The sequence below is a fragment of the Sinohyriopsis cumingii genome, chromosome 10 (genome assembly GCF_028554795.1).
Source record: "Sinohyriopsis cumingii isolate HCF-2022 chromosome 10, ASM2855479v2, whole genome shotgun sequence".
Taxonomy (NCBI): Eukaryota; Metazoa; Mollusca; class Bivalvia; order Unionida; family Unionidae; genus Sinohyriopsis; species Sinohyriopsis cumingii.
The window spans coordinates 72,382,767-72,639,245 of record NC_142970.1 but is presented as its reverse complement, the minus strand read 5'-3'; the positions used below and the strand labels follow the sequence as shown (position 1 = coordinate 72,639,245).

Sequence of the window (256,479 nt, the reverse complement as noted above, 5' to 3'; positions counted from 1 at the left end):
AGTTAGGGCAGCAATTGTCTATTGCAAAATAAAGAAAATAGATATAAATAGTTCTTAAAAAATATCACTTTACTCGTCTTTACTCGACCAGAGCTATGAGCAAAGATGTTAGACAAACTTTAACTGGCACAGAAATCAGAGCTTTTAGCGAACGGTGCATTACAAAGGACTCCGCTTTCCAACATTTGTTTTGGATGGCCTTGCAGAGATGAACTTTATTCATACAGAAGGTGAGAATCCAACAATATTGGGTCGAAACTCTAAAAAAAATAAATAATCATATAGTTAAAAAAGAAACGGGAAATGTAAAATGCTGGCAAATTCATGCAACAATCCTGGAAAATATATCTGCACAATACATTTGCTTTAAATCAATTAAATAATGATGTTTAATCAATCAAAATTTAGGAGAAGAAAGGATTACTACTCCACCAATTAATGATATTATATCCTTGCATGTATTATTTTGGAAGAGGTAGACGACAGAAAAAGGCAAAAACAAACTCATCGAGGATCTCATCATATATAATTATGTCCAACAGTCATAGTTCAAAGTTATGAGGGTGGTGAGAAATCAGGAACCATAATTTCTTATAATGAGGACTTGGAATGCGGGATATAAACTCTTCTCAAGTATTACTAAGCCTTCACTCAGGAGTTTCTTTTTTGCATACAGGGTCAAAGATGTTTGGTGAAGGTATTGAACGGATTTCCGGCTGGTAATTTCGGTTTTAAAAGGGGACTGTGTGTACATCTTAGAGAATTACAGAACCTACATTTTTCTTCATTTTAATATCCGAATGATAGGGGTTTATCAGTGTTTGAGAGAACAATGCAGAACTTTACTTCGGATGAGCACTTCTCAAAAGATTGCAAATTCCGCACGGCAATTTTCACTTTCTGATCTTTAGAGGTAAGTTATTAGAAATAACGAAGAAAAGGAGTCAGTACTTTCTTTTTCCCCTCATATTTCAAATTTCAAAAGTGGTCTTTCAAAAAATAGTAAGTTCGAGTTTTAAGGCAAACAGCTTTGTCTGCTACGGCGCCTCACAAGAGACCAGAAACACGACATTATAACTTATCAGTGCTACCACCCCAGGCAGTTTTCAAAGAGACCACCGGTATCCAATGTGAGCTAAGTCAAATTTTCGGGCGGTTTTTTACGCAGCTAGACATTATTCTGTTACAGTCATTGTGAAAGAATCAGTACACATTTGGACGTAGAAAAAGTCGGTCACAGAGAACTAGACTGCACTCCGAGAGCAAATTTTGCACTCGTAAAAGAGCGGGAAAGGAGTTCTAGGAACTTCTAACGAGATTTGAAACAAAAGCCTCTGAGGTCAAATATCTTCGCCCAAATCTATCTCACTTTCCTAACTATGTGTCGTAAGATTTATACGTTATTATGTGAATTTAATTTAGTACACATTCAGTCTTTATGTACAACTGATTTATCTACATGTCGTAGTGTAGCGTATATCAAATTAGTAATATTCAGGATTAATGTATGTAGTTGTTAGGATAAAATCAAAGTGGATGGTTTAATCTGCTACGATCTAGTATCGTGGTTCATAACTTAATTTAATAGTGAGTAGTGCTGAACCTTGTGTTTGAATATAAATAGTTGTGGATTCTGCAGTTTTAGGCATTGTTGGCCTTGTGCTCGTATAAATAGGCATTTTTATATTTGTATGCGTCTTTTATAATTTGTAAGGTAGGAAATGCATAGGAATATTGGTGATGTTAGTTTACTATATAGAGAATTACGAATATGCGTGTATGTATCAGAAGTCGTACTATTATTGTTGTTGTTGTAGCCTTTATTAGAACAAGCGTGATGGAATATTTAGATTTGAGTGGATGACTTGACCTAATGATTTAATTGCCATTATGCTGATGAAGATCTGTGAGAGTATTAATTCTCCTGTGAGGAGGCAAAATTGTACGTCCCTGCTAATCCACAGGAAGCTTTCCCGGTGGGACAGGACGCCACCCGAAGATTAGAGAGGAGAAGACGTGGAGGACGGGAGAATAGGCATTAGTGCGAAGGAGCAGGGCGAGAGAACTGAAACAATGGTACCGGAAGTACCGACAAGGAGGGCCAGGGTAACGGAAATAAGGGTACCGGAAGTACCGAAAATGGAATACAATGTGTAAGTTACAAATGAATAACATACAAAGGACGCGGGAAGGCAACACTTTCACCTTTAATTTAGCGTGATGAAATAACTGGCGATTTGAGTAGGTCTTGTATGGATTGGAAGCAATTGCACTAAAAAAGTGTCCTGTAATTGTTGAGTACCGTGATATTAAATTGTTATACATTTCACCTTATTATTGTCATATTTATACACCTAAAATGTTGGCCTTGCTGACTGGGGGCTAGGGGCTATTTGACCTTTCAATTGCCCGTCCTTCTCAGGGGTTAGTAATCATTCCGTGAGGGGGGGGCACGTGACACGGTCCCCTCTTTGAGCGGTTCCCCCAGAACCTCTCTCTTCTTTGCAATGACCATAAACGTTCCCCTCTTTCTGAGGTGCCCCCAACCCCGGAGCTGAAGCTGATGTAAATTGCATATCAAATAAAGTTGAAACTAAACAATCCTTGATAAAGTTATGCTATAGAAACCATTGATTACGAAGTTGATCAATCAGGAAAGTATAAACTTTAAATAATGCAGTTGAACACTGGAAATCAAAGTAATCCAAGGTCACCTCAATATAAAATTGTGCTGTAGAAAGCAACATTAGAGCATGTAGTCAGGAGCCATAGCTACTCTGAATGTTTATGTATGTGAACTGTTTGAAATCAAATTCTTTCAGAGTTTCGCAAATATCAATCTGCATGTCAAATTTAGTTAAAATCCATCTACTGCTGTTCTTATCACTTGACTGTCCGGAATCGGGCTTATAACTTGTCTTTCCAGTATCGGTTACTTTCAATTGACCAATTAAAAAATTACAATATGTGTGATACAGTAATGTGAAATTCGGTTCTGCGCTATTTGAACCATGTCAATTTTGAAACTGTTTGAAAAATAACCCATATATTTGCGATACATCATGTGAACAAATTAATAAATTATAAATAGAGCATCAAACCGCTAGAAGAAATTTACGATCGCAGTATTGTAACAGGATTTGACCCGAAAGAATGCTTGGATTAAAAGACAACACAACACAATGTGATGAAAGATTGAAGCTTGTGAAATGAATTAATAAAAACCTTTTTATACTCTACAAATACATCGATTTCTTTCACGCTCTAAACATAGATTCATTCAGTTTCTTTAAACAAACACTCACAAAGGGGGAAAACAAAAATGTGATTCATATATTCAAAAATGAAGGTAAGATTCATGCTATCTCATGTAATGAAAGTAAGATTCAAAAAATCTCATGTAATGAAAGTAAGATTTAAATAATATCATGTAATGAAATTAACTGAATTTTACTCAATTGAGACAACATCATTAATTGAAACAAATCTGTTCAATTGTAATCAACATAATAATAGTACCAAACATATGACTCCTGACTCGGTCATTTGTACAGCCCGTATGATTCACAGCCACGTATGGCTCATAAATAATTTTCAAAACCTGCATACGAAACATTTTGCCCTGGTTTTCGTGGCCATTGTCAAATCACACAGTTCTCCTGAATTATTGGGTTGGCCCACACTTGTATTGGCTACACACCGTTCATGAATCCACCATGCGCAAAAGCTTACAAATCAGCAGTTACCTTCTTGTATGGCCTTGATGGTCACACCTGCTTCCATCCCCATACAGACAAAAAGACGGCGAGACCGACAATCTGATACAACCGGAGACACACAGACAATAAAACCACACTGGTCATAATAACAGGTGCGGATTTAAAATCTATGGATACATGCTGCTAAATTAAACTCTTAATAGCAACTTGTAACAGTTCAAAAGTTCACGACGTTTCATATCCGCGTAGTAGTAAAGGCAACATTTCACGATACGACATTAAAAACTGAATATGCTTCACATTCAGCTCAGTTCGCAAATATCTTTCAGTTGATGCCACTAAAACACGTGTATGTTCATTAGTACTTTCAAGACTGGACTATTGTAACTCAATTCTGTCTCGTTCATCTCAATATCTACTCCAGAAACTTCAAAAAGTTCAAAACACAGCTGCTCGGATCATACTTAGAGTACCACGATCAGAGCACACCTCTTCGCTGCTCTGCACCCTACACAGGCTATCCATTCGATCCAGAATCAAACACAAAATTTGTTCTCTGTGCTACATTTCACTGTCAGACTCTAGTCCAACATACCTATCCGACCTCACCCATGTGTACACACCAGCAAGATACTTACGCTCCTCTTCTGACAATCGTATACTCATTATTCCCACTATGAAAACAAAGTCATATGGAAAGCGTTCTTTTGCATACCAAGGCCCAGCAACGTGAAATGAATTGCCCACTGAACTTAGACACAAAGACACAGTGATCACATTCAAAAGGGCTCTCAAAACGCACTTATTTCGACTGCAAGAACAAACTTAAAGACCTAATAATGTTTCCTACCTGAAATATTCTCGGCATGTTTTTTATTTTTTAACGTTTTTCTAATTTCATGATGTTTGTTTTTGTAATAATATTATTATATGTTTTTTATCTTATAGGTGTTGTCTAATGTTGTAAAGCGCTTAGAGCTTCTAAAGATTAGGCGCTATACAAAATCCTCATTAATATTATTATTATTATTATTATTATTATTATTATTATTATTATAGCAACTAAAATAAAGATGCAACACTTACCCCTATGACTGTAGAACAAAACTGGAGAACGTACACTCCTTGACGAGATCCAAAAGACCAATGCGTCAATTAGAAGAGAAACTTGCCTTAAATCTACAGGAGAATGAGTATTAGTAAGGGTAAAATACCCGTGCATACCGTGCTTTTTGTGTCTCTATCCGCAAGCAATCTACGATGAGATACACGCTAGTTCAGTCACTTAACAAGAAAAACAATTATCCAATTATCTACCCTAAGTAACGTTTTGCGCATGTACGACGAAAATGATCAAATCGTTCTCAGGCAAAACCAAGATTTTTTGGGCTTATTCTGTGATATATACATTTTTACAGCAGTAAATCCAATAAATCTATCGATGACTTAAATATCCGTTAAGTTGGCCCATGAGTTTCATGGAGTCATCTTGAGTTATTTTATTCCACCTATTACTGAATCTTCTAGCGGTAGACCTTATCCAACACTTTTGTGGTTGTTTCCTGGCGACACAGATGTGGTGGAGGAATATTGATGAGTACTGGCAGCCATGGTAAAAGAGTAGGACGTAGTGTTTCAGAGAGTATGCGCATTGTTGTGTTGAGCTGGACATCAATTAACTTAAGGAGGGATGATCAAGACCAGACAGGAGCGCAATAACCGGCTGTGGAATACTAGAGGACCCGTGCTGATGTCTTGAGTGTTAAGCACTAGTGTCCCAGGATGAGCCAGCCAGTTTGAGGAGCAAGTTGTTTCGAGTGCTAAGTTTTGATGCAGTTTTCTTCAGGTGGTTGTATAATGTCAGTGATCTGTCCAGAGTCACACAAGGTATGTTGTTGTAGGGTCGTGTTTCATTTGCTGCCCATTAAGGAAGATGCAAAACTCACGGATCACATTTGCATTGATAAGGTGGAAGACGCTGGAGACTGTTCTTGTTGAGCTTGGTTGTAGACGCCATTTCTTGAAAAAGTCCCTCATATCCTCCAGGGCCTTGTTCAGTACCTCCTCAAGCTCAGCAAAAGACTTTGGGTCCCGAGAGCAATGTCATCTGCATACATAAACTTACGCGACTCTGTTACAGGTAAGTCATTGATATAGACATTGAATAAACTTGGCTTAAGAATAGACCGTTGTGGGAGTCCATTAGCCTGACACCTCCACAAGCTGAAATTCTCTCTGATGTGCACTCTGAAGCGCCTGTTGCGGAGGAACAGATCAATAGTACCAACTATCCAGCCCGGAAATACACTGGAGATATTCAGCAATAGCCCTGCATGCCACGCCGCTGTTAGATCCAGAAAAACAACTCCAGTTTTAGGGTTCTTCTGAAACCCGTTTTTTACAAATCTATTCACGGCAAAGACTTGATCGCAAGTGCTACGGCCATGCCTGAAACCTGCCTACTCAACGGTTATGATATTCTCCAAGTCAAGAACAATTTTTGGGATAAACAGTGCTCCACTAACTTAAAACAGACTGAAAAAAATGAGATGGGCCTATAACTCTCTGCATTGTTGGGATCTTTGCCAGGCTTTGGTATCGCAATAATCTTTTCCTGGTGCCACAAAGTCGGCATGCACTTTTTCCTAACAATACTGGTGTATAAAGCAGCAAGCCATTCATTTTGCTTTCGTGCCAAGTTGCTTCAGGAACTCAGGCAGAATGTTGCCATAACCTGCTGATTTGCCTGATTGGATGCTGCATAGCACCGTTTCAAGTTCTGTTGTTGTAAATGCTTCTGGAGTATTTTGATCTAGTTCATCGGACTTCCGACGACATTATTGTTGCCACTCATCTCGTACTTGACGTCGGTGCTGTTTCTCCAGGGGAGCTTTGCCAGTTGTAATAAGAGGCTAGCTACAGCATTTGGCTTGACAACAGGGTGAGCTTGAACTGTTGGCTGCTGAGCGGTGCCAAGTCTTTGAATCATACTCCAGCATTTCCGGCTGGCGCGCGCTAAGTTGAGCGATCCCTTAGTTTTCTCTCAGCGAGTGCACCTGGCAGTGTCCAGGGAATCGATCAGGTGATCTGCTATGTCTGGGTATCCAGATGTTTCATATTCCTTGAGAAGAGCCTGACATTCTTCATCCAAACAGTGCGTATAGACTGGATGACGACTACGAACGACAGACTGAGTGGCTGCCTTGAATATGGCTCTTTGGAAGCGGAGGTAGGATTCTTTGATTGGGATACAGCGAGATGATATGGTGACTACCCTAGGCTCCAGTATGTCAGCGTAAAGGTCAAAAGTATGCATCACACCTCAACAGATGCCGATAGGTATCATTCCAAAGTGTTCTAATTAACCATCAAATTATTTTTTGCATTCCGACGACTATGACGTGAAATTGGCAGAAAATGCGAATTATTTTTTTTTATTACGGACACCAGGTGGTCCTATTAGATTGCAGTTTGTACGATTTATGTGCAAACCAGGACGCTGACAAACAGCATAGACATCGTGTTTACAGTTTCAAATATTTAGCCGAGGTGTCTACTACCTCGACTATATCTGCCTGAATAAGAATGTCTTTGATGGATGCTGCCGCAGTTTTTGCACAAAAGTCATTCAATTTTTGGCCGGAAATTTCTCCGCCAAAAAATAAATCCTATCTATTCGGACTATTTTTTATTAGACATACTGATTAATTGATAGAAAGGTTACAAATGATAACTAAGACGATTCGTAACTTTGTCAATCGTTCTTTCATAACTAACCGAAGTGATCACAGTAGCAGCAATTGTCAAACACTCGATGTATTATCCATATGATTGACCTCGAATCTGCTAATGATTATTATATATATACATATATATATATATATATATATATATATATATATATATATATATATATATATATATATATATATATATATATATATATATATATATATATATATATATATATATATATATATATATATATTATCATTCGGAGCACCCTTAGTTATTTCTGCGAGTCAAAGATTTGCCTCTAGTATATATCGGAGCAATAATTTTACATCAAGTTCATGCGTTTTTGTTTGCGAGAAATTTCTCCGCACAAAGAGAAACCGAAACATATTCGGATCACATTAGCTATTTCTACGATTGCATCGACTGTAGGATTAACCGAGAGGTTACAAAGTGGAGAAAAAATAGTTCGATCATTCGTAGCTTCTCAGTCAATCGATGTTTCGTAAATAGCCGAGGCGATCCAAATGGAAGCTATCGAAGAAACATTCAAGGTATGGCCCGTAGCACTGACCTCGATGTTGCGAATGCATATCATCGGTACTACTTCCAAATATCGATACGCAAAGACGTTAAAGTTAACATGACTTTTAGTAAGCCCCATAGGCAAACATACTTAAGCTTCGAATGGCATTAACTTTTGCCATTGTGGTCAATTTCGATGAAAACTGCTAGCCAAGAGCCAATTCACTTTTTCTACTCACCTTTGCAGAATTTGGATTAGCTACAAGAGTTGAAGAATTTTACGCCTGGGGTTCAATTCTAAGGTCTGGAGTAACACTATCATAATGCAGTCTTCACTGATGGATACAAAACCAACGTGTACCATTTTTTGCCCCGACTTTGTAAAAAGTGTTCCTGGGAACATCCATCGCTCATCATGGTGCGTCGTTGCTACAAGGCAGCACGTTTTTAACAAAAGAAAAAAGAGCTTTAAAAATCTCCAATCAAAAATGCCTTTAGGGTAGGGATGGTAAAAGAAAACGATGCAGGTCTAAATCGCAATCGTTTTGAAGTTCATTTGGGTCGCCCCTTTTTTTGTTCTTGTGACATATGGCTAAGTTCCGAAAACAATATATGAATATTCATAAGATATTTGTGTCTGTGTCTATGTTTCTTAAATGAACCTGACGCTCAAATAAAGGTAAAATTAACTGAAATAATTTTTGAAAATATCAATTTATAATCGATATTTTAACATATACCACCAATTCACAAATTAATATATTTTCGAAATCTCTCTTAATTCTTACAACATTATTCATTTTAAAAAAATGAATTTTTTAAAGAAGAATGGAACATTTAAAACCCAGTATATACAATTTAAAGTGAAATTTCTTCTTTATAATAACTCTTCAATGTAATCACAGAAATAGCAGCGCCAGGCCAAATTGATTTCATCAACTGATCAATCCAGGTGTTTAAATATCACCTAATTATTATCTTGTGACAGATGGTACTATAGAATTTTACAAGCGTTAATACTACCTAAAATTCTTATCATTAAACAGTTTAAATCTTTAATCACGTGACACAACAAAATCACCCTAAAACTGGTGGGAAACAAAAATCGATAGCATTTTTTTTTTAAAGACTGTCATGGATATCTGTATTTTGTGTGTTAATTTTAACGATTATGCACTGAAAGGATATCTTGTTAAATAACGTATTAAATAAATAAATCTGTATTGTTTGCATTTTTACTCTAGGATGATGTCATTTCGTTAGAGTAAACACATTATAGTTTCTGGATAGGATTAAACAGGTTTCTGTGTCTTTTTTACCTTGAAGGCTTTAGAAGAAATCAAACTAATTTGATGGGATTCCCAATTCGCCCAATAAAATCATGGAACCTGTGGGTGGGGTGGGGGTGGGAGGGGTCTTGCCGCTATGCGCGGATGCCCTTGAACAAACAACTTTTTTGTGTGAAGGGAACGCCCAAATTAAGTTTTGCTGGTGGATGGCGACAGAACTTCTAGCTACGCTACGCCACTGTCGTAAGGACAACATAACTGCATGATATTGAAGTGCAGCCCATTTAACCTTGTAATGTTTGTTGTCTATTTTTACAAGATATTTCTATCTGTAAAATGGAGCAAAACAATATTGAAAACAAAAATCATACACGTTAGTCTATATTGATTTTTGCACTTTATGCTCCGAAGTTGAATGACTAATCAGCGAAATAGAAACCAATTAAACATGTTTCAATGAAGTCATTTAATTATCAAAATCAAAAATTATTCAAGAGCGCTGTCAATACTGTTCAATAATAGAAAGATGTACGCATATATAAAGCGGAGAGATATGCACATATGTACATATATTTGAGTAAAATGGGCTCTCTAACTCTTTCATGTTGAAATCAAAGAAAATAAACAATAATTGGTAACATAAAAAAAACAAAAATGTTCACGGAAAAAGCTACAGGTGTTAAACTTGAACTATTCTGTATATACGCGTGAAAGAAATCATACCCAATATTTATTCCATAACAGGGTCATGTTTGAAGACAAAACCGCAGTAATTTTTATAAACTTTAAACCAGTTTTCACTAACTCTAACCCTTTATCTGGAAATGAAAACCAACCCCAACTTTCTGCCTAATTTATTATCCTTGCCTCTTTGTCTTATCACGTGAGAAATACTAAAACCTATGATGCAAACTTCTCGTCTGCCATCAGGTAATTATGACCTTTTTTAAAAAAAAAAATCTAGTCAACGCATAATATTTACCCTCATTTGTCATTCTCGGAGACTATAACTTTATATATATCAGGACTTATCGTATCCATCTACCAGTTAAATTTCCTTGCAATCTTAACTCCATATCACCGATTATACGAGAGTGATCATAATTGATATGTTTCACAAAGCCATGTAGATGAACTTGTACTCTGAACTCCATCTATACCTGTTGCGGGGTGTGTGAAATTATTTGGCATCCTTCACACGGACACGTTTATGAACTTTGAGCCTGAAATCCGTCTAGAAATATTGCGCGAATGATATATTTGGTATGTTTCCGACGTACACAGATTAGCTTGAACCGGAACTCCGTCTGCATCGATTGCGCGAGCGATCTTACTTGGTACCTTTCACAAGGATACGTACGATGGATCATTTTGGTATCTTTCACACTGACACATATGAACATTAACTGAATTCCATCTAAAATGCCCTAGAGAGGGGGCTCATACTTAGTATTGTGTTTCATGGGGATAAGTAGGCGTCAACAAACGTTCTGAACCAGGAAACAATCGCTGTGGAGGATAAAAACCAAGTATATTATGGGATGAATGTGTGTAAACTGTTATGCCAATCTATCAAGTAGTGAAGGAGGAGCCGCGATAATAATCTTGTTCTAACGGAAGGACGAACGAGAGACGACAGACCTAAGACCATCCCAAAAGCTCTTATGGTCCATAACCAGTAGAGCCAAACATTAAACTTCCCCGGGCAGCGGGAAGTGTGAAAGCTCTGGTGTAAAAAACACTACTGCTTGCACTTATTGAATTAACTGGTAGTCATTACTTCCTTTCTTTGCCTGAAAGCCAGGAAAATCCGTAGGTCGATTGTCCGACTCGTAATACAATAATAGCTTGTTCTATGCGCGCCCAGGCTATCCCAGTTCGGCTGCCTCAACGTAATCTTATAAAAGCTTATTTTCTCCCATTTCTCGGCATGACATACCCAGAAATGTGTTTAAAATGCTGTTAAAATACATTATAAAAATCGTTCCTGTTTTCTCGTTTTCATTAAATGTTTAAGTCTTCATTACTGGGGCTCCGAGTGATCTAAAGCGCTCGCCTTTACCGATCATTGTCATTTCATCTCTGTCCGCGTGGGTTCAAGTGTCAAGCTCGACCAATGTGCAGGGCTGGCGACAAAAAATAAATTAAAAAAATCAAAAAAAATCACACACACATTCACACAAGCACAGTCACTTGAAATTTGACCATCGTTTTATTCTTGCACACGAGTATTGTGTACATGCACACTGAGAACAAGTATAGACACAGACTTTTGCTTTGGTGCTATTACGGGGACAGCCCGGACTCTTTTGAAATTTTGGAAATCCCACCCCACCCCCCACACATGACTTTATCAGGATTGGATGTGTGTATGAAAAAGCCTGCCAGTAGCTTTCCGTGAATCGTTAGTTCTTGTCAGGGTCTTCCTCCACCAGTTATACATTTCTTGTGTCTGAAAAATGGCGTCAAACCCGAAAACCACAACAATCTTCTTTACGAGTTTTGGGAAATCGGGATTTCTTTTCGTATTATAGCAATGTATATCGGTGATCATGATCAAATATCACGTTAAATCGTAGTCCTTTCCTTGCCTGCAACATAAGTAGCTTCCCACCCACGTTATCATCTGATGGTTTTGCATCAAAATTTCATTACATGCAGTATCAGAAGAAACTTCGCTGTATTAAATAAAAGATTATAACTGACGAATGGGAAGAAATTAAAATTTCGCTTAATGAAATGCTACATGTAGTTCAAACTTTCATCTGCTTTGGGATATACTTTCGTGACAATTTCATTGTATATTGGTATAATGCATTTTAATATGAAAAGACGAGATCACGCCTAGTTAAACAAGATTCCATCGAAGGGACTGGCGATTTGCTGGACGAAAACATTTTCCAAGTATCCACAGGATGTATGTTTCTTCAGTCCTTTTATTCTAGCGAAAACGCAATGTGGACATGACGATCCACTCAGAACAAGCAGCAACAAGATTTTCAAGATGGTTGCCCTGGCGGTCATATCTGATGTCCGAGGGGAACCATTTTTCTTTAGGATAAACTTGACCTTGGAATGAATGTGCGTGTAAGGTTTCAGAGCAATCCTCACAATACTTTAAAAGAAGTTGCGATAGCACACTTCGGCTACCAGATGGACGCCGGGCAGATGATCAGCAGGTCAGTGTTGCCAATAAATGACATTAAATGAAATTTATGATGCCAGCACGAAATATAAATATGCACGATTCGAATTGCATTGCTTCATTCGTGGTTGAATTCCGCCCCAAAATGTTTCTGCACATTTTTATTTTATCATTAACTTTTTGTTTGTGATTTGATATAAACATGCCAACGGCAAACATTTTTCAGATCTTAAATACACTGTAAATGTATGTATATAATCTGAGAACAAATTCGCACATTTTTACGTATTCGAAGAAATAATAATAAGGCTTGTCATCAAACCACGCCCGGCATGTACATTAATATAAATTTTCCTTTTTATTGACAGACACACAGACACAGTCTCATAAGCCATCCAAGCAAAGTCATGTTGAGGATACTGCTGAACAGACTAAAGACACAGGCTGAAAAGATCGTTTGCCGACGAGCAGGCAGGTTTCATAGCAGGGTGCAGAACAACAGAGCAGATCTTTAACCTCATGATATTGTGTGAGAACTACCTCCAACACGAGCAATATCTGTACTACGTTTTCGTGGATTTCAAGAAGGCATTTGACAGGGTATGGCATGCAGACTTGTGGGCGACCATGAGAGCACCTCTCTAACAAGACCACCAGTGCAGTATACTTCAACGGCAGCATAGGGGACTGGTTCAGAACGACAGTCGGAGTCAGACTCATTCCCCCACTGTTTACGATCTTTCTGGAGAGAATCATAGCTGACGCGCTTGAAAAGCATGAAGGGACAGTCAGCATCGGAGGCAGAACATTCACCAACTTACGTTTTGCCGACGACATTGATGAACTAACAGAAAATGAGTAAGAGTTGGCTAGCTTAGCACAGAGCCTCGACAAAACCTCTGCAGAGAAGACCAAAATGATGACCAAAAACACCAAGGGCATCAGCACTGACATCTGGGTCCAAGGTACGAAGCTAGAAAGAGTCCACAGCTTCAAGCATTTGGGAGCAACTGTAACAGATGAAGGATCGAAGCCTGAAGTACATTCCAGGATTGCACATACAACAGCAGCGCTGACAAAACTGAAGCCCATTTAGAGCGACAAGAACATCTTTCTCAGTTCAAAGGTCCGACTGATTCACTCACTGGTGATCTCCATATTTCTCTACGCCTGCGAAACATGGACCATAACAGCTGACTTAGAGAAAATGATACAGGCCACAGATGAGAGGTTTCCGAAAGATCCTCGGCATCACATACAAAGATCGTGTCACCAATGAGGAAATACGGCAAAGAATCAGACAAGCCATTGGCTCTCACGAAGACCTCCTGATCATAGTGAAAAAAACGTAAACTGCAGTGGTATGTGTAGCTGGTTGTTCGGTCTTGTGCGGTGCCCCGATGGACTACCAGACTACGGGACATGATGATGATGATGATGATGATGATGAGGGTCAAAGAGATAATAAAACATAAAAAAGTGTCTGAAGGCCAAGATGAGCTTATTATTATTTTAATATTACAAAATATAACCCACATTATAAACAAGCATGGAACTCAACATGTACATGTATCACAGATATTTATTTTTTTTGTGAACAAAGAAACATGCTGACAATAGCAACCCATGATTCATTAATTTACTTACTTATAAGTTGAGTTCGATTCCAAAGAACACAAACCCGGAGATGTTGTATATAATGCAGAGGCAGATCCGAGTCTGTGCAATTTGCAGTTGTACTCTACTTATAAGCTAGTATATATGACTGGTTTAGAACACATAGCCCTATATATGCCTTTGAAACTGGAATCCAGGAACCCCAGTCCTCAAGAAGTCTTCAAGAGTACTGAGAAGAAAATTGCCGTTCCAAGTGATAAAAGGCATAAAATAAAAACATTCAAGGCAAATTGGTAGAAGTGTGCTACATTACATTTACTAACCCTAACCATAATTATTTGCAACTTCCGTTTCATTCAAATGTTTATCTTCACTTTTTTTATTAAAATTCTTTAAAAAAATATCTGACCAATGCTATTATACCCTGAGTGCTATGGTATCATGAGTCTTAAATTTGCGATTAGCAAATTAGTAAATAAAAACACTGCCCATCAAGATATTATATATGTCTTTTCTTCTTTGCTCTGTATTAAAGTGCATTTAATTTCCATTTTAAATCAGATAACTGCAGAAAAAGATCGATAAAAAGATGCCATATAGATTGCAGGTTATGTAAGAGGAGTTACTCTGATGTCGTGGTAATAGCGAAAAAATATTTTTACGATGGCATATACTTGTCCTAATGTTGGGAACTTGATGTACATGTTGCACAAAGTGTAAATCAACCTAACAATAGATGCTACCTCCATGGCACTCATTCTGCCAACTGTGCCGTCCATTGCACTCATTCTGCCACCCGTGACGTCGATGGCACCCATTCTATCACCTGTGACATCCATGGCACTCATTCTGCCAACTGTGCCGTCCAAAGCAAACTTATCAGAGAGAATTAAGGAAATGCATCAGTAACCACCTGTGACGAGGGAGTAGCGCCGGCATTGTCGCTGAGAATGGACCAACAATATGAGCATGAAAGTACGCGTTGACCTCAGACTGCTTAAACAACTCCCAGTGTTCCAATGAAAGGCAATAAATAGTGTACAACAATTTATAGTCAACACCTGTCAAATGCGAAAACCACTAGAAAACAACAGTCCATATTTCACATTTTTTTACTCTTATTTGCTTCCACAGATTCGATCTCTTGGCTCTTGACGAATACAATAATCATGTAATCCAACTCTTGCATAACACCAATGAACATTATCTGACAACAAACTCTGATTTGTTACAGTGATAAGCAACTTGAAGAAGATATAGACTATTTGAGAACATGGGGTATGGCCATTATCTGGAAGCATTGATATTCATGGGTGTATTTTTAAAATAAGTGTACTCGTCAGCAATCCTGGCATTTTCCTGAAATCAAGTAGTGATGAAGCTCTAGTAAGTTACGGTCAAGTAGTGTATATAAGATAAGTAATGTCAAGTTCTCCACATCACCAACCGGTACCTCAGAATCAACATCCATAAAACCCAAAGCTGAAATACTCATATCAATAGTGATGTCAAGTAGGACAGTTCCACCCTAGCATTCATAAAGAGAAACATTTACCAATGTCCAGCTAAGACTAAAGAGGAGGACCTAGCCGGGTCATGCAAGCCAGGAAATACATCAACAAACTGGAGATGGTCCAGCACAGAGTGGTGCAGTTTATCAGTGGACAAGCACAAGCAAGAGTTGTAAAGATGTTCTGGATAGTCCACGGACTTGTTGATGTCCCACTGGGATTCCTGATAGTCCACAGACTTGTTTATGTCCATTGGGATACCTGGTAGTCCATGGACTTGTTGATGTCCCACTGGGATCCCAAAGTCCATGGACTTGTTGATGTCCCATTGGGATTTCCAATACTCCATAGACTAGCTGATGTCCCACTGTGATTGCTAATAGTCCACAGACTTCTTGATGTCCTACTGGGATATCTGAAAAGTCCACGGAATTGTTGATGTCACATTGGGATACCCAATAGAACAAGGACTTCTGACTAGGATACCTAATACCAACACAATCAACGTGAGACCACAGCCAGAAATACTTGTTCCCATTTGTGAGGACGAAAATAAACAAGCATTCCTTATTCCCAGATGGTATTCGACTCTGGAACACTCTGCCACAGACAGCAATTAATTGCACCTCCTTCAATATCTTCAAATTGCAGGTGCAGGCCATCCAATTATGTTAAGCATTCAAGTACTGTTTTCAACTGCAATGTAGATTGATTCTTTTTAATAGGTACATCATGTTTTGTTCTGCTCAGGCAATTTTACACACAGAAATACACAAGAGCATGGTATTGAACCATACAGGAGGAAGAAGAGGTCCATGATGGACGGCACTATGCAGAAAAATACCAATAGCTTCCAATACCATGATAACATAGAACATACAATAGTGTAGGAAGCTATACCATACATGTAATTTCCTTGCCCAGTAGGACATTTGCTATTATGTTAGTTATTTGGGAAGGGCGAGGGGGTGGCTGCTTGGATGCACATCATCTGGATTCAGATTTTCAGAAAAACAGGTTCATGGGGCAATTAGTGATGAGTGACAATGGGTCCAAAGTCTTAGAATATACAGTTCTGGGGTTCAAGACTAGCATTTTAAGATAGTGCTCAAGAAACACTATTCCAAGAATCTCACATACAGCTTCAAAGCCATCAGTGCTAGAATTTGTATTGCCAATCTGCCATCTATATACTAGATATTTAATGGTTTTTTTTTAAAGTCCTATTTTCCCTCACCATTCAGACCAAACTATCTGGTAATGATCCCTACTGTCTACCATACAAGCCCATAAACTTGGGGGTCCAAACAAAATTTTGTGTACCCTTATAGAAATTTTTTTCTTCAACTTTTTGCTTTGGGAGTAACTTTTTTCTGTTGTACTTTTTTCTTCTTTCAAGTCTCCCTAAACTTTGACAATGATGGTCCCAAAAGATGCAAATAATTGTGGAAAGGCCAAGTTTTTGAATAGTGACCCTTAAGACATTACTGATATTAAACTCTAGTTTTAAAAATATGAGATTTTGTAATCGGTAAATTAAAATATGGAAATACATGTACATGGTGGCATTGAAAGTTTTCAGCAGTTAGAACATTTTTTAAAAGAATGGCTAAATCTGAGAACTTCTGAAACAAACGCATGTTTCTGCATGCTTGTTTTCCTTCTCATGAACTTTTTAAAGAAAAAAATGAACATTTGAAAGAAAAATCAGACAGAATATGATAATTAACAGGTTAAACATATGGAATAACGTACACTGACCAGCTAGAGTTATTTCCCTTGTTTGGTTACTACTACTACTACTACTACTATATGATGAGTACAATCGGCATTGAAAGACCAGTTTTGGGAGACCACTTGTCATTTACAGCAAAGTTCTTAAATATTAGCAATACATAAATTTCTTATGCACATAGTGTGATGAGACCAACTGAAAGAACATGTAAGGCTATTTTTTTGTTCATACAAGAGCTGGACCATCAAAAACAATTTTAAGCATGAATTAATTGACATACATTTTTGAATCCTATTAATATGGACTATCAAATGAATCCATCCATTGAGTTTCAAATATACAAAAAACAAATTATTGAACATTACACCTAAGTTGAAATGGCAACAACAAACAGCCAAGTCAAAATACCAATTACTATACATTCATTATGTATTTGTACAGTGCTAGGCTAATATGTTATCAAAACAATGGCATGCAATTGTCATCCATTCGCCATGTGTTTGTATGGTGTTAGGCTAATATATTATCAAAAGGATGGCATGCAACTGCCATCAATTTGCCAAGTGTTGTACAGTGTTATGCCAATATATCAAAAGGATGTCATGCAATTGCCATCCATTTGCCAAGTTTTTGTGCAATGTTTGGCTAGTATGTTACCAAAAGGAAGGCATGCAATTGCCATCCATTTGCCAAGTGTTTGTACAGTGTTAGGCTAATATGTTATCAAAAGGATGGCATGCAATTGCCATCCATTTGCCAAGTGTTTGTACAGTGTTAGGCTAATATGTTATCAAGAGGATGGCATGCAATTACCATCCATTTGCCAAGTGTGTGTACAGTGTTATGCTAATATGTTATCAAAAGGATGGCATACTCCATATCACAGTTGCAAATTAAGGAAAAGAAAGCAATAACCATGATATTGTAGCAGTACAATTAACAAGAATACAAGAATAAAAGCAATAAAATTCCATATCTCAGTCGCATCAATGAGGAGAAGAAAGCAATAAAATTCCATATCTCAGTCACATCACTGAGGAGAAGAAGGCAATAAAATTCCATATCTCAGTTGCATCACTGAGGAGATGAAAGCAATAACATTCCATACCTCAGTAGCAGGGATATGAAGAATAAATCCTCACCAGGTAAAATGAAGTTCGTCTATAAAGTATACGAAAGGTTCCACAAAAACTTTTTGGGTAAATACATGTAATATCCCATTGAAATTGACACAAGAAAACAGATAAATTTCACCACTATTATTTCAATGAACTCGCATATTGGAAAATTCGAGAGGCCAGACAAAAGGATACACTTCATTTTTCCTTTGTTTCCATGCACAATTTACTGTTGGAGAACAGGTAAAAACAAAAAAAGAGAAATATCCTTCTAATTAGAGAAATTAGGTTTTAACGCACTAACAACTAGACCTGAGAGAGTACTTTAAGTACTCAGTTATGAGTGATGAGTGTGTATAGTTTTAAGTCACAAGTACTTATGAGTCTCCTAGTTAGAAGTACTTTTCAATTTTGACAGTACTCATAAGTACATTGACAGTACTCATGAGTACAAAATGGAAAACTGAAATTGCAAGGAATTTTGAAACTTAGCAATGTACCAGTGGGGAGCTCTATGCAGCCAAAATCCCTGCTTCCGAGATTATGTTCTGGTCTTGGGACTCTAATTTTCCAAAATCTGGACTTCATTTTACCATATAGAGGACCCTCAGTTTTGGAGTAACTGTGGCCCTGGACATTAGTTTCTAAAATCTTACAAAGAACTAGACATTTGGAATAAATTATAAAAACATTACATCATGGTTCAATGCACACAAGATATCGTAATTTTAGGCCGAAGTTATTTTTTAAAGACATATTACTTATTTAAAACAAATTGTTGTTGTTGTTGTAGGGTTTAATGCCATTTTTCAGCACACGATAGGCTATACATGGCGGTCAGTATTAATGGTGGAGGAAGAACCCGGGAAAACCTCGGAAAGAACCACCGACCCACGAGAAGCTACTGGCAAGCTTTCTCACATAACCACATTAGCCGAATCCGAGACTCGAATCCACGCAGACAGAGGTGAGATGGCAGTGATCTGTAACGGAGAGCGCTTTAGACCACTCGGCCACTCGGGGCCCCTTTAAAACAAATAATTACAGAAAAAAAAAACAAAGTATTCAGCCAATCATTATAATATGGTTCATATAATAAGTCCAAAGTTCAAGATCATTTGGTTAAAAATGACCAAAGATAGTACTGAGTAACTCCCAAGTATCATTTTCACTCAAGACTGATGTTAAAATTTTATATCTTTCTTAAAGGAAAGACTGAAAATTTGAAGCACTGAATGAGTGCCTTTGCAGGTCAACAGCAACTATATGACTAAGGATGTGTTCACTGTTGATCTATATAAACATGCTGATATATAACAGAAGATATATTTTTAATTTAATGATGAACCTATTCCATGTGTGCTTAAAAAACCAACTGTTCCTAACAAACTGCACAGACCAGATCTACCACGCATTATGTGATGAAAGAGCTTTGTCTGTGTAGTTTGCAGTTGGACTCGACTTATAAGCAAATATATATGGTAAGTGATGTGTGTGTTTTATTATCATTTTTAAGAGGCAAGGTGATATACTGGACCCACACCGTATTTACCAGACCAGTTACTATATGGATCCATACCACTTTTATCAGAAAAGTTGATATATTCGATCCCCACCATTTTTACCAGGCAAGATAATATACTGGATCCACACCATTTTTACCAGCCAAGTTAATATACTGGACCCACATCGTATTTACCAGACAATATATGAATTCACACCATTTTTACCTGGCAAGTCGATATACTTGATCGATACCTTTTTTACCATGCCAGTCAATATATTATATCCACATCATTTATACCAGGCAAGTTAATATACTGGATTCACACCATTATTACCAGGCAAGTTAATATACTGGATTCACACCATTTTTACCAGGCAAGTTAATATACTGGATTCACACCATTTTTACCAGGCAAGTTAATATGCTGGATTTACACCATTTTTACCAGGCAAGTTAATATATTGGATTCACACCATTTTTACCAGACAAGTTAATATACTGGATTCACACCATTTTTACCAGACAAGTTAATATACTGGATTCACACCATTTTTACCATGCATGTTAACATACTGGATTCACACCATATGTATACATGTTTGCTTGTGAAAAGATTGATAGGGCATTCAAAATTCTGGTCTTTCCTGTAGATCCCGTGTACATACTTTCTTCTACCTTCACAAATAAAGAGTACTCAAGAATAGATAATCATTATAGAGTTTGATAATTAAGTCATTTCTTGCAAAGATTCATGAGTTCATTTATCAGCTTTAATTTTTAATCTAAAATGTTTTGGAGGAAAGGTTTGCATGTAGAACTGTCCAAATTTCTGATCTATGCCAAAATGGTCTCTTTGAGTCGAGGCAACGATTTCATGCCACAAGTACACATACCTAAGCTCCACAAGATCAGAGTACAAGTTCTCAGATTTTCAGGACTTGAGAGAACAAAGTAATTGAGTACTTATGCTCTGCCCCATATCCGTTAACTACAACCAACATAAAAACTGATGAGACCTACAGTATGCATCTAAGTATGTACAACAGCACAATAATGACTATAATGCAAGGTAAGGTTCGGTCTCCCCATAAAGGGAAACAAAACAAAAGCAAAAAAGAGTGAAGTCCTTCAAATCCAAAGTTAAATTTGTTATATAAACTGCATTCAAAAGGTACACGACTTTCTTGCTATAAAGATCATCATTGGATGTATACCAGGACAAAAGCATTGCCTCAAATATTCACCTCTTATGATATTGAGGTTGGTGGATAAAACTCATTCAGCTTCCCCAGGCCCATGGGTGGGTATAATGATACAAAATCTGCTGTAATTGACTGCTGATGAGATTACAAATCACACAGTTAATTCAGAAAATATTGTGAATATGTTCACTTTCCATCAAAGGAACCTCTTGTTTAAGATTCTCATCCTGCTTAGACAGTTTTACAATTCTGGCCCCACACAAACTTGCAAGCAGTAATAATCCAACGCACACCACAAAAATCATCCTATTTCCATGCTGAAACACGTCCTCATGGAGCAACATAAGAACTACACACGATATTAGGTTGATTGGAACTCGGAACCAGTTCATGATGCTCCATCGATGGTTTTCTGGAATTTTACGACTACGAAGGAATCCCATTGCTGGAAAATACACTCCAACACTAATTTCAAATATTAGGAATGAAATGAAAGATAAGTTTGCACTCCGTTTTTCAGGATGAGTGGAAAAGACACAAAACACATTTGCTACTAGGGCCACTATCATTGCAGCCAGTAATAAGCTTGGCACAGGTACGTGTTTTGATGACAAAATTTGAAAAATTCCTTGTCCAATTAGAATGGAAACCATAAAGCATGAAAACACAATTCCTAATGGAGGTTTATCAGGCTCAAGAACTGGTGTCCAAAGAAAGATTATAATGTAAATAACGCTTTCAAATAATGCTTCTGTGACACCAATCATAAAGGTCAGTTCCTCCGACAAAATATGTTTCATTCCCTCTGAACATGCATTTTGAAATTTGATTTTTTGCCCACTATAGTTTTCTGACCAGTGTGTTGAAACAAGAATGCCAGCAAATATAAGAAAGGGAATTGCTAGCATGTATGGAGCAATTGGTCCCAGACCAAACCATTCTGATATAAGATTGGTGGTTAAGCCAGCTGTCACTGCCAAAACTCCATTCCATGTTGAGGCTTTCATAAATGTCACTGATATCCATTCTTTTGGATAATCATAGGTCTCAATATGTTCATGTACATACCAGGCCTCGAAAGCTGAGAAAAGTACTGAAGTAGCTATGCCTCCCATGATTCGTCCAATTATTAAAATTCCATAACTACGTGAAAGTTTTAATAAACATGACAGAGAGTATAACACAGTGAACAGAACACACAATTTCTTCCGCCCAAACCTGTCAGCTGCTAATGGTGTCCATGTTCCAATGAGAACAGTGGAGGCAAATCCAAAGACGTACAAGACTGCAATTTGCTCTTCCTGGAAGCCGTAATAACTGTAAAGTTTATAAAGATATGGTCCCTGCAACCAATCTGCAAACATTGCAAGCAGGTAAACTGCAAAGTATCCTCGCTGAAACTTAAGAAACTGTGGATTGTTCCCTGTAGCTTCTTCTCTGCGTAATTTGTGAGCTATGAACTGCACCAAAATACAAAGTCCCCCAAGGGCAAACAACGACATATATGCTGCTTGTAGCATTGTGCAAACTGTAGGGGTAACGTACTTCAGTGGAAAGTCCTTATACTCAAGGTGTTTATAATCTCTGATAATCCAGAACTAGGTCGATTTTTCCTTCCTTTAAGAGCTGACCCTTCTGAAGTGGAATCTTCTCATCTGATGAACTGAGCCCATCAAATATTGAAGAAACAAACACCATTTACTGTAAACAAAAAGGATCTTGATAAAAGATACAAAAATAAAAAAACAGGTCACAGAATAAATTGTCTATGCAAGGTTTTGTTAAGAAAAAGTTGAAGTTTACAGGTCAATTTTTTTGACATACTGGTAATACTCAGTAATACTCTAACATTTTCTGTAACATACCAGTAATACACTAACATCTTTAACTTCACAAAAGACCATTGGTTTAAATGGAGTGACAAACTTGGTCTTAATTTGACATTCTGTTAAAAATTATACTATGCTGTTAAACATGCATTGTGAAAAATTTGAAATACTGCAGAAATATTTAAGATTAAGAATCTGTGAAAATAAGTAGTTTTGTGTGTGTCTTTTTGTCTTTGTTCTTTTATAAAATTAAAAAGTGTTGTTCTGCCCAGGCCCCCTTACAGGCCCAGGCTCTGGGGATATATCCCCAGTTGGTCCCCCGCCTTGTCGTCCCTGCCTACAAGTCATGTTCTACGTAGCCAGTATCATTGCATACGATTATATTAAAAAAATACACAGGAAGCATAATTTTACATCTGAATGCATACATACAGATGTATTAGTCAGAGATCAGATTCCACCTTTAACTGAGATAATGATCTTAAAGAGAAGGTTCCTATCATTAGATATTATACAATATAAGCAATATGTCTTTTAAGTTGAGAAATATGTAATTTATTTTGCAATGAAGTTTAGAAGTTTATTATTACTGTTGCTCTCTTTGTTCAGCATGTTTATATAATAAAGTTAGAAATGCCTGGACTCCCATTTAAAATGAGATGTTGATCCCTTAAGACTGTCAAGTATTAAGTGGGAGTCTCCCATAAAGTTCTCTATCTTTCTGATTAATGTTGCTACTAGAGAGCTCTCGATCAGACTGGATGATTTCTATTATCTGATACTGAACACAATTTATGTTGTGGTCAGATTGGTGTAAAAGTCAGGCTTACAAGTTTCTTCAAAGTCTCCTAGAGGATAGTGTTCCACAAGGTTTTTTATTAAGCATAATGTATCGACTTTTTAATCACACTTACTTACGCTGCTCACTGCATTGCTGTAATCACACTTACTAACACTGCTCACTGCATTGCTGTAATGTCACTTACTTACACTGCTCACTGCATTGCTGTAATCACACTAACTTGCAGTGCTCACTGCATTGCTATAATCACACTTCCTAACACTGCTCACTGCATTGCTGTAATCACACTAACTTATGTTGCTCACTGCATTGCTGTAATCACACTTACTAACACTGCTCACTGCATTGCTGTAATCACACTTACTTACACTGCTCACTGCATTGCTGTAATCACACTCACTAACACTGCTCACTGCATTGCTGTAATCACACTTACTAACACTGCTCAATGCATTGCTGTAATCACACTTACTTACACTGCTCACTGCATTGCTGTAATCACACTTACTTACACTGCTCAATGCATTGCTGTAATCACACTTACTAACACTGCTCAATGCATTGCTGTAATCACACTTACTTACACTGCTCACTGCATTGCTGTAATCACACTTACTTACACTGCTCACTGCATTGCTGTAATCACACTTACTTACACTGCTCAATGCATTGCTGTAATCACACTTACTTACACTGCTCACTGCATTGTTGTAATCACACTTACTTACACTGCTCAATGCATTGCTGTAATCACACTTACTTACACTGCTCACTGCATTGCTGTAAACAGTTTATGCATTCCAAGCTCAAACAATTATGATGTATTCCATTTTTGTGTCAAAATGCAAACTGCTTCTTTTAAATGTCTAGACTTCATAAGTAAATTCATGCCACTCTGCATCTGACTTCAACTGATTTAAGTAACAAGTTCATTATGCATGCAGTCCTAACACGTTCCTTTCATGCCGTTTCATTATCACTCACCATACTTTTCCTATACAGCACATTTTACAAGGCGGGAAAATATAATGCAAATTAAAAATGTCTGACATGTTTTTAAACTTACAATATTTTCTTCATTCTGAATGCTTATTATATACATCTATAGAGTTCTAAATCAAGAAATACATAAGCTTACACCTCTTCTTTCGAGATTAATTGTCCAATAATGTCACAATAAATCATAATGATATTGGATGTGCAGCATACATTATCCATTAGTTGGCTGCTTGTTGTCCTGTATCAGCTGCATTGTCAAAAGTCTAGTAAATTAGTGATAGCTTTTCTAAAACAGTTAATATTGATGCTCTCAAATCTTAAAAATCTGTGATCATGATAAATTTTATTTAAAAAAGTCGGCTAGTATCTATGTATTGACAGATATCTCGCTTTAAACTTGCACACAATACAAATTGGACAATCAATCCATGCTTTTCAAAATAAGCTTTTAAAAAATGAAGGGCTTATGGAAATGCAAATAAGCTTTATAAGGTAAGTGGATATGGTACAGTAAAACCTATCTTGAAAGACCAATGCTATGAACAACCACCTGTCTTAAGAGACAGAGGTCCTCAAGGCACAGACTGGTTGATTTTAGAGTATTATGACATGAAATGAGACCACCTGTCTTGAGAGACCATAAAGGGGAAGCCTTTCAAGACAGAATCTTCTTTACTGCCAAATATCATGTGCACAACACAGGTTCTAATATATTGCCAAATATCATGTACACAACACAGGTTTTAATGTATTGCCAAATATCATGTGCACTACACAGGTTCTAATGTATTGCCAGATATCATGTACACAACACAGGTCCAGTTATAGACATGGTGAAGCCCTAAACTGGAGGAAGCTGTAGAGGCACTATTTGGTAAGTGTAAACAAAGAACAAGGCCGTAAAAAAAATCTGAAATTTTGAGAGGACCCTTCTGATTGTGAGGCCCTAAGCTGTGGCTTCTTTAGCTTATGCCTAAATCTGGTCATTTTACATTATTCACTTAAAAACTATCAATAAACTGCGTATGTTTTGTGGAAAAAGGTATTTATTACACACATTAAAAATAGGTAATTAGATAATGCATTTTATGTGCAGCAGAGCAAGCAATGAGACTGAGTTGAGCTATTACACTATTATTATCATGTTGCATAAAGGATAAACAAGATACAACAAGCATGATATTTTGAATGGGGCTTTATGTACATAGCATGTAGCAAACATCATGATGTCATGTAATCAATACTGCCACATTGTTCTTCTTCCAGTCAACCCAGTCCCATGACAGTGTCATATTATATACGCATTTCTATAACCTGATGGCTATCTAACCTTCAACACTGAGTACAGTTGTGGCCAGTACTATTAGCAAATTCTTAAATATTCATGAAATACATAATATGAATGACTTATTTCTTGTTTACATTTCACCTTCTCTCCTCTCCTTTCACTGCATTTAGCTAAGTAAATATTAATCCACCAATTTTTTTACTATTTTTTACTATCTTCTGGTATTATCAGTTTCTCATTTTTGATAACCATCTAAAGATAATGAAAAGTTTGTGATGTTAGCTAATATTCAAAATATACTTTATATTCAGTATCGCACACAGTATTCCAAGGTCAGGGGCAATGTGTCCCCCTCCCTCCAAACCTGGAGGAAACATCCCATTTTAGAGTGAAAACTCAAAACAGTAAATGATGCAACAACATACTTCAAAAGAGCAATAATTTTGTCTGCTACAAGTTCTTCCACCATTACACTGCTGTCTGCACTATGTTATCACTCTATAGTCTTGAAATAAGTAGCAGAAAAAGGAAAAACCAGCAAGTTTAGTAAAATTAAGAATATATGGTATTTCCTTAGATGACAAAGTGAAATTTAAAAGGAACTTAAAGAATTGTGAATTAAATCCCAAATAATCCTAAAAGTTTTCTATCACAAGTCCCAAAGTATAAAGTGTTCCAAATGAATTCCAGTATTGAATGTGATGTGCTAGTAGCCTTGAACAAGCTAATGTGCTAACAGTCTTGATGAATCACATTGATATAATCTAGAATATCTTTGCATGAATTCACAATAATTCCACAATAATGATTTATTTATATACTGTGGCATAATATGCAAGTCCCCAAATGGTAGGATTAAAGACAGTGCAAAATGTTTGCTGCACATTGTAATGTGTGTATTCTTGGTAACTGTTGGCACACTATCAACAATCCTGAACCTTCCTGCTTCTTATATGCTGTGTCATGTATTTCTTTTCACAATAGTAAACATGTTCCCAGTGATCCCCCATAATTCTTGGATAGCATCAGCATAAGCTCACATTAGCATCATATCAGTGAACAAATTAATATCAATTAATAAGAGGTGCATAATGTTATTTATATTTAATATGTATTATTTGTTGGTTTTTCTTAATGATTATATGTAATATACATTTATATTTTGTACCTGGCCTTGTTCAAAAACATGTTCACTGTGTACCTGACTAGGAATATTGATTTGGAAACAAGATAATACACAGCTAATATTTCTTAGTGAGTACAGATTAAATAAAATTAGGATTAATTATCAATGTAGGTAAACATGTTTATCTTAATCTGAGTCTAGGACAACCGTATTCCCCAATGGAAAACCTGCTGTACTGGATGTCTGCCATTTTTTGTATTATTATTTTAGTCATATACCTTATCTTGTCGGCAACTTTGAATGTTCTAAAAATGAACTTTTGACCCTCATCATTGACTTAGTTTTTTATATAGTTTACTAGAGAAATTACTCATTCTTGCCTTAACATCTTGACGCATAATCAGTCTTACTGCAGTGTATTGATTTCCATTTGGATGGAATTATTTATTTTAAATTATTCTTCACTGGAAATAAAAAGTGCTTATCAATAATATTCTTGGACTGTAACATTAAGTTGCAGTTATAGTGAACTCAGACATGAACAATTTTGGATTATATTATTGTAATAGATCAAAAGACTGTTAGCACATATTCACACTTCAGGCCATTTGCACATTACCACATTCAAAACTACAGGCACATCAACACATTCACTATTGGAACTTTTTTGTAATACCACTGGAATTCATTCTGAACTTTATACATTTGGATTTGCAATTAATTTTTAGTACTATTGGGATTTAATTCATAATACTATAAGTTCTTCTAAATTTTCAATCAGCATTCAAGGAAAATAAATTATATTGTTGAATCTTACAAAAAATGTTGATTTTTGCTCTTTTTTGTTACTTAGTTTAGGACCAGAGAGTCGCAACAATATATTTATGTAGCATTCTTTATTTCACCTAATTTATAACATGATTTAATATCAAACTCATTGTCCTTTAATTTAAATAAATTTTATCATTCATCATTTTTCAAACTATGCACTCACCATATAGCAGTTAGTCATGATCTAAAACCTGCTAAAAAAAAGTATCACCACTTAATTTAACATGTAATGTAATCCAATTATAAATGAGTTGCTTATTGTTCGTGGTTTATTATAATATATAAAATAGACATGATAGCCAGATCCCATTTTATAATATATAAAATAGACATGACAGCCTGATCCCATTTTATAATATATAAAATAGACATGATAGACAGATCCCTTTTTATAATATATAAAATAGACATGACAGCCAGATCCCATTTTATAATATATAAAATAGACATGATAGCCTGATCCCATTTTATAATATATAAAATAGACATGACAGCCAGATCCCATTTTATAATATATAAAATAGACATGATAGCCAGATCTATTTTTATAATATATAAAATAGACATGATAGCCAGATCCCTTTTTATAATATATAAAATAGACATGACAGCCTGATTCCTTTTTATAATATATAAAATAGACATGACAGCCTGATTCCATTTTATAATAAATTAAATAGACATGACAGCCAGATCCCTTTTTATAATATATAAAATAGACATGACAGCCAGATCCCATTTTATAATATATAAAATAGACATGACAGCCTGATCCCATTTTATAATATATAAAATAGACATGACAGCCAGATCCCATTTTATAATATATAAAATAGACATGATAGCCAGATCCCATTTTATAATATATAAAATAGACATGACAGCCAGATCCCTTTTTATAATATATAAAATAGACATGATAGCCAGATCCCTTTTTATAATATATAAAATAGACACGACAGCCTGATTCCTTTTTATAATATATAAAATAGACATGACAGCCTGATTTCTTTTATAATAAATAAAATAGACATGATAGCCAGATCCCTTTTTATAATATATAAAATAGACATGACAGCCAGATCCTTTTTTATAATATATAAAATAGACATGATAGCCAGATTCCTTTTTATAATATATAAAAAAAAGACATGACAGGCAGATCCCTGTTTATGCTGTTCATTATACTATCTAAACATCCACATAAAAAGCTCTAAATAGAATGTAGGTACCTGTCTCCACAAAATATACCGCTCTGGTGGCTTTGTGGTTAGAGCGTCTGCCTCAGATGCGGGTTTGAACCCCAGCCGAGTCATACCAAAGTCTTACAAAAATGATACTAACAGCTGCCTCACTTGGCACTCAGCATTAAGAGGTTAATGTTAGGACTAGTCGGCCTGGTGTCAGGATAATGTGACTGGGTGGGACATCATGCTACATGTCTGCAGCATGATGTCCCAGTACTAGACATCACTATAAACTGTCACACTGCAGACACGGTAGCAATATGACTGAAATTTTTTTAAAGTTACATTAAAAATCTAAATCACACACACACACACACACTTTTAAAAAAATTGTCAATATATACAGTACTTTTCTCCACAAAAGATGATATGTCAAATTTAAATGATGGAATAATCCAATACTTTTTGTTCACATGTTTTCAAAACAGGTAAACTGAAAGTTAAAAATTGCTCCTTTTCTTACATAAATAGAAATAACTAAGAAATTAATACAGCAGCACCCACTTAAGGGTTACAAATCCAATAAGAAATGATTAGGGCTGCACCCTCTTAAGGGTTACGAATCAAATAGGAAATGAATAGAGCAGCACCCTCTTAAGGGTTACAAATCAAATAAATTTTGACATTGTATCAAAGTCTGTGGACAAATAGGTATGTAATTCTTTCAGTCTCACTCCTAAGTGTAATGCAACATCCCAATTACTATAACTGTTAACCCTTTCTACATAATCTGAGCATCATACCAAACCACATATACTGAAATGTTCCAGTAGCCCTTAAAAACAAAAACAGAAAAGTAAAATACTTATTATTAAAACTGCTGAAATGTAGTTTTCAATACAACGGTGTTAAATAACTTGTACACAAGAACCACAGTCACCTGCACATACGACTTTGATGCCGAGTTTAGTGTCAGATATTTAATGAGAATAAACAAACAAACACACACACAAGAACCCAAGCAATTTACGAAAATAATGAGTAAATTTACTAGGATGCTTAGGTAATCCTATTTGCAGTACGTTTGCTATGAATTTTGTTTTGGCATCGATATTAGGTAACACAAAAATTGTACTCAACCGAAGTGATTACTGTATTAATAAGAGCAATAGCAGCACTAGATATTTACAAAAATGAATCCACAAATTTGGAAAAGCGTATAATATTACATTTACCAAGGTCTAGATCGATGCCATTTGTTATGAAAACTCCTCCCTCTAATTCACGGTAAGTCAGTTACAACAAACGGAAATGCTATGTTGGCAGGTGAAATTTTAATAAGAGTACTTGTACACAAAAACAAACGAAACGAAATAAAGATATTATTCTCACAACTTAGAGTATAGGCACAAAGGAATACAACAGCACAAACGAATACAACAGCACAAACGAATACAACAGCAAATGAACTCAGCGAAATATAACTGTAATATTAAGAGAAAAAATTTGCTTTAACTTTTTGAAAATTTTTTATAAATCAATATTTTATGAAAGAAAAATATATAGAGATCATGCAATTTGTAGAGTTACTTCCCTTGCAAAGTATGTTAACTTTCTCTCTGATTAAAAAATATAGTCTTTATTTCACTAGATTTTCATCCTCAAAGAAGAACGCTAGTTGTCATTTACTCTGCCACAAACAACAAAGTTCATACTTCTCTCATCGGTACTCAAAACAGCTTGTTGGATCTGAGGCTCAAGCTAGCTACGATGTCGTAGCCTCAACATGATTTGAGTAGGAGTAAGGATACTAATATTAGTACTAAGGCTCAAGCGTGTAACTCACCAGCTATGATCAAGTGCTCTACCGACTGAACTATTATCATTCATAATCTTTTTCATTTTATAAAAGTTCGTTTAACCAAAAGTTAAAAATTTTGGTTATTACAAAATTATATTGTATTAACTATCATCATTTTCTACAAAGTTGTTAGGAAATTCTCTGACGAAAATAATCTTTTTGTTTTTAAATTCAAAGCATTCTAGAATTTCACCATTTTTGTATTACCGTCTGGTTACATGGATCTTCCAATTCTATGTGTAAAACAAAACGTCATTGACAAAATTATTCCTAAAGTTAACTGCAAAAACAATTCAACAAGTATATTTAACATTTCTTTAGACTTGCTATAAATAATATTTTGATACGTGTCAATTTATCAGACGCTACCACTAATCTAAGTTAAGTTTAAATTTACTCAGTGAATACTCAGATCAACTCTTGGAATCCTTTTTCGGAGCCTGTAACTTCAGTTTCATGCATTATTGTCCTAGATTCGTAATAAAAAAATTGGAGACTTGTTCGGGATCTGAATTTCTTTAACATTTCAGAGATATTTTTTTAAAAAAATGCCTTTAAAATTTAAATTGACTTTGTTTCAGAATTTTCATTGTCCTTGGTACAGATTTGTATTGACACATTTGAGAATTTTTTTACTGAAACCAGTAAGCATTCTCAATGTCATCTAATGCTGGGAACTTTCTTTCCAATCCTATCAAAAATGGGTACGATAGAGGATGAGTTGCTTGAGCTTGTCCGACATTATAATCTTTCCAAAACGAAATCATCTTTAACAAAGCAAGAAATCAAATATAATTTGATTCATTACTTGGAGGGAAAGATAATTTGGACATTAATACCTTTGGTTTGATTGGTATTTCTGTATCCGGATGTTAGTGTCACATTCAAATATCAGACGAAACTTATTGATATTTCACATGGTCCGAATCAGCCAAAAATCTGGTCCGAATCATCCCGTAATTTGGACCGAATAAGCCTGTGCCAAAATCAGCCATGGTCCGAATGAGCTTGTTTCGAGTGTAAACCAACATGTTTAGTCAAATTCAACAAATAGTTTATTTTACCAGAATACAACGTAATTTTTTTTTTTTACAGTATTATGAATCAAATCACAAATAGTCGTAAAAGTTTCTGAAAGAAGCACCGACCAACGGGACGTTTCTGGCAACTTTCTCACAGGTAACTGGTCATTCCGTAACCCAAGTCGTTTCGTACCCAAATGAGTCGTTCGTACCCAAAGCAATGGTCGTTTCGTACCCAAGGTGCTGGTAGTTTCGTACCAAATGCTATAGTTTTCATTTCATCAGAATAAACTATTTTTATGTTGCTTTTTTCTCCATGAGAGAGAGAGAGAGAGATACAAAATTACAAAGGTAATTAAACGAACGATCAATGCTAAAATGAATCTACATGTTAGTGAAGCAACGGCTATATATAAATGAATAATAATAATAATAATAATAATAGGAACATAATTAAGGGATAATATTATATGTATACTACATGGCCTTGTATACTTTAAAGGGAAGCATAATTGAAATGTTAAGTTATCAAATGTTAAAATCCACGGACATCTAGTAAGTTGAATCTTTCGAGCTTAATTCAATTTCACACGTTGCTTTCATTATGTGTCTCTTTTTCAGGTGATGGCACTACCAGTTTTGCCTGCAGAACATATAGCCCCTGCCTTTGTCAGTCTTAAGGAACAGTCCACGAAGATTTCCCTGTTATACAGTTGGGTTGACTATGTGGTATGAGAAGAAAAAAAAAAAACTGAGAAGATACCAGAGAAAAGCATTAAAAAAATGCAGGCGAGAATATTCTCGGTGTGGGAAGAGTACCAGAACGGCGTTATCGCCTCAAAATTACTGAAACGTTGCAGCAGCATATACGGCCTGACAACTGACTGACAAGGCAAACGAATTGCACTGCATTGTTATACAGTGGTTTTTAAATCTGAAAACATAAATGCTTTTAGTAATTATGTTTTCTTTATGTATGCAATAAATCTCTGGAATGTACAATTCGGAATAATGTTGTTAGTCTTTTGTTCTTTAAGAAACCACCTATTTGAGCTAATCTATCGTCTTACTGGGACGTCTCAGTCAATCATCGATTAGATTGTAATTTTTGCTGTTCTTTTCTGGAAAAAACATATGCCGTATTAACTGGGGTGCTGTATTACAAATGTTTCAATACTGGCAGAATCAAAGCATGCATGCATGCATATATTCGATTATTTAAAAAATTTAATCAGTTTTAAAACAGAAGTAAATATTTGTGAAATGCAGTGCCAAGTTAAATTATCCCCCCCCCCCCCCGGCCTCTCTCTCTCTCTTTCTCTGCGCGAGTATTTATGTGCATTATATTTAGGAGGATAACAAACTAAAACAGATTATGCCAAACAAAGAAAGCAAAATTTAAATTGCCATGAAAAAATATTAATATTTATACTTAGTTGAAAACAGACAATTTCAATTATGCCACTAACTTATACCACGTTCAGCACCTTTAAACTCACGCGATAAAAATTGAAATTAGCACCAATATTGGTCCTTGGAGAAGAGAAACTTGATCAAGCACTACTGTTTTATATGCATTCAGCCCCGTTTAAAAAAATTGCAAATTTTCTAACTGCTTTGATTGGATAAACGTTTGCATCGATGTGTGCAGCCAAACCTTTCTGCAGATTTTTGCATGCTTTACGAAAAAAGAATGGATTTAATACGTTAATTAAACCTGGCCAACGTTTTATTTTTCTTTTTAATGGCAATGTGAAGGTTTGTTAAGTCTTTATAGCACATGGATGCTATTATACAGTGAAAACAATATAATTACTGTAATTATTTGCGTTTGGTTAATTTTTTGGCCCTGATATGTTTTGCTCATGTTATTTTTAAGGTTGGAAAAAGATTAGGCCTTGAGTTTAGAGAGGGAGCGGTAAATATGACAATACTGTATATTTGACCTTGTAAATTAATGGGTACGAAACGACCAGCACCTTGGGTACGAAACGACCAGCACCTCGGGTACGAAACGACTAGCACCTCGGGTACGAAGCGACTAGCATCGTGGGTACGAAACGACCAGCACCTTATGTACGAAACGACCAATTTCCACTGGGTACGAAACGACTTGGGTTCGGAATGACCATACCCATGTTGGCCGAGCTCGAGATTCAGACCAACGCGAGAGCTATAGACCACTCGGCCACCCGGGGCCTACAAATGCCGAAATTCCTACATATGACATCCATGAGTCAGGTAGCAATTCACAATGGTACATAACTGTGAAATTTGGTTCCACGTGTCAATAATAACAGTCCCTATACGCTTTTCCTACATTCGTAATATCATTTTTAGGCTCAAATGATCAAAAGTAACCAATCCAGATTTAGAATAGAAAAAGAAGCAAAGAAAATACACTATTTCTTGAAAATATTCTTTTGAAGACCTTTATTGCCAAAGCTATCATGGAGTAGTCATGCAACAATTTAAATCACGCTGATGATGATGATGTTATGTAAGACGTCTGATCGTGTCTTCAGACAGGACAAGCAATCGTCTTTTATTCGCCTCCAAAAAGAAGAAGAAAAAAATATATATTTTCATGCTTCCAATGCGATAAATATATTATGAGAGGCATACATTATTCATGTACATAGATGAAAGTGTATAAATTTGTTTTCTGATCAAGTTTGAATTAATTTTTTTTTAAAAAAAAACAAAACATGCACACGCAAAAGAAAAATCATCAAAAAACCTCACCATGCAATTTCTCGAGAAAGACCGCAATACAAACTTCAAAATAGCTCAGATGGGAGGGAAACTTTACTTTACAGTCAACTAAATTACATTATTTTAATTATTTACAAAATGTGTACATTTTCCAATATCTTATTTTTATTTACAAAAGCACAGTCGTTGATATAAAAGGAAATATTTAGACCAAAGGGTTGGTGTATGGCTTATACCATTGGGGCCATCTGAAAATCAAAGGGAGCCCCGTTCCCATGTTAAAGTAACACATACAAAAATTTACATTAGCTGCGTGGCCGCTTTCCCTGTTCTAATGCATGACGCAAAATGCCATGTGTATCACTCACCTTACACCTTTTCACCCTGACACATATTCATTTCATCTCTCGTACTTGGATAAACTGTAATGCACAAATCTTCGAAATATTAGGTACCTACAAGTTCCTACCTTGGGGTTTTCATCTCAGAGGATCTCCAGTAGGCATGTATATCAACACCATCAACATTTGGACTCTTAAAACGGAATTTAAAGAACTGCCCTCACGAGAATAGGAAGACTGCATAATTACGTATATCTGATCAACACTCGATTATGGCTCATCTATATAAAGCCCCTACCTCTCTAAATATTACCAATCTATCGAAAGGATTCAGTGCCAAGCTGCACGATTTATTCAAAAGGACTATAGATCTTGTGATGAAGGTTGCGTGTCCAAGATGCTACAAGTTCTGGAACTGCCTAGCCTTCAACAATGAAGTGATTTCAGTAGGCTCACTTACATATTCAAAATAGTGATGGGTATGGTACCGGCAATAGACACATTGATTACTTAGTCAGACTTGAACCAAAAAGACGCATCAAATCTAAATCCCACACAGTTGTTGTTGTTGTTGTTGGGTTTAACGCCATTTTTCAGCACACAATAGGCTATACATGGCGGCCAGTATTAATAGTGAAGGAAGAACCCGGGAAAACCCTGGAAAGAACCACCGACCCACGAGAAGCCACCGGCAAGCTTTCTCACATACCCACATTGGCTGAATCCGAGACTCGAACCAGCGCAGACAGAAGTGAGATGGCAGTGATCCGTAACGGAGAGTGCTTTAGACCACTCGGCCACTCGGGGCCCCAAATCCCACACAGACTTTGAAACTAAAAACTTTGCATTCAATCAGGTTATTAACAATTGCACATGGTTTGTTGTTGAAAGTTCGAGTACGAAACAATTTAGAAACTTTTTCTTTATAAAAACTGTTGTGCACTGGAACCGCCTGGACGAGAGTGTTGTGAGCGCCAAGTCATTGGACGCTTTCAAGTCAGCATTCCTCAAGGGCTACAAGGATGCAAACTACCAATGTAGTTAAATACCAGTATTTTTTTCTGCTATGTGCACATAATGACAGAGATACAGAAACGAGTTTCTGAACCTTATACAATTTCACACCAATATTTTGCAATCGCTGCATCATGAATAATCACACTAATTAGCGGGATAGACCCAATTAGATATACACCCTGCTGCCGAGTCCATGGTAATGCAGAGTGGGAAGCCCTTTCAATCCAACTGTAAACAGAGTTGAATCGGTACCTGACAGCAGTGAGCAATAATGTCTGATAAGAAACATTGCATCTTTGTTTGCCATTGGAGACACCATCCCGTGTTGCAATATACTCCATGTGTCAGTGGACGAGTATTGGAATTCTGAGCCACTCTGATCATTTTCTGTAATGTTAGAATCAGCGCTATACTAGTCAAAATCAAAACTATTGGGAGCAACCACATATAGACAAGGATAATGAATCACTAGTGCCGCCTGCCTATTCTGCGATCAATGAGAAAAAGTATTGGAGCAGCTTGCTCAACACTTACATGTCATCGACGAGGAATACAAACCAATGTTAGGACAGTATCTGCACCTTCTTGGAGTTGACACTCTCCAGTCAAGATTGGGGTGGAGTGAAGAGGCAAAGCAAATAGACGTGGGGCAATGGGACTTCCTAGAGACCTTAAATGAAACCCTCTAGCAGAAAGGGTTAAGTGTGCTTTCTTTGTTGGAAGAACAGCTGAAAGAACTGGTTTTGGAGCGTCTCGGGGATGATTGCTACTGCAATGGCAAGCGTGTTATTTGGAGAAATGTTTAGGTGATAAGCCCTACAAAATAAACTGATATTATTTCAGGAGAGTGAAATCCATTAAGGTGTCATTCATGATCAGTGCTTCGGAATTTTCCTTTCTACCAAAGATTAGGTTACAGATGCATTGTTCCCTTCTCTATATTTATTACGGTCCCCTATTGGCACAAGCTCTTCTAAGCATCTTTTTTATTTCCTACAATTTAACGCCAAATTTAAAACATAATATAATTCATAAAATAAGCTGTTTTAGAGTCATGTTTATTTTTATTTCTTTTCAAAGATGTTGTTGTTGTTGTTGTAGGGCTTAACGCCATTTTTCAGCACAAGATAGGCTATACATGGCGGCCAGTATTAATGGTGGAGGAAGAACCCGGAAAACCCCCGGAAAGAACCACCGACCCACGAGAAGCTACTGGCAAGCTTTCTCACATAACCACATTAGCCGAATACGAGACTCGAACCTACGCAGACAGAGGTGAGATGGCAGTGATCCGTAACGGTGAGCGCTTTAGACCACTCGGCCACTCGGGGCCCCCCTTTTCAAAGATAAAATGTATGATGCTAAAGGACTCCTTCCATAATGTAGCGGAACTGTTTTTAAAACTGCCTATGGATATACTGTAAAACTCTCTCTTGGAGAAATCATTTTGATACACCATAACATAAGGTTGACCAATAACTATAATAGGTCACCTTGACTTAAGTGCTTAGCTCTCATAATGCTACTTTGATTTACTTCTAATATAAATATTATTTCCAATCCACTCCCGGCGGTAGCCTATAAGGCCTGCCACTAACCCATAATTGGCAGGATAACGAGTTTTTGGTGAAGTTCACAATGCCTTGAGATATGGAAGAACTTAAAACCCGATGAAAGTCAACACCGCTTGAGGAAAAGGATTGCTAGATGATGATGTACGTCGATATGGCAAGAGGTGATATTTTCAAGAAACTGACCATCTTCCTACCTTATACCTGCCTAACGATCTTCTTGGGGGAACATGTACGCCAAATAAATAGATATGAGTTTCTCCAAAGATACAATTGTGCAACCAAAAATGAGCGCACCATTCAGTTCATCACTGGCAGGTGGCGATAAGTGGGTTACAATGAAAATGGTGATAACTGTCCAAGCAAATATCTACCTTAGGGAAATGTTTGAACACTGTTAGAATGTGGCGCTGAGAGTGGAAATCAAATGCAGAAACATTAAAATATTGGGCATGCAGTGGGTGAGATGGCCGAATTTGGACAAGATGCCAGCATATTGTACAAGTTTATGTCGCCAGGAAACATGACGGAGTTGCCACAGCCCTCTACCGCTGTGGAGCTAAGGCTCTGTAAGTGAAGCCGCCAGTCAACTACCACATTATGTGAGCGACTTTTAAGCACGGATATTGCAGAACGAATGCGGCCATGGTGTACACTCCAATTAACGAAGTCCTAGATGTGGAGAAAAATTGTTTCTTTCACACATATTAGTTCACGATGCATATCGTGAAATGAAACGACTTTGTCATATTCTTCTGGGACTTTAATGCAGTTTACGGTACAACGCAAACACCATTGCCACATAATACTTGAATTCTCTGTGGGGTGGGGAACAGCTGGAGATAGTTTTGCTCTTGCTGCAAGAAACCAGACGTCCATTGTAATTCGTGGATCTCAAATGACAGTCAGACACACAAGGAAATAGATCACATCCATGTAAACGGCATGTGGAATACAGTCTCAAACTGGTGGATGTTCCACTCGCTTGAATCCGACTCTGACCATCGACCAGTCATTGCTGCCATATTGACCAAACTGAAGTGCTGCCAAAGAAAATCCGTAAAATCCATGACATATACACTTACTGAAAGACCCGTTATATGGCATATGACTACCCAATCGAAACTCAGACCCACTTTGCAGCACTTTCCTATGATGAGTGACAATCCTTGGAGTTTTTTAGCAATGCAATGAATGACGCTGCCAACCTAGATCTGGGTTAAGCAAAGTGTGGCAAAAAGCTGGATTTCATACAAAGCAATGGAAGTCATATAGTCCCAAATAGTTGCCTGACTCTGAGGCAGCTTCACCGCATATCGCAATCTCAGGAACAACCAGAGGGATCAATTAGTAAAAGCTACAGATTCTGAGGCAGGTTATGTAACATGGACACATTTACTAATTTCCGGAACTTATGTGGGCTGTTTTCTGGATCATGATCGAATCCTTATGAAGATTTAGTAAGATTTTGTGTGATAGCCCGACGTGCTATGTGCTAAACATGCCTTCCACCATCCCATCCCAGGAACCTGAATTCACCAATGATCTAGCCAAACCAGCCCAGGGCATAAATGTGGATCCACCAAACAATGGCAAGACAGCTGCAGCAAGCAAGAAATAAAACAAAAATGGGAAAGTAGTCAGGACACGTGTCTTCACAAGAATTGCCGAATATCGGAGGTGAGGGCTGCGAGAGTTAACCAAGGTTTTTCATTTTGTGAGGGAGATGAGAGACAACATTGATGATTGGGAAAATATGATATTATTTTGCACTTCTAGAAAGGCCAAGACAATAAGTTGGACTGCACTAATTATTGTTTTTATTATTGTGCTATCTGTGCCAGGAAACACATTTGCCTCTATCTTTCCAACTAGTGTTACTATACTATGGTCATAAACTGAATAATAGAAAGAAGCAAAACCAACAAGGTTTGTAAGACTTAACAAATAATTTAATTATCAATGTTATAAAATGAAATTGAAAGAGGAACTTAACGTATTACGAATTGAATCCAAAATGATCCTAAAAAGGCCTATGGAAGTCCAAAAGGATCAAATGCTCGGAATGAGTTTCAGATCTTGAATGTACATATCACAATGACATTGTCCAAAACTCCCTTAAATAATTCACAATAGTCCCTGAAAAATATTTTAGTCCAATGAGCACTTTGTAATTCCAATGACTGAATCCTGACAAATGTCTACTCTCAAATTATCTAAATACAACATTAAACACATCTGTTATGGAATGAGTTTAACAGATGAAAAAAGAATCTGAAATTGGAATGAATTCAAAATAAGAATGAATTTAATTTCTCAGTTCTCTCCTTATATGCACCTTCAAGAGTCAATTGTGACTATAAGTTGCAAAATACTTGATGTGACAAATCTTAATACTCAATCTAATATTTCACAATACTTATTCATGTGACCTAACCCATCCAATAGAAAATAACTTAATTCTTCTAAGAACCCACCAACCAATGAGAAATTGATTCAAACTTGTCAACAGGTTCAATATATAGGCTGAATTGACCTTGTCAACATACCTATAACCAGGGCCAGATTTAGGCATAAGCTAGACAAGCTACTGCTTAAGGCCTCACAGTCTGAAGGGGCCTCTCAAAAGTTATGAAATTTTAAAAATTTGTTACAGTTTTATTATAATTTATATTTAAGTGATAACTTAAGCCATGACTTTTGCATAATATGTTCACTATTATTATCTATGCAATATATTTTATATAAGTTACATAATTTACTTTGTAATAATTAGCAAAAAATTGCCAAGTTCAGTTGTTACACAGCCATATTCTCTGTTAACACTTAAAAAATAGGGCCTCTACAGCTTCCCATTGCTTAGGGCCTCGCCATGTCTAAATCTAGCCCAGTTATACCTATATGAAATTTCTTTCTTTATAAAATTGATTAACGAGATAGTTGTGTGGCCCTTTAAACATAGGCTAAATAAGTCAATCATAAAGTTAAACATCCACGTGGTGGTATAAGCTTTCTCGATGTCAAAAAGGACTGTACAGCTAATTCACATGTATTTGCAAAGTTAGCACCTCTCTAGTGTAAAAGTTTTAAGGAAGCCATTGCAAACTATTACTAGGACCTAAGAAAAACATTGAGACTCATTGAGGATGGTAGTACAACAGGGCTCCTCTTCCATACAGAGCTGATGTAAAAAGTACATTTTCACAAATAATCAGTTGTGCTTAAAATAAATAAATCTGGTCTGAAATGAATCGTGAAGTGATTTTTTCACCTACTTTCTTTTATTAAAACAATATCAGGTGCCAGCCTATGAATAATATGTAGTTGCAATATCAGAATAACTCTAATAATAATTATGATTTTTGTTAAAAGTAATAACATGTTTATTCTAATTTAGAAATCCCGTATCTGGGAATGTATGGCAGGTACTTGTATTCATACATTAACTTAACATATTCACACTCCTAATTAGTAAAACCAAAAATACTTGTATTCATGCTCTAACTTAACATACTCACACTCCTAATTAGTAGAGCCAGAACGACTTGTATTCAACCTCTAAATTAACATACTAATACTCCTAATTAGTAGAGACAGAACTACTTGTATTCATTCCCTAACTTAACATACTGATAATCATAATTAGTAAAAGCAGAACTACATGTATTCATGCTCTAACTTAACATATTCACACTGCTAATTAGTTGAGCCAGAACTACTTGTATTCATTCTCTAACTTAACATACTCACACTCCTAATTAGTAAAGCCAGAACTACTTTCATTCACTCCCTAACTTAACATACTCACACTCCTAACTAGTAAAACCAGACCTACTTGTATTCATGCTCTAACTTAACATACTCACACTCCTAATTAGTAGAGCCAGAACAACTTGTATTCGTGCTCTGACTTAACATACTCACATTCCTGATTATTAAAGTCAGAACTACTTTTATTCATTAACAAACTTGACATACTCACTCTCCTAATTAGTAAAGCCAGAACTACTTGCATTCATTCCCTACCATAACTTACCCACACTCCTAATTAGTAGAGCTAGAACTACTTGTATTCATTCCCTAACTTAACATACTCACACTCCTAATTAGTAAAACCAGAACTACTTGTATTCATGCTCTAACTTGACACTTTCACACTCCTAATTAGTAGAGAGAGAACTACTTGTATTCATGCCCTGACTTAACATACTCACACCCCTAATTAGTACAGCCAGAACTACTTGTATTCATTCCCTAACATAGCATACTCACACTCCTAATTAGTAGAGCCAGAACCACTTGAATTCATTCTCTAACTTAACATACTCACACACCTAATCAGTAAAGCCAGAACTACTTGTATTCATGCCCTAACTTAACATACTCACATACCTAATTAGTAGAGCCAGAACTACTTGTATTCATTCCCTAACATAGTATACTCACACTCCTAATTAGTAAAGCCAGAACTACATGAATTCATGGTCTAACTTAACATACTCACACTCCTAATTAGTAAAGCAAGAACTACTTATATTCATGCTCTAACATACTCATACTCCTAATTACTAAAACTAGAACTACTTGTATTCATGCTCTAATTTAACATATTCACACTCCTAATTAGTAGAGCCAGAACTACTTGTATTCATGCTCTAACTTAATATACTCACACTCCTAATTAGTAAAACCAAAACTACTTGTATTCATGCTCTAACATACTCACACTCCTAATTAGTACAGCCAGAACTACTTGTATTCATTCCCTAACTTAACATGCTGATACTCATAATTAGTAAAACCAGAACTACTTGTATTCATGCTCTAACTTAACATATTCACACTCCTAATTAGTACAGCCAGAACTACTTTTATTCTTTCTCTAACTTAACATACTCACACTCCTAATTAGGAAAGCCAGAACTACTTGTATTCATTCCCTAACTTAACATACACTCCTGATTAGTAAAACCAGAACTACTTGTATTCATGCTCTAACTTAACAAACTCACACTCCTAATTAGAAGAGCCAGAACTACTTGTATTCATTCCCTAACTTAACATACTCACACTCCTAATTAGTCAAGCCAGAACTACTTGTATTCATGCTCTAACTTAACATACTCACTCTCCTAATTAGTAGAGTCAGAACTGTTTGTATTCATGCCATAACTTAATATATTCACACTCCTAATTAGTACAGCCAGAACTACTTGCATTCATCCTATAACTTAACATATTCACACTCCTAATTAGTAAAGCCAGAAGTACATGTATTCATTCCCTAACTTATCATACTCACACACCTAATTAGTAGAGTCAGAACTACTTTTAGTCATTCCCTAACATATCATACTCACACTCCTAATTAGTAGAGCCAGAACTACTTTTAGTCATTCCCTAACATATCATACTCACACTCCTAATTAGTAGAGCCAGAACTACTTTTAGTCATTCCCTAACATATCATACTCACACTCCTAATTAGTAGAGCCTGAACTACTTATATTCATTTCCTAACTTAACATACTCACACTCCTAATTAGTAGAGCCAGAACTACTCGTATTCATTCCCTAACTTAACATACTCACACACCGAATTAGTAGAGCCAGAACTACTTGTATTTGTTCCCTAACTTAACATACTCACACACCTGATTAGTAAAACCAGAACTACATGTATTCATGCTCTAACTTAACATACTCTCACTCCTAATTAGTAGAGCCAGAACTACTTGTATTCATGCTCTAACTGAACATACTCACACTCCTAATTAGTAAAGCCGGAACTACTTGTATTAATTCCCTAACTTAACATACTCACGCTCCTAATTAGTAGAGCCAGAACTACTCATATTCATTCCCTAACTTAACTTACTCAGACTCATAATTAGTAAAACCAGAACTAATTGCATTTATGCTCTAACTTAAAATACTCACACTCCTAATTAGTAGAGCCAGAACTACTTGTATTCATTCCCTAACTTAACATACTCACACTGCTAAATAGTAAAACCAGAACTATTTGTATTCATGCTCTAACTTAACATATTCAGACTCCTAATTAGTAAAGCCAGAACTACTTGTATCCATGCTTTAACTGAACATACTCACACTCCTAATTAGTAGAGCGAGAACTGCTTGTATTCATTCCCTAACTTAACATACTCACACTCCTAATTGGTAGAGACAGAACTACTTGTATTCACTCCCTAGCATAGCATACTCACACTCCTAATTAGTAAAGCCAGAACTACTTGTATTCATGCTCTAATTTCACATACTCACACTCCTAATTAGTAGAGCCAGAACTACTTGTATTTATTCCCTAACTTAACATACTCACACTCCTCATTAGTAGAGCCTGAACTACTCATATTCATTCCCTAACTTAACATACTCACACTCCTAATTAGTAAAAACAGAACTACTTGTATTCATGCTCTAACTTCACATATTCACACTCCTAATTAGTAGAGCCAGAACTACTTGTATTCATGCATTAACTTAACATACTCACACACCTAATTATTTGAGGCAGACCTACTTGTATTCATTCCCTAAGTTAACATACTCACATTCATAATTAGTAAAACCAGAACTACTTGTTTTCATTCCCTAACATAGCATACTCACACTCCTAATTAGTAAAGCCAGAACTACTTGTATTCATGCCCTGACTTAACATACTCACACACCTAATTAGTAGAGCCAGAACTACTCGTATTCATTCTCTAACTTAACATACTCACACACCTAATTAGTAAAGCCAGAACTACTTGTTTTCATGCCTTAACTTAACATACTCACACACCTAATTAGTAGAGCCAGAACTACTTGTATTCATTCCCTAACATAGCATACTCACACTCCTAATTAGTAAAACCAGAACTACTTGTATTAATTCCCTAACATAACATACTCACACTCGTAATTAGTAGAGCCAGAACTACTTGTATTCATTCCCTAACTTAACATACTCACACTCCTAATTAGTAAAGCCAGAACTACTTGTATTCATTCCCTAACATAACATACTCACACTCCTAATTGGTAGAGACAGAACTACTTGTATTCACTCCCTAGCATAGCATACTCACACTCCTAATTAGTAAAGCCAGAACTACTTGTATTCATGCTCTAACTTAACATATTCAGACTCCTAATTAGTAAAGCCAGAACTACTTGTATCCATGCTTTAACTGAACATACTCACACTCCTAATTAGTAGAGCGAGAACTGCTTGTATTCATTCCCTAACTTAACATACTCACACTCCTAATTGGTAGAGACAGAACTACTTGTATTCACTCCCTAGCATAGCATACTCACACTCCTAATTAGTAAAGCCAGAACTACTTGTATTCATGCTCTAATTTCACATACTCACACTCCTAATTAGTAGAGCCAGAACTACTTGTATTTATTCCCTAACTTAACATACTCACACTCCTCATTAGTAGAGCCTGAACTACTCATATTCATTCCCTAACTTAACATACTCACACTCCTAATTAGTAAAAACAGAACTACTTGTATTAATTCCCTAACATAACATACTCACACTCCTAATTAGTAGAGCCAGAACTACTTGTATTCATTCCCTAACTTAACATACTCACACTCCTAATTAGTAAAGCCAGAACTACTTGTATTCATTCCCTAACATAACATACTCACACTCCTAATTAGTAAAACCAGAACTACTTGTATTCATGCTCTAACTTGACATATTCACACTCCTAATTAGTAAAGCCAGAACTACTTGTATTCATTCTCTAACATACTCACACTCCTAATTAGTACAGCCAGAACTACTTGTATTCATTCCCTAACTTAACATACTCACACTCCTAATTAGTAAAACCAGAACTACTTGTATTCATGCTCTAACTTGACATATTCACACTCCTAATTAGTAAAGCCTGAACTACTTGTATTCATTCTCTAACATAACATACTCACAGTCCTAATTAGTAGAGCCAGAACTACTTGTATTCATTCCCTAACTTAACATACTCACACTCCTAATTAGTAAAACCAGAACTACTTGTATTCATGCTCTAACTTAACATATTCACACTCCTAATTAGTAGAGCCAGAACTACTTGAATTTATGCTCTAACATAGTCACAGTCCTAATTAGTAGAGCCAGAACTACTTGTATTCATTCCCTAACTTAACATACTCACACACATAATTAGTAGAGCCAGAACTACTCGTATTCATTCCCTACCTTAACATACTCACACACCTAATTAGTAAAGCCAGAACTACTTTTATTCATTCCCTAACATAGCATACTCACACTCCTAGTTAGTAAAGCCAGATCTTCATGTATTCATGCTCTAACTTAACATATTAAAAGAATAAAATAAACTAGAGACAAACATTCATACATATAATTATATTGTTATAAAGGATATACAATATATCAATGTAAATTATACAATTTTATATAGTGCATTAGCATTAAGTCCATTAAGATACAGAGTATCTAACTTATGAATCCAATAAGTTTCTTTTATGAGTCTATTCATGTCACCATGCACAATATCTATTGGCATGAAAGAAAAATCAAGTAGAGAGTGATTATTGGTGTTAAAGTGTGTTGAAACATTAGAGGAAAACTGAGGATCTCTATAATTTTTTATATGAAAGTGATGATTATTCATTCTCTTAGAAACTTGTTGTAGTGTTTGTCCAACATATTGCATGCTACATTTTTTTTACAGGTTATTAAATAAATCACATCAGTTGACATGCAGTTAGTGTTATCGCATAGAGAAAATACCTCTTTTGTATTAGCACTACTGAAAGAAGTACTCTCTCTTATGTTTGCACATTGAGAACACCAGTGTCTGTTACATTTAGATGATGAAAAGTGTATTTTTTTATTTTCTGTCTGTTTAGTTCTGATTAAAAAATCTTGCAAATTCTTGGGTCTTCTATAAGCGAGAACTGGTTTAATTTTGAAAAGTGATTCGACGCTAGTTTTATTGGATAAATTTAGGAGACTATAATATTTATTAATTATACGACCTATATTAGGTAATGAAGGATTATATTGTATTGTGAAAGGAATTACATCTCTGTTTTACATTCTGCTGTGTTTAAAGCCTCATGTTGAGTAAGATTAAGGGCTTTGTTCAGTGCAGAATCAATTATGTATGTAGGATAATTTCTATTTTGGAAATAAGTTCATAATTTATTCAAAGAATTTTGTAATTGACAATCATCTGAAATAATGCGTCGGTATCTTTTGGCCTAGCTATATGGTATGCCGTTTTTACACGACATGGGATGATATGAAGAATATTCTACATATTGGTGGATATTAGTTTCTTTGATATGAATATTTGTAGAGATAGTGTTATCAATATTTTTTATTACATTTACATCTAAAAATGAAACTTGTGTACTTGATGCAGTATAAGTAAATTTAATTGTCGGATGAAAATGATTCAGGCGATCAATAAATATTTTTAGTTCTTCAGTTGAATGGTTCCAGATCATAAATATGTCATCTAATAATCTAAACCAAACAGATGGATTAAACTTTTCGTTTTGACAAAAATCTTTTTCTAATTTACCCATGAAAAGGGAAGCGTATGAAGGAGCCATGGGACTACCCATTGCTGTACCCATTATTTGTATGTAATTCATATTATTGAATTGAAAATAATTGTTTTCCAAGACAAGTTTTATTATTTTACATATATCGTCACTAGATAGTGTGTTATTATTAAGATTGTTATCAATAAAATATTTACATGCTTCAATAGAAAACATTTCGTGCCTGAAGAAGCATACATTAAATGCGAAACTAGCTGCACAGAATTTTCGGCGTTTGTGTTGTTTTTTTATCACAATTCTAACTTAACATACTCACACTCCTAATTAGTAAAGCCAGAACTAATTGTATTCATTCCCTAACTTAACATACTCACACTCATAATTAGTAAAGCCAGAACTAATTGTATTCATTCCCTAACTTAACATACTCACACTCATAATTAGTAAAGCCAGAACTAATTGTATTCATTCCCTAACTTAACATACTCACACTCCTAATTAGTAAAACCAGAACTACTTGTATTCATGCTCTAACTTAACATATCCACACTCCTAATTAGTAGAGCCAGAACTATTTGTATTCATTTTCTAACTTAACATACTCACACTCCTAATTAGTAAAACCAGAACTGCTTGTATTCATGCTCTAATTCAACATACTCACACTCCTAATTAGTAGAGCCAGAACAACTTTTTTCATTCCCTAACATAGCATACTCACACTCCTAATTAGTGATGCCAGAACTACTTCTATTCATTCCCTAACTTAACATACTCACACTCCTAATTAGTACAACCAGAACTACTTGTATTCATGCTCGAACATGTCATATTCACACTCCTAATTAGTAGAGAGAGAACTACTTGTATTCATGCCCTGACTTAACATACTCACACCCCTAATTAGTAGAGCCAGAACTACTTGTATTCATTCCCTAACATAGCATACTCTCACTCCTAATTAGTAGAGCCAGAACTACTTGTATTCATTCCTTAACTTAACATACTCACACTCCTAATTAGTACAGCCAGAACTACTCATATTCATTCCCTAACTTAACATACTCACACACCTAATTAGTAAAGCCAGAACTACTTGTATTCATGCTCTAACTTAACATACTCACACTTCTAATTAGTAGAGCCAGAACTACTTGTATTCATTCCCTAACATAGTATAAACACACTCCTAATTAAAGCCAGAACTACATGAATTCATGCTCTAACTTAACATACTCACACTCCTAATTAGTAAAGCAAGAACTACTTGTACTCATGCTCTAACTTAACATACTCATACTCCTAATTACTAAAACCAGAACTACTTGTATTCATGCTCTAACTTAACATATTCACACTCCCAATTAGTAAAACCAAAACTACTTGTATTCATGCTCTAAGTTAACATACTCACACTCCTAATTAGTACAGCCAGAACTACTTGTATTCATTCCGTAACTTAACATAGTGATACTCATAATTAGTAAAAGCAGAACTACATGTATTCATGCTCTAACTTAACATATTCACACTGCTAGTTAGTACAGCCAGAACTACTTGTACTCACACTCCTAATTAGTAAAACCAGAACTACCTTTATTCATGCTCCAACTTAACATACTCACACTCCTAATTAGTAAAACCAGAATTACTTGTATTCATGCTCTAACTTAACATACTCACACTCCTAATTAGTAGAGTCAGAACTACTTGTATTCATTCCCTAACTTAACATACTCACTCCTAATTAGTGAAACCAGAACTATTTGTATTCATGCTCTAACTTAACATATTCACACTCCTAATTAGTAAAGCCAGAACTACTTGTATTCATGCCCTAACTTAACATACTCACACACCTAATTAGAGCCAGAACTACTTATAGTCATTCCCTAACATAGCATACTCATATTCCTAATTAGTAGAGCCAGAACTACTTGGATTCATTCCCTAACTTAACATACTCACACTCCTGATTAGTAAAACCAGTACTTGTATTCATGCTACTTGTATTCATGCTATAACTTAACAGATTCACACTCCTAATTAGCAGAGACATAACTACTTATATTCATGCTACAACTTAACATACTCACACTCCTAATTCGTAGAGGCAGAACTACCCGTATTGATTCCCTAACTTAACATAATCACACACCTAATTAGTAAAGCCAGAACTACTTGTATTCATGCCCTAACTTAACATACTCACACACCCAATTAGTAAAGCCAGAACTACTTGTATTCATGCTCTAACATACTCACACTCCTAATTAGTAAAGGCAAAACTACTTGTATTCATGCCCTAACTTAACATACTCACACTTCTAATTAGTAAAACCAGAACTACTTGTGTTCATTCCCTAACATACTCATACTCCTAATTAGTAAAACAAGAACTACTTGTATTCATGCTCTAACTTCACATATTCACACTCCTAATTAGTAGAGCCAGAACTACTTGTATTTATTCCCTAACTTAACATACTCATACTCCTAATTAGTAGAGCCAGAACTACTTGTATTCATTCCCTAACTTAATATACTTATACTCCTAATTCGTAAAACAAGTACTTGTATTCATGCCCTAACTTCACATATTCACACTCCTAATTAGTAGAGCCAGAACTACTTGTATTCATTCCCTAACTTAACATACTTATACTCCTAATTAGTAAAACCAAAACTACTTGTATTCATTCCCTAACTTAACATACTGACACACCTAATTAGTAGAGCCAGAACTACTTTTATTCATTCCCGAACATAGCATACTCACACTCCTAATTAGTAAAGCCAGAACTACTTGTATTCATGCTCTAACTTCACATACTCACACTGCTAATTAGTAGAGCCAGAACTACTTGTATTCCTTCCCTATCTTAACATACTCACACTCCTAATTAGTAAAGCCAGAACTACTTGTATTCATGCTCTAACTTAACAGACCCACACTCCTAATTAGTAAAGACAGAACTACTTATATTGATACCCTATGTTTTACATCAAGCAGCTTTCTTGCAATGTCAAGGTTTGCTTTATAACAATTCAAGTGGATTTAAAGTTCATTTTTGTAACAATGGAAATAAGTAACAATATCCAGATGCTCTTCAAGCATTAAAATGATAGCAAGTAATATGCCTCCCCCACCTGGCACAAAAGGCACCTCTCAAAGGCCACCTTAACTGAAAGAAAAATAGTGTATGTTTTAAACAGCCACCTTTTCGCTGCAGAAGGGGTGATCCCATGAGGAATGGGGCCACTATATTAGCATGTTTTTGTGACAGGACAATTTTACTGAAAACATAAGATTTAATTCTGCAAGAAAGTTTATTGTAAATCCAGAAAAAGTGCAAGAATTCAAAGAATTGACAACAGATCATTATCAAAATGAATAAAAAATAAAATTTTCTAAACTAGCTTTTACAAACAGTGTACAATATTGTATTACATAAGAGTCAATATAAAAAGTGCAAAATAACAAAACAAAGATAATGAAAACAGTGAAAGATAATACTAAATTCCAAATATCACAATTTTTAAAAGATGTTTTTTAATAAGTAATGGACAATTATAGAATATAGTAAAAACAGACTGTAATCATTTACCTAGTCATCACAGAATTGATAGATATATAGTTTACTCTGTACATGCATTAAGGACGGACAATAAAATAACCTAGTATTTAACAATTTCCTACTACATGTATAAATACCTTTAATAATAGCTAAATAACCATATCAACAGAAATGCTTAAAATGTGAAAACTTTATGTAAATCTGTATGTGGGAATTCTTTGGATCTGGAGTCTCTTCTAATCAAATGAGATACATATCTCCATAACTGCTTTAATGTAAACTTGTACACATGTAGTCTGACAACATCTTGTGAGTAAATTTACTTTCTGAAATGCATTGAGACTACAATAAATAAGTACAATGTAGCATAAATAGTTCCTCAGCTAGGTTTGGAAATAAATGAATCCCCCAAATATAGTTAGACAGTTTTCAAAAAGACAATGGAAAGTTTTCCATCCCCGCGACTTGAGTGGTCCTTTTCAAAAGTTGTTACATACATTACGCGTAGCACATCTAGAAGTACTATTTCATCTGGCAAAGTGATATGCTGCTGATGTCTGCATTATAAGAAACTGAAATGGGCTGTGCAAGATTTTAGGCATACTGGTAATTATACCATGACTTCAAAATGAATAAGATACAATATGGATATATGTGTATATTGGAGTTACTTTCTGAGATAAGAGGTAATGGGTGGGTGGCATATGGAATTGCTTACAACTCTTCCATCAGAATGAATGACTGACAACAGTCCACAAATTCTCCAATGCTTTGGTTATATCCAAATAAGGACTTAAAGTAGATCACTCAGTGCAATATACTGTTTCTTAGTTGTATTATGGTATACCGGTAAGTACAGTTTACTTATTTATCTAACATGGACATAACTCATACTTTCATGGGATCTGACCATTATCAAGCCTTATAAACCATCCATATGAATTTACTTCCTGGTCTTTAATCATTTACCGAAGAACTATGCACCTTATTGTACACTAAAGAGTCAGACCTCTGTACACTAAATAGTCAGACCTCTCTGTACACTAAATAGTGAGATTGCACTGTACATTAAATAGTTGGACCTCACTGCACACTAAATAGTCAGACCTCTCTGTACACTAGTCAGACCTCATTGTACACTAAATATAATTAACTGTACATTAAATAGTTGGACCTCACTGTACACTAAATAATCAGACCTAACTGTACATTAAATAGTTGGACCTCACTGTACACTGAATAGTCAGACCTAACTGTACATTAAATAGTTGGACCTCACCTCACTGTGCACTAAATAGTCAGACCTAACTGTACATTAAATAGATGGACTGCACATCATAGCAATGATTGACCCAAACTCAAGAACTTAAATTCTTTCTAACATGTTTGAGATAACTTTTTGTACAACAGTACATATTGATGACAGCTGTAATAATCCCACTCATTTAAATGAAATCAATAAATTTAATCTATGTCACTACCACACGAACTAAATCTAGTAGAGGCTTTAAAATAAGGGCTGGTGACTGTGTTATACTGGGCTGGAGTGAAAAAGAATTATGTGACTACATGTATTCCAAAAATGCATATCGGGTGCACTGATCAGTGCAGTAGGAGGAAGTTTTATATAGGTAATTGTACTTGACCAAATATGTTTTTTGTTGTTCCTTGTAATATGTACATAGATAATTTAAACCATTATTTTAAATCATCGTCAAGTCAGATCATTATCTCTACAACAATCAATTACCCTGCCATGAAATTAGTAAATTGGTTGTAATTTTTGCATTCATTACATCTGAAAATAAATGAGTTAAAGTCCGTTTACAAAAGAGTGGCATTCAATCTTTGTTATCTTGGACTTACCCCAATTTTATGTAGAGCATAAACCAACATCTATTGCCTTCTATAAAGAATTTGCTGACAAAATATCAAAAAATTGGTTATAAAAAAAAACAAGATCACACAAACCCTATCTAATGTAAATAAATTGTAATCACATACTCCTTTTAAACACTGACATATTCTGATGCTGTGGAATACAGGCCAGCACTGTCCACTGCACGGACAATTCCATATATAAGAGTGGCTGTGATTTCATTATCAGCATAGGTGAAGGTGTACTGTGTCATGGTTGTGGTGACCCACTGTCCTATTTTTGCGCTGTTGAAACCAGCTGAGACCTCATAGTAGAGTGGAACACTGGAGACGAAAAGGCCATTCCAAGACAACATAATGGTTCTGGCAGTTTTGTCCCACTTTATGTTGAGTTCAACACCTACAACTGAAATTAGATACAAAATTAGGTCAATACTTTAAGCAAAGTTCTAGATTACTGTCTGGTCTGCAAATAGCAAAATACTGTGTTGAATGATTGAATACATTGACATTAAATCTTAACAGCTGAAATGAGATAAAAAATTAGGTGAATAATTTAAGCAAAGCTCTGGATTACTGTCTGGTCTGCAAATAGCAAAATACTGTGTTGAATGCTGTTTAAATACACTGACATTAAATCTTAACAGCTGAAACAACAAAGGGTAATAATATTTTTCTTGCTATTTACTAACAGAGATAAGCTCAAACAATGAGAAGCAACTTTCAGATGATGTCTATGACTTTAAGATGATGATCTTGACACTTCAGATGATGACCATGACATTTCATATGATGACCATGACATTTGAGATGATGACCATGACATTTCAGATGATCATGACATTTGAGATGATGACCATGACATTTCAGATGGTTATCTTGACACTTCAGATGATGACCATGACATTTCATATGATGACCATGACATTTCAGATGATGACCATGACATTTGAGATGATGACCATGACATTTGAGATGATGACCATGACATTTCAGATGGTTATCTTGGCACTTCAGATGATGACCATGACATTTCATATGATGTCCTTGGCATTTCAGATGATGACCATAGCATTTCAAATGATGAGCATGGCATTTTTTACTAAAATTCAAGGTGATCAATTGAAACTTGAGACTAGTTGTGTTCATATGACTTTTGTCAGACCCTAGATTCTGCTGCAGGTCAAAAGAGCCAAAACTCTAATAAAACTGATCTAGTCTTTTGTCACCATCCATATTTGCAGGCAATAATGATGATGATGATATTTTCAAAGTTTCATTGCAATCCATAATGAACAACATGACTGTTGTGTGATGGATGGATGCATTGTGCTATAATGCAGCCTCACATTATTTGATTTGCGAAAACATGAACACAAAAATCTGAATGATAATGTAGACATTATGCAGAGGTCACTAACACTGCTGCAAACCAATGTACCATTGTCTTGTAATTATATAAATTTTTTTTTTAAAATTCAGTTTTGCACATGTATCTAGGACATCAATGGCTGGGGACACAGTTGTCCCCCAAATCTTGGGGACACAAAATTTAAAAGGAACAAAGAATGTACACAGTGCTTAATTCACTAGTAGTGGTTAAAAATGAGACAATCTTTTAGCTTTTGGTAGTGTTTGCATCTTAACTTCTGTTGTCTGTACTGCAATATCATCAGATGCTTGGACACTTATTGCTATAAATATCTGAACTGCATTACAGCTTGCTAGAAATACATTCCACTAGTGGCCATAAGTGACTTTGCATTACAGCTTGCTAGAAATACATTCCACTAGTGGCCATAAGTGACTTTGCATTACAGCTTGCTAGAAATACATTCCACTAGTGGCCATAAGTGACTTTGCATTACAGCTTGCTAGAAATACATTCCACTAGTGGCCATAAGTGACTTTGCATTACAGCTTGCTAGAAATACATTCCACTAGTGGCCGTGAGTGACTTAACATTACAGCTTGCTAGAAATACATTCCACTAGTGGCCATCAGTGACTTTGCATTACAGCTTGCTAGAAATACATTCCACTAGTGGCCATCAGTGATTTTTGCATTGCAGCTTGCTAGAAATACATTCCACTAGTGGCCATCGGTGACTTTGCATTACAGCTTGCTAGAAATACATTCCACTAGTGGCCATCAGTGACTTTGCATTACAGCTTACTAGAAATGCATTCCACTAGTGGCCATCAGTGACTTTGCATTACAGCTTGCTAGAAATACATTCCACTAATGGTCATCAGTGACTTTGCATTACAGCTTGCTAGAAATACATTCCACTAGTGGCCATCAGTGACTTTGCATTACAGCTTGCTAGAAATACATTCCACTAGTGGTCATCAGTGACTTTGCATTAGAGCTTGCTAGAAATACATTCCACTAGTGGCCATCAGTGACTCTGCATTACAGCCTGCTAAAAATACATTCCACAAGTGGACATCAATGACTTTGCTCGGTAGACTACAACAAAATTTGAATGTTTTCATAGCCAAAAACACGTTTTGAAATGGAAATAACCTGACATTATAAAGTTCTTATTGCCTGAAGCAAATTGTTAAATCTGACACAGACATAGGTGTGCACTAAAGAAATATAATATGCATAATGTTCATTTTTTTACTGATTAAACAGCTTGCCCAGGGGACATACGTGTCAAGATTGGGAGACAGGACAAACAGGTAAACTTGCCTTGTAAGCTGGATGGGGGAAGACTAAACAGAGGATCTCAAATGGGTAATGATTTTTAATACTGAATTTATGAAACATGTTGAATAATGGCTAGCAAAAGATGGACATAGTTCAAAGAGGTTCATAAATTTGAAATTAAATCATTACAAATTTGACATTCTATTTATCACACATTCTTTATATTAATGGAAATAGGAATGAAAGAAGAACAAATAATTTCATTCATTCTGATTCCAACATTGCACCTTTCATTTGTTACACATAGAGTAGTCCCAGAGTTGGTTGCACTGTTTTTTAACTAGTAAAATGTATTTGTTTTATTTACCGATTATAATTCAACGAGTAGCTGTCCTTCTCAGTAAACATAATTTTTTATTCAAACAATATAATTTATCAACAAGGAATGTATATGCAAGTTCAGTATGATGTCACATGGTTTTAGTTCCAGTTAGAGAACTGTTTAACAGCAAAAGTGTGTCACTGTAAGTTTCACTTCTGTAGTGTAAGCCTTAATCTAATTAGCTTTGAAACATCACTTGACAGTAAAAGTAATCAGACATTCCACACTGCACTAGAACTGATACACACCAACAGCTGGTTTATGTTATACATTCACTAGGGTTTAAGTTCCATGGGAAATAGACACTCAGGGCAGACTTTACTCCCCTTCCAAGCTGTATTGATGTCTTGTATATAATAAATACTATAGAACGCCTTCTGCAGTTATTCTTCAATAACAAATAACATTACATGGTGGCAGCGGTAAAAACACAGGATCGAAATTATCAGAGTTGAAAATGGCTTCATTTCAATTTACAAATCTGGACAAATTTGACTTTTCGAGACCTCAAACTTGGGAAAAGTGGTTTCAGCGCTTTGAACGCTTTCGGCAAGCGTCTGGACTTAGTGAAAAAGAGGAAGAATTTCAAGTGAATACCTTGATTTATTCCATGGGAAGTGAGGCTGATGACATTTTGTCTTCGTTCAACCTGACAGAGGAAAATCAAAAGAAGTGGAAGCCCGTGACAGATAGATTCATGCTATATTTCATTCCAAAGAGGAATGTAATTTTTGAAAGGGCAAAATTTAATCAAAGAAAACAGGAAGAGGGAGAAACAGTGGACAGTTTTGTTACAGCTATCTATGTGTTAGCAGATAATTGTAATTTCGGGCCACTACATGATGAAATGATCAGAGATCGACTTGTAGTTGGACTGCGAGATTCAAAGCTGTCAGAAAAATTGCAGTTAGATGCAAATCTAACTCTAGAGTCAGCCGTTAGTCAAGCTCGACAAAATGAAGCTGTGAAAAAGCAACAAACAACGATACGAGCAAGTGGAGAACGAATGTCTGAAATGGATGCAGTAAAATCGTCTTCACTGAAATATGGGAAACAGAAACATAAAATCCCAAATGTTCAGCAAAATAATGTCAGCAGAAAAGGATGCATGAGATGTGGAAAGAAAATTAATCATTCTCGAGATCAATGTCCAGCAAAAGAAGCAGAATGCTACAAATGTAAGAAAAGAGGACACTATGCAAAATGCTGTTTGTCAAAGTCAACAGTTCGCACAATAGAATCAAGAGAGGAATCTGGATTTCTAGGGACTGTTAGCACGAAGAAGGGTCAGCCGTGGATAACGCGTGTGAGATTAAACAACACTTCACTTGTATTCAAGATTGATACTGGAGCTGATGTGACTGTAATTCCTGAGAGAGATTTAAGAAAAATTGGAGACCAAAAACTATCAAAGTCTGATCGAAAACTGTATGGACCTGGAAACTTTGAACTTAAAGTGCTTGGAAAATTCACATGTGGACTTGAATCAAACGATGCATTCAGTGTACAAGACATATTTGTTGTAAAGGGACTGAATCAGGCACTCTTGGGCAGGCCCGCGATTCAGGCTCTCAAGATAATTGAACAGGTAAATATATCCTCAGTAAATGCCTCAGATAAAAACTCACAAAATGCAAGCAAAATTCACGATAAATCCATACATTTAGATAGGGATTATCGCGAGAAATTTCCAAATTTGTTTAAAGGTCTAGGGAAAACAAAATGGTTCTATAACATAACTCTGGACAAAAATGCCAAACCTTATGCCTTATCTACCCCAAGAAAGGTTCCTATCCCTTTATTGAATAAAGTTCAAGAGGAGTTGGATAGAATGGAAAAAATAGGTGTTATTTCAAAAGTAGATGAGCCCACTGAGTGGTGCGCGGCAATGGTTGTTGTTCCGAAACCAAACGGTACGGTACGAATTTGCGTGGATCTAACAAAATTGAATGAATCGGTTAAAAGAGAAAACCACCCACTACCATCAGTTGAAGAATCCCTTGCAAAACTAGCAGGTGCAAAGTTTTTCACCAAACTTGATGCAAACTCAGGCTTTTGGCAAATAAACCTGTCAGAAGATTCACGCCGCCTTACAACTTTCATTACTCCTTTTGGAAGGTTTTATTTTAATCGCCTTCCATTCGGAATCAGTTCTGCGCCTGAATTTTTTCAGAAAAGGATGTCAGAAACGCTGGAGCGACTTGAAGGAACACTCTGTCACATGGACGATGTTCTTGTCTTTGGGGAAACGCAGAAACAGCATGACAAAAGACTAGAAATGGTAATGAAATCAATTCAAAAGGCCGGCGTCACTTTGAACGCTGAAAAGTGTGAATTTTCGAGACCATCAATAAAGTTTCTTGGGCATGTTGTTGACGAAAATGGTTGCCGACCTGATCCAGAAAAAGCCAAAGCTATAACGGAAATGGAAACACCGAAATGCGTAACAGATATACGACGATTTCTCGGTATGGCAAATCAGCTTGGCAAATTTAGTCCAAATTTGGCAGAAAAATCAAAACCATTACGTGAGCTTTTGAAAGGTAAAAACTCGTGGACTTGGGGTCCAGATCAAGAACAAGCTTTTAGAGATATCAAGCAAGAAATGATATCTTCACCAACTTTAGCACACTATAATCCAAATAGAGAAATAGTTGTATCTGCAGATGCATCTTCATTTGGACTAGGTGCTGTGCTACGGGAGAAGCACGGAAGCACTCTGAGACCGGTGGCGTTCGCATCACGAGGTATGTCAGAAACTGAGCAACGTTATGCTCAAATAGAAAAAGAGGCCCTTGCAATCACTTGGGCTTGTGAACGCTTCAGTAGCTATTTAATTGGGTCACAATTCAAACTTGAAACTGACCATAAGCCATTAGTACCACTAATGAGCACAAAAATCTTGGGAGATTTACCCCCTAGAATTCAACGCTTTAGAATGCGTTTGATGAGATTCAACTTTTGTATAGTTCATGTTGCTGGCAAAAATCTATTAACTGCTGATGCTCTATCCAGAGCACCTTTAAGTTATCACTCTGAGAGTGACAGAGAATTTCAGGCTGAAACTAACGCCTATGTTGATTTCGTAGTTAGCAATTTGCCTGCATCAAATACCCGACTTGAACAAATAAAGTCTGAATATCGAAATGATTCGATTTGCAAACAACTTGTACAATTCTGTGAAACGGGGTGGCCAGAGAAATCCGCTATTGACGGAAAACTTCAATCGTACTGGGCAGATAGAGGTGAATTTACAGTTCAAAATGGTCTTTTAATGAAAGGTACACGCCTTGTCGTACCAGAATCACTTCAAAGAGAAATCCTAGAGAGAATTCACGATGGTCACCAAGGCATAGTTAAATGCCAAGAACGCGCCAAAACGTCAGTTTGGTGGAAAGGACTAAGTACTCAGCTAGAGCACTTGGTAAAGTCTTGCCAAAATTGCATCGAAAACTCACGAGATCAAGCTGAACCAATGATACCAAATGAATTTCCAAGTCGACCTTGGCAAAGAGTCGCTTCAGACTTGTTTGAACTGAATGGTCAAACATATCTCTTGGTGATTGATTATTTCTCACGATACATCAAAATAGCAAAATTGCAAGGCACAGGTTTGAAAGCAATTGTCAATCATCTCAAATCAATCTTTGCGCGACACGGTATACCAGAAGTTTTAGTTTCAGATAATGGTCCGCAATACACATCCGCTATACTCAAAGATTTTGCAAAAAGTTATGGATTCAGGCATATTACAAGCAGTCCAAAATATCCACAGAGCAATGGTCTCGCCAAAAGGGCTGTTGAGACAATTAAAAGAATGCTTAAAAAAGCAAACGATCCTTACATAGCTCTTTTGACATATCGCGCAACACCATTACCAAATGGATACAGCCCTGCTGAATTACTGATGGGAAGAAAATTACAAACTACTTTGCCAATGGCACCAAACAACTTAGAGCCGAAATGGCCAGATTTAATGAAACTGAAGAAATCGGAAAACTATCAAAAGCAAACTCAAAAGAGAAATTATGATCGTCGACATCGCGTCCGAAATATGAAAAAACTTCAGGTAGGGAATAAAGTATGGATTAAAGATCATTTTTCTTCAGGGATAATTAAATCTGAGGCATATACACCTCGTTCATACATGGTAGTAACTGACAAGGGAGAGATACGGCGTAATAGGAGAAATTTAGTTCCCATGCCTATCACATTATCGGAGCCTCTAAAAGTGACTGCTTCAGACCCTGATACTTTGACTGACTCAGATGAAAGCAAAGCAGTGCCAACCAGTCAAAACGGATATTTCACACGTTCGGGAAGATTGTCGAAACCACCTGAGAGACTGAACTTGTAAAATAAATTAAGCTGATGTAGCTTGTTTAGAAATGCGGTCATCAGATCACGTTTCGTTTTAATGTAAACTTCTCAGGAAGGGAGATGTAGTGTAAGCCTTAATCTAATTAGCTTTGAAACATCACTTGACAGTAAAAGTAATCAGACATTCCACACTGCACTAGAACTGATACACACCAACAGCTGGTTTATGTTATACATTCACTAGGGTTTAAGTTCCATGGGAAATAGACACTCAGGGCAGACTTTACTCCCCTTCCAAGCTGTATTGATGTTTTGTATATAATAAATACTATAGAACGCCTTCTGCAGTTATTCTTCAATAACAAATAACATTACAACTTCTATGCATTCAAATTATTGATTTGTATTGCTGATGGCCTGTAAGAAATGATCAGTATTGGTGCTGTCCGGTTCTAATATTGTACAGTATTAATAACAGTAAGATTCTACACATGAAGCACAAACTCGTACATTATACCATTACACCATTTGTAATGCAAAGCCTAATTTGCAGAGACCGCTCCAGTGGTCTAGTGGTTAGAAAGTCTGCCTTGGATTGTGGCAGGTCATGGGTTCGATCCCTGGTCGAGTCATACCAAAGACTTACAAAATGGTATTAACAGCTACTTGGCGCTCAGTATTAAGAGGTTAGTGTTAGGACTGGTTGGTCTGGTGTCAGGATAATGTGACTGGGTGGGACATCATGCAACATGTCTGCGGCATGATGCCCCAGTGCTAGACATCACTATAAACTGTCACACTGCAAACATCGTAGCAATATGACTTATCGTTACTGTTTTCATTATGTCACATCATGTGCAGCAAGCCTTAAGCAATTTCAGAATAACAGAAAAAAAGTAACAAACTTACAGACATGTATGTAATCCATTTAAAATCCATTGATATCCTAAACAAACATATTTATTCCCAAAAAAAAAAGAAACAAATCCAGATAGAATAAACACTATTCACTTAAATGGTGTTCATTTCCAACTTGAAGTATTTCATGATTAATGTTGTCTGAGACTGAATATTAGGTTATTTTTGTTTCTTATCAAAGTATATGACATTTCACAGCAGGACAATTATCAAGGGTCGAAAGTTCTGAACTCACTTTTAAATGTGATTGCACTGCTAAGTGAAACTTTTTGTTTGAATGGAATTTATTTGTACCTACATTATGCAAATGAGCATCTATCTCTTCTGGGCTGCACTGCAAAAGATTACAGAAAGTAGCAGCAATTTAAAAAGACATGCCACATTTAAAACCTTCTGTGATTTGTTGCTGTCCAGGAGTCAATAAACATGATGATCAACAATAAGGTGTGTTACATAAAGTCACCAATTTGCTGGGCTGGAAAATTCAAGAGTCATGTGTATTTTTAGCCAAATACAATAGTTGATATAGAATAATTACAATTATGGCTTATTAAAGAAGTGTAACTTCAGGTGTGCCAGAGCCTGTCAGGAATTCAACACCTTACTGTGCCTAAATACAGTAGTGGCTAATTAGAGTTATGTTGTTGTTGTAATGTTTAATGCCATTTTTCAGCATACAATAGGCAAGAGAAGGTGGCCAGTATTAATGGTGGAGGAAGAACCTGGGAAATCCCCGGAAAGAACCACCGACTCTTGAGAAGCTACTGGCAAGCTTTCTCACATACCCACATTGGCCCAATCCGCGACTTGAACCTATGCAGACTGAGGTAAGATGGCAGTGATCCATAACAGAGAGTGCTTTAGACCACTTGGCCACTTGGAACCCCACTAACTAGAGTTAAACGGTGACTGTAAAAACATATTCTGGTAATGTTCAAATCAAATACTGTAGTTTTGATGTATGGGTTCTGCTGATAGATGTTAACAACTAGTTTTAATTTTTTTAAAAATTATAATATTTTAAATATTGATTTTGAGGTCCATAGCATTACTGCATTTTATCAGGAATCATATTATAGCAAAGCGCGTTGTAATGGGGGAGGTAGGTCAAGAAGATCGCTGAACCATGATCTCTGCGTTGGGAAGGTAGGGATCACTTTTCTCATGCTGCAAGTGCCATGGAACCCTTTCAAATGGGATTGATATCCCCTGCTGCAATTGGGATTTCATGTCGCAGACACAGTGCTGCAATATCGCTGCAATGCAGCTCTCATCTACCTTAAGGAACGGCAAGATCTGACAGGATGACCTGTGTGGTCATTGCCCGTTGGACACTTCCCTCAAGGCAAAGCAGAAGTTGAAAGATCATTTTCATTCCACAGAATCATTCAACAAGACCTTTCTTGGGAAGTGTAAGCAGCACTATTCTACCAGGTGCAAACTAATAAAACTCGTATTACCTTTAAACACTTGAATAAATTATTGAGAACAGCAAATATTTCATCTGTAAGTTAACATACACATAGTTCTCCACAGTCCAACAAATGCTGACATGAGTAATTCATACCTAAACCATAAATGATGAAAGGTGGATGCTAAATGAATTAAGATTATGTTTCACGATGAATATTAAAGACATAAACTTGGTGCATTTTTATATCCTACCAGGATTGTTGTATGAGCCTACATTGTTACCCATGACCCCTGAAGGGACCAAAAAACCCTCATTTTGAGTGTTATAAACCCTCACCAATATCTGTAAGGTAGGCAAGGTGTGATAGTTCATAATTTATTTTGAAATCTGTGCTATTTCTGATGCATGTATTCTTGTGTTCAACTGTCAAGAGTTGTCTTCTCTTGCCATCCCCATATCTCTACAGAGTGAGAGAGAACAACATTTAATTTTAAATACTTAGAATTTGAAATTGGAAAACAGCAAGAAAATAAGAATGTGAAGGTTACTTTCATTTTATATTCTTCATGTGTCATTGCAACTGTCCTTGACCTGGTAATAATTATTATATATGACTGCATTAGCATCACTTACCAGATCTACTGAACATTACTTTAAGGAAAAATGGCAAAAATTGATTAACATGCTCTTTTAATTCTTTGGTTAATGTCATTCATTCCTGACATGCATCAATACATAATGTAACTTTGGTTCATGCCATTCATTCATTGCATCAATACATAATGCAACTTTGGTTAATGTCATTCATTCCTGACATGCATCAATACATAATGTAACTTTGGTTCATGCCATTCATTCATTGCATCAATACATAATGCAACTTTGGTTAATGTCATTCATTCATGACATGCATCAATACATAATGCAACTTTGGTTAATGTCATTCATTCATGACATGCATCAATACATAATGCAACTTTGGTTAATGTCATTCATTCATGACATGCATCAATACATAATGTAACTTTGGTTCATGCCATTCATTCACTGCATCAATACATAATGCAACTTTGGTTAATGTCATTCATTCCTGACATGCATCAATACATAATGTAACTTTGGTTCATGCCATTCATTCACTGCATCAATACATAATGCAACTTTGGTTAATGTCATTCATTCCTGACATGCATCAATACATAATGTAACTTTGGTTCATGCCATTCATTCATCGCATCAATACATAATGCAACTTTGGTTAATGTCATTCATTCATGACATGCATCAATACATAATGCAACTTTGGTTAATGTCATTCATTCCTGACATGCATCAATACATAATGCAACTTTGGTTAATGTCATTCATTCCTGACATGCATCAATACATAATGCAACTTTGGTTCATGCCATTCATTCATTGCATCAATACATAATGTAACTTTGGTTAATGTCATTCATTCATGACATGCATCAATACATAATGCAACTTTGGTTAATGTCATTCATTCATGACATGCATCAATACATAATGTAACTTTGGTTAATGTCATTCATTCCTGACATGCATCAATACATAATGCAACTTTGGTTCATGCCATTCATTCATTGCATCAATACATAACGCAACTTTGGTTAATGTCATTCATTCCTGACATGCATCAATACATAATGTAACTTTGGTTAATGTCATTCATTCCTGACATGCATCAATACATAATGCAACTTTGGTTCATGCCATTCATTCATTGCATCAATACATAATGTAACTTTGGTTAATGTCATTCATTCATGACATACATCAATACATAATGTAACTTTGGTTAATGTCATTCATTCCTGACATGCATCAATACATAATGCAACTTTGGTTCATGCCATTCATTCATTGCATCAATACATAATGCAACTTTGGTTAATGTCATTCATTTATGACATACATCAATACATAATGTAACTTTGGTTAATGTCATTCATTCCTGACATGCATCAATACATAATGCAACTTTGGTTCATGCCATTCATTCATTGCATCAATACATAATGTAACTTTGGTTAATGTCATTCATTCCTGACATGCATCAATACATAATGCAACTTTGGTTCATGCCATTCATTCATTGCATCAATACATAATGTAACTTTGGTTAATGTCATTCATTCCTGACATGCATCAATACATAATGCAACTTTGGTTCATGCCATTCATTCATTGCATCAATACATAATGTAACTTTGGTTAATGTCATTCATTCCTGACATGCATCAATACATAATGCAACTTTGGTTCATGCCATTCATTCATTGCATCAATACATAATGTAACTTTGGTTAATGTCATTCATTCCTGACATGCATCAATACATAATGCAACTTTGGTTCATGCCATTCATTCATTGCATCAATACATAATGTAACTTTGGTTAATGTCATTCATTCATGACATGCATCAATACATAATGTAACTTTGGTTCATGCCATTCATTCATTGCATCAATACATAATGCAACTTTGGTTAATGTCATTCATTCATGACATGCATCAATACATAATGCAACTTTGGTTAATGTCATTCATTCCTGACATGCATCAATACATAATGCAACTTTGGTTAATGTCATTCATTCCTGACATGCATCAATACATTATGTAACTTTGGTTCATGCCATTCATTCACTGCATCAATACATAATGTAACTTTGGTTAATGTCATTCATTCATGACATGCATCAATACATTATGTAACTTTGGTTCATGCCATTCATTCACTGCATCAATACATAATGTAACTTTGGTTAATGTCATTCATTCATGACATGCATCAATACATAATGTAACTTTCGTTAATGTCATTCATTCATAACATGCATCAACACATAATGTAAGTCAGACAACATCAAAAAGTTAGACCACTGTGCAACAGTGCACTAACAATGTCAAAATAGTGGTCAGTACTTAATTTCTCTAAGTCATAGGACAATTAATCAATTAAAATCAAACAATGAAAATTAATAAATTAAAATCAATTAACGAAAATGCTTATTTAGACAACATTTCTATCTGAATAATAAAATGGAAAGTTATACAACAATAAACAAGAAAGTGGTTCCTATCATTATATACTCAAATGTTCAGCTAAAATGGCATCACTGGAAGATGATTTGTTTCATTTTTTAAAATGGTTTTATGAATGGTAACTTTTATTTACAATTAAAACAAGCTTCAGTGTAATAAAATGGCCTTTTAGGTAGCTGTGTTCATGACTGTTCATCATCATGGCTTATCATTTTCAGTCTACGATTTAGTGTTTTTATTTTTAGTTTAGCACGTAGAATTTACATTTCTTCAGTATTTAATCTATGTGCTCTAAAACATTTTAAACAAAGAAAAATTTAAAGATTGTCCACATTTATTCACCATTTATTTAGCATTTGTTTGCCACATGTTTCTCTTCAATTTCCATTTGTTCTTCGTGTCCATATGCAATTCAAAGGGTTGTTGTTGTTGTTGTGGGGTTTAATGCCATTTTTCAGCATAAGATTGGCTATACATGGTGGTCAGTATTAATGATGGAGGAAGAACCTGGGAAAACCCAGGAAAGAACCACTGACCCATGAGATGCTACCAGCAAGCTTTCTCACATACCCACATAGGCCAAACACGAGACTTGAACCCATGCAGACAGAGTTGAGATGGCAGTAATCCGTAACAGTGAGCACTTTAGACCACTCGGGCACTCGGGGCCCCCATTCAAAAGGGTACAAAAATGTTTCAGGGCCTATATATTATACAAGCGTGATGACCTTTTGAAAGATCATGTTTTTAAAGAACATTATTTTGGTGAGATTAATTGGTCTTTCAAAGCAGGATTCACTGTATAGTCAGAAACTCAGAATAGTGAATCCTGATTTAATGATCCCAAGTTACCACTACAAAAACCCAGAATAATGAATCCTGATTTAATGATTCCAAGTTACCACATCAAAAACCCAGAATACTGAATCCTGATTTTATGATTCCAAGTTACCACATCAAAAACCCAGAATACTGAATCCTGATTTAATGATTCCATGTTACCACACCAGAAACCCAGAATAATGAATCCTGATTTAATGATTCCAAGTTACCACACCAGAAACCCAGAATACTGAATCCTGATTTAATGATTCCAAGTTACCACATCAAAAACCCAGAATAATGAATCCTGATTTAATGATTCCAAGTTACCACACCAGAAACCCAGAATAGTGAATCTTGATTTGATGACTCCAAGTTACCACACCAGAAACCCAGAATATTGAATCTTGATTTAATGATTCCAAGTTACCATACCAGAAACCCAGAATACTGAATTCTGATTTAATGATTCCAAGTTACCACACCAGAAACCCAGAATAGTGGATCCTGATTTAATGATTCCAAGTTACCACACCAGAAACCCAGAATACTGAATTCTGATTTAATGATTCCAAGTTACCACACCAGAAACCCAGAATAGTGAATCCTGATTTAATGATTCCAAGTTACCACACCAGAAACCCAGAATAGTGAATCCTGATTTAATGATCCCAAGTTACCACACTGTTCTCTTATTACCTTTTCTTGGAGGATTTGTTGCCACTGTAAATGTGGTGTTCACTCCACTGCTTTGACTATCAACAAGATTGATCCCAGTCACGATGGCCGTGTATTTTCCTTCAGGAAGGTTTAGCTTTTGCATTTCCATGTATGTGTAGGACCCTTGGGGCCGACCAATGATAACGGTGGAAAGGTCCATGCCCTCTCCTTTCAATTTCACCTACAAATTAAAATCAGTTAGCATTAGAAATCAATAGCATGATTTATTCATGAAGAAATGTAGACTAAACCATGAATATATTTTTCTTTTCATATTTTATTAATGGCTAATAAATGTAAATTCATCATAAGGTCTAGAGAGTGCAAAAGTAAAGTCTACAGTAACAGTGGAAATCTTAATGTGTATTTATATGTCAAGGGCAACTTAAAGTTGATATACCCAGTGGCGTCACGAGGGCTGGTTTCACCCAGTGTAGTAACTCATGTTGTCACCCCCATGGACCTTCCTGCACAAAAATTCAAACATTGTAAAGACAGTCGTGTGCAGTAGCCTGTGGTGTCACCCCCATGGACCTCCTTCCTGCACAAAAATTCAAATTGTTTAGACAGTCATGTGTGGTAACTCATGGTGTCACCCCCATAGACATCTGTACTGCACAAAAATTCAAAAAATTTATAGACAGTCATTTAGGTGTCAACCTCTCTGATGGTGTCTCCTGATGCAGTCCACATCCCCACCCCTCAGTGATGCAACTGGATATACCTACAATACTGTAGTGGTAAACCAAACTGATTTTTATACTAATACATTCAAAGCCAATGTGCCCTACTACATGCCCTGAAAGGTGTCTAATGGATGCCAGGGCCATGGTGGCTAATTAGTTGACATGCAGGACTTATGACCCAAGTACAAGTCTGAATCCAACCATCAGACCAGCTCGTGTCGGCTACAATATTGTCTTTGGACGTAGAAATTTACTCTGTTTGTCTCTGCACTAAATGGCCCACATGTGTTTCTGTGCTGTATAACATCAAACAAAACAAAAGATGCTTCCTCTTTCTCGATAACTCGTGTACAACAGAGACGAAAAACATAGCAACATAAACAACGGCAGGAGTTACTAAGGGACCTATACAAAATTAAGAAAGTGATGGAGTGGCAATTGGTTGAATACTTGCTTCATAACTATGTTTTAATAAATTGTCAATAAATAGCTTTTCTAGTGAAGTTGTTTGCTTTTCTGCATAAATTAGCTTTATTTTCAAAGAAAATCAATCTATGAAAGTTCATTAAAAACACGACTCCAGAATGTTTCAACACACATTAGATGGTTACCTGCATAAACATGGTATTCATATGACAATATTTAATACTCAGTGTTCACTGCTCAACTGAAATGAGAGACTCGACACTCCACTAGCTCTTATGTAGGTAGGATTTGTCTGCTGTTTACTGTTTATATTCTACTTCCTTGAATTGTTTTGATACCAAAAACATTATTAATGGGACAGAACATGTACAAGCCAGTCTACCTTTAACTGATTTTAATAATGCAACAAAACCTTCAACAATTGGAGATAGAACACAGCTGTCACTTAATTAGGTTCTCAGAAGTAAACACTCATGGACATCACTCACTGTGACAATCACTTGACACCTCTCACATTTGAATACAAGATGGTATTTTGCATTTTTGATGATTATGCAGACACTGAATTAAAATATAAAAGTGAAAGATGAATTTCAGTTGATAGGACTTATTGAATCTGTAATTTTGTCTTACATTATTGCCATCTGCAGATGTTACTAACATTTTAACTGATCAATATTTTGTGATATACCATTATTTACAGTGTGCTGAAAAAAAATTTAGAAGGCAAATTTAACAAAAATATATGCTATCGGTAGCTGTTTTATTAAAAGATCAGAATTTCACGAGACTGATTCAAGTTTCTGGGTACTAACAGCTGTTTTTGATGATAACATGAGCAATATATCAATGTTCAATTACCAATATTGATCTCAGTTCTATTTATGTTTGGCAAATAGGTGTCTAATTTAGGTGTTGTTTACAAGAAAACCATTGGATTCACATTATGTTATAATCAGGTTTGCATTTAACTCTGTGCTAACTTAATTTTCCTTGTTAGCAAGTTGGGTACACTTTGAGCCCCTTCTTCTGACCTTGCCAGCAAGTTAGGTACTCTTTGAGACCCTTCTTTTGACCTTGCTCTATCCTTTTGTTTGAGGTAAGTGTGTGACTGAGTGTCCTGGAACATGTGTACGTGAAAGCTACAATATGGGTGGCATGAATGAATTATGACACCTTTATATTTTTGTCATTATATATATATATATATATATATATATATATATATATATATATATATATATATGTATATCATTCCAAATGATATTTGAAGATGTTTGATACCTCATATCTGTTAATGGGAATGATATCCTCAAACCCAGTCCACTTCAACCTGATATTTGTGTTGTTACTCTGATAGTGGTCCATTGCTGTGTACTCTGTGATGGATTGTGGAACCAAAGCCAGGATCACAGATTCTGTATTTGGTGGTGTTGTGATAATCAGCAACCCATTTGAGGACTTGATGGAATGGAGTCCGGCATGATTATAGCAACGAATGGTTGAGTAAAGAGTTTTTCGATTTATAAGAGCATATGGTAACTGCACTTTTCCAGATGTTTTATCTTCAGGTGTAATGTAAACCTGGATGTCTATGCCACCTGGACTGGTTCCTGAAATTAATCAGAAACAAAACCTGAGCTGAATAATAAAGTCTGGAAGAGGGAACTAGCAGTATTTCAAGTCACATGCAACACTACTGTTATTAGCAGGCAGTACCTACTTTTTAGCATTAAAAAAATAATTATTAAAAAGTGTCCCATAGAAATATTAAATTTGAAAGGGGTGTTTCATTTACACATACATTGCACCCAGAGAGTAATACCTGCAAAGGTTCTCTGTTTACTATGGAGCTCTAACAAAAATGATACAAATTCCTTAAATGCATCAATTGGGGATTCCACAAATTTGAAAGTGCCTTCTCTTGGTCTGAAGTATGTTCTTTTGAAACTGCTCAGAAATACAAGATGATATTAATTTATCATACATGATATTATCTTGCCATATCACAAAAAATATTAAAGATTTGTCAACACCCTGAAAGAACTGGCTCCAAAGATGACTGTGCAATCTGAAAAATGGCATATATGTTTCATTAGTTAGAAGTCAATAACTGCATTTTAAAAATAGTCAATCAAAATAAAACAACACTTATTCAGTGTATTTTCTGATTTTACTTTTTATGTGACACAATGAAGTTCTTCCTCAGTAAAACTTGTGTCCTCTGCTTCTGCCTCATCCAGTATGACAAGGGCATACTGGTAGTTTATGCCTGTCAATGTTACCACCCAGTATGACAAAGGCATAGTGGTAGCTTTGTCTGTCAATGTTACAATCCATTATGACAAGGACATAGTGGTAGTTTATGCCTGTCAATGTTAAAATCCATTATGACAAGGGCATAGTGGTAGCTTTGTCTGTCAATGTTACAACCCAGTATGACATGGGCATAGTGGCAGCTTTGTCTGTCAATGTTACAACCCAGTATGACAAGGGCATAGTGGCAGTTTATGTCTGTCAATGTTACAACCCAGTATGACAAGGGAATACTGATAGTTTATGCCTGTCAATGTTACCACCCAGTGTGAAAAGGGCATAGTGGTAGCTTTGTCTGTCATTGTTACAACCCAGTATGACAAAAGCATAGTGGTAGTTTATGCCTGTCAATGTTACCACCCAGTATGACAAGGGCATAGTGGTAGCTTTGTCTGTCAATGCTACAACCCAGTATGACAAGGGCATAGTGGTTGTTTATGTCTGTCAATGTTACCACCCAGTATGACCAGGAATACTGGTAGTCTATGCCTGTCAATGTTAACACCCAGTATGACAAGGGCATAGTGGTAGCTTTGTCTGTCAATGTTACAACCCAGTATGACCAGGGAATACTGGTAGTCTATGCCTGTCAATGTTAACACCCAGTATGACAAGGGTATAGTGGTAGCTTTGTCTGTCATTGTTACAACCCAGTATGACAAGGGCATACTGGTTGTGTAAAACTAAGGATATATTGTGTGGGAATGAAAATTAGTGTTGTAAGTTGTCTAAAAGCAAAAGTAGGTGGGTTTCAACAATCAGGCACAAATATGATGACGCAGAAAGCTGACAATCAAATTCATTTATGGTTTTAGGAAAATTACATTGTGTACTAAATTTGGCTGATATACAGAAATAAGGAAGTTATTCTGTGAAAATGAAAGGGGGAGGGTCTGACAATCAGGGACTTTAATGATGTTATGTGAGGTAGAGTGCTAGCAAGTCAACTTGGGCAGGTTCTTGTCAATACAAAGCAACAATTTGGTTGAAACTGAAATCTAATCACAAGTGGGGGTGGGTGGGTTGACTGTGTGGAATTGAAAGTAGGCATTAAAATCGGGAGCCATAACTCTTCTAAATGACACTGAACACTGACAATTGAGATCAGTCAAGGTCCCATCATTGTCATGCTGCTTACCAAAATTTAAGTAAAATCCAATAATAATTGAGTCCAGATAAATTCAGCAACTGAGAAGAAATTTTTAATAAGACATATATAATTTTGAGATTTCAATATGAAATTGGAAGTTTTGAGACTTTAATCTGAAACTGAAAGATTTGACATTTTAATATGAAACTGTAAACTTTGAGATGTTCCTTTTTCCTCCATTAGCAAAAATCATAAATATATTATTCTCCATTCAGGAATTTTAGAAAAAGATTGCAGAACAAAATATAAATAAATACCAACATGTCTCCCTGAATTCAACACAAGGTAGCCCTGGGCTCTTTGAATTCAACATATGGTAGCTCTGGGCTCCTTGAATTCAACATATGGTAGCCCAGATCACCCTGAATTCAATGATAGCCCTGACCTAACATTCTGGTAGCCCCTGGATTTTGGGCCCATGCAATATATGTCAAACCCTGACTTACCTATGGCCCATTCACAAAAATCTAGTCCTGACTCTTTATCATCCACATTCCAAACAACACGAATGACATTCTCTGACTGCACATCCTTGTCCTCATCTGAAAAACAGACAGAGAAGAGTTTGTTTCAAAGTCTCTAAGTATTGATATCTTTCTATAATTCTGAGCCTGCAGCTGTAAAAAAATTACAATTCATACTGTATATACTTGTGTATAAGCCCATTCACACAAAAGTCTAACGCCAAAGTGAATAGGTAAAAACATTAAAAGCGCATGACCCAAATGTCTGAGAAGACAGCACAAGATGCATACAGTAAGTTCTTGATAAAACATGCTTTCATGAGAATTTAAATATTTTTGACAACAGTTTCACTTGTCCAAAGAATCAATTTGAAAATAAGGAATAAATCCACATTTTCATTTATAGAATTATTTCCTATTCTTTCTTTCATTTTCAGTTACAACAGTATTTAAATACCTTATGCTTTTTCTTGTTCTCCCTTTCCTTATCTCACAACATATCAATCTAAAGCAATGGGTGAAAATTCTGGCTACTGTATTGAGACATCAGCATCGAAGCAATATAAAATTCTTTCCTTAAAAATGTAATTATCTTTGACTTCCAAAAACATGCAGAAAATAAGATATCTTTCAATTTATCTAAATGCCCATAACTTAATGCATACAAGTGACTACAAATATCTTGTACAGGAAATTATGTTTTGGGATATAACATTTTCTCTCAGAACATTTTAATCAAATTTCATGCCAAATTTCTCATTTTTAGTATTCCAAAGGTTTTTCTGTAATGTTTCTTTTATGATGTTTATTTGGTTCTGGTCCACCTGTCAGAGAATTAGCTCAATTATAATTTTTTATCTCCTACTCACCAAAGCCAATGGGAATCTTTTAAATAACAATCCAAAGGTGTAACGAAAGAGGCACATGGTAACAAAAACATGATAATAGCATATCATTTATAACTGGTAAAAAGCAAACACCTTACAAAGGTGTCAGATAACAAAGGCATGCTGATCGCACTTTATTTATAATCAGTACTTTAGAATGTTGGACTGCAGGTTGAATACAATTAAAGCATGAGAAGAAATGTTTTTGTTTTTGTACTTTTAACCAAATAATTTAGAAATTTCCTTTAGCTATCATTCTATGCCTATTATGTCAAATAAATGAGTAGAGCTTGAAGTGACTCTCTTGTGTTCATGTTAAATTCTGTGTGTGTGGTGAAAATGGCTGACAATTCACCAGTCAGCAAAAAGAACAAATGTCTCTTTTGACATCGAGCTACAAATCATATGAGGAATAGAAGAAAGGCATAAAGGATAGGTCTGATTTCTCTGAATTTTAACTTTCAATAGGACTGCTCCAATGGCCTAGTGGTTAGAGAGTCTGCCTCGTATGCGGGAGGTCACGGGTTTGAACCCCAGTCGAGTCATACCAAAGACTTATAAAATGGTACTAACAGCTACCTCACGAGGCTCTCAGCAATAAGAGGTTAGTGATAGGACTGGTTGGTCTGGTGTTAGGATAATGTAACTGGTTGGGACATGAAGATATATGCCTGTGGCATGATTGCCCAAGTGCCAGGCATCACTTTAAACTGCCACACTGCAGACATCATAGCAATTTGACTGAATTTTTTTTAAAGTTAAGTGAAAAATCCAAATCACACACACACACACACACACTTTCAATGATTGGAAATATTCGGTGTAATCATGAAAACATCGTGAATGTAACTGTTTGAGTCTGGTAATAAGGATGTTGATTTCTTGCATTATGTTAATTCTGATAGCGACACTGTGACGTCTTTGATACCAAAATTTGAGGATGTTGTTTGCGAAATTAGTGATTGCCAGGAAGCAACCAATGTTTGTGCTATTAGAAGTGATGAGAAGGATGACGATTCAGTACCATCTGTTGTACTCGGAGGCAGCAAATTCTAGTTGGCATACAAACATTAAACTGTATCAACAAGCTCATTGTTACACAGGATATTCTTTACAAGCATGTATTAAATGAAAAATGTATCAATAAAATTCTCAGATTTAAAAAAAAAAAGATGACTATTGACAATTTTTTCCAGATAAATAAGGGACTAATTTACCAGTTGTTCAGTTATTGAACATTATTGATTTTACACAAAATTTTATAATTCACTGGCTGGTACATGTACATGTGCATTAATGCTTTCCTGGAATGTTAAAACTTGTTATTTTTTCTTCATGATAACATGTATTTATAAAAACATAAATTGTTTGAAACTTTTGTCTCTATTTCATATGAATTCTGACAGTAATCATGCCCATCTAAAGTGTTTACTACATGTGTGTCCATCAACACTGACATGCACATAACAATGATTGATGAATTTGGATATATTTCTTGGTTATAACATTATCAAAGACCCAGTCCAGAGTGAAACATTATAAAAGTCCCAGTCCTGAGTGAAACATAAAAGTCCCAGTCCGGAGTGAAACATAAAAGTCCCAGTCTGGAGTGAAACATTATGAAAGTCCCAGTCCAGAGTGAAACATTATAAAAGTCCCAGTCTCAAGTGAAACATTATTTATAAATGTCCCAGTCTGGAGTGAAACATTATAAAAGTCCCAGTCTGGAGTGAAACATTATAAAAGTTCCAGTCCAGAGTAAAACATTATAAAAATATCTACATGACTTAATACCTTCTGCATACCAGCTAAGAATGAATGTCCATTTTTTATTTTCAATAAACAAATTAAAATAAATGCACTTTTTGCCAAAATTCACCTGATTCTCCTTCTCGCGCCATTTCAGATGTTCGAGAATAGAAACTTTTTTGGTAGGCTTAAAAAACATTGATATACAGTAAATACAATCAACAGCATGTGGTCTTACAGGGTTAAATTAGACTGACATTATAACTGATACCAAACAAGCAACTGTCACAGCCAGTAATATAGGCAGTTTGGCAAAATGATGAGATACTTTTGGAATAATTTTTAAATGTTTGAAATTTCATTATGAAATTCGACATTTCTTCAAGTGTTTCAGAATTATGAAAATTGACTTGAGATATTTAATTTCTGTATATTCAACACATATGACACTCAACCTATATATAGATGGATGTTTAAGTTCTCTATTTACATTCATATTGTCGGTTTTTCCCTTTCTGAGAGTAAAAGTAAACTAATTTGTTTACAGTCATAAAATATTGCAGAAATGAAAATTTAATTAGGTTTATGAGAAAGTATATATATATATATATATATATATATAAAGTTTTGGCTAGGTCAGATGTCATAACACTTCCTATCAAGTCTGGTATATACAGAAGATCAAGAATTCATTGGGAACGTTAATATCATAACAAATAAAAAAGTTGCTCTCTTGAGCAAAAAGTAAAACCAAGAAACCCATTTATTTAGTATAAAATTATCCTGAGATTTAACTTAAAAAAACGAAATAACATTCTGTGGTGGAGGAATCAAGAACAGGTTTTCTTTTATCTGGTATGTGTTGCCAGGAAAGCCATTCCAGACATAATTTCAAAACGGATGCCCTTTAATATGCTTCTGTCAAGCCTAACTGAAACTGGTTCAAACAGCTCTGGAGAAGAATTTAAGTTAAAGTAGGTTTTCCACATGAAAGCCACACCACTGCTAAAGACATCACCCTTAAGAGAACTGTGATAGAGACTGTCCAAAAACAACGTTTCTGACAAGTTGGATCCAAAATTAGATTATACATTCTGGTTACCCATCTGCTTGCTATGGAAGCCACAATGTTGTCAGTGATATCTTCTAATCATCTCAGACACACAGTGGTGTAACACCTGGGAGAAGGAAGGCACAGTGTGGCCCCAAATTCCCATGCAACGTAAATTTTTGTAATGGAATTGTTCCCAGAATTAATTTTTGTGTGGAAGCCCAGAATTCCTTTCAATGCTACTGCATATACAATTTCAATAGAGGATATCATCAGGAATATTTCCATTGAGATTTTATCCAAAGTGGTCCTGCTTTTCTGAGGAAGCTGATAATAGATTTGCTAGAGAAAGAAACTTTGACACAATTTTGATAACTGTTTGAAGGAACATTTTAGCCAAGTCCAGATCCAAACTGGTTCAGCCACTGTGGAGAAAACGTCAAAAAGAGCAAATGTTGATGGACAGTTGACAGACATAAAATGGATGATGGGCCATCAGGGCCATAATATAAAGATTCAAGTAACCAATTGAGGCAATTCATACATTATACAAACTAGTTTAATTCTAGTAAACCTTACAACTATACCATGTACTCACATACACTTGAACCATCATGCACAAAGCTGAAAACTGGTGGTGTAAGGTCAATCAAGAATGGGTCAGAGGTCGCTTTGGAGGTTAATCCCACAGCATTGGTTCCAAGGATGCTGACATAAATATAGGTGCTGTGTACCAGATGAAGCTCCTTACTGCTGCTGTGTGTTTCTATGCCAACTGACCTGTAATCCTGGAGGTGGGTGCCATAGGGGGAATAACCTGAAAGGTATAGAACATGTCAAAATGCAGAAACAAACTACATATAGTTGTACATATTTGCTAATACTTCAAATACAGCCCAGAAATTTTTGATTTTAATACCAATTCCTGGAATGGTAATTGCCATGCAAATGTCTTTATTGACATTTACACTTAAAAGTAATTATTCTGCTCCAAGGTTGTTCCATGTGCTCAAACTTCATCAACTTAAAGTTGTTGTAGGGTTTAACACCATTTTTCAGCACAGGATAGGCTATACATGGCAGCCAGTATAATTAGTGGAGGAAGAACCCTGGAAAAGCCCGGGAAGAACCATCGACCCATAAGAAGCTACCGGCAGGTTTTCTCACGTACCAATGTTAGCCGAGCCTAAGACTCGAACTCATGCAGACAGAGGTAAGATGGCAGTGATCCGTAATGGTGATCACTTTAGACCACTCGGCCACTCGAGGCCCCACAACATCAACTCTACAAGTGACTAGAACTATGTCCATACAATACTTAACCCAATAGTATGGTGCTATTGAAAAAAACTCAGTTCAACATATCAAGGCAAAAGTTTAAATAACAAGACTCCCATGAATGGACTGACACTCTACTGACTGAAAAGAATTCCCAGGAGTCCTAAATAAGATTGTTCTTTCTTTCAGCTGTTGAGCAATGAAACCATCCGTTATATTTGTGAGCTATAAGAAGATTTTATAGATGGCCTGCATGATGACCATACTGGATGTAAGATTGCCATCATTTCATACAGGACTAACTAGACACCACAACAAGTCATTTGGTGGAAATCAAATGTCAATATGACCATCCATTCAGGAGGATAAATTGATTTTCAAGATGGCCATAAAAGCAGCCATAATAGATACTGATGCAGAATTAATACTTTTTTCATTCAGATCAATCAAGTCTTATAAAAATCATTAATGAAAACCATTTGATTTTCAAGATGGCCATAAAAGCAGCCATAATAGATACTGATGCAGAATTAATACTTTTTTCATTCAGATCAATCAAGTCTTATAAAAATCATTAATGAAAACCATTTGTTGAAATGACCAGGATGAATATATAGCGATAATAAGATTTTAAAGATGGTCTTTAATAATGACCATATTGGGAAGTCAGACTTTTAGGACCAACTCAGCATCCTAAGAAGTCTTTTGGACATGCCTTATGCTCATAACTTTTCATTTAGGATGAGTTGCCATAATGATTGTAATGAATGTCATATCAGTCGAATTCTCATTTAGGACCAACTAAACTGGATATGAAGTTCAATGAAAATCTCATTTTGATATGACCATCTGTTTTAAAGAATAGCTATAAGAAGATTTTTGTATTTAATGTCTGAGCAGCACCATGTAAGACCAACTAGATATTGCAATGAAAGTTTGGAAAGTTAAACAGTTGTTGTTGTTGTGGGGTTTAACGCCATTTTTCAGCACATGATAGACTATACATGGTAGCCAGTATTAATGGTGGAGGAAGAACCCAGGTGAACCCAAGAAAGAACCACCGACCCATAAGAAGCTACCAGCAAGCTTTCTCACATACCCACACTGGCTGAATCCTTAACAGAGAGTGCTTTAGATCACTCAGCCTCTCAGGCCCCCAAAAGTTAAACAGTACTATTCCAAGTAATTTAGGAGGAGACATTACCCAAGGCAACAACAATAAATTGTTCAATGGGCATTTCTGATACAGTATATATATATAATAAGTGAAATTTTGTGTAGCTAATCACAAAGATCAATGAAGAATTCTACAAAGCAAGTAATACAGTAGCTTTTCCATTAGTTTGTACCTGGCTTGAGCTGTCATGGGTACGCTTTGTGCACCTCTGTCCCACTAAAATAATTAAATTATGTAAAATGTTAAGGAACATGAAGTTTGGGGTAGGCAAAGATTTGTTTTAATATTCAGTGGTAAAATACTTATGTTTTTCCAGAGAAAGGTGTGTTTAATATCTGATTCAATCCCATGTCAATAACAATGTCATAATATATCCAACTCTTTAGTAAATAATGAATTTAATTTACTAATCATCAGTAAGTAATTACATTCATGATGTAACAATGAAAACAAACATTACCCTATCTACAGTCCAAGAATAATCCACATTTACCTACATATAGCCCAATAAAAATCCAGATTTACCTACCTACAGCCCAATAATAATCCACATTTACCTACCTGTGGCCCAAGAATAATCCACATTTACCTACCTAGAGCCCAATAATAATCCACATTTACCTACCTACAGCCCAATAATAATCCAATTTACCTACCTAAAGCCCAAGAATAATCCACATTTACCTACCTAGTCCAATAATAATCCACATTTACCTACCTACAGCTCAAGAATAATCCACATTTACCTACCTACAGCCCAAGAATAATCCACAATTGGACTCTCAAGATCCACAAAACTCCAATAGGCATGAACTGAAGCCCAGTCATGAATAAACACAGTCTGCACTTTTACCGCATTTACTGTTGAGCTCGTATCAAGTTCGGACAAATAGTTCTGTTGGACTTGAACTTGGTCCAAGGCAAATCCTGTCATATCATCATAGCTGCCAAACTGAAGCATGACTGTATTTGATTTGGCCATAAAATAATACACATAGTACTGCCAATCAGAGTTGTCAGAGCTTGATGACTTTACATCTTTTCTACTTGGCTTTGTGTACAACAGAAAAACATAAGCAACATCACCAAATTTTACAAACCCTTCCCTGTTGGAAACATAAATGGTGTCTGAAGGTAAATGACTGGCATAGAATGACACTCTATATTTTTCTCCAACATGTAACCCAGTCAAATTCTGGATAATTCCACTTCCACGGATTTGTACAAAAGAGTGTCCTTGCTGTGCCATGCTGTTGTTGGAGGCATAAACAATTCCACAACTTGACTTTATGTTTGGATCAGCAATATTCCAGTCCTGTAGTACTTGTCTTCCACACTGTCTCTGTAAAGAGCTATTGTAACTGACTTTATCTGCATCACTACCCAATTCAAAAGATGGATTTCTGACAAGATTATCTCCAAAACTGTGTTTATTTTCAGGATACGGAGGTGTTGTGTCAACAAGAAAACCATCAGACTGGACTATGGAAGAAGAATATCCACTGAAATCCATAGCATACACAAGGAACTTCACTTTTGCATCTGAAATAATATAAAACCAGAAATGTGTTCATAGAATATGGATGCCCCACCACATTACCTGAAAAGTGATGTAAATGTAAAATTTAACAAAGATGATATGGATGTGTATGCAGACTTAGTTCGGCAGACAGACAGATGGAAGGAAATAGTGACATCATATATCCCTGAAGTGAAACCATAATATTTGCCGGAAATCTAGCCCAGTATATCTTGCACCAAAAATACACTTTATACAAGATGTAGAGGTCCTGAACAACTAGGCCTGTCATTCAGTGACCTTGTACACCTTGACTACTAAAGTCCCCATGGACCTAGTGATAACTAGGTCTGTCATTCTGTGACCTTGTACACCTTGACTACTAAAGTCCCCATGGACCTAGTGACAACTAGGTCTGTCATTCTGTGACCTTGTACACCTTGACTACTAAAGTCCCCATGGACCTTGTGACAACTAGGCCTGTCATTCTGTGACCTTGTACACCTTGACTACTAAAGTCCCCATGGACCTAGTGACAACTAGGCTTGTCATTCTGTGACCTTGTACACCTTGACTACTAAAGTCCCCATGGACCTAGTGACAACTAGGTCTGTCATTCTGTGACCTTGTACACCTTGACTACTAAAGTCCCCATGGACCTTAGGTGATAACTAGGTCTGTCATTCTGTGACCTTGCACACCTTGACTACTAAAGTCCCCATGGACCTAGTGACAACTAGGTCTGTCATTCTGTGACCTTGTACACCTTGACTACTAAAGTCCCCATGGACCTAGTGACAACTAGGCCTCTGATTCTGTAACCTTGCACACCTTGACTACTAAAATTCCCATGGAGGTAGTGACAACTAGGCCTGTCATCCTGTGACCCTGTACACCTTGACTACTAAAATCCACATGGGCATAGAGACAACTAGGCCTGTCATCCTGTGATGTTGTACATCTTTAATACTCTAATTTCCCCATGGGCATAGAGACAACTGTGTCACTATGTGACCTTGTATGCCTTGACTACTGCATTAATGGAACCATGCACCAAGAGATTCATCCCAAATCTCACAAAATATAGATAACCCACTCAAAGTTCTAAATACTCTCCACATAATTACACAACACTAGCACTACCACTGCTTAAAGTGCAAAATTTCAAATATGGCTGTTGTTGAGGATCAAACCCAGTACCGCTTATGCACAAATGATGAACAAAAGTACTTTTAAGAAGGTATGAATGACTGTTAAGTGAATGACCTAGTTTCATACTTCAATTGCTCCAATAGTTTCAATGTCTGTAATCTTAAATCTATAACACAATCCAGTTCTTTTCATCCACTCCAATGCTTTCAGCATCTTTAATCTTAAATCTATAACATAACTGAGTTCTTTTTATCTGTTCCAATACTTTCAATGTCTGTAATCTTAGATCTATAACACATTCCAGTTCTTTCTATGCACTGCAAACCATTACTTGAATTTTGGTTTGTAGATATGTCCCAATAGAAAAGTTTTAAAAAAGAGAATCATGAACTATTATATGCCTACTCTATGCTTCATTTGAAGGAAATAATTAAGCATCGAGATTACTGGCCAATGGGTATCAATGACCTTGAGCAAAGGTCCATGAATGCAGTCTCAAACTAAACCTGCCATGCAGAATGCGTTCTTTTCTTATTGGACTTACCATATTGACACTGACTCTGACTTTTAGCGCATATAAATATATGTGTAAGCCATTCAAGAAGATATTAATCACATCATTTAGCTAACTAGTAAAAGAACCAGAAAGTCATCTAAGTTGCAAATCAAACAAGAGAGGGATTGGTGTTAACTTTCATCAATCATCAGTAATTACTGAAGAGGAAGTACACCATCCAGGCTTGAAAACTGTTAACTTTCATCAATCATCAGTAATTACTGAAGAGGAAGTACACCATCCAGGCTTGAAAACTGTTGGGGCCATATCATCATCCTGTAAGTAGTATCCAAGAAATATATTTTACTCTGAAAATTGGCTTTTTCTGCAAACTTATTACTTGATTATAATCCATTAGAATAGGTAAGAAGTGGATAGAGTTACAAATTCCTTTGCTAAAGAGTTGCCAGAGACTATAAATTAACAACATATGCAAAGTAACATTTCAAGTCTCATCTCAGATATGGGCCAGAGTTAGCACAGGTCATTGAAATGACACGGTCTTAAACTTAACAAAATCCCAATGGATCCAAGACAAAAGAACCCTAGTGTAAATATTGTCCATCCCTAATCTGAGTGGTAAGAATAAGCAGCATCTCTTTTGATTGGCTATACAAGCTACATCTCATTTGATTGGCTATCCAAGTTTCATCCTTTTGATTGGCTATACAAGCCACATATTGTTTGATTGGCCATACAAGCTACATCTCTTTTGATTGGCTATACAAACCACATCTCTTCTGATTGGCTATATAAGCTACATCTCATCTGATTGGCTAGAGAAGCCACATCTCTTTTGATTGGCTATGTAAGCTACATCTCATTTGATTGACTATACAAGCCACATCTCTTTTGATTAATGGCTCAATACACATCAGGTACCACTTCAATGCCCTAAGAGAGTCATGAAGACATCTTGGGAAGATGGGTCCATATTAGACAGTCATTTCAAGACAAAAGACTGATTTCCAAATAAGTGGGAGCCTGTAAAGAGTAATAAAGAATTGCAAATAGTTCAGGTTGATCAGTAAAACATAAAATTCACTTGATTCTACCTTTGAAGCTAGATGTTATACTTAAGGTGAACCAGTAAGGCTGTATTTTCATTTATTCAGATATTCAGAACCAATGCATGGAAGGTTCTATTTTGAACAAAGGGCCAAGGCTGTCAGTAAAAAAGTCAAGACAAGTCGAAAATGGCTATAATTCCTCTAGCCTGGAATGCTGTGGACATGAATGTTGATTTGTTAACAATGACATCAGCTGAGAAGATCCCAAATGAAAAGGGAAAGATCTGGGGATCTGTCTCCTCTTTTGCCTCTTTTGACATAACTGATGACAGCAAAGCAGAGTTATTGTAAAGCAATAGGAGGCCCTTTCCAGATAACGTATCCTGCCAAGATCACAAGAATTTGCTATGGCATGTTGTCTCGAGATTGATATACATGCAGTTCCCCTGAAGGGACCCAACTCTTCATGCTTCTTTAAATAAGGGTAGGAAATGGATACCCCAGCCAGTCATGTTGGCATTTGTGGAGACTGAGACTGTGATTTCTGTCAGAATGATAATGCACCAGGATGCAACCTCCTTTAATTTGACGAGATGGGACCTTGTTTAGCTTCAAACTTGTATCATCTGGTCTAAATGGCATATTTTCTGCTGCCCTGGAACAGAAGAATTTCCTGCAGTGGTCTCATGAACACATGGCCCAGAATGAGTAGACCCATACCTGGCTGCTTTGATGAAACCCCCAAAAAGATAGTTTTGCAGGCTGAAAAATTGGACTCACTATATTAATGAAAAACAGTCAAGATGATCTTCAAGGCACATTCTTGAGGGAGACAAACTTTATTTTAAGAGGTTTTACATTTCATGCCTAAGTGAAAACTAGGTCGGTTTGTCTCCATTGATGAGGGATCTGAGATAAAGCAATAGTAAAACAGGTTTCATGTCCTGATACAAAATTTTGGTCTGCTGACCTCGTGTATTTGAATGGTGTCCCTAAAATGAACCTTGGGAATTCCTAGGATACAAGTAAGTACAATGTTAAGCATATTTGACATGATTCATACAACCCTATAGATTTTGTTTAAGGATTTCCAAATTTTTCATTAGTATTTTTTCTTTTTGAAATTGGTGCAGATGTTGCCTGTGAGGGTTGCAATCAGGGTACTGTGCATGTTGATGAAATAGCAATGATCCAAAAATTAAAAGTGCAAAATGATAGCCGATGAGTTTAGAGATGTGATTTGGATTTTTAATGTAGCTTTAATAATTTTTCAGTCATATTGCTATGATGTCCACAATGTGGCAGTTTATAGTGATGTCTAGACCAGAGGCATCATGTTGCAGACAAGTAGCATGATGTCCCAGCCAGTCACTTTATCCTGACACCAGGCTGACCAGTCCTAACACTAACCTCTTAATGCTGAATGCCAAGCAAGGCAGCTGTTAGTACCATCTTTTATAAGCCTTTGGTATGACTCAGCCAGGGATCAAACCCATGACCTCCCATATCCGAGGCAGATGCTCTAACCACTAGGCCACTAGAGCAGTAATTTAGAGATGTGATTCTCTTGAGCTTTTTACATTCAGGTGCAACTTTCTCCACACAAAAAATATAAATAACTTCGTCACATGTCTTGCATATTACTTTATCCCACATAAATGCTTTCACCTAATTGTAAAGCCTCACCCAACTTGAGAGTGGGTCATGTTCCCATTTGTGTAAACACAGCACATTCGTGATTGAATCAGTCATCCATCTGCATTCTCCTCCATCTGATGACAATTTATCTTCCAAAAATTGTGTATATGTACCATTTTAATTATTTATTATTTTTGGAAAATATGCAAATGAATAAAATCCAGAATTTAAAAAGTGATTTATTTTATTCAGTTTTATTACCTTTTACTCCATCTGACAAATTCAATGAGTGTAGCAATTACTCACAAACCTTTTGATATATAAGATCTACTGTGTTCAAAATCAACAAAATTTCAAAGCAACCCCATCAAATTTGAAGATTTATCAAAGCAAGTTAATCAATTTCAAGAACTTTTCAAGGTTGTTCAAAAGAAAAATAGGCTGGAGGTCAACGCTGACTGCTAAATCTCCCTCCTGAATCTAACTGAAGACCAGTCATATGGTCTCCATTCTGAACTTGTTGCCTGAATATATTTGGTTGAGGGAGTATAGATCTATAACTGACCAGAGTTAACCATCAGCCATATAACCAGGAAAACCCTTGAGTAAAAACATGGTGAGCTTGCACTGTGACTAATCAATACTGCCCTTTTTATTCATGTGACAATTATCTGTTGCAGCATGTTAGCTTTGCAGGGATCTCTGGTGACATCTGCAGCAAATGGAACCCTTGACAGCAAGGGATGGTTGAGGAATATAACATCTAAGGCCATCTGAGACAATTTGCACTTAGATTCAAGGGCTTGTCATTCCATAGTAAAGTAGCTATGTTGGTCTATAATGGTTTTCAGGAAAGGGCAGCAAAAGCATAGCATCATTTTTTGTATGAAAGATGATGCTGGGATCAAAACCAGTCCGAAACTAGACCTTTTGTCACCTTGTCATCACTTGCTCTAGGGAAATGAGTCCATCTTGAAAAGTAATTTTCCTTTGTTTTGTGTGCCTTTGATGGGTCTTTCTTACTCTTGTCACACTTGGGAAATGAAGGCTGGGCTCTTGGATGCTGGACCTGTGCTCAGTTTGCCTTTTCAGAGACCTGCTTCTGATCTTCCCTATGCAGCCATGGAATGGGAGCTTAGAACACAAAGGGTGAGATATGACCGTGAATTTATGGTGATCTTTTATGGCAGCATAGATGGAAATAGGAATGCATATCTCTCTGTGCACTGAAGGTTAACAGGAGCAGCTACAGAACTGGAGTGTGATAGGTTGCCCTGTTGAGGATACAAACCCTGCAAGAGACTGCCTCTCAGTAGGTGGGGTCTCAAGGAGGGATCTAGGGATGTCCAGTTTCCTTCAGTAATGACATAAAGACCAGGTTAAGTATGGAGCCAACAATGCAGGCAAGTTGCAGTGTACATGTTTAGAAAAGAGTAGCTTCTAAAAGTTCCAGGTCTTCAGATTATCTTGCACTGAATGAAACTTTGGTGCTGAAAACAGGCATGCATGTTTTGTAGAAAGCCAGACTGAAGACACATGACCAGTTGAAACTTGAGTTTTATGGTTACCTTTTGAAGCAATATAGAATATCAGCAACTCAACCTAACTGCATTAACTGTTTTGGAGGCTTGTCTTTCTTTGTTGAAAGGCTGCTGGATGCAGAAACTCTGTAAAAAGCCATAGATGGAGCATAAAGAAGCAGAAAGAACTCTGAAGCCAGAAGCCATCAGACTACTTCAATGGAGGAATACTTAGCTTTCCTAGACATGATCAGATTGAGTAGAGAAGTGTAGGGCTTGTGTCTGAGTGTGCATCTAAAACTAAAATTGTGGCTTAATGAATAAACCACCTGCAATGTGGTGACAACTGAGGTCATGAAGTACGTATTCATGGACAATGAATAAAGATGTGTCCATCTGTGATAGGAAACAGTGATCTCCAAGTATTTACTCTGAGAATTGTCCAAGAACAGGAAACTGGTACTGGGTTGCAATAGTCTCTTCTCAGCACCAAAGATTTGCCTCATATCAATCTGATTAGAATCAAATCTACACGGTCCTATATGAAGATCTCACAGTGACTACATAGGGGTCATGTTCTGGTGACCTTTGAATTGGCCAATGGAAATGAAACTTTTGAAAATTTGAAAGTTGAATCTGATCTTTCAGTTCACATCAATGCTCTTCAGTCATACTTTCCAATCTTCCAAATGTGAAGATATAAGACTTCATAGGGTTGGTTGCTAAAATTAGCAGTTATAGCAGCAACATGGGTCACCAGAACATGAATGTTAAGCAGTCACTGTCAGATCGTCACATCGGACAGCGGTAATCAGATTTTTATCAGACTGGCCTTTCATGTGACATGAGGGACAGAAGCTTACTGACTCGGAAGACAAACCTAATGTTTTTAGTTGTTGTTGTTGTAGTAGTAGTAGGGTTTAACGCCATTTTTCAGCACACGATAGGCCATACATGGCGGCCAGTATTAATAGTGGAGGAAGAACCCGGGAAAACTCCGGAAAGAACCACCGACCCACGAGAAGCTACTGGCAAGCTTTCTCACATACCCACATTAAACGTTTTTAGTAAATTATGCTTTAATGAGAATATCACCAGATCACAGTAATATCAGAGATATAAGCTTCACTACATCATGAATCCAGCAATTCCAGAAATAAGAAAATATCATTTTTCAGGTCTATATAGAGAAAGGGAAGAAACTCTTACTGTTTACATCCCCACTAGTTGGCTTTTGTTGTTGTTGTTGTAGTGTTTAATGCCATTTTTCAGCACAAGATAGGCTATACATGGTGGCCAGTGTAACTGGTGGAGGAAGAACCCTGGATTCTGTTGGTCATCTGGGCTTCAGTGACTGGACTTGCCAGATATAATTCGCAAATCTCTGTGATGCTATATCTCAGAGACAAAAACTTGAGATGACTGACTGTGCATGCCAGCCAATGGCTATTAGTATATCTCAAGCTGAAGCTTTGCAATCAAATGCGAGACATGAAGGGATTTTTTTAATCTCATGAGCAGAAATTTCCATCAAGCATGTCCGGTCCTAATTTGGATCATGCTGAACATATTATCCACTTCAGCCATGAGGCTGATATAAACTGGAGGTAGTTAATGTTCCCTGAAAGGGCAAGCAGTTAAGTTCTACATGATGAGGCAAACACAGTCAAAAAGCAAATTGTCTTGTAAGAGAGCAACTTCAAAGATGTTCCGACTACAAGTTCAATCTCACAACCCATGAGAGATTCTATTTCAGAAACAGGGCAAGTGATTTTAAAGCCTATTCAGGTCAAAGTTGTCCAACAAGTCTGTCAGATCATGGTTGTGACCTATATTTGCTCAACCATGATGCCTGAATGTATTCAAAATCATGGTGTGATATCCCCTGATAGTAACATGAGCTAACGTTTTCTCCTCAAAGAGCCACAGGAAAAGAGAGCCACCTGTCAAGTTAAGGCCTTCAAGTGGACAATATTGCATACCTGCCAACTCGCACACCAGGAGATAAAAACTCCTGATTTGTTGGGGGTCCTTCCATGCCTACCTCCCAATTTCATAATATCTCCCAATTTTTTGCAGAGAACCCCCAATTATGCCAGTTGATTTTTCATTTCTCCTAAAAGTAATTCTACATAAATAGATATATCATATGCAATCCACAGAAGCCAAGTTCTATTTTATTACTTCTGAATATCATTGTTTCAAAATAATTCTTCAGTAAATAGAATGTTAAGTTTAAACATTATTGATGTAATTTTTTTTATATTTTTTATCCCAACAACAATACTAAGATGAGAAAATAAACCAAATAAAAATAGACCACAGCAATAAAAACTGTATGCAATTCATTTCAATCACAAGAATCATCACTATAAATGCTGTAGCATCTCTATTCCTGCAAAAGAAGCTTGCACCAGTAAAAAAACCTGGCATTACTTACTACACCATATATACAAACATTAATTACCATAATACAATTAAAAGGAGGAATTTTAAAAAAAATTCCATGCAGAATATGTGCCCTCAAAAACTAATTCAGAATACCTGCAAATATGTTATTTAATGAACAATGTTAAATGCCTTATGAATTGACAATAAGGAAATAAGGCAAGATATAAAATATTGGAAAACATGCTTTAAAAAATGCCACAACTAACCTCCCAATTTTAGGTTCCAATCTGACCCTATTATTTTATTCAATCTCCCTACTTAGCTTTTGAAACGTTGACCGCTATGATATTGTCATCTTTGCACCAGTCATTTGTTGGATTTATAAGCAAGTATATATATTACTGACTGTAGTGGAATAAAAGACAGTGTTACAACTACTTCCCCTTGCCTATTTTGACATTTGCTTTTATTGTATATCAGCTGCATCCCTTTGAACAATATGATGTCACTGTAGAATTTTTAATCTAATTGGGTTTTGCATTACGAGTTCAAATACTGTATCTTTATAATCATACTAAGGGCATGCACTATAATGCATTAAAGATTGTTCTTTCCATGTACACTACATGTAAAATTGTCAATTTTATACTAAAAAGGGATGAATTCTTCTGTTGCACTATACAGTACCCCCTGATTTACATTTAAATTGTGTTCCTGAGAAACCTTGCTATATCAAATTTGCATGACTTGAACTATCAATGACAAGCCAATCTTCAGCCCATTCATTAACAATAAGAGAATGGCAGTTCTTGCTTGAGAACCCATGCTGTACATCCAAATATATTGTGAATGATGCGCATCTCTGGGTATATGTTTTTGCTCAGTATTTAAATTAACTTGCAAGAAGCGGGTAAGTAGAATAGATATAAATCAGGAGTTTATATGTAAATGTTATGAACTAACTATCTGACTGAATCAATGCATACTATTTTCCAATGCTTCCGTGTGTTTCACAAAACATGTATGTTATAAACTGACTATACGACTACAATTTTTCAATGCTTCCGTGTGTTTCACTATACATTGTATGTTATAAACTGAATATACGACTATAATACATACTATTTTCCAATGCTTCCGTGTGTTTCATTACACATTGTGTGTTATAAACTGACTATACGACTATAATACACACTATTTTCCAATGCTTCCGTGTGTTTCACTATACATGTATGATATAAACTGACTATGTGACTACAATACATACTATTTTCCAATGCTTCTGGCAAGTCAAATGTCACTTGAGTTTTGATTCCATTATTCCTCCAAGGTGTGAGGGTGCAATTTCCACCACTATCAGGGTTGGTATCAATGTCAGTGGCACACACGTAATAACGGGCAATACCAGATCCTTTGTCTGTAAAGCCGTGCCAAGTAGCTGATATAATCCGACTGTTATTTTGAAATTCTAGATCATGTAGACCTGGTAAAAACAAAAAAGTGTCACATTTATTTGTTCTGTAATTAAACTAGCACATTACACATAAATCATGGCATTTGAAATTAGGAATAAAACAAGGTACAAGCAATATACAAAAGAATAGACCTTCTTCGTCAAGTAAGCATTCTATTTATATAAAGGTATCGACCTTCTTCTTCAAGTAAGAATTCTATTTAAACAAAAGTATATTTGTAAAAATGGGGAAGAAACATATTCTAGCATGCTCTTTCATAATATTTGAGACTGGAAATGATACGGTTCTGTAGTTACAATCAAGTACACAGTAAATGCCCAGATGTTCTGTTGTGTGAAGTGAATTATCATATACAACAATGTAAGAATACAAACATGGGTAAAGGACAAAAAGAACGTATACAAACATGGGTAAAGGACAAAAAGAACGTAAGAGGAATTATTACATATTTAGCTCACAGCTTCATATTAAAATGCATGGTATGGAATGAATAACTCATTTTTTCACTTATGGGGCATAGTCAAAAACTTATTCGTTGCTTTGGCACCCATAGAACCAATGAGTTTGTTGTCAGGAAACACTGCATCACAGCAGGTTTATCATCACACAGTGATGCCTACAAACACATCAAATTATACTGTGTACTCATGTGAGATTCATTTATAAAATAATAAAATCAAGATTCACTATAAACATATTCATATTCACTTTAATTTTATTCAGATTCAAAATATTCATATATAACTGCCTAAAAATCTGGAATATTCCACATAAACTTCTTGGCAGTTGAGGACATTTTTTACTTGCTCAGCAGACTTTTCAACTCATCCTAGGCTGGTAAACAAAAATTTGTTCCACCAAACAAGTTATTTTTCAGCCACTGAATATTAACTCACCATTCCCATCATACACCACTCCTGGGTTGGGAGGCTCTGTATCCAGCTGAAATCCATCCGAGGATTCTGTCCTGTGCCGTCCAGCGTAGCTGTATGCAATGACGTTGGAATAATATTTTGTGTACGGCTTCCAATTCATGAAACTGATGAAGTAGGTGGTTGCAGAGGGAGGAAGATTTTCATCAACATAATGAATGTCATGCCCTAAATGGAAGACAAAAACAGTCACTTAGAAATTTTCATGCCTGCTTTTCAATCCATGTGTAATGTTAAAAAAACATTTCAGAAAAATAAAATTCAACAAAAAGTAATGCCAAGCAAATAATATTTATTTGGTAGGGAAAGCCTCATTTCGGTGTTACAAGAAAACTTGGTTCTCTACCAGACCCTTGTTAGGCAGCAACTTTGAGAATCCATGCAAGAGTACCAGACCCTTGTTAGGCAGCAACCTTGAGGATACATGCAAGAGTACCAGACCCTTGTTAGGCAGCAACCTTGAGGATACATGCAAGAGTACCAGGTCCTTGTTAGGCAGCAACCTTGAGGATCCATGCAAGAGTACCAGGTCCTTGTTAGGCAGCAACCTTGAGGATACATGCACAAGTACCACACCCTTATTAGGCTGCAACCTTGAGGATCCATGAAAGAGTATCAGACCCTTGTTAGGCAGCAACCTTGAGGATACATGCAAGAGTACCAGACCCGTTAGGCATCAACCTTGAGGATCCATACAAGAGTACCAGACCCTTGTTAGGCAGAAACCTTGAGGATACATGCAAGAGTACCAGACCCTTGTTAGGCAGCATCCTTGAGGATCCATGCAAGAGTACCAGACCCTTGTTAGGCTGCAACCTTGAGGATCCATGCAAGAGTACTAGACCCTTGTTAGGCAGCAACCTTGAGGATCCATGCAAGAGTACCAGGCCCTTGTTAGGCAGCAACTTTGAGGATACATGCAAGAGTACCACACCCTTGTTAGGCAGCAACCTTGAGGATCCATGCAAGAGTACCACACCCTTGTTAGGCAGCAACCTTGAGGATCCATGCAAGAGTACCACACCCTTGTTAGGCTGCAACCTTGAGGATACATGCAAGAGTACCACACCCTTGTTAGGCAGCAACCTTGAGGATACATGCAAGAGTACCACACCCTTGTTAGGCAGCAACCTTGAGGATCCATGCAAGAGTACCACACCCTTGTTAGGCTGCAACCTTGAGATACATGCAAGAGTCCCAGACCCTTGTTAGGCTGCAACCTTGAGGATACATGCAAGGGTACCAGACCCTTGTTAGGCCTCATCCTTGAGGATCCATGCAAGAGTACCAGACCCTTGTTAGGCAGCAACCTTGAGGATATATGCAAGAGTACCAGACCCTTGTTAGGCTGCAACCTTGAGGATCCATGCAAGAGTACCAGACCCTGGTTAGGCTGCAACCTTGAGGATCCCTGCAAGAGTACCAGACCCTTGTTAGGCTGCAACCTTGAGGATACATGCAAAAGTACCAGACCCTTGTTAGGCAGCAACCTTGAGGATACATGCAAGAGTCTGCCTAATACAATGTCAGGAAACTTTGAATAAACAAAATCAAAAGTAAATAGATAGTAATCTATATAGCAGGTAGATTAAATAGAGACTGTATGGGTATCCAAGTGGAAACACACTTGCTTGGCACTTCTACAAAGTTCAGTTCCTAGCTTTGGAATGACAAAATATAAATATTTACCAATTTACAGCTGGTGCTCCACCTTAAATGACTAGCTGAAGACAGCATCTGAGTTTGTTGAAACTATTGTGCTTCTAAATCTTGCTGCACAATCACGGTCAAACCGTATCTGCCATAACACAATGTGTTACATAAAATCAATTTTTTTACTCCCAAACTCCTTGATATGGTCATATTTCCAAACACACAATCTTCAGTAATCTTAAAAAAAAAAACGAAAGAATAAAAAAGCACCCATCCACCTCAGTACATGTCCATAACATGTAGCATGTGCAAACAATAAACAGTCCCACTTAGAGCTAATGTAAAACTATCCTTATGGCAGTTTATATAGCAAATTGACATAGATGCAATTATAAAACAAAGTTGTCAAGAATAAACAACTACCATTTCACATATTACTTAACTGGCTGACAAAATAGATAGAGTGATGTGACAATTCCTTTGAAAACTGTTGTGGGGGAGCCCATTATGTGAATTTGCATAGGTAATGTTCACAAAGTGGAACAATCCAATTCCTTTTAAGTGTCTGGTAAATCAAACAGATGCATGTTGAAGAAATAAAGTTAATATACATCACTGCATTGAATGCGAATGTTTAAGCCACTGGTATTAATTAAAGGTCATTGGCATGTTTGTAAAAAGTGGCACTGTTGCCACTGGTATTAAAAATCATTGGCATGTTTGTGAAGAGTGACACTGTTGCCATTGGTATTAAAGATCACTGGCATGTTTGTGAAGAGTGGTACTGTTGCCATTGGTATTAAAGATCATTGGCATGTTTGTAAAGAGTGGCACTGTTGCCATTGGTATTAAAGATCATTGGCATGTTTGTCAAGAGTGGCACTGTTGCCATTGGTATTAAAGATCATTGGCATGTTTGTGAAGAGTGGCACTTTTGCATTTTAATTCAGATTTAATTCCATGCATATACACAGAACATGATTATTGCAGCTGTCAGAATACGTACATTCAAGTGTATATAATCTATTAAGGCAAAATCTTAGAACATATTTTTTTTGATTCAGGAAACTATAAGCTATCAGCAAAAGGAAGCAATACCCAGCAAAAGGAAGCAATACCTAGCAAAATGAAGCAATGCTCAGCAAAAGGATGCAATGCCCAGTAAAAGGAAGCAACACCCAGCAAAAGGAAGCAATGCCCAGCAAAACAAATTGTATAAAGTCACGGTTGATGGAATTTTACTTCATGAAGCACAGTAGCAAGGGTAAAGCATTTAAAATTCTTTGTGACATAAGTCATTATGGAGTGTACCATGTCTGTTGAAATAACAACACCACCTGTATATAACATCAGGACAAACTTGTTATTTGTTATCTTAATCTTGTTAAAATAACAACTTTTAACTGAACAATGATGTCAGTCATTAAATAGATGCACTTATAGATAATAATAGGCACAAGCTCATGTTTACATGTTTGATTTGTGTTGAAAAAGTATTAACATAAATATTGGAAAGAGGTATTTATTACTGCTACATTACCTGCAAGGCCCCCTTTATAAGTCGAAAAAGTTATCCCCATCCCCTTCCCCCAATGAAATGGCCAATCCCAAACATAATGGCCATTTCTGTATCTATCATGACAAAAATATCTTGAGGAAAACTGTATCAGATACAGTCCAGACCAAAATTTACTCAAAGAATCCAGTGGAGGAACTTTGGACAAAAGTACCATCCAGTCTCTAGTGAGTGCTGAGACGAACACTACTGACACATGCATTTCCTTCAAACCCACAATTAAGCTATTTCTCACCTAGCTTGTATATGGATGGAAATAAATTAAGATGCCTGCATCTCCTTGTTTATAACATAGCGTTAATAGTGTTTGAGTTTAATGAGGCTTACCTCCAGGGGAGGTGCTGACGTAGATCTTGAAGTAGCTGACTTTATCTGTTGTATACAAAAACTTGTTCTCCCATTCTGCATACAGTGTCGTCTTCTTCTTGATGAAATCAATGTCCTTTGTCTGATTCAGTGTTAATTTGTCTCTCACCTGTAAATTTGTCAATCTTTATATATAAGATTTGTTTAACTAATAGGTATAGAATGATTCTGTGTTAATTGGCTCTCACCTGTAAAAGTGTCAATTTAGGATCAGGTCTTTGTAGAGGTATACAGTATGATTCTATGCTGATTTGTCTCTCATTTGTAAAAAGTGTAAATTCAGGATCAGGCACTTGTATAGGTTTTCAGTATGATTCTATTTTGATTTGTTTCTCACCTGTAAATGTGTCAGTGTATACATCAGGCCTAGTCTTTTTAACTCTATAATATGATTCAGTGATAATTTGATTCTCACCTGTAAATGGCAAGGTGAATGTTACTATCAGGCAAGTTACAATTACTTACTGCTGCCCCTTGTATTGATGTTGTTTTTGGTGGTGCTGTGTCAATGATTACTCCAGGACTTTTAAATATGGCATAGACCCCATCAGCATACCAGGCCCTCACAAACACTGAAAACTTCATCCCATATGAAAGTTTTTTACCTGCAATCAAATCAAAAATACAGATTAAAGTGAACTTGTTCATTATGTTTCAAACAGTTAAATGGTTTTAGAAGCATGGCACTGGTAAAGTAGTCTTACATTTCAAAACAAGTGACCCAAGTGGATCTGCTGTTGCTCACATGGCTTATGAAACTAAACAGCTGACCATTTCACTAAGTAGGCTTATGTGTTATTGTAAGAATACAGGCTATGTAAACTATCTCCAAAACTTGATATCATCTTGATTTTCCTATCTGAATAAATCCCAATAATGAACTTGTCCAAGATAACCTTGTTAACATGAGTGGAACTTACTTCTATATAATACATGACATATGCAGGGCAATACTAAATGATGCATGACAGAATCAGGGCAATTCTATATGATACATGACACATGCTGGGAAATACTAAATGATGCATGACAGAATCAGGGCAATACTATAACCTCACTTTGCCTTACCATTAAACAAGCCAAAATATTGTAGGCAAAGAAGAAACACATAAATAAATAACGAAAGACAAAAAATTTCAGGACTCCTTGTTTAAAATTCATTTCATTGTTAAAAATCTCAAAGAAAAAGAGGTTCTCTCTCATAAATCTGGCATTCTTTCTTTACCATCAAGTAAGTTTTCCTTTAGCTTGTGCTAAATTTAAGAATAAGCACTCAGATTAATATTATCCAGACTTTGTTTTAAATTTAAGTTGAAATTCAATTCTGAAAGAATATCAAGCATATAAATTAACAAATGTGTTGAATCAATACATATGACTTAGATGCCAAGCAATATAATGTAACTGAAGAGGAAAGTCCTAATAGAAATCCATGTGGGTCTGATACCACTCACTTGACCTAATCCAAGTGGGCCTAATACCACTCACTTGACCTAATCCAAGTGGGCCTAATACCACTCGCTTGACCTAATCCAAGTGGGCCTAATACCACTCACTTGACCTTATCCAAGTGGGCCTAATACCACTCACTTGACCTATGCAGCATAACTTAACAGTTGACCATTTCACTAAGCAGAATCATCCCTACATAACATCTTTTAAGCTGAATATTAAGCAGAATCATCCCTACATAACATCTTTTATGTTGAATGTTATATCAACCATTTTTACCAAAGTCAGAAAAAATTCTATCCACAGATGAAGGCTTGATTAAATTTTCTCCACTGATAAAGGCTTAATTAATATACATTCAATCCACTGATAAAGGCTTAATTAATATACATTCAATCCACTGATAAAGGCTTTATATATATATATATATATACACACACACACATATATATATAGTCTCTTGCTCATAATTAAGCTTGTCCAAGTTATACATGATTTAAACCAATTTACAAGCTTTAAACAAACTGGATAAGAAATAGTCTGTAGATCAAGACAGGTAACACATCTGACCAATAACTTAACCTAACAGCCTAATGAGCCAGACATTTTACGATGATGCATGGATTTTCTATTCAAAATATTGATACCTATGTTGCACATTTTGCTTGATTTGACAAAATCATATTGAGGAAAAAAATTAGCATACTCACCCCTGGTTATGGAAAACACCACACTTGTCCGTTGACCAACATCGTGCCAAACACGATCAGATAATACATTGAAGATACCCTGGGGGTCACTTGCATATTCATAGCCAACGCTCCACTCATACCTGATGATTTTCAAAACATAAATAAAATAAAATAAGTGGAAAAGTTTTCTACTGATAAATAACCAAATGACTGAACTACTAAAGACATAATTTTTAAAATGTGGATCAAAATGAGTTGTCCTTCCTGTAAAAAATATTTGATGAAACTTAACTATGGCCAAAAAAAGCTACCACCAAACTTTACAAGACTTTAAGATAACTAGAGAATGCTGTCCTATCTAACTGCATCAAGACTTATGTACCAATATATTGCATGATGCACCTGCAGATCTTATCCTGTTTATTCAGCTTGTGATTTTAATAAAAACACTATAGTCTCTCAAAATAACACTGCACAGGGTATAACAGTACAGTCTCTCAAAATAACACTGCCCCGGGTATAACAGTACAGTCTCTCAAAATAACACTGCCCAGGGTATAACAGTACAGTCTCTCAAAATAACACTGCCCAGGGTATAACAGTACAGTCTCTCAAGATAACACTGTCCAGGGTGTAACAGTACAGTCTCTCAAAATGACACTGCCCAGGGTATAACAGTACAGCCTCTCAAAATAACACTGCCCAGGGTATAACAGTACAGTCTCTCAAGATAACACTGCCCAGGGTATAACAGTATAGCCAGGTTGTAATGGAGCACTTGATAGTGAGGGAATACTGAATATAGACACAGGTTGTAACGAGGTGCTTGAGAGTGAGGGAATACTGAATATAGTGTTATAGTGTGTTGCTTGATGGTGAGGGAATGCGAAAGAAAGATACAGGTTGTGATGAGGTGTTTTATAGGGAGGGAATAATGCAGTGTTATAGTGAGGTGATTTATAGTGATGGAGTACTGTATGTTAATATGGGTTGAACACACTAGCAACTTTCAGTCGGCAGTGTTTGCTGCAGACCAGGGCATACATCATTTGTTCAACTTAATTTCAAACTTGTGATTTGATGCAAAAGCAAAGAATTTGTCAGTGCCAATTTATAGGTCAGTACAATACAGACATACATGGACTTACCAGAAGGCTTATCTACATTTGCTGTACACAGTTGTATAGACTATGCTATAGACTTAATGGAATTACTATTTTGTCTTACCTATGTTTGCTGTACACAGCTGTATAGACCACACTATAGACATATTGACTAACCAAATCAGCTGTATAGACTACACTATAGACATATATGGACTTACCAAATATGTTTGCTGTACACAGCTGTATAGACCACACTACAGACATATATAGACTAACCAAATCAGCTGTATAGACTACACTATAGGCATATATGGACTTACCAAATAGGCTTATCTACATTTGCTGTACACAGCTGTATAGACCACACTACAGACATAGATGCACTTACCAAATAGGCTGTATAGACTACACTATAGACACATATGGACTTACCAAATAGGCTGACTGTATAGACTACACTATAGACACATATGGACTTACCAAATAGGCTGTATAGACTACATTATAGACACATATGGACTTACCAAATAGGCTGTATAGACTACACTATAGACATATATGCACTCACCAAATAGGCTGTATAGACTACACTACAGACATATATGCACTTACCAAATAGGCTGTATAGACTACACTATAGACACATATGGACTTACCAAATAGGCTGTATAGACTACATTAGACATGTATGGACTTATCAAATAGGCTGTATAGACTACACTATAGACACATATGCACTTACCAAATAAGCTGTATAGACTACAATATAGACACATATGGACTTACCAAATAGGCTGTATAGACTACACTATAGACACATATGGACTTACCAAATAGGCTGTATAGACTACATTACAGACATGTATGGACTTATCAAATAGGCTGTATAGACTACACTATAGACACATATGCACTTACCAAATAGGCTGTATAGACTACACTATAGACACATATGCACTTACCAAATAGGCTGTGTGATGTGATGTGATTTTGATTTTTAACATAGCTTTAACAATTTTTCAGTCATATCGCTATGATATCTGCAATGTGGCAGTTTATAGTGATGTCTAGCACTGGGGCATCATGCCGCAGACATGTAGCATGATGTCCCACCCAGTCACATTATCCTGACACCGGGCCGACCAGTCCTAACACTAACCTCTTAATGCTGAGCGCCAAGCGAGGCAGCTGTTAGTACCATTTTTGTAAGTCTTTGGTATGACTCAGCTGGAGATCAAACCCACGACCTCCCGCATCTGAGGCAGATGCTCTAACCACTAGGCCACCGGAGCGGTCTTACCAAATAGACTGTATAGATTACACTATAGACACATATGCACTTACCAAATAGGCTGTAAAGATTACACTATAGACACATATGCACTTACCAAATAGGGTGTATAGACTACACTACAGACACATATGGACTTATCAAATAGGCTGTATATACTACACTATAGACACATATGGATTTACCAAATAGGCTGTATAAACTACACTACAGACACATATGCACTTACCAAATAGGCTGTATAGACTACACTATAGACACATATGCACTTACCAAATAGGCTGTATAGACTACACTACAGACACATATGGACTTACCAAATAGGCTGTATAGACTACGCTATCGACACGTGCACTTACCAAATAGGCTGTATAGACTACACTACAGACACATATGGACTTACCAAATAGGGTTATCTACATTTGCTCTATTCAGCCTCCATTTGGCTGCCAGGACAGTATCCGTAGCAACATAGGTCACATTCTCTTCATTATCTTCAAATCGAAGGTTTCTCACATCCATCACTTTAATTTCTGTCTTCTTCACTGATATGGAACAAATCATTACAGATTAAAATATGTATCATTATTTAAATTTATTTCTATACATGTGACAGAACTGAGAAGTAAACTATGACCAGAGACTGATAATAAACAAATCATTGCAGATTAAAGTATAACAACTAAGACTAACAGATACCATATGAAGAGTACTTTGAATGTCACATTACATGTCTGCCCCACGTTTAACTTTATGTAAATAACTTATATTTTTGCACAGAAACCATACCTCTTCTTTAAGTCAGGATGACCTTGACATTTTGACCCCAAATCAACAGGATTTTTTCTTACCCTATTTGCATGCAATTAAATCTACAAGGTCAGGTTTGTGATGTAAAAATTGATGTGCCTAGACCATTCCTTTTCTGTTAGTTAATATGACCTTTTAAACCCAAAATAAACAGTCTTTTTCCTTACCCCAAGTGAAAGTCATTTACAAAGTCTGGTTGAGATTATGTCATGTTGAACTAATGTTATAGTGCAGTTACTTTCAGAGTGACCTTGCCTTCAGGCCTTTTGACTCCAATGTGATTTGCTCTTAAACCAACTGCAAACCATCCACAAAGCTTAGTTGTTGTTGTTGTTGTTGTAGGGTTTAACGCCATTTTTCAGCACAAGATAGGCTATACATGGTGGCCAGTATTAATGGTGGAGGAAGAACCTGGAAAACCCCCGGAAAGAACCAGCGACCCACGAGAAGCTACTGGCAAGCTATCTCACATAACCACATTAGTCGAATCCAAGACTTGAACCGACACAGACAGAGGTGAGATGGCAGTGATCTGTAACGGTGAGCGCTTTAGGCCACTCGGGGCCCACAAAGCTTAGTAAAGGCAGATGATGGTTCACATCATGTACTGTATATATTGTAAATAACAGATAGAAGGCCTCCAAGTAGATTAGTTCTGTAATTAATTAAGTTACCTTCTCTAAATAAAGTCATTATTATTATTATTATTATTATTAGTAACTCCCATATCTCTTGCCTTGGATGTCATATAATTACAAAATATGTTAAAAAAAATCAAGCAAACTTAATATCACCTTGGTTAATAAAGTCCTGTTTAATTCATATTCATTATTAATCTGAAACCTTCTGAAATGTATGAAAAACTTCTGAAACTTCTGTAAAATACTATATTGATCAAATTTTAGTGAAATCTCACAAAAGGTTTAGTCAAATATTTGTGAAATCTCACCAGACTTTTCAGTGGAATGAAAAAGACTCAAGTGATGCCATCATGGATTAGGTTTTGTATGTGAGAAAGAAAATGAGGACAAAAAAAAATCCTAAATCTTATTTGATAATGTCTGTCAAAATAAAATTTATGATCCATTTTAAAAATTATCGTGAATATTTATCATTAATTCCCAATAATGTCTAAGAATCATTAGGCAGTTTAACTGAAATCTGAAGCAGATTTTTTTAATGGTTTAGACAGAAAGCACTTAAAAAAAAAAACTGTCTGAAATCCACCTTAAGTATGCCTGGAAAATTTCATATGGGATGAACTATTACCAAATTCGCCAATGTGGGTATGTGAGAAAGCTTGCCAGTAGCTTCTTGTGGGTCGGTGGTTCTTTCTGGAGTTTTCCCAGGTTCTTCCTCCACCATCAATACTGGCCGCCATGTGTAGTCTATCTTGTACTGAAAAATGGCATTAAACCATACAACAACAACAACAACAACAATTACCAAATTCCATATGAACTATTTACAAATTCTATATGGACCATTTACAAATTCCATATGGTATATTTGCCAATTCCATATGGAGTATTGCCAAATTCCATATGGATTATTCAAAAATTTCATATGGATTAATTGCCAAATTCCATATGGAATTTTAATTTTATTCCATAAGGACAACCTACAGATCTCATGGACAAATTAGCATATTCCATGAGATTTTCCATACAGAGTATGTACAGAATCCATAACATTTCCATATGGATACACTGAAATCCAGAAGAGTGCTTCAACAATAGAATAAAAATGACCATATGGATATTTCTGTAAAATTACGTATTGATTCCATATCCAATCCATGTGGAAAATTTTGTATGGGAACATTTATCACTGAAAAGTGTGAGACTAGTAGATTTCCATATATTCATTATTATACTTCATTCAGCTGCGAGTCAAAAAGGGCTATAACTCTCATATTATAATTTAATTGGTTAAATGTAGTTGAAGTAATACACAGTGCATCCTTCTCTGGCTCCTTGCTGGGCCCCTCTTTGTCTTCTATGGTTCTCTGTCCAGACATGATGTCATTGCAGCCAATATATGTTAATAAGCTAGTAACTAAATTTCAATACATTGTCATGTTGAACCAATCAGATGACTGAATTAAAGCATGTGACCAAACATTGTGTCAGGTAGGCATCATTCATATAACTGATACACCTGTAGAGATGCATCCCTTTCAGAACTGATGCTGCATTTAATTTTTAACATTATTTGCAGAAAGAACCACCCGCCTCCCCTCCTTCCACTTTGTTGTTTATTTGGGACATTTCTTGCATAACTTACCATTCCAGCTCTGTTCTAGGGACCCTTTGTCAAATAGGCCAATGTTATTTGCATGGCTGTCCTCAGGATCAGACTCATCAAGTTTTGGTTATTAGTGTCCCTATATACCTCGCATCAGCCCCTTGCGGCTCCACATGCAGGTGTCGGACATTCTTCACAACCCTACAAACTCCCCAAGTCTCCCTTCCTGAGGTACTGCCACTGCCAAGTTTCATGCATTTACAGCTTTGCTTCTGACCCTCTATTTGTGTCAGTACTTAAATGTACTCAACTATGGTGCCCATGTATACTTTATACCCGCTTCCTATGGTGTATGCATGGAGTAATCGGCTGATGTTTGTTATTATAGCAATCCTCAGGATCAGACTTATTGAGTTTCGGTTATCAGTGTCCCTTTATACCTTGGATCAGCCCTTTGCAGCTCCATATACAGGTGTTGGACACTCGTCACAACCCTACAAACTCCTCAGAGTCTCTCTTCCTGAGGTTTCCCACATAAATAATTCAGAGCTCAGCTGGTGCAGTGTGCTGTGACAGGATTGGCCCCCATTATGCCAAAGATTATTTATATTTACAATAAAGTTTATACTGTACCTATGCATTGTTGGTTATTTAAAATAACAATTATTGGAGCAAAAGTATTTCTTTGGCTGCTGATGTCCATAATGCTTACCAAATTGCAATCCATCAAAAACTGAGGAACTAGCTTTACTATATGACAATCCATCAAAAACTGAGGAACTAGCTTTACTATATGACAATCCATCAAAAACTGAGGAACTAGCTTTACTATATGACAATCCATCAAAAACTGAGGAACTTGATGTAATATATTGCAATCAATCAAAAACTGAGGAACTAGCTTTACTATATGACAATCAATCAAAAACTGAGGAACTAGCTTTACTATATGACAATCCATCAAAAACTGAGGAAATTGATGTAATATATTGCAATCAATCAAAAACTGATGAACTGGTCGTACTAATTGACAATCCATCGAAAACTGAGGAACTAGTACTACATGACAATCAATCAAATAGTGTGGGACTAGTTGTACTATATGGCAATCCATCAAAAACTGTGGGATTAGTTGTACTATATGGTAATCTATCAAAAATAGAGGGACTAGTACTAAATGGCAATCCATCAAAAACTGTGGGACTAGTTGTACTATATGGCAATCCATCAAAAACTGGAACTAGTTGTATTACATGACAATCCATCAAACACTGTGTGACTAGATGCATTACATTGTGATCCATTGAAAACAGAGGGACTAGTTATACTACATTGCAATCCATAAAAAAACTGTAATTAGTTGCAACTAGTTATACTACTTGGTAATCCATTAAAAAAGACTGGGACTAGTTATACTACATGGCAATCCATCAAAAAACTGGGACTAGTTATATAACATGGTAATCCATCAAAAGATGAGGAAGTAGTGTTTCTTGCTAATGAGTTACTTAGGATGGCAGAACAACAGACAGTAAAAAATCTAAGATGGCAAAAGGATGGACAGAGAGAAGAAATCTAGGATGGCAAAAGATGGACAGACAGAAGAAATCTAGGATGGCAAAAGAATGGACAGACAAAAGAAATCTAGGATGGCAAAAGAATGGACAGACAGAAGAAATCTAGGATGGCAAAAGGATGGACAGATCATAAGAAATCTAGGATGGCAAAAGAATGAACAGACAGAAGAAATCTAGGATGGCAAAAGAATGGACAGACAGAAGAAATCTAGGATGGCAAAAAGATGGACTGACAGTAAGAAATCTAGGATGGCAAAAGGATGGACAGACAAGAAATCTAGGATGGCAAAAGGATGGAGAGACAGAAGAAATCTAGGATGGCAAAAGGATGGACAGACAGAAGAAATCTAGGATGGCAAAAAGAATGGACAGATCATAATAAATCAAGGATGGCAAAAGGATGGACAGACAGTAAGAAATCTAGGATGGCACAAGGATGGACAGACAGTAAGAAATCTAGGATGGCAAAAAGATGGACAGACAGAAGAAATCTAGGACGGCAAAAAGATGGACTGACAGTAAGAAATCTAGGATGGCAAAAGGATGGACAGACAGTAAGAAATCTAGGATGGCAAAAGGATGGACAGACAGAAGAAATCTAGGATGGCAAAAGATGAACTGACAGTAAGAAATCTAGGATGGCAAAAGGATGGACAGACAGAAGAAATCTAGGATGGCAAAAGGATGGACAGACAGAAGAAATCTAGGATGGCAAAAGGATGGACAGACAGAAGAAATCTAGGATGGCAAAAGAATGGACAGATCATAATAAATCTAGGATGGCAAAAGGATGGACAGACAGTAAGAAATCTAGGATGGCAAAAAGATGGACAGACAGTAAGAAATCTAGGATGGCAAAAGGATCGACAGACAGAAGAAATCTTGGATGGCAAAAGGATGGACAGACAGAAGAAATCTAGGATGGCAAAAGGATGGACAGACAGAAGAAATCTAGGATGGCAAAAAGATGGACAGTAAGAAATCTAGGATGGCAAAAGGATGGACAGACAGTAAGAAATCTAAGATGGCAAAAGGATGGACAGACAGAAGAAATCTAGGATGGCAAACAGAAGAAATCTAGGACGGCAAAAGAATGGACAGACAGAAGAAATCTAGGATGGCAAAAGAATGGACAGATCATAATAACTCTAGGATGGCAAAAGTATGGACAGACAGTAAGAAATCTTGGATGGAAAAAAGATGGACAGACAGTAAGAAATCTAGGATGGCAAAAGGATGGAGAGAATTAAGAAATCTAGGATGACAAAAGAATGGTCAGACAGTAAGAATTGAAGATCTTGATTACATTGTACAAATACAAAAGTCCACTCTTGGTGACAGACAGTAAACTGTAACTCAAACCAAGAATTAGTAACAATGCTTTCAAAGAGAGATAACCTACATGCTGACTTATCAGTGCAGGGTCGAGGGTTACTACAAACTTCATCCTCCGGTGCACAAACACAATGGCCAACACAAGAGATAGATGAACATCTCCGTACAAGTTCCATAACCCCACCAAACACAAGGCGGAAGGCTTGATGAAGAACGGGGCTGGACATTCCCACCTATTGAAGAATAAAAATAAATAATATAAAGAAATCTGAGAAATAATAAAATGCATTCGATTAATTTTAATCAGTCACCAGTTCCATCTACTTCTGTTTGTCCAAGTACCAAACACTTCAGGTCCTGAATACTTTTCTTTTCAATAAATGATTTCAAATAAAACTAGTTTACTGCTTTTTGAAAAGCTTTAAATCATTTCAAAATATCTAGTTTTAATCCTATAATGTTATTTTGGTGATAGTCATATGTATAAACCAATGATATAATTTAACCAATGAAATGTATTCCTATAAACCGATCATATTATTTAACCAATGAAATGTATTCATATAAACCAATCATATTTGTGGGTTTGAGTCTCGGATTCAGCCAATGTAGATATTTGAGAAAGCATGCCAGTAGCTTCTCGTGGGTCGGTGGTTCTTTCCGGGGCTTTCCCGGGTTCTTCCTCCACCATTAATACTGGCCGCCATGTATAGCCCATCATGTGCTGAAAAATCGGTGTTAAACCCCACAACAACAACCAATCATATTTTTTAACCAATGAAATGTATTCATATAAACCAATCTGGGTTCAAATTACATCATAAAATTTACATTTTGACTAAAATTGGCACTTTACAATACACAAAAATTGAGCTAATTAAAAATTTGGTTTAGTATATACAGGCCTCAGTAGATGTAATAATATGATTTGAATGTTCTGATGCAACAAAAAAAGTCATAAAAATTATGAATGAACATAATGCTATATCAATTGACCAACCTTATTCACAGCCCAAACTGCTATGTAGATCAGTTCATGTGACACAACTGGTGTAATTTCAAAGGAAAATGTCTGGACAGCACCCTCGGACTTGACAATGGATGTACTGCTGACATGATACAGTGTGGTTGCTTCTCCTGGAACCTAGAAATTAACCCAGATTAAAATTTCAATTCTTTTCACAAAACTGTACCAAAAAGGTTTTTAGAACTCTTCTCAGTAAGTAATAACAAGTATCCTGTGCTACATGAAGCTGTCTTTCCTTTCGAACAGCAAGCACTGCAATCAACGCAATGCAGGCTCTAAAAATCATTCTCTAAGTTGGAAAGTCTGGGACTTCAGTCAGGAAATTAAAATAAAGCCTGTCTCAAATGTACATAATTACCAATAATAATAATAATAATATCAAAATACATAATACCTTCTACAAATCTGTTTCAGTTATACTATATATAATTGTTTCAAAGATCATTTAATGTAAAAAAGATGAAATCACATGTTTGGTTGTGACGTGTGTGTTAACTTAAAAATCATTTCAATAATTTTAAGAATGTTTGCACTGCCATAAATATTTGCATGTTAATTGTGTCAGAATATATTGGATTGATGAATCATATCTTAATTGTAAGTCAGGTCAGCAATGTGAAAAAAACAAAATGTCTCAGAGTTGTATAATTTTTACATTCGAAAATAGTGTTCAGCTGTTTCTGCTTGTCCACATGTGCAGCAAATATTGTTAGAAACATGATTTAGATATAAATCATTATTTAAGCTACTATATTTGGTTTTCAATTATGTATGCTGAACTTGATCCACCCAATCACCAACAAAATAATAGGTAGAATTTTACGTTTGTCCTTATTCAGGTAAATTTTAAAATTATGAATGGATGGATTACTTATTCATTTTAATTAACAAATTATGATGCACAGCTTGCCATGCAGCAGTACAGGACAATATAATGACTAAGTGCTTATGCTGGAATTCTTCTTAATTTTGTAACTCAGGATACTTGATTTTATCTATAATTTAGGTAATTTTCATTCATGATTGTACATTGCAGTGATTATCTATAGTTGGATTTGGTGTATGGCATAGAGTCTATTGTAAGATGTTAAGAATGTAAAATTAAGTAGGATCTATAAATAGATGTATACATATGTGTTCACAGTTACTAATAACAGAATTATCAGTAAATATGTTTATCAGTTTGGGGCTTTTTTCCCATTGGAAAGATTATTCAGATGGTAGCAGTAAACTACATTGAAAGAAAATCATCTTAAGTTTAATAAAAACCGTAATCTGGAAAGCTAAACATGAGTAAACACTTTACTTGTGTCAAAGACAACAGTGTTAACTTCCTTTCCTGGGTCTACAACCAAACAAATTGTATTATAAATATCTAATAATGTTTTGTTGTAGAGTCACCAATTGTAAAGCCTAATTGATTAGGTGAAATCAAATTATGTTGAACCATATAATTATGCCAATAATTTGTAGATACACTTTTCCAAATCATGGACAAAACATAAAGGAGTGATATTGAGCAATAGTTTGAAACGTTTTGTTGTACATACTTTTTAATATAATGGGACCACATCTGCTGTTTCCAAGAATCTGGAAATCTTGAGCTAGTAAGAGAAATGTTATAAATCTGACACAGTGGATACTTAATTAAATATGCAATTATTTTAAGTAACCTGGGATGCAGTAAGTCTGGACCATACAGTGACTTTGGATTGATTTAAACCCATAATAACGCTTTTACATTGTCTTTACTGATGTTGATACAAGAGATAGTGGGTTGCGGCAATTTATGTACATCTAGTTCAGCAAGTTGTCATTGTGTTATATTATCAATTTTTGTATTCTAGACTGTATGCAAAAGAAACAATTAAATATTTTAGCTTCCTGTCCATTATCTGTAAATTAGCCCCATTTATAATCAATGAATCAAAAAATTTCTTCTTGGAATTTCTCTGGATCTCTTTAACAAGTTTTTGCCACCCCTTAAACTTAACTTAACAATTTAATTTGTCAGCCAAGCACTCATTGGGGGAATATTTAGATTAATGTATTTAATTTATAAATTTTATTTCTTTTTTGATGATATAACAACAAGTGTGTTGTTCTGCATGTGTTTTGATCTATTGTAATGTTGCTTTTCTTGTCTAATGAGATTTTTAATTTCATTGTTTATCCAGGGTAGGTCACATGGTATGGTTTAGTTATTCTCCTTGACAGACATCATGATATGAATGTGTAAATGAGTGTGAATGAAAGTGTGCAATGTTTTGAAGATATTATGGATAAGTGTCTGAAAAATATAAAAGTCACTCAGGCATAAAACATCAGGTAAGAGTCATGTTTTTTTGGTATGGCTAAATAACTTTCCCAGTGATGTATGTATGCACATACCAATTTAATGTGTAAATGAAATAGGGCCCAATATATTGACAGTGTGACCAATGAATAGCTAAAAATATATTTCACTCTAATGTAAAAATAACTTTTGGTCTTGTTAAGCTACCATCAATGAAATGCAAGCACATACTAGTTTTCATGTCTGGATGCAGAAGGGTCTAACATACCGAATAAAAATGGCTGAAATGACAATGAGGTCACAGTAACCAAGTTTTTGAATGAGTGAGTTAATCTTCTTACAATGCATCAACAAACCAATGTTTATGTCTGTAGAAAAAATAAACACAAAAATTATGAACATGACAAATCAAAGGCTGAAAACAAAATTTTCTCGAATTGAAAATTAGGCAATAGTGGCCTACTTTGTTACTCTCACTGAGATGCATCAACATACCAATCTGGATGACATCAGGTGAAATAGGATTCAGTATACTATGGGTGCAGAAAAAAAGGTTGAAAAAAAGTCACTCAAGAGTTAAAATAAGGCTGCATAGACCAAGTTTTGGTACGGGCAATTTACTACAGACAAATACCAATTTTCATGAATGAAGGTGAACTGGAGTCCAGAGTATTGAGGGTGGGTCAAATAAATAGCTGAAAATATATTTCACAAAAATATAAAAGAAAGGTTACCCTGATGCCCTTTATCAGTGAATTTATTGCTAAACAATATACATGTATAATGAACTCATTCAGAAAACACACTGATTAGTAAATTTCAATAGCTGAAATGAGACTGAAGCAGATCATTAATTTTAGTTCACTTTTTTAATCTTCATCAAGTAGGTCACCCTATGGCTACTTAATTATTAAAGGAACTTTGTGTGCTGAAAGAGTCCTAATAAGTGTTGAAAGAGAGCAGTAAGTTTCATTTAAGTTTCACTTAAACCACTGAATGCTTGAGGTATCACTGTTACTGATGGGCACTTAAACAATGATTGATGTATCACTGTTACTGCTGGGCATATAAACCATTGAATGGTTGATGTATCACTGTTACTGTGGAGCACTTAAACCATTGAATGGTTGATGTATCACTGTTACTGTGGAGCACTTAAACCATTGAATGCTTGATGTATCACTGTTACTGCTAGGCACTTAAACCACTGAATACTTGATGTATAACTGTTACTGCTAGGCACTTAAATCACTGAATATTTGCTGTATCACTGTTACTGCTAGGCACTTAAATCACTGAATATTTGCTGTATCACTGTTACTGCTAGGCACTTAAACCACTTAATGGTTAATGTATCACTGTTACTGCTGGGCACTTAAACCACCTAATGATTGATGTATCACTGTTACTGCTGGGCACTTGAACAACTTAATGCTTGATGTATTAATGTTACTGCTGGGCACTTACGCCACTTAATGATTGACACTGTTGGGCACTTAAACCACTAAATGATTGATGTATCACTATTACTGCGGGGCACTTAAACAACTTAAAGATTGATGCATCACTTATACCGCTGGGTACATAAACCAACTAATGACTGATGTATCATTGTTACTGATGGACACATAAACCACTTAATGAATAATGTGTCACTGTTGCTGATGGGCATTTAGACAACTTAATGATTCATGTATCACTGTTACTGCTGGGCACATAAATCACTGAATGCTTGATGTATCACTGTTACTGCTGGGCACTGATTTTTATGAATACCTGATTTAAGTCTCGTCCCATGTATGTGCTTCCCACAGTGACATTGTAATAATCTATCCCTGAGTGAACATCAGCAAAGCCAAGCCATGCAAGGTTCAACGTAAATACCCCCCATGTCATCCAGCCAGGACTCTGTCTTCTTTGGTCAGCAGCATGGTCAGTCTTTATAGCAAACATTCCTAGAATGGAGAAAACATAACTTTTTATGATAAGTGTCATTACTCAAGAGAGTCATTATTTACATAAAATATATTCTAAACATTTATTTTGTCAAAGGGATTATCCTTTGAGATTAATAAAACTAAAACAAGCAAATACAATTGAAATTGTACTCTTTCATAGTTAGGTCACATAAGTTTACCATAATGAAATCTACAATCTCTTAAGACTCCTGTAAAGTTACTGGGCAAACATTTATATTATTGTATCAGCACCTTTATTTCATTTTTATATGTATGAAATTTTTCAAATACAAAACTTCCCACAGATGTTTTATGTATCAATTATTTATATTCACATAATATATTGACAGTCTCTTTGAGGTCAGTGTCAAGGTCAGTTGTGCATTTACTGAAACTGACATAATAATGTGAATGTACTATTTAAAGCAAACTTGAAAAGTTAATTAATGATCAATTATTTATACTTTTAGTTATCAGTCAAATTTTAATCTAAATATTTGTATATATACAGGATTTGCAAATTTTCAAGTCCTAACCTAACCTAAACACCAGCAGTTATTGAGCTCCAAATGTGTAAAGATTGCCAACTCTGGCGATTTAGTTTGTTAAATAAAAAATGTTTTTGATCCATGGCACTGATTTCAAATTGACTAGGTGATATTAGGATCTCTTTGACATATGTTTTTGGAAGTAAAAGACACTTTCTCTGAGGATTAGCCACTTGAAAATATACAAGCAAAGTTGTCTTTGATTGTTTACATAATTATTGCAGGAGAACAATACATACTGTTTGGAAAGTAATTAAATGTAGCAAAATAAGTGTTCTCAAATCATTCTTTTTAGTTGGCTTGTCAGAGATAGTTTAGATGCATGTTGCCAATTTCAAGGTGAATACTGAATAAAGTGAAAGTTAAAGCAGATATCTCGGTGGACACAACAACCCCCTCCCAGTAGAAAAGCAAAGAGCTAATTTATTGACGATGGAATATTACACTGAAAAACTCAGTTTTACCTTGTTTACTCAGTGGAATTGATAAAAATCTGCTTGATCAATTGATCTTTCAGTGAAAATGTAGATAAATAAAAATGTTATAATGTATTACAACCTGACTAAAATTAAGAAAATAAAGTTTTGTTCTTTCTTGATTTTTCAATTTTTTTTCCACCTAAACATCATCGTAACTTAAAATCTGGCCATTTACAAAACCATCAATTTTTATACATGTCTGTCTTTATTCGTCTAATAGAATTCCTTTTTTCTATGAAGACATCTATCTACCATTTACAAATATCTTGTTCATGATTTTAACTACAGGTATACTATTTTAAAAAAATGCAAACTATGGAAACAAGAAAATGAAAGTTCTGTATTTATTAAATAAGCACAATGTGAATGCCTTCAAACTACCAATCAATGTCTTTGTTCTATTTCAGTTGTAATATTCTATTGTCATATTGAGGGCAAGCTCAGATCACCACCCCACCCCACCCCAAATGGCAAGTTCAATTTTCCAGTCAGTTTGCCTTAAACAAGCCAACATAAAATTTGTGTACAAAGCTCTGTGTGTGTGTGTGTATGTATGTATGTGTCTGTGTGTGTGTATGTATGTGTGTGTGTGTTGTTCATCCTTCAAGTTTAAACATGACCATGCTGTCACTAACTGGTTTGGATTTTATGAGTACATTCGTGCTCTGAACTATCTGTGGAACACTTGACAAAAAATGCTGTTACATTGATCAATAAAAGATGTGCTGTAGTTCTGAGAATTATGGTCTCTGCAGTTGTGAGATTTACACTGCCTGCATTTCTGTGCTGCCTCTTTAGTTCTCAGATGTATGCTACTTGTATTGCTGCACTGCCTCTGCAGTTGTGAGATTTCTGCTGCTTGTGTTACTGCACTGCCTCTGCAGTTGTGAGATTTCTGCTGCTTGTATTACTGCACTGCTTTTGCAGTTGTGAGACTTATGCTGCTTGTATTAATGTACTGTCTCTGCAGTTGTGAGATTTACACTGCCTGCATTTCTGTGCTGCCTCTTTAGTTCTCAGATGTATGCTGCTTGTATTGCTGCACTGCCTCTGCAGTTGTGAGATTTCTGCTGCTTGTATTACTGCACTGCCTCTGAAGTTGTGAGATTTCTGCTGCTTGTATTACTGCACTGCCTCTGAAGTTGAGAGATTTCTGCTGCTTGTATTACTGCACTGCCTCTTAAGTTGAGATTTATGCTGCTTGTATTACTCCATTGTCTCTGTAGTTTTGAGATTTATGCTGCTTGTATTAAGGCACTGCCTCTGCAGTTGAGATTTATGCTGATTGCATTACTGCACTGCTTCTGCAGTGGTGAGATTTATGCTGCTTGTATTACTGCACTGCTTCTGCAGTTGTGAGATTTATGCTGCTTGTATTACTGCACTGCCTCTGCAGGTGCGAGATTTATGCTGCTTGTATTAAGGCACTGCCTCTGCAGTTGAGATTTATGCTGATTGCATTACTGCACTGCTTCTGCAGTGGTGAGATTTATGCTGCTTGTATTACTGCACTGCTTCTGCAGTTGTGAGATTTATGCTGCTTGTATTACTCCACTGCCTCTGCAGTTGTGAGATTTATGCTGCTTGTATTAAGGCACTGTGTCTGCAGTTGAGATTTATGCTGATTGGATTACTGCACTGCTTCTGCAGTGGTGAGATTTATGCTGCTTGTATTACTGCACTGCCTCTGCAGTTGTGAGATTTATTCTGCTTGTATTAATGCACTGCCTTGGCAGTTCTCTTCTGACCTGACATCCTCCTCCTCATCAACAGTTCCAGTATAGAAGTTCCAGTATAGAGCAGACCAAACCAGATGGAACAATACTGCATATGTGAGCTTTTCTCATGACTCAGAGTCAATGTTGAAGTGGTTCAAGGATTACTTGTGGGAATGTTTAAAGTGTCAACTAGTTCATGTGGACAAATGATGCATGTTTGTACTCTTGTGGTAAAGTTCCTTAAGTCTACATTAAGTGTGTGTAATGTACACCTGTCTCTCTTGATAACTTGCACACAGTGGGGTCCAAAAACATAGAATGGTCTATAAACGAGGATAAGAGTTACTAGAGATCGAGCAAATGCGTGGGTTGGAACTAGGCTAATTAATGACTATATCCTCATTTTATATCCCCACTGAGAATAATAGTCAATAAAGTGCTTTATCTAATAACGTTGCTTGTTATTTTGTATAAATCACATGTATTTTCAAAATGTCCAGCATCTGAAAGATTGTTAACATTTATCCAAATGGTTTCAACATCAAACCATGTATACATGAAAACATTTGTGCACTGCATCACTGCTGTTTGCTTTCTTGATAAGTTTGGTTCCCTGAGTAGCATATAATAGTGTAGTGTGAAGCAAGGAGTCTATGAGGCATGGAACCAGACTAACTCTTGATACACCAAAAAACAAGATTCCTTTTTTTTTTTTAAAAAGCATTCTTTATTTTGTGAGACAAGCATCTAAGTTGAAATTCAATTGTTGTATTGTTCAGTTAGTAAAATAATGATACAGTGATTTCATTGTAAGTGAAACGTCTTCTCATCCTTGTGGATATTACTATGTGCCAGTTCATCAATTCTCTGAAACTTGTTTCCCCTACAATGGTCTGTATCTGTGATACAAAATTGTTTATTTTATGAAGTATTAATTTTGCTTGGTTGCCTTGCTATCTTTGAACAGTTATGAATGAGTAGGTTAATTTAAGGTAGTTTAATGTCATTATGTGCACAATAACATTTATAACACTGTCTGATCGATCAACTGAAATGACTTCACCTGATATACAATCGCAGCAGCTAGATCTTAAGCTGGCAGGATTTACGCAACTTTTTATATTTTCACTTTCTTTATTTGATTCAAAAGACATAATAAACATGATAATACAAAGGAGGCCAGGTTTTAATTCATTGCATCAATACATTAAATACTTCCACTAGTCAGATATCAAAACACAGTTGGCACTTAATTAGGTTCTCAGAGAAATGCTCAAAGACATATCTTGAATGTTTAAATACAAGTGGGAGGACATTGTATTTATGATCATTAAGGAACTCAAAGACAGAACACAAATTTCACTTGATAAAAAATTATTAAATTGGAATTTATTAATTAAAGTACTGCCTTCGCTAGGTTTAAGAGATGTTTTCATTGATAGAAATTTCCTTGAATATTGTTAATTATGATCTAATATGAATGTTGCTTGGAAAGAAAATGTAACATATAAGGTTTCTTATTAAAAGTTGATAATTTCATAATGCTGGTTAGAATGTCCAGATTCTATCTACCATTTTTGATGATAAAACGAGTCATATATCAAAGTTTCAGTTGCCAATTTTGATTGAGATTTTCAACAAATAGGGTTCAATTTTTTATATTTTCTGGTTACGAAAATGGGAACCATGCCTGACCATGCATTGTAAGCAGGTTTGTGAGTCATCAGGGTGCGAGTTATTGAGGGAGTGGTATATAAGCTTAATACTACTGCTTGTATAGCATCTCCTCTAGGTGCATTGACATTTGACAGCAGGTCAATTGCTTTCTCAGATTCCATTGGCACTGGAGGATCAGCAAATGCTATGCTGATTTTCACTTGCGGCAGTCAATCACTTGCCTGCTCAATGATAGATGATTGTTGATTGAGGATGTTGTAGAAATGTTCTGCCATCTTTTGAAGTATCTCTTCTTTGTCAGTGAGCAGCACTGTGCTGTCAGCACTCAATATTGGAGATGCGGATTGTTTCAAAGTAGCATAGATGTCCTTCACGTTATTCCAGTCTGCGTAGGAGTGGATCTCATCTTCCTTATTGCTCAGTCACAAGTCTTGCAACTCTCTCAATCTGAATTGGACAGTCCTCATGATGTTGTTGTAGGCTGCCTTCTTTGACGACAAAGTGCTGCCTTTTACACAGGCCTTTTCTAGCTGATGTTTCTCACTAAGAAGTCTCTCTATTGCAGCAGCATTCCCATTAAACCAATCTTGATGCTTACATGTGGTGGATCTGGGATTCTGGATGCAGCTGAATACACAGTCTCTGAAGGTGCTCAGTTTTTCTTGACATTATCAAAGTTAATATCAATTGTTTCATGTTGGCTGCGCAGTTCTTCAACAAATGCCTGTTTCAGATATGACTGTTTCAATTTGAAGACATTATACTTTTTGGGCTCATTTTGATTTGTAGTTGTCTGGTAGGTTGAATCAGTACAGTAAGCTTGGAGGTTATGAGCCTGTGATAAAAAGTCCAATGTTTTGTATTTTTCATGGCCCCCATCACTAAGAGATAGCCTCTAAGTGATGAGGGCGATGAAAATACAAAACATTGGACTTATCACAGGCTCATAACCCCCAAGTTTGCTATTCTGTGATAAGTCCAATGTTTTGTATTTTCCATGGCCCTCATCACTTGAAGGTTATGAGCCTGTGATCAGTCCAGTGTTATGTATTTCTCATGGCCATCATCACTTGGAGGTTATTAGCCTGTCATCCGTCCAGTGTTATGTATTTCTCATGGCCATCATCACTTGGACGTTATTAGCCTGTCATCCGTCCAGTGTTACGTATTTCTCATGGCCATCATCACTTGGAGGTTATTAGCCTGTCATCAGTCCAGTGTTACGTATTTCTCATGGCCATCATCACTTGGAGGTTATTAGCCTGTCATCAGTCCAGTGTTATGTATTTCTCATGGCCATCATCACTTGGAGGTTATTAGCCTATCATCAGTCCAGTGTTATGTATTTCTCATGGCCATCATCACTTGCACATTATTAGCCTGTCATCCGTCCAGTGTTACGTATTTCTCATGGCCATCATCACTTGAAGGTTATGAACTTGTGATCAGTCCAGTGTTATGTATTTGTTATGGCCATCATCACTTGGAGGTTATTAGCCTGTCATCCATCCAGTGTTATGTATTTCTCATGGCCATCACCACTTGGAGGTTATTAGCCTGTCATCAGTCCAGTGTTACATATTTCTCATGGCCATCATCACTTGGAGGTAATTAGCCTGTCATCCATCCAGTGTTATGTATTTCTCATGGCCATCATCACTTGGAGGTAATTAGCCTGTCATCCATCCAGTGTTACGTATTTCTCATGGCCATCATCACTCGGAGGTTATTAGCCTGTCATCCATCCAGTGTTATGTATTTCTCATGGCCATCATCACTTGGAGGTTATTAGCCTGTCATCCGTCCAGTGTTATGTATTTCTCATGGCCATCATCACTTGGAGGTAATTAGCCTGTCATCAGTCCAGTGTTACGTATTTCTCATGGCCATCATCACTTGGAGGTTATTAGCCTGTCATCAGTCCAGTGTTATGTATTTCTCATGGCCATCATCACTTGGAGGTTATTAGCCTGTCATCCATCCAGTGTTATGTATTTCTCATGGCCATCATCACTTGGAGGTTATTAGCCTGTCATCTGTCCAGTGTTATGTATTTCTCATGGCCATCATCACTTGGAGGTTATTAGCCTGTCATCAGTCCAGTGTTATGTATTTCTCATGGCCATCATCACTTGGAGGTTATTAGCCTGTTATCCATCCAGTGTTATGTATTTCTCATGGCCATCATCACTTGGAGGTTATTAGCCTGTCATCTGTCCAGTGTTATGTATTTCTCATGGCCATCATCACTTGGAGGTTATTAGCCTGTTATCAGTCCAGTGTTATGTATTTCTCATGGCCATCATCACTTGGACGTTATTAGCCTGTCATCCGTCCAGTGTTATGTATTTCTCATGGCCATCATCACTTGGACATCCTGCCTGTCCCGTATCTTGACATAGTCAATGAAATGCCACTGCCTCTACTGTGGGTTTTCATCCAAGACATCTTGTTTGCAGCCTGCTGGAAAACTGTTGGTGATGAGGAGGATGTCTGGTCAGGCTACGACTGCTACAATAACAGCAGATGGTACTATCTGTGACCCAGAGTGGACAGATACTCCTGGCTTTGTCTGTAAAGTCCTTTCTGGTGGGTCAGGTTGCTAAGTAGATATGATCATCTCTCAGCTACAGATTTATCGTAGATGGCAAGAGCTGTGTGAATAGCTCATGGCATCATCTAAGTTGAAATAGGAACTAATGGCCACCCACTGCATCTTGCCTCCGGAGGTCTCATCATGGTCATCCCAATGAATTCAGATAGGCCTAGGTGAGAGAGTGTCATTACACAACTTTCTCTCACTTATTAGTCAAAGTCATACACAAGTCATGTCATGCAACTATCATCAGCAATTATGCATCCACCTTGTCGAACCCAGATGAGATCATGATACAAATCTGATGAGGGGCCCCGAGTGGCCGAGTGGTCTAAAGCGCTCTTCGTTACGGATCACTGCCATCTCACCTCTGTCTGCGGCGGTTCGAGTCTAAGATTCAGCCAATGTGGGCATGTGAGAAAGCTTGCCAGTAGCTTCTCGTGGGTCGGTGGTTCTTTCCGGGGTTTTCCGGGTTCTTCCTCCACCATTAATACTGGCCGCCATGTATAGCCCATCGTGCTGAAAAATGGCGTTAAACCCCACAACAACAACAACAACAACAACAAATCTGATGAAGATCTGGAGTCTCTTATCACAGAAGTACCAAATGCAGACTAGCTCATCATCCTTACAGTAACTTCTGAGTTGGCATATATCATCAGAAATGGCCAAGTGTCACTGGCAAATATGGCTTTTGATAAACGCAACAACAATGGACTACTCCTACTGACAAAATGTACTGAACACACACTCAGACACACACACACACACATGCTTGCCCATCCATCACACACACAATAAACATACCCAGGGTAGGAGGTGTGGAATCCATTAGAATACTTGGAGTTGTGCTCTTTGTACACAGTCCTGCCCCATTACAACACCAAACAGTGACATAGTATCTACTACCATCATTCAGATCCAGGTCTGTAAATATGTAATCTCGCACAATTCCATTCAGCTGTAATTGAAAAGATGAAAATGATGCTGTAATATGATTAAGCAATATACCACAAAATATAGTGTCTTACCCACAAAATATATAGTGTCCTACCCACAAAAAAATATGGTGTCTTGCCCACAAAACATGACATCTTACCCACAAAATACAGTGTCTTACCCACAAAACATGACATCTTAGCCACAAAACATGACATCTTACCCACAAAACATAACAAATACTGAATTGATGAAAGATGGAAACCATTTAACTTAGTTCATAAATTAAGTATTAAAATCATTGCCCATTTTAGAATCTCTATAAACCAATGTTTCCTTTCCTATCCCTGTTTTCTTACATTAAAACATTTGATAAAGATATGGCTACCATGTTAATTTTCAGGAAGAAATGACAGATAAAATCTATGATAAGATAAAAACAAATCTGCATGAATTTCACATTCACACATCCAAGAATGGAGTCTGAATATTTACTAAAGTATTGCAAAGCTGGTGGTTGGTTTCATCATCAAGAATTGGATAAGTATGCCACGTGTCCTTCATAAATTTCCATACACAATCTTACCAATATAGCCAACAACTATCACTCCAACAATGATGCAACCTAAAATATCAAAAAGATGATTACTGTATTTGCTGGCCTATAAGACAATACTTTCTGACCAGAAAATGTTAGCTTTGTCTTACACCCCGAATTCACTTGTATATAGATTTTGTATCCAAATTGCTTTATCATGTCACATAATTTTTTTGTATAGAAAAAATTCTCAAAAAGTTTGCAAAATAATGTTTAAAAAGATATTTCACTTTGGGGAAGAGATTGTGTATGAAAAAATATTGGACTCCACATTGTGGATTTTAAACAAGTACACACCCTCAGTATTAAATTAACTTATATCAGATGTAATTGCGCTGAAGTATCATGCATTAGTAATATATGTTGTTTGTAATATATGTTGTTTAAATTTGATAATAATAATAATAATAATAATGAGGACTTTGTATACTGCCTAATCTTTAGAATCTCTAAACGCTTTACAACATTAGACACCTATAAAATAAAAAACATATAATAATATTATTACAAAAACAAACACCATGAAATTAGAAAAACATTAAAAAATAAAAAACATGCCGAGAATAGTTCAGGTAGGAAACATTATTAGTCTTTAAGTTTGTTCTTGCAGTCGAAATAAGTGAATTTTGAGAGCACTCTTGAATTGGATCACTGTGTCTTTGTGTCTAAGTTCACTGGGCAATTCATTCCACATTGCTGGGCCCTGGTATGATAAGGGTGCATTAGAATTAACAAGTTAGAAGATGAATAACCACGACAGAGACGATTACTGCATCACAATTATCTTACTGCACCTAATGATCAAATAAAAATTATGCCCTGTTATAAGAGAGGGAGAGAGAGATGTATTTACGACTGTACAGTAATATTAAATTATTGTTCACTTACTTGATGACTGTGATCACACTCATATACAAAAGTGCAGCACCCTATTCCGTTATCAATCAATACTACTAGGTAAGCAATCCCTTCTAGTTTTAGTTATCACTTCCATTGTTCAAGAATCCAGTGGCTTTTAAGTGGTATATACATGCTGATTAAATATGCTTCAGCTGTAGTCAAGTGTTCCAAACATCAACACCTGTTTGAGGGCAAGATTTGGCAGACTAGATCAGCTTAATGAGGCTACCAATAATGAAATAAGGCTAAACATGGGTATTATGACTATGGTACCATATAATGAAAGGACATGCCAGGTGTTACTTGTGTATGGTGGTCCTTCAGGATAGTGCAGGCAGTCACATTCCACCAACAGTAAATTTGGTTATAACATTGGCAAAAGTGTCTTGAGCAGCTCTGTTCAGTACTCAGGCCATTCTTAAGACCCACTTCCATGCAGGTATTCAGAGAAGATAAGCTATGTTCCACCTCTTGGAAGATAGCCCTAGAGATGAAGTCCAACATCAAAGACACTGCACTGATATTTCACACAGAGTGCTGAGTGTCATCTAAGGCCAACTGATCCATATGTATGGAGTTTGGCTATGGCATCCCCAAAGCAGTGATATGACTGTCAACTGTTGGGGTTTCCAAATGGAATACAGGTGTATGGTCAAAGTAAACTGATGAACTGATGATGAAAATAGGTCAGAATGTTCAGAACTCTCCTAAAATGAAGAAAAACTGAATCTTTCATTTCATCATAATATTAGCAGATGCTGGAGCTTTAGTCCAGGTTGTTGATGGAGTGGGGGAGGAAAGCAAAACTCTGGGAATCGAAAGTGGAAATCATCTAAAATGGAAGCTCAGAAGGCTGAATCTTCTCATGACATCAGATAGTCTAAAATTGATGACATCACTTGAGCACAAGCAACATCCTCTTGATTGCATGGGGTGAGGCTTAGGTCTCCTGAAATGCTTTTTACTTAGCTGGCAAAGAAGTGACAAGGTCTGCTGCTCACAAAACTCATAGAACATCTTGAATTAGAAACTGTCATTTCAAGACAGTCACGGAGTAAAGAGTCTCTTCTCATGGCAGAGTGTGGAAAGATTATGAAGTGACATCTGTTGAAATTTGAGAAACTAATCATGGCATCAAGCCGAATGAGTATCTGGGGGTGGTGTGTGAGTTAGACTGGTCTCTGAACATGTCTGCAAAAGTTGGGTTCAGCATACTGGAAGCAAAGCTGTTAGTGATTGAGCTGGTAAATTATACTGCTGATTCAGCCCTTCATGATTCCTAGAATATGGCCTAGGCAGGTCACTGTTTCACAATTGGAAGAGTCAAACCCCAAGGAGGCATGGTAGACAGGAGTTGCCAATAATAATGTTGGAGTTGCCATTAATGCCGAGTCCAGTGGTGGTGACTGGGGATCCAGAGCTGTTTCTGAAAGTGTCAATGTTTAGTGTTTCGTTGCTGACGGGTAAGACTTATCTCCCTTGTCTACCAGAAATTCTCATACTGAGGAAAGGTCAGCATGCAGACTGGAGATGTCTTGCCCTTAGCTGTGCATGTCTGCACTTTGCCCATAGTTCTAAACTGTAAGACAACTAGAGCAAAATGTATAAAACTGTAGCCATGCATCTGTCTTTAGAATGCAATGTCAGCACAGAGCTAAATTTTAAAACAGTTGATCCAGAATTTATAACAGACAGTCTAATAAAGCAATGAAGCATACAGGTAAAATGTAATGACAATACCACCTATTGGGAGAAGCATAAATCTATGGATCTGTACCCATATTGTTTGAGTACAGAGTAATACCAAATGATGGTTACCTGGAAAATAGTGATAGTAGACATTCTTAATTGCAAAACAGGTAGTAGGAAAGGTCAATGATGGCAGGTACAGGTAGAATCATTATGGTATGGCATTCCAAGGCTAAGGATGACGTGGTAAAGGAAACTCCCCTGTATGTACTAGTAATGATGGAATAATACATATATATAGAGTTTACTTTAGGGCATAATGACATGCACACAAATAAATATTGTAGTTCGAACCTATCCTGTGAAATCGCATAGGCTACCTGTACAAGTGACTAAGTGCTCATTAAATATGATCGAATGCATATGCAGATAAACAACACTGAAATGTTGCCCATAGAAACATGCAAGAGCAAAATGAAACTGAGGAAAATGCATATAGAAAGCCAACCTGCACTGGTCCGACAAGAGCAGAAGCAATACAGAAATGTACACAAGTGTATATTTCACATAATACCTTTACATAAAATGGAAATGAGGCACTGTTATCGATACTTTCAAAGTAATGCACCAATATCCATTTTGAGGCAGTTACCTTTAGGAAAAAAGCACACAGCCTACCTGTACAAGTAAAGTCATTGAAGATAGTGCCCTGGCCTTGGAATAGAAACTTACTGGTATGCACCCATTCATAATGAAATTACACATATATCAGGAGTTTTAATAAGTGCTAGAGACTTGCACATACATAAAATAATTATAGCCCAAACTTAATGTGAAGTCGCTTGGGCTCCCCATGAAATTAATAATTATGGCCCAAACAGGAAAGTACCTAAACTTGTGATGATGGCAGAGTGTTAGCAAATTGTAAAGACAGAACTTTGGTCATCATAGGAAGAGAAAAAAATGGAAATATAGCTGGAGTATACTTTCTTAAAAGTGAAAAACTCCTCCAACTTAAATGCTATATCTTCTTCATAGATTCTGGCTTTTGTGAGGTCTCTCTTGATGTCAGTGTGCTTCTTGACAGGAGTGGAAATATAAACTGACAGGTTCAAGTATTTTGCCACCGATCCTTATACCTAACAGGAAATCACTCTGCCCATCTGCCATCTAGGTTGGCAGACAATTTTCAGCTCCCTTAAGTAAAAAGTAGTGTCTGTAAAGGCTGGATTTGTGAGGTAATAGTAGTTCTAACTATCTAACTGCCATCAAGGTAGGCAGAACACTTTTTGCTATTTAGCTAAAAAGTTTAAATATGGGAGAGCGGGATTTGCAGGGTAGTAGTAGTTCTCCCAAGGTATTATGATTGAGTAACATATTAAAAGGAGAAACAAGAAAAGCTTTTTCATTAAAGTTTGATGACCAATGAAGTCTGGTCTGAGGTACATACTAATCAAGGGATCCCTATGACTTGCTTGCCTTTGTACCCAAGGTAAGAATGCCTTGTTAATACAGTAAATTAAAAATTAAAATTATACCAGTAAAATCATATGAAAATCTTCATAGCGGCAAATTAATACAAGAAGTAAAAAGCACAACACTTACATTAAACTCTGTAATCAGGTAAGGTCAAACAAGAAATCTGGCTAAAAATAAAGGTTAACAGCAAATATCAGAATATATTTTTGAAGCCTTATGAAAGGTGCATTTCACAAAGAACATCCCTGGGCATTAACAGATTTATGGTTTTGTTGTTGTTGTAGGGTTTAATGCCATTTTTTAAGCACAAGATAGGCTATACATGGCGGCCAGTATTAATGGTGGAGGAAGAACCTGGGAAATCCCCTTAAAGAATCACCGACCCTAGAGAAGCTACTGGCAAGCTTTCTCACATACCCACATTGGCCAAATCCGAGACTCGATCCCACGCCGACAGAGGTGAGATGGCAGTGATCCGCAACGGAGAGCGCTTTAGACCACTGGGCCACTTCGGGCCCCTGATTTATGGTTTCGTGTTCAATTTCAGCTGGTCTAATTGCTTTGGTCATCCACTGACACCTGGAGTTTTTTTTCCTAATTCTCCTGTTTTCTGTACCTCAAAAGATCATGCATTGCTAGAATACAAGTCATCAAGACCACAAGATTTCTCTTTCTCTCTCTCTCTCTGCAAAACTCATTCTAGATGTGTATTGTTGAAGTCTGAAACAGTTGTCATAAAATTTATGTATAACATATAGAGTTAAAAAAATTTTACTGATTATCCATGTGAAAACAAGCATGATATAAATTTATATGTGATGTTTCAGAGAAGGAATTTACCGGAATGGAAGATTGGTTAAAGTCTCCACCCACATGGGATTCTATGGACACGTATTGTTTATCGATAAATGATTCATCATCGTAGACTCCCCATTCCACCATCAGTGTTGTCCGTGTGATCAGTGTGTTGAGCAGCATGCTGCCAGTTGGACCCAGGGTTGCTTCTTTAGTGAAGACTGGTGGAGTATTGTCAACCATAAAACCATTTGACATTGCTTCTGCATAGAGCCCTGTAAAAGTATAGTCAAACCCAGTGTATAATGATCACAGACCTGATGCAAATGGTCTTCCCTGACTGATGTGTGTCAACTACTGGATTACACCATTAATTTACAAAGCACTATCAGATCCAAAAAAAGCTGAAACCTAAATCTCAGAAAAACAAAAGCACTTGCATAATTGGCAGCAGTGGCAAAGATTTTTACATATTAATAGGTGTATCAAGCACATTCTGAGAAATTGTGCTTAAAAGGTTTTCGCTAATAAAAGTATATACGCAGAAGAGAAATGATAAATTTCACATGAATATGGGTGTTGAGTAACTGTACCAATAATGTCTGCAATGAAGTCACTCAAAATCCAAAAAGTAACATGAAAAAAATGTAATGAAAAATATAAGAATCACTTCAGCTTCATTAAGTGCCAATAAAACCATCTACTTAATACATACAGGTAATAATATTATCTGCTTGAACAATATAGGCACAAACAAACAGACATATCAAATTAATTTTGCTAAAATCAAAAGGCTTTTTGTGTAATTGTGCACTTTTTTTTCTTAAAAAGTCTAATCCACTCCATATATGGAGTAACTATCAGAACATGTGAGATATTACTCTATGTTCAAAAGTGACAGTGATTTTTGAAAATTAATTTGTTTGATCTATATCATTCTTTTCACAGCAAGGAGTACAACATACTGCTGACTTGACCTGAATCATATGATCATTAAAACAATAGCATTGCTTGAATTTCAACAGAAAATGGTACAAGAATGCAATAGTAGGTTTGGATAAAACAGCATTTAAACAAAAACTTGATATTAGAATTCATTCTGCAAAATACAGTTTACAAGGCAATGGCATTATGTATTACTTAATATTATCTCATATTTGATATGGCATTATTTATTATAGGATTAAATGATCATGGCTGGGTATTTATTGATGTGTAAAATATTCCAGATCAGTATCATGTGACCATTTACAGACAATCGTATTCCAGAAAATTTGTTTTATTTATAAAAATTGGAAATATCATATTTGATATGGCATTATTTATTACAGGATTAAATAACCCTGGTTGGGTATTTATCGATGTGTAAAAAATTCCAGATCAGTATCATGTGACTGTTAACAGCCAATCGTATTGCAGAAAATTTGTTTCATTTATAAAAATTGGAAATATCACATTTGATATGGCATTATTTATTACAGGATTAAATAACCCTGGTTGGGTATTTATCGATGTGTAAAAAATTCCAGATCAGTATCATGTGACTGTTAACAGCCAATCGTATTGCAGAAAATTTGTTTCATTTATAAAAATTGGAAATATCACATTTGATATGGCATTATTTATTAAAGGATTAAATAACCATGGTTGGGTATTTATCGATGTGTATAAAATTCCAAATCTGTATCATGTGACTGTTTACAGCCAATCGTATTGCAGAAAATTGGAATTATCATATCTGATATGGCATTATTTATTAAAGGATTAAATAACCATGGTTGGGTATTTATCGATGTGAATAAAATTCCAGATCAGTATCATGTGACCATATACAGCCAGAAAATTGGAATTATCATATTTGATATGGCATTATTTAGTAAATGTTAATAATCATCAGAATGGTCATGTTTTATTTCAATATAAAAAAAGTAAGCAAATTTCTCCCAAAAGATGATGCATTCAATAAGCGTTAGAACATGTGCAATTCTGTGGCTGTATTAGGCATCAAATTGGCACCATTTTCATTTAGGACCAACAAGGCATCAAATGCAATCATCTGATGAAAACTCCATGTTCAGAGGGAATAGCGATTTCTAGATTTTCAAGATAGCTGCCATGATACAAGATTTATTCAGGACCAAACAGACGGCATAAAGAAGTCATCTGGATCAAATCCCATTTCAATATGACTGTCTGCTCAAGAGGAATAGCAATAAGAAGTTTTTGATGATAATTGCCTTTAAGGCCATACTTAATATCAGATCACTGTTTATTTTAAAATTATTTATAACTAATTTTAAAATTATTTATAACTAATGAGATATCATATTTCTTTTAGTGAAAACAACATTTTCAAGTTGGCTGCTGTGGTGGTCATATTTCATATTTGAGCAGTATCAAATTCATTCACAACCAAATTAAACCATGTGATGAATGTTTGTGTGAAGTTTCATGGTAATCTTCTAAGTAATTTAGGAAGAGTAGCAGTAACAAAATTGTGCTAGTGGACAAATGGTTGACTGACAACAAAAAAAATCACCCCATAAGGTCTTCTGGTTTAGGACCAGTAGTGTTACAAACTTTGATTTGATAAAATATGCTAATGTATAGGTATACCTAGCTGGTGACAGATCAGTTGATTTTATAGAATATGCTATGTTAATGTATTGGCATACTAAGCCCAGATGACAGATCAGTTGAATATATCCTATGCTAATGTACAGGCATACTTAGCCCTGGTGACAGATCAGTTAAATATATCCTATCTTGATGTACAGACATACTTAGCTCTGGTGACAGATTAGTTGAATATATCCTATGTTAATGTACAGTCATACTTAGCTCTAGTGACAGATTAATTGAATATATTGTATGTTAATGTACAGCCATACTTAGCCCTGGTGATAAATCAGTTGAATATATTCTAAGTTAATGTACAAGCATACTTAACCAAGCAGACAGGTCAGTTGAATATTTCCTATGTTAGTGTACAGGCATACTTAGCACTGGTAGCATGTTACCTGAATATATCCTATGTTAAAGTACAGTCATACTTAGCCCTGGTGACAAATCAGTTGAATATATCCTTTATTAGTGTACTGGTATGCTTAGCCCTGGTGATATATTAGTTGAATATATTCTATGTTAACATACAGGCATAGTTGGCTCTGGTGACAGATTTGTTAAATATATCCTATGTTAATGTACAGGCATATTTAGCCCTGGTGACAGATCAGTTAAATATAATGATCTTGAACAAAGGAAGATGAAATAGTTTGAGCCCAAGCATTTACTGGCTTTCCCATGTGCTCTGGAAAATATTTGCAGACATCAAGCTATGTATTATTGTTATTCTTAAATGATTATGAAATATTTTGGCTTGAATTAATTTTGTACCTTCTGTCACATGACATACCTGCTTTATTGTAAACTCTTATTGTAGTGTAGATTAATGTTTGTAAGGGAAGCTTAGAGACATTGCGTTGTTGAACGTCTGTGATAATGACCTCCTCTGCAAGGTGTAGATTTGTTTCAGGAATGATATTACTACCTCCTGGACTGGTACCCACTCTATATGTATATCTATCTAATCCAGACTGAGAATCAGAATATCCAAACCATTCTGCAGCCAAGTATATACTGAAAATAAAAGAGACTGAATATGTTTGTCACTCTGAAAACTATATCCCAGCAGATTTATAGTGAAACATCACAGAATAACAGGTCATTAAAAAGAGAACATTAATCAGAGGTCTCTTTTGTAGAAATATGATGGTTTCCCATTATAGTACAGTCCATGACAGCTATAAAGGTGTACCATGTTATAAATGCAGTCACCTGATCCCAGGGTATATTACATCTTTCCCTACTGAAGAACATTAGTCCATCATGTTGGATATAAAATTAGGTAGGTGTCCCCTCCGAACTATGTTGAATAGGTCATTCATTATGTATTACTTTAATGTGGTGTCTCAGGGTTCTCCAGATTAAAAAAAATGGCAACTGTAAGTGTTTTCCTAATGAGTCTCTAATAAATGATTAAAGTGAGACAAGATGGTCTATTGTGTTTCTCTGGCATCTGAATCCACACTGAAAGTCTGTTTGCTGGATTCCAGATACCAGAGTGGACAATCATTTACTGTGTGTTCCATGGTTTATCTTGTTAACAGAAGGGTCAGATTGATTCCTTCCCGGTTCAGGTTCAGGTATCAGTCATCATATACAAATATATAACAACTTGAGATTAATGATGGAGCAGTAAAAACTTTAAATATTTTGCATCTTTTCAAGATGGATTCAAGATATAGCAGAACTTCTTTCCTAAAATTAATGTGATCTTCATAAATATAAAACAGAAAATACACAATATACAACAGAAAGTGTACATGCATAACCCAAAAATATGCATCCACAAAAATGAAACGAATGTAATTAAACATAATATGCATGCATAGACTGAAAAAATGTAAAACAAGGTTTACATCTTTGCTGCAAATTTGAACTAGTTTATTACTTTAATTGCACAATATCATAAGTCTGTCAAAGAGGCGCAAACAATATCATAATTATCATCATGAAATTACTAACTTAATTAACATTACTCACTCCGAAGCCTGGTAGTAAATATCAGTCCCTCTAACTCCATCTAGTACTGTTCCTGGGAAAGGGGGTGAGTTATCCAGGGTGATTCCATCAGATGTCACGGTTGTACACATGTCAGCACCATTACATGCTGTGATACTCGTGTAGTAGGTCAGGCCTGACATTAAGGGCAGGTGGTAGAGTGTAACCTCTGCAAAAAATGTTCAATATTCAGTGTTTTTCCACAAGAGCAGAGCAGCGTTCCATGAAACACCATGTGTCAAATGTCATTCATATTGTGATGTAGGTTTTCTTTATGCCGGTGAAACAAGAACCATTTGCATATCAAAGTTGTTTTTTACCAACATTTAAGCTGAATGCAGATACCGCAGATATTTGACTGTCAAAACTTGAATACAGAAACAATGTTGTCTATGTGACTGTCAAAACTTCAATACAGTAACTGGTGTAGAAATATGACAGTCTAAACTTTAACATAGCAACTGATATTTATCATATATGACTGTCAAAAGCTGAATACAGTAATTGATGCTGAAGATATGTCTGTCAAAACTGAAATACAGCATCTAAACATTGTTCATGATGACACCACTGCTGTTACTGCTACAGCAAAAAAAGAGACAAAACTGAAGGTTATTATTAGGTTATTAAAATAGGAGTTCCTTTTTTGTTATCTTCTCTTTCTTAGTTCAGACCTTGTAATATCTTCATTGTTCCAGTGCTGCAAAGCTGCATTCCCTTCTAAACCCAATGGTAAACTGATATAATACATGTTCTTTACATGTTCAAACTATTTAAAGCCATTGTCTTGTCAAAATTTCACCCTGATTGTTAGTTTATCCTGATAAGTATTTAGGAACTCCAGTGTTGTGGACTAAACATGCCATTACTAATGTTTATTCAAGGGCCACTTTTGGGTATAGGTCCCAGATTGTAAATATGACCCATGTTCATCTGACTATCTTGGTCTCCAGTAGGTTCATTTCACAGTACAGGTTTGAGGTTTGGCTTTATAATACTTTTGAAAATAATTTAGGGTGTCCTAAAACTTACAGTCATTATGAAGAATTTAAAAATAATGATGTCCATATTCTACAATTTAATGGGCCTTTCATGTAGTGATACCTATCACTCTTGATTCCAATATTCTATATTTTAATGGGAGCTTTTAATGTAGCAGAACCTACCACTCTTGATACCAATATTCTACATTTTAATAGATTTTAATGTAGTAATACCTACCACTCTTCATTCCAATATTCTACATTTTAATGGGAGATTTTAATGTAGTAATACCTACCACTCTTGATTCCAATATTCTACATTTTAATGGGAGCTTTTAATGTAGCAATACCTACCACTCTTGATTCCAATGTTCTATATTTTAATGGGAGCTTTTAATGTAGCAATACCTACCACTCTTGATTCCAATGTTCTATATTTTAATGGGAGATTTTAATGTAGCAATACCTACCACTCTTGATTCCAATGTTCTATATTTTAATGGGAGATTTTAATGTAGTAATACCTACCACTCTTGATTCCAATATTCTACATTTTAATGGGAGATTTTAATGTAGTAATACCTACCACTCTTGATTCCAATATTCTACATTTTAATGGGAGATTTTAATGTAGTAATACCTACCACTCTTGATTCCAATATTCTACATTTTAATGGGAGCTTTTAATGTAGCAATACCTACCACTCTTGATTCCAATGTTCTATATTTTAATGGGAGATTTTAAAGTAGTGATACCTACCACTCTTGATACCAATATTCTACATTTTAATGGGAGATTTTAATATAGTGATATTTACCACTCTTGATAACAATATTCTATATCTTAATGGGAGCTTTTAATGTAGTGATACCTACCACTCTTGATACCAATATTCTATATCTTAATGGGAGTTTTTAATGTAGTGATACCTACCACTCTCGATACCAATATTCTACATTTTAATGGGAGATTTTAAAGTAGTGATACCTACCACTCTTGATACCAATATTCTACATTTTAATGGGATCTTTTAATTTAGTGATACCTACCACTCTTGATTCCAATATTCTACATTTTAATGGGAGCTTTTAATGTAGTGATACCTACCACTTTTGATTCCAATATTCTACATTTTAATGGGAGCTTATGTAGTGATACCTACCACTCTTGATACCAATATTCTACATTTTAATAGCAGCTTTTAATGTAGTGATACCTACCACCCTTGATTCCAATATTCTACATTTTAATAGGAGATTTTAATGGAGTGATACCCACCGCTCTTGATTCCAATATTCTACATTTTAATGGGAGATTTTAATGTAGTAATACCTACCACTCTTGATTCCAATATTCTACATTTTAATGGGAGATTTTAATGTAGTGATACATACCACTCTTGATTCCATTATTCTACATTTTAATGGGAGCTTTTAAAGTAGCAATACCTACCACTCTTGATACCAATATTCTACATTTTAATGGGAGATTTTAATATAGTGATATTTACCACTCTTGATACCAATATTCTACATTTTAATGGGAGATTTTAAAGTAGTGACACATACCACTCTTGATACCAATATTCTGCTCTACCAGAATATCTTCACATTGTGGACATCTGCCAACACTGATGTAGTATGACGTAATTGCAGAATGGGGGTCATAAAATCCCTCCCAACGAACAGTCAAATTTTTCAGGTCTGTCTGGAAGTCCAGGTCCTTGATACCCAACTGGTCTGCCAAGGAAGAATTCCCATCATAAACATGACCCACAATAGGTGGTGAGGCCTCCACTACGTAGGCCCAGGATGTGGCAAGGGATGACAGACCTAAATTGTTGAAGGCCTGTAACACAGAGATTAGATTTATAATGTACCTTGGCATGTCCAATTATATCTGTGATATTGTTTGGGAATTGTGAGATGTAGCACATTAGTAGGTCAGGGCAAAAGACAAATGCCATCTCCCACCAATGCAAAATGACATGAATTTTTAAAATTCAAATGACATTTTTTTATTAAAAATCTGTCTCGAGTTATAAGAAATAATTTAAAAAATACCTGATTTAGTGGGGAGCTGCAGTGGCTCAGTAGTTAGTGTGCTGGATTCATGACTGAAAGGATGTAGATATAACCATTGGACCAGCCTGAGTCAGTTACCATGGTGTGTTCTTGGGCAGGGCACTTTAATTCATTTGCCTTGGTGCTATGTAACCTATATGTGTAGCTGTGCTGTAAAGCATGAAACCAAACCAAAACCTGAATTTGTTGGAAACCAAAATTGTTTTTTGCTATTTCACTTGTATAACTTGTAATTTTAGGTAAAATGGCTTCAGTGACCAAAGTTCATTTTCTGATGCATTAGTCGAAGTCTTTAATGACACTCTGCTAATGGGTGACATTGCAGACAATTGCCTATTGAAAAGGAATCTGTGGAAATTTGTATTTTGCAGAAATAGCTAGCTTAATTATTTATGCATCACCTCATTCATGATTGATAAATAGCTACAATTATTAGACTGAGGAGAAATGGAAACACTATTATGGTTTATTCTTGTGAAGTTTTTAATTTTGTAGACCATGAAATTTTGCTTGAGAAACTGAAAATCTATTAAAGTAATGAAAACTCTACATTGCTTTAGTTTTTATGTAACTTACAGAGTCCAAAACATATCTAAACATGGTTAACTTTCTGAAAGTAAAACTAATAATTGTGGAGTACCACAGGGCTCTAGCCTTGGCCTCTGTTATTTATTCTATTTATCAACAACATTACCCTTAAGATAGGAAATTCAATTGTACAACTGAACTTGAAAATTACATACGAGATATTCTGAACAGGCCTGAAGTATGGAGCAAGGAAAACAATATGATTATAAATACAGAAAAAACATAAAAGCCCTACTATTTACAAGAAAACTAAAACAAGCAAGTGACAAACTCCAAGTTCTATTTTGACAATGTTAACCTGAGCATGACCTCTCATGATAAAATTCTTAGTGTGTTTGTAGATAACAATCTATCATGGTCTATTCACATTAAATATGTTAAAATGGTTAATTCTTATCTTTGTCTACTAAGAGAATCAGAACATTCATTTCTTTTCTATATGGGTTCATCATTTATGAAAGTTACATTCAGCCTATCTTGACTATTGTAATGTAGTTTGGGGTAGTGCCTCAAGGGCATGCCAACTGATTCAAGACTGGCAGTTTTCAGGAGCAATGAATTTTATTAAAGTTTTACCAATATATGAAAGACTATTCTGTAGAAAGGCCAAAGTTATATATCAAGTGTCCAGAAAAGCCATTCCTGTCTACCTATGATAATTTATTTATTTGTATGTGCTTACTGATGCTTATGTATACAAGTTTGATATTTTTTTTTGATTTTCAGAACAAGTCAGTTCTTTAATGTTGAGCCAAATTGATGCCACATTGTGTTGTAATGACTGTATATACTGTACCTAACAGAATGTCTCAAGGTAGGTTAGTTCTTGTAACTAACTGAGTTACCTTCTCTAAATAAAGTCATTATATTATTATTATTATTATTATGTCTCACACAGCATTTTTTGCCCTTACCACTGGTGTCTCCAACATCAAAGCTGTTACTGAATTAAACACGGTAGTGGCATAAAAAAACAATATTGACAAAGATATAAAACAAGAAAGATTATTGTATGAATGATTTAAGATTAAGATAGCAACTTTTTTCATAAATTATATTTCCCTGAGAATACTTACCTGACAACAATAACATAGGAACAAAAACTTGCTACCTCCTGAGTCTAGCCTTCCTGGAAAGGTAAAACTTGCCCTTTATCTCCATTGGCCATCATGAGGTGCAACAAGTTTTAAGCTAAGCAATACATTAAACTTGACATGAGAATATAAGATATAATATAAGAGAAGGGTTTTATTGCAATGTGATTGGGTGAGTTACTTCTTGGTGAAGCATATTTACTGCCCAAGAGGAGGTTGTAGATCCACCAGATTCAAATCTTGTTGTGTGAAGCTAAATCCCAGAGATAAAAGCTTGACAAGGGCTAACTTTACATGCAGGCTATGACTGTGATTAAAACATTACAGCAAAAGCAAGGCTCACAGCTGAAATATTCATGAGGTGACTACTCTTTTTGAGACTTTAAAGTATCTTGAACATGAAACTCATTTCAGTCACAATGATAACTTGACTGGATGATAGCCTCTTTCCCGGTTTCACCAGGAGCAGGAGTTGCTTTTCTTGTTCTACAACTTTTCTCTGTGTGCTTCAAATAATGCATCAGGGCACAGAAAGGGTCTTTGCATTTTTGCTTTTCCTGACACATCAAATAGAGGTAGTGTATGACAACTTTGAATGACCACTGACAGCAGCATATCCTCAGCAACCAAGCATGGTTGTATTGTTAGGGATGAGTTGCTGCCTTTGCACTAGTTCCTGAATACATACCACTTTCCCCTGAATACTTTAAAGTGGACAAGTCCCTGAATACATGCCACTTTCCTTTCAAGTGGTGTCAACTGTTTCTCCTTGAACAGCAAGAAAACGAACTGTGGGATTGAGGCACTCAATGGGATGATATTGTCGACTTTGCACCAGTCCCTGAATACATGCCACTTTCCACTGAATGCCTTTAAAGTGGACAAGTCTCTGAATACATGCCACTGTCCCTTGAATGCCTTTAAAGTAGACAAGTCCCTGAATACATGCCACTCTCCCTTGAATGCCTTTAAAGTAGATAGCCTTCTTGCTTGCAAGATTCTCCATGCACTAAAAGGTTGAATTCCGTGCTTCACAGAGCTCAGCTCAGCCAGCAAGAACCCAACAGTACATGAATGACCCGAGACTGGCTATCAGGACCAGTTTTCAGTTCTGATTCCTTAATTTCTGTATTATTTTTGGTTCTATTACCATGGAGGAGGTAGATGATGAACCCAAACCCCAAGCTTCTGGGTCTGAGACCAGGAACACAAAGGTGGGCAATTTGTGATTGACACTGTTGCGAAAAAGTCAATCATTTACCCACAAAGTGCACAAACCTAACAAAAGATCAACTGAAAAATGCACCAGTCTGTATGAAGGATCTGGACCTTTCTTTAGAGAGTTGGCCAGGACATTGAGCCCGCTAGGATTGTGTCTGATTTGTACAGTTATATTTATCTGGAAGCATGAACATACAACCATCACTACCAAATTGCATAGGTCGCATAATTTGTCTCCCCTGTTTGAAGAGGTAGGCCACCACCACTGAATGGTCCAACATGTAAAGGTCTGGACTAAATTCTAGTAGAATTCAAACATGAAACATCTTGATTATTGCCTTCCTTTCTAGAAAGTTAACATGAAGAGATAACAATTTCTCTGTACCCCACATACCAATGACCATGTAGATGCATGCCAACAGATTGGCTCCCAAACTGTACAAACTGGTGTCCATACAAACTGTAACTTCCAGTTAGGGCTTTTCCATAGGGGCACTGACATAAGGCAAGCAGTGTTGCACTACTGAAGCAGGAATAATACTACTTTAATTGTGATCCTGACCTTGTTATCAAGTCAACTTGGCGAACAGGGCCACCTACAAGGAGTGCACAGAAAGGTGTCCAAGCAGACTCAGAACTGTTGCCATACTGAGCAAGCAAGGAACTCTCTTGCTGTAATCCACTCTCTGTTGGAAACTGACTTTGCAATTTTGATAATCATTATAATGTGTGTGTGTGTGTGTGTGTGTGTGTGTAAGAGGAACAATATTGAGGTTGGTAATAAACTCCATGCCCAGATGGACAAAACACTGGAATGGGTCGAGATATAACTTTTCCCAGTTCATTAAAATGCCTAACAATCTTTAATGGGATAGAAGAAAGTATATTTTTGGCATATTTTCAGATTAGTCCCCTGCATTTTGCTAAAAGCTGACTTAATGTTCCAAATTTTAGCACCCACAAGCAATGTTTATCATCAACTACTGTTCAGTTGTTCTTGAAGCGAAGAGGTTTTTTGCAAGAATAACAGCACTTAATTTGTGGTACATTTTGGCACAAGGAAAAAGGTTTTGGTTGCTGGACAAAAGTCTTTAAAAATTACCAATCTATACTGACTTTTTAATGCAATATTTAATGACAAGAAGTAGGGGATTGTGGCTTCCAAGTGAAATTGAGATAATACAGTTTTGGTTTTCTGTAATCAAAGGCATGACTGTCATACCGGCTTAACATGTGTAAAGATGTATACACTGGCAACCAATGTTAATTTTGTAAACTGAATCAAGCTTGCAAAAAATTATAGTGATGGAAAATATGTTACAAGATTTTCACCCATTTTCAAATAATTCTTTGCACAATTTTCATCATGCATCTTAGAACAACCTAGTGCTTTTATGCATCTTTGAATCAGACCCTGTACAAATTGAAATTTATGCATTGGATATTTTATTGTCTAAAAATTCTAATTTACACGTCCTGAATCCTTGAACAGACCTTGTAAGAATTAGAATTTATGCATACTAGAATAGACCCTGTAAGAATTAAAATTTATATCTCCTAGAATAGACCCTGTAAGAATTTGAATTTATACACCCTAGAATAGACCCTGTAAGAATTATAATTTATACACCCTAGAATAGACCCTGTAAGAATTAGAATTTATACACCCTAGAATAGACCCTATAAGAATGAGAATTTATACATCCTAGAATAGACCCTATAAGAATGAGAATTTATACATCTTAGAATAGACCCTGTAAGAATGAGAATTTATACATCCTAGAATAGACACTGTAAGAATGAGAATTTATACACCCTAGAATAGACACTGTAAGAATGAGAATTTATACATCCTAGAATAGACCCTATAAGAATGAGAATTTATACATCCTAGAATAGACCCTGTAAGAATTAGAATTTATACACCCTAGAATAGACCCTATAAGAATGAGAATTTATACATCCTAGAATAGACCCTGTAAGAATTAGAATTTATACACCCTAGAATAGACCCTATAAGAATTAGAATTTATACACCCTAGAATAGACCCTGTAAGAATTAGAATTTATACACCCTAGAATAGACCCTGTAAGAATTAGAATTTATACACCCTAGAATAGACCCTGTAAGAATTATATACATCCTATAATAGACCCTGTAAAAATTAGAATTTATACATCCTATAATAGACCCTGTAAGAATAAGAATTTATACATCCTATAATAGACCCTGTAAGAATTATATACATCCTATAATAGACCCTGTAAGAATAAGAATTTATACATCCTATAATAGACCCTGTAAGAATTTATACACCCTATAATAGACCCTATAAGAATAATATACATCCTAGAATAGACCATGTCAAAATTAGAATTTATGCATCCAAGAATAGGCCCTGTAAGAATTATATACATCCTATAATAGACCCTGTAAGAATAAGAATTTATACACCCTATAATAGACCCTGTAAGAATTATATACATCCTATAATAGACCCTGTAAGAATAATATACATCCTATAATAGACCCTGTAAGAATAAGAATTTATACACCCTATAATAGACCCTGTAAGAATTTATACACCCTATAATAGACCCTGTAAGAATTATATACATCCTATAATAGACCCTGTAAGAATTATATACATCCTATAATAGACCCTGTAAGAATAAGAATTTATACACCCTATAATAGACCCTGTAAGAATTTATACACCCTATAATAGACCCTGTAAGAATTATATACATCCTATAATAGACCCTGTAAGAATAAGAATTTATACACCCTATAATAGACCCTGTAAGAATTTATACACCCTATAATAGACCCTATAAGAATAATATACATCCTAGAATAGACCATGTCAAAATTAGAATTTATGCATCCAAGAATAGGCCCTGTAAGAATTAGAATTTATACATCCTAGAATAGGCCCTGTAAAAATTGTTTTCCACATCTAAGAATAGACTCTGTAGGAGTTGGAATTTTTTCATCATAGAAAGTGTAAGAATTGGAATTTACTCATTCTAAAACAATAGAATCAGTGCAAGAATTATAGTTTTTTTCAACAATAAATATGCAGTAACTCACAATAGCACTGTTGGTGGTGATTGCCTTTAATTATTTTTAAGCTTTGGAAATATTTTGTCTTGTATCATACCGCTGAAATTTTTTAAGCATGTCTGTGGAAGTATAAAGTCATATTGTAGATTAAAACCATCATCATTAACTATCTGGCATAGTGCATTAATTCTGAGGCACATTTTTGATCCCAATATTAGGAATTTTTCATGAGAACTGATACCAAGGATTTAACATAGACTTAAAGGTAGGGCTTGAAAGTACAATAAGGTATTTTTATGCAGTTCATTGATTTTACAGTGCTATTTTTACGAAGAAATCACAGATCCCATACTGCTGGGATTTACAAGATGTATATAGGATTTTGTCCATCATATTAGACACATGGGATTTCAAATAATTTTAGTTCATGGAAGTTCATAAGAGTGAGATCAAAGACATAAGGCAAAGGAAGGTGATCTGATCAACCTAAGATCAACTGGCTACAAGAAATCATGGAAACCACAGCTCTTTCCCTCATGTGATTTTAAATTCTCTATCATTTTTGCAGAATCTCATTGTCCCATGGCCTGGCAGCATCTCTGCCTTTAAGCCCGAGATTGATTCAGAATGAATGTTTAAAAAGTAGGCATGGTCAGTTACAGGGCCACTTCCTGTGATGCCTGCCTTCCCACTTCCTCTAGCCTACTGCCAAATAATCAAGGTGTCAAAATGGGTGTTACATGAAGTGCCAAGGAATAGTGTAACTTGATGGACAATGAGCAAACACATGCAGGTCTCACCAAATCAAAGATGACTGGAGTCTTTCAAGCAGTATATATTAGAATAGTATGCGGCCCTGTTAATCCCCTAGGTGATCCTAACCATTGATTCCCATGCACGATCATTTCTGCATTTTGGTAAACTGAAAAATAGTGATGCTAAGTTAAATGCTGATGATGTTGCCATGATATTCCAAACAAGCTTCAAAGTGAACAATGCTCCTGTCTACTGTTAGAACAGCAGGTTAGGCATAATCAACACTTTTATGTTCTGATCTGTCTGGTGGTAAAAGCATCCATATGCATTTTATACCAACATGATGAAAAAGTCACTGGTAGTTCACTTTTTGGGAAAAACACTTAAGCACTCCCCCAGGTCCCCATGCACCAATCCATGTGTTTGTAGCTCTAGCAGCACCTGGGAAGAAGTCAGATGATTACTCTGCTACTCTTGTTTCTCTGAATCTGCTGATCTTAACATTACCATCAGCATCTGACTCCTAATTTGTGATGGAGGGAGGGATACTCTTTGTTTGGGCAGCAACAGTTTTAACTTTCAATAGACTCTAATGTCACCCACCAGCAGCATAACAACAGAGATTCAGGCAAATTATGCATGTGATAAAATTACAGCACAGCTAACTTGTATTTCCTGAGAGAGAGGCTTATATTGCGGTACCTGACAAAACTTTTCATCATATATTGGTCCCTTGAACAGGTATGTTTCAAATGCAAGCTGGGTGTAGAAATATTTAGATTTGTCAAGTTTTTGTCAAGAATCCCAAGCAGCTGCAGCATCTGACTGCTACCCATCATGCAATTTTGTACACTTTATAATTAACACTGAAACTAAATTGATAACTTCCAACTTAGAATGAAAGACAAAATCCCCCAATTAAAAATAATCAAATGTGTAAAATATTATGAAGAAATGGACAAGATGGCAAAATCTTTGAAGGAAGTTGCATCAAAAATCAATGTTTTTCAGTTAGTCAAAATCTTATCACATGAAATCAAGTTGCACAAAACACATTACACTCACAGATTCTACTTTAAACGTTCTTTTGTCACAATGTAAATAATTATTATTACTGTGAATTTAATGATTTCTGCAAAAATTCAGCAATACTTTTCCAAGGATCCAATAATGCTTTACTAAGAAGCTGATTGACCAGTGTGCAATAGGGATGTCTGACCAGTGTATAATAGTGATATCTGATCAGTGTGTAATAGGGACATTTGACCATTGTGTAATAAGGATGTTTGACCAGTGTGTAATAGAGATATTTGACCAGCATGTAATAGGGATGTTTGACCAATGTGTAATAGGGATATTTGACCAGTGTGTAATAAGGATATTTCACCTGTTGCAATATGGAGGTTTGTCCAGTGAGTATTAGGGATATTTCATTGTAAATTGTTAACAAGGCTACCTCCTTGAACTGAAACACTCAAGATCCCAACATCATACATACTAGTAATATACACAACTTTACATTAAGTTTAAATAAATTCAAGGCTCAGTCAAAGCCAATCCTAAAATATGTATATAAAAATAATATAATTCCTAAAGTTTTGTCCAAAGAAAACTAACCCTGACAGATATAAAATATGGATATCCTTCTCTCAAAGACACTGGATTATTGGTGTCAGAGTCGGCACAGGTGTCTCTGGTTAAAGTGTAAGTCATGGCATCATCCAGACCTGGCTCTGATCCAACAGCCCACAGGTAATAATCTATTTCACTCTCCACTTCATAGAATACCCCATTCCAGCTGGAAAATAAAAATTATTGTCATATCACATATTAATAAGCTGAAAATAAAATATGAAAAGAAATATAGATTTTGTAATGAATAGTTAAGTTCTGACGTACATGCAGATTTACAAGATAGTCATGATGGTATCTTAAATGGAGCCATGATCAATAAAATAGTTTTTGAGGGCAAAACTAATTTTACCTTACCCTATATTTTACATTGCTGTCTCAGTTTCTGGAACTAGTCCCCACTCAGAGGTGAAAATTCCCTATTGCAATCAGTAATTCAAGAACAAAAGCAACACAGACCCAGTCTAATGCCCTAGTCACGTCCATTGTCTCTGAATATCATTCTCTTATAACCAATCAAGGCAGGAATTTCCTTTTTGGAATGGTGACCAGTAACAGAAAAAAACAATGGATTACCACTATTAAAAAGTACATATCAGTCCCCAGCTTCTAATATAGAGGTGATAAACTTGTCTTAATGTTGTGCCATGACAATTAAAATACATTCCAGCTCCAATTTCTGAAGTAGACATAATGAACTTGTCTTAATGTCATGCCCTGATCATTAAAATACCTACCAGACTCCAACTTCTAAAGCAGACATGATGAACTTGTCTTACTATCATGCCATGATCATTATAATACCTACCAGGCCATGACTTCTGAAGTAGACATGATGAACTTGTCTTAATGTCATGCCATGACCATTAAAATACCTACCAGATTCCAACTTCTAAAGTAGACATGATGAACTTGTCTTAATGTCATGCCATGACCATTAAAATACCTACCAAACTCCAACTTCTGAAGTAGACATGATGAACTTGTCTTACTATCATGCCATGACCATTAAAATACATTCTAGCTCCAACTTCTAAAGTAGACATGATGAACTTGTCTAAATGTCATGCCATGACCATTAAAATACCTACCAGGCCATGACTTCTGAAGTAGGCATGATGAACTTGTCTTAAAATCATGCTATGAACATTAAAATACATACTGAGGATCCAACTTCTAAAGTAGGCATGATGAACTTGTCTTAATGTCATGCCATGACCATTAAAATACCGACCAGACTCCAACTTCTGAAGTAGACATGATGAACTTGTCTTAATGTCATGCCATGACCATTAAAATACTTACCAGGCCATGACTTCTGAAGTAGGCATGATGAACTTGTCTTAATGTCATACCCTGATCATTAAAATACCTGCCAGACCATGACTTTTGAAGAGGACATGATGAACTTGTCTTAATGTCATGCCCTAATCATTAAAATACATACCAGGCTCCGACTTCTGAAGTAGAAGTGATAAACTTGCCACCCACAGTAATAGGCAGATTTGTTTTTCCTGGAACTGTGACATCAATTTTTACACCTTTAGATGTCACTGTCATTGTTCTGTTGACAAAATCAGTTGCTGAAAGACAAGATAAAGTCACAGGAGATTTAAATGAAAGTTAAAAGCATCCCAGCTAACTACAGTATCATGTCATGTCACATCGTGTCATGATTATCTTTGAGGTAAATAAAGCAATCATGGAAAGCTGAATTGCAGCCACTTAAAAAAGTATAATGCATATACAATGGTGACTTTTAACTTTGCTTTCTCATCCTGTCTGGAATGGAAAGGAAATCCATTTACTGAAATTAATTTTCTATTCTTAATAGTGTTAAAGGAAGGAAACTACAACTTTCACAGCTTGTCCAGAATGAAATGGAAAATGCATTTATTAAGTTGGATTTTTCATTCATGACAGCACTAAAGGGAGGTAACTACAGCTTTCACAGATTGTCCAGAAAGAAATGGAAACAGCAAATGCATAAAATGCAAAAACAAAATTAAATTTAAAATAATACAAGAGTGCAACTCCAATAAGCATTAATAAGCAGCTGTCAAGTACTTGTCAGCAAGATTTATTTCTTATTTTGATTCAAATAAGAATTCCTCAGTTACAGCTGGCAATGATATTATCACATCAATGGTGGTTGTTTTTACGTCTGCCTTGACAATACTAATGTAGTGACATGCAACGAGTACAAAGCCGTCATCAGTACAAGGAATTTTATTGTAGATTACCATACAAAATTGTTTATGACCATGGACATTTATAAGTAGCTTGGAAATAACTGGCTTTCAAATTTATTCCGCATTTAAACTCACCATTTTTTAAAATGCATGCACCATTGTGTTAACTCTGCATTTTTTGCATTCATTCTGCATTATGTTTGCATTCATTTGGTATTCCATTTTTGTTCCCTGATAGTTGCATAGGACATGTGCAATGAACACTTGCCGATGAACGGTGCTTGATGAAATCAAACACATTGTAAAAATAGTTTGTGAAATTGCATTATGGATAAAGTAGGAAATAAATCATGAAATCTGCACCCTATTTTGATTTCTTTATTATTTAAGATGTAAATTTATATCCAAGGCATTACATGCATTGTTTTCTTTAAATTTATATCTAAGAGACCACATGCAGATTCATTACTCTGATTACAATACAATTATACTGCATTTGTATTTGGTTATATTTACTGATATCAGGGCTGATTAGGAAAATGGATACAATTTATCTTTTTTATTCATTTTATAATCTACTTCTGATTCATTCCCTGAGGAGCTAACAAACATCTTTAAAAATTTTTTTTCTTTTTAGTACCTTCAGAACATAATTAAAATGATCATGAATAAAACTGAATTGGGGAATATTTGGATGATGCTGATACAAATCTGTTGTATACAACTGCAAGATGCCAGCTTTTTCACTTTGAACTGATCACATGCATGATAATCCATTAATGCATGCAGGACAGTTTGCTATTTTAAAAAATAAAAAAATAAAAGAGGTTTCTGATTGATCAGAAAATAAGACAGCCAGAACAAGTGACAAGCAGAAATTATGACTGCTGTGACTCCACTTTCATCTAACAAAGGCTGCCAATCAATCAAACAATGGCACTAGAAATCTTCAAATGATGTATAACAAGATTGGTACTTCCTAGTAACTCCCTTCATTTGATACAATGCTACTACAAGGAATGTGTTTATATGCCTAAATACTAAAGATTTATTTTTACCCATTTTACTGTCCAAAAACTTTCTGTTTAAAACACAAATTTAATATAATTATATATATTGTCTATTCCAAAGCCTGATACAGATGTTTTCATTGTTAAATAACCTTGACCTTGTGTGTGGGTCAGAAGGAAGGTAGGGTACATGGATACTGATCGGTAAAAATTTCTGATTCTACAGCACAAATATGATTACTACCCCTCCCAGGGTTTGTGACTTATGATGACACAGAAAACCTTTCACCAAAACTTTACCCATTGTGACAACAAAGGCAGTGGTGTCAGATTAATATAAGTAAGTTTTACCCATGTAAAGCAGGAACTTACCCTGGCATAGTATTTAGCATGGCACACTCACAGCATAAAGGGTGCAGGTTTCTATCCTGCCAACATACCACCTTGGGTCAGCTACCATGGTGTGTCCTTGGGCATGGCACTTTACTCCAATTGCCTCAGCTCAAAATAACCAACTTGTGTTGCTGTGCCATACAAACCAAAATACCAAACCAAACCACTCATGCAAAAAGCAGGCAAGATGAACAAATTGGCTAAACCATTATTCCAAAGAATTATATACTAACTGAAAAGCCTACTCTTCAACATAATTTGTAATTACTTCAGAATTAAATAACATAAAGGAAGATTCCAAATATCTGCGTTATAGTAGTCCATACCTTAGACAGTGGCATAGTAAGTGTGATCAGAGAAGAAAACTGTGACAGACAAATGGAAGGACTACATCATTGCATGATATGTTCCACCTTAAGGCAGATGTAAGAAAATAAGGAAGATTTGAAACATTTGCATACAAGTCCATACCTCTTACTGTGGCATAGTAAGTGTGACCACTGATCAACTGGAGATCATGAAATGTAGCATGATTAGTTATTCCAACATTCCTGAAATCTATGACATCAACTGCACCATATGAGGAACCTGAAATCAGGATTTAAAATTCACCTCTTAAGTATAAGAAACATTTTTATTTCAATGAGTTGACCAAATTAGGCTTAATTCAAAGGTGATTACGTCTAGTGTATGCATTCTTTCTTTGTGAATCAAGTTTATTTGGTCATTACTTTATACCAATTGTTTAATCACTCTGTAGCCACAGAGCACATCACCAAAGAGGTTTTTCAAAGTTCATCTCCTGGACTTATCAAACACCCCATAACTGAATATTCGCCCCAGGGTCTGTGCTATAGACACTACATCAGTTCCTCACACCTTGTGATTTTTAACTATGCTGGGTAGTGGTGTCAGCACATCATCCCTTTAGAACTAAATATGTGAAGCCTAGGCCAAAATTAAGAAGAAATAGACAAGCAACCACAAGTAACTTTTACTATCACATCAAGTCATTTTTGGGAACCTGATCAAAACAAAACTTTATCATATGATTTTATCAGAAAATGAGCACTAATTAAATGCTACATATTTTTTAGGTAGCAAGTTACCTTGTCAATTAATTATTTTTTAAAAGAAAAGAACAGAGTGGAGTAAAATATTATTTTCAATGAAATTCTCTTTTATAGCCTTATGAAAGAATAAATGATTAATATGAATAACGAAATAAAAAAAATTATTTTAAAAAATAGTTTGAGAGGAAACCACTTAATCATGAAAGGGTAAGACTAACACTAAACAAACCATAAATCCATTACTGAAAAATGACACAATTTCTAGTACTTTCAATAATTATACATATCAAAGACTTCTTTTTGCCACAAATTGTTAGATCTCCTCTGAATGTTTTTATGTTACCATTCACAAACATATGGCCACCATGTTAATATTCAAGAAAAATGTCCAACAAGAGTTATTAGAATGTCAGTATATAAAAGATCCAAGAGATCCTCCAATGGCCATGTTGACATGATGAACAAATGAGCTCAAATGTCCATTTTTTCATGACTTGATAAACAAATGATCTCAAATTGCCATGTTTGCAAGATATGATAAACAAATGAGCTCAAATGACCACATTTGCAAGACATGATAAACAAATGAACTCAAATGGCCATGTTTGCAGGACATGATAAACAAATGAGCAAATGATCACATTTGCAAGAGATGATAAACAAATGAGCTCAAATGACCACATTTGCAAGACATGATAAACAAATGAGCTCAAATGGCCATGTTTGCAAGACATGATAAATAAATAAGCTCAGATGGCCAAAAATGAGGATTATAGTCAGATTGCTTGGATCAAAGATGCATTATGTATTGAAGTCAACACAAATTGCTAATCTTGAATGACGAAGAAATATCCATTTGTTAATGCAATGGCAAAATTAATGCCCAGCACAAAATCAAATAACTGTACAGTAGAACCATGAATGCGTCAGAACTGGCAGCTTCTGTTCACATATAGATTTTAGTATATTGATATCAACACAAACAACACAAATTTGGTAGTAACAATAAACTGTGGGCCCAAGACTTTACATTTTTTTTACAGAGGTGGCTTGTTAATGAAAATGGGTAGGACTGTACTACTACTACTAACTATTATTATTATTGTATAAAAGTCTATGAAATTTTTAAAAGTGGGAGTTTATTATGGACAGTTTACCAGCACTGTTGATGCATCTCCTGAACATTCTGTTACAATTTATTAGCCATCTGTTATTGCCATTCTGAAACAAAATACTTATTTTTTGAGGAAGGGAAGGTGTAGTGAAATAACTATTACTTGTGATGACTTTATACACCATTTTCTTGTGATAGAATGGGCAGCTAGCACATGTTACACAAAAGCTGTTATCTGTCTGGCAGGTCAAATGTCATAACAGAGACTGAGTTAATGCAAATTTTGCATTGCAGAAATAAAATAATAACTCTTGATGCAAAATGACTCTACCCGGTGTCCATCTGACATGACATATGGGAATGGGATGCAACAAAATGGCGTACTCGTACCAAGTCTGCCAATGCTTTATTCAACACAATTTTCCATGACCTGTGTGTTTTTGTGTGTGTGTGTGTGTGTGTGATTTTAATTTTTAGTTTAGCTTTAACAATTTTTTAGTCATATTGCTATGATGTCTGCATTGTGGCAGTTTATAGTGATGTCTAGCACTGATGCATCATGCCGAAGACATGTAGCATGATGTCCCACCCAGTCACATTATTCTGACACCAGTCCAACCAGTCCTACACTAACCTGTTAATGCTGAACGCCAAGCGAGGCAGCTGTTAGTACCATTTTTATAAGTCTTTGGTATGACTTGGCCAGGATTCAAACCCGCAACCTTCCACGTCTGAGGAGGATGCTCTTCACTAGGCCACCAGAGCGGTCATTCCATGACCTCTGTAGCTGTCTGTGTCAAACAAGGTGTGAATAATGTAACACCAATTTATTAAAAAGTTATGCACAATAAAACTGTATGCTAATTAGCCCCACACCCCCTGGCCCAATCAGAAGATCAACACTGATAAAGGTCCATCATATCTACCAGGCTTCACCTGTCACTGGCTGTGTCAGGTAGTTCACATGTGTCAGGTGGTTCAAATGTGTCAGGTAGTTCAAATGCTTAACGGACTGTCAGATTCTGATAAGGAGCAAACTTCTATGATGGCAGCTTTATTTAGACTCACCTGAACTTTTTTATTTAAATTTTTCTGGGCCATGAAGGGAGTCTGCACAAATCAACATTCTGGATATTCAGTGTACAGGTAATGAAAATTATATTGTATCATCCTATTTTGAGTAAAATGTATGTCATTTTGTACCTATTGCCACTTCATACTTCTGTACAGTTGTTGGATGAATGTTGATGCCATAGACTTCAAGGTCAATAAAAGACTCCCAGTGAACCATAAAATCAGACAAGGAGGCCTAGAAAAATTTCAAAAGGTGTAAATATCAGTTAATCAGTTATAGAAACTGCAATAAATTTGTCAACTCTAAATATGAAGAATTTGTTAATGAGTGTGCCTTGGAAAAAAGTGTCTCACATGTGTCTTTGTAACGATGTACTACTCTATATCTTGCCTGCATCTAAACAATGATGTACTCCCTTATATCTCACCTGTATCTCCAAAAAAGATGCACTACCTTATATCTCACCTGCATCTCCACAATAATTTACTCGTCCATCTCTCACCTGCAACTCTATGTACACACCCATATCTCACCTACATCACCACAATGATGTACTTCCCAGTATCTCATCTGCATTTCCACAATAATATACTCACCAATCTCTCACATGCATGTCCACAAATATGTACTCCCTCATATTTCAATGCATATCCAAAATGATGTACTCACCCATATCTCACTGGTATTGCCACAAAGATGTACACACCCATTAGTAGTCCAATCAGTCTTGGAAGAGTTATTCATTGAGAGGAATTTATTTAATTTAATGCTCTAACATTCATATAAGGACTACTTGGATAAAAGCTTTAAGGAATTACTGTGAATTCATTTAAAGACATTTTGATTTCTAGCTGTATTGAAATTATTGTGAATTCATATAAAGACAGTGTTTTCTTATGTCCTGTTGACACATCAGTACATTACTGACCATCTGAAATTCCTTTGGAACTCATTTGGATTACTAGATACCACTGGAATTGACAAAACATTTAGGATATTAGAATTACATTCATCATACTGTAGGTTATACTTAATTATTTCACTTTGTATTTTAGGGAGATAAATTAATATTTTTAACTATCAACTATTGTAAATATGACACTCATTAATTTTATTTTTTTAAAATATAACAAGTTATGGTCTTTAAACTATGTTCAGGTTTGGTATTCAAATTATGTCCCATATTACAATTATTTAAGAATATTTTTATATTATTCTAATTTATAGAATGACTGAAATAGTGGAAGTTATAAACTAATATCATAAATATAAATTTCCTAATACCTTTAAACAGCAGAGGCATTATGAAATAAATTTTAAATAAATTAAGATTAATTATTTATAGAATACATATTTATTTATATTAATGTAAGCATTATGCCGATCATAATTTTTATTATATGAGTTCTGATTCAATATTATATCAAGGTATAATATATTAAAAATAAAAATAATGAATTAAATATAATAAAAGGTATGAATAAAACTGATTATCTCTCTTTATTCATAAAGTTTAACACACAACTTTACATTTGCTGTTGCCACTGATATCACAAATGCCATCACCTCTAGAAAAGTGACCATTATGTCTCAACCTGCTTATAAAGGTGTGCCAAAAATGAATTATGTTTGAGATTACTCACATTATACAGGTGAGACAAAAATGAATTATCTTTAAGTATAAATCACCTTATATAGGTAAGAGAAAAATCACATCACCAAAGTTTCATGCAAAAACTCTTTGTACCTGGTACATTTGTGTGTCCTCAGTTCCAATCCATACTTTGCCTGGTGTTGGAGGAGTAAGATCAACAGTGACACCATCGCTACATGCACTGACAGCATTTAGATACTCTGTCCATCGTTCTTTATTTATTGCTGTTATATTGGCATGGATACAGATTACATAACGTCTCCCATCCACTAGGTAGTTGTTGTCATTCAAGTAGACACTAACATATTCTTTATCTGAGGTTGATAGAGAATTGATATTAAATAATGACAAGCAAGATTTGTACCTAAACGGCGCCATATTTCTGTCTTGTATCTCAAACAAATATGTTGTAAAAAGTTTTAAGATCAGTACATTGGATGAAGTCAAAAAGAGGAATGTTTTTCTGCTGGTTTGTATGACCTGCTGTGAATTTGTTTCATAATAAAAACAAAAATGTGCAATTTTTTTACATATTTTTTTATAGTTAACTCTAAAACACATTTGTCCATGTCTGTGTTTAACAAAATAACCCAAAATATGGCAAGAGGTAAAAGACGTACTTGCAATAAATCTTACATCATTTTTTATTGATATGAAAATTTAATTTAATTTAATTTGTTTGTTAGTTTTTAATGTTTATTTATTTTAATTTTATTATTTTCATAATGAAACATTGTTTCTAGTTGCTGACCTTGTTCCAAAATCAGTGACAAATTTGGTAAACATCTGTTTTCAAATTTTTTAAAATCCGTCTCAGAGTAAGAATCATCGAGTCAAGATCATACCTGGACTATGTGATATTTATCATGTGCGAATTGGTAACAAACTTCTATTTTTTTCCAGAAGAATGAACTGTTAAACCTCATCTGAGAATCTGTTTTGCATCTTAATTAGTCTTAAAACTGATGTTTTGGTAAAGGTTTGTCAGTAGGGTTTAAAACATTTGACATGTTAAGTTGTATTACGTTTTGTCCATTTTGAACTGAATTTTATTTTCTTCAAATTATTTAATTCAAGTGATTATTTTCCCTGGAAATACAAAAGTGCTCTGACAAAATTCTTGGACAAAGACATTCACTGAAATTTATACTGAATTAAAAACTGGAATAATATTTTATGTGATTCAACAAGAGACTGATGACACATCTGCACTTTGTAGGTTATTACAGGTATCATCGCCTTCCATCTTGAATATCATCAGGATTTTAACTGAGATTCACTTAAAACCTTTCATTGATAGGACTTGTGCTTAGATTTCTTGGATGATTTTTGGATTTAATTCACTATACCATACATTCTTTTTTCTCATTTTTCACTTTGCATTCTAGGGAAATAAATTATTTCTTAATTTTTACAAAGCTTGTTGTCTTCACTCTTTTCTGTTACTTATTTTAACAGCATAGACTCCTAACATTATCCAAAAAATTGATAAAAACATGTTGGGGGGGGGGAGGCTAGCAAATTTTATTATGTGTTTGGAAATAAATCACCACACTGGAGGTTTATTATAGTAAATTTTAATTTTTAAAAGTAACCACATAAATGTCTTGATTACTTGAGATATTTCCTCACAAGTGCAAAATTTCCAGTACTTAAAAAATATATATAATGTAAAGCAGTATATAATTCCAATAGCAATCATATGAAGGAATCACTAAAAAAGCAAAACGATTTTAAGCAAATTACACCACAAGCTCATACTTAGGAAATGGATTCAAACCAGAATTCTGAGAAATTTGATTACCTGGTATCATAATCCAGTATCAGTTTTGAACAGGTTTATAACTGGAAAATTATTGTTAACTTTTATTGATGATGATGCCCCTGCCACATCTGCTCCAAGAAAAATGCAACACATATCTCACTGCCAAATGCAGATATAACAAAGAATTTCTGCTTCATTTGATGACTTAGACTGATTTAGTATTGCAAGTCTTATATATAGAAAAATTCATGTTGTGAAATAAATGTAAAAAGTCACCAGACTCAGTACCTGTTCTTCCACATGCTATGGCATTTGGATGACCACAAGGGTTCTCTAAAATGATCTCTGTGCGGGCAAAATGGGTGACTTGCTCATCAACGTTCCACTCTATTATGGCCCAGTCATAAATTCTGTGTCGAAGGGTTGGCCAAACTGCTGACAGGATGTTCTTGTAAGGTGTGTAATCCTGGTCTTGTATAGTCCAGATCCCATTTTGTGGAATAAGATTGGTGTCAGCCTGTCCAAAACCATCCAACACAACCCCGCCTTAAATATTAAATCAAGAAGATAATAAATTGAAATGAGAAAATCGTCAGCACAATTAGCTTGTAATTCCTATAGGTTTCTTAGTTATGCATTCCCCTCCTTAACCCTCCAACCCTAAAACCCAGCTCAAAACTCCAGGGTGGATTGAAATTCTGGAACTATCTTTGTACTTACTCATAATCCACAATGATATCTCAATGTTTTAAAACCAGAAGAACAGTGTAGGAGTGGATACACTACACCATGTATACATAGACTGCTGAAATCAATGGTCCTCATGAATTGTTTTTGAAGCAATCAAGGAAACGTCATCAATCTCTTGTTCTTCTTTTCAAATTTGTAAAGCAGTGTTGATTTGTCCTTTTTCTGACCGGACATATTCTGAAGCTTAAAATGACCCATCTGATATATGAATTTTCATTCACAAGCTAAAACATAAAAGCACATTTTGCTCAACATCTGGTGCCATTTTCTTGAACAGTACAGACTGGTCCTCTGACTAGCTTTATTATCAATGTAATAAATCAGTTTCAAATTAACCCATCTGTTGTCTTGGAAATAGATCATATACAGCCGTTATAGTTTAATAGAAAATGAGGAAAGTTACTGTATGGACAAACTAACTCTTATGCTAACTTATGCAGCAGTTTTTCTATTTAGAATATTCTCAAATTTAAATGATCAGTAGAACTCAAGAGATCATAATGAAAATCACAAAAGCAACTTTTTATTATTTTATATTTTTTAAAAATTTTTATGAACTTGAGAAGCATAATACATATCCCGCCAAGCCTAAGACATAATTAGATGAAAAAAAAGCATAATGATTATGCCAAAAGTGCAATGGTTGGTATGTGTGGTACTCCAATAGCTGATTCATTTTATCTTATCATTAAATAGTTTTTAAAATATTTCAAGTTATTATTAGACCAAATGAAAATTATTATTTAAAAAACTGAACTTCATATTTTACAGTCATGGCTTTATGAATCCTGTAAAACAAAATAAAGTCCAAATCCTATCATTAAAAAAAGTTATAAAACTAGCAATGAATCTCAAGAAATAAATAATAGAATTAATGTTAACTATTGTTTTCAAATACTTTAACAGAAAACAAGAATGGTGCATAAGTGCATATCAAGTAGTTCTTTTCTAGCGTATGAATCTCAGAGTATTTAGTTTTTTGGTGTGATTCCCACCTGTCAAAATGCTTGTTACAATGGCTTGGTTAAAAATATTGTAATTATATACAACTTCCAAAAATGTAAATACCAACATTTTAACACTATTGACACCTACTAAAGTGAAATCTAAGTTGAGCTATCAGAAAATGCTGGTTAAACAAAATTTCTCACAAAAATACTGACTATGGGGGGGGGGGACTTTTTGTTTTCTTCTCTAAATTTAAGATTCAAATACAACACTGAAGCAAAATTACATAGTAGTCATATGCTTGCTTTGAATTACTTCCAAAGCTACATCCTTGTACTTTGAGAATTATGACATGTTTTATACCTGTATCAATAAAAGAATTTTTATTTTCACATATTTGTTCAAAACAAGTATTCACTTAAAATAGTTTTTCCATGCAAAAGATACAGCTAGAATTGTTGGAAATAACCAAGAGAAAGAATAACTAATAAATTTCAAATTACTGCTGTTTTAAAGGTTATATTTAAAAGATCTCAACGGGATTATAAAGGAGTAATTTCCCTTATTCTCTATTTCAGGCTATCTTTCCAATGGATTATAAAGGAGTAATTTCCCTTATTCTTTATTTAAGACTGTCTGTAGTGAGTTTTTCAAATGCTTTTATTGCTGGCCTAGATTCCATATATACAGTAGCCCCCTCTTATATGGCCACCCCTTCTGCACCAGGAAATTTGACTTCTAAGGGTAGCCTTTCCAGAGGACTTATTTTTTTTTGGAATTTTTTTGTGAGAAGTATCTGTAATCTGCATAGCAAGAGAGTTACATACTTCAAACATTTAATATCTTCATATAAAAGTAATTTTAATTATTACAAGGTTCTTCTCGTCTTACAAATAAACAGATTTCAAATGAACATCTAACAATAATAAGCATGTAGATGTAAGCATAAAATTTAAGTGGGTATAGTGTCATGCACATTGCAAAACCATTCAAAAACATAATTTAAATCATGTCCCTCCCCCACATCATCAAGTCAAATAGCTTTACTTTTTTAAAAGGCAATATTTTTCCATTCACACGATGATAAGTTTACATTTTCAAATGATTTATTCCTCTGTTGCTTATATACTGCGATTTAATTATGCAGCTATTTTGTAGAGTGGACAAAATGTGTTCTTTATCAACAAAGTGATACATGAACTGTAATGGGAATTTTTGGTCTTTGTCTGGTACCCTGTTTCATTCAAGGTTAATTATTCTGTGTGTTTTAATCCACAAAATCTATATTTAGCTTATGCTGACCATGCTATGATCATGACAATTACATATGATTGGAATCGTCAAACTCAACGTCTGTGTGAAGCCCAAAACTCTATCACAACATTGTTAAGCCCATTTCCTGTATGTGCTAACTTTTGTAGATAATGATATAATATTAATCTCAGTGTTACATGTACTTTAGTCAACACGTCTTTCAGTAGTGGAAACCTGACATCAGGAGACAGGTATCAGAAGAGATAATCTCATTACTTGCTTATCATATGAATTAATTACTTGTACTGGACCCACTTAAAACAAAATGTGGCCACTTGTGAGGGGAACATTTTACATTTGTGTACTACTAATATGCTGGTCACTGGTCATGTTAATGGGGTGGATATTCTTAAGGGTACTTTTGAACACAAACTTGCTGCCTTTTCTGGCCATAAAAAGCAAGTAATCGCTGATCATGGGACCATTCAAGACTTATAACAGACCTTATGAAATGTGCCAAAAATAATCTTTTCCAATTCCATTTACATCAGACGTGTCACCCCTTTATGACTTAGGGACCCACTATTTTCATTTTATGGGGTGGGGTGGGAGATGCAGTTGCTCTGTTGGTAGAGCATTGGATTTGTAATGTAAGGGTCATGGGTTAGATACCTTCCCAAGCCACAGCCCAGGCTGTCTGTCTTGGTGTGTCACTGGGAAAGGCACATCGCTTCCCCATCTTCTGCGTGATGTAGCCATTATTGTCATTAATGTGTAGTTAAAACCCCACCCAACAAGCAGCATTTGAACATCAATTTGTTTAAAGAAACAATGGCATTTTCTGTTACTGTGAAGAAGGCCAAGAGTTACATGGTGATAAATATGGCAGATGGTCTAAGTTACATATCTTGCTTTTACTTTTCTCCTTGTTAGTGATAAGTACACATCAGAACATAAGTAAAATCTGCATGTCTGTTAGATGACTAGAAAAAGTATCTTCTCTAAAAAAAATCAAACGTGTTCCCTGCAGTGTTAATTTTTTAGGACTACAAAAAAGTTGGAAATCTGGCAAAAATTGAGTTTGTAGTTGAACACAGGCCTTAGAATTTAGGAACATAACTAACCATTAAATTCACAGTTTCGTTATATCATGTGTACACATGTTGCAGCTGATATATAGTGGATATGGAATAACCACAACAGATACTCTTATAAACACTTTCATTTATTCCTAAATTGTGAACTAGTATTTTGGTCAAATTCTGATAAGTGGTTTTGACACTAAGTTAATGAAAGGTTTCTCAATATAGTAATGCCTGTCAAAGTTGAAGGCAGCATTGCATCATCTGCACAATGATGTAATGCTTTCTGTCAAATCTGGTGAAAGTCTGATATGCCATTATTATGAAGTTATTAAACTTTATCCTATTTTTAGTAATGGCAGTCTCATTTCATGACAGATCAGCAACATTTGATAGGCCTGAGTAACAGTGATCATGTTGATTGACAGATTGGAGTAAATTTTACACATGTCAATGGCATTAGTACCAGAATGTTTTTTCTCAAATTTGGTCAAACTCTGTCACATTTAATGACAGATTGGCATCAGCTGTGCTAAAGTAAAAATGCTTTATGCTATGATACTTTCATTCAAATTTGGTCAAATTCTGCTAAGCGTAAAATTTTAAAAAGTGATTTTAAATAATTCTTATTTTTTGTTTTTACAAATTGTAGCCATTTTACATCAAGAGCTGGCATCATCAGAACAAATCTAAAAAAAATCTTCTGGCCAGAATAGGTTCCTGCCCAATTATTGTTGAAACTAGTATAGTGAATCCTGAGAAGAAGCTGGCTGATGATGACAGACAATGGACTGACAGATGACAGATGACAGTTGACAGATGACAGATTCAGGACCATTCCATTAGCTCACTTAGCATTAAGACCAGTGGAGCCAAATAGAATTCCCAGTTCATTGTTGTTGTTGTGGGGCTTAATGCCATCATTTTTCAGCACACGATAGGCTATACATGGTGGCCAGTACTAATGGTGGAGGAAGAACCTGGGAACACCCCGGAAAGAACCACTGACCCACAAGAAGCTATTGGCAACCTTTCTCACATACCGTCATTGGCTGAATTTGAGACTCGAACCGATGCAGACAGAGGTGAGATGGTAGTGATCCATAATGGAGAGCGCTTTAGACCACTCGGCCACACAGGGCACCTTATTAATTCCCAGTTCATAATATTATTTTCACAAAAGATGGATTCAAAATCTATCCCCAGCCACCATATAAAAATTAACAGCTGTTATGCCCACTAAAATCTATACATACCTGCACTTGTCATTGGTTTCTGTGGAACTACATCAATGACAATTTTGGGTTTGATCCAATGTGGGTCAATTTGACTGCAATCTTTAATGTCCATAGAAACAGTACTCCACATGCCAACCTTGTTGTAACCACGGATTGACAGTTGACGACATTCAGAGAAATCCAGAGGTTTTGACAGATGAATGATGAAAGAGACCTAAAACGGACATAAATATATGAACACATTTTAGCAATTTAAGGACACATGTTGAACACTTCGTCTCACTTTTGAACATTGAGTTATACATACAGAGTTATACATACACAATAACACAGTATATAATTTATAATGATTACTTGTGAAATTTTGAATATTTACCTTTGAAAAAATGGATATACTTACATAACTAAGGATAAAAGCAATCCACATTCAGGAAAAAGAATAATTCAAAAAGTATGGGAAACCATACCCTATCACTAATCATTCCAAAGTATGGAAAATATACCCTATCGCTAATCTTTCCAAATTATGGAAAACATACCATGTCACTAATCATTCCAAAGTATGGAAAACAATTATAAGACCTTGTCTGATCTTCCATCAAATAAAATTGAAGCAAACACTTACCAAATGTGATATAATTATCACTCACAACAATGACCATGCAAAGTGTTGCTAACTTACCAAATGTGATATAATTATTGCTCACAACAATGCCACTGCAAAGTGTTGTATACCTACCAAATGTGATATAATTATCACTCAAAACAACGATAATGCAAGGCATTGATAACTTACCAAATGTGATATAATTATCAGTCACAACAATGACAATGCAAGGTGTTGCAAACTTACCAAATGTGCTATAATTATCACTCACAACAATGACATAATAGCAGCACACTTTTGTCGCAAGTTTACGATAAAATTATTAAGATAATATATGATGCATAGATTTTTATTTGTGACACAAAATATTCTTCTTATTTAACCATGTTGCTTTGTAATGATTTGACTGTAGGGTGACTACTGGGTGTTAAACACTTGACCTTTACAACGACGGATTCAAATAAAAATGTGTATAACTGTTACTATAAGAAGAGCTCATTCAACAGATAAAATAACCGTAACATAAACTTACATGAGTGTCATTCAAGGTATGAATTGTATTGTCTTGAATTCTCGCCCAAACTGATAGTATACTGGCTGCATTAGAGTTGTCTGTCAATGCCCATTCATAATGATCCATTGCATCTCTCGCCTCTTGTGCATTCTCTATATCTGGGTCATAGAACTTCTCCAGTATGACCATTATCTGTAAAAAACAATGAAGACTCTCCGTATGGATCACATTAAAAAATAAATAAATAAATAAATACACCATTTACATATTTTAAGCTGAAGACTAGGGTAAAGTAAAAGCAAATAAGCAGACTGGATTTGTGGAACTAGTTTAACTGCACTGTGAAGTCTTTTACCCACTTGCAATTCCATACATGTGACAGAAAAACAAGTCAGGTCAGGACAGATAAAGAAATTTCAAATCTGGTAAGGAGTTTTGACCCTTAATGACCTCAATTAAGGGAGGATTTTCACTGATCTTATTTTCAGTATGCAAATGGAAAAAAATTACAACTATTAATCAAGTTTATTATATCTAATATTAAAATAAGACATGCATCATCTCATCAAGTCTGTCTTTTCACAGTATCTTGTTACCATTCAGTCTTTATTTATACCACAAGCAATTTTAGCATTTCTTAGGAGATCACTGGATCCAGGTTTCTTCTGGAGTCAGCTTGAATTTTCCCCAGAATGGAAAATGTCCTTCCAGGATCTTCACTAGAATGTGGCATTATGTTAGTACAAATCTGCTGAGTGCACCAAGAAGCTTAAATTGTTTCTTGCCTAGGGGTTGTTGACTCATGCCTGCCAGATCTCCTCATGAATGATATGGTCTGGGTCTAGTGTTGTTTTAATATCAGTAACCAAGGAAACTTTATTAGCTTCACTGGTTTTGTTCCTTCCTTTGAATAAATTCTTTGAATTCCCTTACTTTTTGGTGGATATGTTTGGGTCATCTGCCTTCTTTAAAGACAGAGCTTCTCTAATGGATCGTAATATTCATGCATTCAGTCAGTCACAAAGCTGATGGAAACTGTTCATAGTTTACTTCATAGGTGCAGTATTCCCAAATTATCTGACTAAAACTAAACTGCCAACAAAAAAGCTTCAAAGAGAGATAATTCTATCTGCCTGAGAGGAGCTTTTCTGTTTATCTTTTGTACATAATTGTATTATATAAAGACAAAATTTTATATTTACATGGGAGAGGTACATGGGAATGTTAGCATCATTTCAACCTAAATGTAAAAACCTAAACTATAAATGTGATCCTTAGAGTGTGAAAAGTGAGTCAGTCAGGCCAACTTTTACAAATTGTTACAAGTACTTTTGTAAGGTTAACTACATTCACTTTTATGACTGAACATAAAACAATTTCCATGTGTGATATGCATTTCTGGTTTGACTGCATAACATATGACATCACCATATGGATAGCATCTTGAACATCTTTTCTAGTAAGTTTAATTTTGAATAGACAGCTTTTGATAGCTTAGAAATTGTTCAGTTCCATTTTGTTAAAAAGTAGGTCAACAAAGTAGACCTGAATTGTTTACATAGTAGATAAAATGTAGAAAAATCAAGTCACATTTCTGACAAAACATTAGGCTGAATCCATGTAAATAAGATCATAAATAAGAATCCTTTATAAGACTTTGTGCCAGATTGTTCTCTTGGCTGATTTTGGCTGTTTCATTGGGTTTCAAGAAATTAAAATTAGCAATTTCTGACAAACAGACAATGCATGATGGGCAATGGAAGATGGATAACATAGCTCATTTTACCTCATGCACTGGTACGAAAAGATAACATAAAAGTTAAATGTAGTAAATGGGAGAAAAATTAAGAAAATAATCTAGCTAACAAATGATAATCTTCATTTACAAGAAATACTTTGCTGTTAGCTAAATTTTTATCCTCTGGATAAAACAACATTCTTAAAATACTTTTATATCCAGAGCTACATACAGACCAGTTAGTGCAATCTCATTGTTTCACTCACATTTTCTTGAATAAAGATAAAAAAGAAAAGAAATATCTCTTTTCTCTCCATCCAAACTTTATTTAGCTAGAAAGTGCCTGCCTTTAAATCTTGCCTTAATCTAGAAAACATCAATGCTAACCTTGACCTAGACTTTGTATTGACAGATAAATGGATGGATGGATGGATACCTTGCCAACCTTGACCTTGACTTTGTATTGACAGATTAATGGATGAATGGACACAGCACCAACATTAACCAAGACTTTGTGCAGACAGATAAATAGATGGATGGATGGATGGATACAGTGCCAACCTTGATCTAGACTTTATACTGCCAGACAAATGGATGGATACATTGCCAACCTTGACCTAGACTTTGTATAGACAGATAAATGGATGGATGGATACATTGCCAACCTTGGCCATGACTTTGTATTGACAGATTAATGGATGAATGGACACAGCACCAACATTAATCAAGACTTTGTGCAGACAGATAAATAGATGGATGGATGGATACAGTGCCAACCTTGATCTAGACTTTATATTGACAGACAAAAATGGATGGATAGATACACTGCCACCCTTGACCTAGACCTTGTATAGACAGATAAATGGATGGATGGATACACTGCCAATCTTGACCTATACTTTGTTTTGACAGATAAATGAATGGATGGTTACAGATTCGAAAGTGACAGCTATGACTTCCATCAGCCATGGCAGGTTCAACCTTAGTCCATCATACATTAGTGTGAATATGGAAATTCTACCTTCAGTAACAAAATTTACTGGCAGAATCTGGACCAGGTTCCTACCTAACAATTCTAACTCTCTGCCGGAATGCCCCAATCCAAAACCAGTATAGATTATATATTCTATATCTCTCACATATGATTTACAGGCAAGAAACAAAATGTACCATCAATTTTGAGTAGCAAACTAACTCATCAAAACAAATTTCTAATTTTTGTTTTACAACCGATGCTCATATCTCACCTGTCCATCTTCAATGTATGTAAGAGCCATTGCTCTGCTCACAGGTGGGTCAGTGATGATCATTACTCCATCACTAACAACTGGCTGACCACAGAAATGTGATGCACAGAATTTGACCTTTGACCTGTACATTCGACCTGACTCAAGGATCAGATGACCATTCCTAGTCTCCTGTACATTTGCAAGCTCTTCATATTCTATGAAGGAATACCAAACATCTGAAATGATAAACATCCTTTGAAAAGTATTTGGATCTCGATAGGATTTTATTAAACACAAAAATGAGAACTAGCTTTCATTAAAACCAAAGATTTTAAAAATATTAACAATGCAAATTATTAAAAAATTAAATAACATTAAAATATTGTATTATGGACCCAAAATAAGTTTCCTACTGAAAATAAAACCAGTCTGGTCAGACTAGTTTTCATATGTTTCAATGTATACGGTTATCATTAAAATTTCATAATCATTTTCAACAACAATTATTTTCTGATAGAAATCTCTTTACAAAAATAAGCTTTAAACGCTATTTTTAAAAAGGATTTCAAGTATCAGATGAATGTGGCATCTAAGTAATTGTAGATTTCTAAATGTTTTTAGATATTTCCAGATAATGTTCTAAATAAATGACTCTAAGGGAACTTCCAACATTTCAAACTCTAATGTATTTGATCACATTCCATTGGACTGTAAAATGTAAGAAATTTGATCAGATTTGTTTTGTGAAACTAATCAGATGTAAATCTTAAAAATCTAGTTGTACAATTATGTTCCATTGACCATATTTACTTTGTACAGAGACGATGTTCCATTGACTGTATTCACTTTGTCCTAAGATGTTGTTCCATTGACTGTATTTAATTTGTCCTAATATGATGTTCCACTGGCTGTATTTAATTTGTCCTAAGATGATGTTCCACTGGCTGTATTTAATTTGTCCCAAGATGTTGTTCCATTGATTGTATTTAATTTGTCCTAAGATGATGTTCCATTCACTGTATTTACTTTGTCCTAAGATGTTGTTCCATCGACTGTATTTACTTTTTCTTAAGATGTTGTTCCATTGGCTGTATGTACTTTGTCTCAAGATGATGTTCCATTGACTGTATTTACTTTGTCCTAAGATGTTGTTCCATTGACTGTATTTAATTTGTCCTAATATGATGTTCCACTGGCTGTATTTAATTTGTCCTAAGATGATGTTCCACTGGCTGTATTTAATTTGTCCTAAGATGTTGTTCCATTGACTGTATTTAATTTGTCCTAAGATGATGTTCCATTCACTGTATTTACTTTGTCCTAAGATGTTGTTCCATCGACTGTATTTACTTTTTCTTAAGATGTTGTTCCATTGGCTGTATGTACTTTGTCTCAAGATGATGTTCCATTGACTGTATATACTTTGTCCTAAGATGATGTTCAACTGACTGCATTTACTTTGTTCTAAGATGTTGTTCCACTGACTGTATTTACTTTGTCTCAAGATGATGTTCTATTGAACATATTTAATTTGTCCTAAGATGTTGTTCCACTGACTGTATTTACTTTTTCTTAAGATGTTGTTCCATTGGCTGTATTTAATTTGTCCTAAGATGATGTTCCATTGACTGTACTTACTTTGTCCTAAGATGTTGTTCCATTAGCTGTATTTGATTTGTCCTAAGATGCTGTTCCATCGACTGTATTTAATTTGTCCTAAGATGATGTTCCATTGACTGTATTTACTTTGTCCTAGAATGATGTTCCATTGACTGCATTTAATTTGTCTTAAGATGTTGTTCCATCGACTGTATTTAATTTGTCCTAAGATTTTGTTCCATCTACTGTATTTAATTTGTCGTATGATATCGTGCCAATGCTGTATTTAATTTGTCCCAAGATGATGTACCATTGAGTGCATTTACTTTGTCCTAAGATGTTGTTCCATTGGCCATATTAACTTTGTACTACGATTTTGTTCCATCGACTGTATTTACTTTGACCTACGATGATGTTCCACTGACTGTATTTAATTTGTCCTAAGATGATGTTCCATCGAATGTATTTACTTTGTCCTAAGATGATGTTCCATTGACTGCATTTACTTTGTCCTAAGATGATGTTCCATTGGCTGTATTCAACTGATCCTAAGATGATGTTCCATTTGCCATATTTACTTTGTCCCAAGATGTTGTTCCATCGACTATATTTACTTTGTCCTAAGATGATGTTCCATTGACTGTATTTAATTTGTCCTAAGATGATGTTCCATTGGCTGCATTCAATTTGTCCTAAGATGTTGTTTCATTGACTGTATTTAATTTGTCGTAAGATAATGTTCCATTGACTGCATTTACTTTGTCCTAAGATGTTGTTCATGGGCTGTATTTAATTTGTCCTAAGATGATGTTCCATCGACTGTATTTACTTTGTCCTAAGATGATGTTCCACTGACTGTATTTAATTTGTCCTAAGATGATGTTCCATTGACTGTATTTAATTTGTCCTAAGATAATGTTCCATTGACTGCATTTACTTTGTCCTAAGATGATGTTCCATTGGCTGCATTTACTTTGTCCTAAGATGTTGTTCATGGGCTGTATTTAATTTGTCCTAACATGATGTTCAACTGACTGTATTTAATTTGTCATAAGATGTCGTGTCAATGCTGTATTTAATTTGTCCCAAGATGATGTTCCATCGACTGTATTTACTTTGTCCTAAGATGATTTTCCACTGACTGTATTTAATTTGTCCTAAGATGATGTTCCACTGACTGTATTTAATTTGTCCTAAGATGTTGTTCCATTGACTGCATTTACTTTGTCCTAAGATGATGTTCCATTGGCTGCATTTACTTTGTCCTAAGATGTTGTTCATGGGCTGTATTTAATTTGTCCTAACATGATGTTCAACTGACTGTATTTAATTTGTCATAAGATGTCGTGTCAATGCTGTATTTAATTTGTCCCAAGATGATGTTCCATCGACTGTATTTACTTTGTCCTAAGATGATTTTCCACTGACTGTATTTAATTTGTCCTAAGATGATGTTCCACTGACTGTATTTAATTTGTCCTAAGATGATGTTCCATTGACTGCATTTACTTTGTCCTAAGATGATGTTCCATTGGCTGCATTTAATTTGTCCTAATATGTTGTTCCATCGACTGTATTTAATTTGATGTAAGATGTCGTGCCAATGCTGTATTTAATTTGTCCCAAGATGATGTACCATTGAGTGTATTTACTTTGTCCTAAGATGTTGTTCCATTGACTGTATTTACTTTGTCCTAAGATGATCTTCCATTGACTGTATTTAATTTGTCCTAACATGATGTTCCATTGACTGTATTTAATTTGTCCTAAGATGATGTTCCATTTGCCATATTTACTTTGTCCCAAGATGTTGTTCCATCAACTGTATTTACTTTGTCCTAACATGATGTTCCATCGTCTGTATTTAATTTGTCCAAAGATGATGTTCCATCGACTGTATTTACTTTGTCCTAAGATGATGTTCCACTGACTGTATTTAATTTGTCCTAAGATGATGTACCATTGGCCATATTTACTTTGTCCTAAGATGTTGTTACATTGACTGTATTTACTTTGTCCTAAGATGTTGTTCATGGGCTGTATTTAATTTGTCCTAAGATGATGTTCCATTTGCCATATTTACTTTGTTCCAAGATGTTGTTCCATCAACTGTATTTAATTTGTCCTAAGATGATGTTGCATCAACTGTATTTACTTTGTCCAAAGATGATGTTCCACTGACTGTATTTAATTTATCCTAAGATGATGTTCCATTGGCCATATTTACTTTGTCCTAAGATGTAGTTCCACTGACTATTTACTTTGTCTTAAGATGTTGTTCCATTGACTGTATTTACTTTGTCCTAAGATGTTCATTGGCTGTATTTAATTTGTCCTAAGATGATGTTCCATTTGGCCATATTTACTTTGTCCTAAGATGTAGTTCCACTGACTGTATTTACTTTGTCCTAAGATGTTGTACATGGGCTGTATTTAATTTGTCCTAAGATGATGTTCCATCGGCCATATTTACTTTGTCCTAAGATGTTGTTCCATCGACTGTAATTACTTTGTCCTTATATGATGTTCCATTGAGATTATTTAATTTGTCCTAGGATGTTCCATTGTCCATTGACCACTTTATCCAAAGATGTTGTTCCACTGACTATAATTAGTTTGTTGCAAGATGTACTTTTAGAGTACATTTTAGTGCAATATGTGGAAAAGTAATGGATAATGATTAATTAGGTTAGATATTTTGCAAAGAGCAGCTCACTATAACTTGCTTAACAGGGTCTTAGAGTGGATTTTGTGTTAGGAACCACAAATAGGAGAAGATGGGTTAATTCAAAGGAATGGAATGAGGATACTTAAACTAATTATAAAATTAGCCAGTATAAAGCTGCATGCCAAGCTTGCTTGATATCTGACAATCCTCGGTGCATTTGGCTCTAATGTGTCTTATTAGGTGTGACCATACTGTGAGAGAGAATAGGCCTCCAAAATTGAGAGCCAGGAACTGACATTGTATGTGATGGTGACAATGAACTAAAATGAAATCATAGCACACTGGAAATCTAACCCTTCAGGATTAAGTCAGTATAAAATTGTATGCAAAATTTGGTTGAAATCAATCAAACCATTGGTGAATTTCTGTTGCAGATATCAAGTCTTGAGGCCACAAAATCAGGGGGCATAACTTGGGGATTGCTGATCATTCAAGGTCTCATCAATGTAAGGTTGTTTTTTATATATCCAACAAGCCTTCCGGACTTTGTATGAAGTTTGTATCTTTCAATTCAAGGTTTTCTTTCATCCAACAAGCCTTCCGGACTTTGTATGAACCCTCTATCTTTCAATTCAAGGTTTTAGCAACCATCAAATAAATTTAAAAGATGGTTACCCAGAAACTATAATAAATGTGCTTCCAAACTGTACATTATTATTTAATGATCTTGTTAACAAACCAACAATTAAACATAAATGTTTTAATGTCAAAGTTATTACTAAAACTCTAAGTCACCAACTGAAATTGAACTCAAAATCTTACTTCTAAATTCAAAGATATAGTTTTAAACTTTACTTTCATCAAGTTTTAAATATGAAATAAAAAATTAATGAGGGTCACTGTGTTACAACCTACCCAAGTAAGGTGCTCTTATCTCTACACTCCAATACACAAGAGTTATGTATGGTTTCATATTGGCCGGCACTGTCCAATAAGCATGGAGGGTGTTAGCTGAAGACTGGAAGTCAATATCTGTCTGGCACGGTATACGTTGGTCCTGCAATATATATTGTCAATAGAAACACTTTACAGACAGCTATAGGGCTCATTAATTTTTTAAAATCAGCTAACTTCTTGTAAATCATGAAATGGGACACTAACACCAATGTAATAGTTCTGGAAATGGGACACTAACACCAATGTAATAGTTCTGGAAATTGGACACTAACACCAATGTAATAGTTCTGGAAATGGGACACTAACACCAATGTAATAGCTCTGGAAATGGGACACTAACACCAATGTAATAGTTCTGGAAAATTGGACACTAAAACCAACGTAATAGTTCTGGAAAATTAATAAAAATGTTCCTGAACAGCAGAGTACAGCTAAACCCTATTATCATATACTTTATTAAAATGTATTTGAGTGCAACATGATCATATTATGGTTCCCACACTTTTACAATAAGTTCACAAATTTTTTGAAGTAATACGAAGTTTTAGTTCTAAAATAAAAAAATCTGATTTAATAATTTGGCAGGATGTGTTGTGTTCTTGTTGCAAAAAAGTCTATCACTGCATCATTCTTTATATGAATACAGATGTCATAAGTTTCTCTCTGTGAATGTTCACGTCACTGGCTTCAATATCATGTACTTATGGCCTAGCTATCTTGTATATATGGCCTATATGTCTTGTACATATAGCCTAGCTGTCATGTATATATGGCCTAGCTATTATGTATATATGGTCTAGCTATCTTGTACATATGGCCTTACTATCATGTACACATGGCCTTGCTATCATGTATATATGGCCTTACTATCATGTACATATGGCCTTGCTATCATGTATATATATCATTCTTATCATGTATATATGGCCAAGCTAGCATGTGTATATGACCTAGCTATCTTGTACATCTGGCTTAGCTATCATGTACATATGGCCTTGCTATCTTTTATATATGGCCTAGCTATCTTGTATATATGGCCTAGCTATCATGAATATGTGACCTTGCTATTATATATATATGGCCTTGCTTTATTGTATATGTGGCCAGCTAGCATGTATATATGATGCAGCTATCATTTATACATGGCCTTGCTATCATGTATATATGGATTAGCTATCATGTATATATGGCCTTGATATCATGTGCATATGGCCTCACTATCATTTATATGTGGCCTAGTCATCATGTATATATGCCCTAGCTCTCATTTATACATGGCCTAGCTATCTTGTTTATATGGACTAGCTCTGAATTATATATGGCCACCTAGCTATCAAGTATATATGGCCTAGCTATCTTGTACATATGGTCTGCACTCATTTATATATGGCCTAGCTATCTTGTATATATGGCCTATCTATCATGTACAAATGGCCTAGCTTTCATTCATATATGGCCTAGCTATCATGTCTATATGGCCTAGGTATCTCATACATATGGCTTAGCTATCTTGTACATATAACCTAGCTATATTGTTGTTGTGGGGTTTAACACCACTTTTCAGCACATGATAGGCTATGTATGGCGGCCAGTATGAATGGTGTTGGAAGAACCCGGGAAAACCAGGGGAAGAACCACTGACCCATGAAAAGCTACTGGCAAGCTTTCTCACATACCCACATTGACTGAATCCTAGACTCGAACGCACGCAGACAGAGGTGAGATGGCATTGATCCGTAACGGACAGCGCTTTATACCACTCAGGGCACTGCCTAGTTCTATTGTATATATGGCCTAGTTATCTTATATATATAGTCTAGCTATCTTGTTTATATGGCCTAGCTATCATGTATATATGGCCTGGCAATCTTGTACATATTGCCTAGCTATCATGTATATATGACCTAGCTATATTGTACATCTGGCCTAGTAATCATGTATATATGGCCTAGTTATCTTGTACATGTGGCCTAGCAATCATTTATTTACGGACTAGCTATCTTGTACATATGGCCTAGCTATCATGTACATATGGTCTAGCTTTCATTTATATATGGCCTAGCTATCATGTATAGATGGCCTAGATATCTTGTACATATGGCCTAGCTATCGTGTATATATGGCCTATTTTGTATATATAGTCTAACTATCTTGTATATATTGCCTAGCTATTTTGTACATATGACCTAGCTATCATGTATATATGGCCTAGTTATCATGAATATTTTGCCTAGCTCTCACGTATATATGATCTTGGTATCATGCATATATGGCCTTGCTATCATGTATATATGGCCTAGCTATCTTGTACATATGGCCTAGCTATCTTGTATATATGGCCTAGTTATCATGTATATATGGCCTAGTTATCTTGTATACATGGCATATCTATCATGAATATATGGCCTAGCTATCATGTTTATATGGCTTTGCTATCATGTATATATGGCCTAGCTATGATGTATATATGGCCTGGCTATCATGTATATATGGCCTAGCTATCTTGTACATATGGGCTAGTTATCTTGTACATATGGCCTTGCTATCATGTATATATGGCCTAGGTATTATGTATATATGGTCTAGTTATCTTTTACATATGGCCTAACTATCATTTATATATGGTCTGTCTTGTAATATACTTCGAGAAAAAAAAAAAAGTAAATGTAAAAAGCACTGATATAAATCTCTGAGTAGGTTGAACTTGATCATCAGTGCAACTCACCCCACAAAGTAAGAAAGCATTGACTGTTTGGGAAACACCAGGTCACTGACAGTGGAAAGCAGGTCAGCATTTAATACATTCCTTTTCTCACTGTGAAAAATAGGAATGGCTGTTGAGACCAAGTGACTCATAAATAAAGCTGACCATTACAGCAAGTTTCATTGTACTACAGAAGAAGATTAAATATTTTTGCAGAGAATTCATCATTGTATTGACTGAATACCAAATTTCACAGTTATGTTTTGCAACTCCAATAAATCATATTTTCATAAAATAAGTAATGTATGTACTTACATCTGTATGATGGGAGAACTTTTTGGAAGACAGACCTGTAATAAAACAAATATGGGTCGCAATAATGTTCTTGTCAGACAAAATATCTTATGGTTTATATTAAATTTCTTTAGAAATATTCCTTGTGCATTTTATATAGAATACAATCATGCTCTTTTCATTCACAAAGAATAACAAAATGAATTATCAAAGATGCAAACATGATCATCTGGGCATGTACCTGCCATTATTGCAATAACACACAAGCAGTAAAGTCCGACAAATGTGAAATTTCAAATTTTTGAAAATAGGAATTTGAAAATAGTACTGTAAAGGTACATTATTCATATATCATGTGACAAAAAGTATTCTCATACTCCCATATGTAAAACTCTTTCATTGGTCAGATACTTGATCTTTTAAATCTGAAATCAATAGTCTTCCTTGCCTTAAATGACAGCCATCAATTCTATATGTAAATCTGTCTTTCATTGGTCTGATACTTGATCTTTTGGATCTAAAATACATAGTGACTTCCTTGCCTTAACTGGCAGCCATCAACAAAATCTGGTTAAGGTAAAAGAGACACAAGTTATTTTCATGAAACCATTTTTCGTCTTTCACTATTGGTGACCTTGAACTTTTACCTATTGACTTATAACAAAATATGTAAATATATATGTTCCCCACTAGATAACAATTAAGCATCAGAAAAACAGACTAATTCATACAGACAATAAATGGATAAACAGACAGACACACCAACCAAATGCCAATGGATGGATGAATTGATGAATTAACAACCAAACATCTGGAGAGACAGATAGATGTATAAAGAAAAAAGTGAGAGAGACATAGAAATCACATGACCAGCCCATGAGTAAAAGAATAGATGGATAGTTTGCCATATGGAAAAAACATTAAACAAATGATAGGCCAACAGAATCTTCTCCCACATATATGGGCAGCATAGGGAATGTTGGAAATGAGCGTAACATGAGTCTTAATTTCTATGACTCTGTTACAAATCATGGAACTGGCAATTTTACCAGATCTCAAGAAAAGAATACAAATGTAATGTAAAATACATGCAGATGAAATATACAATGAATGCATTCTAAAGCAGAAAGAATGGACAACATAAATGCAAAATGCAGAAGAATGTATGATGAACTAAACAAAATGCATTTCATTAATGGATTTGAAAATAAAATATTTTCAAGCGTCTGCTTAATTTCTAAGGTCAAAAGCCCTGTCATTTGAAAATCCTTGATCAGATTCATAACCAAAAATATCTGATAATTTGTTCATGTCCAGACAGATATAACAACTGCCACAGATGTGATGACATTATCACTGGTAGTTGTATCTGTAATTTGAAGTGAAATGAAATTAAAAAAATAAAATTGACCGATAAAAACATTCAAACATTTTGTTTTGCATTATTTTCAGTAGTGGTTACCTTTCTATTAATCATAAATTAAATGGTATATTTTGTATTTCATTCATTTGAAATATGAAAGCAATGGTTCTCTCCTTTTAACATTCATGCAAACAGAAAACTGACCTCAGTAAATGCATTTCCAGTTCATTCCAAATTAACGTAATTGAAGGAAAATGATGAATGATGTCAAAGTCAAAATCTTAAATCATTTTTAAGACTGTAAATATAATGCATAAAGGATATTTAATTTTGTTAGTAGATTTCAGGATGTATTTCTTTCATAAGTGGAAACCTTTGCCACTTGTGATAAAATGTTCATGAGTGAAATAAATTTTCTATATCTACTTGTACCTCTCACCAAGAATTGTGATTCCAGATAAAACAGTTTTATACAGGAGGCACATATGTGATGTAGATAAGAGCTAAATTCAAAACCACAACATAAGCCCGTAAAATGTGAAATATAGGTCACAATTACCATCTGTATTTGTAAAGGTGTTGTACTTATATGGATGCATACACTCATCTATTTGGATTAGGTATGACCAGAGCTTGTGATTTAACACAATAAAAGTGAAATATGGGTCAGAGCGATCTTTTTTGTTATGCAGGTGTAAAAACTAATCATCCACTAACCAAGTTTCATGATTCTAGGTATAACATTCAAGTATGCAGGGTGTCAAATATCTATTTGGTCAAAAGGAATATAAAAAATATAAAAATGCAACATTGTAGCTAGAACTGGCCATAAATACATTGCTGTGATACAAAATAATCATCAGATGAAATACTGCAGGATATTTTCGACACTCTTATCCCACCCACGAATGAGGAACATCTCAACTCATTTAAGGCCTACTCATTCATACAAGACCAACTCATAAAAGGCCGACTCGTTTAAGGCCGACGTTTAAGGCCAATGAAAACACTAAACCAGCTGGATAAATCTGTGCCACCAAAGGAAAACTGCACTGAACATGTGAGTCTTGAACAATCCATTATAAATCTACTCACAAATTGAAAAATGGTCTTTTTATCATTAAAATGGGCTAGTGTTGTAGAATGTCAAAAGTGATCCTTAACGTTTGATTGTTCTGTTAATCAGTTTGATTCAACTTCTCTAGTCTAAATGATCTTTTTTGTGGGAATTGATATTTCTTTAAGTAGTTTCTGTAAAAAGATATAAATTTGTGTTAAAATATTTACTTATTCTTGTATTCACCTGACACAGTTATGCTCTCTATCTCTCATCTGAGACAAAATCACAGGCATAAACTTGACGGTGTTTTTTTCATGCTACAAACTGATCAATTTTTGTTTGTTTTTTCACTGCCAGCAAGAGGAGTACTCTACTGAAGTTAATCATCTGTATTCCACTTAGCTGAGCACCACTTTACTCAGTCATCAATATTCCATTTGGTAACCAGACCATTAGTCAGTCATCAATATTCCACTTGGTGTTAACAGCACCACTAAGTCAGTCATCAATATTCCAATTGTTAACCCTGCACCACTGAAGCTAGACATTAATATTCCACTTGGTAACCCTGCCCCACTTAAGTCAGTCATCAATAATCCACTTGGTAACCAGCACCAGTGAGCTCAATGATCAATATTCCACTTGGCAACCAGCACCACTGAAGTCAGTCATCAATATTCCAATGGTTAACCCTGACCCACTGAAGCTAGACATTAATATTCCACTTGGTAACCCTGCCCCACTTAAGTCAATCATCAATAATCCACTTGGTAACCAGCACCAGTGAGCTCAATGATCAATATTCCACTTGGCAACCAGCACCACTTAAATCAGTCATCAATATTCCAATTGTTAACCCTGACCCACTGAAGCTAGACATTAATATTCCACTTGGTAACCCTGCCCCACTTAAGTCAATCATCAATATTCCACTTGGTAACCAGCAACACATATGTCAATCATTTGTATTCCACTTGATAACCCTTTACCACTCAAGTCAGTCATCAATACTCTACTGATAACCAGCACCACTCAAGTCAGTCATCAATATTTCACTTGGTAACCAGTACCACTGAAGTCAGTCATCAATATTCTACTTGGTAACTTGAGCACCACTTCATAAAGTCCATCAGCACAATACTAGTTATTGGTAAACTACAATTTAGCTATGGGTTCCATGAATTTAGGACATGCTGAAACAAGACACAAGGCCAGTAATACAATGAGGGTCACTTTGACCTATTTTTGCTATGAGAGTGGAGTACTCATCAATATGCATTCCTCACCAAGTGTCATGAGTCCAGATAAAATATTATGTTTATACAGTGTCAAAACAGCTGAATCAAACACAAAACTTTAACAAAGAATGTACAAGTAATGTATCATGTACAGATTGTCCCCTTAGCCCTCTCCACTGGTGTAGGTTCTATGAAAGCTACTCAAATGGGTGCTTAGGACCTAGGAAGAAAGTATGATGATGTTTAGTAAGACTGTAGATATGTTGTATATGTTGCATTTACACCAATGCTAGGGGTAGTAACATAGCTCCAGATGTGAGCAACAAATAAAACTTAAGTTCAAAAGCACACATGGGCCTTCAAGTAATTTTGTAGACAAAATAAGTGCATACAGATGTGTAAAAAACAACAAAACAATGTTTAATATATCATATATCCATTGAATGATGTCATGTGCTTGAAGCAACATAGACAGTGCATGACTCATCTACCCGTAAGGTAGAATGGATTTAAGTCAAACAGGTAAAAAGCTCAGGATGACTATTTCAGTAAGTGAGATAGTCAGACAAACATGAAGTGGATTGTCAGATTTATTAAGATAAATGCAGAATATAAAATTTAATGTAGAAAATAAAACTACCTGTTCCATTACAAGGGACTCCATCTTTGATAATGATGGCACTGAAATTAGCACCAACCTGTACAAGCATCACCCCATCAGATGACACTACTACGTTACCAGCACTGGAACTTGCTTTTATGGTTACATAGTATTTCTGAAGAGTAAAGAACAATGTTGCTATTATTGACTGATGATATATCTTATAGTAGGAACTTTATATATATATACACACAGTGTGACCTGGGCCCATATAACATGATGGTCTGGGTCCATAGAATCCGACCATGTTATATACCAAACTGTGTTATAACCAACAAAGTTTATTTGCTAAAAGAAGATGGAGCTGGGGGAGGGGTATAAAAGTGGGTACAAAAAAAAGTGCTTCACTGGCACAGTTACCATTCTAAATCAATATATATCAAATGGAAATATGCATGCAATGAAAACAGAGACTGCATATATAATATTTTACATTAGTACATGTACATGTATACTGTTTTTGTATACATATCTAATGTATAGCATGAACAGAGTATCAACACCATGTACTCAACTGCCAATCTTGTCACATGTAGTGAATCTACAATACATGTAATTACATTGAAAATCTGCACACAGACTTTAAATATTTGATAACTTTCTCATAGATCATTATGTGTTTGAATTCAACAGAAATCAAGATGAAGCAAATTTACAGCTCATCCAAAGGTCAATATATGGTGTATGAATAAATTTCATGCTGCTAAAAAAATTTCCTCTGCAAATTATAATATTTTATTGTTTATGGAAAATGGATTGACTTTTAGCTGCTTTTTTCTGTCATATTTACTTTTTAGCAAACTCAATCATACACTGCAACTGATGAGTTTGAACACAAGGCTTTTATAATCCTGTCCAGGGCTTTCAATCTTCTCTTTAACGGTAAAAGGATTGTTTCCATTTCCTGTTATCTAGTGAAAAGGTCTGCTAATTAAAACTTTTACACCTATATGTTTGAATTACTACAGTAAGAATAATTTTCAGTCCATAATGGGGTCATCTTTATAAAGAATGGACAAAATTATTCACTGGTCAACCGATTGTGTCTTACAAGACTAACAAGCCATGTACATATGTTGGTAGCTGTCCTTTTTTGCTGTTTTATGAATTGTTGCCCAATAACTTGAACAAGTTCTAGCTATGCAATTGATTTTGATGATCAGCAATGTACTTAAATTAATTGATTTATAAATTCAGTTGTGAATCTTTTATCAAGCACTGCATTGTTTGTTGCGCACACAGTTTGAATTAGCACCAAGATATGTCAGATATTGAGTAATGGTAGTACACAGAATACACTGAAGACAAACACAAAGCAATGGTTGTACACAGAATGCATTGAAGACAAACACAATGCAATGGTTGTACATAGAATGCATTGAAGACAAACACAAAGTAATGGTAGTACACAGAATGCCCTGAAGACAAACACAAAGCAATGGTTGTACACAGAATACACTGAAGACAAACACAATGCAATGGTTGTACACAGAATACACTGAAGACAAACACAATGCAATGGTTGTACACAGAATACACTGAAGACAAACACAATGCAATGGTTGTACACAGAATACACTGAAGACAAACACAATGCAATGGTTGTACACAGAATACACTGAAGACAAACACAATGCAATGGTTGTACACAGAATGCATTGAAGACAAACACAAAGCAATGGTTGTACACAGAATGCATTGAAGACAAACACAAAACAATGGTTGTACACAGAATGCATTGACGACAAACAAAGCAACGGTTGTACACAGAATGCACTGAAGACAAACACAAAGCAATGGTTGAACACAGAATGCATTGAAGACAAACACAAAACAATGGTTGTACACAGAATGAATTGAAGACAAACACAAAGAAAACTAATGGTTTTCTTCTTCAAGGATCAGTATAATAAGATTCATGCTGCCATTTCTCAACATTAAATTAAAATCAAAGTTCTCAAAAGGCCCAACCATTTCTTCAGACACTCATATTTCTTATGTTTATTTTGGCACAAAAGTTCAAGAAATTGGTGAAATTTTAAAATTTCATGAGTCATGCCACCATCATTTTATATTCAAATTTGTACATGATCTCTTCCCCAAAATGATACAACTTTTTACATGTTATTTTCTGTATTTTTAAGAAGACAATTTTGGGGGGAATGAGATAAATACATGTGTGTGAAATTTCAGGAGCAATGCCATGATCATCTTATATTTAAATTCATACTTTGATCTCTTCCACAAAATAATAACAAACATTTTACACGTTATTTTTTTGTATTTTCTGTACTTTTAAGCAAAGTAAATATTTTTCATGTACAACAAAAATACATATGAAATTTTTGGAGCCACACCAAAATCATGTTACATCTGTTATAATGCAGCATGCTCACAATATATATATATATATATATATATATATATATATATATATATATACACACACCTATCTCCCGATAACTTGAGCACATCGGGGTCCAAAAACATTGACCACACTATAAGTGAGGCAAGAGTTATCAAGGAACCTATAAAAAGAAGCCAGAACCAATAAAGAAATCGACATAACAACAAAGGGGGGTGGATGGGTTGGCCGGTTATAGTGCTGAATACTCAATTTATAATCGTGCTGAGATTAACTGTGAATAAATATCTCTTCATAACGATGTACTTTATTTATTTTTTCCTCATAGAGCAACATTAGTTTCTGGATAATTTACAGTATATTGAGGCATCAAAAACCTTATTCCACATGGTTCCCATTCACTTAACACGCATATCATTTCACACACTGTGTTGTTGTTGTTGGGTTTAACGCCATTTTTCAACACACTATAAGCTATACATGGCGGCCAGTATTAATGGTAGAGGAAGAACCAGGGGAAACCCCCTGGAAAGAACCACCGACCCACGAGCAGCTACTGGCAAGCTTTCTCACATACCTACATTGGATGAATCTGAGACTCGAACCAGCGCAGACAGAGATGAGATGGCAGTGATCCATAACGGAGAGCACTTTAGACCACTCTGCCACTCAGGGACCCCACACATTGTGTACTACATCACTAATTTGTGTGTTGAATTGGATACATTCTAGTTTTATTGTTTGATCCAACTTAGACGTTTTTTTAAAATACAAAAGATAAACACTCTTTTTGAGAAACGTTGTTGATGAAACAAACGAATGAACAAACAAAAAATAGATAGATGGATGGCTGGACGGACAGATGGACAGACAGATAGATAGATAGATTTGATTGTGGTAGAAGTACAATGAAAATCACAAGCCGGGTTAATCATTACCAATATGAATTTAATGGGTCTACAAATTGAAAACAATGTAACTTTGAACATGATAATACTTGTCGTTTGTGACAAGCTTGACAAATATAACTTCACATTTTGAAAAAAATCAGTTAAATTTTTGGTGTTACTCCTGCAAAATCCTGTGAATTTCTCAACTGTATGATCTTTATATAGTCATTATTTTGGGTCTCCATCCACCATATGGCAATATTAAAGATTTGATTGCTTACTGTGCAGAGGGTCGAGGTTGTGCAACATCTGCATCACTCTCAACAGTGTTGGTACCCATGTTGGAATCGTCTTCTGCTGCAAATTTGTTTGTTATAAAATTATAAATTTTTTCATCTGACATGTATTCGGCAGTGGGACAGTCATTGTCAGCACAAATCCACTCCTTCATATCATCAAGAGAAACGCCCATCTCAGGACCATGAGTCTGTAGAAATTTCTCCCAAACAGCCTCAGCATTAATGACATCAGTTTCACTGAAACCTTCAAAGTCACTATCATCGTCGCTGTCTCTGTCACTGTTTTGCTTTACGTCAAAGGCAACTCCAAAACCATTAATCCAGCACCCCTCTATGATCTAATATATATATATTAAAAATAAAAAGAAGCAAAAGTGGAACTTTCTGACTTTTGCAGTCAATACAGACCTGGTACATGATCAAATTCAGACCCTCAAATGTTGCAGAAGTCCCACTGACTGACTGGAAACCTCTAACATCTGTCCTGTTAGGCATAGTTCCCAGAGCTATACTGAAGCTGATGTCCAGGTGGGGATGATAAAATCCTGACCAGGTTGCAGCAATTTTCACACGGTTGACCTGGAAATCTATGTCTTGTAGGTCCTATAAAACATGGCAACATGAATGAATATTGTATATATAAAAACACTACAAATGCTGTTAACTCCGTCTGCTATAGCGTCATTCCCAAGAAGGAAGCTTACACAAGTGAATAACTGGAATTTTTATACCATACATGCCAATGATAATTACCATCGTTAATTAAAAGAAGGAATGAAAATACGGGACATGCAGCAAATGTATCCTCAAAAAGCTGATCCAGAATACATGTTTAATAATAAACAAAACTAAATTCTTTACGAGTTGACAATTAGGGAACAAGGTCGGAGGGGAAAATAGTTGCCACGTTTATGGTAATATGAGGCTGGCTATTTTGGTACCTTTAGTTCAACAAAATTGGGAATCCTTTATTTGCCATTCAATTGCTGATGGCTGCATAACACACAATAGTGTAGAACGTGGTTTCTTTGAATTACGGCGGAGGGCCAATCATTTTCACAAAATAGCTGCATGGATAAGGATTAACTTTTAATCATTCATGCTGGCATTCTTGCATGTTTATTTAAGACTAATCTTTAGCTATTGTACAATTTGACAACAGCTGACCAGAATATGAAACTAGGGCAGGACCTGAGGGAAAATAGGGCACATCACAGGGAGAAACGGCGAGTCTTTTTGTGAATTTCACACATGTGGAACCAGGATGATCAGTCAATATTTAGTGAAAACAAGAGTTTAAAAATGCCATGAAAAACCACCTGATTTTAGGTCCCAATCTCTATTATTTTTTTAGTCTTCCTACTTGGCTTTCGAAAAGTTCATAGGTATGCCTTAAACACTGTTTTACAAAACTACAGAAATCGTGCTAATATTAAGGAATAAAAGGCAATTACACATCAATGTACTTGTATAGTTACTGGTCAAAATTCCCTCTTGTCACAAGCCAGTTTCAGGGTTTTAATGATTAAGGGGCCTGTACTTCTGTTGCAAAATGAAACAAATTTGTGACTATCAACATAGGAGACACCAAAACATCAAGCTTTCATTGTGTGGAAAGTTATGATGTTTGTTCAGCTAAAACACAAAACTAAAATTGATTTATTTTGATCTTAGATTTTTAACCTTTATTGTTACTACTCTTTGTGAACATGTAAATCATGATAGTTATGTGCCTTGTACAATTAAACATAAGTAACTTTTTAAAAATATTACCTCAATTTGTAGGATCACTTATATCATTGAAAATGAGTAACTTGTGAGCACATGATTCAACGTAAATGAAACAGCTATTAAGGACTAGCTGAAATGTTATCTGGAAGAATGCAATTCGGTCAAAACAATGAATAAAGCAAAATCTACATCTAATTTGTTTGGGAATAAGTAAAGATTTAAGTGATGCTATGCATGCTTTGCACTGCATAAGCACCATACACTATAGTTCAGCATGGTCTCACTGGTAAACTCAACCGGCCTGCGAATTATGAAGTCTGTATTTACCTTTATTTAACTTCATGTTGGAGAAATCAGAAAATATGCACATGCAAAATAATAACAAAATCAGTCATAGTACTTTATAACATTTTAACAATTGTTATTCTTTTTTACATGCTTATGTCTTAGGGCACAGAATAAATTATTGTTTCATGTCCCAAGATTTACAGTCATTACAGTAGTCAACAAAAAGACCTAAAAAATGTCAAGTTTAAACATTGGCCTGAGGATAAGCCACCCCAACCCCCTTCTTCCAGGCCTTTAATTTTCTTAATTTATTCAGCTAATATGTGAGTATATACGGTAAGTGTAGATTCTAACTTAATGTATGCCGAGACTTTAAATGTAGATTATAACTTACATGTATGACTATATTTTAAGTAGAGATTACAACATACATGTATGTCTACATCTTAAGTATAGATTCTAACATACATGTATGATTATATTTTAAGTGCAGATTCTAGCTTACATATATGTATAGACTTAAGTATAGATTTTAACTTACACATATGTCTAGACTTAAAATTTATATTCTAACCTATATATACATCAAGACAAGGTCTAACAATCAAACCAGTGAAATGAAGCCAGACTGCATGAAATTTTAAGTAGACTTAAGTCTGACAAATTAATAATCATATATCTACACTTAAGATACTCAACTTTCATTGACGAAACTGGACCCAAATCTATCAACTTGTACTGGTGATCAAGTCTGGACCTTGGATTATTATTATTATTATTACTATTATTATTTTTAAATTACTTTTATTATTATTATTATTTTATTATTATAAGTATTATTTTTAAATTATTATTATTATTATTATTTTATTATTATTATTCTAAAGCTAACAGTACATAATAAACCAAACAACATGTAAATGCCAAAATTAAATTTAACTGATGAACATATTGATTAACAGATGGACGAAAAGTAGCAATACACATAATAATACTACAGTACTTGAGAATGTGAGGTAACACTACACATAATAATACTCCAGTACTTGAGAATGTGAGGTAACACTACACATAATAATACTCCAGTACTTGAGAATGTGAGGTAACACTACACAGAATAATACTCCAGTACTTGAGAATGTGAGGTAACACTACACAGAATAATACTCCAGTACTTGAGAATGTGAGGTAACACTACACAGAATAATACTCCAGTACTTGAGAATGTGAGGTAGCACTACACAGAATAAAATTACAGTACTTGAGAATGTGAGGTAACACTACACAGAATAAACCTCCAGCACCTGAGACTGTGAAGTAACATTACACAGAGTAATGCTATCTCTCGTAACTGAGAATGTGAGGTAACACTACACAAAATAATACTCCAGTACCTGAGAATGTGAGGTAACAATACACATAATAATACTCTAATACCTGAGAATGTGAGGTAACACTCTACAGAATAACACTCCAGTACCTGAGAATGTGAAGTAACTACATAGGATAATGGTCTAGTACCTGAGAATGTGAGGTAACACTACACAGAATAATATTCCAGAATAATACTTTCGTGCATTTGAATGTGAGGTAACACTATGCAATATAAAACACAAGCACCTGAGAATGCGAAGTAACACTACACAGAAAAATACTCTCTCTAGTAACACTACACAGAATAAGACTCCAGTACCTGAGAATGTGAGGTAACACTACCCAAAATAATATTCCAGTACCTAAGAATGTGAGGTAACACTACAGAGAATAATACTCCAGTACCTGAGAATGTGAGGTAGTAATACACAGAAAAAATACTCCAGTACCTGAGAATGTGAGGTAATACTACACAGAGTAAGGACCAGTACCTGAGAATGTGAGGTAACACTAAAGAGAATAATACTCTCTCTAGTACCTGAGATTGTGAGGTGACACTACACAGAATAATACTCCAGTACCTGAGAATGTGAGGTAGTACTACAAACAAATAAGGACGAGTACCTGAGAATGTAAGGTAACACTACACAGAATATTCCAGTACCTGAGAATGTGAGGTAACACTACAGATAATAATACTCCAGCACCTGGGAATGTGAGGAAAAACTACACAGAATAATACTCCAGTACCTGATAATGTGAGTTAATACTACACAGAATAATACTTCAGTACCCGAGAATGTGACGTAATACTACATAGAATAATATTCCAGTACCTGAGAATGTGAGGTAATACTACACATAATAATGCTCTAGTACCTGACAATGTGAGGTAGCACTACATATAATAATACTCCAGTAACAATGTGAGGTAACACTACACAGAATAAGGACAAGTAACTTATAAGAATGTGAGGTAACACTACAGATAATAATACTCCAGTACCTGGGAATGTGAGGAAAGACTACACAGAATAATACTTCAGTACCTGAGAATGTGAGATAATACTACACAGAATAAAACTCCACTACCTGAGAATGTGAGGTTTTACTACACAGAATAATATTACAGTACCTAAGAATGTGAGGTAACACTACACATAATAATGCTCTAGTACCTGACAATGTGAGGTAGCACTACACAGAATAATACTCCAATACCTGAGAATGTGAGGTAGCACTATAGATAATAATACTCCAGTACCTGAGAATGTGAGGTAATACTATCTAGAATAATATTCTAGTACCTAAGAATGTGAGGTAGCACTACACAGAATAATACTCCAGTACCTAAGAATGTGAGGCAGCACTACACAGAATAAAATTCAGCACAAGAGTGCGAGGTAACACTCCATAGAATAATACTCTTACTACTCTGATTAATCAACAATGTAAAGGCAGCATGACTAAACCTTGGGTTTCATAGACAATAACTTCAAAACTAGGACTGCCATTTTAAATTATCAAATCCCAAATAAGAAAACAAATTCTACTTAAATACCTATTTTAAAGAGATTTATAATCTTTTGCAATAAATGTTTCTTTTGCAGAGTGACAGCATAGAAAAGTAAAATATTTTACAGAATTTTATGAGATGGACTGTCCTATGTTGTGTTATTTAAAGGCACAATAGTGCAGAGTGTTTGTAATTTTGTGAATGTTACAGATCATGTAACTAGTGAAATGTGTCGACTTATAAGCTGAAATAATTCAAAATAACCTTGAGTTTGAGAAGATTAAATTGGGCAATTGATAAATAAACGAGAGAAAATGAATTTTTGTGGGGGCCCGCTTTAATTGAAACTTGTAGGTCATGAACTGTTACAGAAGCCCCACGTGACCACAAAAACGTATACGTCATCTTCGTCCAGTGGGCGGGTTATGAGTCACGTGGTTATAATTTAAATATCTACTATAAACAAAAATGGCGGACACACGTGAGAGTCAAAAACGTAAAGGTTGCCCGCGCATGTCGCTTTCCGAGAAGAAACGTTGAAAAACTGTTTGAGAAACCAAACGGGACTTATCAAGGATTCGTCTTGGGGACCAGTTTGTTTGATGGAGAGCATTGATGTAAGAGTTAGGTCTGGCATCAGGCACTGAAATGGCGAAGTTGTTGCTGGACAGGTAAGCCAATGTGTGTTATATGGTGATACACATTAGTTTCCCCAGAATCATGTGACTGTGATGTCTATGTATAAGTGTTCTCCATTTTTCAATATCTTGTTCCTACTGTATGTTTGAAAGCACACAGTTTTATTAATACAATGTTAGCACAAGGACTTGCTTTGTGATATTCTCAAAATAGATGTGATCGGCTGATCAATATTTCACTCGGTGACTGCATTGTGTGTATTGTATGTTGGGTGGAATTTATTATTTATTTTTTATAACAGAGTGCTCATAAAGGTCATTTTGTACACCTGTCAATTATCTTCGTGAGACAGTTTTTTTTTTTTTTATTTCGGCAAGGGAACTTAGATACATTTACAAGCGTTATCATTATTTATATCATATCTATCCCCCCCCACACCTTAGGTTAATGTGACATGCACATTACTTGCATAAAAGTTTAATAACCTTATCATGTAAACGTGATGGAACAAATAATAAGATTTTATTGTACATCTTTCAACTACTAGTAAATCCATTATAAAGCACAGTATTGACTACAATTACAAAAGGATCTCTAGTCATGATAGGAAAGGATGTTGTAGTGCTACCAGAATATATGGCTGGCAGATTGTTATCAGTTTAAGTTTTGAGCTGCAGTCAAGTTAGTTTTATTGATGTGAATTTTTTAGGTCTATTATTATGTATTCTTGCTTAAATGAAGTATTTCAGTTTTAAGTGTTTAACACAGTGCACAAAGAAACAGATTTAAAGCATAACTTATAATACAAATGAATATTTAATTCATATTTTTAGTTACAAAGAATATAGCAAAAGATGAACCCAAGCATACAGAACCAATGGCCGGTACATTTTCATGCTTCACATCAACATCTGGCCAAGTGCTTTTGCAACATACTGAGAGAATGAAGACACCTTCAGTATCTGAAGTATCTCCTATTGAATCAGGAAGGTAAAAATGACAAATTTCTTCCAGATTTTTTTTGTGTGTGGGTGGGGGTTGTCTTACAATTGTCATTCTTCTGAAAACAATGATGTAACAAATGCAATGCTGATAAAGGACATTATTATAACTGCCAGCAAGCTGAGTTCCCACTTCATGCTTTTCTTAGTTTGAGTTAAAAAAAAACCTTGAATTTCGCTTTCTCAGAAGTGGGGTTGGGTATTTCAAGTGTGCCACTTGATGCATAGAAAAAGGCATAATTTGAACTGTCGTTGTTTTGGTTATGCAAAAAAGTTCCGGTATACTGTGCTGTTTTTTTTTTCCCCACTCAATACTTAGAGGACCAGTGATTGTATATTGAAATTGTGTCTATATGCCTCATATGCTTTCTTTATGCCGTTTCCCATTTATACATGTATCTATGTCCCACATGCAGTTCTTGCTAACACCCTCTTCCCATCTATCCACTTAGCTCATGATGAATGCACATAAGACATAGTTAATTTAAAAACAAAATACTGAGATAACAGTTGAAGTTTTTTTTTGGAAACCACTGGCAGTTCATTAGAACTTTATTCATTAGGACTGGTGATATAATTTATTTAAGATTTAATTTACAATACTGTAAGTTCTTTTTAAATTTCATGTTTTATTCTTGGGAATTAAATGACTTGTTGGTTTTCACTCTTTACTGTTATAAAACTTTTGGAATTGAAAAGCTGTTACTGTTTTGATGATTGCTCTTCATGCATTTTTAACTTTATTTTATCCACCTACTTTTCAAGGTTGCCAAACAAATGGATAATATGGCTTTATTACAATGGTCCCAAGACATGAACCAGTTTTGGTTTTCATGCAAGACTGCTAGCAGCTGTGGACAATTTTTGTGAGTTTTCAGTCCTTTTATTTGAAACATATATGTAAACATTTGCTATTGTATACTTTTGTATGAAATCAAAATTATAGTGCATAATCCTTATCTTCTGATTTCTTTTAATGTATTTGTATCCATATATATTCATCACCAAATCTTCTAGGTATGTAGTTTATTAAAAGTAATTTATTTGAAACGTCATAATAATGTGGAATATTGAAGGAGCAATGATCTGAGGAAAATTTGAATCCTGCTATGCTAACTATTAGCCAGTTCTACAATGTAGCTTTCACTTTATGATATAAATCAAGTTGTCTTATCAATATCGGGTCACCATGACAAAAGAGACCAGCTTTAGGTGCTAAAGGTATTGATTGTGGTATTTTTTCAGAGTATCTTGAGGAGTGTCCTAAATCACATCACCAATACACATGAGTAGATCCTCTCACATGGCCAAGGCATTACTAAATGTCCTCATGAACCTTACCTGGAGAATGAAGAGCTGACAAAACCCTGGCTTGATGAAGATGATTGTGGGGGTGTAGTGGTTGTCTAGGGGTGGGGTTCTTCTTATAGACTTTAACGAATTATGAGAAGTTCCCCTGGTCCTTATTCAGAAGGTTAATTCTGGACACTATATTATTTATTGACTAAATATATTTATGGCTACGAGCCCCCAGTCAGCAATGCCGACAGTTAAATTAAAAGAAATACAAAGATGAAATTTAAACAATAACAATTTAATAAATGAAATTTAAAAGAATTTAAAGTAATCAATGTCTCTCTTTCACCCAATGATCCCTTTGATCATCATTTGAGTTCACAGTGAGGAGATTTTTCCCTTCTTGAGTGCTACTCATCTAAATCTCTTCGTTCCCTTGTCTTTCTCTCCTTTCGTGATCTCCACTTCCGCTTCCTCTTCTATAATCCTTGTTCCTTGCCGTTATCTTGACTTCCGGTTCCTCTTCTAGTATCCTGAACCCATGAAGGTATCCTTTGAGGTCACCCGAATTTCACTCGGTATCTCTCACCGTCCCCCGAAATTCTCTGAACTTCTCTCGTCCCCCGAAATTCTCTGAAATTCTTTCGTCCCCCGAAAGCTTCCTGATCGAAGCTATTTCATGAATTTCCTAAATTCCGCCAATTTTTACGAATGGCTAACGGAGTGTGTGTCACTGCGACTCTTAAACACCAACTGACGAATTTCAGGCTTGTACAAGTCTTATGTCAGTTTCTCGAATCAAGTCCCACCTACAACGCATCCCGATTGGATGGCGACGGACTCTGGTCATTTGATCGAACTGTCAATCATAAAAATGTCAGTCTGTGTGTCCCCATGTACTGTCCAGCCTACCATTGTCGGCTTCCGGCTCTTTGAAGTTGTCTACGTCACGTGTTCCCATGTACAAAGATTCCCGCCAGATTTCCACTCAAGAGCTCAAACAAAGACTGGGTTACGTAAGAGGATTAGCCAACTTAGGCACTTGGAAAAACAAAGCTTACCTGGCTCCACTTACAGACTTATAAATACATGTATAATACAAGGGGTTGGGGTAAAACATCACAATGATCCCAAGAAGAAAGCCAAAGTGCTGAAAACATTGGCACAGGTGCTCTTGGACCAAAGGTTCCTAAACAGTGGAATATTACTTAAATTTCAGGTATGCCATTTCAGGATTGCAACAATTGCATGGTATTTAAAAGAAAAAGGTGAAGACCACTTTAAATATTTTTATTCTCAACTAAATAATAAAATACTGTATATATTTACCATTTGAAGATCTGAATAAGTTAGAATTCATAAGATGTGTGCATATGATACATGTATAGTGAATCTCCTTCTCAAGTCTTTGGTAATTTCAGGTATAATGCATGCACATCAGGTATAAACAATTCCATGACACTCTATCAATAAACACTTCAGTAAAGATTTTATGTATGCAAAATTTACCAACAGTAATGATTATTTAATAATTGTATTAATCTGTTAGCAGATTACAAATAACACGTTTTTGATAATTGCAGAAGCACTGCTGAGCTTGAAGTTTTTCATCAGCAGATCATGATGTACAGTGCCAAGAGATTTTCATACATCCCTCCTGTGTACAGGATTAGGAATGAGCTAGCTGCTTTGGATCACAATATCCATAGTGGCTGAGATGTAATGAGAAATAAAGAAGGGGAGATAGTATAAGCTTGTTTCACTACAGGACATTAGAAATAATTTTATATATTGATTGTGCATTATGATCCCTGCCTGGAGATCAGACGAATGGAGTATTATTCACATGTACAAGTCATGAAAACTTTGTATTAGATACAAGTCATTTTGCAACAATCTGCACACATTTATATTTGTGGTAAGGAATCTTAATAATTTCATGCATACAGATCTTGTAATTAGTACTGTTATCATTCTAGTGGATATTTATTTTTTATTTGAGCAATGCAAGTCTAATAATTAGATCCAGTGATATGTATAGCACTTTCCCAGGGGACTGATACACTTTATTAAGGATATATGGGGTTTATGGAATATCCTCAGGATGTTTGGGGTAGATGCTGCCATCATGATGATTACCATATTTTCCCGCATATATCCCGCAGACGCAGATAATCCGCACCCTCATATAGCCCGTGGGTTTTGAGGTTTTGTGTAAAAAAATCGTTGGCATAACCCGCACCTTTGTATAACCCGCAACCATAGATTGATGAACTTTTTTGTGTATGTTCACATTGTCTACCATTACTGTTTTTAGAAGGACCGAATTCATCAATGCTCATACGTGGATAACGAATGATACTACAACTACTACATTTTCACTCACCCGCCCAACATGCAAATTTGTATTTACGCTATCAAGTCACTCGGCCCCGGTCCATATTCATCCCTCTGCATCAGTTCAAGTTAGTCACCCTGCCTCCACTATATTCCGGCTGGCAGCCGGCAGATTTGAATTTTGAAGCCAGGTACTTGTGAGCCGGATATGCAATAGTGTGAGGTCCTGAGGCTGAATGCCACAATTGTCAATTTCGAATGTAGCTCGCATGACGTCAATTAACTACCGGTATTCAGGCTCGGTACAGTGCTTGTGCGCGTAGGCTGTCTATAGGAGCTGTGCCTCAACTACAGGCTACATAAACGCGGACATTTCTAAATAATCTTGTATTCTTTCTAATTGTAGATTTGAGTTTAAATAATTTCTTTCTGTTTAATTTAAAAAATGCCGAAACAAAAGTCTTACACAGCCGACTTCAAGCTAACTGCCATTGCATATGATGAAGTGCATGGCAATAGAGCCACAGGCAGAAAATTTGATATTGATGAGAGTGTAATCCGAGGTTGGAGAAAAGAAAAAGGAACGTTGGAGAAGATGAATCCATGAAAATGTGCTCGTTGCAGACCTAAAGCAAAATGGCCTCACCTTGAAGCTGACCTGAAGCAGTGGATCGTGGCCCAGTGGGAAAACAACCGACCAGTCTCAACAGTTGCCATCAAACTGAAGGCCAAACTCATGGCGGCAGAGAAGCACATTGATGATTTTAAAGGAGGAGTGCATTGGGTATATAAATTTATGAAGAGGAACCAATTGTCAGTCAGAACATGAACGACCGTTGGCCAACGTCTACCCGAGAATTGGGAGAAGAAGATGGGTGATTTTCGTGAATTCGTCGCCAGGGAAATATAATGGAATATTATTACGTGTAAAAACTTTGTGATATAGCCCGCACCCTTATATAACCCGCACCGCCCTGCGGGGTTTGTAAAATCTGGTATAACCCGCGGGATATATGCGGGAAAATACGGTACCAGCTAATACCTGTTCATGAAAACATGTTGCTTTCTGAAGGAATGGGCAAAAATGCATCCTGTCTCACATAGTATTTTGTGGATAGAACAAATAAGACCAAAAACAAACCCTCAACAACTCCTTCTTGGAAACTGATCATGAGGCTCTAATATTGGGGTAAAAAGTTAGCATGGGGATGCTTGTCACACATGTTAGGAAATTAAAATTTTCTTTAAAACAGGCATCGATGTTACAAAAAAAAAAGCGGCAGATGTTCTGTCTGCCCTTGCAAAGAAAAGAAAACATCCCCACATCAGGGAGCTTATAAAGAAAGCCCTTATCTGTCAACTTGAGGGAAAGCAGGGTATGCAGAGAAGAGAACTAAAGGAAGATGATCCCAGAAGAATTTGTAGAAACATGGCACCTCAAGAGCCACCATCAGCTCTAGTTTTGATGTGGTGAAGGAGATCTCTCGATTTTAGTTATGTAAAATATGAAACAGTGTCTGATATATGGAGGTGTCAGCTAAGGCAGGTTACACTTATATAATATCCTGAAATATCAGTAGCTGAAAATAAAATAATGTATAATATTGTATCTGCAGTTGCTGAAAACTTTTTATATTGTTTATTTATGATCGTGCCTACATTGTTTATAGGCAGAAATCGACTGGTGTTAAAAAAAATCTGAAAGCATTATTGTTTGATGCAATAGTATGTGCATTTATGAGAAAACAATGAACAAAATCAATTGTATTCATTTATATACAAACTCATACATGCAAGAAAGTGTTTAAGTTCATGCAAGCCTAGAGGGGATGAAGCCAGTGTATTGTCCATCTGGATATTTGTCATGTATCTGCCAGAAACAGCAAGAGGGAATTACATGTCTCTGTCCAGACCCCAACCTTCCATGTTGCCGTAGTATGAACTGCCTATAGGTAGCATGACTGTTGGCACTCAACTTTATCGTTGATGACAAGAACATTTCGACTGTACATCCTGGACAAGGCAAGTATAGTCTCATCAAGGATTAGATCTTGAAAAATCTGAAAAATTATTCCAATTGTAATATGCTATTTCTAAAATGTAAAAAATGATATTTTAAGAAATAATAGGAGCATGCACTTATTCAAATGTTATTCATCTTCGATCAGCAAATTCCACTGTGAAATACACACGGATCAAAACTGCACATGGTTTTTATTTTGCCATGAACACTGAGAGTTCCACCGCAACCAGAACTGATAGTTTATGTTAAGATGGACAGCTCAAAGTTTTTGGGGAGCATTTCTAGAAGTCAGAGTCTCTTGCATTGGGATCAAATAGGAATGGCTGATTGCAGCTTAGATTTGTTTAAATTTATAGTGAGGTACCCACATTGAAATCAGGTAATGAAAAGAATCTACTCGATGAGTATCAATTGTAAATTAAAACAAAGTCCTCATCATTTGCATATGTATGCATGTCTGTTTTTGGACGGCTTACAGTTTTAAAATTCTTTCACAGTGGTTTTAAAGAAATAACATTTACAACAATCATGTATGTACATCAATTATCAATCTTTGTGAGTCCACCTTGGAAATGGAATTCATTGTAAATGTTGTATTGTAAGAGTAACTATCAGAGTTTTAATTCTGTTTGTAAATTGATGCAGTATTTTTATTGGTACAAAGTGCAAGTTGTACATTCATAGGCATGTGCTACACATATCCTGTATAAAGAAAGAGGTTTTCTGTAATGTAGCCAACATACCTGTCAAGTTATTCATACCTTTTGTGATATACAATTTGTACATAAAAATTTTAAGCTTTGGCAACGACACACTTAAGGAATATATGAAAGTTATTGAAAAAATTAAAGAAATTTCAAAATTGCCATTGAATTGAGTAAATTTGTTATACAGAAATCATTTGCAGTAATCACCAGTTCAGAGGTGGAAACACTGAATGCCAAGCAGACTCGGCAATTAAAATTCTTACCCAAAAATGTTAGATCAGATATGCAGAAGAAAAAAAGTTTCTTGCAAGCCTTCATGTCAGTCTTAATTCTGGATAAATAAAACAATTTAGGATTATTAAGTCCTTATGTTTATCATGACATTGCATATATAGTATTATCTTAACATATTTTGGTCTTTAGAAATACACATTAAGGCATGCATCATATTTAAAACAGAAGAATAAAAGTGTAGTATTTATTTCACAAGAATTAAATGGCTATATGAATTCTGTACATGTCTAATTTTTTTTTAAAAACTGCAATCTAGTCAGGTTTAATTGCTGAACTCCAAAGTAAGATTGCATAGACTTTTTGTTCCCATTTTGTATCTAAAAAAATAAAACTAATACTTGTATTACTTAAGTTGGTTTATTAATTAAATTGAAAAAAGAGCAAGTTGACCTTAATAGTATCGAATGTTTGTATGCCACTAGCGTAGATCACTAATACCTATATATGAAATGATTTTAGCTAATCTACCTTTAGGCCCTCATACAAAGGAATTTATCTATTTTAAGTGTATCTCTGAAGCCGCTGTATATATTGGTTTGGAAGAAGGAAATAGAGTTGGCATTTCTAAAGTCAACTGGAATACTATTCCAGAGCAAAGTCCCAGAGTACTGGAAACATTTTTATGAATAATTCCTTATTTGGTTTGGGAATTTTATACTGTTTGGTAGACATGGGTAACAGTTGTGGAGTATTACCAGGTAGCCTATACTTGAATAGTGATTGTAAATATTCAGGAGCACTATTACTGGATATCATGTACATTACATTGGCTTTTCTCAACCGGATTCAGTCTTTAATAGGTAATAATTTTAACTTACCAGCTGAAGTTTTCCTTGCTTACTTTCTGGATTGATATAACCTGAATGCACTTGTTTTAAGATGTGCCAGCTTTGCTATAATTTTATCATTTGAATTACTCCACACTGTGTTACAGTACTCTAAATAGGTTGTATGTAACTGTTATAAAATAGTTTTCTGTACCTTATCCTACTGAAAAGCCATAAACTTGAATTAACTTTTTTACTGACATGTTCAGTCTATGATAGGTTATTATCTACCAAAACACCAAGTAGTCTATCATGACAAACCATTTGCAAATTTGTATCCTTCCATGTTAGACGTAGTTCATCACTACCAAGATTTGTTCTTTTTTGCCATGTTGAGATAAGTAATATTTTAGCTCTTCCAGTATTTACCACTATGCCATTGCATGTACACCAGTTGTCCAGTTTGTTTAGGGCATCCTGTAAATAAATGTATAGTTTGTGCTTTGTGTTTTGGGTGTCTGACAATGTTGTGTCATCTGCATAGAGATCTGTAGATGAAATCGAGTCCCTTAGTAAAAAGTGGTAGGCCATTAATAAATAGTATCAATAGTAATGGACCTAAAATTGAACCTTGTGGTACTCCGTATCTAATTGTTCCAGGTTTCGACAGAAAATTATTTATATAAACATGTTGTGTTCTCTCGCTTAAGTTTGAATTAAACCATCTAATTGTGCTTTCATCACACTGGTTAATTTTCAGTTTCTTAAAAGAATTTCATGTACACCAACCCATAAATCTACAAATAGAGATCCTATTATTCAACTTTGATCAAGTGGTTGAAGCCATTTATCAGTTAGAGAGATCAAGTCAGTCTCACATGAATGTTTCTGTCTAAAGCCTGGTTGAATAGGGTGTAACAACAACTGTTTCATTAAATATGACATAAACGAGTCATGGACATGTTTTTCAATCAATTTTGACAAGTTTTGGTTGTATTGAAATTGGCTGGTAGTTATCAGCATCATTCTTAGAACCAGAATGCATAGGCATTACTTTTGCAGTTTCCATATTCTGGGGACAGATGAGGTTGCAATATTTAAATTGATTATGAATGTTATGCTATCTGAAATAGCTGAGGCAGAAGTTTTAATAAGTGGTGGACCAATCTGATCAAGTCTTGTAGCTTTCTTGATATCAAGTTTACTGAGACATTTTTTAGCAGTTTTTTATACCTGTGGGATAGAGAAACATCCCTCCTTAGGGATTTTTCAGTTCATTTTAGATGTTTTCTATCACTGGTTCTTTTAACTTAGTGGTAATGTTAGTGAACAAAAATCACTCAAAATATTTGCAATGTCAGTGTCATCAGTGACTTTTGTGTCATTTACCAGAAGTGAGTGAATTTTATTTGTCTGATCTTTGTGTTACCCCAATAAATTCACTAAAGACTTTCTAAATGGAGTTTGTGTTGCTTTCTGTGTTTTCAAGCACTGATTGATAAAAAGGTTTTTTTTTTAGCCTTTTCAATCATACTTGTTATGTTATTTCCCCATACTTGATATTGTGCATGGTTTCCCATAGCCTTCAATTGGTCTTGTGTCTTCATAGTATCTAGAATTTCAGTAGTATATAAGTTAGGTTGGATTTCATACTTTACTCAATGACTTTTAGTGCTGCATGCTTAGAGACTACATTCATAAATCAATCCACACTTTTAGAGCTTCACATATGTCATCAAAATTTTGGATAATATTCCATGGAACTTTATACAGATCATCTTGAAATTGTTATTTACTTCAATTTTGGAAAGATCTGTAAGTGATAGTTTTGTGTGTCTTGTTCCTATTTATGTTGCATTTAACCTTTCTTGTCAAAAAAGTAGGATAGTGGTCACTAAGACCAACATTTGGTACATTAACATAAGCCACATTGTTTGGTAGGTTGGTATAAATGTGATCAATAAGAGTGCTTGATATTTCTGTTACACTCGTGGGCTCATTTACTAGCTGGACTAGGCCTAATGATTCAAAATATTCCATCCAATTATTCCTTATCGGAGTATTGAGTAGGTCCTTATTTACACTGCTGAGTATATATGTTTCTTTCTCCTGTGCATGAATATTTTCTATTTTGTTTCAAAAAGTTATCATTCCAAATTGCTTTGGAGGAAGGTTATTGTTATTGTTATTGTGGGGTTTAACGCCATCTTTCAGCACACGATAGGCTATGCATGGCGGCCAGTATTAATGGTGGAGGAAGAACCCAGGAAAACCCCGGGAAGAACCACCGACCCACGAGAAGCTACTGGCAAGCTTTCTCACATACCCACATTAGCCGAATCCTAGACTCGAACCAACGCAGACAGAGGTGAGATGGCAGTGATCCGTAACGGCGAACGCTTTAGACCACTCGGCCACTCGGGGCCCCGTTGGAGGAAGGTGACCTATAAATTAAACCAACTAGGAATGATTCTGCATTATTTTGAGAAATTTTCACCCAAATACTCTCAGTTTCATGTGACCCCAAGTCAGGTCGCCTTTCTGCATTTACATCTTGTAATGTATACAAGACCCCCCCCCCACCGCTGTCTCTCTGTCCCTACATAATGGTTTATTGTAGCCTTGACAGTGAAATAGATTATCAGTGAGTCCTAAAACATGCATATCATTTTCTTTGGAAGACAACATTAACTTAATCTGTTCTATTTTTTTCCACTATACCTTGTACATTTAAGAGCGCTCACCGTTACGGATCACTGCCATCTCACCTTTGTCTGCGTCGGTTCGAGTCTCGGATTCGGCTAATGTGGTTATGTGAGAAAGCTTGCCAGTAGCTTCTCGTGGGTCAGTGGTTCTTTCCGGGTTCTTCCTCCACCATTAATACTGGCCGCCATGTATAGCCTATCTTGTGCTGAAAAATGGCGTTAAGCCCTACAACAACAACAACATTGTACATTTAAGTGACCCATATTAAAACATTTTGTATTTAGTTTCATAATTATATGTATTTCATCATGCAATGGGGTACTCTATGAGATTGTCTCCATAATACTTTAACCAATTTGGTATTATATTAGCTGGCCATATAAATGAGGTGGCCTCTGTATTTTCTGTGGTATCTGTGCATAGTCTTCCTTTATCAAATCATATTGAGGTGGGGTGTTGAGTAGCAACAAAATGTAAAGCAGTTTAAACATACATTGTTTGGTAAAATAACTAATCCTTTAATACAAGTATGCATTTTCTAAGTTGTGCAAAACACTACTGACATAGATATTACAGCCTTTGCCAAGTTACTTAGTACCAAACATTTTTAAATATCTATCAATACTTGTTTTGCAAGATATAAATAAACAATTACCCTCATTCTTGTCTGCCTTGTCTGAACTATGTGTAGAGCTTGGTCAGCTCAGTTTTTAGGCTGCACAACATGTCTTCCTCCTCTCCCCCATCTGGTTTTTCAACTTCTTGCTCCATGCCTCATCCTTCCTTTCCCTCTTCCTCTTAAAGGTCGCTCTAGAATTGTTAGCTTGAAAGTGAGCTGATTTAAGTCTACCTAATGAATTTTAATATGTAAATGTATTTCAAAATTTGACAACTGATATATTCATGATTACTTATCAAACTTATAGGAATATGTAGTGCTAACTTTGGATCAGAAATTAATATATGAGAGGCTGTGATTTGATGGAAGTTTTTTTGGGCTGGATCAGGTCAAGTGTTGGGTGGGGTGGGGATCCAAAATTTAAAAAGGGCCCCAACTTTCCTCAAATGGGCACCAAAGCAACATCTATGTGTCTATTTACTCAGTGTGCACAATACCCAATAAACATGTGCAAGAATAAAGCTGTGGTCAAACTTCAGCTGACAAGTGACTGTACGTTTGTGTGTGTGTACTTTTTTTATGATCTGGCCTAGAGTTTTGAACATGGATTCCAGATTCTAGTCGCAGATTTAAAAAAAAAAAAGAAAAGCTTATTTAAAACCTCGTATATGTAAAGTATTAACTTGGAGAAGCACACACATTCTTTTCCACTTTGAAACGTCAGAAAGATGGGTGTTAGAGGTCAACTGGTGACAATCTGGTTAGAATTTATAAATTGATCAATGAAATTACTCAATTTTGAGCATTTTTAAATATCCTGATGCTTTTCATTTATAAAATTGAGTGGTGGGGACGTGAGGCAGTACGAATTCTACTGGGCAAGAAATAGATTGAGTACCTGTGGGTTTTTGCAATACTGTACAAAGCACGTCGATTTAAATTATTCTCGTACCACAAAAGCTTTGAAATATAACTATAAAAGTAGTTCTACATACATTTCATTGTTTCCTCTCAAAATTAAAATTAGAAAGGAAAAGGATAAGAAGAAAAGAACGAGATCAGAAGAAGATTGTACTCACTGTTGTTGACATTTTGGGCGGTCTCGTAGCGTGGTTGTGTTTTACGTCATCATCTTCAGTGTTTACAATGTGGCCTATAATTATGCAAATTTCGGTCACCGGAATTATGTGTGTTATTCATTCGGGATCTACCGATCACTGCCGAGCGGGATTTCAACATGGAGACGATAGATTCGTTACTCTACGTACGAAGATTTCAGAGAGTTCGTATTTCATAACGAGAACCCCTACGTACTTGATATTACCCGAGATATGCCTTTTAAATAGTATTTAATCAGTTGATATACATAAATGTCCCAACATTTTTGCAAGAAAATTCACCCTCAGCTGCACTATTGTGCCTTTAACCAATCTCTTAAAATAAAGTAACAATATTTACTACTAAAATGAGATATATTAATATGTACCAAAGTAGACTCTGAGATAATAAAAGACAATCTAAACATAGTATTCTAATGCTGAAGATCTGCCAAGCCCACAAATCTGATAAACTTTGATATAGTGCACTAGTGTGGGCATGAAATCCATGCAACTCAATTGTACAGTGAATTCATACTGTATATATGCTGTACCATAGTTTCTACAGTAGCAACTATCCTTGCAAATTTATTTTCTTTACTGTGTGATGTAAGCACACTCATGTGTCTGTTAGTTTTTGTTATCACTGTATGATCTTTTTCTTACCATTAAAGGCGTTGGCAAGGAGGAATCATGAGTCTGAAACAAAAATGGTAGGATTATTTATATCTCTCTTTACATCAAAACAAAATTGGATGACAGTAATTAAAAAATTCACTTAGTCAATTAAAAACAACTGTATTGATTGTATGCATATATATAAATTAGACATATATCAGTGTATGTATGGCTGTTTGTCACTATATTGTAATCTCTATCTATCTATAAACACATTCAGAGTGAAACCTATCTTAGGGCTTTGGTAACAGTGGTCATATTTTAAGCATGGATTGGCATCATTTAATAAATCTGGGAAGGGGTTAATACAGAATGTTCCTTGTCAAGACTGGTCTCATTCAATGTATTTAGGAAAGGGTTCATGCAGAATGTTTCTGGTCAAGACTTGTCTCATTCAATATATTTGGGAAAGGGTTCATGCAGAATGTTTGTTGTCAAGACTTGTCTCATTCAATGCATTTGGGAAGTGGTTCATGCAGAATGGTCCTTGTCAAAACTGGTCTCATTCAATGCATTTGGAACAGGGTTCATGCAGAATGGTCCTTGTCAACACTGGTCCCAATGTATTTGGGAAGGGATTCATGCAGAATGGTCCTTGTCAAGACTGGTCTCATTCAATGTATTTGGGAAGGGGTTCATGCAGAATGTTCCTTGTAAAGACTGGTCTCATTCAATTTATATGGGAAGGGGTTCATGCAGAACGGTCTTTGTCAAGACTGGTCTCATTCAATGTATTTGGAAAAGGGTTCATGCAGAATGGTCCTTGTCAACACTGGTCCCAATGTATTTGTGAAGGGCTTCATGCAGAATGTTCCTTGTCAAGACTGGTCTCATTCAATGTATTTGGAAAAGGGTTCATGCAGAATGGTCCTTGTCAACACTGGTCCCAATGTATTTGGGAAGGGATTCATGCAGAATGGCCCCTTGTCAAGACTGGTCTCATTCAATGTATTTGGGAAGGGGTTCATGCAGAATGTTCCTTGTCAAGACTGGTCTCATTCAATGTATATGGGAAGGGGTTCATGCAGAATGGTCTTTGTCAAGACTGGTCTCATTCAATGTATTTGGAAAAGGGTTAATGCAGAATGGTCCTTGTCAACACTGGTCCCAATGTATTTGGGAAGGGATTCATGCAGAATGGTCCTTGTCAAGACTGGTCTCATTCAATGTATTTGTGAAGGGCTTCATGCAGAATGGTCCTTGTCAAGACTGGTCTTATTCAATGTATTTGTGAAGGGCTTCATGTAGAATGTTCCTTGTCAAGACTGGTCTCATTCAATGTATTTGGAAAAGAGTTCATGCAGAATGGTCCTTGTCAACACTGGTCCCAATGTATTTGGGAAGGGATTCATGCAGAATGGTCCTTGTCAAGACTGGTCTCATTCAATGTATTTGGGAAGGGGTTCATGCAGAATGTTCCTTGTCAAGACTGGTCTCATTCAATGTATATGGGAAGGGGTTCATGCAGAATGGTCTTTGTCAAGACTGGTCTCATTCAATGTATTTGGAAAAGGGTTCATGCAGAATGGTCCTTGTCAACACTGGTCCCAATGTATTTGGGAAGGAATTCATGCAGAATGGTCCTTGTCAAGACTGGTCTCATTCAATGTATTTGTGAAGGGTTTCATGCAGAATGGTCCTTGTCAAGACTGGTCTTATTCAATGTATTTGTGAAGGGCTTCATGCAGAATGTTCCTTGTCAAGACTGGTCTCATTCAATGTATTTGGAAAAGAGTTCATGCAGAATGGTCCTTGTCAACACTGGTCCCAATGTATTTGGGAAGGGATTCATGCAGAATGGTCCTTGTCAAGACTGGTCTCATTCAATGTATTTGGGAAGGGGTTCATGCAGAATGTTCCTTGTCAAGACTGGTCTCATTCAATGTATATGGGAAGGGGTTCATGCAGAATGGTCTTTGTCAAGACTGGTCTCATTCAATGTATTTGGAAAAGGGTTCATGCAGAATGGTCCTTGTCAACACTGGTCCCAATGTATTTGGGAAGGGATTCATGCAGAATGGTCCTTGTCAAGACTGGTCTCATTCAATGTATTTGGGAAGGGGTTCATGCAGAATGGTCCTTGTCAACACTGGTCTCATTCAATATATTTGGGAAGGGGTTCATGCAGAATGTTTGTTGTCAAGACTGGTCTCATTCAATGTATTTGGGAAGGGGTTAATGCAGAATAGTCCTTGTCAAAACTGGTCTCATTCAATGTATTTGGGAAGTGGTTCATGCAGAATGGTCCTTGTCAACGCTGGTCCCAATGTATTTGGGAAGGGATTCATGCAGAATGGTCTTTGTCAAGACTGGTCTCATTCAATGTATTTGGGAAGGGGTTCATGCAGAATGGTCCTTGTCAAGACTGGTCTCATTCAATATATTTGGGAAGGGGTTCATGCAGAATGTTTGTTGTCAAGACTGGTCTCATTCAATGTATTTGGGAAGGGGTTAATGCAGAATGGTCCTTGTCAAAACTGGTCTCATTCAATGTATTTGGGAAGTGGTTCATGCAGAATGGTCCTTGTCAAGACTGGTCTCATTCAATGTATTTGGGAAGGGGTTCATGCAGAATGTTCCTTGTCAAGACTGGTCTTATTCAATGTATTTGGGAAGGGGTTAATACAGAATGTTCCTTGTCAAGACTGGTCTCATTCAATGTATTTGGGAAGGGGTTAATACAGAATGTTCCTTGTCAAGACTGGTCTCATTCAATGTATATGGGAAGGGGTTCATGCAGAATGGTCTTTGTCAAGACTGGTCTCATTCAATGTATTTGGAAAAGGGTTCATGCAGAATGGTCCTTGTCAACACTGGTCCCAATGTATTTGGGAAGGGATTCATGCAGAATGTTCCTTGTCAAGACTGGTCTCATTCAATGTATATGGGAAGGGGTTCATGCAGAATGGTCTTTGTCAAGACTGGTCTCATTCAATGTATTTGGAAAAGGGTTCATGCAGAATGGTCCTTGTCAACACTGGTCCCAATGTATTTGGGAAGGGATTCATGCAGAATGGTCCTTGTCAAGACTGGTCTCATTCAATGTATTTGGGAAGGGGTTCATGCAGAATGGTCCTTGTCAACACTGGTCTCATTCAATATATTTGGGAAGGGGTTCATGCAGAATGTTTGTTGTCAAGACTGGTCTCATTCAATGTATTTGGGAAGGGGTTAATGCAGAATGGTCCTTGTCAAAACTGGTCTCATTCAATGTATTTGGGAAGTGGTTCATGCAGAATGGTCCTTGTCAACGCTGGTCCCAATGTATTTGGGAAGGGATTCATGCAGAATGGTCTTTGTCAAGACTGGTCTCATTCAATGTATTTGGGAAGGGGTTCATGCAGAATGGTCCTTGTCAAGACTGGTCTCATTCAATATATTTGGGAAGGGGTTCATGCAGAATGTTTGTTGTCAAGACTGGTCTCATTCAATGTATTTGGGAAGGGGTTAATGCAGAATGGTCCTTGTCAAAACTGGTCTCATTCAATGTATTTGGGAAGTGGTTCATGCAGAATGGTCCTTGTCAAGACTGGTCTCATTCAATGTATTTGGGAAGGGGTTCATGCAGAATGTTCCTTGTCAAGACTGGTCTTATTCAATGTATTTGGGAAGGGGTTAATACAGAATGTTCCTTGTCAAAACTGGTCTCATTCAAGGTATTTGGGAAGGGGTTAATACAGAATGTTCCTTGTCAAGACTGGTCTCATTCAATGTATTTGGGAAGGGGTTCATGCAGAATGTTTCTTGTCAAGACTGGTCTCATTCAATGTAGCATTTTTGTAGAGAACAGTGTATCAACATCAGTTATATAGATTTGAAAGGTGACAAGGCCATGATACTTTCTCTCAAGTTTGACTAAATGAGAGAGTGTGTGTGTGTGTGTGTGTGATTTGGATTTTTTATGCAGACCAGTCCTAACATTAACCTCTTAATGCTAAGCACCAAATGAATCAGCTTTTATTACCATTTATTGGTCTTTGGTATGACTTGAACAGGGATCGAACCCACAGCCTCCCACATTCAAGGCAGATGCTCTAACCGCTAGGCCACAGGAGTGATCTAGTTTGACTAAATTGTTTTCAACCAGTGATTGGTGTCATCTTTATGAATTTGACAGTGATTGGTATCATCTGTACAAATTTGACAGTGATTAACTGGTATCATCTGTATAAATTTCACAGTGATTATTGTCATCTTTATAAATTTGACAGTGATTGGTATCATCTGTATAAATTCAAAAGCAATTGGTATCATCTGTACAACTTTAAGTGTTTAATTGGTATCATCTGTATAATCTGACAGTGATTGGTATCGTCTGTAAAACTTTGACATTGAATGGTATCATCTGAATAAATTTGACAGTGATTGGTATCATCTTTATAAATTTGACAATGATTGATATCATCTCTACAAATTGAACAGTGATTAATTATTATCATCTGCATAAATTCGGCAGTGATTGGTGTCATCTTTATAAATTTGATAGTGATTGGTATCATCTATATAAATTTGACAGAGACTGGTATCCTGTTTTTAAGTTGACAATGATTAGAATCATCTTTATAAATATGACAGTGATTAATTGGTGTCATCTGTATAAACTGACAGTGATTGGTGTCATCTTTATAAATTTGAAAGTAATTGGTATCATCTGTATAATTTTGACAGTGACTGGTATCATCATTATAAATTTGACAGAGATTGGTGTCATCAATATAAATTTGTCAGTGATTGGTATCATCTGTATAGATTTGACAGTGATTAGTATCATCTTTATGAATTTGACAATGACTGGTATTATCTTTATAAACAGTGATTTGTATCATCTGTATAAATTTGACAGTGATTAGTATCATCTGTATATACTTGACAATGACTGGTATCATCTTTATAAATTTGACAGTGATTGGTATCATCTGTCTATATTTGACAGTGATTGGTATCATCTTTATAAATTCGACAGTGACTGGTATCATCTTTATGAATTTGACAGTAATTGGTATCATCTTTGTAAACAGTGATTAGTATCATCTCTACAAATTTGACAGTGACTGGTATCATCTGTATAAATTTGACAGTGACTGGTGTCATCTGTATAAATTTGACAGTGACTGGCATCATTTTTAAAAAAGTGATTGGTATCATCTTTATAAATTTGTCAGTCATTAGTATCATCTGTTAAAAATTCAAAACAATTGATCAAGTTCTGCTTGGTGAGTTTAGAAAAACATCATTCAAAGGTATTACATTTTTAGTAATGTTAGCCATGGTCGATAGCATCAGTTGTAAACATATAAGTGTCATCTATATCTTGCTGTTTTCATTCAATTTTGGTCACTTTGGCCAACTGCTTCTATTTTTAGAAACTTCAGCCATATTTGAAGATGGACCCGCTCATTGTGCAAATATTTAAGTCTTCAAGCCAAGATGCTTCCTGTCAAGTATGGTCAAATTCTATTCAACAGAGGCATAAGTTGCTTCAAATTCGTTTTAGTAACGGTGTTCTACTTAGTGGTGGATCAGCATCATGTATACAGTTCTTAAAGGTCTTAATGCCAGGATATTTTTTGAGTAAAATTAGGAAACTTCTGCTCAGCAATTTTGGAATAGAAATAATTTGAAGGTTTTACTATTTTTTGTCATATTTGCCACAGCCATTGACAGATAAGCATCAGTTGTACAAATATAAAAATATGCCAGGATGCATTCTGTCAAATTTGTTCAAATTCTAATTGCAGTCTTTTAGAAAAATCATTTAAAGGTTTTCTAATTTTAGTAACAGTAGCCATATTTGATGGCAGTTAGGCACCATACTTGCAGATTTAAAGGTCTTCATGTGAGGAATTTTGACCAAAAAACCTTACACATCTGAGGTTTTTTGAGGTTATCCCAGGTAAACCTGGAAACCACAGACAATTCTGACATTTTGTCCAAGGTATTAAAAGCAACCTTGTGCATTTAAAAAAAAATGGGAATACTTTCAACAAAGTCACGGACATGAGAACTTGTTTATTTTTGGCTTATTTAGCTTGAACATAGCTTGGAAATGTAGACTTTGAATATTTTTAGCAAAGACATGGTCTTTTTTCACTGTGCACTAAGAGATTTCTGTATATTTATTTATTCAGAACTTTTTTTTTACAGTTTATAAAAATGAATAATTTTTGTCATTCCCAAAACAACAAACAAGTCTATGATATGAATTAAAGAATGACAATGAAATATTGTTTGTTGATTGATATGGGTTTTACTGTGCACCATCTCAGTACTGGCAATATGGTGCCAAATGTGAACACATTTTGTTTTCACATCCCATGGAGATATGCTGGAATACCAAAGTTGGAGAAATTCTAAGCATTTGTAAACTGAATATACTTCATCATAACTAAACGTAACACTAAAAATGTGCTTTGAATGAAATCCTGGGTGCATAAATTTATGATTCTGTACAAATTTCATCATGTGACCCTACCTGCAATATGTCACTACCGGTATGTTGACTGTCTCAACTGTCATTAAATTGTGGCATTGTTATCCTTCACTGTATTGTTTTGTCTACATTAGTTGGTTTTGATCCCTTATTACCTATGTTATTTGCTTCAATAACATTCATTACTTTGCTCTACTGAAGGCAATCATTTAATCAACCAGCAAACCAAAGAAGTCAAGCCCAGCCTGGTGGAGTCATGTGGGAATGTGTGGGAACAGCATTCCCTTACCTTTTTGTGCTTTTCATTGTCCCCCTGCATCTGAGTAATGTGTGTTCTCCCACTTCTTTATTGTGTTCTCCCATTTCTTGCTTGTGTTCTCTCACTTCTTTATTGTGTTCTATCCATTTCTTTCTTGTGTTCTCCCACTTCTTTATTGTATTCTCCCATTTCTTTCTTGTGTTCTCTCACTTTTTTATTGTTCTCCCATTTCTTTCTTGTGTTCTCTCACTTCTTTATTGAGTTCTATCACTTATTTATTGTGTTCTCTCACTTCTTTACTGCATTCTCACTTCATTGTGTTCTCTCATTTCTTTATTCAATTTTCTCATCTTTCTTGTGTTCTCTCACTTCTTTATTGTTTTTTTCAATTCCTTTCTGCATTCTTTCACTTCTTTACTGCATTCTCTCACTTTATTGAGGGTATTGCATTCTTTCACTTCTACATTGTATTCTTTCACTTCTTAAGTGTCTTTTCAATTCTTTATTGCATTCTCTCACTTTATTTTTTTTATTGCTTTCTCTCACTTCTATATTACATTCTCTCACTTCTTTTTTGTATTCTCTCATTTTATTGTTTGCTCTCATTTCTTTATTGTGTTCTTTCATTTCTTTATTGCCTTCTCTCACTTCGTTTTTGTGTTCTCTCACTTCTTGATTACGTTCCCTCATTTCTTTATTACATTCCCTCACTTCTTTATTGTGTTCTCTCACTTCTTTTATGTGTTCTCTCACTTACATGGTTCCCACACTTTTCTAAAGATAAATTTCCAGGTCATTTCCAGGATATAAATTACTTTTTTCGAGGTTCACATATGACCATTACTGAATGGAATTAACGAATATTTTAAATTATAAAACATATATTTTCTAAATCTAAAGATGTTTCTCTTTCAAGACTCTTCAAAAACATCAAAGTCAGAAAAGATGATAATGTACAAAACCATAAATTGTATCACAAGTTTGACTATACTGCTATAAACTGGCATGTAAAGTCATTTAAAGGTACAGAAAATTCTAACTTTATTTTGCTGCATTATGTTGCTAAGTGGGAACAATGTAATGAACATAAATTATGTTGTTTCCTTTCAAACCTTTAATTCAAAAGAATTTTATAGCATATATATATATATATATATATATATATATATATGTATATATATATATATATATATATATATATATATATATATATGTATATGCGTCTCATAGAAAGTAACATTTCCTGTTACAGTATAAAAAAACACAATAAATGCAAATAATTAGAATCTTGTCTTCTAATGAAAAGAGTTTAACCCTGAATTTATCTGTGCCAATAAACTCCCAAAGACTATTCAAATGACCTAATCTCCTTAAGATGATCTGGTTATAAATCTACAATTTAAAAAACATTTTCAAATGGTTGATTTAAATTTTGACAAAAGACCTTCAAAATTATATACTGTTGTATAAATGAGGCCTGACGTTTCTGTAAAATCAACTTCTTGTAAATTCGTTAAACCAGTCCCAAACCTGTATTGATATAGGGGCTAGTATCGTCTTTTAATATATAATACAAGGTACAATAATTTCTCATTTCAGCTCTGAGATTCAACAATCTGGACTTCAATTGTGGCTTAAAACGAATAGCAGTCCATTTTCTAATCCAAGGTTCCTATGAATATTCCCACCTTAGTTTTCATATTTGGATATTTATGTTTGGGTGTGTGGTCACTGCAACTGCATATCGCAAATTTTGAATTTGCTGCCACTGTGCTGTAGTGACATATGGTAGTCGCTTACCAGTAAGCCTAAAAAATTTAAATATATGCTATATCGACTCATACCTGCATGAAATCAATAGGAAAATGATTTATTTTCTCAGATACGGCAAGTATTATAATCATTATGTCATTAATCTATTGACAGACAAGATGAAACTATAGCGTAGAAGAAACCTGACCCAGTACTCGCCATTTGCATTACTAGTCACATGACTTCACAAATCTCAAATGACGACATCCAAAGTCCAGTCATCCTGTGGTATCAATAACAAACTCCTCTATAATGTCGTTGGATGGAAATTCAATAATATTAAATCAGATACATTTTGTGAAAACCAGCAATCTGGCCAGTCTGATTTATCATGCAGAGAGCACATGTCAACGTGGTAGTCACGTGATACAACAAAACAAGACCATGATATATTACTTCACTGTCTCCAGCATGTATTTGGTATTCATGACACAGCCTTACTATGGTTCAAGTCCTACTTGGTCAACAGGACACAAATTGTATCTGCAAATGGAATACACTCCAACCCAGTTGAGCTATGTCGTGGTGTTCCACAGGGGTCTGTTCTTGGACCTGTTCTCTTCATTCTGTACACTCAGTCACTCTCAAGTGTCATAGATCATCATCCAGTGTCTCATCAATTGTACACCGATTACATGCAAATATACAAAACTAGCCACCCAACTGAAGTTGATGCTACCATCCAAGGTGTAGAGAGGTGCATTTCTGATGTGAAATCATGGTTGTCTTGTAACAAGCTGCAGATGAATGATGATAAAACCGAGGACATTCTGATCACAACACAAAGACTTTCTCATTCACATCCTTTACCTTGAACAATAAATATCAGCAACGCCAACATTAAATTCACACAATCAGAATGAAACCTAGGTGTTACTCTGGACAGTACTCTCACATTGCACCAACATGTCATGAACATATGCAAGGCTGCATATCTTGAGCTGAGACGCATCAGCTCAATTCGCAAAAATCTTTCAGTTGATGCCACTAAACACTTGTGTGTTCATTTGTACTTTCAAGACTGGACTATTGTAACTCAATTCTGTCTGGTTCATCTCAATATCTACACCAGAAACTTCAAAAAGTTCAAAACACAGCTGCTCGGATCATACTTAGAGTACCACGATTAGAGCACACCTCCACGCTGCTCTGTACCCTACACTGGCTATCCATTCAATCCAGAATCAAACATAAAATTTGTTCTGTGTGCTACATTTCACTGTCGGACTCTAGTCCAACATACCTATCTGACCTCACTCATGTGTACACACCAGCAAGGTACTTATGCTCCTCTTCTGACAATCGTATACTCATTATTCCAAGTATGAAAACAAAGTCATATATGGACAGTGTTCTTTTGCAAACCAGGGCCCAGCAACATGGAATGAATTGCCCAATGAACTTAGACACAAAGACACAGTGATCACATTCAAAAGGGATCTCAAAACTCACTTATTTGAACCGCAAGAACAAACTTAAAGACCTAATAATGTTTCCTACCTAAAATATTCTCAGCATGTTTTTCATTTTTTTTAATGTTTTTTCTAATTTCATGTTGTTTGTTTTTGTAATAATAATATTATGTTTCTTATCTTATAGGTGTTGTCTAATGTTGTAAAGCGCTTAGAGCTTCTAAAGATTAGGCCCAATACAAAGTCCTCATTATCATTATTATTATTATTATCATTATTATTATTATTATACAACAAAACTCGAGAAGTTGTTCTTGGAATATATAAATATGGATAATTTTGTGTTTTTTAGTTTTGTAATTTTATTACAACCTATATATGACTTTCATTTTTTTTTTCTTCTCTACATATGAAAATGTGGGTTGTTAGATTTGTGTACTCATGCGACTAGCAATGAAAATCGCGAGTACCAGGTCACATTTAGCAGATTAAAGACATAACAGATTTAATACTCGTGATTTCTGAGAAAATAAGTAATTTTCATATCAATTTCATGCATGTATTGCTCTATCTAAGAATGTTAAAGTTTGCTAGAATATCAAGTAAGCAGCTATGCTTTGGCCTCATGTAATGTGAGACTGGTTTTTCATAACTTCCATGTCAGGAAAGATTATTGAGCTGACTTTGAAAATAAAAGTCTACAAGACTATTCTAATCTACTGGGCATTTGAATTGACTCCACATATATGTTTATTTCAGGCAACCAAATGATCAATACTGCACCCTCTGAATATTCTGGTTAAAACTCAATAAATTTGACTCATGATCAGTTTAGTTACTACTCAATTACATGATTGTTTTGGGCATCAAGTGGTGGTAGAAAATTCCTGGGTTATTCCTGACTTTCATCAATATTTGCAAAATTCAAGTACTTTTCATGATCATGAAAATATTTATCATTTCTCCCAACTTTTTCCCGATTTCCTGATAGCGTGGGAACCCTGCACTTATTTATTGTGTTCTCTTGTTTATTTGTTGCTTTTATTCACTTCTTTATTGTGTTCTCTCATTTCTTTTTTTATGTTCTCTCACTTCTTCATTGTGTTCTCTCATTTCTTTTTTGTGTTCTCTCACTTCTTTATTGTGTTTTCTCATTTCTTTATTGTATTCTCTCACTTCTTTATTGTGTTCACTAATTTCTTTGTTGTGTTCTCTCACTTCTTTATTGTGTTCTCTCATTTCTTTATTGTCTTCTCTCACTTATTTATTTCAACAATACACTACTGCCCATGCCAACCATATCATGTGTAACCACTTTTTGAAGCCACTGTTAGATTAATTAAAAAGCATGTATGATTTTTCAAATACAAGGGGTGGACATACAAATATGCTAATCTATTCAAAGGTTTGAATACTGTTCATATACAGTATACAGGTGGTGTACATGCCAAATACTTTGAAGTCAATAGCTAACAAATGTCTGTTTTTCAAAAGGGAAGCACTGCTTGCTTGAAATATAATGCCCTTTAAAAATTATCTCTAAGATCGTTATAAATCTATGGTTGCATACTAAGTAACAGAATAATACCAACAAGTTTTATAAAACAACAAACAAATTAATTATCAAAGATATAAATGAAAAATGTGAGAGTGACCTACAGCATTATGAAGTGAATCCATAAAAAGGTCTATGCAAGAAAAGTTCCTTAGAAATTTCAAGCAAGAAATGTACCAGTCCTCCAAGAACTGTGACATCAAGATAGTGTTGTCCAGAAATCTTTTGAATAGTTGAAAACCGTTCCAGAATAATATTATAGTCCAAATAATGAGCACTTTCTATTTCCACTTTACAGTCTAAATGAATATTTTTCCTTTCAAATAATATCTGAGTACAACATAAAACATGTCTGTAGATTTACGAAATGAACACAAGAAATGAGAATTGCTCCAAAAATGGAATGAAACTGATTGCTCATTTCTCTTTATATACACCGTCTATTGTGAACATATTCTGCAAAAGACCAAACTTGACAAACTATTCATTTTGCATCAAACTTGCCTATCATGTGACCTAGCCCAACAAATAGGAAGTTATTTAATTCTTCCAGAAATGTTAAAACTCCAAGAGAAACTAAGCCTAAGGTACCATTAAGTCTTATTATTAAGATTATTATTAATAAGTGTCACCACATACGTAAACATCTATTCATAGCTCCAATGCAATACTATGCTCTTTTGAGATTCTGGTCCTGTAGGAAAACTCTAACTAAAGGCAATCTGTACAATTTACAGCTATGAATATGACTACAAAAATCGTATAAAATCATGTACCAGGATTTACAAAAAATATAAATATACATAACAAATGAACTCTAGACAAATTTGAAAGCCATATACATACAGCATTATTTTTTATATCAGATTTCAGAGAGTGCTGTACAAAGAGTCCTGGGTGTCTACCTAACATTTAGATACAAAACTAAACATTACCTCTGGGTCTACTTCCAAAACTTTACCCAGGGAAGGAAGCTGGACATCATGGATGTAAGGTGAAGAGATTCCAATTGTGAATTCCCCAGCAGTATTGGTGACTTTGATAGCAACGTAGTACACATGGTGTCCAAGAAGCTGCCACTCCAAGGAATCAAGAGAAACAGCTGTACAAGTTGGAGAGGAAGTCAAGGTACATCCTCCACCAGAAGACAGTGGACGGTAGTTCATTACCGAAGTTGGATGACTAGATTCTCCTAAAAATTAAACAACACATAAATGTATGAATTAATTTTATACAGACTAGACTGCACACATAAATGTGGTCATCTGCAGTAAGAGAGATTCTACACAGTAGTAACCATTGTTGATTATACAAGAGAGGGAGTGAATCAGTGGATGGTGTGCTTGACTCACATTCAGGGAGTTCTGGGTTGGTATCCTACCTTGACCAGCTGTACTGGTATGTCACTGGGCAAGGCATCTTGCTCTCAACACCTCAACTGTCTCTCATATGCTGACAAATCATTAAAAACAAGTTGATCAATCAATCCTTACTATACAAAAAAGCTCAAATATGCTAATAGCAATATGGGATAGAACAAAAATTTATGGCATAAAATATTTATTTTGCAATTGATTTACTTGCTGATTTTATGACATTCATGCACAATTTATATTCTGTACAGTATACACAGTTCACATTCAGTAAGTTCTATTTCACTGTAGCCTTTACAGAGATGTCCAAATGATTTCTAAAGTGACCCAGCTACTATCAGGTAGAGGGAATTAGACCACTGTAGCCTGTTTCATTAAAAAGTCCCATGGGTGAAAAAAATGCAACTGGAGGAAATGAGATTTTGTCCTGTGTATGCTCTTCCATTAAAAAGTCCCATGGGGGAAAAGGATGCACCTCAAGGTAATGAGATTTTGTCCCGTGTATGCCGTTCCATTAAAAAGTCTCATGGGGGAAAACAATGCAACTGGAGCTAATGGAATTTAGTCCATTAACAAGTCACATGAGAGAAAAGATTCTAACTGGAGGTAATGGGATCTTGTTCACAGATGTCAGAGAAAAATCAAAAGAATGAGAGGAATGCAGCTGCATTTACTTCCTTGTGGTGGTGAGTTTAAAAGAAATTTCATACAATGACTGTTAAGCTATTTTATAAAATATTGATTTAAATTATTCAAGAATCTATCTTTAAGTAAATCAGATTTTGTTAATTTGGTGTGTATATAGAGACCATATAAGCAAATACAACACCACACATGTTATTGTACAATTAATGCCAGCTTTGTAAGAGAGGGAGGAAATCATGATTTATTAATACTTTCTCATTGGAATAACAGAGTAGAAAATATTTAACAGTCAAAACCTATTGGATTATGTGAATTTATTAAAAGACATGGAAATTGAATATTTAAATAATTTTAATGGATTATATGAAACATTAAGGACTTCAATGTTATTTTATTTTACTTTCATGGGATTACCTTGATGTAAAATTATTTGGATTTAGAACTGGGATTCTTCTGTGGTGCAAGCAAATTAGCAAATAAAATCATTGCAACCTTCATTCAGAATACCTTTGGACAGATTCTGGATTACACTGTAAGTTATTTTTAATTCTTTAATTTTGTTTGATTTTATATTTTAGGGAAATAAATTTATATTTTGGAAAACTGACTGTTTGTTTGGTATCACCTTGTCGTGTTACATGGTATACACCCCTAGACATTACACTGTAATACATCCATGTAATTTGTCAATGCAGGTACTACATTGCTCCCTCTGTACAATCCTCTTCACGGGAGTCACAAAAGTAATCTACATTATCAGTGAGGTCACTTTATAGTAAAGTAACTGTTCTCACAAGGTTGTGTTATAATACATAATAACACCAGTAAGGTACCTAATGGTAAACAAACAATTTTATATTTAGTTCAAAATGGCAAAGAATTATAATCATGTTAAGTAAAAATAATAAAACAATTCTGAAGCAACTCAGTGAAATCTGTCATAAGCCATACACTGTCAGTACCAAGAAGAATCCACTATTATTTCTGGGGTAGTAATTTCAGTAAATGTTATAGTTACTACAAACCAAAATATTAAAGAACCAACTAAAAATGGAATTGTTATTAAGGTGAATCCACTAATATTTCTGGGGTAGTAATTTTAGTAGATTTTTTATAGTTACTACAAAACCAATAAGTGAAAGACCCAATGCAATTGTTATTAAGGTGAATTCACTATTATTTCTGGGGTTAAATATAGTAGATTTTATGATTTATACAAACCAATAAGTTAAAGACCCAATGCAATTGTTATTAAGGTTAATCCACTAATATTTCTGGGAAGAAATTTTAGGAGATTTTTTGATTACTACAAACCAACAAGTTAAACAAGCAACTGAAAATGCAATTGTTATTAAGGTGAATCCACTATTATTTCTGGGTTAGTAATTTTAGTGGATTTTATGGTTACTATAAACTAAAATGTTAAAGACCCAACTGAAAATGTGATTGTTATCAAAGCGAGTGCAGTATTTTTTCTGGAGTGGTAATTTTAGTGGGGGTTTATTAATGGATAAAAAGTTCAAAAGTTTGCAAACCTGTTTATAAAACTTGCAGTAAGGGCATGCATGTGACAAACAGAAAGGTCAGCATAGTAAGAGATCAGGAGATTTGTAAAATTTGGTCATCTCATCACATCTCATTTCATCACATCTCATCTCATTGAGTCATTTATTTGTTGCCATTCATACTCTACTTGTACTACATTCAATTCAGTATATATTTTAGGCGATCATTGCCTGGATTATCTTTATGACAGTCCTCACAGTCAGGCCTGACCCTAGGGCAAAGTGAACAAGGCAACCACCTTGGGCCCCCATGTTTTTAGGCAATATAACTTGTTTGATTGGGGAACTGCACTCATTGCTTGCTGCCTTGGGCCCTGCATGCTGCCTTGGGCCCCACATATCCTAGGACCAGGTCTGCTCACAATTGTTGATCTTAATACTCAGGAGATAATGCATTGTTACCAGATCAAGGTTTCCTCTCGAGACAGCCTGAATTTTCCTGCTAACTATTACCATCATTAATGCTATTGTCATTGTCACTACAGTAAAACCTGTCTTGAGAGACCACCCCTCCTGCCAAAAAAAAATCTGTCCCTCAAGACATCTGGTCTCTAATAATAGGTTTGTACAAAGGACAAGTTTCCAAGATCAAATACATTATTTAAGAAGGAAAAATATCATCAATCACTGTACATGTATGTATGTGTGCGTGTATGTATGTATGTATGCATGAATGTATGTAGGAATCCATGTCAGGACCAAAATCACCATAGGATGCATGTCAGGAGAAAATCACCATTGGTTCCATGCAAGGACAAAATCACTATGGGATGTATACAAGGACAAAATCACCATGGAATGCATGCCAGGACAAAATCACCATGGCATCCATGCCAGGACCAAATCACCATGAGATGCATGCCAGGAAAAAATCACCATGTCATCCATGCCAGGACAAAATCACGATGAGATGCATGCCAGGAAAAAATCACCATGGCATCCATGCCAGGACCAAAATCACCATGAGATGCATGCAAGGACCAAAATCACCATGAGATTTATGCCAGGACCAAAATCATCATCGGATGCATGCCAGGACAAAATCACCATGGCATCAATGCTATGACCAAAATCACCATGGCATCAATGCAAGGTCAAAATCACCAAGAAAGTGCAAGCCTGGAAAAAGAAACCATGGGATGCTTGCCAGGACCAATTGAGTGCCTCATTTAGATGCCTCAAGCTTTCACAATACCATATTTTCTTGCATGTCTTTGGATGTAAAAAGAAATGTTTTATTTTCTGTACAAAAAGTTCATAAAATATTTCATTCAGTGACTGAAAAGAAACAAATGACAAGTTATAAGCAGGATTTAAATTATCAAAACATTGGGACAAACACGCTAACTATTCATTACCTGAATGACACTGATATAACAAACAACTTTGTTTTAAACTATATTACTCATTTTTAGATAAAATATCTGAATCATAAAAACAGAAAAAGTCAAATATGCCCCTTTTTATCCATGGAGCCAACTGTTAACGTTACCTTGAAAATTCTTTCTGACCTCCACCTGGTCATGTACAGGCCAATGAACCAATTCCAGTATGTACAGTCTGCTAACAAAATTTTTATATGACTAATAACAAATGAAATTATACCTGATTACTTAAAAATTTATGAAAATAAATATATGTTTTGTAGCCTCTTTTGTAAAGTTTTAAACATGAGATTTATTATCCAATGAACCAATTCTTACATATGCTACAGTAAATACAGTTATATCCATAATGACAGTATTAAACACTGTCTTTCAGATAAAGACTGTCACTGTAATGCTTATCTCTTTTAATAAAGAGTGTTTAGATCTTTTATGACTAAGGTCTTATTGTCCACAGGTGAGTAACCGCAAGCTAAATAATATCTTAATATTTTTTTATTTAATCTGTATTGTTTCCTGTTATTTAAGTTGTATTTTTGTTGTTATTTAATATGTTTTTTGTTGGCTTTTCTTAATGATTATATGTTTAATAAATCTGTATTTTGTTCTTGACCTTTGTTCAAAATCAAGTTAATTGTCAACCTTACAAGTGACATTTATTTTGCAAACAACATCATACATACCTAAATAATTTTCAATGACTGTGGATTAAATAATAAGATCAATATTAATGATAAACATGTTAACTTCCATTTGAGTTAAAAATACAGTCTTGATTCTGACCTAAGAAACTTCCAGAATGGAACTTTCCTATTTAGTTGATATAATATTTTCAGAAATGGTAATGCAACCCAGGTCAAGTAGTAGGGTATATAATCTTGCTTACATTAGCATTATTCAGTCTTACCTTAACATCTGAGGCAGAATGAGTCTTACTGTTGTGTTCAGTTTAATTTAGTTGGATTTATTTATTCAAATTATTGTTCACTGGAATTACAAAATGATCAATAATATTCCTGGACAAAAAATCTAATTTGGAATTGTAGTCAATTCAGATGAGGACATTTTGGATTATATTGTTATGATACATCAAAATACTGTTAGCACATTGCCACATTCCAGGCTACTGGAGCATTATCACACTGAATACTACAGGCATAACAACACATTCAGTATCAGAACTTATTTGGAATACCACTGGAATTCAAATGGAACTTCATACTTTTGGACTTGTGATAGAACTTTATGGACTATTTGGGATTTTATTCACAAATTTGTAAGTTCTTTTTAAATTTTCACTTTGTATTCTCGAGAACTATATTATTTGTAGAATTTTACAAAACTTGTTGGTTTCAGCACTATTTTGTTTCTTAGTTTAAGACCATAGAGTCATAACTACTTAAAAATTCACCATATATGAACATATGTTGTACCTTTTTTTAAGTTTTAAATATGTCATTATCCTATGAAACCAAGAAGATTACCACTTAATGTTTATATCTTTTAATAAAGAGTGTTATAGTCTTTAATGATTTAGATCTTTTTGTCGACATTTAAGTAATTTAATTTTTAAAATAGTTCTTTGTTATATTAATGCCAGCATTCAAATGAATATTGGTTATCCCAATTTCCAATAATTTTGGATAGTACATTCAACATGTCATGGCTATTTCTGATTAAAAGCAAGCTCTTCCTTAACTTTCTGAAAGCAGCATTTTTCCATCTTGTCTTATCACTGCTGAACTTCATTTGCAGACAAAAACACAAACAATAAAATTAGGTCAAAGTTCAAACATTACAAGTCATGAAAATATTATCTTGGCAAAGCGAATTTAGTGTCCATAAACAAACAACATCCAAAGACGTACCAAAAATATGTTTTATATTACTTCTGTTTTATTTAAATGGGTGGATATATTTCTTACCAACTGCAAATTCATACTCCAGGGGAAATATGTCTTCACTGTCTATGAAAGCTCTTGCAGGCCATGTGGCTACAAGGTGGAGCTCTGATAAATGGACATCAATCGAGCCACTAAAATCTGGAGCTGTTGTATCCACCAAAATAGGCCCCACTGCCTGCAATGAGAAGAATTTGGTTTTGGTGCATGCAATATCCACTTACAGAAAATGAACAATTGAAAATCTCCCTGTATTTGATATTGTTGTGAGCAAGCTAGGTGGTCATTTTATATCTGGACAAGTGGTCATTTTATACAAGTGGCTATTTTATACCTGGAGGCACACATTTAAGATACTGTGAAATCTTCTTGTCAAAAATGTAAACTGAAACCATTCCTCATTGGGAAAGTGAGGGGTTGAGCATGAATGGATGGGGGTGGCAAATAGGAACGTTTCCACCTAAAATCATCATACTTAATGCTATTAGATGTATTGCAATTTTATGCATGGAATATTCACTTGTTAAAAATATAAAATAATATTTTCTTTGCATTGGAACATTTTTCTGTGATTTAGTAGTACAGTAGTACCAACTGAATGGTTCACAACAAGTGAACATAACTAGAATCGCACACAAAATTCTCTAGGAGGCAAGTTGACATTACTATTGTCCCTGTTGCCTTAAATGCAGAGGAACTAATTAACAAATAAAACTTACAATTAATAAAACTTGGCAAAAGTGCAATATACTATGAACCATACGGGCAGAAAATGAAGCTGTACTCAAATCCATTGAGTTTACATGGGGTGTAATCCTTCAGAATCAGGCATCTAGCTTGAAATAAATTGATGCAAGTGTCAGTAGTGTTATCTTTACACTCATCACTGGATATTAATGTTGTTGAAACACACCTGCCAAATTATCTGAGCAAATCCTTAGGTCAGGACTGAGTTATTCTTGATCATCATTGCATCCACTTGTCAGAACTGTACCTGATGCAGCAGTCTGACAAAAGATATTCTTGTCTTGATAGAAAAATGAATATGCATCAAACCAGGGACACATCATTACACTGGGAGAAGGGTACATACAATTTTCAAGTTTAATGAGGAATTTACAGGTAAATATGGCAAATATAAACATCTCTGTCCTATACAGGTGTTAATGTTTTACCAAAAGAAATCAAATGTGCAAACACAAGTGTATAGTTATTATTACCTGGATCTACTTTATGGCTAAAATCATCCTGAAAACCATGGGTCAGTTAATAGTTGTATGAAGTACTGTATTGAGATTAAGATAATGGATCATAGTAAAGGGAGATAATCTGAATGCGCAGTTCAGTGCTTCAATATGTTTCGTACAGGTAGCATTGGATTTTACTTGCTCTGCTGATAACTTACTGATTTCAGAATCATCTTCAAAAATTAATTATTTTGGAACAATATTCAAATAAAATAATCATGCTTCCCATTTATATATGGAGTAAAATCTGACTTAATGCAACTCTCCGGAAGCTTGCCAATATTCTTTAATATAGATGGCTGACACATTTTCATTCAAGGCAATTATGTGTTATAACTTTTTTCTTAAGCATAAAGCTTAGAATCTCTTTGATTGACCTATAATTTGAAATATATTTGGTTGGGGTACTAATCCCTTACAAAACCAAATTCATGACTTCATGAACAATCATGAATGATTCATTCTTGGAATGTTCATGATCAATTCATTATTTGAGTTCATGAAAATGCTAATTAATTATATTCATAAAATGTTAATGAAAATTCATCATACAAACTTATCACAAAATATTAGTAAACTATAAATAAAGGTGAATATTTTTCTCTTTTCAGATGAAATTATACTGTATAAATGTTCAAAGAAATCTTTTATTCAATATTTGTGTACTTAACCTGAGTAGTGGATTAATATGTGAAAATATTTTCTCACTAGCATGACCAAAATGTGTTTGCTATAAAAGCTTTCAATGACTTTGTTCTAACGTTTTTGTCCATTACTGTCATAACCTGCATATTCTACTGACTTAGTCACTTGTTGCCAATTTGCCATTAAAAAAATGAGATCAGTAAATAACGATTATCCTGATTGGATGACTGTGAAAGAAGACATATGATTAGTTAAAATACATGCGGGATTTCAGCAGTTGAGCCTCCATTTCCCCACATATGAAAGAGCATGCAAACGGTTCTGCAACAAGCAAATACCTCAAACGAAAACCATGGACTTCCGTGGAATGGACAGATGAGAATATTTTCAATATCACTTTTTTAAGTAGAAGTGCAGAGAAGCAATTATGAAGAATATGAAGGAAATGATTTGGTGACAGCAAAATTAGGCAGAAAAGCATACCCAGCCAGGATCATCAAAATTATGGTGAGTCTCTTTTCTTGGTCATTCATGATTATTTCAGTGGAAGTTACATAAATATTTTATTGGTTTTTATATGTCATCAAATTAGTTTTAACCAAACTAATGATTCATGATTGTATTCAGACCTAATTTGAACTTGCTCTCTGAATTTTTGAAAATCACTAAACATTATCATACCTGGGCCTCTTTCGATCTTGAAACCAGACAATAGGAATTGAGAGGTTTAACACTGTTTTCTTTATCATGACACCACTATTTCCATGATCTAATGTAATTGGTAATTTAAAAATAAAATAGTTAATGTGTCAAATTGTACACAATGCAGATGCAAATAACAGCATGATGAAACCAGAAGCAGCTATATGCAACATGCGGAGTTGGAGCATATAAAAATAGTGACATACTAAGGGCCTATACCAAACAAGTCCGACATTTTATCAATAGAAAATAGCAAAAGAACTTTAAAGCACGAAATAATTGTTATCTGTAAGATATATATATATATATATATATATATAAAAGGTTATTTAGTGTAATAATGTTGTAAAATTTATGTCATATTTTATTGATTCAAACATTGGACACCTGTGGCTATACCTATAGTACTCAGCTTCAATTAATACACAACCAGTGACAAAATTCTCCAATAATATAAATGCTCAGTAAGTTGTGTAATAATTGTAAGGGATTAAATAATTTTGAGTTGGATCATAATTATTCCAGTAAATAAAGTGGGGTACAAAAATAATGAGCTAAATGCTGAAGACAATGTTGATCAGAGGTTAACTAACCGTATCTTTAAGATCAGATGGCAGAAAAGTAAATTATTAGAGCATGGCGTTTGTAGGTTAAGGAGGAAAATTTAAAAACTGGAGGATCCTATGGCCAAGATGGAAGACATTAAATTGTGGCCGCTGCAGCAATGTTAAAGATCCAAACAGTAATCAGATGGAACAGCTTCAGTTGCAGATGGAGACATTCAGTCGTGATAATGGGTGGATTATGATTAAATTATAAGCCCTGGAAATCTTTACAAAAGAGTTATCTGACAGGTCAGTCTCTGGGAAAAAGATTGGTTTAGTCAGGAAAAACTCCAGTGGAAAGACAGCCTCCTGATGATGAAATATGTTTCAACAGTTGATTGTACACAACTGCCCCAATATCACTTGAAAACTTTTCACAGAAAAATTACAAAACATACAAAAAGTACTGCTATTAAAGAGTAAACCAAAGAATATTACTTGTCAGTTTACATGTTCTTTGTTGCATATTAACAATTTATCTGAAATTCAATAGAGTTTTTAAGATAATATGTTGCATTTATTATTGTATTAACCCCCACACACACACACATCTAAGGTTATTTTATGATTCAGGATGAAATAGGTATTTGTGAGTTGTCAGATAATTAATTTTGTTTTAAAGAAACTGTTCATGAAGTCATGAATCATTCATGAGAAACTTTGTTCATCATAGTTCATGAATATGTTTATGCACTTGTTCATGAATGATGATAAACCAATTTGTGAACTTTTATGAACTGTTCATGAATTCAGTTCATGAATATTTCATGAACTGCTCAAGAACAGTTTGTGATGTGTGTTTATGAAGAGTTCATGAATTCATAATTTCATGAACTGACCATTTTCAGTTCATGCACATTCATAAATAGTCCATGAGCCTTTTGACAAACTTTCATGAATTATTCATGCCAGTTCATTAATTATTCATGATCGTTTCATAGGGGTTTGTAAACTTTACCTATGCAAATTAGCACCAGGGGGTTCCCCACAGCAGTTATCAAAGTACTGAACACAATACTCTAGCTATTGTCAGCCAATCACGTATGTGTAATGGTGACTGTTTCTACCTGACTTCCTTGGCTTTTAATTGCCTCCATGACAAACTGCTACATACACATCAGCAAGGATAGTTTTTCAGGAGCTTTACCTTTTATATATGCTAGGGGCATATAATGAAGTGGTGTCTTTATCTTTCAAGGATTACTGAAAACTCTGTTTTTTTAAACATGACCTTTTTGAGGGTTTCAGAGTAAAATCATGTTTTAGCATGACACTATTTTAGTGTGACCTATAATATAAAATAAATAGGTAACTGCTTAAATAGGCCACTTTAGTTGGAACTCTAGTATTATGAGGGTTGCCCGTCAAATAATTTTTGTATCCTCCTGTCACCAACTAAAAATGGGGCCCCGAGTGGCCGAGTGGTCTAAAGCGCTCACCATAACGGATCATTGCCATCTCACCTCTGTCTGCATAGGTTCATGTCTCAGATTTGGCTAATGAGGTAAGCTTGCCAGTAGCTTCTCAAGGGTCAGTGGTTCTTTCTGGGTTCTTCCTCCACCATTAATACTGGCTGCCATGCATAGCCTATCATGTGCTGAAATATGGTGTTAAACCCTACAACAACAACAACCAAATAAAAAATGATGAACATGATGTCTGTGATTAGCTACTTGGATATTTTAGTTACCTTTAATTACCTACATCAAAGGTAAACTAAGCAGAGTAGTGAAATTCCAGTTTACACCCTTTCTTTACAGTAACTTAAGTCATGCAAGTGTGAACTAGAGTTCCAATTGAAGTTCCCCTAGACTTTTTGCAGATATCTCACTTACACAAACTAAATTTGTCGAAAATTATATCAACACTGTTTTTCAGTCAGGTAAGAATATAAATAAAAAATTGTACATGCCTTGACTGAGGTTACAGATGATTTACTTATTGCCTTCAGTAGAATGTAAAACTCCTCCCCTTCCTCTATATTTGGATGCAGAATCTGGTGATGTGTATGCTGATTGGTTGATCGAAAGGTCATAAGGTCATCTAAAGAACCAGTGGAAGACAGACCTACATAATAGTCATGGATACCAGCCGATCCATTGATTACTCTCCAGACCAGGTTAATCTATTAAAAATTAAATATCAAAACAGGAATAAACAAAAATTCAAATTTTTAAACATTTATTTGTGTAACCACTTATTCTCACCAATCACAAATTTCTACAAGTAACAGCGAATAATTTAAAATCCTAATCCCAGTTGAACCTAGTCATACAATGACTATGCTGCTATAATCTTTCTATTACACAAGTCATGAGAAAAAACGTTTTGCCTTTCTCTAAAGAAGTAGTTATTATCCCCCCTGCTTTAGGTGAAAGAATGATGTGGTTGACTCCATTTGTCCATCAATCCATATGTCTATCTTTCTGCAACCACAACTCTAAATCATTGGATGGCAATTGACAATAGTCCTGCTGTGGAAACACCAGGACCCTAACTCCATGAATTTAAAAGCTAAATTAACAATGATCCTGGTGTAGAAACAATAAGACCCCTTCTCCAGCATATGAATTTAAAAGCTGTTAACAATAATCCCACTGTCCTTCTTAGTCTGTGAATTTAAAGACTCAATAGTGGTCTTTCTATGAAAACAACAAGATCCTTTACCCCAATCTATAAATTTGAAGACTTAACTATATTCCTTCTGTGGAAACAACAAGATCCCTTACCCCAATCCATAAATTTTAAGACTTAACAATAATCCTTCTGTGGAAACAACAGGATCCCTTTGCCAGTCCATAACTTTGAAGACCTAACAATAATCCTACTGTGGAAACAATAGGACCCCTTCCTTAGTCCATTACTTTAAAGACAACTAACAAACGTTCTGCTGTGGAAACAACAGGACCCCTTCCACAGTCTGAAAAATGAATAACATAATTAACAATGATTCCACTGTGGAAACAATAGGACCTATTTCTTAAATCCAAAAATTTAAGTACAGATGGAAATGTGATATTTTGTAAAGTTGAAAAAATTTATAAAATAAAAAATAAATTCACTCATGGCATAAAGTTGTTCCACTGGTGCAAATAATCTGCAAGAGTAAGTCCCATGAACTTAGGCTTGGTCACAACTGTAGCTTTTTAAAAATATTCAACCAAGTACACAAAATCTAATTGCTCAAGGGTAATGAGGCAGAAATTAAAACAAATCAGAAGATAGTGGTGCATCACTATAAACCCTCACTATAAAACTCTCACTGTAAAACCCACCATCACTATAAAACCCTCACTATACCACTTACCCCCTTGTAATTCAGGTATATATCCAGTTAAATTATTGAAATTTGTATTTATCAATGACACTTAATTATTTTACTCAGTTCTAATTATTAACTGTTGATAACTAATTATAATCATGTTTCCCATCATAAAAATACCTTGTTTGTTTTCATATATAAAGTTTTAAAGAAATCTCAATATAATGCTCCCTGACTTAAAATGAATGTCACTTTGTGACTTCATGCATTGTTATAATGAGAGTGCACTATCCTCTTCCTATGTACCTGACCTTATTTAAAATTACCCAAACTACTTACAGCATGAGTAGAGGGCAAAACTCCTCCAAGACTGTTTGGTGCACCACTGTATCGGTTACAGACTGTATCATTGTACTCATCTACTATGGTGTCATTTGGATGTCGCTGCTTGGGAAGGTCAGCAAAAAAGGGAAGACTGGTTGCTTTGTCCCTGCAATGAAATCATGCAAAATCCAAAGTAGAATCATTTGGAAGCCACAATTTACTACTGAAATTTTGGGACCAGTTTAAAACAAACTACTGTCTGCCATATAATAGTAATAACCTTCAGTTTACATGGCATTACAATTAAAACAAATATACATGCAATTAGTAACACTCTACATTATTAACATCTAATGCGTAAAGTAAACAAAGGTCTCATGAATTTATACCAACTATTCAAGGTTACCATTCCATTATTGCACTGATATATCACAGATACCATCCTATATATAAGCACCCACATTTGTCTGTCCTTATTTGTGTCCTGTGTTATGACACTATGGTCATGAACTAAGTAACAGAAAGAGGCAAATCCAACACGTTTTGTATAACTGAACAAATAATTTAATTATCAAAATTAACAATGAAAATCTGAGAGGAATTTATAGTATTATGAAGTGAATCCACATTAATCCTGAAAAAGTTCAATTAAAGTCCAAAGAATGACAAGTTCTTTATAAATTTCAGAACTGGAAATATATAGGTCAGCCAAGAATTGTGACATTGTGAAAATGGTTTTGTCCAGAACTCCTTTTAATAATTCTTAATAGTTCCAAAATAATATTATATTCCAATGAGCACTTTCTATTTCCACTGAATGTGAGCACAAACCAATGTTTTTCCTCTCATATAATATCTAAGTACAACATAAACACATCTGCAGACTTGCTGTTACAACAGGAACACAAAAAAGAACGAATCTGATTGATTAGTTCTCTCCTTATATATACATTCATGAGTCTATTATGACTTTATATCACAATATACCCTATGCAACAAATTTTACCACTCAATCCAATATTTCAAAATACCTATTCATGTGACTGAACACATCCAATGGAAATTAAGTTAATTCTTCTAAGATACCACATTACCGACCTGTCCAATGGGGAAAAGGCCAAATATTGTAAACATATTTACTAATAATTCTATTTTTAGTAAATGTCAAGACATACATAAACATCTATTTATAAATCTTATATAAATTTATGTTCTTTAATATCTTAAAATAGATCCCATGCATGTTTGCCAAATCCAGCCATAGATAATCACTACAATTAAGAGCCAGGAATAAAAATTACAACTGGACAAATCATGTACCAGAAGTAAAAAAAATATATATAGACATAGCACCTGGCTGCCAATCAAGAGCTTGAGAGTTCAAAACTCACAGCAATATCTCAATTTTTTCTAATCTTTTAAAATATTTATTTTGTATTATTATGTTCAAACTTCCTTTTAACCTAGCTTATCCCAATTTTGTATTTTTTAAAATCTTTTTAAAAATCCCATCCTAGGACAGGCAATTAGGCTTGTTGACAAATAGTATGTGATCATTAAATCTGTATAACTCACTCAATTACCTGCAAAAATTAGCTTTCTTAAAACCAGTACCATTACATGCTCATTGAATACATTTTGTACACTTTATAAATAGACTGTACTTGAGTAATTCATAGATTTCTGATAATACTCTGTCCAAAAACCTCAAGTTTTTCTGTTCTACAACAAAATATTTATTCTTATAAAATCTATTGACAGTTTAAATAGTTTCACAAACCTAGCTCTCAAAACCAGTAGCCTCTGAATTAGACAATTTATAATAATTTCATTTCTGATGCAATCCTCATTTCTAATAAAGTCCTCATTTCTAATATACAATCCTCATTTCTAATACAATCCTCATTTCTAATACACAATCCTCCTTTCTAATACAATCCTCATTTCTAATAAACAATCCTCATTTCTTATACACAATCTTCATTTCTAATACACAATCCTCATTTCTAATATAATCCTCATTTCTAATATACAATCTCATTTCTAATACAATCCTCAGCAATATAAGCCACTGGAAGAAAATCTTGTTTGACAGAAGTTCAATATTTGTTAGTGATATCTCAAAGTCCATACCGATGTCTAACCCAGTACAGCAGATGAAATCGCTGAAACTCTTAACAATTTACTGAAGTCATTAATAACTTTCACATCCATGATGGATGATCATCTATTAAACTGAAGATCAAATAGGTATGAATATGAATGTAGTTTCAATATAGGCAATATGTTTTTTAATTTTTCCATGAATTTCATTTGTCTGATGACTGCTGGACTTCACTAAAATAATGTTTGTTGCTCTAATTTTGTAAAAATAGGGCACTTGCCAAATCCATGAATATAAAGAACCGATTAACATTGATCTTCCTGAGGAAAAAATAGGACCCTTTCCAAATCGATGAATTTAAGTACAAATAAAATGTTATTCCAAAAACACAAAAATTGATGCCCACAAAAATAAATCAATTAGCAGTACTACTGACATTCATAATGTGACTCAGAGGTCAAAGGCTAACTGTGTGGCATATAAACAAGCAAATGATGAAAGCTCAACGAAATCTATTTCAGTACCAACCGACACGCCTGTGTGGGCCGGAACACCTTCCTGATAAATCTATCTCTGGAGAGAACCCAGATATTTCCCAGGTTGTCCTTGACCAGTCCTGGTACAGCCCTTGCTCCAGTTACTTCAACTTCAATCACACTGGGTGCGAATGTATCAATGACTACTCCATCAGAACAGACAAGATCTGAATGTTCCAAGGCATGATTATAGGCAGCAACTGTAATATAGTATTTCCCCTCCCTTGGGGCAGTGAAGGTAGCATAAGTGGTGGTGGTTTCAAAGGTCTACAAAGAAAATACTTGCAAATTAAAGCCAATCTCATATTGCCAATATATATATATATATATATATATATATATATATATATATATATATATATATCAGCATTGTTAACTTGCATTGAATAATATATTAAATATAGCATATTTCCTGTTTTAATTGTACACAATCAAATGCCTCAATATTACAAACATGTTTACAATTTATGTTTCCCTGCTTTTCCTGACAAAAAATGTTAATTTACATGTGATCAACAAGTTGTCTAATTTGAATGACCATTATAACTTTAAACATAATTCTAAGTGTTGATCTTTTGCTTAAAAAAGAAAATAACTGTAACTAACATGTAACTCAGGCCAGTGAATTCTGTTAACAAGAATCCAAAGTGAGGCTGATATCACTTACTGTCATAGGTTGATCGAAAAGTCAAATGTACCATGGCATGTGTCCAGTGTTGAAATTTAAAATCAATTTTAAAGATTCTATGCCCTTCTTAGATATTACACCATATAATTTGACATATTGCTTTAAATGAGCACAGACCAAACAATACATAATAATTAATTTTAAGTGACAGGAGTTCCTAGATGACATTATTGTAATTGCAAACAGATAAAAGCTGCCACTTAAAACAACAAATTTTTCTCTGAATTTTTCTAAAACTTTAGCAAAAAATTTCCAAGTTAAAAATATTCCAAAACTAGTTTTAAACCTCAATAAATGTACACAAGAGCACTGGTCTTTTCACACCGTAATGTTCATCTATTCAAACCACAGTGGTCACTGATGTTGGATGAGTAAGCCCAGCTCAACAACTACTGCTATGTTTAGGGGGTAACTGTAATCTAAATGTGAATCTTTTGAACTTGACCAATTTTTGGTGAAGTTTTGAAACCTAAAGCAAATAATTAAATTGCTTATTCCAGTGGCAGTTGATTATATCTATTTGCAATTTTTAAGATGACTGGCAGCTACAATGAACATCTGACCAGCACCATTTTCATTTAGGACCAACTAGACCTTGGGATGAATACGTAAGTTTCATGGCTAACATCCAAGTAGTTTATCTTGTGCTAATGGATGCATGGACAACAGGCCAACTCCATAACCTTTTCTGGTCTGTGACCAGTAAGAATAACAATCTAATCTTGTGCTAACGGATGCATGGACAACAGGCCAACTCCATAACCTCTTCTGGTCTGTGACCAGTAAGAATAAAAATCATAAAACAGACGCAATAAAAGCAACAAAAGTCCCTTGAGAGGATCAATGCTCCACGATAATTTACAGAATTCAATACAACTTAAACAATTAAGATCATTCCTTCCTTTTAATGCCAAGTGATGAAACCATCTCTGAGTGATAAGATTTTCAAATTAGTCACTGTGGTGGCTTATAATACTGGATGGAACATCAGCACCTTTTTCATTCAGGACAAGCCAGATACCATTAGAAGATTTTTGATCAAGACCCCATATTCATCTGACCACCCATTAAGTGTAATTCTTGACAAGACTTAGAATATATTTCATTGTGGCAGCCTTGTCTGAGGTCAGTTCAGCAATTTTCTATCAGGATCAATTAGATATTAGACTTATTCTTCTGGTGAGAACCCATTGTTGATATCAGCACCATTTCTTTTAGTACCAATCAGACATCTGTAATAGTGTGAATTTTGCAGTAGTCATTGGCCTGTTTAAGGATGCTTGTATTTGAATGCATCTGGTAGGGACATTATTGATTATTTATGAGGTTCCATTTGATAACTATGTCAGGCAAAACTGGTCAAGGTGGTGAAGAATGGGTTTCATTTACTGAAATGCCAAGGGTTGAAATCTTGCAGAAATAGCATTTGTACTTGCTTAAATATTTGTCATAAATTGAAACTTTACAGAGATAAGTAAATTATTGGAAGCAGGAAAAGTTGGAAAATTTTCCAAACCCTGGAGGAGCCTCTGTTAATAATGGTGGCTGATAAACCTAAATTCTGATTGGATAAGTTAATAGTTTTGGATGTGTATCCAAGTGACATCTATTGTTTAACAAATGTCTTACACTGCAAAATTAGGCAGTCTAAGCTTTTGCATGAAGAAAAAGGCCTTGACTCTTGAGAAGGCAAAATCCCTCAAAAAGTTCATCCAAGGGACATGTAGTTGAGAGTATTATGATTCTATGATCATAAAATAAGTAATAAAAAGGACTCAGAAGCAATAGGCTTGGTAAAATTCAAAACACAATTGATTTCCCGTGAACACAAAGTGAAAATGTAAAAAACAAGAACTTATGGTATTGTGACACAGGCCCAAAGTTTATTTCTAGAAAAATCTTACCGGTAATTATAATTATAAGGTCTGTTACTAAAATTATCACAAAGAGCATGGTAAACACAATGTTTTTGACTCATACCAAGATAAATATGTTTACTGCTATTGATAATAATCCTAATAATAAGCTCACACTCATAGAGACAATATTAGCTATGTATTATTTGCTTATAGGTTTAAAAAAATCAATAATTCTGGTCAGGTGGACAATGAACTTGATTTTGGAGAAGGTCAGCTACAAAATACAATTTTACATAACCCATAGTATATTATGAATAAAACAATCTAACAAACAATGCAAAGTAAATATACATAACAAGTCTATGAGAGACACAAAACCAAGGGGGGTGGGGGGTGGGTAAGGACATTGTTTTGTTAAAGGAGAAAAAAGAACTGGGCTTCAGCACTAATGTATTGTGTCTAATTTCATGCATAATTTTTCTTAAGTGTTTGAATTGATTTGTGACAAACTAGACTGATTACTAAATTTCGTAAGGAAATTTGCTCTATCTATGTAAACAGAACATCAGTAACCATCATCGAAAAGAAAAAACCCACCACAACATCGTAAGTCTTTTGGTGAAAACCCAATGTCATTATGACTTTCCATCATGGAGGAATAGTGATTACAGTTTCAAGATGGCTGATGTACGTGCCATACTGGCTATCAGATTAGCACAATTTTTATGTAAGAACAATGACACATCATAACAGGTCTTCCAGTGAAAATTTAGTGCTAATATGACCTTTCTGTTCAGGAGTAGCAAAAACGTAATTTTTCAACATGGATGCTATTGTGGCCATATTTGACATAAGATTGATATCATTTTTAATTAGTACCAACTACATCTCATAAAAGTCAGAGTAAAAACTCCATATTGATATGACCATCCATTCAGGTGGAGTAGCATTAATAAGATTTTCAAGACATCCACATTGGTGCCATATTGTATAAGTGGGCAGTGCAATTTTCATCAGGACAAACTAAACATCATACAAAGTCTTCTTGTGAAAGTTCTATTCCAATATGGCTTTCCATCCAGAAGGAGTAATGACAAGATTTTTATGATGAGCTCCCATGGTGACCATAACAGTTGCCAGATTGACAATATTTTCATATAGGGCACAAACATCAAAGTCTTTTAGTGAAACCCCACGATGATATGACCATCCATACAGAGGGCATATCATTACTAAGATTTCATGATTGTCACTATGGTGACCGTAACGGTTGCCAGATTGACAATATTTTCATTTAGGTCACAAACATCAAAGTCTTTTAGTGAAACCCCACGATGATATGACCATTCATTCAGGGGGCATATCATTACTAAGATTTCAAGATTGTCACTGTGGTGGCCATATTGGATGTCCAAGCTTAATAATTTTCACATCAGGCCAACAAGACTTAATAAGAAGTCTTCTGGTGATATGGCATTCAGTTCAGAAGGATTAGCAATATCAAGATTTTTAAGATAGCTGCGACGGAGGATTTTGAACATCATCACCATTCTCATTTAAGACCAACTAGACACTGTAAAAAGTCTTTCAGCGAAAACACCATGCTGATGTGACCATCCAGGAGGAGTTGCATTAACAAGGAAGATAACTGCTGTGTAAGGTATATCAGACGTCTATGCAGCACTATACAATTTTCATTTTGGACCAACCAGACTTTGGTATGAATGTGTGGATAATGTTTTTAATTTCAGACCAACTAGACTTTGGTATGAATGTGTGGCTTTTGTTTTTCATTTTCAGACCAACTACACTTTGATATGAATGTGTGGATAATGTTTTTCATTTTGGACCAATTAGACTTTGTGTGGATAATGCGATTCCTTTGCATATAATAAAATACTATGGCTACAATAGTGATTTCTTTGCATATAATCAAATACAATGGCTATAATAGTTATTACATGTACTTTGTATATAGTCAAATACAACGGCAATAATAGTGATTCCTTTGTATATAATCAAATACAATGGCTATAATAGTGATTTCTTTGCATATAATCAAATACAATGGCTTTAATAGTGATTCCATTGCATATAATCAAATACAATGGCAATAATAGTGATTCCTTTGTATATAATCAAATACAATGGCAATAATAGTGATTCCTTTGTAAATGATCAAATACAATGGAAATAATAGTGATTACTTTGTATATAATCAAATACAATAGCAATAATAGTGATTCCTTTGTATATAATCAAATACAATGTCTATAATAGTAATTCCTTTGTATACAATACAAATACAATGGCAATAATAGTGATTCTTTGTATATAATCAAATACAATGGGAATAACAGTGATACTTTTTGTTGCTAAAAACCTGAGAAAGAATATTTTTTGAAGCTATTTAATAATTAATTATTTTTTGGTAAATCCCAGGCTCCCCCCCCCGAATTTTTTTTATCATATGCCCCTAAGGGTCAGGGTCAAGGCAACTTTATTTATGGATGGTGAGAAAGGTAGTCAATTTATTGCATTAGAAACTGAAGTTGCCTTTTGTGCCATTTGTACAGGCATAGTTCAATATCTTCATCTATTTGCTTGTGAATTAAAGCCCTCTGTTGAAAAAGTTCATCTTTGAGAAGATATGCATGTTACATCCCTTGTCATTAGGGTCAGGGGTTATTCAATATTTAATGCTTTTCTGTAAAGGCATGTGAGCTGTTGGTTTTTATGTCACACAGAATACTTTCGTTTGATTCACTATTCGTCATAGGCTCATATAAACCAATTTTTTTATGTCAATTGAGCAAATGACTAGGACAGATATTGCTTCTGAAAGATGAACAGCTGTTTTTAAGCCAAATTTATTCAAGCTGGCCAACCAAAGAGTCAATCCCATGTTTAACAGGCATATGTAAGCTGTCAATTAGAAGTTAAATTAGTGTTTAGTCATGGTACACAAGCTGTCAATGAGAAGTTAAATTAGTATTTAGTCATGGTACACAAAAGAAACTAAGATCAGTAGTGATTTCATTTATAGCATGGATTAAAATAAGCAGGCCCCAGTTTCATTAAACATCTCCACATTTCTTCCTCAAATTGAGATCTCTGAATATCTTTCTTTCTGCTTGGCAGGTATGGACGAATTTGTCAAAAAACATTCAGCAGACACTAGGGAGGAAATTTTAAGGTTTCCTCAAATATATGCAGAATTTCTCAGCTCATTTTTCTAGAATAAAAAGGTTTTCATGTGTCCAATTTTAAAACTAAAAAGAGATTTTGAATCCTTTCCACTTTCTTTACTGCTTACAAATACATTGATATTATCTAACACATTATAAACAAATACCCATTTAGTGGCAAAATCTTCAGAATTTAAGTGAGAATGGGGGCTTAGTATGTACATGAATTTTATTATTCAGAGCACAATACAATATGTGCATACAGATTTATGCTGACTTTTCCATATTATTATAAAACTGTAGCAGTTCTTTTTGTTTTAAATTACAAGAATTACAATCCATCTGTCTGAGAGAAATGAGCAGTGTTTGTATTTACAATAATTACAATCCACTTAACAGAAATGAGAATTGTTTGTAAATACATTACAGTGTGACCGCACTATAGCATGCTCCGTTATAACATAAATTTTAATATAACATGATTTTGGCATGGCTCTCAAAATTGAATACACTTATTTTTCTCATCCACAACAATTTTTGTTTTCTTTCTTAAAATTTTCTTTCTCAAAAGTATGCAAAGTAATGTGAAAATCATTTATTATCATTTTGCGGAAGTGATCATGTATGAATTCAACAAAAAGTCGATCATTGTAATAGGTAAAACCACCAAGAAAGTCCACAAATTGTAATAGGTAAAACCACCACTCAAGTCCCCAAATTGTAACTGGTATACTCATCACAGAAGTACTCAAGTTGTAACAGGTAAAGCCATTACCAAAGTCCCCATACTGTAAGACACAATATTGCCATAGAAGTCCTCAAATTGTAACAGGTAAAACCATCACTAAGTACAAAAATTGTAAGATAAAAAACCACTTATAGAGTCCTCCAATTGTAAAATGTAAAAGCACCATTCAAGTCTTAATTCCTCAAATACAAGATTGTTATCACTTAATTCGTTATAATCAAAACAAATTACATGAATTATGCCATCACTGGAAAGAGTAATTTGCCATTTTCAAAAATTCATGAATTATGCCATCACTGGAATGAGTAATTTGCCATTTTCAAAAATTACATGAATTATGCCATCACTGGAATGAGTAATTTGCCATATTCAAAAATTACATGAATTATGCCATCACTGGAATGAGTAATTTGCCATATTCAAAAATTCAAGAATGTTCACTAAGTTCAGGTTAAGTGGATGTATGATAAATAATACTTTAAATTGCATATCTCTATACTGTATTCTATTTCATGTATAGTTTCATAACTTTCATTTTTTATTTATTTTTGATGCAAGTACATAAACATAATTATTATCATTGTTTTCTGTGGTTTCTTACCAGAACATTTAATTTGTAGTTTTAACCCTCAAGCTTTGATCAAGTTCAAAGACTTGTGTTCAAGCATATAAAATTTTTCTCCAATTTTTTTAAATTATCTTTGCACTCCAGAAATAATGGCTTTAACACTTGTTAATGATTTTAAGATGTGTAAAATGTTTAAAAATTTTAAAAAATGCTAATGAACAAAACAGGTTTGGCAATTTCTTGGCAAAAAATGTGAAAAAAAATAAATACCCATCAGCTAAACAAGGATTTCCTGTTATATATATTTTGGAAACATTTCCTGTAAATGAAGACAATATCAAACAAGATCTGTTTCAAATTTTCTTCATTCACAAATAATTTATCTTCTATTTTACTCCTCTGAATGAATGAAATTTGCATGCAATATTATAACCTCCCCCTGCCTACCTGATCAAAAATCAATAATAATCAGAAATAGCCAATCAAGAATTCAAAACAGACTATAATTATTTACGATTATCCTTGTCTAATGAACGATCATAAAATCTGAAGCATGAAGGAGTAATAATGAGCTACTGTTGGTGGCAATTAGTTGTATTTCCAAAGACATTTGGCAAGTGCCTAATCCAAGGATGCGTCACACACCACAGTCACCGACACCAGCTTTAATTGATAATTTAATGAGGATTTGAACTTGCACCTCAGAGCACATGGGGCTATTTTAAATCCTTACCCAACAATGTGCCATTTTAAATCCTTGAACCGACAAAGGGCTATTTTAAATTCTTGACCCCCCACAAATGGCTATTTTAAATCCTTGACACCCCACATAAGGCTATTTTACATCCATGACCCCACAAAGGGCTAGTTTACATCTTTGACCCCACAAAGGGCTGTTTTACATCCTTAATCCCACAAATGGCTATTTTATAACCATGAACCCACCAAGGGTTCCCAAAGATATGAGCAGGCATGCAACAATAACATAAAGGGAATCTAATGAAAATATTTAATATGATAACTAAAGCATAAAATGGTCATTCACCTATTTTAGCCAACAGAATGTGTACCAGCCTAACTTCTCAACAGCAATTCAAAAACAAAATACTCTTTTCCCATATAGGTCTCAGCAAACTTGTAATGTCATTCACCTATTTTAGCCAAAAGTATGTATACTAACCTGACTCCTCAATGGTGATTCAAGGACAAAATATTCCTTTCCCACACAGGTCTCTGCAAATTTGTAATGGTCACTGACCTATTTTAGCCAACAGAACATGTACTAACCTGACTTCTCAATGGCGATTCCAAGACAAAATACTCCTTTCCCACACAGGTCTCTGCAAACTTGTATCTGTAGAACATTATGCCACTCTCCTTATCAAAGAAACCTTCCCAGTATGCATTGAGTGTTAGGCTCTGTTGGAAATCCACCTCTGGACTTCGTGCAAATCCATCATGCACCACTCCAATGTGTGGTGGTGAGATATCTATTGATAACTGAGAAAGCAGTATTCATTATTTTGAGAATGTTTACCGCAAAATATCAGTTTACAAATCATTTAAAATTCATAGTATGTACAAGATTTTTACGAATACCCACAATTTACATCAATGTCTTTTAATGTCAAACTTTTTGGCAGAGTTCAAAGAATGATCACATCCACAAATATTAGTGGGGCTTAACTTCCTATGTGGTGGTTCCTGGATATGTGCAACCCTTTTAGATGCATTATTCAAAACTGGTGGCACATTTTTCAAACCTGGTTGCATTTTCTTCAGTTCTAATAACAAGATTAGATTATAATCTGAGATGAATATGTCTAAAATATTGTAAAAGTGGCCATGTAGGTACATTTAATCAAACTAAACATTAATTATTGATCTAAAATGAAATACTAAAATAGTTTCACCAAAGTCTATTCATCCTGTCTGTCAAATGCTCTGCACCTTAAATGTCATCAAAGAAATGTCCAGATGTAAATTATTGATCACTATGACACTCTGCTTTCTTTTTAATCTGTATGGAACCATAGGCACAAAAGAAGTGCATGATACTTTGCTATCGTTATAATCTGTAAGCAACTATAGTCACAAGAACAGTGTATGACACTTTGCTATCTTTATAATCAGTAAGCAACCATAGTCACAAAAATAATGTATGATACTCTGCTGTCTTTATAATCTGTATGTAACCATAGGCACAAAAGTAGTGTATGACACTTTGCTATCATAATATACAGTACACAAACATAGTCACAAATATAGTGTATGATACTTTGCTATCATTATAATCTGTACGCAACCAGTCACAAAAGTAGTGTATGACACTTTGCTATCATTATAATCTGTAAGCAACCATAGTCACAAGAACAGTGTATGACACTTTGCTATCATTATAATCTGTAAGCAACCACAGTCACAAAAAAAGTGTATATCTGTTGTCTTTATAATCTGTACATAACCATAGGCATAAAAGTAGTGTATGATACTTTGCTGTCTTTATAATCTGAAAGCAACCATAGTCACAAAAGAAGTGTATGATACTTTGCTATCATTATAATCTATACACAACCATAGTCAGAAAAGTAGTGTATGACACTTTTCTATCTTTATAATCTGTATGCAGCCCTAGTCACAAGAATAGTGTATGACACTTTGCTCTAATCTGTAAGCAACCATAGTCACAAAAATAGTGTATGATACTCTGCTGTCTTTATAAACTGTATATAACCATAGGCACAAAAGTAGTGTGACACTTTGCTATCATAATATACGGTACGCAACCATATGCACAAAAGTAGTGTATGAGACTTTGTTGTCTTTATAATCTATAAGCAACCATAGTCACAAAAGTAGTGTATAACACTTTGCTATCTTTATAATCTGTATCCAATCATATTCACAAAAGTAGTGTATAACACATTACTATCTTTATAATTTGTATGCACCCAGTGTCACAAATGTAATGTGTCACACATTGCCATCTTTATAATCTGTATGCAACCACAGTCACAAAAGTGGTGTAAGAGACATCGCTGATATTTACAAGCTGTACATAGCCAAAGAATTAAATCCTATTCTATTGCAGCTACTATAATTGAGCCAAAAGTACCGAATATACAACGTTACAGAGGCCCAAGCTGGCCTTACATTGTTCACCTGCTGCCATATGCCTAGCAGGCAAATGGAAGTCTTAAATCAGTTGGCCAGATAAACTGGGTCAGAAGAATGCTTTATATGGAAATTACTACAAAAACTGAATGCTGTTCACTGCATATGTCATGAAAAAGTTGTGTCTATGTTTGTCCAGTTTGTGCATTGATCATCACCCACATTTTCATGGCGTATCATCATCATTTGTCCCACTCTTGAATGCCTATATACTCAGACACTTTCTTTCAAACATGGTCAAATTCTGTTGAGATATTCTGTGACATGATAACACATTTTAAATTTGTTCTCTTTTTAGTAACAGCAGCCATATTTGATGGCAGATAAGCATCATGTCTAACAGTTTGAAAGCTCTTTAAGCTGGGATGCTTTCTCTCAAATTTGGTCAAATTTTGTTGAGTGATTGATGAGATATCTATTGAAAGGTTTATTTATTTTTAATAACAGTGGCAACATTTGAGGGTGGATTGGTATAGCATACATAAATGTGAAGTCCTTCATGCTAATATACTTTCATCAAATTTCATCCAATTCTGGTTGCAGAAATATACATGAAGGTCAAATGGTTTCAACTGTAAAAGTTCTTCACATCAAAATGCATTCTTTCATCTTTGATCAACTTATGGTGGGCAGTTTTTGAAAAAAAATATATTTAAATGTTTATCTATGTTCAGTGAACACATAAAAGGCCTTCATGGCAGTATGTTTTTTGACAAATTTATTACAAATTGGTCTAGTATTTTTGAGAAATAGTTAAAATAGCAAATGTTAATGGATGCACAATATGCAATGATTACAGAGCCATATATCATATGTTCACAAGGCCTTATGGTTAGATGAGCTAAGAAGAGGCCCAAGTGGCCTGAAATTGTTCACAGCATCTACCCAAAAAGCCTAATTGCAAAAGATGTTGGCCAAGAATCCAGCATCAGTAGAATGCTTATTCCCATGTGGCTCATTGAATACTGTTTTATTATTATTGATTTTAATTGTACTTGTCCAAAAATTTGTTCATGTGACTCATCAGAGCTAAGTTTTGGTTCCCAAAGATTCAGTGCCATTTTGTCAATTATGGGCATAATTTCATCAATTTCACACTATTTGCCTAGCTGCTAAACCCTTTATAAATATGCACTTGGATCCACATGTTCCTTGGTGACAAAATGTTTTATTTGTATTCACACTTGGATCCACTAAACTGTATGTCATTCGGGTTCAGTTTGCAGTATTTGTCATGTGGATTGAATGAATGTACTTTGCCAAATGGAGAAAATCTGTAATAACTGAAAATAATGTATAAAAGTCCATCTCCTACCAAAAATATTTAAGTAATTACACTTTTTTCGTCACTTCCCTCAATCCATTTTTAATATTACATGCAAACTTGTAAGATGACCAAATCAGCAATCAAAAGTATATTTATCAAGCTGTTGGGTATGGAATGTGACATAATGACATTGTAGAGCCTGCATTAAACTTTTCAGAATTAGGGTCCACTCATTCAAATGTAACAAGATGTAATGGTCCTGATTCCAATATAAGTATTAGAGAGGAGAGAGAGAGAGCAAAAGAGTGAGAGACTTTCAATAGACATCACCATTAGCTTACATCGCCAACTTGGACAAAAGCACTGATAATTATAAAGTAAGTATTTTCAAATGTGTTTCATTTATCTTCAATTTGAAATTCAACTACCAACAAAACTTAGAAGAAAAATTGACTAAAGTAAATAGGTAAATTGCTGTGCAATAGTTCATGTTGTATTTAACAAGAATCTATATAATAAATTGCATTAATAACCTGCCAGAAGTGTGCATAGCTGCCAACCTTCCAGGCTCACAATTAGTGAAAATAGGGATAAAAAGTCCTGAATTTGGACATGAATTCGTGAAAAATACCATGACAATAACTCCATCCACTCTGACTACTCTGACCGTCATTACTACCCTATATCAAGTTCGCAAAATAAAAATAAAACACTACATATATGCAGAAATATTTATTTTTCAAGACATGATACTATGGCAGACTTGAACTTCCTCAACTGCTTGATCGTAAATTTGTTTTCTAAACACTAAAAACAGTTCCGACTTCTTGCCTGCTGGTTGATCTTGGGGACTAAAATTGCTGGCAAATTTTCTGCAACTAAGGAGACCCTAAAGTCTGTCTTATTTTTCCTCACTAAAGAAAATACTCTTTCGCTGTCACTGTTGCTGTGAGGAATGCACAGGAGCTGCAGCATTTTTGGTTCTTCCACATGAAAATTTGGAAGCGATTTTCGAGTCCGGGAACATGTCAGAACAAATGTTTAGCATGGTCTCCAGCTGATAAAGGTAGATTGTGTTCGAAACAAGAAAACTCACAAATAATGCTTAAGCGTTGGTAGCCTGCGGGTCTTCCGCCAATGGTTTAAAATATTCCAGAGCTGAAATCTGCGAATTCTTAATTTTCCCAACTTCTACGTGTTTTTTGCAACCGACATTCTTCCTTACATCATCTCTGCGATGGCACACTGAGTGCAAAAAGCATGAATGAATATCAATGTTTAATGGCAGAATGCACGGCCAATTTTTTATATATTCCAACTTAAACTTCACTTTTTGAGTAATACATTTCTTTTTCCTTGGTAGTGAAGACGTTTTCAAAATCTTACATGCGATGCTGAACGGTAACTCGAATCAGTGTTTTGACGCATGCGCGGATCAAATTTCCGGTTAGGCCCCAGTTTCTCTCAAAAGCACTTGTAAAACTGCTCTTATATATATAGATTAAAATAGGCTAAAATGCTTGCGACCGGGCCAACTGTACTAATCAGCTGTAGATCTACTAATATCGTGACCAGCGGTACTGGACCGTTTCGGCAACTGCGAATATCACGACTAGCGCTTAATGGGAAATCGGTTATTTTATTAAAGATTTAAAATAATTGAGGATCAGAAATTTGGTGAATTTTTGTCTTACGGCGTGAATCCGTGAATCGCTGAAAAAGTCGTGAAATTCACACCAAATTCGTGAGGGTTGGCAGCTATGAGTGTGCTTTTCATATTTTCTTATTATATATTGTCAAATTTAGTCATAATTAACACGGACAAATTAAATACTTCCGAAATTTAACACATGGAAAGTTAAATGAGTGAGTAGTGCTGCAATAACATTCTCCATAATGGACTCAGCATGAAAAGGATTAAGGTCCATTGTGGGAACATGGATTTTCCGTACTGTAGATTAGCAGTAGAGTAGCAGCAATATAGTTTTAGCAGTACATTAACAGTATTCTTATGCTATGGCAGATCAACATCATTTAGCAGTGCAGTAACAGCATTCTTACGCTATGGCAGATCAGCATCATTTAGCAGTGCAGTAACAGCATTCTTATGCTATGGCAGATCAGCATCACTTAGCAGTGCAGTAACAGCATTCTTACGCTATGGCAGATCAGCATCATTTAGCAGTACAGTAACAGCATTCTTACGCTATGGCAGATCAGCATCATTTAGCAGTACAGTAACAGCATTCTTACGCTATGGCAGATCAGCATCATTTAGCAGTGCAGTAACAGCATTCTTATGCTACAGCAGATCAGCATCATTTATCAGGATCATTTAGCAGTGCAGTAACAGTATTCTTATGCTATGGCAGATCAGCATCATCTGGCAGTCAGTAACAGTATTCTTATGCTCTGGCAGATCAGCATCATTTAGCAGTGCAGTAACAGCATTCTTACGCTATGGCAGATCAGCATCATTTAGCAGTGCAGTAACAGCATTCTTACGCTATGGCAGATCAGCATCACTTAGCAGTGCAGTAACAGCATTCTTACGCTATGGCAGATCAGCATCATTTAGCAGTACAGTAACAGCATTCTTACGCTATGGCAGATCAGCATCATTTAGCAGTGCAGTAACAGCATTCTTATGCTACGGCAGATCAGCATCATTTATCAGGATCATTTAGCAGTGCAGTAACAGTATTCTTATGCTATGGCAGATCAGCATCATCTGGCAGTCAGTAACAGTATTCTTATGCTCTGGCAGATCAGCATCATTTAGCAGTACAGTAACAGCATTCTTACGCTATGGCAGATCAGCATCACTTAGCAGTACAGTAACAGCATTCTTACGCTATGGCAGATCAGCATCATTTAGCAGTACAGTAACAGTATTATTATGCTATGGCAGAGCATTCTTACGCTATGGCATATCAGCATCATTTAGCAGTACAGTAACAGCATTCTTACGCTATGGCAGATCAGCATCATTTAGCAGTGCAGTAACAGCATTCTTATGCTACGGCAGATCAGCATCATTTATCAGGATCATTTAGCAGTGCAGTAACAGTATTCTTATGCTATGGCAGATCAGCATCATCTGGCAGTCAGTAACAGTATTCTTATGCTCTGGCAGATCAGCATCATTTAGCAGTACAGTAACAGCATTCTTACGCTATGGCAGATCAGCATCATTTAGCAGTACAGTAACAGTATTCTTACGCTATGGCAGATCAGCATCATTTGTACAATCCTTCTTTGCTGTGATGCTTACTGTCAAATTTGGTGAAATTCTTTAGAGCAGGTTTTGAGAACCTAATTGTTTTGCTATTTAAGTAAAAATTTGTAGCTTAAGAGAATTCATTGAACTGTGAGTTTTCCGATTGTTAATAATGGTGGTAATATTTTGCATGGAGGATTAGTATAGCTTATAACAATTCCAAAGTAGTATCTGCCATGGTGTTTTATGTCAAATGTCATCAAATTATGTGGACTGGTTTTGCGAGAAGTAGTTTAAAATAGCAATTGTTGATGCACATACAATGCATACATGATACTGGGCATTGACAAAAGCCGACTTCATTTTACATGTAGAATTTGAACTGTTTAAGAAAAGTTTTGTTTTATTTTGTAGCCTATTTGTAATATTCATAAATTAAAAAAATAGATGCAATTATGTTAATCTTATTTTTATGTTGCACATCTTCCTAGGTACTGCATAATATCCCTACAACTCATAAGTATGCACATTATCTGGATACTGGATATCCTTATAATTCATATGCACATCAACCTGGATACTGCATATCCTTACAACTGTTATGCACATCACCCTGGACACTGTATATCCTTACAACTCATATGCACTAAAGCCTGGACTCTGCATTATATCCTTACAACTCATATGCACATCAACCTGGACACTGCATATCCTTACAACTCATATGCACATCTGCATATCCTTACAATTCATATGCATATCGGGGCCCCGAGTGGCCGAGTGGTCTAAAGCGCTCTCCGTTCGGATCACTGCCATCTCACCTCTGTCTGCGTAGGTTCAAGTCTCGGATTCAGCCAATGTAGGTATGTGAGAAAGCTTGCCAGTAGCTTCTTGTGGGTCGGTGGTTCTTTCCGGGATTATCCCGGGTTCTTCCTCCACCATTAATACTGGCCGCCATGTATAGCCTATCGTGTGCTGAAAAATGGCGTTAAACCCTACAACAACAACAACAACATATGCATATCAACCTGGATACTGCATATCCTTACAACTGTTATGCACATCACCCTGGACACTGCATATCCTTACAACTCATGTGCACATCAACCTGGACACTGCATATTTTTACAACTCATATGCACATCAACCTGGATACTGCATATCCTTACAATTCATATGCATATCAACCTGGATACTGCTTATCCTTACAACTGTTATGCACATCACCCTGGACACTGCATATCCTTACAACTCATATGCACATCAACCTCACACTGCATATCCGTACAATTCATATGCATATCAACCTGGAAACTGCATATCCTTACAACTGTTATGCACATCACCCTGGACACTGCATATCCTTACAACTCATGTGCAGATCAACCTGGACAGTGTATATCCTTACAGTTCATATGCACATCAAACTGGACACTGCATAATATCCTTACAACTCATCTGCACATCAACCTGGATACTGCATATCCTTATAATTCATATCCATATCAACCTGGACACTGCATAATATCCTTACAACTCTTATGCACATCAACCTGGATACTGCATATCCTTTCAACTCATATGCACATCAACCTGGATATTGCATATACTTACAACTCATATGCACATCAACCTGGACATTGCATATCCTTACAATTCATATGCATATCAACCTGGACACTGCATAATATCCTTACAACTCTTATACACATCAACCTGGACACTGCATATCCTTACAATTCATATGGTTATCAACCTGGACACTGCATAATATCCTTACAACTCATCTGCACATCAACCTGGATACTGCATATCCTTATAATTCATATCCATATCAACCTGGACACTGCATAATATCCTTACAACTCTTATGCACATCAACCTGGATACTGCATATCCTTTCAACTCATATGCACATCAACCTGGATACTGCATATACTTACAACTCATATGCACATCAGCCTGGACATTGCATATCCTTACAATTCATATGCATATCAATCTGGACACTGCATAATATCCTTACAACTCTTATACACATCAACCTGGATACTGCATATCCTTACAACTCATATGCACAGCAACCTAGATACTTAATATCCTTCTATTCTTATGCATATCTCTTATGCACATCTACCTGGATATTGCATATCCTTGCAACTCATATGCACATCAACCTGGATACTGCATATCCGTATAATTCATATGCACTTCAACCTGCACACTGCATAATATCCTTACAACTCATATGCACATCAACCTGGATACTGCATATCCTTACAACTCATATGCACATCAATCTGGATACTGCATATCTTTACAACACAGATGCACACCTACCTTGAATGAAAGGATTGTCTTCAGTAGGGCTTTGTTGTACGTGGTGATCTCTATAAAATAATCATACTCATGGACACCCATATCTCTACCAACAATGAGACCTTCTCCATTGTCCTTGATGTCAGGTTTAACTTGAAAGTGTTTGTGGTAGCAACCATCAAATGGAGTGCAGTAACAATTTGCTCCTCTGGCATATGACCCATACTTTGCTCCACATGCCGCTAAAGTCTTGATAAAGAAAAAATTCATATCATCACACAATTATGTCACATGACTACTGAATCACATGACCACTGTGTCACTGTGATGTAATTTATTTAAGGGTATCAATGTTTTTACGGTTTTATCATTGCTTAAATTCATCATCTGTAGAAGAGGTCCTACTATTTCCATATCATTATAATTGTACATGGACTTAAACTCATGGACTGTGGAAGAGGTCTTACTATTTCCATATCATTATAATTGTACATATAATTAAATTAATGATAGAAGAGGTGCTACTGTTTCCACAACATTATAATTGTACATGCAGGCTTTAAATTCATCATTTGTTGAAGAGGTCCTACTTTTTCCATATCTTATAATTGTACATGGACTTAAATTCATCATAGAAGAGGTGCTACTGTTTCCACATCTTATAATTGTACATGGACTTAAATACATCATAGAAGAGGTGCTACTGTTTACATAGCATTATAATTGTACATAGACTTAAATTCATCATAGAAGGGGTCCTACTGTTTCCATAACATTATAATTGTACATGGGGGCTTTAAATTCATCATGTGTTGAAGAAATCCAAATGCTTCCATATCATTATAACTGTAAGAGGTCCTATTGTTTCCATGCCATTAGAATTGCAAGAGATCCTATGGTTTCCATATCATTATAGTTGTAAGAGTTCCTACTGTTTTCATAACATTATAATTGTAAGTCCTACTGTTTCCAAAACATTAATATTGTAAGAGGTTCTCTTTCCATTACATTATAAGTGTAATAGGTCCTACTGTTTCCATTACAATATGATTGTAAGAAGTCCTACTGTTTCCATAACGTTAAAATTATAAGAGGTCCTACTGTTTCCAAGTCATTATAATTGTAAGAGGTCCTACTGTTTCCATATCATAATAACTGTAAGAAAGTCCTACTGCTTCTATTACATCATAATTTTGTATTCGAAGTATTCAGGCTCATAAACAGTTGCCATATATTACACAGATATGTCATCAGGATGCTACATAAGGTGATGGCAAATGTACTCTCAACATCTGATAACACTATTTTAAGTTTTATTCAATATATGTTTCTCATTATGTGATAAACAGACTTATTTTATTCAATATCATACTTGCCATTCCAAATATTCAAACACTTTCAAACACAGAAACACTGACCAGTCTTCTTTGACTGTCAATTAATAAAAATAAAAACCCAAATATTCAAATGTTTGCAGTCTAGTTTTCTTAAACTGTCAAGTAATAGTTTTAAAACCCAAGTATTCAAATATTTTCAAACACAGTCTTTTAAACTGTCAATTAATAAATATAAAACCTAGCTTGACTTTCATATTAAGAGATCTAATTTATTTAAAATATTGGATGGTTTTTATTATTAAGATTTTAGATTTATATTTATAAAAGATGCACATCACCAAACAAGACCAAGTCCAAAAAGTTCACAGTTTTTAAAACAATTGGAAAACCTATGTCATGAATCTTGTCCTATATGTACCTGGGAATGTACGTACCAAATCTCATTTATCTATTTCAAGGGGTTATTACTTAAGTATATTTACAAAATTAAAGGGATTTGTCACAAAAGTTAAAAAATGTATGCAATATGTACTAATTCTTGTAATACAAATCTAATCAGATATATAAAAAAATCCTATAAAATTTCATTAGTGAACTGATATTTCATGCTAGAAAACAAGGCAACACTCTCAATTTAAGATCAATTTCAGATAACCATATTTCCATCCTGAAATAAAATAAGGAACTATTTTTAAAAAAAGTTTTCGATATTCAGGATCACAAATTTGATTGTAGCTGTTGTTGTTTTTGTGGGGTTTAAAGCCATTTTTCAGCACACGATAGGCTATACATGGCGGCTAGTATTAATGGTGGAGAAAGAAACCGGGAAAACCCCGGAAAGAACCACTGACCCACGAGAAGCTACTGGCAAGCTTTCTTACAAATCCACATTGGCCGAATCCAAGACTCGAACCCTGGGAGACAGAGGTGAGATGGCAGTGATACGTAACGGAGAGCACTTTAGACCACATAAATACAGCTTCTAAGTGTGTGTGTACACTGTACAATGCACCTGACACAGATCTGCCACTGTACAATGCACCAGACACTGATCTGCCACTGTACAATGTACCAGACAATGATCTGCCACTGTACAATGCACCAGGCACTGATCTGCCACTGCACAATGCATCAGACACTGATCTGCCACTGTACAATGCACCAGGCACTGATTTGACACTGTACAATGCACCAGACACTGATTTGACACTGTACAATGTACCAGACACTGATCTGCCACAGCACAATGCACCAGACACTGATTTGTCACTGTACAATGCACCAGACACTAATACTGCAATTGTACAATGCATCAACAGATCTAGATCTATGCATTTAGGATTAATGATTAGAAAACAAAAATAGACCCTTTTCTGTTAGTGCATTATGAGATGCCAGATCATGGAATATGTTGTTTTCAGTTAATTTGGACTTATATGCAAGCATATAAGGTATCATATATTTTATAAACATTTTGATTATTTTTCTCCTTCCTTGAGGAACTGTACTGATTCCATATGTTATGATACAGTTATAAAACAGCCTCCAAATTATGTCGCACGTATCAGCCTAAATAACCCAAGATACACTTAAATACACTCTAAAACACCATAGAAGTGTATTATGTGTCCCTTTAAAGTATCTTGTCCCTGTCTTGGAGGATCTGTCTCCTATTACAACTCTATGGTCTTAAGTTAAGTAACAGAAAAGAGCCATAACCAACAAGTTTTATAAAATTCAACAAATAATTTTGCCCCCAAGAATACAAATTTAAAATTTATAAAGAACTTAATGTGTTGTGAATTAATTCCCAAATTGTCCAAAAATTCATATCGACACTCCTAATAAATAATGTTCTAATTAAATTACATTGGTGTTTTTGAATTAAGACCTAACACTGAATATATAGCTGTGCCATTCAGTCTTTTGATGAATCACAATAATATAGTCCAAAATGTCCTTGTATGAATTCAATAGTATTCTAATTATTGTTTCTGTATGAAAATATTACTGAAGAGCACTTTGTATTTCCAGGGAATAGCAACTTGAATAAATCATTCTACTGAAATCAAATACTTAACACAACAATAAGAATGATTCTGCTAAAGATGTTAAGGCCAGAACTTTAAAAGAAACATTTTTCAAGTCAACAAGATTATATTTTTTTAAAAATTAAGACAAAAAAAGACCCTGCATGTATGTCCAAATTTTATTTCTAGAGAATTCTAATTTGTAAACAGATAAAATCTGTTACTAATCTTAAAATAAAGAATGTGCTAAACATTGGTTACAATAGGTTCTTCATATCAGAATTTTAATAATCTAGACCCAGACCCAAATAAATATGTTTACCCCTATCAATAATGATCATAATATTGAACCCACACTCATTGAGAAATATGTAGTATTTGTCCACCAAAATCAAAACATCAGTGTCCCTTGTCAGGTACAAAGGAACTTTATTTTGGTCAAAGTCAATGACATATATTCATGATGAGAAACAAAAAAAACAATACAAATTAAATATGCATAACACTCCATACATCTACCTAAAACACCTGTGTGTAATATACTCTAAGTACAGAAGATATTTGAATTACCGCTGCTTCTCCTTGTGGTGGAACTGCCTCCAATCCATGCAGGTAGTCCTTATTGGTAAAGTTATCAAACAGTCGCCAGCTAACGTTATGAATCCCACTGTGGAAATCAAACAGTTCCCATTCTATCCTGAAATGATAGATCTCACAGTGAGTGTTTTCAGAACACACACAGAAAGACAGCTAACATTAAGAATCACACTATGCACAACAAACAGTTTCACTCTTATCCAGAAGTGGTTATTATGTCAGATCTTACAGTGAGTGTTTACAGAACACACAAACAGTAATGTCAAGATACAAATAAACATCTAGTTTAGAGTGTTGAAACTAATTTAAATGATGCAAGACTTACCATAACATAGCTTTTTTGTGTTGATGAACCACCATCCATTAAATGTGAATACATCATCCCAGAGTGGAAATTTTCTATATGACACAATCCAGCAATGCACCTGGCTTAAGTAGTGTGTAGAACAGTCATCCTATTCACAGAAGAACATTCCACCAGGAAATCAGAACAGGGTGGGAGGAGGGCATTCAACAATAACATTGGGTAAGTATTGCATAATTAAACTACGTTTGAAAGCAGCATAGCTATTGTTTAGCTGAATTTGTCAGGTGAGTAGGCTGTTACTCTCACATTATATCTGATCAAAAATACAGAAAATTAATGTACTCAGAATTGAAAGAGAGATCCGATGTTTTTCATTAGAGAAAAAATGCCAGCACTTTGTTGAGCTAATGAGTAACGGTAAAAGGAAAAGGTAGCAAGAACAATTTTACATTATATTTTAATACATCAAAAGGGACTGTTAGCACATCATCATGATCAGGCCACTGTTACATTACCATGTTCAAGACTACAGGCACATCAGCACATTCAATATTGGAACTTGTTGGAATACCATTGGAATTCAGTAGGAATTTATACATTTGGACTTGTGATAGAATTTTTAGGACTATTTGGGATTAAATGCACATTAAAGTTCTTTTTAAATTTTCACTTTGTATTATATGGATTCAAATTATTTATTGAATTTTACAAAATATTTTGGATTTCACTCCTTTTTGTTACTTAGTTCAAAACCACAGAGTTGTAATAATAGATAATGCATGATGCTTGAGTGAGTTGAGTGTGAGGTCCTGAAAGGTGGCCTCACTCAAAGGTTTATAAGTGGTTTTAGTCAAAGACGATAAAACACAAGAACGATTCCACCTGGGCATAAGAGAGGATGGGACAGACCTCTGTGGCTCAAAATGTTTAATACATTTGTCAAAATGTTCATCAGAACCAATTGCCTTACCTTGAGAGAATTTAAGTGCACTGGAAATTGCAGCTCTTTAGCTCTTGAAACTGAACATCTTTGTTCTGAGGCAGGAACAAAAAGAAATGAGCAATAGGATGTCCCTCAAGCATGATGTCACTCAGGCATGATGTCATTCAAGCATGATCAAGCATGATGTCACTCAGGCATGATGTCGCTGAAGTATAATGTCACTCAGGCATGATGTCACTCAAGCATGATATCCCATGATGTCACTCAAGCATGATAACACTCAAGCACAGAGGGACAGCTAGGATCAACATGCTTCCTACTGATCCAATTCGAAAAATGTCTCCACCTCCTTGGACACACAAGCTTTCCTGGTTTGAATCATGCAACTGGCAACCTTGTCCACAACGTTCTTCTGGCAGAGAGATCATTTAAGATGAGCTAAGGATGAAGGTGAGGAATTTGTGGGATGTTGTGGAGTAGGAATCCCCGAGTCATGACATAAGATCCCTCCAGTGGGGTAAGAGACATGGGTTGATCAATCAACAGGTTTAGAAGGTCACTGAATCATGATTTCTGGGACCACAGTGGGGCAATAATAATATGAACAATGGAAGTTCTGCAGGCTTGAAGTAGTCAACAGAATGTTGGGAAAGTGTATGCAAATAGTTGATCCAACTGAATCCCATACCTGGACAGGAGATACATAGAAGGGAAATCTATTCTTGCAAAATGGTCTATTAGAGGTATGAAGAGTGACACTGTAATGGAGTGGTGAAGACTCGATTACATTATGATGTCTCTGCCATTCCTGGAAAGGCTATCGACTAATATTTTCTTCTTCCCAGGAAACTGGCACACTTTGATGGTAATGTTCACTGAGGTAGTTCAGCAGAGGAGGCTCCAGACCTCAAAAAAGAGAAGAAGCATGTGTGCTTCCCTGATATAAGACTTTTTTTATTATGAATGTGTTGTGTGAGGAGACCATGACACATTGACCCCTTAATCTCTTGGTGCACCCATGCAACTCTAAGAGACACTGCTTTCATTTCTAGGTTTTTGATGTAAAGGGACAATTCAGCCTGAGTCCAAATAACTTGGAAAATTATTTCCTCTGCCTCAAAAAGGTGCACCCCAACTGGAATCTGACACATTAGTGAACAGGAAGGAGTTGGGCTCAGGTGCATACATGGATACCCCTGTCATGAATCTTTCCCAATTCATCTACCAGAGCAAATGATGATGAAATGTTGGTCACTGAGTTGCTGAGGTTGATAGAGAATCTCTGTGTGGTTTCAACCTTGTGAGAAGGAAGAATTGTAGATGTTCCATATGTAGTTGTTTTGGGGGAACCAAGTTGGCAGCAGCATTCAAGGTTCCCAGTAGGGATAAGTAAAGGTGAGTAAATAAAGATATTTCTGCTGGCAGCACCTCTGAGAGTGCCAGAATGCAATCCATCTGATCCAATGGAACCTGGACTAAGTTCTGGTTTGTTAGGAAGCTCATCCCCAAGTAAAGAAAGTCCTGAGATGGAAAAAATTAATACTTCTTGAGTTTAGGCAGATGACCCAATTGAGTTAACACAAATCAACAGTGAAACAGAGCCTGATGAATGAACTGAACCTGTGTATAGTGGATCAGCCAATCAATGAAATACTTAAGAACCAGTGTTCCCAGTAATTTTAGCTACTATTCCCATAACATGATTGAAAACCTAGATTTTAAAACATCCTGGTCTAGCAAGATCAGAGGTATTCACAAAATGAGGAAATATCAGGATGTGCAGATAGGCATCCTGCAGACTGAAGGAGACCACCCAAACTGATGGATAAAGTGCATTCTGGATTGAGGAAGCAGCCTCCATTTGAAAGGTTCCCCCAGAAGAAATTGTTTTCAAAAAGGAGAGAGATCGAATATAATACAAAACTTCAACATTTTGAAACCAGGAAGATCTGGGAATAGAAAGTAGGAGACTGATCATTTATGACCCTCTCTACTGCCCCTTTTTGCAAAAGAGTGTTCATTTTTTCCCTCAATTTCACTAGAACAGACTGATGTGAGAACATGGGGGTCCTTAACTGAGGTAGTTGTTCCTTAAACTCCTTAAACTGGAGTCAGTAACCCTAGCTCATGATAAAAAGGACCCAGCCATTATCCTTGACCAGGTCTCTGAAAAGAAGCCTAGATGAGCGCTCAGAGGGATATTTGGGACAAGCATGCATGGCAGGAGAGGGTTTGGTTTCCTATGGATGTAGCCCAGCCTTCCTTCAATAGAAAAGGAAGATGAATTAGAGAATTTCCGTTTAGGGGGTCTGTGGCATCTTCTTGAATGCCATGAACCTTACTGGCAAGGAAGTTTAGTTTGAGGTTTTGTGTTGTATAGGAGCTGCATATGTTTGAAAGGTGAGTTTGAGAATTTCTTATTTGGGGGTCTGTGGCATCTTCTTGAATGCCATGAACCTGACTGGCAAGGAAGTTTAGTTTGAGGTTGTGTGTTGAATATGGCCTGCATATGTTTGAACCAAAATACCAAACTTCATCCTCATCATCCAGTTGAGAAGAAGACAGATCTGGCAAGAGGTGTTAATGGCCTGCTTCTGCTTCAACTCTGAACTGAGATTTGGTTATGCATAAGAGAGGGCATTAGTGAAGGTGATGGCAGTTCATTACCCACATCAGTAGTTCTACTATGTAAAATAACCCACAGGATGATCTATACCATTTTGTCTTATTGAATCAATACTTCACCAACCCCAGCATCATTTGCATTAACAGACATTTTAAATAATGACTGATTATTGAGCTGAAAGAACTGGTACACTCTTAATTATGATCTTTAACTTATCAAAAGTCTCCTGACCTTTTCAGACCAATGAAACTTGGTTTTCTTACTTAACAAATTGGTCAAGAGTTTAGCAATTATGGAAAAACTGAAGCAAAATTTCTGATAATATCTAGCCATGCCCAAAATTCACATCACTTGTTCTTTACTGACAGGCATATTGAATTCAGAGATAGCCTTCACCTTAACTTTCATGAGTTTAACTTGTCCATGTCTCATAATATGTCCTAGAAACTAAACACAATCAAGGCAAAACTCACTTTTACTTAAACCAATTGTCAAATTTGCATCACTGAGTCTATCAAAGAATTTCCAGGTGTCATTGTTGATGATGACTTCATCGATGTAAGCATCACAAATTTCTGGACCAGATGTAATCATGTTCATTAAATATTGAAAAGTAGAAGGTCAACTTTTCTTTCCAAATGGCATTGCTTTATAGTGATAAAATCAATGAGAAGTCATGAATGCCAAATTATCCTTGGCTCTTTCTATCAGTGGAATTTGCCAAAATTAATTCAGAAGGTCAAATTTGGTGACATTTTTTGCATTTCTATTTTTTTTAATTATCGAATCATGGCAATGGTAATGAATCTGTTTTAGTCACACTGTTCACTTTTCTGTAACTGCTTACAGTAGATGCACATGTGGTAATTGTTTGGTTTTGGCAATGAGAATACTTCGTCCACTTTTACCTGGTTCTATGAAATCAAACATTCCAGTTTGAGAGGGTACATGTGTAGAACATACAATTTTGACGACATGGTAGATTTTATTTGATTGTGTTGGAACATCTGGAAACAAGTTTTAATATTCAACTAATAGATATTTATTTCACTCTATTCGTTTGTCTGCAGATGTGAAAGTTTCTGGTCTGGATTATTCAATATTTCTGAACACACCAAATTTGCTACATTAAGATTGCATTCTTTCACTTCAATCTTCATTGTGTGGGACATGTGCAACTAAACTGACTGCATGATTAACATGAATAACTCTATCAAAAACACTCCTTTAACATATTAACAACCCAGGAGTATTAATGATATTATTTAAGCTGATTTCTTTTCAATTGTATAAGGACCATAATACTTAGTCTGAAGAGGTAAGAGAGCCAGACCTCCATCACCAGACTAAAAACTCCTATCATTTGTTTCTGTCATACCTTAATTTTAACTTGGACTTAGTAGAGGGAAAATTAGTATTTGCAACTTCACAAACATCTGACAACTTATAGTTGAAATCAGAACCATAAACAAGACGATACATTTATGGATCTTCAGTTGAAAGAAGTTTCTGTTTTAATAACTTCAATGGTTCAAGGACATTATGTCCAAAAACTAGTTCAAAGGGACTAAAACCTATTGGTTCTTAAACTGATTCATGTTAACAGCAAGCAATAGTAAATGAACACCTTCATCCCCAACTTTTTTTATATAATTTAACTAATTAAATGTAGTTTAAGCAATACACAATGCATCCATCTCTGTTCTCTTGATGGGTCCCTCTTTGTCCATGATGTATTTGCAGCCAGTACATGTTAAAGAGCTAGTATCTGAATTTAGAGACTTTAATGTCATGTTGAACAAATCAGATGACTGGGTAGAAGCATGTGAACCAATCAGATCACTGGGTAGAAGCATGTGAACCAATCAGATCACTGGGTAGAAGCATGTGATCAAAACACTGTGTCAGAGCTAGTATCTAAATTTATTCTTTTCTTGTTGCTGGTCAAGATTATTCAAAATTTCTGAATTCCGAAGACTGGTTACTCCAAAGTCACTACAGTCTGATTGCATTCATTGCAAAAATTCTCACAGTGAGAGGCAGGTACAACTAAAAATGACTGCATGATTAACATCTCTTTCAACACACTCCTTTAACATATTTATATGTTTTTGTTTTCATCTCCCAGGAATATTGACGATATAAATTAAGTCACATACTTTCTTTAGAACTGTGTAAGGACCATAGCACTTAGCCTGAAGAGGAGTTCGAGGTAAAGGCAAGAGAGACAGTACAATGTCACCAGGCTGAAAACTCCTTTCCTTTGTATTCTTGTCATACCTTAAGTTCATTACTGAATAATTAGAGTGCATATTAGTTCATACAACTTAGAAGCCTTTGACAACTTGCATTTAAAACTAGAACATAGTCAAGAAGATTAATTTATGTATCTTCATATACAAGAAGTTCTCTTTTAGCAACTTCAATGGTCCACAGACAATATATCCCAAAGCTTCAATGGGATTAAATCTTAAAGATTCTTGAACTGATACCCTAACGGCAAACAGACATAAATGAACACCTTCATTACAATTTTTCCAGTATCAAAACAATATGACAGAATAAAATTTGACCCTTGATCAGATTAGACAGGTTTGGGATGACCAAATTGCATTTAAAAAAAATAATCAAAGCTTTTACCATGGTTTTAGTATTAATATTCCTCAAAGGAATTGCCTCTGCAAATCTTGTGTATGCAAACATTTTAGTCAACAAGTATTGGTTGTCTGACTTTATCTCAGGTAAGGGACCAAAACAATCTACCATTATTCTACTAAATCACTTGTCAACTGCAGTAATATTTTGCAGATGAGCTTTAGGTATCTTTTGATTGGGTTTTCCTACCTTTTGACAAGTATGACAAGATCTACTGTATTCTTCACTTTTAATTTTTGGACAATAAAAGTGATTCAAGCTCATCTATTGATAAAAAGTTTCATGGGCTAGACTAAACATTCCTTGTCTATATAACTTAGGAACAACAATCTGATTGCTTACTGACCACTTGTTCACCAGCAGAACACTGATTGGAGGTCACCATTTTCTCATAAGGACCCTATTTGTAATGAAATAACAAAGAAGTACTTTTGCAGCTTCAGTTTCACTAATAGATCTCTGAAGCAAACAGGAGATCTCAGGATCTTTTTCATATTTGACATTGAGTGATTGTTGTTCCTCACCCTCATTAGAATAAAGAGAATTATAATACTCATTTTTTTGTCTGTTAACTATACATTGTCAGAATCATGCAGTATTTTACAATATTGACCTCATGTACAATTCATACTGAACTCATGTGAATATAGGAAGTACTTTCTATTGTAAACAGACTGGATGCAGATGCCAGCACTTTTGATCTATTTGATTGGAATACCCCTGGAGCTGACCAGAGCAATTTGTTATATCCCTTGAGCTGACCAGAGCATTGTTCTACTCTTGAGTTGACCATATCATTGCTTTACCCCTGGAGCTGACCAGAGCAATTTGTTTTATCCCCTGAACTGACATGAGCATCATTAAATCCCTTGAGCTGACCATATCACTGTGGACTCCTAGAGCTGACCATGGCATGTTACAACTGGTGTAAATTACAATTGCTGTATAAGAACATATGTTTCAAATAAGGTAAGATTAAACTCACGTCATTTGATTTAGCTCCAAAACATTGTGCACAGCGACATTAAGAAAGTTTCCTCTTGTCAGCCACAGATTTTGAATGATGGGAGGAGATGAGTCAGCAGTAGCGTAGACGAAATCATCTGCATAAGCTCTGACTGCATCATAAGCTCGAACCCAGATGTTGATTCTCTCTCCATCCTCCAAAATTTCAGAAATAAATGTATCCTGGGCAAGGACATTCCATGTCTTCAGGAAGTCTTTCTCTCTGATCCGGGTCTCACCATACATGATCTGGTATCTCACTTGAAATTCAAGAATGGCTGAAATTTGGAAAATTACATGAATTATACAGCTATTCCCATGACAATTATATGTATCTTACATCAAAAACAAGTATGGATCATATTGTGCAAATTTATTGAATTATACAGTAAAGCATTAATTATGCCAGTGTCAATTATCCATATCAAACATCATGTACAAAAATGGATAAAATTACAAAAATTTCATGAAATATATAACCTAACATTATCTGCCCTAAAATGTCAGTCATGTACATCTCACATAAAAACAAATCTGGAGTAAAATAGGTTTCTTCAATAATACTGACTGAATCATAATACGTTAGAAGTACAACAACCATGTAACAATTTCAGCCCTTCCATACTTGCATTTAGGAATAAAAGTGCCAGAAGTCATTTTTCCACCCGATATGGAATCAATCAAGAGTGGCATCCAATTTCAATAATGCCAGATCTCAGCTTACTTCAGCTGCTACAAGATTATAAATGTACTTCCAACTTTAAATGTTACTGTAAACGTAAAGTAAAAAAAAACCTCGCACATGTACATCCAGCAGAAGTCAAGAGGCGGCTTTTTTGTAAAGCTCCTGAACAACCCAGAAAGGTGTAGGTCCCTCAAAGTCTTTTGAACTTTTTGGAATGTAAAGTCTCATATAAATATAAAGAAAGTTGTTTCTAACCACCATTCCTCATGATGGATAAAGTGACTCTGCTTGTGGCTTCCCTAACATAATGAGCTGATAAGCCTAAGAAACTCCTTGTGTCATGGGTTATTTCTTTATAGGTGGAATTACCGATTATACCCAGGACAAGATCTTGAGCCAAGAGATCATCCTTTCCTTTCCTTTAGAAACAAATATTATCCCACTATTCACACTGACTTGGGTCAATTCAGGTAATATTTCAAACCACATACTGGATCCTACAGACGCCCTTCATTCCATGATGAAAAAGGTTTTCACAACAGAGGACTGGTTCTCCTCAGCAGGAGCCCATTTGTAGAGGAGCCCATTTGTAGTATTAAAACCAAAAACCATCATAAGTGAAATTAAACTACTGTGATGGAATTGCTGATAGTTCGGGTTGACAGCCAAGGCATGCTTGCCATAGTTAGAATTACATGGAAGCAAGTTTTATGCAAAAGCTGAGTCAAGTTGGTTCTAGACGTGTGTTTGAATGGTGTTTTATTCAGCCGGGTCAGATTCCACAGCAAATTCCATTCTGAACACAGGGCCAAAGCCTATGGTTGTGACAAATAAAAATTTACCAGCAGGTCAGAGAGGCCATTACTTTGGCCTATTATCCCTCTATTAGTGAAAATGAAATGTGTCTACAATTGTGGAACAGTAACCAGTTGTAACTTCTTTTCTCAAACCACTAAAGAGAAAAGTAAACTAATTGTTTGTTAAAGAACACAATGTGTTTGTGCTTGCACCAGTGAGATAAAATTCTTCATTTCCCTTCATCTGCTTTCAGTGTTGTGATAATTGATTACTGATGGAACTGGGTCAAGACAAGAGGATGATTTTGTAATTATTACCAATGCAGGTTAGAAAGAATTGTTACTGACACAAAGCGCTTTCATGGTGACATCATCATGCGCAACAATTAATCTGGATTGTACTGAAGCAAACTTTTTAGTTGACTTCATCCAAAAATGTCATCATAATTTTACAATGATTTTGCTATATATATTTCTTATAGTGTGTATACAATATTCTTCCAAGGAATATTGATCTGTGAGGGGCAAAGAAAACAATATTCATCATTTAAAGGTATTCAAATTTTTAAATGACACTCATTTCTGAATTATTTGGAGTCAAATGCCCTACTTGACCTGCATGACCAGTACTTTAATCACACTCAGTAATATGGTATTACTTTAAATTGTTTTCTTAAAGAAACTTATGTGTCATTTCCACCAAACTGACATTCCACAGCTACCATCAACCAAGAGAAATTGCAGTCAACAACAGCATCAAAACTGCACAGAAGCAAAAGTAATTTATAAACTTCATGTAATAAAGCGAGCATGAGACATGAAAATTTGCACCCAATCATTATTTTCTGCATGATTATGTCCGCATTGCTTCAGAAAGCTTGCAAGAAATTTTCAATTTTAGTGGAATTTCCACAATCACACATCCAAGATGCAGCCTACAACTGCAATGATCAGCTTGTCAAGCTGTGAATAAATCTATCACTGAAACAACTTTGTTATGAAGAGTTGGTACCAACCATTAACATTTGTTTTCCATTCTATAGTGCGATCACCCTCTCTGTCATCATATTCTGCACTGACAGCAGGATCAGGGTTGACTGTGTTCAGCCATTTCATGGCATGATGTCGCTCATTTATAAATCTAGAAGAGTAATAAAAAATATATTAATACTTTACATGAAAATGGTGTGTTCTTACATAACAAAAAATGTGCAGCAAAATTGCATGAGAAAAGTTTGTGTTTTTGCATACATATAGTAAACTTAAGTTTACATTTGTAGTAGCAGTTGAGATTTACTAAAATTCTGATGGCTAGAGTGTACTATTTTGTCATAAAATTTCCAAATGTGACTTATTTAAATTTGGCTTATAAAATAGCCTAAAAACCAGTGAAATCATCAAAGACTAGACAGCACAGCTTATTTACTTGTATGCTGCATACCATCATGTGAATACATACAGTTATCATAGAGATTTGTTGAAATATGTGTTGACTCTTTGGTCTTAAGCTAATTAACAGAAAGAGCAAAATCATCAACAAAAAAAATTGAATTCAATAAATAATTTATTTCTTTAGAATACAAAGTCAGAATTTAAAAATAAAACTTACAGCATTTTGTATTAAATCCCAAACAGTTCTAAATGTTCTATCAGAAAACATGAAGTACATGTATACAGTATTCAAAATGAAGTCCATTTTTGTGTATGAATTAATTCCGATCTTGAATATGCTTATTACCAAAAATACCTGAAAAACTGTTGATGTGCTAACAGTATTGATGTATCATAATGATATAATCCAAAATGTCCCTAAATGAATTCACAATAGTACCAAAATATTGATTTAGTCTGAAACTATTAATGAGCACATTTTAATTCCAATGAATAATTTAAATAAATAAATCCTCTCAAATTAAAACTGAACAGGACTAAAATACTGATTCTACTTCAGATGTTAAAATAGGAATTAGTATTTTTAATAGAAACACCATAATATAAAAACCTAAGACACAATAAAAGGAAGGTAAAAAGTTAATTTCTAAAACATTCTAAGCTGTCAATAAGATTCAGTCTGTCACACAATTGTATTAAAGAACGAGGCAAATATCAGATACACCATCAGTGCTCAAGGAGAAAACAAATGTCCTGACTTTAAATCTAAGTAAACAAGTTTCCTTCAAAAAATAATAATCATATAATGTAATCTGCAATTAGAGACCAAAATAAGCTATGAAATGTGTGGTTTACAAAAAATACATTTATCAGGTAGTCCCAAACTCCTACACTCTGCTATGGACAAAGCTCAATCATACAATACAAATTAGATATACATAACATATAGTACATATACAAAGAGAAAGAGCTTCAATCAAACAGGAAAAAAAGCTTTTTCATTTTGCTTTATAAGTAACCTGCTTTTCCTGACTAAAGAAATTCTATACAAAGTTGTGAAAATTCAATCTTATTTCTTAATTTATATACTTAAATATTTTGGAAAATTTCCTAATGTTCATTACATTTTAGGTGAGAATGACAGTTAGGCCTCCCTTAATTTGATCATTTAGTACCAATCATTGCTTAGAAATGATATATTCATATTCTGATAATTCTGAAATGAGCTTACTTGGCTCTGTCATTTTATACTGATTTGTATATTTAGTAATAATTTATGACTATCAGTTATTGAACAAATTCATGCTTCCAAACATGAGGCCCAAGTGGGCCTGAGATGCCTCTATTGACTGCCATCCACCAGAAACAAGACAAATTAGTAAAACTCGTTCTGATATTTGAATTTTTTATTAATAACTGCAGCCATAACTTACAGTGGATTCCAGCCTAACTGATGGTGGATTCCAGCCTAACTAATGGTGGATTCCAGTCTTACTGATGGTGGATTCCAACCTAACTGATGGTGGATTCCAGCCTAACTGATGGTGGATTCCAGCCTTACTGATGGTGGATTCTAGCCATAACTAATGGTGGATTCCAGCCTAACTGATGGTGGATTCCAGCCTTATTGATGGTGGAGTCCAGCCTAACTGATGGTGGATTCCAGCCATAACTAATGGTGAATTCCAGTCTAACTGATGGTGGATTCCAGCCATAACTGATGGTGGATTCCAGTCTAACTGATGGTGGCTTCCAGCCTAATTGATGGTGGATTCCAGCCTAACTAATGGTGGATTCCAGCCATAACTAATGCTGGATTCCAGCCTAACTGATGGTGGCTTCCAGCCTAATTGATGGTGGATTCCAGTCTAACTAATGCTGGATTCCAGCCTAACTGATGCTGGATTCCAGCCATAACTAATGGTGGATTAACATCATTGGTATAAACATTAAAGATCTTCTGTGCTTTCTGTCAAATTTGGTGAGCTTCAGAAAAATGGCTTTTAAGATGTTTTAAGCTTGTTTTGTTTTAAAAAGTAGCAATGAATATTTTGAATAATGGACCAGAATCATTGGTACAGAACACACCTGAAAGGCCTTCATGCTTTGTCAACTCTGATCCAATCCTGTTAGCAGATTTTTATAAGTCATTTATAGTATTTCTAGTTTTAGTAATTAGAGCTGAATCAAAGGTATATAAGTATTATTTTAATAAACTAAATTTGTCTGATTCTTTCAAGCTGCTTTTTCTGAAGTACTTTAGACGTTTCTGTCTCTTTAGGAAGGGCAGAGGTACTTCATAGAAGATCTGCACATTTTGTACAAATTAAAACAAGTTCCTGATAAACATGTTTTCTATAAACTTGGTTAATTATTTCACAAATTTAAAAAAAAATGTTTTTGCATATTTAGTAACAGAAGCCATATTTAAATGGCAGATTGGCATCGTTGATACCAGCTTTAACAGACCTTTATGCAATAAGTCTCTGCTCTCACAATTTGGTTGATTCCTAAAGACAACTATATTTTCACAAAATTAAAGGACCTTTTAAATGCTAGGATATTTTCAAAATTTGTTCAATTTCTGATATGTGGTTGTTAACAAGAAGTCATTAACTCTGTGCTATTTGTTAATGTACCACCCATACACCGAAACATTGACATTTTAATGCCATTAATAACACAGCATATTGGTAGTCATTGTTCAGATGATAGATTTGAAACAAAAAAAGAATAAACTGCGAACCTGTTTCCTTGTTTCTTATCTATCTACAGAGTCCATGGGTCATATATATTATACAAAGTCCATGGGTCATATATATATTATACAACAGGATGAATGTATAGGGTTTGATTTTCAACTTGAAATCCCCCCCACACACACATAATCAGTACTTACAACAACATGTTAAAAACTGTCAACAGCTTAATCTAAATTTTCTGCCTTTAGATGCAAAATGAAAGCTTGAATCTTTCTTATTGACAACAGGTTCATTCCTAAAAACAAATACCATATATGATTACTTATAAGTCAAGTCCAACTGCAAACAACATAAACCCTGATCTGCCATTACATAATGCACTAGTCTGGCAGATCAGGGTCTCTATTATTTGTTTTACTAATTATGACTAAGAAACTGAATGGACTTAGATCTGCCAGCCCATTTTGTGACAGCAGATTGGAGTTTTGCAATTTTACAGACACACTTGTCTTATAAATGAGTACATACGGTAATGCTGAGA

The 256,479-nt window shown here is 35.3% G+C and overlaps 2 protein-coding genes and 1 long non-coding RNA gene across 3 annotated transcripts; all 3 read right to left on the bottom strand.

Annotated features, from left to right (window-relative positions):
- Positions 1 to 13,909: 13,909 nt before the first annotated feature.
- LOC149790381 (solute carrier family 61 member 1-like) lies at positions 13,910 to 30,496 on the bottom strand. Its single transcript, XM_089972428.1, has 2 exons — positions 30,401 to 30,496; positions 13,910 to 22,804 (listed from the first exon to the last, which is right to left on the bottom strand). Exon 2 carries the CDS (start codon positions 22,621 to 22,623, stop codon positions 21,268 to 21,270), a length of 1,356 nt encoding a protein of 451 aa, XP_089828554.1. The 5' UTR covers positions 22,624 to 22,804; positions 30,401 to 30,496; the 3' UTR covers positions 13,910 to 21,267.
- Positions 30,497 to 50,602: 20,106 nt separating this feature from the next.
- Positions 50,603 to 252,987, bottom strand: LOC149790379 (uncharacterized). The gene is made up of 44 exons (XM_089972427.1): positions 252,861 to 252,987; positions 250,343 to 250,640; positions 242,800 to 242,926; positions 238,884 to 239,111; positions 230,170 to 230,382; positions 221,824 to 222,098; positions 219,207 to 219,357; positions 217,514 to 217,730; positions 212,431 to 212,580; positions 206,473 to 206,729; positions 194,058 to 194,090; positions 175,405 to 175,599; positions 171,422 to 171,557; positions 167,142 to 167,176; positions 164,081 to 164,222; positions 158,917 to 159,134; positions 155,950 to 156,123; positions 154,829 to 155,024; positions 149,827 to 150,084; positions 147,867 to 148,087; positions 146,248 to 146,353; positions 143,329 to 143,445; positions 140,710 to 140,845; positions 139,248 to 139,428; positions 130,389 to 130,668; positions 127,819 to 128,005; positions 126,629 to 126,852; positions 123,259 to 123,488; positions 117,621 to 117,774; positions 109,614 to 109,792; positions 105,515 to 105,658; positions 104,582 to 104,747; positions 98,949 to 99,090; positions 96,167 to 96,288; positions 94,470 to 94,609; positions 93,966 to 94,113; positions 90,374 to 90,577; positions 89,270 to 89,485; positions 78,967 to 79,758; positions 76,360 to 76,578; positions 72,057 to 72,152; positions 69,429 to 69,757; positions 67,012 to 67,213; positions 50,603 to 53,130 (listed from the first exon to the last, which is right to left on the bottom strand). The coding sequence occupies exons 1-44, from the start codon at positions 252,958 to 252,960 to the stop codon at positions 52,856 to 52,858; spliced, it is 8,613 nt and encodes a 2,870-aa protein (XP_089828553.1). The 5' UTR covers positions 252,961 to 252,987; the 3' UTR covers positions 50,603 to 52,855.
- LOC149790380 (uncharacterized) lies at positions 187,158 to 193,607 on the bottom strand. Its single transcript, XR_016424047.1, has 3 exons — positions 193,374 to 193,607; positions 192,331 to 192,485; positions 187,158 to 187,238 (listed from the first exon to the last, which is right to left on the bottom strand). It is a non-coding gene; the product is annotated as an uncharacterized LOC149790380 (long non-coding RNA).
- Positions 252,988 to 256,479: the final 3,492 nt, after the last annotated feature.

Excerpts from the sequence above, each read along its gene's own strand:
- LOC149790381 (XM_089972428.1), bottom strand. The coding sequence starts at position 22,623 with ATGCTACAAGCAGCATATATGTCGTTGTTTGCCCTTGGGGGACTTTGT.
- LOC149790379 (XM_089972427.1), bottom strand. The coding sequence starts at position 252,960 with ATGAAATGGCTGAACACAGTCAACCCTGATCCTGCTGTCAGTGCAGAA. Across the intron at positions 148,088-149,826 it reads CATAGCATGTGGAAGAACAG|ATAAAGAATATGTTAGTGTC; the intron begins GTACTGAGTCTG and ends TATCAACCTCAG. Across the intron at positions 139,429-140,709 it reads ACTTCAGAAGTCGGAGCCTG|CTGGAATGGGGTATTCTATG; the intron begins GTATGTATTTTA and ends TTTATTTTCCAG.